Source organism: Talpa europaea, assembly GCF_964194135.1.
Source record: "Talpa europaea genome assembly, chromosome: 6".
NCBI classification, from domain to species: Eukaryota; Metazoa; Chordata; class Mammalia; order Eulipotyphla; family Talpidae; genus Talpa; species Talpa europaea.
In genome coordinates, this window is record NC_140072.1 from 88,303,312 (window position 1) to 88,567,046 (window position 263,735).

At 38.3% G+C, this 263,735-nt stretch overlaps 1 protein-coding gene across 5 annotated transcripts; it reads left to right on the plus strand.

The window, feature by feature from the left end:
- Positions 1-20,048: 20,048 nt before the first annotated feature.
- STARD13 (StAR related lipid transfer domain containing 13) lies at positions 20,049-239,200 on the plus strand (the record flags this gene model as incomplete). 5 transcript variants are annotated; one of them, XM_084234498.1, is made up of 14 exons in its annotated part: positions 20,049-20,172; positions 178,641-178,712; positions 181,442-181,523; positions 203,183-203,246; positions 214,296-215,692; positions 217,216-217,389; positions 218,504-218,663; positions 226,642-226,840; positions 232,272-232,482; positions 233,092-233,206; positions 234,116-234,337; positions 234,931-235,148; positions 238,235-238,411; positions 239,083-239,200. In XM_084234498.1, 14 exons carry the CDS (start codon positions 20,049-20,051, stop codon positions 239,198-239,200), a joined length of 3,333 nt encoding a protein of 1,110 aa, XP_084090624.1. The 5 variants fall into 5 exon arrangements, with proteins under 5 accessions (XP_084090624.1, XP_084090621.1, XP_084090620.1 ...); XM_084234495.1 differs by lacking the exon at positions 20,049-20,172 and adding an exon at positions 75,029-75,197 and having other exon boundaries at positions 203,183-203,250; positions 214,216-215,692; XM_084234494.1 differs by lacking the exon at positions 20,049-20,172 and adding an exon at positions 75,029-75,197 and having other exon boundaries at positions 214,185-215,692.
- Positions 239,201-263,735: the final 24,535 nt, after the last annotated feature.

A 263,735-nucleotide genomic window follows, 5' to 3' on the forward strand; every position in this document is an offset into this window, starting at 1 on the left:
TTCAAATATAATTACAGACATTTTCATGCTTGAGCTCTATTAGCAGATACAAATGAAATTCCAGAACATGAAAACATCCCATCATAGCCCTTAGATTTAGAATTTTGACACTTCCTCAGGGAGGTTTTGAAATTAACTGCCACTATATGACAAGTAAGAGATGAGAAATTATTTGTGAAACAATCAGATGACAGTTTAAATCCCTGTGTTTGACTAGGGGCTGTACCATGCTCAAAGACAGGTAGGAAATAGAAAATGACTCTGAAAGAATAAATTCTCAGGAAAGTAAGGATGTTTATAAAAATTCAGACTATACCCTGAAAGCATGACACCTGTTGGGCTTAGTTCAATCAGATGGGTCATTGATATGACTAGAATAAGTGAGGAAAGCTAATAAATATTTGCAGGACGGTAAAAAGGAGTAGTACGTACTTCATTATTTTTGTGCTGCATTGCTTTACTAATTTTAAGCCAAGAAAGCTACTAGTAATAACTAATAGCAACTCTAATTTCATTTCACTTTCTCACTTTCTGGCCTTTTTTTCTCTGAAATTTATTTTTGAAGAACTTTCTACTGTGAATTATCTTTAGGCTCTAGAGTCACACTGGTTTGTACTGTTGTGCTTGTGCCCCCTCCATAGACAGCCTAATGGAAATTCTGATTGTTTTGGTTGGTTCACATTTGAAAGGATTACATAAAACTCCTTTGAGTAATTAGCCCAGCATCCTAACAAAGGGTTACTTGATTTTTTTACAATAAAAGGTCAGGCAAGAGAAAGTCATTTAGAAGGCAAAAGAGATAGCCTTCCTGGGGTCATTTTGATTCTGAATTATGAAACAACTTCAAAGGAATGAGTCAAGCACTTAGTATTTTTGGTGCAAAACATTACTACCGAGAAACTGTAGTTCAATGACAGTATCTCTATTGGATTAACATAAATGAAAGCTAATAATGGCCCATTCATGCACATACATAGTGTATTTAAAGGGTATGTGTGGGTGGTTAACCAGGGTCATGCTTAACCTTTCATTATAACTCTTTCTTTACTCAACACCCAACTTTATGGTGGACAATCTATTTGGAGTAATTTTTTGTGCCCTTTCAGATATGTAAAGGCTACATATTTCCCCCCAGCTGTTTACATTTAATGTTTTCAATGTTTACCCCCTGCTATTATTGATTGGTTCACTAACCTGTGTTTTGAAGTAATTTATCTGATTGTTTACATTAAAAGAGATTAACAGATTTCTCTTTGGCAACTTCCAAATGTATATTACAATATTATTAGACATTCACCATGCTTCATCATATGCCCATGACTTATGTATTTTATTACTAGAGGTGTAGCTTTTATGATGATTGATGGTAATTAAACTTTTTGCTGTGATCATCTCATCATGTTTACAAATGCCAAATCATGATGTTGTACCCCTGAAGCAAATATAATATTATAAATCAATTATACCTCAATAAAAAATTTATTGAGATAAACATTGATTTAGAGCACTACATATGTTCTAGGTGTATAGGTTTACACACCTTCAAGTAAATATTGCAAATCACACCCACCACAAAAATACCAATAACCCTCTACCACAGTCTGTTGAACCCCCTGCACAATTTGTTCCTGCCCTCAGTTCCCTCTATGGCAATCTCAGCTCTGCAGTTGGATGCGCAGGGTTTGTTTGGTTTGGTTTTGCCTGTTTTTTTGCTTAGTTTTTTTATATTCCACATATGAATGAAATCATTTGGTATTTGTTTATTTCCTTCTGACTTCGTTACTTCACATAATCCCCTCTGTGCTATCTATGTTGTCACAAGTGGTAATACTTTATCCTTTTTATAGCTGAGTAGTATTCTACTGAGTATGTATACCACATTTTATTTATCCAATCATATGCCATTGGACAGTTGCATTGTTTCCATATGTTGGAATAACTTTTCTTAAAAAAAGATTAATAAGAATAGCTTTAGAGCAGGAACTCTGGTTGTTTGTAATTTAAGTCTAAAATGTGGTAGGTGTTTCTGAGGCAAGAGTTATTAAGTCTTTTTGAGTTTTAGTTGACATATAGACAGAAATGAACTTTGTGACCCCTTTTTTCCAATTTCCGTTCTGGAATAAAAGCAATAGTGTTATATAAAAAACTTGAATTGAAAAGGCGTTCACATATTGGGCATCAAACATGTAATGAGATTTTATAATTTTAGAAAAGAGATCCCAGAGTAATCCATTCTATTCCTCTCATTTTACAATGAGGAAACAAAGAAAAATAGTGAGTTTCAAGGTCTAATCTAACATGAAATATGTCTCATTAATGACAATACCAGAATGAGACTAAGCAACTGGGAAACATCATACTTCAGTGTCCTTTTCACTTCAGGAATACATATTGTCTTCCTTCCGTTAATCCCTTTGATAAACACTACTTTAATCAAGCCTTGCTTTTTTAATTAGAGCAAACCATATGCAATGATTGAATCAACAGGTAGTTCTTTTATTAAATATTGAACTTTTCCTTAACCTTTCTAATGAAAGAAGGTTAAAAATAGCAAATATTTTTGACAAGGTAACAAAATGCTAACTCATGTAAAATTCTTAGTGACGTCAGGCTAAATGCATAATAGTTGATAAATATATACACAGACTCAAGGAAAGTATTCTTTCTTATTGTTTTTCAAAAAGAACGCAACAAATGTCTAACCAAAGGAGATATGGAAAGGAAAAAAATAGCTGAATTTTTCTATACTGTGCTTCTAGATACTAGTGAAGTTGAAAATAGTCAAGACAGTTATATTTACAAAAATTCTCTTTGCTTAGATGGTACTTAAGCATTGACATAAGGAAAAACTTACAAGCAATGAAATCTTTTATGCTATTGAGTCTTTCTGATTTTAGATAAAATATTTTAGATAAAACAATTATTTAAATTATTATACTTAAAGAAATTATGTCAAATTAAGGTGAACAATATTCAGAAAGTATAATTTTGCATTGCATATGAATACTTTAGAACCCCCCAAGGAATTCTATTAAATTATAACTAAATACTAAGATAAATCCTAGGACACTGAAAAATAGTACTAGCAGGTTTTCACTGTTATTAATTTTTTGTTAACTTCTGTAGATAGAGTATGAACAACATTAACCCCTACCCCACAAATGTTGTTAAAAATGGGAGAGGTATGGTGAATTAAAATTCAGCAATAGTAGCATTAGCAGATTTTTGTCATATATTAATTTCTTACTGTCCTTTTGAAATTAATTGTGCTATGCAAACCATTGTTCCCTATTCCCCAAACCCAGCAAATGAAAAAGATGAAAATTCAGCAAAAGTGACCTATAATACCAAAATTAATTTCCTTTTCAAGAAGAAACAAAGGCTGTAAGTATAATTACTTATAACCAACAAATGTAACAGATCATAGTGATTGAGAGTTGTATGTTCCAGGCCCTGTTCTATATGCTTTGTAAATATGATATTAATTCATCTTGACAACTGTCTTTTGGAGTTAAGAACAATATTATTCCCATTTTACAGAAGAGAGAGCAGAGACACAGAGAAACTATAATTTGTTCTAAGAAATATATGTATAGGCAATGAAGATCAATAAATAGGTACCACCTAAATGTCTCAATGCTTTGAAAACCTGACACTTGTAAGTGGAAGAAAGTATGTTTGCATTGGCGTCTGGGGAGCCAGATGATGTTAAACAGAAATAAAGCTATTACCCCAAATCTAGGATTGCCAAATAAAATGCAGAACAAAATAAATACAAATAGTGCATGGAACATGTTTCTATTAAAGTATTATTTGTTTATTTGAAATTCAAATTTAACTTGGCATCCTGCATTTCTATTTGTTAAATCTGGCAGACTAAACACTTGTCACATCGGCAGGGCACCTTGGTTCCTAGCAGGGCACCGTGGTTCTAGCTCCTGAAGGCTCCTGTGGTCTTGGTCAGAGATACTAGTAGGTGATGTTTGTGGGACAGGAAAGGGTAGACTGTGATGTGACCTTTAATGGGGAATACTGGGAGGGCCTCTTAGAGGGTGCTATAGTTGGAGACTGGAAACTCCTGCTTGTCTAAATCCTGGGAGGCACACTAAATCTTGGACTGGCTCCTCATAACATTTCTGCTGGCCCAGGGGATCATTGGTCCACCTTCCTGTCTACAGGCACAACCTTATTTCTGTTCAGGAGAAATAAGCTCTCATTCTCAAAGTTTTCCTAATCTACATTCTTGTTTAAGGCCCTTTATGGCACAGGGTCTTTGATATTTTATATTGGTCTTTCCAGCACCAAGCACAGAGGCCAGGACATAGTGGAAGTCCAATATATGTTTTTGCTGAACTTGTGATTCTCAAAGGTTTTTGTTGATGTTGATATTTTCCTGTTAAAATAGTAAAGAGGGCCTCCCTGGTGGCACGGTGGGTTGAGCACAGCAGGTTGAACACAGCGCTGTGAAGCTGTCCAAAGCCTCTGCAGTGTGGGTTTGATTCCCAGCCAGCCAGGGAGATTCCCACATGGTGCAGCAGACCTCTCCTGTCACACCCACTGCTCCCCTCAGCAGTGCTTTTGGTCTGTCTGCTGTTCTGCTCTCCATTCTGTCTCTGGTGAATCCTCTCACCCTCTCTCACCTCTGGACTGCACCCCAGCTATTGTATAAATAAAAAATAAATCTTTTAAAATAAAATAAAATAAAATAAAATAGTAAAGAGAAAGCAAGTATAAAATTGTTCCCTCCTAAACTCTATTTCTCTTTATTTTCTAAAGTCCATGTGGAAAGATAGAGTTGTACACAATGCCAACAGACCATCTGTCCTGCATAATGTCTGCTAAATAGGATATGTTCAACAAATATTTGAGTGAATGAGGGAATGCTAATTATGATATATGTGTACAAAGGGAGCAGGCATAAGATTTTTCTGCATTTTAAAAAAATATTTCCTTGAAAGAGCTTTTCTATATTGCAGGACTTAGGTCATGAAGGGGGAGGAGGCTGGTTAGATGTTACTTGGTGCTGCGCATATTGAGAAATGTTGATGAAGGGGTTCCTTGAGGAAGTGGGGACAGGGATTACTCACAGGATTTACTCCCCTAAGATAAGAAGTGTTTGAAGTAGGAGAGGCCAGGGACCTAAGCAGTGATAGTACCAAACAGCAGTGATAGAAGGAGGAAGTGGAAGGAAATCTCAATCCCTGTTATCAGAAAGGGGAGGAGACTTCTTGCAGCTACTGGGCCTTTTGGCCACTTTTTCCAAATGGTCATATCCTGAAAGTGACAAATATAAATTCATATGTATTAATTAATGTGAGGGAGTATGAAATTCTTAAATTCACATAAAACAACAAACCTTCTTAAATGCAGTTCAATTTGAAACCCTTATCACATTCTACTAAAATATTTGATAAAGGCAGGAAAACAGTACAGTGAGTTACAACCGAGTTTTATTCCAAATCGTCTCCACATGGTTTCCATCATGCAACAATATAAAGGTATATTAGATGGGCAGCAAGTTGCCATTTTACCTTGGGATACTTCTCCCACCAGGATGAAAGCAGAACCAGAACAGGAATTGAGTAATACATTTAAGACTTAAGCAATTAGATGTCAAACCACAAAGAACATTTTTAATATTAGCAGCAAGCTTTATTGTTGCTTCTCCTAGTCAATTTTTTTTGTCTTTTCTTTCTTTTTTTTTTTTTTTTAGAGCTATTCACCTTTCAGAAGTGATTGTTTTAACCTTTTTTTCCCCTCTATTGAAAATGAACAGAACACAGCTAACTTAGACTGAATTTAATTGCAGCCAGCTTGTAGGTGGCATCGATAAACTGCTTAAAGCAGAGAATTGTCTTAAAGTTTCAAAATTCAGCTTGAAGTTTTTGCCTATATTTATGCTTAACTGGAAATAAATTAAAAGAAGAACCAGAATCAGCTGGAAATATTCTTTTTCACATCTCACATATATTTCATGAAAAGGAAACATGGTCTAGTAACCCAAGCTTGCTTTAAAATATGGTGAAATGAGTATATAGGTAAATAATTAATGACTTTAAGAGTATATCACTTCTGTCTACATGTAGATAATATATCAAGAGAAAGCTAAAAACCTAGTTTCATCAGGTCAGAGATGCTCTATAGCACAGTTCAAGTGACTTAATGTTTTTACCATGGATAACCTCTGTCATGACCTCTAAAAATCCTTCATAAAAAATAAACTTTCAGCTTGATTCTAAAAGGTTAGCTTTCATAATAGCTCATTTCTGAACCCCCAGCAATAAGCTTCTTTCACTAAATGTTGATATAATATCCGGCCTATCAAATGAAATCAGTGTTTAATGCTTATGAAAGGCATAGAACTGTGCAATGTGCTGTTTTCTAAGGCATTAATCCAGAGATCCAATAATATGTACAGTGAAGTTTATCTTGACAGGTAAATCAACTCATTGCTAAGTAAAATAGCCAGACAATACTGTCCTTGTTATTGAACTACGGGTGTTTGAAAAGCTAAGTGAAGTAATGAAAAACTTCACAGCATCATGTGGCAGGAATGAATGGTAGTGAAGGAAGCAAAACTTGGGTTAGCTGGTTAGGCGGGTGCTTAAGAAGTTGAAAAGAGAAACAATCAAAAGCAGGTGCCTTAGTTAGGTTTTAATGGCCTCGTTAGAAATAAGAATGCTAAGGTTAGGAGCACAAAGATTAAAAGTCATTTCTAAGAAATCTTGTTTTGGAAGAAGGAAATACAAGTTTTGGAGATAACCCTGCACTAAGAATTCATTGTGTCCAGATTAATTACAAGGACATCCTGCAAATCCAAGAACAAACATACTTCTTATCAGCCTCAGAGATATTTATTAAATCCTTCTAGTGTCCATGGCACATTTCTAATCCTCTAACCTAGATTTCTTTTTTCTTTTTTAAAGATTTATTTATTCATGCATACAAGTACCGGGGTACAGGCCAGATGCATAGGAGGGTGAGAGGATTCACCAGAGACAGAGTCGGCAACAGAACAGGCAGACTGACTGAAATACACTGCTGAGGGGAGCATGGGGTGAGACAGGAGAGGTCTGCTGCGCCATGTGGGATTCTCGCTGGGCGCCGGGATGGAACCCATATCGCAGAGGCTGCAGACAGCCTCACAGCACTGAGCTCAACTGCCTGCGCCATTAGGGGGGGCCCTAACATATTTCTTAATATAACTATAATATAATCTTGAGAAATATTATTTGAAAATATTTTTAAGAATTGTAGCTAAGTGATATATGTACCTGAATTATATGGACATTTGCTTATCAAGCAAGTTTAAGCTATTCTGATACTGTACCTCTGGGAAAAAGTCATATAAGCCCAATGATTAAATTCTCCAGCTAACAGTATTTAAAAAAAAAAAAACATTAGCCTAAAATTAAACAAATAATGGGGGAATTTTATAATATGCCAATAATATCTTAATGAAAATGTTATGCAAAAACATGAAAGTTGCAAAAATCAAATTAAACTAAAACTACTGAAGAGAACTTAGAAAAAGAACAAAAAGAATTTGTGAACAGAGAAAATTAATATCTCTAGTGAAAATTATTAGGCTTTATAGTAATACCGAGAAAAGTATGCTGAGAAGAAAAAAGACAGGGTAAAATGTTTCCTGGTCAGACATCTGACCTACAGTGAATTTATTGTCCATTTGTGAGGGTTCCAGAGAGCATGATTTAACTCTTCAAGACCCTGAGAGTTGAGAGATTGCATTTTGTATTTAGTTTGTCCCTGATGCACCCATAAAACCCTTTGATGAACTACATGACATTTCATCTGCTAGAAAACCTTGGGATCACTTTTGGTTCTATCACCTAGGGGTGTAATGGATAGAGAATCTCAAGTCTTGCCACCATAACTTTCCTGGTAGGGTTACCTCCTCCAGCTCCAATAGCTATTGTGTAACATACTGAGCCATTTTAACACACAGTTCAACCTTTTAACAGTGAAATGAACTGTGGTAGCAGGCTGTATAGTGTTGATGGGCATCACAAATGTGGTTTTATATTGCTTAGTACCCTTTGCCCTTTTTGCACCTCCTCTTCCCAATCCCTGTTTCTCTCTAAATTTCTCTATTAGAAAGAATTCTTTGAGGATTTTGTTTGGTCCACCTGCCCAGGCCTTCTATTTGTTTTGTTTTGTTTTCCCTTTTTTATTTTAAGGGAAACAGTACTTTCCTGTTTGAGGCTCAAGTGAACCCAAATCAGTTTCTAATTACCTCATATTAATATGGGTGGCAGCCAATTGGTTTTTATCTCTTGCAGTTACCTCTCTTCAGATCAGTTCTAGTAGGTTTTGTTCTTGCCTTATCACTTTGACATGTTGATTTGCCCCCTCTCTTGCTCTGGCTTCATTTAACTGCTACCTTCCTTCTTGTATCCACAACTATAGTTTTTTCTTCTCTTCCTTATTTCCTAACCATTATTTTATTCTCCTTTGATAACCACATATATTTTACCCACAAAACGCATATTTTCCCATAGGTGGGGAGTGATTATTTTTTTTGTATTCCTTTTCAGAGTCACAAGTTTGCATGTTACATGCACAGTTCATTTCTATTGTATATCTAAAGTACTGATAACACTGTCTTTATATTTTAACACAGAAAACTTCAGACTCTAACTCTAGTTTAGGGTAGAGATAGAGCTTATTTATGACAAAATTAATTTTTTCAAGTATAAAATTCAGATTTTACAAAAAAGAAAACATAAGGAATTTTTAAATTAATAGGCTTCATTAAGTATTCTGAATAGTTAATAACATTCATCCATAATTTATTACTATTATTTCCTGTCATTCTTGGTTATTTTATCAGTTGTGATAGTACCCATATATCTATGTGCCTATTTACAGATTTCTATCTCTTTAATGGGCCATTGCTAAATATTTTGATATTTGAGTAGATGTGCTCCCTGAGCCCACTCTATAGCCCTGGTTTTTAATTTTTTTCATTTAATAAATATTGAGCACTTACCTTGTCTTGGGAATTCTTATTGGAAATACGGAAATTAAAAACTCATTTACCTCCCATAAAGGAATCACATTCCAATGGGGCAGTGAAGCTATGAATGTATGCAGCTTAGGAATGAGTATAGAAAGGAAGAGCCAGTGTGTTCAGAAGGGAGGAATAAGTGCAAAGACACAGAGGCAAAACAGAGTGTGGTGCTGGTGTGTGCACAGATTTATTTCTGGACTTTCAATTCTGTTCTATTAACCCAAGTATCTATTTTTGTGCACATGTCATGCTGTTTTTAATACTACTGCTTTACAGTAAAGTTTGAAGTCACGTAACATGATATTTCTGTTTTTTTTCCTTTTTCTTAAGGTCATTTTTTCAACTCAAGGTCTTTGTTGTTCCATACAAATTTTAATATTTTGTTCAGTGTCTTTGAAAAATACTACTGGGATTTTGATGGGGATATGTTAAATTTGTATATCATTTTTTGGCAGGATCATCATTTTGATTATATTGATTATTCCCATCCATGAGCAAAGGATCTCCTCCCATATTCTTATGTCACTGTCTAAGTCTTTTAAAAAAAGTGTCAAGTTCTGAGTATATGGGTCTCTCACCTCCTTTGTTAGATAGATTCTAAGGTATTTCATTCTCAAAAAGCTTTTTAAATGTGTCCTAACCTTGAGAAGAGTGGAGTTTTAAGATATCACTGTGGGAAACAGGAGTCCAAACAGACCCAGCTAGAGAAATAGTAAGCATTTTGCTGGCTATTCTTACCCCATCAGCATTGTGTCACCAGTCTATGCAGTTTTGGGGATTTCTGTAATATCCTGGATGTAAAAGTGGTTACAGGCTTTTGTCAGATAGGCATGGAAGAAGTAGGAATTAAAATAGCTCTGTGTGTGTGTGTGTGTGTGTGTGTGTATGTGTGTGTGTAATGAGAAAGTAGTTGAAAGGTTGGCTCGTGAAGCTTAACCCAAGACTTAGAAGGAATTGAAGCCAAGGAGAGAGACTGATTAAGTAAAGGAAAATCAAAAGCAAAGATTGCAAGACAAGATGAAGAATGCTGGAAAGATACAAGATGGTTACAGAAACTGAGATAAAGGTTGGAAATTTTGGAAGCATAGCAGTGTGGGTGGTGACTTAACCCAGGGTGTGTCCATGCTAGGGTGAGGTGAAGAGGAGTTGGAAACAAAGGTCCCTGCAGTGAAAGGAACTAAGTTCTTCAGAAAACATGGGATGGGATCATATAGCATTTAGAATTTCTAAATGATCAGTGATCACATGAGCATTCTTGGCAAATGATGTGTTATTTATTCACTCGTGTTATTTATTCACTCATCACATATGTTATTTGTTGCTCATCATTTTCATTGAGTGCTTATTTTGTACCAGACACTACTCTGGGAATTAAGAATCAGAGTCCAGAAAGAAAGTCAATTACCTGCTCTTTTGGAATTTACAATCTAGTGAAGAGGCAAGTTGGGCAACAGACAAAAATAACCAAACCCAGGCATGTGTTATCCTCAGAGAAAGTGAGACTTAATCTTGGCATGGAGAGTAAGAGGGGCATGCTTACATAGGTGTTCAGGAAAGGCCTATAAAAATGATAGTTAAGCTGAGACCTAAAAATAGAGAAAATCAAATCAAACTAAACAATCTTTTTTTTTTTTTTCAGCTTGACTAGTATCAAGCATAGTTCTAGGCATGGAGAATGCAAAGACAAATGAAAAAGAGGCTTTAGTCATACAAATAAAATAGAGGTATCAAAAAAATTCAATTAATTCCAAAAGATCTCCTAGGACTCCAAAGAATAATTTGAATTTATAATTATTTCTAATTAATATCAGGAGTTTTCATTTTAAATGACAATTGTAAACATACTTTAAAAAACTAACTATGCCAAAAATGTATTAAAGCAATGAATGGCCAATGTATGTAATGGAAGTGAAATGGAAAATAAAGTATCTTCTCACATGGATGGAAGGGAAAAAAATGTTCCATTGAGGGGAGTAGAGAGAAGAAAAATATATGCTTAATGATAAAGTCATTTCTTACTCTTAAACAAAATAGTAATTATTATGCATTTAAAATATATGTCCTAAGAGAACCTCTCTGGTGGTACAAGGAGCTAAGTCTCAGCACTATGCAGCTATCCTCAGCCTCTGCAGCATGAATTTGATCCCCAGTCAGGGAGGTGACCCAAATGGCCCAGCAGACCTCTCCTGTCTGGCCTGCTGCTTCCCTCAGCAGTGTATTTCAGTCAGTCTGCCTGTTCTGCTCCCCACTCTGTCTCTGGTGAATCCTATTACCCCCGCCCCTGCATCTCTGGCCTGCACCCCAGCTCTTGTATGCATAAATAAATAAAATAAGTCTTTTTTAAAAAAGAAGTGTTGTCCCAAGAAATTATCAGGAAAACTTAATTTTTTTAAAGAAATCAACTACTTTTAAAATATTTCTGTTGAATAATTTTTGAAATATTTCTGTTGAATAACTTTTGAAATATTTCTGTTGAAAACAATTAGATTTAAATTGAGGTTTAAAAGAATTAAATATTATAGAATAAAATACAAATTTATATTGTTCCCATTCTTTAAAGTTTTGTTATTTTTTAAATTTTATTTTATGTATTTTTACATCATTTTTCATTTTTGCACAATGTATACATTTTCATCTTGGTTATAGTCCCCATACAATTCCCACCCCCTTGTTTTGATCCTACTCCCTTTTCCTTCCCCTGTAGAGTGTCTCTGGTTTATAGTTGCTTGTTGATTTTGATTTTTACTTTATTATAATTAGTCTTCTTCCTGGTCCCTTATTTAACTTTTCTAAATTCTTGCTATGAGTGAGACCATCCGGTACTTTTCTTTCTCAAGAAAATGTCATGGGTATTGTTAGTCTTTGTCCTTATGACCCTTTATTTTATCTGAAAGAATCAGAGAATGGGAGACTGTGGAACTGGGAGTTATAGCAAAGTCATCATTCCCTTAAAATGGGCTCAACCCCAGAAATTATTTTAGATAACCAGACTCTTCCCAGTGGCTTAATGATCAATTTGCATATAAATTAACTCTATTAATTAAAGTTTACTTTAAAGAATGAACTGGATTATTCTCATTACTGACAGAGATGACATTTTTATTAATGATCATAAAGTATTGTCTGACAACCTCCAAAGTTCCATAAACTATGTGGGGAAAACCCTATTATCTTAAAAGGACAAGGCCTTTGGTAACTACATCCACAACATTACAGCCTCTGCAGTATGGGGAGGGAGCTAAGGGACCCTAGAATGAGCACTGGATTTAGAGATGGAGATAGCATTCAAGTCTTGGTTCTCTAACTTACGAGCTGATGATATTGATCAAGTTATATTAATTTTTCTGAGCCTCTTTCTTTTTCTGTCTTATTTTTAAAGAGTGAATGTCTGCTGCATGTGTTTGTATATCAAATAATGCATGCTGAGAAGTTCATCCTGGCTAATGGTAAGCAAGGGCAAAAGCTTATTAATGAAAAAATTCCTAAAGAAAATGCCATATCTACTCAGATTAAATAACAAGTTGGGAGTTACTTCTGATAGCTCCAAAAAGTTTCTCTCTACAGTGTGTGCTGCCTATCTTTAAAGATGCCAAAGACTTGCTCAATATATATTTGTGGATTAAATAGAATTGGAGTGAGGGTTGCCCAATGGAAGGGGATGATGGCCCAGACTCTTCCAACTGTTCATACAAAGAAATACATTTAACTGACCTTAAATCATGTCAGCAGTTGTGACATGATTATGGGCACCAAGGAAAAACTACTGGATAAAGAAGCATGTTGAATAAATACATATTTTTAAATTCAAGTAGGAAATATATCATCTCTAAATATAAATTCTCCCTAATCTTTCTTCTTATCCATAACACCTTTCAATTGTATAGCACATTAAATTTGTAAAACTTTCTCACACATACAGTTTAATTTTGATCAAAATAAATAAAATGTTCTTTTCTGCATTTGACAGATAAGGAAACCAATGTTTAGGAAGTAGTTTCCACCAGTCCTGCTGTTTATCATACTCAGAGGTGAGGCTTGAATTCTGTTTTGATTCCTACTAAATTCATTGCTGTTTTCTACCACTTTTAGTGTCTTCTTTCAATTTAGCATGCTATCCACAATTTAGTTGGATGACATTCCAATGAGAATTGAAGAACTGATTAAGGTCAAATAATAATTTTGGTAGTTAACATTTAATTCATTATATGCCAGCTCCATTCTAAATATTTCACATGTATTACTACATCTGATCCTTATCAAAAACCTTATGAAAGAAGCATTATTGATTCCCCCATTTTATAGATGCTGAGACTGAGGAATAGAAAAGATGGGATAACACAGTCATTAGGTGTGTGGAGCCAGAGTTATGAACATTCACTGGCAGTAGCCATATCACTCTGCTGCCTAAGGGAACCAGGAGTTTCCTTTCAGTGTTTTTAGAGGAGGTGTTCATTGACCTTCAAGAACTTGGTAGCCCTAGAACAGTGTCTCACAGTGTATGTCTGAGTGTCACTAATAACCTACTGAGGTCTTAAGCTACCCTATATATACAGGCAGGCACAGCAAATTGGATATTTAACTGGTCAATTTGTCTATGTCAGTGTAATAAGGCAAGCTTGTGTGATAAATTTCCCCAACTTTTATGAAACAGGCTGGTAGAAGTGTGCCTTTCTCCACAAGTGGATATCGAGATCAATCCAATCCCTGAAATGTCTTCAGTCCAAGTAGCCTGTAAAAGCAGTCAGATTTGCAACACACCCACCCACAGTCTCCAATGTAGAAAAGACTATTCCCAAAAGTATAGATGAAAAACAGAAAAGAATTACAATTTTATGAAATAATATTAAATTATGGGGGATATTACTATATGGCATTAGCCTGAAGATTCTAGGAATTTACCATTAAAACTAATATAACCCCAGATATTAATCAGCAATGCAGAGTTTAGAGCTAGCACTAAGGTTTGCTTCAAAAAAAGCACTGAGCCTGACAATATTTTAATTATTATAAAACAAACCCCCAAACAATCAAATCTATTAGCTTTAGAAGATAGGAAAATTCAGAGCATGGCAATGAGGTACTAAGGCACATCTCACAGGACAGGTCCAGATTAGTGACAATGAACTAAAGATCTAGAATGAAAATTCAACTTCTCCAGAACTTTCAGCAACATTTTTCATAACGAAATAAAGAATAAGATTGCATTTCAGAACCTCCAACAGAAAATCCTCAAGTGTAGTCTGAAGGGAACATTCAAAGAGCCACTGCTACATCACATGTCTCCTGGGTAGGGAACAAGCAAGGAGCCCTTTACCTCTTTCCATGCAGTAAAAGAAATGGATTCCCACAAGGAAGTTGGTTTCATACAGTAAAGCTGTAATGTAACATGAACAAGAGGGTCATAACACATCAGCTTCTGGCAAAGGATCACTGGCCTGGTATAGTTAGAAACTGGATTCTTAAGCAAAGGCTTCTGACAACAAAATATTCAGCAATATTTTGGACAGTAAACAGTGCTTTTCCACTCTTAGGTATAAGGGGTGATGGTGCAGAATAAGTGGAATATGGGAGGGTACTTGAAGAGAAAAAAAACAAGAGAATTGCAGAGTCATTGCATTCATATATATAGGTGGGTGAATGGCACGTCTTACTTAATGCTTGTGGTTGTGGGTAAAAATGATGATATATTATTTGCCAAAGTTGTTTATCACAACATTATTTGTAATTTTAGACATTTGCAATGAAATATCTGAGATTATGAAAGTTTTAAAATAAATTATGGCATGTCCACACACAAAACTGTATATATTCATTAAAAACTTTATTTTAAAAGATAATAAATTGAGAAAATTCTGACAATATAATGTTAAATGAAAGAAATTTAAATCCCAATTCCTGGTAATATTATAAGTAATTTTTTAATGTTTCTTTTTATTTTCTGTGTTTAGAATATTATATCTTTAATACATATTACTGTAATATTTAAAATTAATAAATTTAATAGATTTACAGTTAATGATATCACATGCATAATTAAAATTTGCATTTATACTAAAGACCAGATTCTAGTAGTAACAAGCCACCCAAAACTACAGTAGAATCTTCATTTAGTCAGTAAATGATCCTCTCTCTATGTGCTATTCACTCGAAAGAACACAGGGAATTCAGAAATAAAGGTCCTACTGGCTGAGAGGAAAGCAGTTACCTACAACACTCTGTGGTAGACTCTCCCTTAGAGATGGACCCAAAGGCTTTAGGCACACACACGAGGAAGAACAGTGCAGTCACTGTGATTTGTGGAATCCTTCCATGAGTAGGTGACCTCTAAGTTGAATGTTGAATGAAGAAAAAAAAGCCAGAGAAAGTGAGTCCAAATTGAGGGAATGGACAGCTTTCTCATGTGATCTCATTATACTAAAATTCTGGGGAAGAAAGAAGAAAATTGAATTAACCAGTTATTATAGAAATAGACAGGCAGAGAAAGTTGGAAGCACTATAAGGGATTTTAAATGTTTATAATGTGTTCTAGATTTCGCTCTTGGACATTAGATTGGTGGTAGCATCACTGGCTAACATAAGAAACAGAGGTGGTGGGCCTCTCCTGGTGGCGCAGCGGTTGAGCACTGGGCTGCAAGGCTGCCCACAGCCTCTGCAGCGCTGGTGATGGTTCCCTGGCCACTGGCGAGGGTCCCACCAAAAAAAAAAAAAAGAAAGAAAGAAAAGAAACAGAGGTGGAAGAGCAGGTTTAGAGGGAAAATTCTAGAAATACCCATCAGTAAGATAAATGATATAAGATTGGAGTGCAATCATTCACTTATCTCTACAAGTTTTTATTGAACACGACTGTCAGGGACTGTTCTAGGTGTTGAGGATACACTAGTCAGTCAAAAAGAGAAGTCCTCTCCTCTTATAATGCTCAAAGTTTACCTGGGAGACAACCACAAAATAAATAATCAATCAAAATATTGTAAGGTCTCACTTACAGGAGGAATATAAAGGATCCAAATAAGGGATTGGGAAAAAAAAGTAACTATAATAAAGTGAAAATCAAAATCAACAGACAACTATAAACCAGACACATTCTGCAGCGGGGAGAAAGGAGTAGGATCAAAACACGGATGGGAAGAGCACAAGGGACCATGGTGATAGTTCACGGGTGAATGAGTGGTGGGAAGTTCAGGAGGACTATAACTGACATGAAAGTGTGTACATTGTACAAAAATGAGAAATCATGTAAAAATATATAAAATAAAATAATATTAATTTTTTTCACTTGTATCCTGGATACATATTATAAAATTTTATCTTAATTTTTATTTATTTATTTATTTTAAAAATTATTTTTTAAACAATATTTTCTTACCCCCACCCCCTCAAGTTGAGTCCCCATAGAATGTCCTTCCAAGGCACCCGTGCACCATCACCACAGTCTCCTGTTCTCCTCCCTCCCTCCCTCTGATCCTTCTCCCTCCTCCTCCCCTGCATTGTGTCTCTGATTTGTAATTGTCTGTTTTTGCTTTGTTGTGTTTTGTACTGTTATTAAAATAATAATTAATTTAAAAAGAGAAAAATAAATAATCAAATGAGAAAATACCTGGAAGTATAAGTACTATAAAAAAAATTGGATGCCATGAGGAAGCAAAGGGGTATTTGGATTGGGTGTCAGGAAAGGCCCCTTGGGGGAGGGGGCTCAGCAGAGATTTGGACTAGGACAGCAAGATGATGATAACAATAGCATTATTAATGGAAATATAGACTGGATCCTTTCTATGGTCAAGTGGATTATTTCACTTACTCTACAATACGGCCATATAGGTAGTTAGTATTGAGAGACAGAAACATACCCTGAATCAAACTTGACTCTGCCTCTAGCCACACTACTTTCTGTCTGTACCAAACTGGGCTTGAGAGAGAATTAAAGCCATGGAAGGAAATACAGTCACCCAGAGGGTCCCCAGAGGAAACCAAAGCCTGAGGAAAAAGGGAAGGTTGAGAACTGAAATCCAGGGAATGCCAACATTTGACGGGGTAGAAAAGGAGCTCTCAAAACAAAGTCCATGACCACGTGGGGCATGGTATGAGAAGGGGTAGATCAAGGAGAGGTATAGTCTGATAGCCGTCAAACACAGCTAGAAAGCTAGAAAGGACACGAGTGGAATGCAGTCGTTAAATTTAGCAACCAACCTGCTATTAGTAACCTTTCAGGACCATTTTCTGGTGTGTAATGAGGCAACAGATTGCAGTCGGTTTGATAAGGGAAGTCTTCTCTTCCAAGAGGCACTGTGCTTTGTTATGATTTTGTTGTTGCTTTGGGTTTTGTTTGATTTAAAGAAGTGTGAGTCTTGAGGGCTGAGCCATAGAGAGGGAGAGGCTGAGGGCATGGGAGATGGAAGAAAAAATTAATGTAGCAAAATCCTTGTAGGGATAAGGATTGTGCTAAGAAGGGTGCTAAGGGTGCTAAGAAGAGCTCAGGTCAAGGAATAGATCTTAATTTGGAAGAAAAATACCTCTTCCACTGTAACGGGAAGGGAAAGGGAAGAAGTTGGCTGATTTTTCTCTGAAATAGAATTGTCATTTGTTTAAGGCAAAGACAGAGATAGGGGATAGGAGTGGAAGTAGAGATCCTACTTACGGTTCAGCTTTGAAATAGGGCTAGTGGAAAATGGATGTAAATGTTGCCTAAGGACCTATATAAAAGACCCCAAGTGTCCCTGAGGTTCCCATTGCTATTGGAACCCTTCCACGTGTGACTGCTGTATCTGAACAGCTGTGAAATTTCCTCTAGCAGGGCCAGCAGCCAGGCCAGGCAGGGAGCTGGGCCATGCTGTGTGGCATAAGCTGCTCCAGCGGCACCTGTTATGGGCAAATCATTTCAGTCTTTCATCTGGCTTCTCTTAGCACTGAACTCACGGACCCATGGAAGCCAGAACTAAGCAAATTTGTAATACCAGAGTATATCTTTATATTACTCATTTAAAGAAGCCCCCTAATCCAAGACATCTGAATATAAAATATGTATTAATATAGATTATAACTAGTAGGGGCCCACGATCTTTAGAGGTAAATAATCGATGAAATAGTAAGGATGTTCCTTGCTCTATTCCCTTATATATAATATTATATTTGCTGCCCTCCATTAGAGATCCTTTTTAAAAAGTTAAATGCACAGCATTTCTGGGAATGTAATTGTGAAATATTTTGTTGTTGTACTGTAGAGCAGTCAATTTAAGATAACAGAAATCTTGCTCCTTGTAAAGCATTTCATTACTACTACATGCAAACAAAACAGAGGATGTAATCAAAAGGGTATTTGGCTTGGGTCCAGAAAGCAATCTGGATTACTCTACAACTGACATAGTTTCAAGTCCATTTCTATCCAAGACTTATTGCTTCATAACTGACAATTTCAAAGGTTTACCAGGATGGGACCGAAAACCCTCAATCACAATGTGCCAGATCATTCTGAAGTGTATTTCACTAATGAATAGTTTTGAATATTTAAAATAGAAAAAAAAAAACAACTGTTTTTACCATAACTTCCCCCTCTCCCTTTCCATTTTCTACTAACAATATAATCTGGTGGAGGGAACATTTACTGAAAGTGTAGAGGGCATAATTCAGGTGGATTTTACTCTTTAAATCTGTAGCAATTTATATAATAGACAGAGGGTTGAATAATTTTCTTTAATTTTCAAATTTCATGTGGAGTACCAGAAATTTTAATAAAAAACAGCTGACTAAACTTTGGTTCTTATTTGGCAGTCTGGTACAAAGATATTTTAAAAGAAATGAGATTCAAGCAATTTTACTGTTTAAATAGTTCAGAAATTCTCTTTAGAAATATTTCAGTACCTCTTACCAAACTTGAGATGTAGCACATTAATCAGATGGTTGAATTACATGAAATGTTATAATTAGTTTCTGCAAGCACTTATAATCACTTTAGAAACAAAACGTTGAGAATAGCAGGAGACACTGAGGCCTAAGCTAGTGGAGTCTTCACTTGTTACAGAGTGAGGCTTGGGGAACGGGAACACCACCTCCCCAGGTGTTTGTTAAAGAGGCAGCGCATGTCCTCCCTGTTCCCTGCAAGAATCAGAGTTTATTTTTAATTATGTTGTTGACTAAAATAACTTAAAATTATTCTATTTTCATCGTTCCCTTCCTCATAATACCTACTTTTAAAAAACTACATGCAGATTTGAGTGCTTTACCAGAATATGCAAATCTATTTTACTTAGGATCCCCATGGCTTGGCCTTAATATTTGCAAGTTATTTTCCTCCTACACAGTCGCTATACAATGGATATAATGCCTCTTTAAAGCATTTCAATTTGATTGTAGACTAAAAATTGCCTTGATGAAACCAGAAAAGATTCATACAAGACAAGACCATCAGTACGGAACTTCAAAAGAAATCAGCCCAACTGAGTAACTGATGTCAAGTGACTTGAATTCGGGAAAACGATGTATGATGAGTTAAGGCACTAACTGGGGCAAAGTTTAAAATGTTTGTTACAGTTGTTGTACCGGTGCTAGTTTTTAAGACTTGAAAAATAGAATGTATCGTGAAATAGGCGGACTACAAAGGGGGATAAAACCCGTAGTGGGGGCCACTGGGAGCAGACCGTCAGATTTAGAAGGGGGGAGGGCGGGAGGGAAAGGATCTAGCTGGGGAAAGGAGCGGGGCGCGAGGCAGCCCGGGCGGGCGAGGGGAGGGAGGGGAAGGGAGGGGAGAGGCGCTCGCGGCGCCGGGGAGGGAGAGGAGAGAAAGTGGGAAAGGAGTTGGCGGAGCGCAGAGGTTAACCTTGCGGGCGGCTGCGGCGGCCACGCACCCCGGCGCGCGCGTGCGGAGGGGCCCCGGGCGGGGGCGGCGAGCCCATGTCGCGCCCGCGGCGGGTCCCGGGATCCAGCGCGAGTCCCGCGCGGGGCGTCCGGAGTCGCCGCGAGCCCGAGCAGCCGGCCACGCGGGAGCCGCGGCGGTGAGCCCGCCGGTCGTTATGAGGACGGTTCTACCATGACCAGCGACCCTAAGCCTTTCCGAAGGCAGCTGCGGCGCTCCATCAGTGAGCAGCTGCGGGACTCCACGGCCCGAGCCTGGGAGCTGCTGTGGAAAAACGTCCGGGAAAAACGGCTGGCAGGTCGGTGACCGCGAGGCTCCGGGGCCCGCGGGGGCGGGAGGAGATACCCGCGGCGTCGCCCGCCCGCGCCCACCGCCCCGCGGCCGCGGTGGGCTCTCAGCATAGGTTTTCAGGCGGGGGTGGACCGGGCAGGCTGAGCGTGCCACCCTTCCTGGGCCCGGCCCGAGCGCCCGCCAACCGCGCTCCCCCGTGGGTGTGGGCTCAGCGCCCGGAGCGCCCTGACAGCCCGGCGGGGCGCCGCACGCGGCGGGCACCGGGTAGGGGCTACCTGGAGCGTCATCCCGCGCGTGACCAGCTCACCTTGGCTGGCCCCTGCGCCACTGCCATGCACCCAGCACAATGAATGAATGAACCCCAGAGACCCTCCAGGAGGGCTGCCCCTCTTCCAGCTTCTCCTTTTCTACAAGGACACGTTCACTGCGTGTGTATGAGCGGGAGAGTCAAGACAAGGCAAGGTTGCATATACAAAGCTCTGGAGACCAGATGTTTGGGCAGTAGAGAAGGAGGATTTAGGGGAAGAGTAGTGGATAGTTGTTGGTACAAGTAGGCAGCTGCCCAGAAACCCTGTCCTGTTGTATAGAGCAGGCTCTCCCCACTATGGGACTGCAAAAGAGAGGTGTCCCTTTTGGAAACCAACTTTCAAGAATCAGAGGAAGAAAAGAAATGGTTATTTGGAGCCAAGGGGTCCTTAAGAATCTTTGCTAAGGTCAGAAGGCCAGCCCTTTTCTTAGTACCTCCCCCAGTGTCCAGGCTGTGGCCTTCTGTGCATGCTGCATGGAACATCTCCTTGTAGGGCCACAGATGCTTGAGTGGTCCTAGCCTTCTCAGAGCCCTCATTCAGAACTGTAGGTCTGGTTAGTCAGGGAATCATACATGCCCCAATATGGGAAAGTGGCGTACTCCACAGCTTAGTCCCAGGGCAGTGTGGAAATTAGGATCATTTTCCCCAAGTGTTAGCTGCTGGAAGATACTTCAGGAATTGGGGAAGTGCAGCTGAATGTGCCCCTATGGTAACCAAGAGTTGCCTTTATGTCTCTTAGGCAGTAATGACCCGAGCTGACCAGTGACCACAGGGGTGGGTGGAAGGAAGTTTCCTAGAGAAGAAACTGGATGCTGTGCAGAGGAAAAGGATGCCTAGGGAAGATGGGAGATTGACCCTTCTCTGGGCTCCTCCCTCTTTTCCTTATTGTAGAACAGTAGAAGTAATTTGCTAGATATTCTGCCCTTCTTCCCATGCAGTCATGTCTCAGTATCAGCCTGACAGGTGCTAGAATAAATACGCAGAGTCTCTGTCTCCTTAGATTCTTATCAATTTAGCTGGTCAAATAAAAAGTAGGGATTGGAGATGGTTCCAACACTCAGTGCAGTTAGCATAAAATGTCCATCCATATTTTTCTTCTAGACAGTGGCTTCATTTAGTAAGCACCCAAAAAATAAACAACCATTCTGGTGTGGACCTAGAATTAAGTTGTGGTAACCCAGTAGTTTTGAATGTTCATTTTTAAAGACCTGTATGTACGTTGCAGGCCTCAATTAATAACAGTAACTTTCTGTTATTGTACTAAATTGTATAATCTACTTGATGGATGATGTTAGAGAAATTTTTGTGGTCTAGTAAACTTTTGTTGCTTCATTACTTCAAAATGCTTACTGCAAATGTCTCTTTCATAGCTTCTGTTATTTAAGTTTGTTAAGTTTGTTAAATCAATGGATCCTCAGGAAACAAGAAGTCTTTCCAGGAGGGCTGCCAAGGCTGTGCTGGGTTTTTATAGAGGCCAAAGATGACTGCAGCTCTGTCTTTTTCAAAAGATCTGGGAAGGAAGAGTGTGTAATATAAAAACTTAAAGCCATTAAGATAGTACAGGAAAGTCACTTATTCACATAAATTTTAAATACTGCAGTTCAATTAAGGTGGAGAGAAAGTTTTGTTATTGGGAATTAAGCCATATATATAGATTTTAAGGTCATGATTATATAGAAGTGAAGGCTACAAGTACAGTAGTATAAGAGTTATCCCAGAGTAGTGCAATTATTTTTAAATATAGCAGTATGAAGTTTTAAAATGTTCAATCAGAATATTAATATGTACTTACCCGTAATCTGCTTACCACTTTGCTAAGAGTAGATGCCAGCAGGTCATTCAACTGGGACCAAACAATCCTCTGTGAGGCAGACTTCAACTTCTGCTTCTCTAAGCAAGCTGGGATGCTTGCCACAAAACCAAGCCAACTCCATGAAGGGGTTTTTAGATGCAAATTGATTTTCTTGGGTTTTCTTGCTAAGGTAGCTAAAATATGGAACTTTGGCTATGAGACACTGAAATACTTAAGTTATTAGTGTTGGCAACAGTTCTAGGTGAAAGTGTTCTTCAATTGTAAAAGTGTTCTTTATGTGGTTCAGTTTCCATTATCAGAATAACCAACGATATGAATATACCCTCTGAAAGCATCTGTCTGCCAGTGGATGACAGGAAGCTATGTATGGGTGTTTTGTTTTTTTTGTTTTTTTTTTTAATTCTTAGTCTTTTTCTATTAGACAAAAGTTTTGTGCTGGGACTTCTTTAATATCCCTAAAATGTTCTTATTACACTTAGTCAATATAACACTGTTCAAAGGCTTTTTGGTATTGTGTGTGTGTTTTTTTTTTTTTTTAAATAACAAATTTATGTTTGTTGTCTAGTGCATTCTGGAGGTATTTGATTGTCCCTTTTGTTTTTTGAGATCCCAAAGAAGGAAATCCTTATTCTAACTCATTTTACTTCACAAAAGACTGGCTTGTCAGTGAAACAGAAAGATAAGAGGTAGAAATGTTTAAAGGTGTTAAAAGCTATGGATTTCTGTGCTTTGGGACCATACTTAAGGAGGCGAGGATTATATATAATTGGTAAAATCATTTCTTAACACATGTCACAGTGACACAAATACTTAAACCAATGTAAAATGTGAATGATGCTCAAATATATTCATTTCACACAAAGATATAAAAGGGAATTGTTGTTAAAGAAGAACGGATATTGGAAGTTCTTTTTGGACTTTCCAATTCTGTAGCAGTTACCAAATTTTCCTCAGACTGGCATTTTTGCCAATGCATACTAAATTTCCCAAGATTTTAATCCCTTTGCAGGTCAGCTAGAGTTTCTCTCACTTGTCATCTCAATATTATTATCATAATAATGGTGGTAATTGTTGTTTATTCCCAAGATGACAAAATTAGTCAACGTTCAAAGCAGGAGTCTTATTCAGGTTGTCAGAAGGCAAAGGTCATCTGAGCCCATTTTCTATTAAACACACTGCCTTTGGAGTGTGTTTTGGAGACACATGATCTCAAATCCTTTTTCTATGAATTGTCATTTGCAGTTTGTTTAAAAAAGGATAGCAAAACTAACTGGAAAAATTGCCCTATCTTTCCCCTGGCATGACAAGGATAAACAGATGTAACTAAAATAGCTTGTCTCCTAGTTATTCTGATGGGCTTATTAGTACACTAATGAGCAATATGAGCTTATAAGAGATTTGAAACAGCTCATTCATCGAGCGTGTTGTGGGTCCCTATGTGGTGGGCCCTGGCCAAAACCACTCTATAACTACAAAGAAGCAAAGGGGTGCTAGAGTCAGATACTGTCATAAAGTCTAAATGCATAGCATATTTCTTCAACGTGGGTGACAGTTTCTTTTGGCTTCCCTAGTTCTCTAATCAGTCACTACTGGTGGGTGACAATTATTAACTTTTATAGCATCATTAAATTCACTAAACCAATGCATACCCTTTAACTTTTGGTGCTCATAAGCAGTTTGAACTACTTTTCAATGTTAAGGTCTGAGAAAATCCAAATGAGTTTTCTAAAGCTTTCGGCGCCTTTATTATAAAACCCTACTCTATTTTAATGGAAATTTAATCCATATGTTTGATTCCTTTATACTCACATAACAATATTTAGGTAGCTTGTGAACTAATTGATGCCCAAGTCTTTTGATCTCTTTTATAGTCTCATTTTAAATCATTTCTTTTAGACACAGGAAGCTATATAGCTGCCAAGGAAAAAACTAACTTAAAACTCTGAAAAGTTTGAGTTTCATTAGAAACACTAATTCCACCAAATTTCAGTGAGCTCTTATCATGTCAAAACAGGTTCATTCATTCTCAGAGTCAGTGCTAGCATCCTGTGGTGTGATGTAAACAGGAGATTGGTACTCTAATGCCCAGTGAGATGAAGACTAGACTATGGGCCGTAGAGTTATTTATTAAAATCTAAATGTGTTCCATGATATCAAAAAGTATAGGATGATTCTTGCTAATCCTTTTCATGTGTTTTATGTCAGTGTCCTTTCTTTTTATGATCTCTTTACTATAAAGAGCAGGCCATTATCCTCTTGTCAGATTTGGTTTTTTAAAACATTTCTTGAAAGACCAGTATATTTAGATGTGATTTATGTTAACAATAATAAAAAAAAATTCCAAGTCAAATAAATAAACAGTTAAATCAGAAAAGAAGAACACATCATTTATCTCATTTATATCTCAACCTTAAGCTACACATAGAATCATCCACAACCTTTCAGAAATACAAATGTCCTGGCTGCCTCCCATAGATTCTGGTTCCAATGTGCAGTCTGGGCTGAGAACCACTGACCTACATTAACTACAATATAACTCACAGAAGTCTATGTCTAGAACAAGGTCATATTCTAAGGCCTTGGGAAATGTTTTGCTCAAGTGAGGTTGGAATGAGCTTGTCATTTTACAGGGGCAGGGGAAAAGGCCATTATGCCTGGAACATAAATGAAAAGTTGTGGTAGTAGTAGTAAGTGGAAGTAAAGAATTATCCTTTGGCCAAATTAGGTCAACCATGCCTATTAGACCTCCAAAAATCAAAGAATTAGAGACACAAGTATAGAAGTATACACTTCTCTCTTTGGGAGAGAAGTCAAAGAAAGAGATAAAAATCTGGGAGTCATTTGTACATGATTGGGACAAAATGTAACTTTAAGACTGGCTGGAGCTACTTAGGATGAGAATATAGATAAGAGAGGGAAGTCAAGGACCAAGTCCTAGGGCATCCTTCATTTAGAGCACAGTGTTTGAATGTGAACTATATATGTGTATATGTGTGCTAAGTTTCTGGAGAATTAGAATATAACAACACTGTCCCTATATCAGCTTTCTTGTAGATCAATAGTAGTGCTGTATTGAAAAATCATTTGAGACAGACTTACATATGTGGTCTCAGAACTATTGATGATAGAAAAGATCCATAAAAATGTTTCACTAATGAGATAAATCATTTTAAATTTGAAATTGTATTGCAAAGTAAAACTTAAATAATTTTAAGTAGCATTTGAAGGAAAGACTTCTGGAGATTGATTTCCCCATCTATAAAAAATAAAAATGTAATTAGACAAAAATGGTATTTGCTGGAATATTTCTGTTGTTACTCTAACTTGTTGGCCCCATATAATGTGGTAAAAGCTTTATATTGGAAAGATGACATCTCCAGTGTCATAGTATCCAGGAACAGTCTAATCAAACAAACAAAGATTAATTTGCAAGAAAGATTCTGCATACTGACTTTTTCAATATTGCATCCATTTACTCAATTATGGTTTTTCCATAATAACATTGATTGGAGGGAAATTTCTCAGAGAAAAAAATAGAAGATAAATGTCTGAAATTTTTGGTTTTGTAAGAAGTATAACTTAAACTCAGATGAAACTATCTGCAATAACCCTTGGAGGTGATACAGTTTCTTCCTGGAAATTGAGCAAAGAAAGGGCTGTGTTCCTTGTTGCTGGTGGTTATTTTAGCTTGCTGGAAATCCTGGAGGAGATCCTATGATACAAATTTTGTGAGTGATCAACTTGATCATTTAGATATGGAGCATGCATCTAATGAAACCGATACATACTCCTTTTTGCTTTTTAAATCTTGTGTTGAACTTATAAAGAAAAATTTGCTTAAAGCCCTGATAGTTTTCTTGGGTTTTTCAACAGTATATTTCTATTGTGTCATAAAATTTTGCAAAAGAGTGATATTGCCAACATAAAAACAAAAATGCTCCGAAAAGTGTCACAAGATTCCTGGATTTTTTTTAAAAATCCTTGAATGTTTAGTCCTAAAACAGATGAGGTGAAGTACAAATATTTTTGTCATTTTTGTAGTTAGTCAATATGTATTTATTGAGCCATGAAAAAGCATCCTTGTCAAAGCATGTTGGGACTGTAGTGCAGGATATTAATCCAGTGCTGTGGTTTTTATCCTGGCAAAGCACACAAATTTTATTATGTTGCTCAAATCACTTTACTCATCTATTTAACCAGAAATAGAGCAAGCTTCCAGAAATTGCAAAAGGACAGTATAGAATGTGCTATGACTATACAATATTGTATTTGCAAATCTGCTGTGTCAAGCCCTTTTACATTCTCAGGCGGAATATTTCCTTGCATATTTTATCTAAAATATTATCAGATAAATTTATCAAAAATGTAACATTTTGCCTGAAATAAAAATGTCAGAATCTTATGGTTCTGTTATTTTGTGTAATAAAGCCTATTTATTTCCTCATGACATACTATGTTGTACATCTCATCTTTATATTATGTATTATATAAGACACTAAATGAACAATAGAGATAATTGTGTGAGCCCATGAAAATTAATACATGCTTGAACAATGACATTAAACTGGAAATTTTTTTAAATGATTGCCTTTTATCCTCTTTCCATCTGGAAAGTGCAAGAAAAATTCCAGTTTCTTTGAAGAATCTTTAAAAGTATTTTCCACTAAAATTTTATATTTATCATTAGAGTTATGGCCTAAAAGTACAAATACTTGAATTACTAGAAAGCATAACCATATGTTAAGGCTAATTTATTGCTACATGGGAAAATACAGATTGTCATAGTGGCATTACAAAGATAGTAAAGTAGTGCTTCTCTCCTTTCCCTAATGCTGAAGTGCATTCATCTTAGAAGTCTTCAAAAGCAATGAGGGATTGCATTTTTTTTTTTTTAGCCACAAAGAGTTGTCACCATTGTCTTTGAAATGAACTAAATTTTTATTTAAATCCTAAGAAAAGACTTCAAATCGATAGGCATAAGAGAAGAGCAATTATTAGAACGAAAATAAGTCAAAAGAAGTTTTTTACATGTTTCAACTGTTATTCCATAGGCCATTTTATTCTTTCTAGAAAGAAAGAAAAGCTTTGTGCTATTTCATTTCCATCTCTTAAATCAAATTCAAAGCAATAAGGACAAGTGAAAAAGTACACTCTTAACCCTTTAGAGTAGCGCTAGCATAGTGGAAAAGGGGTTGATGTTATTTGAGATTTCACCTGTATAAAATCACAACTGTGAAATGGTGATTAACATCTGTGAAATTAGCATCAGTTCAGTAACAGTGTTGATATAAATATTTGCCACAACTATGGCTACGGTGCTGGTAGCATAGATTGCCCAGTGTCGTAAATGCATTCATTTAATTTTTGGTGTATACAACTATGTAGTGGAGGGTGGGGTTAGTGGTGTTTGGGCATGATGGAAGATTACTGGCACAGCATCATGATCTAGTGGTTAAGAGCAGCAACTGGAGCCAAGACTTAGGTGGATTTGAATCTTGCCTCTACCACTCAGACAGTAGGTTCGTAAGCAGGGTAAGTAATCTCAATGTTCCTCAGTTTCCTTATTTTTAAAAATGAGGACAATCATAGTACTTACCTTACAGAGTTTTTTTGTGAAAATGAGTTAGTGTTTTCAAAGCATTTAACATGGTGACTGACCCCCAATAAAACTATGAGTTTATTTTTAAAATGCATACATATATCTATATCCATCTATATCTATCTGCCGGTCTACCTATGTACATATGTGTGTATGTATTTTATATAGTGTATATATTATATATACATGTATATATTATATATGTATGTACTGTATGTATTATATATATGGAGAATAGCAGTAGACATGTAATTATTTCCTGGCAAGGGAGATGCTTTCCACTAAAGCCTTCAATCACCTATCCCCTTTACACCTGCACTCCTCTGCTTGTTCCCTATTTTGAACCCATTGTAGATCCCATTGTAGATTCCATGTTCTGGAATTTCCAAGAATGAAGACAACATTAACCTTACCCTCTTTGCTATGACTGGAATAATACAGTAAATAGCACATGTTGTTAGCATGGTTGGCAACCTCATGTGCAAATCCATTAGTGTTACAGAATGAATTATTCATTCCAGTAGCTTTTGTCTTTTGGGAAGATCAACAGTTGTGGTTTGTTCATCAAAATCACCATCAGTTTTAGTGTTGTGCAACTAAGAATTCATTCCCATGCCCTTAGCCTAAAGGAATCTGATGGACACCTAATTAAAATAAACGAAATTGGACTAGATAATCTCTAGTTACCTTTTATGGTAATAATCTAGATTATCCATTTACCTTTAGAAATCAGTAAGTCTATAATACTTGACCATAAGTCTAAAAGAAACTTAATGCCCTAAGTCTTCTGTTTCCTTCTCTGGTGGATTTCATAAGATATTCTAACATGAGAGAGAAGGCAGAAGCCTGGAAGTAGCCCCCAAAATACCTATCATTGTCATTCCCCATGCTACTTTGGTTACCTACCCTCTTTCAACAGCAGCAGTTTGAAACTGGTACCTTCTATTATTAGAACTCTGTCTACCAGAATTGGAGAAGGAAACAGGACGGGGAGCAACAAGGGATCCAGGGTTAACACATGCTTGTAGAATCTCAGCAGTTTTTGTACCACACATTGAGGCAGCCTCCATGCTCAGAAGAACCCTGAACTTAGTTTAATCCTCTGCTATTTCCATTTTGAGATTATTAGTAATTGTTGAGTGGAGGGTCCACATTTTCATTTTGTACAAGACCCAGCAAATGATATAGCTGGCCCTGCATTCATTGTCTTGTGAATCATGCTTTGATCTATGAGTTCCCATTCACTCGTCACTTGCTGTTATGTCAGTAAGATAAAAGTGATGTGTAAATATCAGGATATTAGATCTGGAAGGGATCTTGGATGCCTCTGCTTGAGCAGCTACGGTATACAGTTGTGTACGCAGTGCCCCTTGCTCTTAGGAAAGGTGAACTCCCAAGTATTTATTTTGTTTTATTGTTTGTTGATTCTGATAATATCATTATGAAATAAGGCAATAACATTATCTGGGTAACATTACTCTCAGAATGATTCTATTTTCATAATCATGCATGTTGAAGCAAATATTGTAATAATTTTTTTAGGGTATTGTAGTACCTGAAGTACTAGCACCTTTGAGTTTGGGACAAATTCTAACTCTCAGAATATGCTAGATTTTTAGATCCTTGTTTTGAAAACCTCCTAATTAAGCTGTTTCTTAATTAAAAAATGTATTTATAATACCCATGGTAGATTAATTCATTAAACCATTTATTAAAAAAAGCATTAAAGCTATTTCCCATGTAGGTTCCACCTTAAGGCTACAAAATCAGAAAAGGAAATTAGGAGAGGTAGTAATAAAGCCTATTATTTATCACCTGGGATTTCCAACACTTACCTGCCAACATTTTATTTTGTTATTATGTCCATCTGTCTCTGGGAAGAACACTAAAGCTGACTGGGGTCTAGTCTCATAAAGTTACACAGATTAAATTCTCCTTTCCTAACAGAAGCTAAGCACAGACTTCCTTGTTTATTAATTTTTGTTCTGTTTGTTTTTTATTTTAAAACTCCCTATTTAATGATAAGGAGAAAAAGAGATATCTGTTCCTTAATGAGTTAAGCTCATTATTCAATGCAAAGTATTTCTGGGCAATTGCATTTTTTAAAAAGTGCATAAATTTCATTGTTCTTCAAAGAAAAATGTATTTGCATACTTATGAATAATGACAAAAACAAGGCAAATTTTTGTCCCTCATCAGCTCATTCTAAGCCATGTTGTAAAAACGTAGACCTGCCTGGCAGCAGCGCCCTGGCATAGGTGGTAACCCCTAAAGGTAATCAAGTGACAATAACTTGTTAAATCTATCCTATGTGTAAGTTGTAAATAATTTTTCAAGTGGCCCTAACAAATTTTGCTTTCCAGATAAGAAATGCATAGGAGCAAATTAAACCTTGATAGCACAACCTTCAGTATTCCAAAATTCAAGCTATTGCTATTACTCTGGAAAAGATCTCCTGTATCAATATTTGAATATAATGATTTATTCCTGTATCTGTATTTGTCCCTAGTTTTGTAAGTTCCTCCAAGGATATAATAGTGTCTTATTATTGTAGAGGGTACAGTCGTGTTAGCATAATAGCTGAGAAATAACATCGTAGCTGGGTGCACAATGATTGCTTGTTGAGTAAATACATTAATCATGATAATTATTATATTAACAGCTACTCCTCATTGGACCCTATTCTATGCCAGATGTTGTGCTAAGAACATCATGCATTTTCTCATTTGATGCCCAGGCTTTTGGGTAGGTACCTCTGTTAGTACATGCAGCAGCTTACTGTGATTTAGGTAAAGGTTTCCTTTCTAGACTCATGAATTAGAAATCAACAGAGTTTAGCAAACAGTGTTTCCTCTAAGAAAATATAGTCCTATGGGCATGTGGTTAGGTGAGTGTACCCTTGGCTCAATCTGAATCTGCACCTCCGTGATCCCCCTTGGCTGCTTGATTTATGTAAGGCACAGCTTACACATTTTTACATGGTGACCCTGGGCACTGTAACTATCCCTTCTACAAGGATGACGAAACTGAAGCTTAGAGAAGCTAAGTCACTTGTTTGAGGCCTATAGCTAATAGTGGTAGCTGTATAGCTTTGTGAGAAAGGCACAATATCCGTGACTTAACAAGATTTGTAGGAGCTTCATGAACCAGCCTAGCACTTAGAAAGGGGTAACTAACTGTTCAAGGGTGTCATAACAATAATATGGAACCATTTTCAGAGCTCTGCCTCATTCTTGCCTCAAGGTTACCACAGCGTATAATAAATGGCATCCTGGCATCCCAAGACCCTCCTGATCATAATGATGATTCATGATGATTCTAAATATTTGTGCAATCACTTATAGTTAAGTGTTTTTCCATTAAGGTAATATAAAAGTGACTTAAAATCAATAGGTTCTCACAAAGTCCTTTGATGTTGAGGTAAGTGTTATGATCTCTGTTACATTAATGACACAAATGAGGATAAGGAAGAGGGAGTGACCCAAGATCCCATGGGCAATGAGGGCTGGAGGGTAATTTGAATCCAGGCTACTACTCCAGGACCTGCTCTAATGGTTACTTTGCTGCTCCCCAACCCCAAAGTGGGTTTTGCTCTGTAACATCAATCTGTCAGTTACTGATAACTAAACCCATGATTTCAAACCTGACCGAATCACCAGAAAAGCTTTTTCAAATGTAGGTTCCTACACTCTTTACCAGGCCCATTGAGTCCAAATCATCCCTAAGGCTCAGAGAACGTTATGGGAGTTACTGAGATGTGTATTTTTAATAAGTCTCCTAGATGATTTTGCTTTTGTTGCCTGATACTTTCCTCACACCAGTAACTGCAAATGGCACTTTCAGTCCCTTTGCCACATGCCATGCAATGTCTTCCACTGCTAGGCTGTCCGCTTGCTAGATACTGTCTATTTTCCAAAACTGGCTCAAGTCCTTCATGCTTTTGTTGTCAGTGCCTCTCCTTGACAATGATCTCCCTAGTCCATCGTCCATATCTTAGTGCCCCTAGGGGAATGGGAGGGTGAGGACTCTGAGACCCTGCTGTATGTGAGGCCTCTGATTTAATATTTTTCCACATGTCATGCCATGAGTCATCACTGCAAGATGCTGAGGTCATGACTAACATCCCCATTTTAAAGATGGCTAAGTAAAGAAGAAATTTAGCTGCACCAGCACACTAGTAATATGCACAGTGGGGCCTCATCAGGCTTCTAGTTCCTGCTTTTCCACTCATTTTGCTGAGTGGTTCAGTCTGGTTCTTCTCACCAGCAAGATTTCTTTTGTACTATATAATAGATAAGCTTTGTCTTACATCAAAGAAAAAAATATTTTACCTCTTACTGTAAGAGGGAAAGGGGGGTTTCCCTGCCCCACCCAAAGGAGGGTGGAACTGAGCAGGGAGAAGAAGTTGGAGAAGAGATTGGGATAGGAAGGAAGCAGGATGGAGAGCAAGAAAGAGACCTGGAGGAGGCATGCGGAGCAGAGAGACATGTAAAGAAACTGCACATGCTTCTTGGTCCTGGACTGATTGAAACAGATGCAGGGGAAAGACCCATGGGGAGGTTCACAATGGCAGCTTTTATCTTGATTTTGATTTTCCTCTTTTCTTCTCAGACTTGTCTGTTTCTGACTCTTTTCTATGGGTCCCCGCTGGAAGGTTCTTTAGACTTGTGGCAAGCTTTTGGGTTTTTGGCTTTGGGCCAATCCTGTTTGGGTGGACTTTTACCACGAGGGGATGGGTAACTTTGGGTGCTTGATTTAGAAACTAAATTCTTTGTCTTGTCTGTATTGCACACTAATAGTATTAAAGTTTCTTTCCATTAAAGGGTTTATATGTTTTGTCTTGATGTGGAAGATGGCAGCACCTATTTAAAGCAGGCAGGTTTGGGGTTTTGGGGTGCCCCTCTCCCTGCCCTGTAACATTACTACATGATCTACATAGTAAAATAATCTAGTTGTGAAGAAATAAAGGAATGGATTTTTTCCCTCACTTCTATTATGAATTACTTCCTAGCAAGGTCAAAAAAGTGGACTGCTATTGATAAAGACATATTAATAAGTTTATGGCATTTATTTGTTCAAGTTTTTTTAATACTATGAGGGAATATCAGTTACATTTTATCCCTTTTTTTTAACCTCAAAAAAAATATGAATGTGAGAATATATAGAAACCTTTAGCACAAGGGCTTATTGAACCCCAGACAGATTCTGTTACTCTGTTTCAGGTCACATACCTCAGTAGTCATAAATTTGTGATCAGGTCTTAACTTTTAAGTCAAAGCAAACACACTTTGTTTTTTGGTTTACAGGTTAATATGTGGTCACCCATTCATAATCAAACCATTCATTTCTGAAATTAGCCTAGAGTACAGTCTTCTTGAGGGAAAAGAGGATGCCTTACCTTCAAGAGCAATGCCAATGCCAAAACAATGAAATACGTTTTCTAAGTGTATGTTGGCAGCATGACTTGCTGCCTGAGCACCTGAAAGGCATTAAAGGAATCTGATTGCTCTGTCCTAAGTGCTGAGTTCACCTGTGATGACCCCAAGCCCTGCCTGCCTGATTATGATCCCACTCCTAGGTGTTTTGCACATTGGTCAGCTTTGTGGGGTTGAGCAAGATAACCTTTCCCTATCCTTCACCCTCCTTCCAAGGTGCAGTTGGAAATTTTCATTCTGTAGATAAAAGAAATGAACTCTGTAGTTGTTATCACATGTTAACCATAGGGATAAGCGTAGGGTGGGGAAAATGGAGAAAGCAGAGTTGAATTTTAAATATTGATTTTTTTATCTACTTAGGTAGAAATGTTTCCTTTTTTTTTATTATTATTAATTATAGAGCTAACGTTTTCTCATGGAGACTCCAAGTTTTCAGTCTCTTATTTAACAAACATTTAGTAAGTATCTGCTCTGCCAGCCACTGTTCCAGCTACTGGGGATTCAGTAGTGAGCAGAATAGACAAAATAAATGCCTTCATTGAGCTTCCATATGACTGTGGGAGACAGATAATAATAACCCAATGCATATTATGTCTTTCAAATTATACATGATAAAGAAAAACATATGAAGGAGACCAGAAAGGAAAGGGAATACTCTTCTGGATTGGATGGTTAGTGATGGCCAGGACTCTTTGGGAGTGGCATTAAGCAGAAAGATCCAGAGACCTTAGAGAAAGAGTGTTCTAGGCAGAAGAACTAGGATGTGCAAGGGCCCTGAAGGAGTAGCACAAAATATGTTTGATCAGAGACAAGGAGACTGTGGGGCTTGGAGTACAGTGATCCCAGAGAAGAATGATGAGAAAGGTGTTGATATCAAATCCCCTATAATGAGCTGGCAAGAAGCCCCGATATGATCTAAGGTGTGATTTGCTGTGAACAGGTACCTGGGTGATGATATGTGGAAGGCCAAAAGTAGAAGCAGAGAAACTTTTTAGAGACCTCTTTGAAACATCAAGTTTAGTTCATGTCTCAGTTATAAAAAATTATTTACTGCCCACTGACTCATTAAAAAGATGGAGAGAATAACTACCACTTTGTTTTTTCATCCTTAGTTTTTTTACACAAATGGAAGGAAGTAACTAGATGTACCCAGTCTTTCAAAAACAACTATTAAATACATGTTCCAGATATCCTGCTATCCTGTGCACTGAGAATAATGAGATGAAAAGGAGACTAAGTTTTACTCTCAAGGGTTTAGGCATTTATTGATGACAAGGGCAGTGGTTCTGCAACCGTCCCAGACCGGGTAGATTTATTGTTTGTTCAGGTAGCTTAAAAGAAAATTTTGGAGCCCTTGGCATCATCCCCACAGATTAGGAGAAACAAGCCAGCAGGGAGACAGCAACTTGGGCCCCATGGGACTCCCTATGTGCTTTTTCCTCTCTGAGCCCTTCTCTGACGCTGTCTACCACTCTTCACTGCACTCTGCCGTGTGGTCCTCTGCTGCCTCCAGTCTTCTGCAGCCACCACCCTTACATGCTCAGCCTCTCAGATCAGGTGTGCCCATTATGCACACCCACACCACGCCCCAGGTGCCACCACCAGGCACAGGTGTAAGACCACGAATATCAATCATGGATGCTAATGGCAGGAATGCAGAAAAAAAAACTGATAACTTCCATTTACCCTACAGAGAGTAATAGAAGAATGCACAAGATGTAGAGGTAAATCAGATGAAGTGATGAACTTAGCTAGCTTCAAAGAGGAGATAACCCCAGTTAGAGATGACTTAAAGGAGAAAAATTTATACTCGAAAGAAGGGAAGAGCAAGTATATGCAAAGAAATAGAGAGATATGATGTAGCATGAGTAATTACTCAGTTTTGCTGGGTTCCGCTATCAAGGATGGCAAGCAAAGAAAAAGTGGAGTGGTGGGCAGAGACCAGATGATAAATGTCCTCCATGACTTCTGATGCCATGTCAGATTATCTGTAGGTGCTTTTCTAACTCTAGGATTTCCTTTCTCCACCAGTGTTTAAGTATCACAAGCACCTCTTTATTTTTTATCCATCCTTTCTAAGCTACCTTGCTCTGTAACTCATTTTCTTGCATGACTGTTGCAAAGAACCTGAGGACTTCTGTGGCTTTCTAAGATGACTTCGGTTGAATTAGCAGAGCCTCTAGGAGTATCTGTGAATCCCCAGTTTCCAACCTTGGTCCTTCAGGCTTCTGCACTCCGAGCTAGTGGCTTGGGTTTGTAAGTGGAAATTTGAAGTGAGTGTCCAGTGTGCACATGGTTTATTACAGAGATTTGGTAGTCCATGATTTCCACATAAAACTAATGTGACTTTCTTGATCAGTTTTTCAGAGGTCTTTGGTGATAGTTTCTTAAAAGAACTCTCTTGAAAAAGGATCTGAAATGAATCTTGAAAGCAAAAATATTTATTGATGACCAAATTTAAGCAAGCTTGCATACAAGTTACTGGGAACACAAAAATAAGATAATATCCTTTCTTTCAAGGAGCTTAAAATTATTAATGACAGCTCATAAGAAAACTTTAGTTTTCTTATACTTTATATACAGAATGCTTTTTGATCAATGACTAAAAAGGTTTTATAGAGTTTCCTTTAAAGTTGTTGAGTTCCTTGGTTATGTTTGTATTCGGTCCCTCATGGAAAACTGGATTTATTTATTCATAACACTGACTAGAGATAAGGGGACAAAGCCAAAAGAAAAGTACTGAATCATGATGCACAACTTGAGAATCTTCATGAAACAGCTGTGTTGTAACACTTACCCTTTTTGTTCACATGGAGTTGCTTTCTGGAATCCTCAGCTATTATCCATGGTTGCCCCAGGGCTCTTCAAATGTCACCAGGGCAACAACAAAGTAACACACATGAAGCAGGCCTTCTGTGTCATTCTGTATGAAAAGCATTGAATTAAATCATTGCATAACAAATCATCTGCATATGAAAGGCAGTGAACTGTTAGAGAACCCAACTGAAAACAATGGAGAATTTGATTCCTACCTCCACTGATAACACACTGGTACCCTTCAAAACCTTGTTTGACCTGAGTCCCAAATTTGGAATGTGGGAGTTACTAGTACTATTTATGATCTTAAGAAAATTGTTAGCTAAATTAGGGAGTTTGGTTAAAAAGAAGTTTCCATCTAGACCTTAACTTCATTTCACTTAATCCTTTCTTGACGAGCCTTTCAAAAGATTGGGGAATTTCCCTCGCTAGTTGCAATTATTACTACCTACCATAGAACTATGTTGACTAAGGCCTTACCATATGCCAGAGACTATGCTAAGCACTTCACATGCATTATTTAATGTCATTCTAATGACCTGTAGGGTCAGTATTATTAACATCCTCATATTATAATGAAGACATTTAGACTTTAAAATGTTTTGTGATTCTTGGCTGGGTTCGGAAAACTAAGGCATATTCTAAAGCAAATATTAGAACCAGATGGCCTGTCTCAGGAGCCCTCGATATTCTGTACACATTAGTTTAGAGGGAGCTGTACCTCACCACATGACATTCTTTATCACCTCTCATACTTGGTTACTTCTTAATCTAGAGTCCGTAGGTACATTCTTTACACTAGGAAAAACCATTTTAACAGACTCAGTTAAGTATATAACTCAAGAAAGCCTCTGAAGAAACAGTCTAAGGGGAAAAAAATGGTGTTATAGACACGATTAAATAAAAGTAAGACAGATTTGGAAAATGTACTAAAATATTTACATGCAGATGATATTGTCATTAGTCACTTACTTCCTTATGTGAACAATCCTTGTAGTTCTTCTCCAGAATTTCAAGCTTATGAACCATAAAAGAAAATGAATCTCATTCCTTTTTGATTGGATTTCAGTTTGGATCCCCAAAGAAACCAGTCACATTCTTTGTACCAGATTCGATCCTGAAACTCTTTAACTATCTGAAAGAGCAAGCAAGCACATTCTCAAAATGCAAAAAGTATGCACTACTACTATTAATATGTATCTGTAATAACAGATTTCCCCTTCTTTTAAAATTTTGTTTATTTAAAATTATAAAAAATGACACATTGACTATTAGATAACGTGGTGATTATAAAATTAAAAAAAAAACAAAGATAATCTCTACATACATCTAAAGCATACTCAAAAGGGCATTTAAAAAATGTTTTGAACAGGCCAGCATTTAAAAAAAAACAAATGTGGTCTTCCAAGACAATTTTCTTAATGGAAACAGCATATGTTTGACTGTTATAGGTAGTTTTAAATAGTACATTGCTTTAATCACATATCTACGATGGCATTCTAAGAATGAGCACTATTTTTGGATAAATATACAATTGTGTCTTAGATGCATCATTATTTTTCAAAGAAAATTATTGTAGCTACAATTTTTTGAGTGTTAACCATGTACCACTCACACAATTAAATTGTATTTAATTCTTAAAACAACCCTAGCAAGTCAGTATTAACTCATTTTTCTTGCACTACAGCAAACATAGAGAGCTTTAGGAACTTAAGCAATATCTCCTGGCAATGGCTGTCTGTCTTCCCCTCATGTGCTCAATCATGTGCTTCCCTCGTGTGTTCAGTCACGAAATGTCCATGTGGAACAGCAGCACAATTGCTCTGCTTAATGTGGAGAACCAACATACAAACTAAATCATAAACATCACCACGTGGGTGTTAATCAGCTACCAGAACTGATGTGAGATATATTCTTAAATTAATAAATAAGGTAACCTATGTGAAAGCATTTAAAATCATTTTATTGATTTCAAGTTTGAGTACAAAATAATCACCTGAGCTTGCTTTTCAACGGACATAATCTGGGATTCACTCATTAGAAGAAGGGTCCAGGAACCTGCATTTTTAAACCACCTTCCAGGGAATTGTGAAGCTGTTGAGAGGTGGGACCAGCTTTGCAAATACCTCCTTAATCACATAGCAGATGCTCTAAATGTGGTTTCCTTTCCCCCCCCAAATCTTTGAGTACAGGAAGAAAACTAAGGACAATAGCTCTTTGGAGCTCAGTTCATAGGGTATTGTGCCTGGTTTACATTGCTTTATTAAAACACAGTAAAATGAAATTACATTTCAAATTTAGCTTCTTATCTTGATGGTCTCTTTGTAAAACTTTACCAAAAAAATGGTGTTTAGCTGGATAAGAAGTTTCTTACAGAAAGTTCTGCTTTGGATTCTCTTCAGGATTCTCCCAGCATAAAGAGCAGCTAATGCCAGGTGGGAATGCAGGGGATTTCCTGTTTATTTGTTTTACCTATTTAAAATGATTTTATACATCCTGTGATTTTTACAGTTGTTCTGAAAGGAAGCTCTTATATTTAACTCCATTCAAATGCAGTGCTTGTGTTTTTGGAGGAAGAAGGGGTAAATCTTTGTACTTTTCACAAGTTTAATGAATGATATATTCTTCCAGCCTTACTTTTCTGCTGTCTGTAACAGAGACAATGTTAGGCTTCATCAGACTGGCAATAAATTTCATAAGTTATGTTAGAAACTCAGGAGGCAATGTATGTATTTGGGGTCTCTTTTTCTCTCTTTTTTTTCCCTTTTTTTCCTTCCAGGCATGAAACATTTGTATCATTTGATCCTGCAAATAATGAGACAGGCAAGGAAAGGAGATTAAAATAAACATACTTTAAAATACCTCACATAAAAAGGTTCTATGAAAAAAAGGGATTGCAAACCCTAGATTACACCAAGATTTTATACTAATGCTGAATTTTTTTTTCATTTTCTTTCTTTTCTGTATATAGATTAATCAGGAAGTATCCATGGGCAAAACTGTTGGTTGATTGCAACAAGCAAAGTGTCTGGGAAGGCCCTCGTCCTATTTTCTTGCGGAGCCACTGAGGCTTAATGTGTCAGTCATTTTGGGGTTGCATGAAGGCTAGACATAGAGTTGAGTTAAATCTTCATATATTCAACATCAGTAGAAAGTAGTGCCTTTTGCACTGAAAGCACATTTGTGCCTATGAGATTTTCAGTGAGAATGACAACTGGCCTTTGATACTCAAGAAAATTAATGACACCTTTCAGAAGCCTTTCAAGTTTACTTCCTAAAAAGAGAAAATACATTGTTGATATATCATATATGCTCTTAATATACATGAAAGAAAAGTAATAGTGGCAACTAGCTACCTTGAATGGTAGGAATGACATTTATTGCATAGAAGGAAGATAATGGCATCTGTTTTCAGCAGAGAATATTTTAAGCATAGACGTGACATGGGTATAGATGATTGATGGATACAAGATGACCAATCTAAGTACTTATTACTACCTTCAGTGTACTCAGAAGACATATACAACCTTTTTAAATAGTAGTAGAGTTTGATTTTTTTTTAATTTAGGTACTACAAATATTTTAATCTCTTGAAAACATACAAACTACAAAACCACATATATCTGCCTTCATTAACTTTGAGTAAAGTATAGAAAATAATGAGGTCAATGAGGGGACTTGAAGGTGAGGAAACACTATCACTTCCCCTGAAAAATTTTAGGGAAATAGATAAATATTTTCAAGATGTTTTTGTAAATAAGTTGTAGAAGTTTTTTTTTTTTTTTAATTTAAAAACAATTGTGATGTTTACCTTGTCTTTGAATCTCAAGCTCTAATTTTCAATTCGTCATCAGCTTTAGGTTTTATGTTTGATATCACTGGGCCATGAAGATACACACTGACAAAACCTATTTAGAACTTTTAATTCTGAATAAAATAAATCCAGTTTCTAAGTTAGGTAAGCCCTCACCCTATGCATAAGGAGCTTTTGTTATGCAGGACTTGAGGAATGCCCAGCTGGGAAAATGCCAGTTAATAGATTCAGACAGATGGATTTTGATGAGAGTCTGCACTGTTCACACCCCTTTAGCAAATGTTTTTGAATATTCTCAAGTAACACACTTAACTTGAAAACAAATATGGATTTGCTTACTTTAGCGTCAATAGTAATTATTATCATTAGTGTATAAAAATATCTTTTCTGTTTTTGCATATTAGGGTGCTAAATTCATATGTCAAATTATATCTCTAAACTTTTAGCTGTCTTGTACATACAGAGAAAAAAAAACTTTGAATTTAAAACTAGCTTTGGCAGAAAATTATTTCAGCTGTTGTGAAATAGTGCACTTTTATTTTAATCCCCTGCACCTCCCGTCTCCTCCCCATCCCCCCCTCTCCCCACAGTCAGAGTCATCCTCAGCTGTGGAAATAACCTTAGAAATTCCCAAGAGGAATGCAAAAAGATACTATCATTTTTTTTTTTCCAAACTGAAGAATGAAATCAGACCAAAAGGCACTAGCATTATCATAGAAATCAGCCTGGCCCAAGAATCAAGTGTGTATTTCTTATTGGACCCACTTCGTGGAGTCCATTGGTCTCTTCAACTCCAATGAGGTACATGTCTGGCCATATATATTTTTTTTTCTTGCCAAAGTCTATTTGTCTCTGCTTAACTTCATTCCAGGCCAGAGGATCAAACTTAAAGTATGGGGAAACGGGAAATCGGGAGATTGGAGATAGTGCTTTAAGATGTAAGTATATGTGTGATACTGTGAGTGCTCTTTTGTTTGGGCAAAGCACTTTGTTGGGTGTTGAGTGTATGAGTGAAAAAAGAGGCTTTATAAAACTTGCAGTCGGGGGTGGGGTAGATTGACTTCATACTACAAGTTGCACATGTAATTTTTTAACTGCAGTTTTAGAAAGCTCTGTGTAGCAGAAGAAAGGATGCCATAGGAGTATCACAAGGGGGCTGACAGCATCTGGAGAGATGGAGGATGTTTTCTTGATGAATAGCACTTGAGCTAAGTTCTAGAGCATAATATAAATTCCTGAGAAGCAACAATTAGAAAAGCATTTAAAGCAGCGGGAACAGCTTGAGTGAAGGCTCAGAATCAGGAAAGCACTTGAGTGAAAGCAAGGACTGGGAGGACAAAGTCCTTCCAGTTTCTGAGAAAGCCTTCACCCGTGACAACCCACAAAATCAGTGAGGACAAGGCTGGTGGGTGCACATCCCTGGAGAGCCTCTTAGTGTTCTATTCTGTGATGTGCACCACAATCGCTTGGTTGGCACTACACACTTTCTGCCTGGAAGAAAAATTATTGAGACTTCAAATTTATTTTTATTTTGCTACATTTTTTACCTGTGTCTATGTCTCCATCTGAAAATTGTTTGGTTGTTTGTTTGTTTTTAAAGTTTGTTTTTTATGTCTCCTAAGGTCATATTACTGCTTTTTCATAATGGCCTGGCAAATTTAATATCTGCAGTGGTCTTATATTATCTTTCAAAGACTAGAATTTTAGTTCAAATTAGTAGAAATGTGAATTATATTACATGATCATAACATGTATTGATTTAGGTTTTAAATATAGCAGTATCTTCATTTTAACTTCTTCAAGGTCTGGTTTAGAAATGGGAAAATAAATCAACTCTTGTCTACCAAGACAGAAGGCTTTCCTGATCCTGTTTCTGAATAGCTGAATGTGTCAGCTTTTACATCACATCTGCATGTGCAACAGCTGTTTGGTCATTCCTAAAACTCTAACATTTGTTCATATTTTAAGATGCTCAACATTTTTGTGGGCAGATGTAAGTTTTCAAGTTTTATTTGAAGAAAACATGTCTTCCCAAGTTGCAAATATAATTTCTGGCTTATTTGTTAAGAAATAAATACATGAGATATGTTTTCTAATGTAGTTCTGGTGGCTTAATTTCTCCACCAAACTATGTGAAAAACGGCATAAACAACAGAGGTTGGGCTCCTTTGGCCTGTAAAACAAGATTTTACTGATTGCATTGTTTTGAAGACTCGTGTTACTAAGACTTTGGACTGTTTATTCGTACATTGTGTACATTATAAAGAAATATAAGCCATTCTTGTTGATTGTCATCACCAGATTTGAAAAGTTATGTAAGTGAAGATATTAGATACAATGGTGAATAGTAATGTAAGATTGGTAAATGAAGTTGATTTTGAAATGAAGTATGATATTTGTTAGGCAGTTGCACACATGTTTGATCTTAACACTGTGATTAATGAAAGGTGAATTGATAGTATCTGCCAAACATGTACTTGTGCGGAACATTCTTTTGTTCACTGGTCACAGCAGAGAGAGAAAAAAAATAAATCTCTTCTCTGTAATTAAATAAAAACTTATCTGAATGTACAAAATACTTATCTTCCATGATACTTAAAAATAACAGACTTTAACTAAAATTACAAATTAACCTTTACATACTGAGAGTAGAGAAGGAAGCAAGAAGCACTTGTAGAAGACCTCTGAGAGGAGATGAGTTTGACTTGGCTGGAGAGGAAGATAAGCAATGTGATTGATCTTCGTGGTGTTCTCCAGAAAGGAGATCCCTGATCTTTCTGCTGCCATCTTCCAATTATATGGTTTTAGTCAAGATGCTTTACCTCTGGAACTTAGTTTTCTCATCTGAAAATGAAGCATTTTGTTGTATATTAAATAAAATAACTGGAAGAGAATAGTGATGGCACAGAGTAAGTGCTTAAGTGTCAGTTTTTATTGTCATTATCCTTTAATAGAAATCAGAGTTATTGAGCTTAGGAAATGCTGTTTGTATGCAAAGGCACAGAGGAAGGAAAACGCCTGCTTCAGAAACATTCAGTCGATTTTAAATGATAAAAATGTTATTTCTAGAAAATAAAAGCATTAAATATTATTTTAAACTCACACTATTTAATGATCTCCATAAAGTTGATTGTATGACTTTTACATGTCACTAAAAAATCTAGAAATTATGCCATAATCCAGAATTAGAATGATTACTAGTGCATAATTAACCTTGAACCATGTGTCCCTAGTGGAAGAATAAGTATATATTCACTCATATGAACAATGGAGGATGTGACAGTTTTAGAAAATATCCATGGGTAGAAATGTGATTTAGAGACGCAAATACAAAATATATAGTAGAAGTATACTTTGAGAATTTCAGGTTCTGAAAAATGCTATTAGTAGAGATCAGGGAAAAGAATGTCATTTTCTCACACTAGTTAACTAATCCCCACACTTTACTCCAAGAAACCTTGCAATGCCCTGAAACCAGCACAGGGGGGACCCTGGAATCAGGGTTTATGGCCTCTGTGGGGGGAAGAAAAGATCCTTAAAGTGAAGTCTCCTTCCCAAGTCACTCAATAGATCAGTCTTTGTGGAAGGGCTAAAAGAAATACATTTAAAAAAAAAAAATGACTAAGTGTACCACCTGCTACATTCAGTAATTGCTCTTTTGTTCTAGAATTATCTAAAGACTATAATCACCTTGTTTTGCTTTAAACATTTTTTAGTATGCTTGATGATTAATGTTTTCCAATACAAACTGATTTAATATTTACAGAAACTACTCTTAATCAATTTCACAGAGAAAGAAACTGAGTGGAATGAAGTCTATCATTTAGCAAACAGTTGAGCAGGGCTTTTAGCTTGGAAAATCTGGTTGCTCCTAAAGTGTACTGTCACCCATCAGGCTCAAAAAATATCATCTTTATTAGAAGTAAGTAAGGAGTATACAAGTATGTAGCTTATCTGTGCTGAGATTTTGTAAAAATATAAAGTTTTTATATAGACTTATAAACATTGAACTTTGGAACTGAAGGTGGTTTTAGAGTTCACCGATGAGTATAATTCCAAAAGCGCAACCAATGTGGGTGGTAGCAGAAATGTGCCTCTCTAGCATCACATGAGATAATTTAGTTAAAACCACATTCATTTAAAAAAATGAAAAATGGAGAGAAATGCTAAATAGACACTTCCCCGAAGAAGACATACAGCTGACCAATAGACACAGGAAAAACTGCTCATCATCACTTATCATAAGGGGAATGCAAATTGAAACCACAATGAGATATCATCTCATGCCCAAAAGAATGGCCCGCATCAAAAAGACCAGAAACCACAAATGTTGGCAAGGATGTAGAGAAAAAGGAACCCTTGTACACTGTGGGTGGGAATGTAAACTGATCCTGCCTCTATGGAAAACAATATGGAGGGTTCTCAAACTATTAAAAATGCATCTACCACAGGAGCCAACAAACCCACTCCTAGATATCTACCTGAAGAATGTAAAAATACAAATTCAAAGGAATAAATAACGTCAGAAGGAGAATGACAAATATTGGATGATACTCACTTACATGTGGAATGTAGAGAAACACAACAAAGGGTCAGTCAAAACCAAACCAATTGTAAAATCTTAACATCTTACTGCAAAACTGATGCAACCAGAGCGGAAGGGTGAAGTGGGTATAGAGAAGGGAAGGGAGACAATGAAACATGGTGGAGGATTATTGGGATTCTGGCAGTGGGCAGGGTGTGAAAATATACATTTGTAGAGGTTTAAACCTATAACCACCCCATTGTTGTATGTATGTTTACATACAACAATGTATGTAAAGTAAGTTTGCATACTTACTTTACCTGAATAAATATAATATGAAAAAGAAAATTACCATCAGGTAAAATAGAACAGGTAATTGATATTAAAAAGGAATTTAAATTTCCTGATCAGATTAAAAGTTTCTGTCCCCCTCCAAATTTTATCAAGATGTAATTCACATAATAGTCATTCTTATAAAGTGTATACTTCAATGATTTTTAGTATATTTGCAAATTTTGGCCACCATTATACCACAATATAATTCCAGAACATTTTCATTACTCCTATGCCTATTAGCATCCACACCCAATTTTTCCCTTCTCTCAATCTTCCTTTCTCTCAATCTTTGCAACCATTAAGCTACTTTCTGTCTCTCTGAATTTGCTTATACAGGATATTTCATATACATAGAATCATACAATAGATGCCTTTTCTGTCTGACTTCTTTCACTTAACATAATGTTCTCAGGTTCATCTATGTGTTAATGTTCTGTTCCCTTTTTATCACGGAATAATATTCCATTATACGGATACACCACTTTTGTTTATCTCTTCATCAGTGATAGGCATTTGGGTTGTCTCCATTTTTTATTATTATGAGTAATGCTGCTATTAGCATTAATATATAAACTTTTTGTGAACATTTGTTTTCAGCTTTCTTGGGTATATATGAATGGAATTGCTAGGTCATGTAGTAACTATTTCTGACTTTTTAAGGACCTGTCAAATAGTTTTCCTAAATGGTTGCTTCCATTTATATTCTCACCAGCAGTGCCTTCAAATTTCTCTATATTCTGTAAATATTTGTTGTTGTCCAACTTTTTCATTAGAGCTGTATCAGTGGATGTGAAGTGGTGTCTCTTGCTTTGATTTGCATATCCTTGATGATTAATGATATTGAGCATCGTTTCATGTACATTCTTATATATTCTCTTGACAAATGTATATTCAAATCCTCTGGCCATTTTTAAGTTGATTTACTCTTTTATTGTTGAATTGTAAAATTTGTTCCTATGTCTGGATGCTAAGCTCATCAGATGTATGATTTGCAAATATTTTCTTACTCTTTGGATTGTCTTTGCACTTTCTTGATTGTATCGTATAAAGCACAAGTTTCTAAATACCGGATGGTCTCACTCGTAGCAGGAATTTAGAAAACCTAAAACCTGGTCCCCCTAAAGGACCAGGAAAAATACTAATTATAATAAAGTAAAAATCAAAATCAACAAGCAACTATAAACCAGAGACACACTGCAGAGGGAGGAGGAGGGAGTAGGATCAAAACAAGGTGGGGTGGGAATTGCATGGGGACTATAAACAAGATGAAAATGCATTTCACTGTGCAAAAATGAAAAATGATGTAAAAAATATATAAAATTAAAAAAATAATAAAAAAATTGAAAAAGTGCAAGTTTCTAATATAATGAAGTACAAATTACATATTTTTGATTGCTTGTTACTTTAGGTGTGATTTCTAAAAACCAATGCATAATCCAAGATCATAAAGATCTATACTTATGTTTTCTTCTAAGAGTTTAGCAGTTATAACTCTTACATTCAGGGTTTTTAATCCATTTTTAATTAATTTGTGTAAATGTTGTAGGGGTTTAGATTCATTCTTTTGCATGTAAGTATCTAATTGTGCCAGCACAGTTTCATGAAAAAAGACTATCCCCGTTTGAATTGTTTTGGCAAACATTTGACGTATTCATTCTTATACTAAAATAAATACCTGTTTTGTATGACTCAGGAGGAGCCAATTATTAGTTTGTTTTGTTGCTTTCCATTCTGATTGGACTACAACAATATGTCTGTCATTTCATGGCTTCAAGTATACAGTGATGATAACAGTTTAATGTAGTACCATTTGAAGTATATAATGCTTTGCTGAAGAACCGAGGTCTAAATCATGTGATCTCCTAATATATTATCCAGTTTTAAAGATCTAATTTTGAAAATGATTGTGGAAAAGTTGTGGAAAGTCCTTTGAGTTTCACTGACCTGGGTTCAAGTGTTGGCTTCAATTCTTACCTTGGACAATTTAGTTCTAATCTGGGAATCAGGTTGTTATAACGATTGAGTCAGATAATATATAAAAATGTTTAACAAGATTGCTATATTTCTTTTTTTTTAAAGATTTATTTATTTATACAAGAACTGGGGTACAGGCCAGATGCACAGGAGAGTGAGAGGATTCACCAGAGACAGAGCGGGGAACAGACAGGCAGACTGATGAAATACACTGCTGAGGGGAGCAGCGGGCAAGACAGGAGAAGTCTGCTGCACCAGATTGCTATACTTCTTAACTCATTTAATCATTCATGCATCCATTCATAAAAAGCTTATCATGAACCCATTATTTTCTACAATAAATGAGTTAAATACACAAAACTCCTACTCTCACAGAGTACTTCTTTGGTATTGGAGGACACAGACAATAACTTATAAACTGTCAAACATATATGTGTCAAGTAGTAATAAGTGTATCAGAAGAAAACTCAAGTAGATTTTAGAGAATAAGGAATGAGTAGGGATTTCTTTAGTATGGAAGAACAGAAAGACTTCTCCAAGAAAGTTATATTTGAGAAAATACCTAGATGAAATGAGCCTCTAGATCAGGAGATTGAATATTCCAAGCAAAGAGTCTATAGAGGTTTGACAACAGGAGGTGATAATGGAAGCAGGGTTGTTATAGCAATCAATAGATCAGAGGGTACTAGCTTGAACCAGGCTGGTAATGAGAAATGGTCCTATTGGAGTATATTTAGAAAGCAGATCAAGTACTTGCTGTTGAATTGGTTGTAAGATGACTCTTCCATGTTTGGTTCAAGAAGTCAAGTGAATGAGATGGGAAAGCCTGGAAGTAATGTGGGATTAGATGTGCACAGAGTTTTGTTTGGTACATTTTATTTTATTTTATTATTTTTTTTTAATTTTCTAGAGGCATGTCTTATTTGTTTGTTTGGTTTATACATGCACTGGGTACAGTCAGAAGCGCGGGAGGGTGAGAGAATTCACCAGAACCAGAGCGGGGAGCAGAGCAGGCAGAAGGACCGAAGTACACTGCTGAGGGGAGCAGCGGGCGGCAGGAGAGGTCTGCTCGCCATGTGGGACCCTCCTCTGGTGGCCGGGGAGCAGCCGGGGATCGAACCGGCTGCAGAGGCTGCAGGCAGCTTCGCAACCCAGCGCTCAACTGCTGCGCCACCGGGGAGGCCCCTGTTTGGTACATTTTAGATATCCAGGTAGGGACAGTAGACCACTAAAATAGAGTCTGAGTCAGATGACAGAGCAGGGCCAGAGACATCATTTTGGGAACTGTCAGGTTTTATTTAGTGTTTGAAGTTAATACTGCATGAGATCACCAAGTGAGTGAGAAGAAGAGAAGGAATGAATGAATGAATTCTGAGGGATTAGTAAGGGAAACTAGGTGAGCACACTATCTCAAAATCCAAGTGAGGAAGAACTTCAGGAAAGATGGTATGACAAAATGTGAAAAACTTCTGGATGGTCAAAAAAGACACTGAATGAGAAATTATCCCTGGACTGGCAAAGTAGAGGTCATTAGTCACCTTGAGAAATAAGGTTGGACTGAAATGGTGGCAACAAAAACCTAAAGTATCTAGAGAGGAAAGTGAAGTGAAGGTAGTGCATAAGTTCCACAAGGGGCTATAGGATGTGTTCAAAAAACCTATTAAAACATACAATTAGAGACCCAAGTCAAAGGCAACACAATATATTGGAATGATTAGAAGCTTTGGTGTAGCACACCCTTGAGTTCAGCTCCCAAAAATACGTACTTCTTGTATGGACTTAGGCAAATGACTGAAGTCTCTGTGCCTTAATTTTCCTCTTGTGAAGAAAAAGTATAACCCCAAGTATACTATAGTGCTGTGAAGATTAGAAATAATTCATAACTTAATGCTGAGACAGCTTCTGGCTCACAGTTGTCACACTGGAAAAATGTAAATATTTCTGATTTTATTATTTGTTAGCTTACCAACCAAAATCAAGATTGCTGGTATTCTGTGTTGATTGTCATAGACAAAGTCATAAGCTTTGTAACTAGGTGATGGGAAAGATGGCACAAAAGAGGAGTCATTTCTGTCTATAAATGATTGATTGGAAACTTTCTTGGTAAAGAAGATCTGAAGGGATATTTCTGAAGGGCGAACTACATATAAACATAGCATGTGTGTTAGGAGCGTACCTGAAGTAAGAGATAAGTTTGTAGACATGAGCTTAAGATAAAGTCTGAAAACTCTTACAAATCATACCAAAATACATGTCCTTTTTACATAATCTTTAAAAGATAAATTATACATCATGACAGTTATTTCCATTTTATTACTAGAGCTTAATACTTTCATGAACCTGAGCATTAAAGCAAAAATACAAAAGCCCCTGGCGTGCCCTTTAATGGTTTGCTTACAACTATTTGGAAGCATCAACCTTTGCTCCCAAAATGCTAGTGCCTGTTTGGCAGTCTGATGAAATGGTCATGATTTCATGGGGGAATTGTTATGTAAGATTTCAAAATATTATGGCCTCATAATACTTTTCCACTTTCTACTTTTTGATATCTAAATTGCTATGTTTTTATGGAATGACAGTGGTGGTGTTGAATGCTTCCCTGGAAAAACTAAAAGTATGTAACTTTATTTTATCCTGAACTTTCTTTTGAAATTTTCCCCAGTCTATAAAATCCCCAAATCTAGTCTCCTCTGTCTTAAAGGACTCTATACCTAAAATCCATAAGTATTGTTTCACTTAATTATCAAGGGATCACAAAGAGATTCTAACTATCATTGCTATTGGTAGATAGAAATACACAAAATGTGAAAGTCAAAGTTGTGCTACTTAATTTTAATTCTCAAATTCTGTTCAACGAGGTTGACCAGACAGTTAGATCATACTTAATATTCTTGCACATTCTCAGTTCAGTTGAAGAATTTGGTGAATTAGATGAAGTAGAGAAGTGAGATTTGATCAAGAGCTCATATGCTAAAAAAGTTTCCATAATTCTTCTCAATTGCCAGTCATTCAAGGGGAACTATATTCTAGCTAGAGAAAACTCATTTTAATTTACATCAATGAAGATGAGCATATGTTTGTTCCTTGATAAAGACTTCCTTAGAAAGTCTTTAATTTCCCTCCTCCCCCAAGGAAGATATAGATTACGTAATCACTTAGATCTTACATAAAACTTTGTAATTGTCATTGAACAGGTATACTTTCCCAAACTTTAAAAAATGGTGTTTGTTATGTCATTCATTTTAGGTCAGTTTCAATGTATAACATAGAAACTCTTTGTATTTTCAGAAACTGTACATCAAGTATTTTACCAGGTATTGTGATTATGAAAGGCAAAACTTCCAGTCTCAAAAATAGGATTATTGGTCATTAGATAGGGGGAAATAAAGTACCACTGCAAGCTAGTACTCAGGAAAGGCAGCCCTGGGTTTGAATGCACCTCCCTGGCATTCTGTGGAAGTATCATGGAGAGTCAACAAATTACATAAAGGTCCGACTTTAGCCAAATCGATTATAGAATGTTCTACAGAATGTGTAACTCTCGAGATGAGTTTGCCTTTGCTGCATGAAGTCATAGCAAGTTGGAAACCAAAGCTCTAATATTACTGACCTAAATTAGGGTGCCTGAGAGACATATAAATGAAAATATCAGGTGAGGTTGGTGACTTCTACTTACTGGGTTTGTGTGAATTTGTAGTTAATAAATTACACATTTATTCATGTTATATTGTGTTGGAATTGCCCACTGGGGTAGCAAAATATTCATTCTGAATACCTAAAGCATTCAAAATTCTAAAAACAGATATCTAGGGGAATATAATTTATGATAACCTTTAAAAAAGTCTACTAACAATAGGATTATTGGAGACTTATATACTTCTTATTTATACATGCTCTCAGATAATCTACAGGGTTTTGAAAACAACAAGAAAGTTCCCATTTTACTAGGTGATTTAAAGGAAAGTATGGGTGTGAGTTCAGAACTTCAATTCTCCTGTTAGGATCTAAACATTTGGAATTCACTGCAGTTAACTAAGGAGAGTAAGAATGTTACCTAAGAAAAGCCTTCCAACAGAGTTCTAATACATATGGTTCAATAAATGAATCACTCTTGGTGGAATTTTTGTTGTTTATAATAAATTTTGTTGTTACTTTGATCTGAATGAGATGTTCCAAAATAAAATTTGTCTCTGAGTCCAATAACAGGTATTCACATACTTATCCAGCTGAGTTTTTGTTCGTTTTGAATTGCAGAGGAAGCTGTGTTGCCACATGTCAGCTCAAACATATTAACATTACCACCTAAACTGACTCATTTGGAAGGAACAGGCCTACATAGCAAAAGAATAACATGTATCAGAAAGTATGCTTACACAAAAAATATTGAAACAGATTTTTCACTTTTCTGTTGTTTTAATGATGCCGTTTCTTGACCTCTATCTGCATCTTAGTAAAGGAAAAAGTCTAAAGGGTAGAACAATAGAAAATGAGAGGATGGGTTAGGGTGGGGAAAAAGGATAGAAGAAGAGGGGAGGAGCAAGAAAGACACATTATAGTTTCTCAAGATAGGAATTTAGGGGAAAAATAACACTGACAAGGGAATTCCCACTTGAAAGACTATCTTCCCCAGCTAGGTGGCAGCTAGAACCTATGATTGCCATTCAGAGAAGGGGGTGGAAAAAAAGGAATAGAGCCTTTCCTTTGTAGTACAAAATGTGTTGTTTCTTTATAGTAAATCATTGACCTAAATGTGAACCTTAACCTTTATTCTTTTATACTCAAAGCAAAGGAAACTATGAAATAAACAGTAAAACTGTTTTGTTGATTAGATGTTATTATAGCTTTTGCGTATATTTTGTAAAGCAAAATGTGGGTATTTCATGAAATATTTCAAGCACACATTTCTAAAGAGAAACAATAACCAGTTGTTCTGATAGGAACTGCATATTCAATAGCGGACAAATCCTGTAGTATTTATTTTTCTCATAGCAGAGTCATCAGGTGTTTTTCAGGAACTGAAAGGATCACACCACCTGTTTTTATTTGACAAAACCCACATCTCAGAAAAGTATAGTATAAATATTGTCTCTTATTGATTAAATTGCTTTCCAACAATGTTTAACCATGACTCTGTGCCACATTTGGCCTCATTTCCTATCATGGCTTCTACAGTCTCTGAGCTCATCACATTCTTGTGAACTTCTGACCCTTTATAATTTCATCTCTGTATCCCAGAGTCTAAAGGAAATCCCCTAAATATTTATGGTTGACTAGATGAATAAAGAAATAAATAACCTCAGGTTAGAAGTGGTAAAACATGTAAATAATATTACAATTAAAAATTATAGTTTACAAACCATTTTTATTATCTGATTTAATATTCAAAATCATGGTTTGAGGTAGATATCACTTATCTTTTTTAAGAATAAGGAAACAGAAGCTCAGAGAGGCTAAGAAGGCTGCCCATGAGCACAGTTAATGAAGTCACTGATTTGAACCCAGCTATTCCCTAAATTCCATATGCTTTCTGGTTCCATATATATGCTTCTCAAAGTATTGTGCACAATGAGTAGAAGCTGAAAAGATTTTATCTAATATATTGAATTTTATTCAAGGTGAAATAAGAAAACATTTTATTTTCAAAAAGTTTAGAATATTAATAACATCTTATGAATGATCATTTTTTTGGTTTATTATTCTTTATAAATATGAAAGAAAAAGAACCAACAATGCAAGTTGAATATCACAAGGACACTGACAGTATTTTATTTTATTTTAAAGATTTATTTATTTATACAAACACTGGGGTACAGTCCAGAGGCATGGGAGGGTGAGAGAATTCACCTGAGACAGAGCAGGGAGCAGAACAGGCAGAAGGACTGAAATACACTGCTGAGGGGAGCAGCAGGCAAGACAGGAGAGGTCTGCCACATCATGCGGGAATCTCCTTGGCTAGCCAGGAATCGAACCAGCGCTGCAGAGACTGCCGACAGCTGCACAGCGCTGCGCTCAACCTGCTGTGCCACTGGGGAGGCCCACTGACAGTATTTTACTAACCTGCTCTCCTAGGTTGCTTGCAATGATGTAATTACTGCTGCTTATCAATCTGTGCAGATGTACTGAATTACAGCCTAGAGATGTTCAGTTTTCACTTATAGGCAAGAAGGCTGGAAGATGCCAAGCAACCTATTGTAATCCTGGGAAAATATTCTTTAAATGCATTTCTTTTGCAATTTTATAATGATTTTATTTCATATAATTTAGCTAATTTAAACTTAAACGAACCACCAGGAGGGTGTCAGGGACATGCTCTACCAATAACTGAGTGACAGCTGTCTGCTGCCACCTAGACTTACAGTTGAAAAGAACAGATGGGCTGCTCAGTGTGTTCTTGTATTCCTAACTGTCCAAAGACTAAGAAGGGAAAGATCTTTGCAAATCTCTATTATCTATCCATTTATATCTCCTTCCTTTCCCCAGGGAAGCATAATGAGAGTAGCCCTTTAGAAGGTTCTTAAAAATGATTCTCACCTTATAGTAATAATCAATTATTAGAAATGTGATTCTGTGTGGAGGAAAGACACTAATAATAGGAATAGGCTTATTAGGGCTAACGAGCAGGTATTGTCCTCATCTCCACTACCCTCTTGGAGGGAATCTTTTTATTTAAAAGAGATGTGTTCATCCATTCCAAGTTTACAGTATTGATATCTCCTGATGAATATCTTTTCTGCTATTCTTTGTAGACTATGAAACATCACAAATTATAAGGAAACAGTGACAAATTTCCTGAGTTGGAATAGGAAATCCTAAGCACAGGGCAATTGTTTTCAGATTTATCCCTCAGTGCTTTGTAGGATTGTTGTTCAGTTTATTTGAATGAAGCAATGATTCCTTGTGACTCTTGTCTTCTGAGCACTCCTCTTGCCCATGTCTGCCTCACTGGCTTAGCCTGTGCTTTGTAATTGTAGACAATACATCGGGATCTCTCCCTGCCTTTCTTTTATTTGTTCACAAGTCTCCTTGCAGAGAGTTGACCCACAGCTTCAGTTTTCACTCCATTTTGAAGACTGCAGCTTTCCTTCCTCCAGCTCTTTGGCTGCTTTGAGGCCCTGATCCATCACTTGGCCCACTACTCTCTAATTTCATTTTAAACTCTATGAGTTCAGAGGAGAAGTAGTGAATGTATCATCTGAGAAGGCATCATGGAGGGGACAGGGCTTGAACTCACAGTGATGTTGGACTCAAATTTCAAAACTGTTCAAGTTGAATTTTTGTATTAAAGAAATTTATTGAACCTTTGGAATTCAACACTGTGCCTAGTGGTTCCCATTTAATCAAAAATGTTCATCTGAGATCAAAATTAAGCTCACAGAAAGCTGTTCTTGTTAGATTCACAGAATAGGTACTTGGTGAAAGAATTTGGTAAGAGGCAGAGTGACTACCCTCATAAGCTTCGTTCTTCTGTTGACCCCAGAGCTCAGCAGAAGCTTATATAACACCTTACTATGGGCAATCATTAAGTATCATATGGGAGAAAATGGGTAATCCCATGAAACAAGCAATATTTTGCCAAGATGCTTGATTGAATATTAGGTAAAATAATAAATAGGTCATTAATGTCATTGATGGGGTTCTAATTCCACTTCTCCAAGAAATGCAGATATGCATATTGACAGCTGCTTTTCAACATTAAATACACACACAGATGCACACACACACAGACACACACAATATTACATTATTTTTGTGTAAATTCCCAAATGTTGACTGCTCTGTTTTCTACATGTACTGTCTATACTTCACTTACATATTCAGGTGCATTTTCACTGGAGTAATCAAATTGGGAAATGGACTAATTCTAGAGCAATAATGGAGGAGGAAGAAATGACTGTGATTTAATTGTTCTTCTTCTGGAAACTATCAATAAGGTGCATTTTGCCAGGTCACTTGAAACAATACTATAAAGCTCCATGTGGAACAGAACTGTTGTCTTTCCAAATATAGTTCTTTTGTTTTGAAGGTCAAGAAATCCAATAATGTTATGAAACAATGGAAGTCTCCCCAGGAATTTTCGTACAGAACGGTTCTTTTAGTCAAACTGACTAATAAGGAAGCACCACAATTGCTTGTTTACCCGCAATTGTGTGAAATATATTACTATAAATAAAATATATGTGGTAGTTTATGAACAAGAAGTTTCTCATTTGTGTGTCTGCTTCCCAAGAAGAGAAGTGATGTATTGATAGTAGAGAAGAGCATAACACAGAATGATTAACATAAAATTTGAATCCCAAATGCATAGCTCAGCTTAAATACATAAAGCATTACCTCTAAGATACAGATAGAAGGAACCTTTGAGCTGGATCAGAAGTTCTCTTATAATTCTCATCCCCCATATTGGAAATGAGGTTAGCCTGTATATTTCTATAAAACCCTGTGCTTTAATATATCGTAATATACTGATGAGAAGGTGTTGTTTTACTTGTTATTTGTCTTACCCATGCAGGCAGGGGAAATGTGTGATATAGTGGATGCATAGTGCATGGCACATAGTAAGTACTCACGAATAATAAGTAGTTTATTTGTATTAATAAATGTCCCCCTGGGTAAAACATTAATAATCAACATGGATGTGTTTTTACTACAGGGGGCATTCACTGCTGATTTGCTATCCATTCTCTGAAGTGAATTTTGTACTCTTAAGTGCTTGTATGTTTACTCTATATAAGGAACTCTGCTATTCACTCTGGAAGATACAGAGATGTAAAAGATATCAGAGTCCATCTAACCCTAGTTGTTTCCCCAAGCTAATGTGGAACACTTGTCTTCAATTCACCTTGAATCATCATCTGTCAATTGTTCAAGGAGAGGGTTCAGTGACTAGGATACTGTGAGTACTCATTCCATGTATAATGAATGGATAGATAAATGACCCTATCTGGTACTAATAAATGGTCAGAAGCTTGGGGCTAAAAGTTTTTAGTGCAGTAATGAAATCCTTTAGACTGTTCTGGGCTGTTTTTCTCAACCAAGCATGGTTGGCATTCTAAACATTTAACTGTACTGTAAGATCCTTGAACACAGGTATTGACAATATTGATCTTGTTCATCATCATTTTCTCAGTTTCAGACATATAGTATGGAATGAGAATATTTGCTAAATGAAGTTTTGGTCTTTGTAGACATGATACTAAGAGCAAAGAACTGTGATAGAGAACACAGAGTAAAAAAAAAAAGAATAAAACAAAATATTTTGGGAGGACTCACTTGAGGTCAAGCTCCTTTCTTGTAGAGGTATAATAGCTTAATAAATAAAAGTAATAAATTTTAATGACATTTGGGGTTCATCTTGATTAAATAGGTAGAATTTCGGTAGGGGTAGATATCCACAAGAGCATTTACTTTTACATTTTTATAAAGCTCATTCTTTATAGTTACTGAATTTCTCAATTCAGAGATGTGGAGTTTAGAAACTACACAAAATTCTTTATATCTTCAGGGAAAATCAATTATTTTAATGATGATTTTTGTTTTTAATCACGTGGAGTGTGAAAATATTTTTTTTAAGATTTAAAAAGAAAGAATTTCAAAATTTAGTTGTATGAAATTAATGTTACCACTAATGTATATTCCTACAAGTGTTTGAACTACTTTGGTACCAACAATAGACTTTAGTTCATTTTTAGAACCTTTTTTTAGAGAGCCATTTAACCAAGAAGATGCTTAAGAAAAAAAATTTGACTTTCAGTGATAAATCATATTTAAAATATGATGTCAGTAATATGGAAGCAGTCAAAACAATGTCTAAAAAGTTCACCTAAGCATGTAATACATCTGCAGCTCAGTAGCAAGATCAAAAGCCTCAAAATTAAAGATCCTTGGCCTGTGCTGTACCTGCAGTTGGCAGATTTCACAACTTGGGAAAGTCCACTAACTCACCTTCCTTATTGATGAAAAGAATAGTGCCTCTCAAACTTTAATGCGTCACCTATCAACTGCAAATCTTGTAAAAATGCATATTCTGATTGAGTAGGTCTCGTAGGGACTGAAATTCTCCATTTCTAGCAAGTTCCCAGGTGATGTCAGGGCTTCTGGTTGTTGACCACACACTGAGTAAAAAAATGATTGGAAGTCTTTGAGGTTTCCTCCTATGCCAGGGTTCTAGGTAAGGTTACCAGATTTCTATCATGAAAACTTAAAAATTTTGTTATCAGACATAACCTAGAATGATGGGTTAACCACAGAACTCTTCTGTAAGTCCCTTCCCATTGAATGTACAATGTGCATAGCATATAGTGGGCTTCAAGAAGTTTTTTATATATTATTTTTTGCATGTAGAAGAACTGGGGTATATATTATTTGTTTGCATGTAGAAGAACTGGGACGGGGGTGGGGGGACAGTGAGAGGATTCACCAGAGACAGAGTAGGGAACAGAAAAAGTGAATTTAATGAAATACACTACTAAGGAAGGGGAGCAGCTGGCAAGACAGGAAAGGTCTGCTGCACCATGTGGGCTAGCTGCCGAACTCAAGTCCTAGTGGTGATAGCACTGAGACTTAACCTGTAGGCCAACAGGGAGGCCCTAAAGTTTTTAATGTAAAAACAGTAAAAGATGGCATAAAGCAGCTCACAATGAAGTGCCCCTTGACTATTCCAGAAATAACTTTTATGGGAAGGCACAGGAGGAAAGGAGCCATGTGTGCAAGACAGCCTGGAAAGTCTTTCCAAAGAAAATGCCACTGTGTCCTGAAAAATGAGTAGCAATGGAAGGAACAGAAAAGAGAGCTTTGTAACAGTGGAACCTCTTTCCTTCTAAGCATGGCGCATTTCCACATTTTTTTCAAGCAACAATTAGGGTGTCTACCATGACAGACCTTTATTGCCAGACTGAAGAATTTGGATTTTTTTTCCTTTTATCAGTGGAAGCCCTCTCAATGCTATCAGAACCAGACTGAAGAAGGATTAATATATCAGAACTATATTTTAGAAGATTATTTGACAATTAGGTATGTGAAAAATTGGAGCTCAAAGGATCAGGAGGCAAGTAAAGAGGAGTTAGTTTCCTCATCAGTAACTGGGGAAAAGCCTAATTGGGTCTTTTAGACTTTTTTAACAGGTGATTTCCATCATTAAATGAAAGGAAGTCTCTAAAAATTTTAAATGCTGACCAAATAAATGGAAGACAATTTTATTATAACCATGAGCATTGTCCTTCTGAGTCATATGAGAGAATTGCACCAAATAGTATATAACTTAAAATGTGCATTTATTGTACTCAGGAAATCAAAGAACAAAGTTTGACTATAACCTGGATCATAAATTACTCTCCAAAGAAAAGCCTGGGCATCCACCTGTCCAGTACATACAATGTTAGTGATTTCATAAACTCATAAACTCTCAGTTTAAAAAGAGTTATTGTTACAAACCTATGCTATTTTCAATATGACTAATCACACTGAATTTGAAAGCTTCAAGGGATGAAGACCTCCTAGATGACAAAGGCAACTTGCCTGTCTTTGTACTTTGAACTTGATTTAAAGTTCTCACTCATATTTTGGGTCTGAATCTATTAGGCGGGAATAGGGAAGGGAAGCAGTAATCTTATAAAACCAGGTCCTTCTCATACATAATTAACTTAAGAGGTCAAAACTTTATAGCTGAGAAAACTGAGGTATAGGAAAATGAGTTTTTAATCTGTCTAATTTATATATAGTTAATAAGTAGCAGAACCTGACTTTAAATGTAAATTTATTGACTCCAAAGTCACAGTGCTAGGTGTTCTAGAACTATATTTTAGAGCTATTAAAAAAAAAAAAAGCTTGGTGTTTACAACATCTTTTGAAAATCTGATGACATCTAAAGACCTTTGTTCTAGAAAAGTAAATATATGCACATAATTTTGCATATAGTTTTAGGGTTTCTGTGGCTTACACATCATGAGATAATAACACTCATGCTGTGATGTTTGTTAATTAGAACAGAAGCTTCATTAGGATGTGATCATTGTCTGTCTTATTCATTGATGCATTCCCAGCACCAAAACATTGCTTGGCACAGAGTAGGAGTTTAAAAAATACTTTTGAGTGCAAGTGATTCCAAATGCCTGGGATCATTGAAATAATTACTTAGAGCAAAATGACAGAAGCAATATGGAGGGTTTATCTCTCTGCAGAATTCACTGAAACACAGGATGACTTCCCAGCCCTGACCACTGGTGACCCCAAGGGACCTCCCACCTTCTGGGTCCTGATTTGAGAAATTATGCGTCAACCTTGTTTTGTTTTACTTCCTCCACTCTGAGAAAAAGGGTAATATTTCTAATTCTGGTACTCTGGTAAAAGTAGCACTTGTGAGTAAATTATCAGGAAGTATTTGGATATAAAATATATAGACTTTGTTTAAAGTCTTCCCAGTGTCACTGCTATATTATTGAAATGTATTTTGCTCATTGTTGGGTGACTAGGAATTGAATATGTTTATGCGTATTTGTAAGGATATTATATGTCATCTATCCCAGGTTTTGAAAACCAAGAAAAACTGAAAAAATAGTTTGCTGTATCTAGTGATTGGATTTATGCAGCTGACAATACTTAGATCCCCAGTGAATCTTTCCCCAAAGGACAGCATACAAGCAGTGGTACAGAATCCTTTTTCCAGTTAACTTATTTTTAATTAGTTTAAATTCTGATCCAATTGACACAGAGTAGTCAGAGAACTGATGATCATGTATATTTGGTCTGCTTATCTAGATATATGAGCTGTGTGTGTGTGTATAGCCCATGTAGATAAGGAAAATAACGTATACAGTTATTAAGTAGTAGAGTTGGGACATTATTTGACATTTTACAACAGAAGAGGAATATGATGGAAGTGGTATCCTGAGAAGCTAAGCTTCTGTGGTGTTCAAGATAGATGGAAGCAGCGGCGGCAAGAGCAGGCAGAGATGTGAGCTGGACTGTCAGAAGCATTTAGAGAGAAGGACTGGTGCCTACATGGTTGAGGTAATAATGAAGATGAAGGAAAGGATATGAGAGTCATTTTTTTTTAAGATTTATTTATTTATTTATACAAGCACTGGGTACAGTCAGAAGCGCCGGAGGGTGAGAGAATTTACCAGAGCCAGAGCAGGGAGCAGAGCAGGCAGAAGAACCGAAGTACACTGCTGAGGGGAGCAGCATCTGTGCGCCATGTGGGACCCTCCTCTGGTGGCCAGGGAGCAGCCGGGGATCGAACCAGCACTGCAGAGGCTGCAGGCAGCTTCGCAACCCAGAGCTCAACTGCTGCGCCACTGGGGAGACCCTCTTTATTTTTTTTAATTTGAAACTGGGGTGTTGCCTAATTTTGTTAGACAATATCTGTTATCTTTGTACAGGTTCTTGTCATCTTCATATTCCATCTGCTGGACATAGAGGTAGCTGGAAATAAGCAAGTGCTGCTGAGACTCCTTAATACCTTCTGATATAATCATTGGTTAGGTTTTATTCCCTTTTTATATAAGCAACAGCTTTACTCATATGACAGAATATTTAAAAAATTTAAAAATCAGAAAATTAAAAAAAAAAAACACCCATAAGCCCACCATCCTAAAAGTAGGATTAAATCTTAAATCTTTTGTTGTGTTTTCTTCGAATATAATTTAGTGCTCAACATTTCTGATTTGCAATAATATACTGATTAACAGAATGCCTTGGGGCTGGATTTTCAAGGGTAGTCTACAGTGAGAAATAAGCAAAGGCCATGGGCAGTCCTTGAAATCCCCAAAATCAGGGAGTAAAAAAGGGCATTTTAATTTCCTCAATGACTAAGCGAAGTTTGAGGTATGTTCTATCGTCCCATGCTGCAAACACATTTTTGGTGCTTCATAAGTATTTTCCTGTGATTGATTAGTGTTGAGTCATCTTGGTGGAGCCACATAAAGAGAAGGTAACCACGCCCAGCTACTTGTGCTGTACTTGGTCTGTTTAAACAGGTCTGTGTCATAAGAAGACTGTGATTATAATGACTCTCTCAGAGGTTGGCCAGAGGCTACTGCATGCTTTGATAAACATCAAACCCTGGAGAAATGCATAAGAAATCTTAGGACAATCTCTGTATATTTGTACACACATTTACATTCTCTAACAGAAAAGAACTCCCCCAGAAAGACTGTACAAAACAAGCCTAGCAGTCCAGCAATGCCCCTTTCTTCTCTTAATTCAAAGGACCACTAGAATAAGGAATCTTCAAGGGTAGCTACTTTGGGTACAGGTTTGGAAAACTATTTTGACTTTAAAAGTGGAATGGTACAATTCTGAACCATGATGAGATAAAGGATAGTTTGTTGCATACTATACCATTTGATGGGTAGACACAGGACTTTGCACATCTGCTGCTGTGGCTGCGACCTTTCCTGATAGAACATTCTTCCTTCCACCCTATCCGATAACTCCTGCATTCATTTTGCCTCTTAATTTTTTTATAATTACTCATGATCACCCTTCTTCTAAAGAATCACCTTCAGGAAATGGCTATAGCTGAGAGATGTCTCCCAAATTTAGAGTGTTCATGGGGTAAAGGGAGAATGAATCATGAGGAGTACTGGGAGAACGGTATGTGCTTCTGAGACTTAGAATCCTGGAGGTCTGCATAATGTGGTGATTTGAAATACTAATCCCTCATCTTAATTAAAGGAGGAGATATAGGATAAGAAATCATCTATGCATGATTTTCTCTTAATGGGTTTTTTTTTAAGTATTGTCTTCCCTGTCAACTCTCCCATATATGCCTCCCTCCAGATGCAGTGCTTGCACTGTATTTTCTGTTCTGAAGAATGAGTCTACTCTTTTTCTGAATTAACTATCCCTACCTCTGCTTTCTCTGTGGTAGTACTGGTAATAGGATTCTATAATTGTTAACTGTCCTCAACTTTATAAATTGACATTATAAATCTTGAGGTTTGTTAAGAGGAACAGTGTCTTTATTTTTCTTTGTACTGGTATACTGGTGATGCCTAGCACTATACCGGACATGATGTATACATTAGAAATATTTGGCAAAGAAAGTCTGCTAGAAAGGAGTTGCAACATGAGCTAAATTGGTGTCATTTTCAAAGGATCTGAGAAATTACTCAAGGAGATAATTGACAAAAACTTCCCAAGCATGAAAAAGGAGACAAATATAGACATACAAGAAGCAAGAAGAACACCCAGAAACCACAATGAAAAGAAAACTACAGCAAGACACATAATAGTAAAGCTTGCAAAAGTCCAAGACAAAGAAAAAATAATAAACTGGCAAGGGGGAAAAAACAGATAACTTATAAGGGAAAATCAATCAGGTTAACCTCAGACTTCTCCAAAGAAACACTAAGGGCAAGAAGAGAATGGAGTAATATATTCAACAAACTTCAAGACAGCAAATGCCAACCAAGAATACTTTACCCTGCAAAGCTCTCCTTCCTCTATGAAGAAAAAATATGGACCTTATCAAGCAAACAGAAACTCCAGAAATTCATTACAACTAAACGCCCACTCCAAAAAATTCTACAAGAAGTCCTAAAGCCAAAACCAACAGAGGAATTATCAAGAAGAACAGAATAAAGCAAGGAATAAAATCACAAAAAAGACAAACAAAATGGCAAATACAAATGCCAACATATCAATATTAACTAAATGTAAATGGATTAAACTCATCAATAAAAAGACACAGAGTAGCACGCTGGATTGAAAAACAAAATCTATCCTTCTGCTGTCTCCAGGAAACACATTTAACCACAAAAGATAAACACAGACTGAAAGTAAAAGGTTGGAAAACAATCCTACAAACAAATGGATCAAAAAAGAAGGTAGGAACAGGTATAGTTATATCAGATGAAATAGACTTCAAATTAAAAAAAGTAAAAAGAGACATAGATGTACGCTACATTATGATCAAAGGGACAATACATCAGGAAAATATAACACTCATCAACATATACTCACCAAATGAAGGAGAACCAAAATATATTAGACAGTTATAATCAGCTCTGAAAATGGACATAAGAGAAAATACATATATAGTGGGAGACTTCAACACCCCACTCTCACCAATTGACAGATCAACAAGATGAAAAATAAATAAAGACACTAGAGCCCTAAATAAAAACAGAACTCATGAACTTAACAGACATCTATAGAACGCACCCAAAACAATCCAAGTACACATTTTTCTCAAGCGCACACAGATCATTCTCCAGAATCGATCACATACTGGGCCACAAGACAAACATCAACAGATACATGAAGATCAAAATCATTCCAACTATCTTCTTCTCCAATCATAAAGGCATCAAACTAGAAATAAATCTTGAAAAGAAAACAAGGAACCCTCCCACTTCATGGAGATAGAAATCCACACTACTGGAAGACCACTGGACTAATGAGGAGATCAAAGAAAAAAATTTAAAAATACTTTGAGTTGAATGACAAGGAGGGCACCACTTTCCAGAATGTATGGGATGCAGCAAAAGCAGTAATAAGAGGAAAGTATATAGCAATACAAGCTCACATCAAGAAATAAGAAAGAATTCAAAGAAACAACCTAATCTTACATCTCAAAGAGCTAGAAAAAGAAACAACAAAAAAATTGTAAAGCCAATAGAAGAAAGGAAATAATAAAAATCAAAACAGAAATAAATGAAATAGAAATTTTAAAAAAATCCAAAAGATCAATGAAACCAAAAATTGGTTCTTTGAAAAAATAAACAAAATAGACAAATCTCTAGCCAGATTCACAAAGAAAAAAACAGGAGAAAACACATATAAATAGGGTTATAAATGAAAGAGGAGAAATGAATAAATGTTATAAATGAAAGAGGAGAAATCACAACATACTCAGTAGAAATCAAAAGAATAATCAGAGATTACTATGAACACTTATATGCAAACAAATTCAACAACCTAGAAGAAGAGATGGACAAATTCCTAAAATGATATAATCATCCAAAGCTGGACAAAGAAGGAATAGAACACCTAAACAGACCAATTACAAGCAGCGAAATTGAGGCAGTAATCAAAGCACTCCCCAAAAACAAAAGCCCAGGCCCAGACGGCTTCACAAATGAATTCTACCAAACATTCAGCAGTGAATTAGTGCCTATCCTACACAAACTCTTTCAAAAAATTGAAAAAGAAGGAATACTACCAAATACGTTCTATGAAGCCCACATTACACTAATACCAAAACCAAACAAAGACATCACAAAAAAAGAAAATTACAGGCCAATCTCACTAATGAACACTGATGCAAAAGTCCTCAACAAAATCCTTGCCAACAGAATCCAACAATGCATCAAAGGAAGCATATACCACGATCAAGTGGGATTCATCCCAGGGGCACAAGGATGGTTTAACATAAGAAAATAGATCAGTGTAATCTAACACATCAACACCAAAAAAAATAAAAACCATATGATCATGTCAATAGATGATGAAAAAGCATTTGACAAAGTCCAACATCCATTTAAGATGAAGGCCCTTGAAATTCTCGGGATAGAAGGAACATACCTTAACATGATAAAAGCCATATACAACAAACCCACTGTGGTGAAATGCTAAAGGCCTTTCCTTTAAGATCAGGACCAAGACAAGGATCTCCTTTCTCACCACTGCTCTTCAATATAATACTGGAGGTCCTAGCCAGGGCAATAAGACAAGAGAAAGATATATTAAAAATGAGATAGGGAAAGAAGAAGTAAAACTATCACTGTTTGCAGACAATATGATAATATACATAGGGAACCCTAAAAACTCCACAGAAAAACTACTAGAAATAATCAACCAGTTCAGTAAAGTAGCAGGATACAAAATCAACATGCAAAAATCAGTAGCCTTCCTATATAAAAACAATCAATCTGAAGAAGAAATCAAGAAAACCACCCCTTTTATAATTGAAACAAAAAAAAAATCAAATACTTGGGAATAAACCTAACAAAAGAGGTGAAAGAAAATTATAAAACAGGGCCTCCCCTGGTGGCGCAGCGGTTGAGCGCTGGGCTGTGAAGCTGCCCACACCCTCTGCAGCACCAGTTCGATCCCCAGCCGCCAGCGAGGGTCCCACATGGCACAACAGACCTCTCCTGCTGCGTCCGCTGCTCCCCTCAGCAGTGTACTTCATCAGTCTGCCTGTTCTGTTCCCTGCTCTGGCTCTGGTGAATTCTCTCACCCTTCCACGCTTCTGACTGTACCCAGTGCTTGCATAAATAAATAAATAAATATTAAAAAAAATGTTTAAAAAAAAAAGAAAATTATAAAACACTGTTTAAAGAAATAGAAGACACAAAGAAATGGGAGGACATCCCCTGCTCATGGATTGGAAGAATTAACATTATTAAAATGGCCATCCTACCAATAAAAATCTATTCCAATAAAAATCTCAATGACATTCTTCAAAGAAATAGAACAAATACTGATGAAATTCATATGGAACCACAAAAAACCACAAATAGCCAAAGCCCTATTGATGAAAACAAAGAAAGGAGGTATCACACGTCCAACCTTCAAGCTATACTACAAAGCTATAATAATCAAAACAGTTTGGTATTGGAACAAAAACAGACACACAGACCAATGGAACTGAATAGAGAGCCCAGAAATAAAACCACACTTGGGGCCTCCCCTGGTGGTGCAGCTGTTGAGCGCTGGGTTGTGAGGCTGCCCGCAGCCTCTGCAGCGCCAGTTCGATCCCTGATCACCGGCGAGGGTCCCACAAAAAAAAAAAAGAAAAGAAATATAACCACACTTATATGGTTATATGGACAACTGATCTTTGACAAAGATCTGGCAAGGGATGTAGTGAAAAAGGAACTCTCCTACCTTGCTGGTGGGAGTGCAAACTGGTTCAACCACTATGGAAAGCTGTATGGAGTTTCCTCAGTCTACTAAAAATGGAGCTTCCATACGACCCAGCAATTCCACTCCTAGGGATCTACCCCAAGGACACAAAAACATTGATTCAAAAGACCACCTGTACACATATGTTTATTACAGCACTATTTACAATAGGTAAAACCTGGAAACAACCCAAATGCCCAAAAATAGATGACTGGATCAAGAAGATGTGTCATATATACACAATGGAATATTATTCAGCAATCAACAAGGATAAAATCATGCTATTTGCAGCAATGTGGATGGAACTAGAAGGAATTATGCTCAGTGAAATAAGCCAGAAGGAAAAAAAAAAATATCGGATGGTTTCACTTATAGCAGGAATATAGGGGAACAAGACATCAGTGTAAAAAAATAATAATAGTACAAAACACAGCAAAGCAAGAACGGACAATTATAAATCAGAGACATCCTGCAGGGGAGGAAGAGGGAGAGGGGTGAGAGGGAGGGAGGGAGGAGCACAGGGGACTGAGGTGATGGTGCATGGATGCATTGGTGAAGGAAACTGGGGATTACACCTGAGGGGGTAGGGGGGAAGCAAATATTTTTTAAAAAATGAACAATGATGTAAAACATTTAAAAATTAAGAAAAAAATAAGACAAATAAATTGGTGTTATTTATTTATTTATTTAAGATTTATTTATTCATGCATAAAAGAACCAGGGTACAGGCCAGAGGTGCAGGGGGTGAGAGTATTCACCAGAGACAGTGGGAAACAGAACAGGCAGACTGACCAAAACACACTGCTGAGGGGAGCAGCGGGAGAGACAGGAGGCATCTGGGGCACCATGTGGGTCAGCTTCCCGGCTGGGATCAAACTCTACCTGCAGGAGCTGCCCATAGCTTCCTAGTGCTAAGACTTAACCCCTTGTGCCACCAGGAAGGCCCTGTCATCTTTATTTATGACAAACAAGATGCTAGCAAAAATTATATTTTAATTATACCAGAAGAACCATTGGTTAAATCAGCCCAAAGAGAGACCTCCTTTGTTGCCCAGCCATGAACCCTGAAATTCATCTTTTCAATCATTTCAAAAGTTCATTGATTCCAATATCTAAGGCTTTAAAGAGCCATTTTCTACCTTCTCAAATTCTTAATGTTTCTGTCTTTATGGGATATGTTCTAATTCTGTTGCTCTTCCCTGAACCACTTCCCACTAATTAAAGTATAAATTGATGTTTTTATATTAGGAATAAGGAGGGAAAGCATTTTATTATGTTCTTTAGAGTATTGAGCTGAATTTATCCATGAAGGTATAGGAGGTTTAAATATATAAGAAATGTGACTGAATTAATAATCCCATACCCTTATTCTTCCACTGTGGGTAATGGTTATTTCCAAAGTTTACTCAGTGCCCACTTGCTGCCTACTGGGAAGTGATTGCATATAAAAATAGAGATTGGATCCAGGGCAATATTAATTATGCTATGGCCATAGTTTAGGCAATCTCAAACATTTTGAAAACAGATAATGTGGAGGTTCAATAAAGAATTTTCCAAAGGATTCATCAAGGATTTCTTTAATGAGAAAGCTTCCCTTTTATATTCAAATTATAATTTGAGTCAATATTAAGAAAATATATGCAGTGTTATTCAAGATGGGGAAAGAGATTATAAAATCCAACCTGATGTAAGTGAGGATAATTCTTTAAGTGTAGACATATTTCGCCCAAGAGACTGAAAGCTCTGTTCTAGTAAGCTAAGCAATCCTTTAAACACACACACACACACACGCAAACACACACAAAATGAGTGATTACCTTTATCTACAATTAGGGCAAAAATACCTAAGTTTAGAAAATATCAGTAAATTCATTGAAATGTCTGGAAAATTTATTGAAAGAATTATTTAAAAGATAATGAACATGAAACAACAGAGAGGCAGTGATATCTGGCCCTGTGCCATTCAGCTTTTTAAGTGAAGATACAGCACGAATGCTTATAAAATTTGAGACTGATTCAGTGCTAAAGATGATAGCTAATTGTTTATTTTAATGTCCTTCAGCCTTTCTCCTTGGAATAAGGGCTGCTCAGCCCCCAAGCGTTGTAATTTTCACAATGGACCTTAAGCTTCCTTCTGTTTGATGACACTTTTGCCACTAACATACTTTTGCCACTAGCAATAAAAGTGAACTATGTACATTTAATGATTTTTTTCCCAGAGAGTAAGACTTTGAATTACCTACTATTCAGTCCTTATTCAGTCAAAGTTGTAGCAGCAACACCTCCAATATTTATGATTGCCAAAAAATATGTATCCAGTCTTACAGACATACCAGATTTTATCCTTGGAAAAATTTAGATCATCATTTTGTCAATTACTTCATTATTTATTCCACCAATTGCAACTGACTTCCTACCATGGTCCAAGCCTTGTGATGGGCACTAAGTATAGAATGTGAATGCAATAGATAAAGTTCATACTCAGCAGCGTCTGGGCAAAAGAAGGCAGCACACTGGTCAATGACCAAAAAGATAGGCAATTACAAATTTAGAAGGTGCTATACAGACAACAAATGGGGTTCTGCTTCTGTGGAAGTAAAGTGAGTAGTGACAGGCTGAGGATGTATCAATTAAACTGATGCTTGAAACCTGAGAAGGGGCCAGCTGTGGGCAGGGCTCCAAGAAGAACATTTCAGGCTGAGGAGGTACAGATGTAGAAAGAAGACTCCGAGGCTGAAAAGTAGAAGCAAGTGAGGAGACTGGGGATGAGGTGGGATGGTAAGTGGAGAACAGATCGTGGAGGACCTTGTGGACCAAGCAAGGACTTTGTTGCACTTTGTTCTAGATGCAAGAAGAAACTTTTGCAGGGAAATGACAAGGATCAACACATGATTTTAAAAATCTCAGAGAATGCATATTAAATCATTTGGAGGAGAGGAGTTCTCAGAGAAATTACTCATAGTGCTTTGTTATCATACCTTTATTGAATTGAAGGGTAGAGTTAAGAAACTGTACTAAGGTTTGTTGATTCTTAATGCGGACCTAAGAAATTTCCTCTTGAGGTTTAATACCTGACCATCTGTACTTATCTTGAACCACTGTTTTGTTTTAATCTTATGGATATGTTGAATTTTGTAATTGATCTGTTTCCCTTTTGCTTTATCTGATAGGAAGCCACTTTTTTAGCCATCTGCCAGAAACAGACAGAGTTGTATGGCTTGTATTCTGTGAAGTGAGTTCAGTCTTGACTTTATTATTTTCTTATTCTTACTTTACCTTTTTCCAAACTCACTTAACTATTTTATACTTTTACAATATAGACATTTTTGTTATCAGAAGAAACAATGAAGAATTAAATAGTTGGAGAAAATAAATCAGAAATTGAAAGTATCCGGTAAGCTTAGAGACCTGTTCTTAAGTTTGAGAGACCTTTTATAAGTACAAAATAGAGAACACTTATCTAACAGCAGATATTATGAAGATACATGAACACCACATGGCTTAAGCACATAGATTGACTATCAAATGAGGAAATAGAGATAGCCCCCCCGCACGGCACTTAACATTGGTATAATGAGTTTCTTTTCTGTCTTCCTTAGCATACTGTTCCTTTGGGGTAGGGACCATATCATATTCACCTTTGTAAGTCCCACACTTACTACAGTGCTATGCAGGCACTTAGTCAATGTTGAATTGATGATTTATTGTAAACAAAGATTAAAAATTAAAATTAAAACCTTCCATAATCTTGACTGTAACTACACAAGTGCAATACCTGGAATGCAGGAAGCAGGCACACATTGTACCATGTACTACCATGCTTAGCCACTTTTAAAGCTCTAAGGTTAAGGTAGGAGCCATATTTCTAAAGGGACACTGACAGATCGGCGCATACACAAAAGACAGCAATTAGCTTACTGCATAGCTAGAAGTCATGTGATTTGATGAAAAGCATTATCTAGCGAAAATTTCCATAAGGAACATGTTAGCTTTCTACAAACATCTGCAGTACAGACAACAGAAAAAGGAATAGATTTGTCCTTCTAATTCCAAATGACAGAATAAGAGCCATGGGTGAAATTATAAGGAAAAAATTTTTAAACAGCTCATGGTTCTCAGTGAGATAAAACTTTTCATATAGGACCTCCCCTGGTGGCGCAGCGGTTGAGGGCTGGGCTGTAAAGCTGTCCACAGCCTCTGCAGCACCTGTTTGATCCCCGGCCGCTGACGAGGGTCCCACATGGCGCGACAGACCTCTCCTGCCGAGCCCGCTGCTCCCCTCAGCAGTGTATTTCATCAGTCTGCCTGTTCTGTTCCCCGCTCTGGCTCTGGTGAATTCTCTCACCCTCCCGTGCTTCTGACTGTACCCAGTGCTTGTATAAATAAATAAATAAATCTTAAAAAAATAAAAAATAAAAACATTTCATATAGATGGGTATGATATTAATTCACCGATTAATTGGCCTGACAGTGACTGGATAAGAAGAAATTTAATATACTTTCTAAATCAAATATGTAAAAGCTTTATGCCCATAGTAGTTGCAATGAGCAAATGTATCCCATATAAGAATGTAGCAGAATAATCTAATTAATGAGCCTTATAACAACTCTTTGTAGGTATTAACCTGTTAATACTAACAGGTTTTGCACAGTCATGAAAGTGTTTCTAATTTTGATAGGGAACACGTGTAGGAAATCACACAGTTCCACATTTTTAAAACAATTTAGGGAAATGAAATAATTTTGGTTTGACTGTAATAGTCAGATGTAGGCCATGAGCTCAGAGCAAGGCAAGCCAGATCTGGTGAGCCGGTGAACTGGAGCTGATGTTTGGGTAACCACAGAATGAATAAGGGCAAAGCATACACTCTTGAAGGACTATAGAAGAGAAGTTAACCAAAGACAGTGGAGAGAGTTGGGAGACAAAGTAAAGGAAATCTATAGTCACTGTCTTTGCAACAAAAACTGGACTCCAAATGGAAGGCTTAGTCTTGAGTTGGGGAAGCTGAATCAGAAAAGATCTCTCTTTAAAACCTTTCAAATGCATGTTAGATACTGACTTGCATACTTTGATAATTAGACACATGAGTAAGCCAGATACATCACAAACCAATTGGTATAAACCCACAAATGAGCTTCAGAACCCCTGGAAGGCACTGACATTAACCCCTCTATCTTTGGATTTAAGTAATTTAGAAGCATTCCTCTAAATCAGCTCTGCTTTATTCAGCTTGCCACTTGTATCTCAAAGCATTTGTCTACTTGACAGAACTACTTTGGCTCCCTCTGAACAGTCTAAGAAGGAGGCTGGAATGCATATGAAGGAGTGGAAGGAGCAGCAGACAGATGAAAGCACAGTGAGCCATTCTTGGCTTCTGTAAATGCGCTTCTAGCTTTCTGCATTGTATACACAAGATTCCATTGAGCACTAATCTAGGATCATTTATCAAAAGACCTGAAAATTTTAAATACTAAAACTTTGTTGAGAGGTCAAATTTCAGAGTTTTAACTGTATTTGGAGTATTTGCATTGGGAAGAAATGCCATGGAAAAGGCAAGCAATATGGAGAGTTAGCTTTAAGGATGAAAACAGAGGACTGTCAGCTTACTATGCAAAGGATAAGGGGCTAAACAAAGAAGCAGTCAAGCTGTTTCTTCACTCCAGGTACATGGGTTGCCAGTTCTCAGTCTTGGGTTACTCCTAGGAGGACCCATGGTTCTGATTGGTTAATTAAAGGCTCCAGACTTGTAGCTTTTCCTCTTAGACACCCACTTCTCAAGCATCACAAGCTATTAGTCATCCCACACCTATATTTTCATTTAGACAATTCATTATCATATTCAATTATAAAGGATTAAGATGATTTTCAGTATATTCGTCCAAAGATTTTTTTCCTTAATCCAACTTCCCCAGCACCTTTTCAGTGCCACCATTTTCTCTTCTCTTTCCCTAATGTGTGATTGTGGAAAGAATTAATATTCATAGTTTGAGAGATAAAAAGTGACTCCATACCAGAATGATATATGAGTGGGGACATTGCTTCACCTCTGGGAGTCTTAGTTTCCTTTTCCATAAAATAAGATACCACAGGGGGTTGCTGTGGATGTTAATTAAAAACATAAAATGTAAAAACCCTAAGGTCTGGCACATAGTAAGCACTCAGCAATGTTAGTTCCTAGCTCTCTCTTTATTGCTCTATTGTTTGCAATACTAAACATTTCTATATTGTTTATAAGATTCATCTATTTATCCATCCCTGAAGTAATCTGGGTAAAAACTATTCTTGATGACCAAATTAAGAAAGAGGAAAAGTAGGTGAAAACTAAAGACGGGTGCCATCATTTTCCTCCTCTTGAAAGGAATCTTAAAGGAAGCAGTTTGGCATTATCAGTATTTGGAGGATGCACTTGGGTGTGCAACACTCTCGAGTTCTTGCTCTTTCTGATACCTTTGGACAGTGAAGAGGAAGAATTCGCTTTAAAAAAATGCATGAAGGACAAGCCTAGGAAAGATTATCAGCAGTTTCTTCTTTCTATATTTATTACGAACAGAACAGAATTGCCTGCTCAATGGTAATTCTTCTATCACTGGCAACAGTGATAAACAATTCAGGTTCTATAGTGATACATTAGCATAAAATGGCATTAATGATGCCAGTGAAAAGACAGTACTGTTTATCTGCGTTAAGTATGGTACTTTAGACATAACAAAATAGCAAAAATATGGTGAGCAATTGCATGGACTTAAGAAAGTATTTGAAAGACAAAATGAAAATAAAAACTTGCACATGACATAAGAAAGGCTGAATGTTGAAATATAGTATTTCATAGATCCCCTTATTAAGATCAGACTGATTTCCAAGAAAATTGGGGTCTAATTTTCTAAGTCATCTCTTTTTAATTAGGAAATAAAAATTCATTTTTTCTTTATTTACATTCTTGTTCTTTATTGCAATTCTCCTATGAAATACTATGTTTCATGCTGTTGTATCCATTACAAAGAATACATATAATCTTGATATTTTGAAAACAAAATGCTTGAGATTTTTGAAAAGTATTTATGTTTTCATTATTTTGTAAAAGCAGGCTGTGTTTGTGTGAGTCTATGTGTTTTAATTTTGAGTCACCTGGCCTCAATACTTTGCAGTGCTTCTCAGGAAGAATCATTTCAATTATTTTTTAAATGCAGCCAAGTCAGCAATGAATTACTAAACATTGGCACTGGTAATAGTCAATATTTCTTTGTTATTCACAACAATAAATAGCTAAATATCATTTTCTGCTCTTGCCTCTTCTCTGTTTGGCTTCCCAGAATATACCCAAAGTTCCCCAAGTTCTATGTTTGCTCTTGTTTCTCTCTCTCTTCCTCTGTCTCTCCCAATGGGAAAGTGATAAATGCCAAGTGTCTGCCTTAAAAACATGGTTTATGGCAACGATATCTACAGTGTTGGATTATCAAACCAGAAAAGCACATGCCCAAAAAGTGACTGACATTAACATCTCCAATAGATGACAATCAATGACTCTGAGCTTGATAAATGGAATTTACAATATAGAACCAAAGCTTTCTACTATTACTGTCTATGCTTTCGGGATACCAGTGTTGCTAGATCTTAGATTTTTTTCACTGTTCGCAAAGGAGGCCCTGGACAAACACTTCTGATCAAATCCTAAATAAGAATGGAAAGATCCAGTAATAGCTTTTTTTTCTTTCCTACTATGATACTTGAAAATCCAATGTCTGCCTATACTTGCATAGTTATCAGAAGAAGCTCACAATGACGGTATGTTCTAGTGGACACCCTAGAGACCTGTGCTAAGTCATTCATTTACATAGTGGAAAGTTACATAAGATGGGCTGCTTCTCACAATCTGGCCAGCAAAAATTCCCATAGGAAAAGATGTGAAGTCTGACCTCTGGTAGTCACAGTAACAAGAACTGAGGTCTTAATTTGTGTCCTGTTAACTTTTTGTTGAGAGTTGTACATGACTAAGACTATAAATCCCAGGCTAGGCTATGTTTCAGATTGAGTTGGAAAAAATGTAAGAACAACTTGGCTATAATATGCTTCTTTTCAAAGAACTTAATTCATTTAGCCTCAGGCTGAGAATTCGATAACATGCTTTCCATGGACTTTATTCTGATATCAAACAATATTAAAGAGGAAAAATTCGGGGTGGGGGTGAAGGGGGGTTATTTTACCCCTACATGTGTACTTGGGTATGACCAAATTGAATTACTAGCAGTTTCCTTAAACACACACTCTGGTCCCTGTCTCCACCCATGTCCGTATAGACCTGCAAATCTATTCCCCTGCCTGCCTGCCTGCCTGCCTGCCTGCCCACCTGCCAGAATCCCACACATATTTTCAAGTTCCCCCAAATGTCTCATTCATTACTATCACAACCCCAGTCAAAAATGATATGGCTCCCCTGACATTGTGCTAGTGTCCTTTGAGGCAAAATGACCTGTTTATAAGGCTTTGCATAATTGTTTTATTGATCCTTAATAGCTTGTTGATAGTATATTTGCATGAATCTTTGCATTTTTTAGTGATTCTCAGAAGTGCCTTAAATGTGATAGAAACTTCATATGTGTTTTGGTTCTCAGTGATGAACAATTGGAAAAATAGAAAAATTAAAGGAGAGGAGATGCTAAAATATACTTGTGAACTTTGCTTTCCCCAGTCTTATCTGTAAGAGCTCTCAACTTCTCCTGGCAGATGGTCAGGCATCTGTAGTGTATTTACTCGGGGTGTTAAAGCACTTGAAGTTTATTTTTCACTGGAAAAGCTTCATTTGATTCATTTCTTTGTAATAAAAGTACTAATTTATACTCAGATGTTTATGCTTCTTTGAAGTAGCTTTCCATTTAAGACATTAATCACATCCACCTTTTACCTGGCTGTGACTGCCTTGCAGAAAATGAGTATGTTTTCTCTGCCATTTATAGCCTAAAAGATCTCCTATGCCAAGGGCTTATTTTCCTTTTACAGCCTTTGCTCTTCCCCCTCCCCTCTCTCTTTCTCTTTTAACTCTTGGTGAGTGCCGCTGCTTAGGACTTAGTCAGCTCCGAGGCACTGCCAGCACTTGCATTTGCACTCAGCATTGTGGGGGAATGAATCGTAGCTGTAGGAACAGCTTCTCTTCGGGGTTAGGGCTGACTGTGTCCGTTCCCATTCTCTTGTCTTCCTGGGATTGGCTCGGCGACGTCACGTGAGGCCTGGGGGTTGGGATTCAGAGTTGTGGCTTTTGGCACTCCTTTTTCTTTTTAAAAATCGCTTGGTCTGTTGAGCTCTGCTGGGCTTGGTGCCTTGCTCTTTGACTGAGACTGGAGACAGACGGAAACTGCCACAGGGCAGACTGAGGTGGCAAAAGAAAATCTGCCGAGATGTTCAGTCAGGGACCCAGGACCCCAGCTTCAGGCTGCTACTATCTAAATACCATGACACCTGAGGGACAGGAGATGTACTTGCGATTTGATCAGACTACGAGACGCTCTCCTTACAGGATGAGCCGGATTCTAGCACGCCATCAGCTAGTGACTAAAATTCAACAAGGTGAGTTGCCGGTAGTGGAAGGCTGTTGTTAATCTGATTTCTGTTGGCTCTGTTTCATGCTAACCCAGTTTTTAGAATTACTGTTTTCACTTTACAACATATGGATTTCTATGTCACGCTGCACATAACTTTTAGAAATAACTTCAGGCTGCAGTTTTAAGCAAACAGTGACAGCACTTTGCTGCCACAAAACTCAACATAAAGTACACAGAAAATTTCATGTTAGGATGGTGGATCATAAATTTCCAAAACTTATTGATGTCTACAGAGCAAATGAGAAAGATTTACTCAGATTGGGAGCTTTTCTGCAGGTTCCTCATACTCTGTGACATTTAAAACTTAGACACTTGTTTATTTAATCAGGAGAGACGGTAAATCTAACTAACCTTGCCCAGATTCTTAAGAACACTCTGATGAAGAGGGGAAAAGTAGGAATTCTATCCTTAAAGTCATAAGGCTGACATCCAGACTCACATTCTCTGCCTATTTGTATGTTTGTGTCATTAGTTTCTGATGATTTGTTGATAATGTTTTTCTGGTGAAGGCTCAACGTGTCTGATAGCTTCAAAACAAATCCTGTGTCCTGTGCACTGACGCCTCAGCTTCCTCAGGCAGAGAGAGGATGTATTTATTATAAGCTGCTAGATGTTACTCTTTAGTCCCAGAAAAAAATTTTTACAGACTGAGCATCACTAAGCTCATCACTCTCCAAAAAAATAGTTCAAAGCACGCTCCTTATCTTAGGATAGGTCTGTAGAAAGTGGAAAGACGAACATTTCTAAGACCCTAACTGGTGTCCACTTAAAAGACACACACATATCCACATATACACAATCAGTTGTGACCATGTTCCTCTTGAACTAAAAATAATACCGAAATTATTACACTGAAATTATTATATTGGTATAAATTATTATACCAGCAATTTATAGAGCTATTATAAAAATATAATTTCCACTGAAATAAATTAGCTTAAGATTATATTGAATTTTAGAGGGGAAGTTTGGGTTTGCAATTGTGAAAATCTTATTGTAATGTTTCCAAAAGGAACAATATGTATTCTAGTGAGCAGCATTTGATGAGATTGTTTCCTTGGAAATTAGGATTTGTTTGTAAAAGTTCAGGAACTGGTTATGTGTGAAGGATACTGGTCCTACATACCGGTCTGATTTCAGGAAGGATATTATGTCATTCCATAAACTCTGTGTGCAGGTCTTGATTGAATAGAAACAAAAGTAATTATTTCCCTGTGGCTTGATTTAAAAATACATTAGGCTTAGAATAAAAGCAGCTCCATTTTAATTTTAGAGATTTTTTGACAATGGTACAGTACCAGATGCCATTACCATTGTGGGCATAGGAACTTAAATAAATATTTGATGATGATTTATAATTATCTACAGTCATTTATAAGCATTCTGTAAATGTTCCATAGCATGCATTTAAAGCATATAGTATTAGAAACATTGGGTAGAAACATTGGGTAGAAATAGCTTAAAGTTGCTATGCAACGTTCCTTAAGTGTATCTATAATAATTCATATTGTTGAAAAGGTTTTTATCTTCTCTGTGGATTGAAGGTTATTTTTTCCATTGAGGATTGAAATTATAACCACACGCATTATTTCTGAAAGTGTACTGTGAGTCATTGTTTCACTTTGTCTAATTAGAAAATTTGAGTATTTATATCTTTTTATATTGGACAGTAGGGATGTTTAGAGCCAATAAAAAATTAAAAATGACAATTACATCAGGATACATAAATGAATTCCAACATTCTAGTGATTAGGAACTCATTACTAATAAATATCACATAATTGTATAGTAAGATATTGAGAAAACAAAAGCAAAGAACTTTTACTGAGTATACTATACTAGCAAATTGGTTTGTTGTAATAGAGTATATTGATTACTTATAATGTATCAAACACTAAAAACTTTATATATCTCTCAATTTATTTTATCCTCAAAAAATTCTTGTAGGTAAGAATATTATACCCATTTTAAAGGTGAAAAAGTAGAGGCATAAGGTTACACGTAGAACTCAGGGTTACATAAGGAGCTGGTATTTGAATATAACTGTAGAGCTCATGTTCTACAATGCAGAAGGTTGCATTTTAGTTTTTATAATAAGCATTGAAGTACTGGACTTATGATTTATTTTTTGGGTTATAGTCTGTTCTACTCAAGATACAGCAGTGAACCTCACTACAAAATGGGAAGTGTTAACACAATATGAAATTTTTAGTCAGGTTTTATTTTTCTCTAGCGTAAGCAAAGTTCCGTGTGTTTTACTTTCCTTGAATAATTAGTATCCAATACTGCATGATTGTTTTACTAAAGGTTTACAATCCCATAACTTAACAAGAGCATATTAAATTAGTAACTTTTTTTTTCTGCTTTACATATTGGTATCTTGAAATGACAAGCACATCAGTAAATTTGTTTGCATTACTCTGCTATAGAACTTTCAAGGAAGATGTAGCATCATACTAATATAATTTAGGGCATCATTACAAAATAATCATAATCTCTCATGACTTTTGGGAGCAGTGCAAACAAGAATAAGTTGCTCCCCACTGACCTCATTACAATGAGATAATCATTGAATGGCAAGGGCATGATTCAACAGCAGATACACTCATGGGAAGGAAAAACAAGGAGCAGAAATAAAGGAATCTTTGATGATGCATAGGATAAGAATTAGTTGCCCAAACCCAGGATGAATCTAAACTTGCTCATCTTACAGTATACTCCAAAATATACATTCTTCAGTCCTCAAACCCTCATTTTAGTTCTGGATTTTAAGTCCAGTTAAAAAGAGAAGAGATGTTTAAAATAGAATGTTGTTTTGCACATTGAAAGTTTATGATAAGCCACACAGCCCATAATTCCTTCCCCACAATCTTGCTGAATCAATGGGGAAATTGTTGTAGGGAGGGAGAATGGAAATAGCATGAGCCTTTATTTCCTTCACCAACAGGTACTTGGGGATGAAAGAGAGGGAGGACTCTGAGGAGGCAGAGGAAGAGCATGTCAGGTCACAGGAAGGAAGGACTGAGTTTTAGTGTCATTATTTCAAGGCTGTGATTTATGGGCTTCATATACCCTGTATTTAGATCTACCCCCAGACCCAAACATGCTTAGATTTAGAAAATCCAAGTCTAAGCAGATACATAAATGTGATCACTTGCTTGTGAAAGTATTCGTGTTATTAAACTTCAAAAAAAATTCAGTGCTTAAAACATCATGACATGGACTAGATTGCAATAAAGTCTAGTGAACCAGGAGAAAAGGGACAGGGATGCAGGCATTCTTTAGATACTTCTTAATTCTTTTCCTGTGGCAAGTTTTGGAATTTCTTGATGCGAAAATGAAATGGTTGGACTATGATTTTCAAGTTTATTTTGGTTCTCATGTTCTCATTGTAGTTGAGTCAGTAACTCCTTGGACAAAAGTGTGCATAGCAGGGAAACTTAAACCTGAAGTAATAGAAGCTGAAAAGTAAACAGAGCAGCTTTATAATGTGAAATAAATCAACAGCTTATAATTTTTCTACAACTGGTCAGAGAAATGGTAAAGTAGAAATAAGATTTTAGTTCTACCCCTGCTACTAATTAATTGTGTGATATGGGGGAAATCAGAACTTCTCTGGGCACTTTTTCCCCTTCCACAAAAAAGGGCTTGCATAATCTATAAAGTTATCATCATCTCCAAAATGCTTGGATTCTGTCATCACAGGTATTACTTTGAGAGATTATTCTTATTTACATTTTCTTTATTACATTTTCCTTATTCAACATATACTTGGGCATGCTTCTTTGATGCCTACTTGAAGCTCTCATTATCAATTTAATAAGAATGTTAGGATGTCCAGTTTGGGCAGTATTTAAATGTCAGTGTAGCCTATAATTATAAAGAAACCCATGAAAATGTTTCTTTCTTAGTCCAGCACCATGAAATGGGGTTACTGTGACACTTACCCTGTTGCAAGGACTGTCAGAACCAGAGGATGTCTATTTATGTGCTTTCACAAAAGACCTTTTTTCTTGATAGAAAAAGCAGAATGTAGAAATTATACTGCTGAGGGAATTAGTGAAAATTAACTTGCATTTTCATTTACTTTCTACATGAGGCTATTATTAAATAGAAATAGCACCTTAGTTGTACCGACCTTGAGTGGAATAAACTTGCTTTTTTATGTTCTGAGGGGCTACAAGTAGGCATTAATGTTGTATGCACTCTTATTACTCTGTCAAGTAAAATAGCATCTTGGGAATTTGCCCAAACTAAGTGGAGACATTGCCCACCAACTGGGTAGCGTCAGCTGAAATTAAACAATCATGTGTTCTTTTGGAATTGTCCATTCTCTAAGGTTAGTACTTTCTTACCCAATGTTTTCAGAAATGATGGGTGAATATGCTGGCAGAAAGACAGATGGAACGTAGAAAACAGGGTGAGAATGTATCAGTCATGTATTGCTCTAGTTTGTTTTTCAAAAAAGTGACAACTGTCAGAAATTCACATTTTGTGAATCAGAGCTTCTTTCTGTTCAGTGCTAGTGACTGTACAAAAAGGATATTATTTAACCAAAAGTTATAGGAAAATCTGTTAAGTGAATTAACTCAACTAACTGAGTAAAAGTCTTTAAATTATCACATAGTAAAAATGTGAGTGGTCAAGAAATAAGTCCTGGAAGGAAATTAGCAAAGAACAGTATGATTGTATACATATAAAGCTTGAGAGTTTTAACTTTAACCAAATTGAGACTTTGATGGCTACATCCAGGTCATAATTTTAGTAGCTCTGATTGTATGAACCCACATCCCAGATGCAGATACTTGCCAAATTTGAGTTTTGTGATATTAGTTTAAGTCAAGAGTGAGTTATATTTTCTCAGATCTTTTCCCTTACACCTCTATAGTCAGTGCTTTAAATTTTTTTTAATTTTTTTTTAAAGATTTTTATTTTATTTGTTTATACAAGCACTGGGTACAGTCAGAAGCGCAGGAGGGTGAGAGAATTCACCAGAGCCAGAGTGGAGAGCAGAGCAGAACAGAGCAGGCAGACGGACGAAGTACACTGCTGAGGGGAGCAGTGGGTGACAGGAGAGGTATGTGTGCCATGCTGGTCCCTCGCCCGGTGGCCGGGGATCGAACCGGTGTTGCAGAGGCTGCGGGCAGCTTCGCAGCCCAGCGCTTAACTGCTGCGCCACCAGGGAGGCCCCAGAGCTTTAATTCTTAGTAACTTCTGGACACTGCTCAGATGCTCCTATATTATAAATTTCTTTATTTCCTTAGCAACCTAATCATGGGCAGACTTAGAAGCACACAATAGAAAAGAAAAGTCACTACTAGCAGTCTGAGCAATATCAATTGATAGCCTGAATAAATTTAGAAGAAGAAAAAATTTCTAGTAAGTTTTGATAAACCTCCTATATAAAGGGAAATAAATCTGTCAGAGTTAATGGAGACAGGCCATTAATGAGATTATGCCTTATCTTTGCATTTCATTTGCTGTAAGAATATGGTGGTAAGACACTGGAAGAACTATGAGGAAGAAATAAGAAAATCCAACCATAAATTAAACACTAAGTATTTGAATGAAATAAAATAATTTTCTGTCTCATCGGGGCAATCTGTCTATGATTTTCTTATATATAAATACATCATATATTTATATTCTTCTGCATTACCAAAAAGATTTGAGATAGTTTATAGAATACATAACTCAGTGTTGTAAAAAGATACATCTGATTAGAAGAAAAATGTTTATCAGTTGATGGGAAAAAATATATTACAAAGAAATATAAAAAGGTCCTGAATAGTTATTAAAGTGGGCTACAAATTTAGTTTGAGTTTCCCTAATCTAAGCAAAGAGGAAAACTGGGCCAGGGAAAGATTTACCATGTCCATAAGGTAAGAACATTCCAGCACAGTTTTTCCTGAGAATAAATATTTGGAAGAATTTTTCCCTATAACTTGATATACAAAAGCAGTTTCTTATATGCATCTCATAAGTGGACAACAAGCTGTAGTGGATTTTAACCTTCCTGTAGAGAATTCTGTAGCAAGCCATTTACTATATCCTGCAGTGGAAGTAAGGACATAACAATTTTTAATTCAGTAAAAATATTTGAGGATGGTCAAAACAAGTAGGTTTCAGTATGCAATTCTCCAATTCTCTGGCTTATTCTGAAAGTAGCATGAAGACCAGAGACAACCTCTCAAAATCTGCTTCACGGAATGCTAGTTCTGCTAAATGCTAGTTCTGCTAGTAATGCTAAATAGATATTCAGAGGGAATATGTTTCTGTGTAGTTAAGTAATTTTAGTTAAGTAATTTTGGGAAATGCTACATCCTCTTTCCTTTTTTGGCAATTCAAACTTATGAAAGGCCCAGAGAAATCCTGCAGAAAGTTGTATAACTTTGTTCAAACTTATTTATTTCATCATGAAACCATTTTCCACCAGATAACAGAAAGTGCCATCTTGTAAAGCCAGTATTCCCTGGGGAACACATTTTGGAAAGGCTGATTTAGAGAATTGTTTTTGAATATATTTCTTGCATGGATTGAGTGCCAGTTTGGGGCTGTATTTTAGAGGGTACATTGTAAGTATCCCATGCTTTTAGATAAGAACATCTCCATATATACTAAAAATCAACTGGATAAAGGCAGCATGGTTATCTTTATGGAAATTAAGAGTCAAAGGAAGATTCTAACTTGATTAGGGAGTCCCTATACATTTGCCAGTCAGAAAATTAAAGAAGTAGATACATGGGCAGAGTTAATAATTATAACAAGAAGAATGCAAGTTATCTTGAAATTACTATACATGGTAGGTAGTACTTGGCCAGATGACAGAAAATACTGCCTGTTAGCCCTGGGTTTGTCTTATTCATAAAGTTGCAGTCTTGGAGAGTTCCAAAAGCTTCTGAATAACTGCAGCTATTTTGCTGCAGAATATTCCATTATGCTGGGAAGTAGAGTCACCACCCCACAGGAAAGAAACAGGAAGCTCTTAAGTAATCTAACTCTCCCTGTGTGTAGAAGACATGGATGTGAACTCAGGCATAGATGGGCGGTTCAGTCCATTCCTGATTTCATGGCACAAACTAATCTTCGATTGTATAAAGTCTCTGTCAGGATAACAGAAAAATGTGTGAACTGATAGATGAAGAGTCATTTTTAATAGGGAAAATCTGGTTTATTTGTGTAAACAATTTATCAAGTTTTCCAGGAAGTCTGCAAATTTATTCTTAAGGTATTTTTCTCCTGTTGGCAAATAAATAAACATTTTAACATTTGCATTATAAATGATACTTTTAGAGAGAAATCCACAAAATACCAAAAAGCTACAACGGAACGCATGGGGTGTTAGCTACAGATTGTCCTATGCAAACTCTCACGTTATAGAGTCACACGGAATTATAGGAACGGTGCAGTCCATAGAATGGTGCAGTCTGAGGCAGGACAGACACACAAATTGCAATGCAAATTTGTAAACTATTCCTTGAAAAGACATGAATTCTCTGTTTGAGATATTTAGGATTTAAAGGAATTTAAATGAAGTGTTTGGGAAGTGATTTAAATTACAGAAAATGTTAGTGCTGTTAAAAAAAAGGAAATGGCTAGAAATAAATCCAAAATATTTGGCCAGACTGTCAAATGATTTCCTTCACAAAGCATAAGAATTCTGACAATTTTAAAGGTCTGACAAAGACAGAGATGGCTTAAAACACTAATGGTTTTAATTGCCTTGCTTTTCCAACACTGATGAAACTACGGGTGGGTGGTGGGGGGAATAGTGTAGAGGGGATTGTAAAGGAGCTTAGTCACAAGGTAACTAATTTACATATCAGTATTGGAGTTGAGGAGGCATTCTCTTCTTGCATTCTCCTCTTCCTAGTTAATTTTGAAACTCGTGCATATGGATGACAAGAATCTTGGATTAGTATTCAGTTATCTATATGTGAACAGTCTCATTTCATATACATTTGTATTCACTAAATAACATGCTGGAGGAAAGTGTGTATAGTCAAAAATCATATTTCCTCTAAGAGTATCCCTACCCCAAAATTATTTATGATATTTAAAATTACTATCAAAATGGGCCTCCCCTGTTGGCACAGGTGGTTGAGTGCAGCGTTATGAAGCTGTCTGCAGCCTCTGCAGCACGTGTTCGATCCCAGACAGCCGGCCGGAGAGGGTCCCACATAGCACAGGAGAACTCTCCTGCCTCGCCCGCTGCTCCCCTCAACAGTGTATTTTGTCAGTCTGCCTGTTCTGTTCCCTGCTCTGCCTCTGGTGAATCCTCTCACCCTCCCGCGCATCTGGACTGTACCCCGTTCTTGTATAAATAAATAAATAAATCTTTAAAAATAAATAAATAAAATAAAATTACTATCAAAGACAAGAACGATTCATAATTCCAATAAAATGGTATCCCACCCATCACCTCCACACTACTCCCTAAATTAGAGCTCTTAACAGAGAAATTTAAGTCTCTCCCAGATGCTTTGAAGGATACAATACATTTCCAAATAAATGAATTTCTCAAAATAGTCATGAAAATTATTGGAAATCTATTTCAAGGCATGATTTGGACCTATGTAAAAGCATGGGTTGGGTATTAACAGCTTCTTATAATTAAATTGCCTTCATTTCTACCATTGATCTCTTTGAGTAGGAGGATCTGCTAATACATCTTGCTTTGCATTCCTGTCCTCACCATTAATAGCCTATTCCACTTGATAGACTTTTAGGAGAAGGTCCAAGTCAGATAAAACTGGTTAGATATCTTTATTACTGGCTTCCTAGAAAGAAAATGGAGGGGAAAAAAAATTTAAAACTTGGTAAGAAATAAGGAAAATCAATCTTGTAGGATATCTTGAAGAAGACTGAAATTGATTCCAGTGATTGAATTCATCTTCTATTGGTCCCAACAATGAGTGTGATGTAATTGCATGTTTTAATCTGTATGTGTTATTACTGGTCAGGGTGGCCAATCCATTAGGGTTGTCTAACATTTCATGAAGTGGTTATACAGAAATAGGCATTTGCTTGTTGCCTTCTTCTACGACACTCTTCCAAGAGTTATTTAGTTGGCAAGATTTTGAAATCTGCGTTCTTAGAAACAAAAATTTGAAAAATATGTTGATTAGATTTCAAGAAACATGTTTTTCTATTTTACAAACAGCCCTGTGGGATCAAGAATGTCCATTTAACCCAACTCTATACTTTCTACAATGATAATTTTGAACAATTGGAGACCTTTGGAATCATGCCGCTTGAATTTGAACTTTAGTTCTACATCAGAATGACCTTGGTCAAGTTATTTACCATTTCTGAGTTTTTATTTCCCTGTAGGCAAAATGGAGCTAATAATAGCAATTATCTCAGCATTATTTGTTAGGATTACATGGGAGAATATAGTTTAACACAGCATAGTCTGGCATATGCTAAGTGTTTAGTAGAAGATAAACTTTATTAAACACGTACGTATGTACATATGAACTTTCAAAGTACTATAACAACAAATAAAGAGTAAATTGTGAACTCTATACCAAGTTTACTATGACTGACATACCATATACTTTTGTCTTCAAAAAGGATCTGCCATAAAATTGAAATTAAAATGGAGGTTTTCAAAATCTTAAACAGTAATGAAAATCTTTGCCGTTCCCATCTGTGGTTTTCTGTATACAGCAGTCACTCCTTCAGTGCCCTCAACTGACCTGACATAGTGTGTTTAGGCCAGGTTCCAACTTATAATAGATAAAGAACAAAGCCTGTTGATCCCCATATTTTATAGAAACAAGACACATAAGTATAAAAGTTCTTTGCAGGCAATGTTTCTGACTCTTGGAGTCATTTGGTAGAAAACTGTGGCGTTGAGACAGGGCAGCAGATGTGACAGAGTGAAAGACCAGGAAGACTATCAGTGTTGTGAAATGAGAGCAAATTCTGAGACAAACGCCATGAATCTTTATGGTTATACCTATACACATCTGACCATTAAATCTCTAATATCTAAATCCCCCTCTCAAAATCGCTGTGACCTTCTAAATTGTTACCTTTGAGATTTTAGCTGGTGTTAGAAACTTTCCAGTATTAGAGTGGTCTTTATGTAGAAAGTTAATAGAAAAGTAATGCTGTAATACAGATAAATTTTCTAATATCCACCCAGTTGGCAATTTACAAACTAAGAACTTTGTTTCTCAAACTAATTTAACCAAATTATTTAAGAAACTTTCTTTAAAAAAAAAAGAAGAAAAAGATTTAGGGCCTCCCTGATGGCACCAAGGGTTGAGCACCACACTATGAGGCAGTCCGCAGCCTCTGCAGCACAAGTTCCATCCCTGCCAGCCAGGGAGCAGCCCACATGGCGTAGCAGATCTCTCCTGACTCGCCCACTGGATTGTGCTTCAGTCAATTTGCCTGTTCTGTTCCTCACTCTGTCTCTGGTGAATCCTCTCACACACCCCACCCCCGCATCTCTGGCCTGTAACCCAGCTCTTGTATGCATAAATGGATAAATCTTAAAAAAAAAAAAAGGTTTATTTATTTTATGCATACAAGAGCTGGGGTGCAGGCCAAAGGTGTGTGGGGGAGGGGGGTGAGAGGATTCACCAGAGACAGAGTGGGGAACAGAACAGGCAGAGCTGCTGAAATACACTGCTGAGGGGAGCAGCGGGCCAGACAGGAGAGGTCTGCTGGGCCATGTGGGTCACTTCCCTGACAGGTGATCAAACTCGTGCTGCAGTGGCTGAGGATAGCTTTATAGTACTACAACTGAACCCCTTGCACCACCAGGGAGGCCCTGTTTAAGAAACTTTCATTGCCCTTTTACTTCTAAAGATTTTATCCCTTTTAATTGAGGGATGTTCTTCATAAGCGTAGGTTTCCTCAGTCATGGAATACTGCAAATAAATATGATTATTAGTGGTTATTGACATTTATTTTTAGAGCTGAATGGATTAAATTAGCATGTATCCTTTTGCATCATTTACTTATGGAATATTTATATATAGAATCTGAGATCCCTCTCCATTTAGGAAGTCCCCCACAATAAAAACATCAAGATGTTAGTGTTGTCTTAATACATCATAACTTAAATGTTAAGTGCTGGACTTGTATAAGCCTTGCATGTTCTCACATGGCACCCTGGAAGCCCTGAAAAGCTATCACGGTAGTAATTCCTTCACTGGTTTAGTGCATTTTGTGAAGCAATTTCATATGCATTATCTTTTCAGACACATGCATAAAATGGTAGTATAATATTGAATTAGAAAGCTTTGCCCCCAAGAATCTTTCTTTAAGAGGCTTGAAAAATGGATATGCAAATTTTACTACTTTTAAATGCTTCTAATCTCATTTCCCTGAGTCATTTCTTTGGAAGAAGATTTTCACTTGGTTCTCTTGTATGGAAAAGCACGTTTATATGAGTGGGCTCTATAGACTTGCCTGGTACAATAAGGAAACTTGGCAGTGAGCAGCAATGTCCTTGTAAAACATTAACTAAGCAACAGAACAGAGATGGCTGTGAAGTCCAATTATTTTCTTTACTTCTCCATTTAGAGTAAAAGCTCCAGCTTTACCATTTCTTTGCTGAGGAAGACATTATATTCCTGTTTGCTTCACATGAGGTTTCTCCTGTCACATTTGTCTCCTCCTTCTGCCTTTCATTACTTCTGCCTTTCGTTAGCAAAGGTGGCCCTGGACTCAGCAGCTTCTAGTCTGTGAAGCTCATTGCTTTGTTCCACAATGCAGGAATGACGTTGAGTTTAGACAAGTTCTTTTCAGTTCATTAACTGTCAGTCATGTTTCCTTCGGGCTGCTTGAGTCAGTACAGCTGCACCTAGAGGTGCCGGTGAGCCACAGGGCTGAGGGAGAACATTTCCACCCAGTTGTCCAAGTGAAAGAAAAGTGAAAGTTGGGGTTTATCATGGAGAAGCAGGTTGTGAACATAATTTATTAACATTTATGTGCATTTAGATAAACTATTTGTATCTGGGAATTGGTGATTTGGTATTTTATAAATTTTATGACAAAAACTTTCCCTTGGGAAACATTTACAATTTTTTAAAAACAGTAATAGTACACTTACAACTATTTTTATTGAGTGCATGCTATTATGTACCAGGGGCTGTCTTAAACACCATATATACTGTTATTTAATTTTCATAGAGACCTCAGAGTTAAGGTTACTTATCTAGAAAATAAACATAGTAAGGTCTAATGTTCAAGGTCTTACTATGTTCATTCTCCAGATGAGTAAATACAGACTCAGAGAATTCAGTAAATTTCCCAAAGTCTCCTGGCAAGGAGGTGGTAGGACCGGTCTTTGAATTCAAGTCTTTATAATTCGGTAGCCCACATTTTTTTACTCTTGTGCAACCTCACCACCTTCATAATTATGAGTAAGCAAGTCTACCTAGAACCAAATAGGACTGCTCGATTTTGTTTTATTCGCTTTAGATTTGGTTGCTCCTCCCTCCCCCAGCAGTTGGAGGACTTCAATATGCCTCCCTAACAGCAGCAACTCGTTGTTCCCTCCCCTATACTAGCTACCCTCCCACTGCCCTCTTGAGGGCTGGCTGCTCTTTATCAAGAACGCTCTGTCCAAAGTAAATGTCAAGGCAGCAGCATTCCAGTCATTGGCAAGGAATCTAGCATGGTTAGGTAGGAAGGAACATAACAGAGAGAAAGAATAGATTCCTCCACCCTCAACCTCCTTTCCCTACTTCCGACCCTGCAAAAATGCTGCCCTTCTTCCTAGAAAGTTTTGGGGGTGGGGAAAGGAGAGTGTATGTGTCCATCCTCTCACAAGTCTTCTCAGGATTCATAGGACCCAGGTTGCTCAGTGTCTCATGTCACCACCACAGTGGTCTTTGCAGACAAGCCAGGAGGGAATTGGGTCAGACCTGTACTGTTCTCTGGATCCTGGACTTCAAATTCATCAGTTCTATAGTGCAAGGAAAGAATGTATTGTACCATGATCTCCATTTCCAGAGAAAAGTCCTGGATGGAGATTTTTTTCTTCCATATTTTGCAATTTTGACCTGAGTCACATCTGAGGCCTGTAGACCAGAATAGTCACAGTTGTACTCTGCACTTGTAGCTAGAGAACAGTAGCCAGTCAGAAGAAAATATCAATGTTCTGCCAACTTCTGTTGTTTGTGAAATTTTGCCAGAAGCAAAACAGGATCAAAAATAATAAACAGACCTCCTCCCTTGCTGCATGACTGCTATTTACATAAAGAGATTGATGAACTGACTGTGCTTGTGTGAGTACTCAGGACAGGGAATTTTTAAGGAAAAAAGGTGAATTTTGGGTCCTTGGTTGCATGTGATTTGAGGGTTTCTCAAATATATTGGTTTCCAAAGAGATAACCCATAGAATAAATAATGCTATTCAAGACAAGCAGCCTATACCATGGCTAAAACAACCTGACACACGACTTTCATGCAGCAGCCAGCTTTCACAGTGAAAATGAATCTGAAAACAAAGAACAGGTGAGTCTTAAGTAGAATAGTTTGGTTTCCAGGAGAAAGGAAAGTTTACCTGTATGACAAAGCTTAGGAAACTAGAAGGCAGGGGACCCTGAGTTGTTCCTGACCCAGTGACCATGGATACTTTTATTCAAATGCCGGATGGCTCAGTTTCTCTGTCTATCAAGTGAGAATAACATTAGCTCCTGCTATTCAGCAGTACTATCAAGGAAAAAAGAATGTGAAGTCAATTCAAATGGAAGGTGTGGTACCCCGAACGGGCATAGCTAAGGTATGTTAGAGCACCTGATGGGGACCGCTGGATTGTCCTGAACACAGGAGCTACATGAGCAGTTCCCGGCTCTTCACGCTTCAGATGGACACACACCATCATCCCATTTGCTTTTTTTTCCTGGAATAATAACATATCCTTCTTAAAAGACATAGAAATAATGTGATATTCCATGGTTTTGCTTTGTTTCTAATTGGTTCCCAAATGGACAAAGTCGACTCATTTTTAGCGTCATTTTATTTTTTCTTTTCATATATCTGCTGTGCTAATACTGGACCTATAGAAATAATTAGGGTCATTTCAAATTCCTGTTTTTGCTCTTATGTTTCTTCTCTTCTGAGGTGTCAAGAATTTTACTTTGTTTTTCTACTCGGTTAATAAATGTTGTTTCTTTATGAATAATTTCCCATAATCACGATCAGAATAAAACTTTTTAAAGTGAAATATATTGTTTGGGAAGTCAAAGTGGCATTAATCATATATTTTCAGAGGTAAGAATTTTTGATATAAATTGAACTTTCTGCTTAAGGTTGATAGACTGCTCCTTAAGGCAGGAGAGCATGGTGTGGCCATCGAGCCAGGGCCCACAAGGGCTTACTGTCATCACAGCGGATTGTCTGAGTCCAAAGGGACTCAGGAAGTTGATATCACGCTGATGACATTATCTGATGGAGTAAAGATGTGTCCCAGCATTCCTGCAGGCTTGCTCTGCACCGCCTGGTCTGGCAAGTCTTAGGAAAAGAAAGTAAGTAAAAGGTGAAAGGATCACACACTTTATAAACATATCCTTTTAAAATGTTTGGGTTTTGTTTTTTGCTGATATCAGTTTCGTTTTTTGTTTTAAATGTTTCCGTGTGCTGCTGCTAGTGAATTCCAAGAGGAAGGGCAATTGCTAAGGTGAGACCTGTGTGGAAATTCTTGGAAATTGCCAAACACTCTACATAGTTGGTTATTATTTGGAAAGACTGGGTGTCTTGAATGTAGTAGAATTTAACAAGGAAACATAAATGAAGAGGAAAGGAGCTCGTTTAATGAGGCACATTCTAGCACATGGAATGGCTCCCCAAACCTCCTATTATTGAAGCCACAGACTTGATTAACTTCTTTGTTGCACATGTGGGTGAGCCTAGCTTCTCTCCACCCCCACACAGATATGGGATACTCTGAATTTCCCTGCAGCTTTTGCTTAACAGAACACATTCCTTGTTTATGGCTGGTTCTGCTCAATGACCAGTCATCTAAATAAATAACCTTGTTTTGTGATTCACGTTAATAATTTGACAGAAGAGTTATGAACTTCAGAGCCTTGATTTATCAGAGAAAGAATCTTTAAGACATTTTTTCTGTGGCTTTGGGAAACTACATTTTCTGAAACTTATATTTTATAAATGCAACATACATCACTTGAAAGCATAGACTTTGGCGTTCTCGGGATCTGTGTTCAAATCCTAGTTCCAGCACCTGTGTGATCTTGAGCAAATTTCATAACCTCTGTAAAACCATTGCCTGGAGTTATTGTGGAATAAAGTGCTATTGCAAATATGAAGTTCCTAACATAGAACCAAACACTCAGGGCTAGAGTACAGTTACTTTAAAAAGGAAACAAAAAGGACACCATAAATAACTTAGCCAATACTATGGATTAACTGCTTGTGAGGAAGGTAAGAAAAATACCAGGTTTGGATAATTACATAAAGTGGAAGCTAGAGAAGAACTTCAAACACTGTAGATCTGAAATCAGAATGTCTGAAGTTTCCCCAGAGGGGAGAAAAGTATGACAAGGACAGCTTGGAAACAATGCAATTTATACAAGGACTTGCCTAATCAAATGAAATGTACCTGTGAAAGCAAATAGCTGTCAAACTTTGCATATAAAAGAAAATTTTTAGTCCTTAACACTAATGAAACCAGCCCAAAAAGTCCAGTTTATGAACATTAACTCTGGCATGAAGTTGATGGAAGCATATCTAACTCTTCATCTTTCAAGTCTAACTTCCCCAAATGAAGCACTGAAATTCTATAAAACATTTGCCTTTGCAGTGCAGTCAATTGGGAACTAATGACACTTCCTCCTAACTACTCTCATCAGATGTGGTAAGATAAGCCCAGAGGAAGCCCATTATCCTACCTCACCAGCCTCTCAAGTTTGCAGCCTGCTCTAAAGCCCAGAAGCAAAGAGGCAGCACAAGTAGCAGGACAAGATATCTTCAAAGCCTAGAATCCCCTTGGCTTCTTTTCAGAGAACTTTTAAGTCTGTTTTTACTAAGTTTTGCTAAACTCAAAACATTGGATCTTGACTTTGTTGTAACCCACTCAGCTAGCTAAGAGAAAATAAAGTACATTCATTGTCTTTCCATTTTACATGGAAGAACGTAGTCATTCACTGACTCACAAAATCATTTCTGATTACCTGCTCTTTGCTAGAAGCTGTAAGGTCCACAGGACATAACAACCCTTTGAAATGCAGTCCATTCCACAGTTGAATGGGTAGACTTTAAGTAGGTGCCACCAAATGTTACAGATGGGATGGAAAGCCCTCCCTGCAGGGCAAGTGGAGGAAACAGTGGGAGGGAAGGGTCTAGTTCCAGCTTTAACTAGGGTTGTTGTTAGTTTGGTTTTGGATGCCCCACTGCTTCAGTTTCCATGCCTTCAGCAGAATACATCCATGTCTGGTATTACTGGGGGTGATTTTTTTCTAGCTGTCTAAGAACCCTGAGGTTAAAACTTCATCAATCTTTGTCCCCTCATGTTTGCCATGCATCTTCCTTAGAATCTGGACTCCAGTAGTCCTTGCACGTGAAACTTTTTCCCTCTGGCGAAAAATGCATTGCTACTCTTCTCTGTCCTTGAAAACTCATGAAAAGCCCATCATTTACAGAGAGCTCATCTCTATGCTAGCACTGCTACACTAAAATTTGTGTTCCCTCTGGAAAGATTAGGATGGTGGTGTTTTGCATTAAATCAATGTTAGTAAGATAGCAATAACTAACACAAATCTTTAAGATAGGCCATGTTTTAGAAACACATATTCCTTTTCTGCACCAGCTATATTAGTGGAGAATTTAACCTAGTCAATATTTCAACAAATAACTATTCAAAGTCACTTGTGAATAACAACTTTGCTGGTATTGCATATGATGCAAAATTATATAAAACCTGATCATTGCCCTGAAGGAGATTACAAGTGAGTGAGTAATCTGTCGTTAATATCAATAATTCAAGAGAAGTTTAGTGACTAAAAGGCCATCAACACAGGCAGAATGCATCACCAGCAGTGTTGTAAGGTAAGGAAAAAATGATTACTGGGTGTGAGCGGTGGACCCTGACTACGTTTCCACTGGGCAAAAATCAGTGAATTATGCTAAATAGGCCAAAAGAATGAATGAAAAGTATGTTTTGAGTAATTAAGAATGTGCCCCAAATCTGGTAAAATGCGGGTGGGAGTTATAGAAAGTGTAGCTATTACAGATGAAAAAGAAGTTTGAGGCCAGATTGCACCGAGTTTGAAGTTTATTTGGATTTTTTGAGTAGAAACACAATACGGTAAACATAGCTATTTCAAAATCACACACAAATAACACACAAACTTGTGTTTGGAGTGGTCAGACAATGTAGAGAGAAACAGTCATTGAGCATGTATCTTGCTTAGGCCCTGCTTCCCATGATAAAGAGTTATCTCATTTAATCTTTACAATTGTAAGTATCATGCACCCATTTTAAAAGATGCACCCATTTTAAAGATTTAAGAAGTTGAGGCTTAACGAGGTTAAAGTAACTTGTTCAAATTAAACACACATAGCAGAGCCAAGAACTAAACCAGGACTTTCTGATACCAAGTCAGTTCTTCCACAACTCAAGGGGTTGCCTTATACTTGTTATAGTGACTAGCCCCCCAAAATATCATGAGAAATAAGGATTTTAACTGTGGCAATAAAGGAAAGATTAATGCAGACTTTAGCTTCATAACTTTTCAGAATGGCAAAATATATGCTTTATAAAGTTTTAATGTTTCCAGCTACTAATTTATCTTTTCATGCCTGTCCCCTTCTCACTATGATAAGTATCTATTAATTTGAATTTATTACTGTACCTCCTACTAGATATTTTCATTCTACTTGAAGACATTTATCCAGTGATTTGTGTTATCACTAATTCTTACTCAGTAAAGTCTGGGTCACCTTACAATAGAAGTTTCACTGGACAGTAATTAAATTACCCGATGGAACAGAACACACTTTCCTTCTGCTTTAGATATGATCCCTTTAAAAATAAATTGCTGAAGAATAAATATAATCAAAAACCAAATAAGAAATGAATTTAATAAGTGTGATAGGGAGAGTTGAATTTTAAACACTTAGACATTACAAATTAGCTTGGATGGTTTCATACTACAAAAACAAACAAAGAAACCTTCGAATATAATGTGCCCAGGTACACAATAATTTAGTACTGATTATAGAAGTTTGAATAAACTGAAACACTAATTAAATTATGTCCGTTGGCTGAGATAGTTTGAAAGCACATGATTCATTTGTGTAGCTACCCTATAAACAAATGTCCCATGGGATACCTGTTCTTGTTGTTTATACTAAATTCTTAAGCAGCCAGTCATTATTTTATGAAGAAAGAGAATTTCAAATGTGAACTACTCCAGAAGTAATTTTAAGATGTTTAAATATTTTATGAAGTATGAAATCACACATATTTGCTTCAGGCAGGCATCCCACTGGTACTGAATAAAAAAATACTCATACAGTATTTTATAAGAGCTATTAATATAAAGTTTTACTTCTCTGCCGGTTAAATCCCACTTAAATGAGATGACTAAAGAGGCTGCAGGGAACAGAGTTTGTGTGCTGCGAGGAGAAGAAGTCATGTCTGAGAGTTGGCTTCCTCTGATAATGCACAAATTACTGAATTATCCACTGTGCTGTTAGCATCCCTGCACGCATGCTGCTATTTTCTCAACACATGCTAGTGTCTTGACTCCTATTTAGAGAGCAACTTTTCACCATTTCCCTTTAGTTCAGTCCACTTTTATCTTTCTTCATAGAGATGGTTATCTGTAACAGATAAGATGGGCAAAAAGTTATATTAAGTCAGGCAAAGTTTTTCTTCTTGGCAGATCACTGTCACATGTATTCCCATGACTTCTCCCAACAGCAAAAACTCCAGCTCACTGTTCAACCTCTGGTCAATGCTAGGCTATTCTCTAGGGCAGTCTGCTTTTCACCCAGTAACCAACTCCTGAAGGTACACGACTTCCCAGGGGAGTGTTCTTCTTTAAAGAGTCATAATTGATGTTCTCATCTGATATTTATGTTTAAATCCAGTACTCCCTTTATTGCTGAGCAAGCTGCTCTCCACTTGGGTGGAATGAGAAAGCATAGCCTCTGTAATGCCTATGTGTCAAGAAGGCCTCTAGATACTGCTGGTGAAATGTGTGGCATCAAGCTCCTCACCATTGCCAGTGACAGACCCATTCTCTGATTGTTTCTAATATCTCCTCCAAATGAGATAATCCTATAAGACCCAAATTCCCAGTGAAGGTCCTCTTTGAACAGCAGTAGTTGAACTTCATGGAGGGGAGTTCAGTTACCGTTGCTATGTAAACACTCCACACCAAACTAAGTGACATTAAACAACCATTATTATGCTCATGGATTCTGTGTGTCAAAAATTTGGAAAAGATGACTTGGAGATGGCTTATCTCTGCCCCATGATAACTGTTTAAGGCAAAGAGACATTGACCCACCACTGGATGGGAGGAAAGCCAAAGAATTCTTGGACATATTTCATAACAACCGCAAGATACATTTGACACACTTGATAGTTCTGGGATTCTGCCATTGTTGCTGGCATGTGGCTTGCTCTTGATTGCTTCAACTGGAAGCAGCTCTGCAGTTGGTATCATTATGCTGTGTGGTTTTGCCCCCAGTGGGAAGATAATAACTCAGTGACATTCCCATGTAAGCTACATTGCAGCAATTCTTTGGTTGTGGTTTTATGAATATTATAGGCATTATTCTGCACCTTATTTATGTACAAAGGAGGATATGTTTCCACCCTTACTCTTTGCCCACGATTAGAACAGAATCACCAGTCCAAGATTAAAACAAAATACAGCATCTTCAAAACTTGGGACTGGATAAGAGTCTCTAAGTGAGGCCAAATGGTTCTCAATTTTATCCCAGACCCTGTTTTCCAAAGATGAAAACTCTCGAGTTCTCCCATTTTACACACAGCTCCTTCTTTTTCTGTTACCCTAAATGCTGAGAGAAAAACATTATAGTTTCTGGCTACTGTCTTTTTGAGATATTGGAGAAGATAGGTTTCCTTTGCAGTAGTTCTCCAGCTGGGGCGATTTTACTCTCTAGGACAGTTGACAATATCTAGAAGTATTTTTTGATGATCACAACTAGGGAGTAGATGCTACTAACCTGTAATAGGTAGAGGCCAGGGATATGCTAACCATTCTACAATGCACAGGATAGCCCCCACACCGAAGACTTATATGGTCCCAAATGTCAATAATGCCACTGTTGGGATATCTTGCTCCACGAGGAGATTTTACCATCTCCCCTCAGAAAATGAGGAAACAGGGGCAGAAAGGAACTATGTGACTTGCTTACTATCCCATATCGAGCAAGTGATGATGGAGCCACAATTTAGTCAATTGGCTGAAGGTCTCATCAGCCTCATGTTCTTGTCTCCTTTCGTACTTCAGCCAGTCCTGCCAGCTGCCTACAGAGGGAGAGAACCTGGGCAGGGGAGCAGTTTTTCTCACATTTCTCATGTCCTGGGCAGTTTGCAGTCCACCATAGGTCACCATGGTGGACATCGTATTCCCACTATTTCTTTACCCTTCAAAATATGGGGGCCTCGCTCACAAGGCACTTTTAATATTCCAGGTTAATTCGTGAGCGGGAAGTGGGCACCAACCTCTCTTATTAAGACTTACAAAAAACATCTGAAAACTGGAACATAGGGTATGTTGGTGGGGGGAGTTCTGGGGTTTGGGTGTGTTGTGGGAGGGCAGTAAGATCTTATCTTACAATGAGAAGCAAACAGCTAATTACTCATAATTTTGGAGATAATTGTTTTCTCATCCTGCAAACATGCCAAGCAGGAAATTAATCTAAACCCCAGAAAGTTTGGATCATCTGCAGATTGTCAAGAAAGAAACACTCATTATCCCCTTACAGCCCCCATCACATCTAATAGGCAAGCTGGAAGCTGCAGCTGCAGCTGGGCACTGCCACCATCATGCAAGGCCCCTGCATGCTGGTGACTGGAGTGAACAGCACAGAGTATCTGGCACAGGCAGCCCCAGGAGACAGGGTGCGCTCCCTGTAGACACCTGATTAATTCCACTCGATGCATAGTGTCTGACTGTGAGTTATCCTTTCTGATAGAGCCATTCATCACTTTCATTTCATGCCAGTATAAGAGCTGGTCTTATTCTGCCTTGGACAAATGAGTCTGCAGGTAATAGCTGATAATGAAAATGTCAGGCAAATGTTATCTCCAGTGAAAGACTTGGTCATCTCTGCTCAGTCCTTTTGGCTTCCCAGTTCGAGTCAGTCTTTCTTCATTTGCAAATGGGAGGAAACTACAATCCAGATTATTCACTTAGCTAAAGTATCTTCCACTCCTGTCTTCTCACTGTTCATGGGTTCAAGTTCAAGAGGGAAAGCCTTCTCGGGGTGAGCAACAGAACAAAAGGAAAGGCCTGCCCTGCCTTCCGAACTCAAGCAGCCCACATACAGTGTTTTAACTGTTGTGGAAAGAATGAAGCATTCATGAGCCATTCCATTTTCAAGAAAAAAATTTCCTGTGACATTTTAATCCCCTTTTGTGCTGGAGCATTTTTAGAGTTTTCTCCTGCCAGTCATCTCGAATGTTTTGTATCTTTCTCTTTTAGCTGAATTGCATATTATGAGCCATGACCCACAATAAAAAATAACGCCACTGTTATTGAATGAAAGTCTCCTTCTTTGGGTTATTCTGGGCTATGGGTCAGCATACAAATGCTGACATCTGAAAGTCCAAAGACATTCTCTGGTTGAGACTTGTGCTGGGAGAACAAAAATGAGCTGTGAGATGAAAATGACCACCTGGGATCTCCAATTTGGTTTATGTTTCTGTGAAATATAATCTATAAATGATATGACTGGGTGAAAGAACATTTTTTTCTAGTTGAAATCTGGTTTATTTCTGAGATTTCTGGTCTGCTCATGGAATTTTCATAAATACTCTGTATCTAAATCAGGGTTTTTCAACCTCAGCACAACTGACGTTTTGGGGCCAGATCCTTCCTTTTTGTGGCAGCTGTGCTGTGCATTGTAGGATGTTAAGTGAAATATTTAGATACCAGCAGTGTTCCCCCCACAATTTGAGATCCAAAACTTGGAAGAGTTTGAAGTATCTTAAGATGTTACTAAGTGTCCCTAGTGGGGCACTGTCACCCTGATTGAGAAGCACTGATCTAGATAAAAGAATACCTAGTTACAAGTGAATTCACTCTTTGTCCATTCCCTTTACATGTATCTTTTGCATGCTTGCTGTGTGTGTGCTAGAATCTTCTTTGGAGACATAAATTGAGAGCTGACAAGATTACAGTTATAAGAACTTGCAAGGCAGACAGACTTGAACTTCAGTGATGATAATCAAGGACTCTAATAAAAGTATGAAGGAGTTGGGTTTGGAGTTCAGAGGAAGAAGTCTTTTTAACTCTGTTCCAAGTTGTCAGACTTCCCTGAAAATTCTTGATTCTCCATTTATTCAGAAAGTACTTATATTTTCAGGGAGGGGGGAATCCTACTTACCAAGACATTATACCAGAGAGACTCAAAACTAAATTTGTGAATTATTTTATAACTGTATTTAGTAAGATAAATTTAGTCTATCAAATACTGATAGAAAACCCCTTACTAACTGGAAATGCATTAATATACAAAACATACACCTAAAAACATCTGAGTGAGTTGATTGGATGTTGGTGGTTCCAGGGCTAAGTGAGCTGGCACCATAGACAGCATACACATTTGGTCTCAGGAAGGTGACTGTCATGCTGTGATGTCAGTTTCCAACCTTTGTTCTGCAGTAATACACAAAAGTGGTTATTTACACTTCTTTGGGCCTCACATTTGGTGACTTTTCCCTAAAAACATGAAGGACAGTAAAGTGGAACCAGAGTAAACTTGTCCCAGCTACGGAAGCAGCATTGCAAATGTTACCCCCCCTGTGAGCTGCAGACAGGAAAACAGCGCCCGGCACTGTCGAAATCCTCTTTTCTCCTTCATTATAAACCAGTATGAAAGATGTTCTTATAGCAATGATCTTAGAGGTATAAAAATTAATATTTGAAATCAGCTGTATATCTAACTGAAAGGCAGTAAGGTTTAGTCACTAGAATAAAACTGTCTGGAGAGGTAGAAAGATCTGGAATAAAACCAGGTTCCTCCAGGGCTCGCTGTTTGACATTAGACAAATTATCTAAACCCACTGGCTTCTCAGGTTCTTTGAAGAAACTGGAGTGACAACACTACCCTCAAAGGATTGCTATGAGATTTACAGGTGATGTTCAGAAACTGTCCAATGTAAATGCGTGGCAAATGAGCTGGTGGCAGTATTGTTAGTAACACAGTTCTTGCCACATACCTCATGATGGTGTGCATGTGACCCTACGGTTGAAAACTGTTGTTTTAAAGATAGAAAGGAATGAAACCAGGAAGTTTTTATAAGTCTGCAGAGCAGCTGTGTTACTTAAAAACCAAAGATCAAAAATAGTTGACTTTGGCTCTCGTGCTAAGGAGCAGAGGGAGGTTCTTCAGCAAAGTAAAGCCAGCCTCGATGAGGTTAGGGAAGCTGATTCAAGAGCTGATGCATTTAAGATGACTGGTGGTGTTACAGAGGACGATTAGGAGGGCTGTCAGAGTTTAGGAAAGGCCTACTTAGGGGGAGAGATAAATCAACCCTCTAAGTTTGTTTTCTGTTCAGATATAATTTCGAATATCAGTAATGACTTTAAAATTCAACAGTCATACCACTTTTTTAATAGTTTGGGCCTGCCCCAGCTATTAACAGATTCTTAAGACTTTATCAAATTGTGCTCTGATCCTTTTCAGTGCTCTCTTTGTCTGACAACTATGTAGATTTGAACAAGGGTAACAATGGATGAGCCAAGGGAATACATGAGGTCTTGGGAACTGACACCAAACAGAATGTGAAGTTTAAGAAGGGAGGTTTTTTTTTAAAAAAAAAAAACTTTTTTTTAAAAAGATTCATTTATTTATTTATACAAGAATCGGGGTACCGGCCAGATGCATGGGAGGGCGAGAGGATTCACCAGAGACAGAGCGGGGAACAGAACAGGCAGACTGACCGAAATGCACTGCTGAGGGGAGCAGTGGGCGAGATAGGAGAGGTCTGCGGTGCTATGTGGGACCCTCGCCAGCCACGGTGCTGCAGAGGCTGCAGACAGCTTCACAGTGCGGCACTCAACCACCTGCACCACCAGGGAGGCCCAAGAGGGGAGATCTTGATAGATCTGTTTTGAAAAGGTCTGTTTCTTTTCTTTAAATATTCTTGACTGGATGTCCTGCTTATCAATATGTTTCTCTATTCATTTTTTATTTCTACCAAATCTCAGAAGGTGAGTTTGTCAGTTCCTATGAAAATGAGGACAATGTAAATTTTATCAGTTTGTTCCTCAGAAGATAATTCCTCCACTTATTCATTTAATGTTTATTAGGCACCTTTTAGAAACTGGGCAAAACAAGACATGGGCACTGCCCCCCAGCAGCTTCACTCTCTAGATAATATCAAGTGTAATAGAAATAATGACAGTTCAGGAGAACATCCAGGGCGGGTATAAATGTAGGATGTAGTGGGGGCCAAGAAGTACACACTAAATGCTTAGGGGAAGTTTCCAGGACAGAGAGATGGACAGATTGACTTCTGAAGAAGACACCCAAGCAAAGGTAGAAAACAAAGATGCTTATTGTAGAAAAATTGCATGTGCTAGACCCTTGCAGTGTGAGAAAACATAATCTGTTGTCGGAAAAGCAAATTAAGGATAAATTTTGTTTCCTTATGGCAGCAGAGCCTGTCTAGGGCACTGTGGCTCCGTGATCTCTTGATAATTCCCAGTCTCCAGGGTTCTTCTCCTAAATCAGTTTGACTGTAAAAGTATGTGTGGTCCGTATTGGTCCTTGTGTAGAAAATCTACACATAAAATTAAATTTAAAATGTTTCATTGAAAGCAGCAGGAATGGTTCTCAGAAATGTTCTATTGCTCTGCATTTGGAAACAGCCTGAGGTGTTTTATAATCCATCTCTGCGCCTTCCAGCTAGAGAGAGTTTAACAATGCATATTTACAACCTTCACCCATGTTCCCTTTTTCCTTCCTAATCTTTAGAATGGAAGATGGCATAGACTTATGTCATAATTTGTTCCTGTACTCCTGATCATTAAACTGTCTCTAAGTTTAATCGAAATCCAGCTTCTCTTGAAACTTGATCTCTTTGTTTTTTCCTCAATTGAAAGCACAGATTGCTCCTTAGCACCTCTATTTTTTAGGAAGCTAGTTATGGAAGCATTTACTCCAGTGACATCATATGGGTGGGCTATTGCTTGCTTTAACTATGCCAAATAAAGGATGAACTCAGTTCTTCTTGGCAACTAGAACCATTGGTGCTAGTAGAGCCAGAGGAAGCTGCATTGAGTCAATTTTGTTAGGACAGAAATTTGCAGATGAGGGACTACATCACTCACCAGTTTAACCCAAGAAGTTGATAAAGGGAAGCTGTCCATTTCAAACAACCCAGAGCCTTATCACATGCATATAAAGCAAAATGACTAAATGAAGCAGCTGGAAGATTATAGGGAGTTTTAATTATCTTTTAATAGCCAAAGGGCTCTTGCCAACACATGCCGATAATCTGTCAGCTGTTATGTGCCATACAATCTCCATTTATGAGTCTCAGCTGTTACAAATTGGAAAATATATTTACAGTGATGATCTTTTCTTGTTAAATGCAAATTCCCAGAGATATTCAAACTGAAATTTGGCCTCACTGCCTTGTTTCTGTTGCCCTCTTGTGTAAAACTGAAAAGGCTGGCAAAATCTGATCATAATAACCAATCTCTTTCTTGTTAATAATTTATGACTCTCATTATGAGTATAAAATCCCAATCCATACAAAGTAAGGGTAAAATCATTTTAATATATATTTCTATATATTGCCTACAAATCATTTGTTAATGGTAATTCACATTTTTCAAATCAGCCTGTTGCTTTCTTCTTCTCTCTTTTGGTTTATCTATTATCGGTGTTGTCTGAACTCTCCAAGGTGGCTGCTATGACGTCACGTAGAGCCCCTCTCTATCCTCAGTGCTTAGCCAGCTCTTGCCTGCAGTCCATGGTAGATTGCACATGAGGGCCATTGAGTTACCAATCTCTACCCGCTTACTGAAATTCTTCTCGCCTTGACTTCATTGAATTTTATTTCTCTGTTTCTCTTAACTGTTTTTCTAAATGTCTTTGCTACCAAACTCTTTACCTTTCTCCCAGATCTATTTCCCCCAAGATTTTGGTTTCCATTTATGGCTTTTATGATTGATATCCAAGGACAAATTCCCAAATCTTCAACTGCAGGTCAGACCTTACACCTCCCTATAACTTCTTAATGAACAGCTCTAATTGTGCACTCATTGTTACTTCTAATCAACAAATTTAATAACCATATAACAATATATAAATTTTCTGGCTGGATCCTTTTCCTGTTTTGGTTAGAGCTTCACCTGTTTTTTCATCTCCTTGATAAAATGGCTTAGAGTCATTTTTTAACTTTTCTAATTTTATCTCTGTAGTCAGTTTCTGAAGACTAGCACTTTTTCTTTAAAATATCTTTGGGATTGACATAAGGATTGGGTTATTTTCACTGCAAACATTGTGGCTCAAACTCAGAAACTTTTCTATTTACTTTTAACTTAAAAACTTTAATATACCAACAAATTATACGTTACTGAAGGCCTTATCAGTCTTACTCACAACACACAGGTGGGATTGGTAGCAATAAGTCATGTTTCTTCCCTCACATTTGTTAGTGTGCTTGCTGCCATCGAGCTTGATTACAAAGGGGTTTTGCAATCATTTTGAACCGCTTATGGCTTGATAAATGCAAAAGCAGTAACAGTTCAAAGTTCTAATAAAAAAAAGACCTACGATTACCATGGAAACAGAATAGGAGGTTTTTTAATTTTAATTGAAAACGTGTCACATATGGACTTGGAATAAATAGCTTGATAGTTTTTAACTGTCTGAGTGTGATTAGGTTCAGAAGGAATGTGGATAAACCACGCAATAGGTGAAGAGTGCAGAACCCATGTGATTGGCAAAAATCTGCCAGAAAGGAAGAGGCTGTTGACAAAATGGAAACACTGTTGAATGCATGCCTGGAGGAGCACCCCCGAGCTCTCCCACACCCACACCCCTATGCCAGGGGCCAGCAAGAGCGTTTCCCAAAAGGCTGAACAAGCAGAGGCATTGATGGAATGCTCATTTGTCTGGGATAGTTTTTAAGGCCCCATACCTATTCAAACCTACACACCAGAGTGGTCACTGCTCAGGAATGGAAAGAGGCCCAAGGCAACAGCTCAGGACTTGGCACTCTGTGAAACTAAGTTTGAAATTTAATTTTTTTCATCAATCCTTTATGTTGTTGTTGAGTGTATGATCAGTTCATTTAGTATTTTGGTGGGTCTGGTTGACTAGCATAGTTGGAAAGTGGTCAGATGAAGTTAGTCATCTTATATGTGTATATATTTTTAAATTTATATTTAATATGAAAATTGTTCTGACTGTAATAATATACTCTCTTTTTGGGATTATGAAAGTTCTTATACTGCCTTTTGATAGGAATGTCAGTTTGGGATAACATAAACGGAAGGACCAATATTAGTGTTTTCACTACAAATCAGGATGGCTAGAACCAAATCACCTCTTCCCTCTTAGTTATGAGTAAGCAATGTTTATACACGACAAACCAACCCTTCCCTCCTGTGGAAGAAGTGTGGCAGAGGAAAAATAATGGAGATCTTTTTGTATACACCCATTGCTTGTTGGTGGTGAAGAGACATCCATTGGCTCACTCTGGTATAGTCTGATTTTTTCTTTTTCTTTTTTTTTTTTTAAAAGATTTATTTATTTTATTTATACAAGCACTGGGTATAGTCAGAAGCAGGGAGGGTGAGAGAATTCACCAGAGCCAGAGTGGGGAGCAGAACAGGCAGATTGATGAAATACACTGATGAGGGGAGCAGCAGGCACGGCAAGAGAGGTCTGTGCACCATGTGGGACCCTCGCCGGCCGGCCAGGGATCAAACCAGTGCTGCAGAGGCCACAGGCAGCTTTGCAGCCCAGCGCTCAACCGCTGCGCCACCGGGGAGACCCGCAGTCTGATTTTTTCTTTCTCTACTTTCAGTAGAAGTGATCTTAGCGATGAGAAGAAAAGATTTGTCTTGTGGAACAAATGGCCAGCAAGACTCAGTACTCCATGAATACCTTCCTACTTCTTCACCCCCCTGTATAGACTTGGGAAGAGAGAACAGAGTGAGGATGTCAGCAGTAGGAATTGCAAGCCTGGAAGGAAGAAATTGGGAGTGGTTCTATTGGGAGTGGTTCTCCTTAAGGATTGGGGCATCTGATAAATCTTGGATAAAACCTAGATTTGCCCTTAGCTCAGATAATAATGGTACAAGTTTTGCTCACCATCCTAGATATGAGCACTAATCTATCCCTTATCATAATACTAGAGTCTTTCCAGATGTGGATTGTATAGGTATTAGCTCACACATCTATGTGAAGTTTTCAGTTTCTATTTCTATCTGAGGTTTCCCGCTCAAATAGTAGGGGACACCAAAGAAGGGATTGAGAAGTCCAGGGTGACACTAAATAAATCAGCCATGACTGCACAGCGTAGAGATAATCTGTCTTATACCATCCATAAAGGCACCCACAGTGTCACACCTACTGCTGAAGGAAGATCCTTCAGCACTGTCTGAACAGAACTTACTGTCCTGATATCACCTTCTCATACCCACTCTGCGTGGGTGTCCAGAGTATCACATTATGAGTTATCCTCTTTACGCTGGCTTGATCTTGTACTGTGCCTCCAACATCAGTCTGCTTTGCATCCTACCACCTTCTTAACCTAGGATTCTATCTGCTAAGGACCAACCAGCCTCTGCCTGGGACTCAGGACTTTCCGAGGACATAGGGCTTTCAGTGCCAAAATTGGTACAGTTCTCAGGCAAACCAGTCTGGCTGGTCACCCTATGTGCAACAGAGATCATCTCATTAGTGCAACAGAGATCATCTCATTCAGTTTTAGCACTTATACACTTTGCAAAACCTTGCCAGTTAGCAGCCTGCCTGGAAAGGATGCCCAGCTCCCCCAGGGACTATGGTAGACTTGAAAATTACCCCTTTATGTTTTGTACATTTTTATCGAACTTATTTCCACTTGAGGAAGGTCTTTATTTTTATCCTCTCAGTCTAGTTAAAATCCAAACATTATCTTTAGATTCTTACTGTTTGGAAAGTTTAATTCCAAAATTTAATGATGACATGCTTACAAATCAAAGCTACACCTGACGTAAATCAATAGAATTTACCCTCTCTGCTGGGGAGGGTCACAGCTGGATCTGGGGTCGTAGGAGCAAACAAGTCCAAGTGTCAGCAGAGCTGACTGAGAAGACCACCCTGACCTCACCCTTCACAAGAGCATCCCCTTGCCCACAGCACTGTGGTGATAACCACACATCAAGCTCAGAGTTGCAGTAAGTTCTGTGACCCTTGTTGTGGGTGCTCACTTAGTGCTCAACCTGCATTCTATATGCTCTTTGGTATAATTCTGCTTTTCCTGGATGAAGCACTTAGGCCCAATTAACTCATGCTGTTGGAAAGTGGCTTAACATTTTTTAAAAAAATGTTCTTTTTGTGTCAATATCTGTCCTTTATTGCAAGAAGTTGAAAAAGAGATCAAGAATAGTGAGCATACAACCATGACTGAAAGTGGAATATGATGCCTGTATTTCTACCACAATCTAAGTCTTTTAGGAAGTACAGGTTTTCCACCATCATCTTTGTCAGACCCCAAAGACCTTTCTTTCTGCAGGACTGTGACGGTTCACTGGCAGAGAACACAGTATACTGCAGGTGGGGCAGTGGATTCTTTTTGGGTTCTTGGAAATTGCATATGACATTGTGATTTAGATGCTGCCGAAACCTTGCTAATGGCGATCTTATGTGTCACTAAAGTCATCTGAAAAGGCCAGATCATCTGTGTAGCAAGTGGAGTGAGCACAGGTGGTGGGTCACTGATATTCTCTGACCACAGACTCTGGTGCTCTCATGCAAGGGAGACACATTTCTATCCTTTCCAAACCTAACCGGGCCACATACTAGAAGGACTAAAAATGCTGGTGACTTGCACACAATCCATTTTAATTGGAAAAGTACTTTCAGATGAAAATTTCTGTAAATTATTTGATGCAGAAAAGTTTTATAAATATCTAAACAAATGTTCTTCTTCTGGATGAGATCTTTAATCACTTCATTTTGAATAATTCCCTATAATTCAAGTGAGACACTTACATACCTGCTAGTTCAATACTATTTATAGTGACACAATTGATTTTCTTCTGGTGGCTTCAACACTGTAGTAGAGAACGTGTGTGCAGAGGTCTTGGATGTTGAGATTTCTAGAGTTAGAACTAACTATTCAAAGCTGAAACTGGCTGTTAGTATATTTAAAATATGCGGAAGGGAGAGAGCAACACACAGCCATTAGAGTGAAAACCTTCTTAGTCACAAAGTGTGGTTAAAAACAAATGACAGAGGACTACGGTGCAGCTATTTCAATGTTTTGAACGGAATGTCTAGCACTCTGTTATCGCTGCTTCTGAGGTGGCCTCTTGAGCCCTCAGGCCATCCCAGCCGACCTCACCCATGTTCCCATCACTTCCATGTCAAAAATAGGCATTATATGGGGTGTGGCAACCAAGAAAGGATTAAAGGCAGGGAATTCCAAATAAACAGCACCTTCTGAGACACAGAAATGACTGAAAATCTTGGATAAATTATATATTTAACCAGAATAAACTGAACTGAAGATGATGATTTTTTTCCTTTTTTTTTTTAGTCCTTTTTTTTAGAGGGCCATTTATTATATGGGAAATAATGAATATAGTTATGATATGAACACTGTAATTTATTTAATATGTAACTATTTTCATGTCTGTAGCCTTTCGAAATGAATAAAACTTACTATCTTGATCGTTTGGTTTTATCAGAAATCTGAAGCAAGCAGTAGAGTTTTGCTAGTTTTGGTTATTTTAAAAAAAGAATGGGAGTTAACTCTTTTTTTTTTTTTAAATAATAAATTTTATTTTTATATTCCCCCATACAATTGCAAACGCCCCATTCTGACCCCAATCCTTCCCCTCCCGCCCCCCACCCCCCAAACACTGTCTCTGGTTCATAGTTTTCTGTTGATTTTGATTTTCACTTTCTTATATTCATTTTCCTGGTCCCTTATTTAAGTTCTCTAGATTCCTGCTATGAGTGAGACCATCCGGTATTTTTCTTTTTCTTTTTGGCTTATTTCGCTGGCCCTTCCAGCGCCATCCATGTTGCTGCAAATTGCATGTGTTTATCTTTTTTGAATGCTGAGTAATATTCCATGGTATATATGTACCACATCTTCTGATCCAGTCATCTATTTTTGGGCATTTGGGTTGTTTCCAAAGCTTAGCTATTGTAAACAGTGCTGCTATAAACATAGGGGTGCAGGGGAGTTAACTCTTGACATTGTGTTCAGGGTTATATGTTACTTGTTTCTTTTAAGTCGCGGCTTAAATTAACAAACTAAATAGAGTGCTAAATCGAAGACACACAGAAAATAAGTTTTCAAAACATACATGTAGTGTTAAAAAGTATTCTATTATAGCTTAGCCTCAAGGGAAGAAAAAGTCCAACAGATAGATAAGTCTTTACTTTAACAGCCAATTAGACCTTTCGACGAAAGGGAAAACTTGAAAATGTAAACTGTGGGTCCAATTACTAAGCGTCTACCTATTACGTGTTGCTGACATAATGATGTCTTAGACACTTCCTCTTTGAAAATACAAAAATAAATGACACAGAGACCAAAAGTTCTGCAAATTAGTGGCTACTCAGGCTTTATAACTACACTGAATGCACATGGTTTCCTCATGACAACCACAGCTGGGGTGAATGAATCATCCTAACCTGGCAAACTTAGTAGATCTTCCATTTTAATGAGCTGATTCATTTGCAAGGAGAGGCAAGGCAATAAGGACAACGCTCAGATACTCCAGTGGCCTGAGAGCCCTTAACCACAGAATCCTGTGGTCTGATCATTCTGGCAACCCTAATAGCGTGGCAAAGCAAATCCCATCAGTCTGTCATCCTGTGGTGGGTCCCACCTCCTGGACACTGATATTTGCACTTAAATTCTCACATCAATCCCATAATATTTTACAAATAAAAATCTGAGACTCAGAGAAGTTAAATAACTTCTTAGATTCCAAACTATGTGTCTTGCTGTTTCCTGAAATTTTGTCCTTCCTTGATCCTTTCTTTGTCTCTGTCTTTCTTTCCTTTCCTCCCCTTTGCTTTCTTTCCCAGAGTTGTCCCCATTTTCTCCTTCCTTTTATTCCTTTATTTATTCAAAACATATTAAGCTTCTACTATATCCCAGGTCCTTTCCTGGATGCCAGAACTCTGCAATGACCAAGACAAACATGGGCATTGCCCTCAAGTAGCCAATAGTCTAGAAAACAAGAACAAAAGTGTGTTCAACTTGAAACTAAGAGCTGTTTGGGGACAGGGAACAGATGTTAAATGGCACATGTTAAATGGGTGGTAGCTTCCTGGGGAGGATAGTTAGTATATAAGTTGTTGGACTAATAATTTTGAAAAATTTCAAGAGAATGGAACAATGGACCAAAACCCTTGGTTGAAATTAAACTGGAATAAATATAAATAGAGCATCAGGAAACTATGACTGCATAGGATTTCAGTAAAGCTTGAAACCCCAGGAATATAAAGTAGTGGTTCTGTCTGTTGTCTATCTATCTGCTTACTATCTGTTTTTATTGAAACAAAATAATGGTATTAGGCCATATCTGTATCAGCATAGATTCCAAATCAAAGGTGCCAATTATGTCACATTCATAACTCTCTACAGATGTTTTCTTTTCGGGAAACAGCTTTGACTATTAGATAGCATATAGGGAATTTTCAGCTTTGTATAGATGAACTAATGAGATATGATTAGTATCCAATAGTAGTCTAACAACGTCTGTTATTCAAGTGTTTTTTACATAATTTGCCAGAAAATATTTTTACATTTTTAGCCTAATTGAGGAGACAAAATGGGGATGTGCAAAGTTACTATAAAATAATAAAATAATGGAGAATTAGTTTATGATGGCATCAGGAAGAAACAAAAAGAAGACAATGTGAGGGAGCAAAAAAACATCAGAATTAAACATAACATAGAGGTGTGAATATCAACTCTGCTTATGTTAATTGTGACAGAGATAATTTACCTAACATCTCTGATTTTTAATGTCCTCATTTCCAAAACGTTGCTACAGACATCTGCATTGCAAGATTGTTGCAGCAATTAAAACTAATGCTGATAAAATGCCCACCAAAGTTCCTGGCACATTGTAAGTAACTAAGGAAATCCTGAGGGGAAAAAATACCATTGAAAGAAAATAGAGGGAAGTCAAGGAAGAATCTTGGAAGAAATATTTGTTGAAATTCATCCTTAACAAATCATGGGTGTGGATTGACTTCCTTTTTTTTTAATTTTTATTTATTTACACAAACAAGAACTGGGGTGCAGGCCAGAGGTAGGGGCGCGTGAGAAGATTCACCAGAGACAGAGTAGGGAGCAGAACATGCAGAGCTACTGAAATACACTGCCGAGGAGTGCAGCGAGCGAGACAAGAGAGGACTGCTACGCCATGTGGGTTAGCTCCCTGGCCAGGGATCAAACTTTGGCTGCAATGGCTGCCCATAGATTCATAGTGCCAAGACTTAACCCCTTGCACCACCAGAGAGGCCCTGGATTGACTTACTTTTAAGGAACCCAATACAGGTAGAAAAAAAAAAATGGCAAAATGAAAATACAAAGTCAAGAATTTGTATAGTTACTGCTATGATTTCTCTTTGGTCAATATGGCCTAACCCCAACCCTAACCCTAACCTGTGGCCCATTATCATTACTAGGTGTGTGTTAATTTCTCTGCCCCTAAATCCTCCCAACATTTGAGGAATGGTGCTATCTTGTTATCAACTTTTCTCCTAGCTTTAATTTATAGGATTAGCAATCATTTTAATGTTTTATGGAAAGTCAAATGCTTTTCATCAGAATTTACGTGTAACAGATTTCCTAGTGATAGCTTTCTTTAAAATGTAGTTCAATCCCTGTCTCACCTGCTGCTCCCCTCAGCAATGTATTTCAGTCTACCTGCTCTGTTCCCCACTCTGTCTCTGGTGAATCCTCTCACCCCCCAAACCTCTGGCCTGTACCCCAGTTCTTGTGTGCATAAACAAATCTTAAAAAAAAAAAAAGAAAATACTGCCTCATTTATTAATGAAGAGCAGCTTACTTAAAATTTGATTTTTTTTTAAATTCCATTGAAGTACATGCTTAATATATATTTTTTAAGATTTATTTATTTATACAAGCACTGGGTACAGTCAGAAGCATGGGAGGGTGAGAGAATTCACCAGAGCCAGAGCGGGGAGCAGAACAGGCAGACTGATGAAATACACCGCTGAGGGAAGCAGCAGGCATGGCAAGAGAGGTCTGCGCGACATGTGGGACCCTCACCGGATGACCAGGAATGAACCAGCGCTGCAGAGGCTGCGGGCAGCTTCGCAGCCCAGTGCTCAACCGCTGCGCCACTGGAGAGGCCCTAAAATTTGTTCTTTTAAAGAGAAAAGAATATTTTCTAAGATGAAAACCAAAGACTAGGGAATATCAAGCTCATTCAATAAATGCAACTAATAAATACAGTAGTAAATACACCTAATAATGTAAAATATTGTGCAATTCAGGTGCGTTGAGTTAATAAGGAAGATCATATCTGTGAGAAAGAAATGGAGTGACTAAAGAAATGGAGATAGAAAGGCAGAAAGAACAAATTATGGGACAAGAAATGAGAAGAAACAGTGTTATAGAGCAAGGGTGTAACTTGGAAACCACGCTGGGCGCCAAACTGTTGTAGAGCAACCCCGATACAAAACGGGGTGCCTGACTGTGGGTCCTCACTCACGCACTTAAAAGGACTTATCAGTGCTCTACTGCAGGCACACGCGAAAGGTTAATAAAGGTTTATTTACAAGGGAAGGGGAAATGAGGAAATGTACAGCTCAGGGAGAAAAGTGGGAGACAAAGTTTTATTTATTTTTTTTTAGAGGCATGTTTTATGTACTTATTTGTTTGTTTGTTTTGTTTATGCAAGCACTGGGTACAGTCAGAAGCGCGGGAGGGTGAGAGAATTCACCAGAGCCAGAGCGGGAAGCAGAGCAGGCAGAAGGACCGAAGTACACTGCTGAGGGGAGCAGCGGGCGGCAGGAGAGGTCTGCGCGCCATGTGGGACCCTTCTCTGGTGGCCAGGGAGCAGCCGGGGATCGAACCGGCGCCACAGAGGCTGCGGGCAGCTTCGCAACCCAGCGCTCAACCGCTGCACCACCGGGGAGGCCCGGGAGACAAAGTTTTAAATGAGTTCTACCTGATCCACCGATCTGGAATCCCAAATGGCGCTCTGAGAGCTGGCTGCAAGCCAGGAGCCGTGAAGCCAGGAGGCGAGCGACAGCCAGCCAGCCCAAGGCCCATGTGTTTGGTTTTTATACCCAATCTGGCTGCTTAACTCCACACTTAGATCCCAGCCACCTTCCTTTTGGTGGTGATGGGATTTGTCTTTCCCAATGAGTCCACAAAGCCTGTATGGGATTAGCTAAGGACATTATTTTTCCCTAACAATAGGAGAGGGATGGAGGAAAAGGTGGAAAAGAAACAAGGAAAGAGACACACAATAAACAGCAGACAAGGAGAGATACAGAGAAAGAAGGAGAAGTGAAAAGAGAAATGAGGAAAGGCCTTAGAGAAAACAAGGAAGCGACCTAGAGGAATGGGTGGGACCAAAGAGAAGTAAGGGTCATTAGAATTCCTGCCAGAGGCACTGCTTCCCCATCCCCACCTCCATGTCCCAGTAGGAGGGAATTCTAGCTCTAAATACCAATGTCAGAGAGGATTGTTGTTTGATGCCAAAGTACACAAATCTTTAGCATGCTCTCACTTGCCCAGGATTGTCTTAGAGTCCAGTTTTAAATGTCACCTTAAAATTTCTTTGTCATTAAAAATGCATTAAATTAGGGCCTCCCCCGTGGCGCAGTGGTTAAGCGCTGGGCTGTGAAGCTGCCCGCAGCCTCTGCAGCACTGGTTCGATCCCCCGCCACTGGGTGAGGGTCCCACATGGCCCGCAGACCTCTCCTGTTGCCTGCTTCTCCCCTCAGCAGTGTACTTCGGTCCTTCTGCCTGTTCTGTTCCCTGCTCTGGCTCTGGTGAATTTTCTCACCCTCCTACGCTTCTGACTGTACTCAGTGCTTGTATAAATAAATAAATAAATCTTTAAAAAAAATGCATTAAATTATATTCCCTTTTTCCCTCTTTCACCCTCCTCTTCGTTCTCTTGATAACCCTGACCCATTCAAATCACAGGACCACAGTAGAAATTAAGTTTAAAGGCTATACGTCCATTTATTGAATATTAATTTTTTAGCCTAATTGGACCATGATGTGCAGTAATATAAGACCTACTAGAAAAGAAAATAAATTGTTTGAATGAAAAGTCTTCTGAATCAATGGCCCCCAACCTTGTTGGCACATTAGAATCACCTGGAGAGCAACTAAAACCTGGGGTGTCTGGACCCGTTGTTTGAGATGGTCTGAGGTGGGATGGCCTAGAGGTAGTGTACACTGTTACTACTTTTAAAGCCCCTCTGGTGATGTGATGGCAGCCAGTGTTGAGAATCGTGCCTTGGGGAAATGGCAACAGAGTGTGAATTGTGGTTAAAGCTCTCACTAGTACGGGTTTAGATCACTGACCTATATGACTGGATCATATGGTTTCACAATTTGCTTTCATCTCTATATCATAGAACCTTTGGGGCCTTAGAAAATGGATATAAAAAGACAAGTTCCAAAAAAATGAGAGGGGAGCTGATCATGTGGAACAATTGCCATGCAAATGGTGTTGGGGAGACCTGTGTTGACTTCATAGAAACTTATCCACCCTCTGAGCACAGTGGTCATCACACTGCCCTACTGCCCATTAACTTAAGCACTGACCCCTTGCTCTGAACTTCCAGATATTCTAATTATCTGCTTCCTGGCACCCTGGCTCAAGTCAAACTCAACAACAATGCACTTTGTCTTCTAGGCCTTTGTGTGGCCATTCTTTTAATTGGACAAATTTATAACTCTTCCTAATCACAGTTCCATCTTTCCATCCTTGTCTATTTAAATCGTATCCATCCTTCAAGACCCTCCACAAAGCAATCTTAATTTTTTGTATAGAGACAATCCTTCTTGTCTGAAATCTCAAGCACGTTGTTTTGTTCGAGTTCATTCTTTCTCTCGCTCCTCCTTTATATTTGTGTTATGGTCATGAATATTTTATTTGTCTTATAAGCTGAAGAAGGCTGAGAACAATTTTATAGAGCCTTCATTGTGCCTACCTAGCTCAGTGCCCTGCATTAAAAGTGCTCAACAAAAAAATTATCCAGTAGAACCTAATGAAATCAAAAAAGTGCTGGTTAATGTAAATGTGTCTGAGATATAAAACTAAAATTTTACACAAGTACATTTATTCAAAGAAGTTGATAGTTTGAGGAGATGCCTTACTGCTCCTATACATAGGGCTAGACAAAGACACAGCCATAAGAAGCTGAGTATCCAAAGTTAAGGAGGCATCTAGTTGCATGTTTCTGGATGCATTAGGTGCTTGCAAAGTGAATGAATCAGTCATTTTTTATCCAACATTACAATAATGATTGTTGCACATCTCTCTCTTGTGCAACAAGACAGCAGCTTAAGTCACTTTCCCTTGGTTCACTGATGCTCATGTCTTAAACTGTAACCCAGTAATTTATTATCTTTTGTTTCAGAAGAAAGACAAAGCGTTTATGTGTATGAATACAGTGAAATTGTAGTTCTAACCACTTCCCACCTCCCCCCACATACACACAAGGGAATTATAAATTTTAAGAAATTGCCAAACTTGAGCTTCTTCTTTGTGTTGTTCTTCTGGATAATGACTTGCCCCTCCCCCTTCCTGCACCTTCCAAATATCCCTGCTTGTTTAGAGAATAAAATGTAATTATCCATAGGGCATATTTTTCTTCTGCTGTATACAGTAACCACAAGTGTGCATTTAAAACTAGAATCTGGTCTCTTATGTTTACCAGTTAATTTAATCAGTTCTTTAAACTACTTTAGAAAAAAGAATGCATGAGAGAAATCTATTTTAAAAACAAAACTGTAACTGTGCAGCTTTCTTTTCATGTGGAGACAACGAATCTTTCCTATAAGAGGAGAGAATGACAGTTCCACTTATCTTGGCTGCTCAGAAATTAGATCAGTGACATATTTTCTGTTGAAGAAGAAACCTTATCTCAGCGGCTAAATTTCAGAATCAATCATCTGAATTTCAGTCCTGCCCTCTCTTACAAAATAAGGAGCATTATATAATTTGTATGTTTCAATTAGGTTGTGATAAAAAATGTGTAGCTCAAAGGCATTAGTTTATTACTGGTATCTAGCCATGTTTTCTTTGCTAAATGACATTCTGAAAACCTCCATTCTGAACATTATCACCTTAGGATACCCACAGAGTATGGCCATGAATGATTCAATTACAACTGAAAGTCATTATGTTCTGGGAACATGAGACTCTAGATGGAAATCTGCAGTCTTATGCATTCACAGAATATTTTTTTCTTTCATAAATATCCTTGGAAAAACATAAATGCAGATGCGGATTGCATTCTGTCTGTCTTTTCACTGTTCTCTTTATTCTGTCTGGTCTGCTTTTATGAAATAAAATATCATGTCTTAGGGTGAATCATATTCAGTTTACCAAGTGAGTGTATAAGTGAGTTGATTCAAATGAGGAACATGTCCCCATAGAACTAATAGTAAAGAATGCTGACTTTCTCACAGAACTACAATAACCTATTTAATTCACAGTGAAACTCAACTTTACAGTATTAAGAGTTCACAACAATTACTAGAGAAAGGAAGTTAATATTTCACATGACTTAAAATGTCTGGAACTGCCTCTGACTTGTGGCAAGTTCTTTCTTCAGCTAATGGTAAGAAGAGTTTTTCTCCCTCTCATCAGAGATGGATTGATGTGGTATATTTGAGTGTAAGAATGTATCCATCATCTATCATAATGTAACAAACCACTCCAAACTGAATGACTGGAAACAGTCACTTATGGGGTCACAAGTCTACACATTCAGCAGGGCTCAGTGGCAGATTCTTCTGCTTGTCTCTCCTGCATTAGTAGTCATGTGTCAACAGTCCCCTGGCCGGCTGGTACAATCTGGTGATTGTTTTGGTAGCCAGATAGGCTCCTCTCTCCATGTGGCCTCTCACTGTCATGGAGGAAACTGGTGGTTCTTGTCTCAGAGTTCCAAGAAGGTGAGCACAGTGTTTAAAGACCTTTTCAACTCTAGACTCATAAGTTGCAGTATTACAAAATCAACTCTCTCTTGTTGGCCAAAGCTATTTACATGGCCAAGCCCAGATTCAAAGGCTTTTTTGGTTTTGCTAGTTTGCTTTTTTTTTTTTTTTAAGGTAACACTGATTTACAACACTATATATGTTTTAGAGGTGTAGCGCCACTTTTTGATGAGAGGAGCAGCCAGGTCAAGTTGCAAAAGTGCATGCTGGGATGGGAGGAATTAGTGCAGCCATCTTTATAAGAGACTACTCTAAGAGCATTAGCTTGGAGCAGTGAGAAGATAAGGAGTAGTGAACAGGGTGAAAAGATGACTAATGACTTTGAAGTTTAGAGGACCGAGATTCGAATCCTACTTTACTGTTTCCTAGTAATGGGATCTTGGAAATATTAACCAATCTACCTATCTATGCTTAAAATTCCTCATCTTTTGAGAAATATGCTTCCCTCTCATGATGTTAAAATCAGAAATGATGCCGATAAGCTCAACTTACAAAGTGTCAGTAGCTGTCAGTAAGTGATTATATTAATTCTTATATTCTTAAATTCTTATATTCCTTCTTCCCCTTCCAAAAGCAAGCAAAGTGGCACAGAATTTGGCCATCTCTACCTGGATGCTCTTCAGAAATCTCAAAATCAGCTTATTCCCCCAAAAACTCACTTTTATCATCCCTATTTACATCACCACCCAAAAATATATCATCACCCAAATAATTGCCCAGGCTATGGACCTGGGAGCTGTGAACTCCATTTGTCTCACCCCACATGTACCTATTGGTTCCTGCCTCCCTCCCTTAGACATATTTTTGTCAGACAACTGAGGTATACCAGGCTTCATGCTAGGCCTGGGGTTGTCAGGTGAATGAGGCCGATAATCCACCAGTACTTGTAATCCAGCAGTAATATGAAGATTCCCAAGTTCTATGAATGAAATGAGATGTGCGATAAAAAAAGGTTTCTGGAGAACCTGCCTTTGCTTATACTTCCTCTCCATAGCACCCTAGCTAAGTATGGGCTTGCTTTTGTTTTTTTTTTTTTACCTAGCGAGTGTGACCCAGCAACAAGTGTTCTCAAACTCATCCTCTACATTGGTGTTAGAGATATTTTTTAGGGAAAATAAAAGAAAACTTTATTCCTTGCTAAAAAAAAAACCTATGACCCACAAGATTAAAATCTCAAAGTGGCGTGGTAACAGGCACATCTCTCCTGGTCTTAATTTAACCATTCCCCCACCCAAGGACATTTCACCCTTACATCTCCTCTTGTAAGCATTACTCACTGTTGCATGAATCTGTGCCTTCACTTCAGAGTAAGCCTTGACTCTGAAATACATCTCTCCGATGCTTACCTCTCCCCCAATCAGACACACTAAATTTCTATTCCTTTTGTATTCAGAAATTTAGAGCATAGGTGCTGAAATTGTGTCTTTTGTATTTACTGTTGAATTTTTAAGACTTTGTGGTATGCTATCTCTATGTATGCTTGAATAAAATAAGGGTATCTACCATTTAAAATAGATTCTTAGTGTATCCAAGCTGACAGTAATCTGAGGTCACACCACTAATCAGTGGAAGCAGCTAATCTCAAAATATATTTGTACTTTCTAGTGTTATGTTCATAAATTATATCGATCAGTTACTCAATGTAGTTGGCATAAGATATTTTCCTGAAAGACATAATTTGATCTTTTAGTGAAAATGCCATGGATGTTATTGAAATAGTTCTCTGAATCTGGTAAACTATCATTTTTATCACCGGACAGGCTATTTTATTTGATTCTGAGTGACAAAGACTCTTTTTCAACCCAGTTAGTTTATTTTAAAGATAAAACTCCTAAGAGGAGATAGTATGTCTCCCAGAATATTAGTAGAGATTATGACAGACTTATTCTTGGAAAATTTTGACAAGTTTGGTCAAATAGGTGCTGCAGGGAGAGGGGGAAATTATGGGGACATTAAAGTTTTTAACCAGGGAATCACACTGATGAGTGGTGTGATCCAAGAATGTTTATCTACACCAAGGTATAGGATTACCTGGAGAAATAAAATGCTGAAGTAGAAAAAAAAAAGACAAAAAAAAAAAGAGTCAGTGACAATTGTTCATGTAGGAGGTGAAGCTGCTCCAAAATATGTCAATGAGGGAAGCAGAAATGATAAATAAAATATCACAAAATGAGATGTGTTTACCTTCTAGAGGGCGGAGACCAAGGCTGACATGTGCAGTACTGACATAATGCCTTGTGGGCAGTGTAATTAAACTGGCCAATATTCAATATATAAATGTTTTATGGATTTATGAAATGATTGAAAGTGAAAGCCAAGGAAAAACTAGAACAACAACACTTCACGAAATATTTTGTGTTTTTTTTTTTTTTTTACCTAGTTAGCTAAGAATTGGTGGTTCCACTAAGAATATTGCACATGTCAAGAAGACAAATCTAACACCTGAGAAAATAATAAATTCAGTTTTAGTCGGGGTGAATTTGATAGTTAGGTGGTAGTTGAAAATCTGAGACTGGGATTTGGAAAGAAGACAAAGTTGAAGTGTCAGGAGAAGACCAGAGGGTGGAGAAGGGACCAAGATGCCACCAGCAAGTGGGAAAAGTTGAGTTCAGTGGTAAGGATGACATTGTGGAAGTCTGGTATAGGAAGAAAGAAGAAGTTAAAATGCAGATCTTTGAAAAGGCCTATACATGAAAAGAGGGAAAAGGAAGAAAAGCTAGCAGAGAAAAGGAAATGTGCTTTAGAGTATATCCAAAGGAAGAATTTCAGTTGGGAGATAGTGGACAAAAAGTATGAAAATTTGAAGAGTAGTTGAAATGTTTAAATGTGAATGAATTTGTACTGACCTCAGAAGATGGTCATAAATTAATTTCTAAAAATGAACACATTCAGTGAGAAAATTGAAGAAATCTGTTGCATAGCACTGCGAGCCAGAGGCAGGAAGGGGCTGGTCTACTGTCCTTGAGGACTGGAGGTCTGGTGATCCTGACTGAATCGGACTCACTTGCTACTCCTTCAAAGTCAATCGCTGAATCATTCAAGTATTAGAAGATTCAAATTAATAAAGATTCTCTTGCCCTATATCTTAATACACATACTTTCCTCACCAGCTTTCTTATCATGCTCAACATTCAACTGGCATATTGCTTAGGGAAAAAATGAGGCTCCCAAAGAAGATTGTTGCTGAAACCATCTGATTTAGTACTCAAAAGTTTGAAAATCTCTGTATATGTACAAAGGCTTAATGGGATTAACTGGGATGAAATACTGAGATCTGCTACTCAACAAAGGAGATTTTACTCAAAATCTCTAACACTCAAACAGTCATGTTGTTTTTACCACACCCAGTGGTCTTTTACCTTACTCTTTTGCACAGAAATACTAACAGTGTGTATGAGATGTATCTGCTTGGTGTTAATACAGAGGAGAATATAAATCAGATTTCTATCAAAGACCTTGGACTGTGCCTTGCTGGCTATTCTTACATGTTGTCTTCCGAAACAAGTGATATGATACTTTATCAATGCTCTGAAACACTCAATAATAGAATGGCTCAGTGGCCAGAAATCAAAAGATGTTGTGGGCTCTCCAGAATGCTACAGGATAAAGATAAACACAAATTATTCACAATACAGTAAATTTCTGTCATGTTAAAATTACAAAATAACGGGAACATGCACACACACACATGTAACTAATTGGTTTAGCTTGGGGGTGTGGGGGGGTGTGTGTGTGTCCTATTTCTGTGCTTTTTCATTCAACCTGAGATGTTAATTTGCACACTGACATCCACATGCTTTAGCACAGTTGCCTTGGCGTTGAGGGCATGCATTGATGTGGTGGTTCTCAAACTTTAACATGCATTAGAATCACCTGGAGGCCTGGTTCAAACACAGGTCAGTATATCCCACCCCCAGAGTTTCTGAAGCAGTAAGATTGGTGCTTCTAGATTTGCATGTATACCAAGTTCTCCTGTCAGAAATTCCCAAACCTTCTTGGTTCATGATACTTTCAGTGTCTCAGTAATGTTTTCACTGGGCTCTTTGGTAGGGCTAACAGACTTATTGGCAACCCTGTTCTTGGGTAGAAAGAAATACCTAACATTTCCATTTATTAAGTTCACCAGGTCCTCAAATAATGTTTTGTCCAAAGTGGTTTCATTATAACATTAGTCAAAGAAAAATATTTCCAGCTGGGACCACTATCTGTGGCGTTTGCTTGATCTCCCCACATCTGTGTGGGTTTTTTCCAGGGACTCCACTTTCCTCCTCCATCTCAAAGATATGCCTGGTGCCTGTTAGGTTCATTAATGTGTCTCAGTTGTGTCAATCTGAGTGTGTGTGTGTGAGTGTACTCTGTGTTGCAAGGGACATCCTGTCCAGTGCTCATTTACCAAGGCCCGGCACTGAGATAAACAGCTTTGAAAATGAATGAATACAAGTGATTGTTTAACATGAGAAGTATTTGGGGTCTTTCATTAGAAGTTTGGTGATGTGTCTGTAATTGGAATTATGGAATTATGCCCAATTATTACAATTATGTACTTGGAATTAGTTAAGGAGACTTAACTTTCATTTTTATCAATTAGTTTATGGTAAATTATTTTCATTATAAATTGTTTCACTTACAGCTCAAGTTTCCAGGAACCTATTAACAAAATTAAGGATTTAATCTAGTTACATCCAAACAACTTAAAAAGTATTATGTCCTAACAACTTACTAGTAATACCCTTAAGTTGAAAGAAAATAATATTTCTACTTCATTATTAATAACCACAATTACTTAACAATGGAATATGTGCACTGGTTGAACTACATAGTTTCTCAAACATTAGAATCAGATTGGATAGCACCACCCTTATTTTCTAGTTCACATTGATTTTCAATATGGCACAACTGCTTTTTAACACAGTAACTGTTAAAGAGCCAGCTTCACACAGTTGCTGAGCTATGGAAAGGACTGTGGTTGAGAAGAACTCATGTTGAAACTGTCTACTCTCTTGAACTAGTAATTTGCTTGGTGTCTGACAGATGTCCACTATTGGTGTGGGTTCCTTGAAATTGAAAAAATTTTGTGGTACCCATGTGAGTTTGCCCCCAGGGTGCCTCAGGCACATTTTGGGAACTAGGTCTCAAATGTTGTTCCTCTGCTGGTTTGAGGAGCATGTTTTAAGAAGTTTGGTACTAATATCTCAAGGAGATCAGGGGGCAGGCATTTTCAGAGCTTTTTGTCATGTTCTTTGACAATGAATAGTATCTTTAAAATGTTGGAAAACAAGAAATGTTGAAAAATATATACAGATTTATCATTCATGATTTTTTAGTTCTATAGCAGAAGAATTAGGGAAGGAATCAGATACGAAGAACCCCTCCCCCTTTGCACCCACCCCACCACATCCCCCTTCTGGTAGCCTTAGTCATAGTCCAATGTGCTCTTCCCCCTCCTCTTTTTACCCCTCTCCTTCTCCCTCCTCCCCTCCTAGATGCCTCAGATCTGTGCTCAGCTTTCAATTTTTATCTTCACCTGACCTTTTGTTTGGTTTCTCTATATTCCACATATAAGTGAAGCCATCTGGTATTTCCCTTTCTCCTTCTAACTTATTTCACCTACAACAGTCCCTTCCAGCTCCGTCCATGTTGCCACAAATGGCATGGTTTATCTTTATTGATTTGCTGAGTAGTAGTCCATTGTGTATGTGTACCACATGTTGATATATATATATGTTGTGTGTGTGTGTGTGTGTGTATATATATATATATATATATATACACACACACATCTCTACTGGAGCTTTGGTGATAGGTATGGTAAAATAACATGCAATTGTAGAGGTATAAACCTATACCCCTAAGACATATTCTGTGATGTAAATCAACTTTACCTCAATAAATATAACAACAACCAAAAAATCGATGCTACTATCTGAAAGTAGAATGTTTCTACTTAGTATCATTTGGTAGGTCATTTTGGGAGTGTGCAAATGCTGAAAATAACCTTCCTAATCATTCCAAATAGGAAATTCTATTTTCAGATAATGAGGAAACCTGTACCACAAAAAAGTTGTAAGCTTTGAACTCGAAGAACTTCCCAATGAGTGTAGTTGTTATGGAAAATTTATAAGGCAATTTTTTTCTTCATAGCATATTTCAGTTATAACTGATTAAATGTGGTAATCCCATGAACCTGGTAAAGATTTTTGTCCTAACTTTATACACAGGGAACTGATATATCAGTGGGATGATTTCCCTTAGGCCAAAGAGAGCTTAATTGTAAGAGGCAGAATGCTAAAATCACAGTATTTTATCTTTCCTTAAAAAACAGTTACAAGAAACTGAACTATCATTTAACTTCAGAGTCTCTCAAGCTTCACAGTTAATTTTCACAAAAGTCTTATAAGGTAAATGAATTGCAAGTAACCATTTTACTAACTGGAAATCCATGGCAAGTTTCAAAGGTGTGCATGAGAAATAAGATACTGCAGCTTGTGAGAGACCCCAGTGAAGGGAGGAGGGAAGACACGTGGTGAGTTTGCAGATACTGAGCTACAGAGTGAGTAAGGCTAGTGGTAGGTTACCTTTGACAATAATGGGTTTTTGTATCCCCAGAAACATTTTCTCAGAAGAAAATTCAAATCCCATTTGGCCTCCCTGGTGGCGCAAGGGGTTAAGCACCGCACTATGAAGCAATAGCAGCCTATGCAGCACGAGTTCTATCCCCGGCCAGCCAGGGAGCAACCCACATGTCGCAGCAGACCTCTCCTGGCTTGCCCGCTGCTCCCCTCAGCAGTGTTTTTCAGTCAGTCTGCCTGTTCTGTTCCCCAGTCTGTCTCTGGTGAGTCCTCTCACCCCCTGCATCTCTGTACCCCAGCTCTTGTATGCATAAATAAATTAATCTTCAAAAAAAAAATTAAAGCCCATTGACAACAAAAGAATGGAAAAATCAACTGTTCACAAGAAAAGCAAGTAATAGTCAATAGTCTGTGTGAAGGGTAAATGTTCAGCTTTTGTTTGACTGAATCACTAATCCAGACAAGAAGTTATGGAAAATCTATTCAGATACACCTAGCAAATGTTCATATATATATATATGAACATATATATATATATATATATATATATATATGCATTTAAAGTCACATGATTGTATAAATATGGCTCCATGTGTCTAGCAGATCTTTGATGTCCCAAATCGTACTCAGTATACATGGTTCAGATTTCTGGAGTATGAACATAAGATTCTGGAGGAAAAGAGAGGAGACAAATGTTATAAAATGAATGATTGCTTCTTTATCTGCCCTGGAGCCATGAGACTTAATATACTAACCAGCAATCTAAATGATTCAACAGAGTACATTCACTAAAATGATACTGAATCATTAGCTTGTTAAACTCTTCAGATAAAACTCAGTCATCTCAGATAAGTGCCACTGGACTTGGAGTAGGGGCTGTCTGCAATTTCATTCCCAACTTTGTTAATTCTGCCCACGTGACCAAGGCCATTCTTTAAACTTTCAATTTCTTACATAGGTCTGTAGGAGATCAAAAGTGAAATAATAAATTCTGTACGTTTTTATTATTCTCCTTCAACTTAAGATGATACTCAGGTTCCATAACTCCCTAAATATACTCCTCCTCTGATTTCTTACTCATAATACAGTGCTCTCAAATGTATATGCCTACAGGCCAGTGAAGCGCCTGGGTAGTCTCGCAGGTGCATTAAGGGAGTTCTAAGACTCTAAAGCTGTAGCACATATGTCCAGTTTAAAGGAAGTCACTTGACCACCACCTGTGTGCCAGGCCCTGAGCCTTGTCTCCTTGGTGTCTAGTACAATGTGCTGGGGATAACATAGATGCCCAGGGAGAGATTGAGGCCAGCTGTGCTGCCAGATTGTCTTCATGACCTTCCCTAGGCCTTTTTTTTTTTTTTTTTAGCATGAAAGGTTGCTGAGTAACTCTCACACCTAGCCAACCCACTCATTTCTGTTTCTAGTCCACTGTTGTTGAAACAGCAGCTCACTGTGTCTCTTTCTGGACATATGTTCTAATTCTAATTGTGCTCTAAGTTTGAATATCTATTTGAAGCATTTCATGGAACCCAAGACTTCTAGATTTAAAACTAAGATATAGATCACCCTATACATAGTCATTTTATATTCTGTCCCAATCTCTCCACCAGGAATTAAGAGTGATTTTTTTCCCTCTTCTTTATCTATCCACACACAAGCACTCTTAGGTATTACGGTTCTTACACAAGAGTTTCTGTTTCTTTCATCAGCTTTTTAGCATTACAGTGAAGGCCTTGTCTCTTCCATAGTGTTTAGATGGTGTTTTTTATTCCAGGAGTACTGCAGAGTACTTTGCTTGATCTGAAAATTAATCATTCAGATACAAAATGAGTAAAGGCTGACCCTGAACGTCATAATGGATTAAATAAACAGTGTTTTAGAAGAGACAGTATGATCCTCAGATGAATCAACACAAGGGTAACAGGAAATAGGCCGAGATTTCAGCAAAAGAGAATTCCATGTATCAAAAAACAACCTTTAACTGAAAGGACAATGGCGGGGCGGGCAGGGGGAGAGGGGAGGAGTGGTTACGGTTTGTGAAAGGAGATTATGAAATGTCCATTCTCATATCCATTCAACATTGTCCCACTATCCATGCGTCTCAGTTTAAAATGAAGAATTTCTGAAATAAGGACTGGAAGAAGTAATATTAGAGGCAGTATACAGGCAGGCTGAATGAATGTAGGGCATTGGGACAGCATGAGTGTTCTCCATGTATCCACCAGAGGCGCCACACCTGTTTTTCCTTTTCACCAAGGTAAGATGTGTATGTACTGACTTATTCCTGTTCCTGTTGTGATTGTTTAGATTTAAAAGTCAGAAGTGTGATAGTAAAGCTAACTAGTAGCATTTGATGATATCACATTATAACCGAATACTTTACCTGCAAAGGAGTTATTTGGGGACACTAAGACTCAGTGAATTACCATTCGCCTTCGTCTTATCTGTGGAAAGATAGCTCCTTCTTCCACCATGTGGACTGACCATCTGCTCACAATAATTGCAAATTCATTACCAGGATTCATAAAGTCTCCCTATGTTCTTGCACGTCTTTGAAATGCCTCAGGCAACTGCTCTTCTCTCCAATGGAGCAGCCACAACAGCTGTGGGATTCACCAGGCTTGTCTGCTCCATTTCTGGCAGCAGGCAACAGCCGCCAACCCACTCTCCAAAAAAGCCTGCAAATTGTAAACCCATTAAGGCTTAACTCCTAGGGGACAACAAAGCGAACTGCCTTTGAATGTGAGAGCTCTGTGTGGGATCACAGAGGCCTCTGGCACCTGGGTTTGTCCTCAGGGCCAGGGTGATCTGTAGGGAAAGTTACAAGCTGCTGAGGGAGTATTTTCACAGATTTTCTAAACAAAAGGTTCTTTCTTCAAACCCCATACAACTCTTTTCTGATTGCTAATTAACCAAACAGTGAAAAAATGGGTCATTTCTGTAAATAGAAGTAGTGGGGGGAGGGTGTTGGGGAGTGGTTGATGTGTGTTCCAATGTGTTTTTATTTATGTCTTTTGAAGAGGCAATGACATACAGCACTGTTTGGAGTTTGGCAAAATGGAAAGGGACTGTCCCAAGGCATCTCATCTTGCCTAGTAATTTTTCCTGTACACACACAGACTTGCAGGTGTCTACACTTATTGAACCTGTTTTCCTGTTTTGCTTTGTCACCCACTCACCCCTGAAGCTGAGTTATTACAGTCCTCATTTTAGGGACTTTTTCGGTCTGGACCTCTCAATATTTGCGCCCTATCTCATCTGTTTTCCCTGTTTGCTTTCGTGGAGTCACTATTTAGGAAGCCCCTTCTCTCCCATCTGCCTTAGATTACTACTTTGTTTACTTTCCCAGCTGCTTTCCCACCCAAGAACCTTCCCTCTGTTAGTCGCTGCCTTTTGTATTTTGTATGCACTTGAAGACCTGAAAAGTCCCCTCTCCTCAGAAGCCCCTACAGGCTGCTGGCTGTTTTTGCAAAGGCTGCTTCAGCACTTGGGTAGGCCTCCACCTTGTCAACACCTGTCAGAGCGCCAGGAGGCCTCTTGGAATTGTTGCTGAAGTCTTTAAAACTCTACATCTTTTAACTTTGCTTTTTCAGTTACAGTATCAGTAGTTTTATAAGTTTTGCAGTGCGGTATCTCGGAGTATTGATTTTGTTTATTTTACCCACAGTTATGGTGCTTATTATAATGTTCCTTTCAAGTCTGTCTCTGCCTTACTGATGTTTGGTCAATTCTTAGTTGTGGTAATTCTGACCTTTTTGTTTGTGAGGCTGTGATGGGGGAAAAAAGCTCTCCACAGGCCTCTAGTGGACATGTTGTGGAACTGCAGAAATTTTGCATTCAAATATATAAAACTGGTGTGACCTATAGGAATTAGGCAATCCCAAAATCATTCTTCATTTGATTTTTAATTCACTGGTATAATAATGTGTTTGGAGGCAAGGGAATTAAGAACTCTGGGGAGATAGAACTCTTTCTTGACTTTAACAACAGTCAGCATTCTCAAATGAATCAACATGAGGCTACTAAGAAATATTGTCAACGATTGCATATTGTCAACTCAACCAAGTTTTTTTTTGATAAAACAGCCCATATACTTTATATTTTATAACAGCACATGAATTTCAGCTTCAAAGAGTAATTAAAAATAAACCATTCTCTTAACTTTTTATCAAAAATTTCATCAAGAATTTGAAATCCTGGGTCTCCCCTGGTGGCACAGTGGTTGAGCGCTGGGTTGCGAAGCTGCCCGCAGGCTCTGCAGTGCCGGTTCGATCCCCGGCTGCTCCCCGGCCACCAGAGGAGGGTCCCACATGGTGCGCAGACCTCTCCTGCTGCCCGCTGCTCCCCTCAGCAGTGTACTTCGTCATTCTGCCTGTTCTGTTCCCTGCTCTGGCTCTGGTGAATTCTCTCACCCTCCTGCGCTTCTGACTGTACCCAGTGCTTGTATAAATAAATAAAATAAATCTTTTTTAAAAAAAGTAAAAATTAATTAATTAATTAATTAAAAGATTTTGAAATCCTGCTCTTTAATAGATTAATAATTTAAATTTTCATGTTCATTTCCAATTCTTTTGAGTTGGAACAAATTTATGGAGAGGAATACCCAGAGGTGGCCCTAGTATCCTCCATAGACCAAAGTCCATCACAGTTCTCTTCCAGTCTTCATTGGTTTTCCATAAACTCAATATCCATGTACCCTTCATGCCTTCCTGCTTTTTTTTTTAAAAGATTTATTTATTTATTTATTTATATAAGCACTGGGTACAGTCAGAAACGTGGGAGGGTGAGAGAATTCACCAGAGCCAGAGCGGGGAGCAGAACAGGCAGACTGACGAAGTATACTGCTGAGGGGAGCAGCGGGCACAGCAGAAGAGGTCTGCGTGCCATGTGGGACCCTTGCCGGCTGGCCGGGGATCGAACTGGTGCTGCAGAGGCTGCAGGCAGCTTCACAACCCTATACTCAACCGCTGCGCCACCAGGGAGGCCCTTTCCTGATTTACTTTATGTTCCCTTCACTTGAAATAACTCCTGCACCACTTCCCCATCTGGTGACATTCTTCATATCCTTACAAACCTAAGTCAAATTCTGTTTTTTATTTGTAACCATCCCCAACAGAGTTAAAAACTCTTCTACATTGTCCAGTTTTACAGATGAGTAACCTGAGGCACAGAGAAGCTAAGAGGCTTGCTCAATACACACCGCCAGGAATGATTGAGGCAGGGCTTGAATACACAGTTAGACTTCAGAGACCACATTTTATTTTCAAATGTACTTGTCCAATACAGCCAAAAATGCATTGCATATAAGCTTTTAAAATATAAGTAAGTTGTTTTTAGCTTTGTTGTAAGAGGCAAAATAAATGCACTATGCTTGAAGAACTAAGGTTAAGCTATGTATTAGCCTTGCAGTGTATGTTCTGAACTGTTGTCCTCAAATAACTGAAAACATCTTTCTCCAGACCAAAACTGCCAATAAATGCTGGGTAATCTAGGACAAGTTGGATGACTTCCACCAAAGTTTTTTTTTAGTTGACTATCAGATTCTAACTAAATTAATTTGTGGTCTGTTTCAGAAATGAAATTCCATTGTAACCCAAAGTAGAAAATAGATTCCTAGCCCCTCTTTCCCTTTGAAGGTTGTATTTACTAATCATCTAATTTATCAGTGCTTCACAGACCTGTGGTGAACATGAAATTAATTCAGTCTGAAGAAGTGTCAACCTGGGAACAAATAAGAATCGCAGCTGCTAGTCTCCCAGCCCTATTCCTTATGATAACCAATGATTCATTCTGTGACAGGATTCATTACCAAATGGCAATTCTGAATGCATAGCTGATTCTTAAAAATTTCAAATGACTGAGGGCCTCCCCGGTGGCGCAGCGGTTGAGCGCTGGGTTGCGAAGCTGCCCGCAGTCTCTGCCGCGCTGGTTCGATTCCCAGCTGCTCCCCGGCCTCCGGAGGAGGGTCCCGCATGGCGTGCAGACCTCTCCTGCCGCCCGCTGCTCCCCTCAGCAGTGTACCTCGGTCCTTCTGCCTGCTCTGCTCCCCGCTCTGGCTCTGGTGAATTCTCTCACCCTCCTGTGCTTCTGACTGTACCCAGTGCTTGTATAAATAAATAAATAAATCTTTAAAAAAAAATTTCAAATGACTGAGAATTTTTAGGGCTTTGCCATTTTTATATTATATGGATAACACCTATACGTATCTATTTCTTCTTCATCCCTAACATAGAGAACTGAAGAAAAAGAAAAGAAAAACCCTAGCAGAAATGAACATTAAATGTATTGTGGGGAAAGACAGCAGAGAGTACTTCTGGAAATGTTCTGTATCTGCTGTTATTATTATATATTGGCCTCATATATAAGTGCTTGTAAGGTTTATTTTAAGTCAACCACAATTTGTCAGTAATATAATTTATAGCAGGAATTAATTCAAAAGAGCATGTTGAATACCTTCTAACATCAAACACATTCAAGATAATGCAATAAAGTAAAAAGATGATTTAAAACTCTGCTCTCAAGTGTTCGAAGTTTAGGGCCTCCCCTGGTGGCACAGCGGTTGAGCGCTGGGCTACGAAGCTGCCCACAGCCTCTGCAGTGCCAGTTCCATCCCCAGCTGCTGGCGAGGGTCCCACATGCTGTGACAGACCTCTCCTGCCGTGCCCCTGCTCCCCTCAGCAGTGTATTTCGTCAGTCTGCCTGTTCTGTTCCCTGCTCTGGCTCTCGTGAATTCTCTCACCTTCCCGCACTTCTGATTGTACCCAGTGCTTGTATAAATAAATAAATAAATCTTTAAAAAAAAAAAAAGTCCGAAGTTTAGTGGGAGCATATCTCCACTTGTAGATAAATAGTGGTGAGTCCTCTAGAAGTATGATCAAATAAAATACCATCAGAGGCAGGCCTAACTTCATGTATGTACAAACCTGCAGTTTCATGATAGGGCCCTGCACTTAGAAGGGCCTGGCAATTGTTTGAATGTTCTGTTGTCACTGCCTTGAGATCATTAATAATTGTTTCAAGTGGTAAAATCCTCATAGCATTTGCCATATTTAAGGTGCAGTTCAGAAATGTTAAGTATATTCACTTTGTTTAGCAACCATCATCCCTCTCCATCCCTCTTTCCATCTTACAAAACTTAAAACTGTCCCCCCTCAACAGTAAGCCCCCTGCTACCCTCCTTCAACCCAGGGCAAGCACCATTCTACTTTTTGTCTCTCTGAATTGACTATTCTAGATACCTCATCTAAGTGGAATCATGCAGTATTTGTCCTTTTGTGATGGCTTATTTCACTTAGCATAATGTCTTCATACATATATATGTGTCAGGAGTTGGTTTCTTTTGAAGGCTGAATAAAATTCCTCTGCACATATATACCATATTGCATTTATCCATTCATCCATCATCCATCAATAGGTCCTTGGATTGCTTCCACCTTTGACTACTGTGATAATGTTTCCATGAATATAGGTGTACAAATATCTCTGAGATATGAAATTATTGAGAGTAAAATTATTAATAATTTTGAGCAAGGGACCACATTTTCATTTTTCCCTGGGATCCACAATTTACATGGCCAGTTTTATATGGGGGAGCTGAATGAGAGTGTACTGAAGCTCTAAAGAGGCGTTACACTGGCCAAGCAGAGGAGCAGAACAAGGGCACCATTCAGAGGGAGTAATATGAACCTGACCCAGAGGAATAAGGGTCCTGGCATACAGAAAAACAGTGGGACACACACCCAAGACAAAGGAATGGCTCTTTCAAGATCAGTTACCAGTCCTAATTAATCACAAAAAATTGACTGTATCTTTCAACATTAAAATGAAATTTTGACACACACTACAACAGGGATAAGCCTTGATGATGTCATACTAGATGAAATAAGCTAGACAAAAAAGGAAAAATCCTGCATGATTCCACTTAACACAGATACCTAGAGTAGTCAAACTCATAGAGATAGAAAGTAGAATGATGGCTGCCAGGGCTTGGGGGAAGAGAGAATGGGGAATGGTTGTTGAATGCGGACAGAATTTCTGTTTTGCAAAATGAAGAATTCCGGAGAGGGATGGTGACAAAGGTTGTGCAATAATGTGGATGTTTTTCTTGCACTGTTTGAATGTATTCCAATGCACTGAATTGTGCATTTGAAAATGACTAAAATGGTAAACTTTATGTTATGTATATTTTACCACCAATAATTTTATTTTTTTCACTTTTGTTTATATATTTTTACATGATTGTTCATTTTTGTACAATGTTTGATTTCTCCTCTCAGGTGTTCCCATAAAATACCACTACCAAGACACCTGTTAACTGTCACCATGGACTCTTGTGCTCTTCCCCACCATTTTGATCCCACTCCCACCTCCTCCCCTACTGAATGTCTCCAATTTATAGTTTGACTGCTAGTTTTGTCTTCTTTTTTTTCTGATCCCTTGTATAGTTTCCCTATGTTCCTCCAATAAGTGAAACCATCCAATATATTTCTTTTTCATTCTGACTTATTTCACTGAGCATAATCCCTTCAGCTCCAGCCATGTTGCTACAAATGGCATAAGTTTATCTTTTTTTATTGCCGAGTAGTATTCTTTGTGTATATATACTACATCTTTTTGATCCAGTCATCTGTTTTTGGACATTTAGGTTCTTTTTATATTTTAGCTATTGTAAATAGTGCTGCAATGAACATAGGAGCGCAGGTTTCCTTTCGAATTAATGTTTTTATGTCCTTTGGGTAGATTCCTAGGAGTGGAATTTCTGGGTCATGTGGTAGCTCCATTTTTAGTAATTTGAGGATCCTCCACACATTTTTCCATAGTCATTGGATCAGTTTGCATTCCCACCAGCAATGGAAAAGAGTTCCTTTTTCTCCACATCCTTGCCAACAATGTTAGCTGTTTTGTGTGTGTGTGTGTGTGTCTGTGTTTTTTTTTTTTTTTTAATGTGGGCCATTCTTATTGGTCTAAGGTTATATGTCATTGTGGTTTTGATTTGCATTGCCATGATTTTAAGTGATGATGAGCAATTTTTTCATGTGCCTGTTGGCCAACTGCATTTTCTCTTTGGAGAAGTGTCTTTTCAGCTCTTCTGCTCACTTTTTGACTGGATTCTTTATTTTTGTTGAGTTATGTAAACTCTTTGTAGATTGTTGATATCAGTCCCTTACCAGTTTTGTGGAGTGCAAAGGTTTTTCTCCCAATCTGTGGGGTGTCTCTTTGTCTTGGTTATTGTCTCTTTCACAGTACAGAAGCTTTTTAGTTTGATGTAGTCCCAGCTGTTTATCTTTTCCTTCATTTTCTTTGCTTTAGGCGATGAGATTTGAAGATGTTCCTGAGATGTATATCATAAAGTGTTATACCTATGTTTTCTTCTACGTACTGTATGGTTTCAGGTCTAACATTCAGGTCTTTTATCCATTTTGAGGTGATCTTTGTGTATGGTATGAAGTAGTAGTCTTGTTTAATTCTTTTGCATGTAGCAGTCCAGTTTTTGCAGCACCATTTATTGAAGAAACTGTTCTTTCTCCAGTGCATAGTCTTTGCTCGTTTGTCATAGATTAGTTGTCCATATACCACAACTAATTTTAAAAAGTTGACATGAGTGTTTTCATTTCAGTAGTCCATATGCTATCAAATACTCCTCTAAGGCATAAATTCAATGAAGGGCATGGAACTTAGTATTTTAATGGATGTGACTCCATCTAACTCCTCCACTGATATCTGTGTAAATTTTCATCCGTTCTTGTGGTTTTTACAAAAACTTATACCATGTTTACTTCATAGAGTGCAAACTGTAAAAATGCTATTATCTTACCAGTTGTTAATTGTAGAAACGATTAATGACAATAATCTATTACAGTCAGAACCTGGGTAGCTTTTAGTTATATGTATTCTAAACATATTGTATATTTAAATACATGAATTTTTATAAAGAATCATCTTCACCTTTATAGCTAATACTAATGATCTACATCTAGCTAATATTCATTATCTAGAACCAACTACTACTTATTGACTAGTACCCAAAATAATAAAGACTTTTTCCCTCTGAATCTCAGGTGGATGTATTTCATGACCCTGAGGAAACTCATTTCATTCTTATTTTTAAAAGTTCACCAGTTTGTTCCATCAACTAGTTTTCATGTGTGCTCATCAATTGTATGAGTCATTTATTTGTTTGGTTTACATTTGAGTGCCTATTATGTACGATGCAGTGTCCCAGCCACTGAAGATATATGTGTGTACCAAACAGAAAAAAAAAAAAAACAAAAAAAAAACCCTGATTCATGGAGCTTGCATTCAGAAAGAAATAGATGTTAAACCAAGTAAATGAACAAACTATGGAAGAAAGTGAAAGGTCCTTTGAAGAAAAAAACTAAAGCAGGGACAAGGGACCAATTGTAACTTTTGCTACAGGAAGCAGTCCCGCTGCCCATCTGTATTTCAGTCTGGAATCCTGCAGCTGTCTGTTTTCACACTGAATTCCTCTGCTTTCCAGCTCTGCAGTTACACTCTTGAACTATGATGTATCACTTAGTAGCCATCTCCCTCCCTTACATCTTAGAAAGATATTTTAAAGTTCCTTTTAATTATTCTAACATTCAGTCCCTACCACCTTACCTAGTACTGTTTACAGTAGGCATGGTAAATACTTTCATGATTTTTTTTAATTGGGGTAGGAACAGGCTCTGTATGTTTCCAATGACCTTATTTTCAGAGTCATCTAAATTCTTGGTTTCTCTATAGATTGTTTTTTTTTTGTTGTTTGTTTTTTGTTTTTGTTTTGTTTTTTAAGAAATCATCTTACAAGTGTTCTCAGGTTTTTTGCTACCCATGGCTATTCAGCACAACCAAGCATAGAATTATGTCACCTAATATGCATTTATCACAAAATATCCTTCTCTATCTTTTTTTTTTTAAAAGATTTATTTATTTATTTATACAAGCACTGGGTACAGTCAGAAATGCGGGAGGGTGAGAGAATTCACCAGAGCCAGAGCGGGGAGCAGAGCAGGCAGAAGGACCGAAGTACACTGCTGAGGGGAGCAGAGGGTGGCAGGATAGGTCTGCGTGCCATGTGGGACCCTCACCCAGTGGCCGGGGAGCAGCCAGGGATAGAACCGGTATTGCAGAGGCTGCAGGCAGCTTCGCAACCCAGTGCTCAACCGCTGCGCCACCGGGGAGGCCCATCTATCTTTTTTTAAAGATTTTATTTATTTATTTACACAAGAACCAGGGTACAAGCCAGATGCATGGGAGGGTGTAAGGATTCACCAGAGACAGAGCCGGGAACAGAACAGGAAGACTGACAAAAATACACTGCTGAGGGGAGCAGCCGGCGCAACAGGAGAAGTCTGCCACTCCATGTGGGACCCTCGCTGGCCCGCCAGGATCTAACCGTGCTGCAGAGGCTGCGGACAGCTTCATAGCGCGGTGCCTGCGCCACCAGGGGAAGCCCATCCTTCTCTATCTTTTTAATATCAAAAAACTCAAAATTGAATTTCAAATATATAGAAATTGTTGTCTACTACTCTTCACAGCTCGCTAAATGAAAGATAAGTAGATATATTACAATAATGCCATCTTGGATTTAATAGTACCCCTGCTGTGTTAAGATATTGGCAGCATTTCTTATAATTTTTTATTTAGCAGAGAGGATAAACATAGTGAGTCAGACAAGTGAAGTGAAATTGGCATTATAGTGTAGACATAGCACGAGCTTTCTAATTACATGCTTTGGAAGAAGTCCTAGGTTTGAATATAGTTGGCAACTTCTGTGTAACCTGTAACTCTGACCTCCAGTTTCTTTATCTGTAAAATGGGGTTAAAATGAGATTGTGTATGTATGTGTGGTATTTGGGTAACAGTCTGCTTCAAGCTTTGAGACTTTGGCATTAAAGTGGACACTTGGTAAGTATTAATATACTTTGTCTTTCTCTTTAGAAATAATCATTTCTTTGATGTGCCTGCCTTGCCAGGTTGAAAACTTCCTGATGGAAAGAACATACCTTATTTACCTTTGACCTCAGCATAGTTCCTGGACTGGCAATTTTTCAGTCAAGTTGCAATAAAAAAATTAATATTAAGTTTCATGAAATATTTTTAACAAAGATCGTTCATACTTGGGGTTGGTAGCAAACTTCCCAACAGGGGCTACACTACCCTCTATCACTCTCTGAAGTTCCTCTTGAATCTTCCTGTTTGGGAGGAGCCACCTGATGATGATCCAGTTACCCAGCACCGCAGTGAGTGGAGAAACCTTGAAGGACAGGCTGCTCCTGACTTGATAGCCAACTGGCCCTCACCAATATCATTTGGCCCTCATTGCAGCCACACCAGCTTCTTAGGAAAAAAAAAAATTCCTTTTCTCCCCACTGTGTAACTTGACAAGTGGCACGTTTGGCAGAAGCATGATAAACAAAGAAGGTATCGAAGAGGTCAAGCAATAGAGGTATGAGGTGTAGGAGGCTCTGAGGTCACCAGGGTGGGGAGACTTCCTGTTTGGTTTATTTCTCTTCGTGGACTAGCCTACACTCAAATCCTTTAGGCAATTAATACTCTATCTTCCTTTGAAGACACCTAGAAAGTGAGATTTCACCATTTCTACAGTCTCCCATTCCTATAGCTCTTGAATCATGTCTAACCCATGAAGCTACCAAATCTCCAAGTGATGGAACTGACCCCAATGTGATGAACATAATTATGGCCAAATGTCATGACTCCAAATCTGACTCTGTCATGGTCAAAACAACAGAGAGAAAAGAACAAATCATGATATGTTATAAACTGGATGCTTAGGGGTTGTCTAGAGGACACCGTGAGGATTTGACCGAGAGTTGAAACAGAAGATGAACCTTTACTGTTTTTGTTTTGTTTTGTAGAACTAAAGTTAATTTTAACCTTGTGGGATTAAGATGGGCTAAGAAGAACAAAGGCCATGATTCAGGCGTGGGAACTTCAGCTTGACTCCAACAAAGCAGAAATATGTCTGCTGCTGAAACCCCTGTGGTCTTTCCAAGGAAGAATCCTTAAGCAAAAGCAAGGCCACCTATCAGAGGCTAGCAACTCTAAGTGCTCTTTTTCCCCCCAGAATACTTATTTTATTCCTGAATTCTGGGGAAGACTCATTCTGGGCTGGCCAGAGCATTTTCTTGTTCTCTAAATATATTCTTTCCCAAGGAGCAATGGTTTGTGTATCTTAGGGGAAAAACTACAGTTGGAATCTTTGCTTCCAAAGGATTTAAAAGAGGTTTAGTTTCCCTGGAAACCAGGCTCTCTCCTGATTGTTGTTCACATTTTTTCATATGAGATCAGTAGCACCTGAATCTCTTGACAGTGAAGGCCTCCTTGAAAATCAAAATATGTGAGGTGTTTCAAAGCACATCTTACTGTTTGAAAAGAATTTATACACTGTACAGTACTGAAAAATGTTAGGTCTCAGCTCCCATCACAAGAGAAAGGAGGGTGTGTGTGTTTGTGTGTGTGTGTCTGGGAGGAGGGGGAGGGAATAAGGTGATAGAAAAGAAAATCTGGATTTATTAAAAGCTAAGATTTTTAATAAGTCTTGAAGTCATTGTGAAGGTTGGAGCTGACTAAGGCAGCTATCACTCAGTACTGATGTTCCTGTGTTCGGATTACTGAGAGCATTATAGCAGAGTAGCTAATCTTTTGTGGCCAGTGCTGCTTGCTTGTGTTGATAAGTATGATTAACAACTTTAAAAGTCAAATACATTAACAAATGCCTTATAGCTGCCAGGAATGCTCATGGCCACCCACGCTTCACAACAAAATGAGAAACCAGTTCAGGAGCTAGGATTCCTGAAACTTTTAGATAAGTATGCCTCCAAGTTTTGGTTTTAAAGTTGGTTGTGATCTAATCATGTAGAGCTCTTGTTAATAAGCAGTCAGACATGAACAAAAAAATGAGGAATGTGCTTTTGGTTTGCAATAGTGTGAAAAATGATACTCATTATAGTTTCAAAATCTACTTTATGTCTGCTCTCTTTTCTGAAATTTCAAAGAGAACTTTAAAAGATACATATATATGTATATATTCACATACATATATCTATGCTAGAGATGTACTCTTTCCAACACATTGATAATATAACAAAATGTTTTAAAGTCATTTCCACACTATATTGGATTTATCTTTCTTTTCTGTATACCACCATTAAGAAGTCTACTTTAAAATAAATAGAGTAGAACTAAGACTATTTCTACTAACAAGTATTTCCTATAAAACATCTTTTTTCGTTAATTATTGTGAAAATATTTCCAAAGTCAAAAATCTCTATATTCTTTCTTTATGAGAATTCAGTAAATTTTTCTGATCTAGGTTTTTCTTCTTTTGGTTTCTGATCCTATTAACAAAATAACATTTTCTCATAAATGTAATTGTAATCTTGATATGTTTGTATGTTCATACTTCTTTAATAACAATTAAATGAAATAAAAAAGAAACCAGGTTTCTTTTTCAGAAATGTTATTGTATAAACCAAATTTTTTATGGCAATCTTGAAAAAAAGCCAAAAACTCTACAGTGCATACAAATTGGACTTGACAATGATATGTGACATAATTGTTTAAAAAGTGGAAGAAATCATGGCCTCTCTGGTGGTGCAGGGGTTAAGTCTCAGCACTGTGAAGCTATCCACAGCTAGCAGCACTAGTTCGATCCCTGGGCCAGCCAAGGAGCTGACCCACATGACGCAGCAGAGCTCTCCTGTCTTGCCCACTGCTCCCTTCAGCACTACATTTCAGTCAATCTGCCTATTCTGCTGTCTACTCTGTCTCTGGTAAATCCTCTCTCTCACACACACACCCTCCCCCACCCCACACACACACACACCTCTGGCCTATACCCCAGCTCTTGTATACATAAATAAATTTTTAAAAATCTTTAAAAAAAAGTGGAAGAAATCTATTTGAGAAAATGATCAGCCTGGCTTGCATGTGACCACAGGTTGTGTGCTTCCAAACTGCAGCTTCATTGTTGATGCCTATTAGCATCATCATTAAAGCAGGCCTCTGAGCTCAGGGTTATAGCATTGAAAATGTAAACCAGTGTAAGATTTGATATTTATAGGTCAAGGGTTAGTAGAGAGTAGGAGTGAAAGGAAAGATAAGCATTGAATTGGAATAGACAATCCTGAAGAATAGTAGTGCCAGCTTCCAAAAGGCAAATCCATTCTTGTAGAATTTTCATGAACACAATATATAAAGTTGGCATCAACCCAGCAGGTAGTTTATACTTTCTGCTCACTGTGGACTTTATCTGCTTAATAGCTGCTGGATGCCAGAACTTCACATACCTTTCCTACCACAGGACAGCCAGGGTTCCATTCCTTGGCAACAAACTATGAGCCAGCAACCCAGAGTATTAGATTTTAGGAAAGATGCTGATGTGATGGAGATTTTTTTTTCATCACTTATCTCCTTCTAAGTCTAACACAGAAGAACACACGTTACTCTTGCACAAAGTGATGTTGTTTTCCCTGTGTTTCAATACTACGTTCCAGTGTTTGATTGACTATTTTACTGAAAGGACCCTTTCCTCCCCCCAGATTCTCTCACTTTCTTTTAAGGTAATGTAAACCAGAAGTTTATAACTTTTGCAATTTTACAAATACTAAAGTTGAAAGCCTATATGTGCAGTGGAACATCCATATAGAAAAGGCAGTGCTGACATTTTCAAACTGTACCTGATGTGGAATTAAGTTCTTACCATTTGATTTCCATGTACAGCTGTCATTACTCCAATGGCTCATTTTTACGGCCCTTGTGCTGAAGATGTGCTGTCAGACATTTCTTACGTAGTCCTTTTAGATAAAGAAAATTCAAGCAGATCAGGGTCAGTAATCCAAGTAGCCAAGTCAGTTACCTTGATTTGCTTCAAAATAAAAGTGTATCAGAGTTGACAGCTAGGTGGCCTCAATCTAAAAACATAATGGTTTCACAAAACTTTCCATTTTAAACAATATTTATTGACAGCAAAGTAAAACTTTATTATTTTATAATGTAAAGTAGCATTTTTACCCAGAAAAAGAAAGAGGATTAAATATAGTAGAAATTACATGATAGATTGTCATAACTGCTTAGAAACATTAAATGCTAGAAACGGGGTTTATAGAGTTTGTTTTTATAGCACAATATAAACATGGGTTTGTTTGGTTTTCAACATTAACAGGAATGTTTGCTACTGAGATTGTGTTGGAGGTATACATAGTATCCTGAAAATCACAAGTAGCAACTTGAAAATGGCTTCCATGACACTACAGATTGTGGGAAGTCCCAAAACCTCCATTGTGTACCTCTACACCTGCCTGTACCTGCCTGAGGGACCCCTGCAGACTAGTACATATCACTGCTTGCTCACACTCTGAGTGCACGTGCACCCAAGCAACTCAATATCCAAATATTACAAGTTCAACATTTCCATCACCATACTTAAGAATTACTCAACAGTAGACACTGGTATTTATTTTCTGCTCACAATGGGCTAGAAAAGGCACACATGTTCTGAATCTCTGTGTACTTGCTAGGAAGGCAACAAGTAAAAAAACTGAATTCTACTCAATCTTTTCATTTATGTGTCTGTATAGTCATCCATTCATCCATCTGCTGGAGAATAGCAGAAGGGACAGATCTTTCAACCTCAGGTGAACCAAGAATAACACAGAAAGTCCACTCAGAAAGACACTGACATGCTTCTGACACAATTCTGGAGGAGAGCAGCTCTGTGTGGCCTCTGTGGTACCAGACTTTTGATTAAAATAGTCACTTGTGGGGGCCTCCCCAGTGGCGCAGCGGTTGAGCGCTGGGTTGCGAAGCTGCCCGCAGCCTCTGCAGCGCCGGTTCGATCCCCGGCTGCTCCCCGGCCACCAGAGGAGGGTCCCACATGGCGTGCAGACCTCTCCTGCCGCCCGCTGCTCCCCTCAGCAGTGTACTTTGGTCCTTCTGCCTGCTCTGCTCCCCGCTCTGGCTCTGGTGAATTCTCTCACCCTCCCGCGCTTCTGACTGTACCCAGAGCATGTACAAACAAACAAATAAATAAATAAATAAATATACATGCCTCTTTAAAAAAAAAAATAGTCACTTGTGGGATTAAGCTAGAGTTTTTGTATTCTCTCATTTAACGCAAACAAAGACACAAAAAATCGTCTTTGTCTTGGGCCCTTTGGTCAAGCAAACTTTGGAACTTGTGCTGTTTTTCTTAAATGCCCTATGGGTTCTATGCCCATACTGTCTTCATTAGTGAAGTAAAATGGTCATATTGGTCAAGTACAGCTATTAGGTTATTTTTTTTGCTAGATAATGATAGCCTAAGAAAAAATCATGAAACGAAAGAGGACAACTACTCTCCCCCAAACCTCACCTACAAGTCACATTGTTAACCCAATCAATTATCAACTGATAACCCAAATTTTGTCAGATATATTTATCAACTGGCAAATATATAACCCCAGATAAAAATCAATCCATGTACAGTCTTCAAAAAGCCCCAGTTTTCACTTTCCATTTAGATAACCTTCACCAGTCTTATGTAAAAAATTCCAATGAGGCTAAAGGAAAACACCCAGATTTCAAAAACAGATTCTATCTCCCTTCTAGCTGGCATTGGGCAAGCAGAACCCTCCAGAAATCATGGCTAAGTAAACTACAATGATCAAAATTGGTCACACTCAGCTCTTAGTTTCTTTTTGGTAGATAGTGGTAGCAAATGATAACGTTTTGAAGCTAAAGATCAACTACTCTCATCTGAACTTTATAACCCAGTCATATTGATAACACATCTTGGATCATTTTGGCGTGTAGACTAAGGTATTTGTACAGGTATAGAGATTTTTACATTGAAATACTTTGAGCCAATCCATGCTTCTTTAAACTCCTTAATTTTACCAAGTATGTGAGGCAATGGTAACAATTTTCACTAATTGAAACCCATTTTGAGACTTAGAATGCTAACTTTGGTTTTTGATGGAGAGATGGTACCAGTGAGGCTTATCACAGCTAATTTTGAAGTACAGGCTTCTCTTTAGAAAGCCAAAGAAACCACCTCTCAGGCTTCGAAGGCTTGATTAGATTCTAGCAGCAGTTGGATTATAGTTTAACTTAAATAATATACAAATAAGAATGTACCATATATGCTCAAGTGTTTTAAAGTAAATTACAGACAAGCACTGCAATTAGCAGCTCTTGCAGAAAATTCTTTTTCTCGAAGTTCAAATAATCAGGTTCAACCCTATAAGAGTAGTTAAAAATATCTGTATCTTAAAATACTAAGAAATGATAGATAACATGTATTAAATGTTTATGCCAAACTTTGCTCCAAGCAGTTTGCATGTATTAACCCAATTAATTTTCACAACTCTATGAAGGGTCCTATTATCACCCTTTTAACAATAGAGGATCTCAAATAACTTTTCCAAGGTCATACAGCTTATACTTGCTGAGTCCATTTTAGAACTCAGGCATTTGGGTGTAAAGTGCAGTTTCTTCATTGCATTAAAAAAGAGAACAAGCTCTTATCCACAAACTCCTACCTTCCTCACTAGCTGGGAAATGCTGCTCTTCATTTGCTCTTGCACAGAGTCTGTATACAAGGCAAACCATTCACATGTTGTTATGTCGGAAGGTTCTTCTTTACATGTGCAGCATTCCTCTGTGGGGGCCCTGTTTCCTCAGTGTGTTTTCCTTTCTACAGAGCTGATGAGAAACATTTCATAGTCAGACCTGGCTCTCGGCAAAAATGGGAACAAAATCCCCAAGGAGCTACATCTGTTACCTCTAGGATCCTTCCTACCATGCCCTTCCAAACAACACATGGCAGCCATAGACCAGGGTTTGCTGATGAGGTTTCATACACTTTCTGTGAGGATGTGCCCTGTGCCTTGTATGTGGTTGGTAAAGATAGCCTGTAATCAAAAAGAAAGAGTTTGATGGTGGAAATATCAGCCCTTAGTCTAAGGATCGCAAGACTGAGGACAGCAGATAATTCCAGATTATTATTGCTATGTTTGGTTTATGAACTTGCATTGCACTTGCACCTGGGCGTGGAAGTTGCTTGTGATGCTTAAGTGACTTATGCCCAGAGTTTGATAAAAATAGAAAAATTCAGATATCATGTCATTTACTTTGTCATCTGATATAATCCTTAAACGTGTTTGTGTCCCAAGCATGGGATGGTGTTCCTATTAAGTGCAGGTTTTCCTAGCTTTCTTGTAGCTGCATATATATATTTTATGGATACATAGTATTTCATTACATGATGATATCATAATTTATTTGTAAATTTCCTTTCAGTGGGCATTTAGGTAGTTTGCAATCTTTTATGATTACATATAACACTGAAATAAAAATCTGAATATCCTTGTGCATCTGTCCTCAAATATCTCCAGAAAAAATTCCTCAAGGTGGGATTTGCTTGACTCATCTTCCCTGAAACTCATATCCATGCAGTGCTTGTTGTATCTTTAATTTTATCCTCATCCTCCAACTTTGATTCTTCATGATTCCTGCTTAAATTGCTGCAATAACCTCCTAATGAGTCAGTCTGCCCACTCTCTCCTTTATAATCCCTCGTAAACATAGTTTCTAGATCTCACTGCTCAGATTATGTTATACCCGTGCTCAAAAACCACGAAGACTTTGTCATTGCTGATTGAACTAACTATGGACTCCCCAGACCCCTCCCAGCATTCAAGCCATACCATAGTAGGGGTCCACCATCTCTTTGTAGTCTTAGCCCCCCCACCCCCAAACCCCTCCCCACGTGTTCCTTTTGCTTCCACAGAAACGGATGATTCACTATTTCCCAGGCTGGACTTGACTCCTGCTTCTTTCTGTCTTAGAGCTCATTCTTTAAAGGATTTTCTTTTTTCTACAGTCCTTTCTTATCTCTGCCTGTGCAAATCCTGCTATCCCCCTCATCATGTTTTCTGGATTCTCCCTCTCTTGTCCCTCCAAACTAGATGTGATCCTTCCCTCTTGAACCCCAGCTGCACTCTTTGTATCCCCTGCTGTTTTCATATCCTCTTTTAGACTGTGATCCTTCATGCCATTGTAAACCAGCCACTACAGAGCTAAAAGCATCATCCTCTGAGGTATCTAGTAGAATGCCTTACACAGTATATGAGTAGAAAAGTATTGATTAAATTAAGTCTTCACAGTTGGTAAATTCCCTTACCCCAAATTGGTATCATCCTTCAGCTTCAGGTCACACAAGCCTTTGTGAAATCAGATCAGCTTTCCAATGTATTTGGTTAAGAACACAGAACCTCACTGTCACAAGGGGTGTACAGGGAATGAGCAGGAGCCTTCTCACCTGCTTTTCCTTCGTGGGCTTGAGGGAGGTGTCACAGCTGCCCTGGACACAGCCCAAGGACACAGCCCATGGAGCCAGACACCCCTCGATTTGGAAAGTTTACTTCTTGCTAACTGTGGCAAGTGAGGCCTTACATCCTCACTTAGGAAGATTTTACCCTAAAAATTCATGTACTTTCATTAAAGGGACGTTTACAAACATCCGGGTTCTTGAGTCACACATTTTCAGCCAGATGATGTTCTCAGGAGAAGAAATAGGAAAGGGGAGTATTTGGGGGCGGGGGTTGGGGAGGGTGTGGTTTGTGAGTGTAGAAAGCTGAGGGATCCTAAACAAAATTTCCTCTCCTATCAGTGACCCAGAAAGCCTCTTAACCTACAAATCCCAACCTCATATTTGAGGAGACTGGAAGGACACAAAGGTAGTCTCAACCTGAAGTATCCAATTTTCCAATTCCAAGCCCAGGCTTTACACAATGACCTATGCGCCAGCCCTTACCTACTTCAGGGTCTCATTCATTTACTTACTTAACAGTCTCCACTTGTGTTTGTTTCTGTCAAGATAGTCCCAGGACTTGTCTATGAGAATATGAAAAACAAACCAAGGTTTCCCTACCTATGCTTACCACATATTGTCTCTCACTTCAGAGTTCAAATATTCAAAATCTGAATTCTCTTATCCTCAACATGCACATTATACCCTTCATATTATTCCCAGAATCCTTTCATCATTAGTTTTCTTTATTACGGGCTGTGGTATTTAATTTGATGCCATCCTCTGCCAGATTAAATATTTACAGTTATTTAGTTTTTCTCTCGTTGTTGAAAAAACAATACGAATATTTGTTATAATGACAACAAGGTATTTTATCATCTTAATCTTGCAGTCAACCATGAGGGCTCCATAGCTTAGTCTCTGCCATACTCATTCAAGGACACTGTCCAAGAAACAAAACTAAGATTTGAATCCAGATCTTCTGACTCTGAATTCTAATCTTCAAATCTTTTGCTTTATTTTATTAATACTCGTGTATGCTATTTGCTCTGAATGTGTGGCCCCTCTACCTAATAAGGTTGTAATGTTGACTGTGCACAATATATAAGTCTGAAAATGCATCCTTTGCCCCAGTGATTTACAGAGCAGACTGGTGTTACACATTCACCTGTTTAGCACTTCTTGTAGAGCAATCTTTTTTTCTTACCTAAAACCTGAAATTCATTCCTTACATTCCATTGATTCACCAAGTACATTGGTAGCAGATACACCCATCACGTAGCAGATATATGTCATCTCAATATAAATGATGATCTGTATCTTAGAAAATTACATCTGCATCAGTTTTATTATACACTATTTTGGCTTTTTTTTCTCCTTTTCTATTTTCTCTTTGAAATTTGTTTTAACAATTTTAATGTGTAAAAAAATTCATTCTGCTATGGAGGCATGTGTGTCTGCATGTGTAGGGGGGTGTGTATACATGCTCTGGCATCTTTTGAGTCTCATTAGGCGTGGAAAACCTAAGCCTGGTTTAAAATGCTTTCTCCCATCCTGTAAAGTTCCAGGCTAACTTAAAATGGGGTTTATTATATAACACACATGCTTGGCACTGGTGTGGAAGACTCCAGGAGAGGATTGCTTCTCCTGGCTTGTGATAGACTGGCAGCTTTTCCTCTAGTAGGTGCCATAGCTGCAGAGCCAGATTTAAAAGAGAGAATTGTAGGAAATCCAGCTGTGAGTTTTCGTTTTTTTTTCTCTTAGAGCTGGAGGCGGGGCCAAAACCACCCTCAAAGCAGGCACACCATTGATCAGGCTAGAATGATGTGAAACGGTCTCACAGACAACAGCTAAGCGCAGAGGAAATATTAGCTGGCAGAGATAACGAAGAGAAAACACTCAGTGACAGATGCACCATCTGTCAGCTTCTGAGGAACAATTTTCAAGAAAACAGAAAATGAAATGAAGAAGAGCGTGTTTTTGTTTCAAAGGTACAGCACAGCCTAAGGACATTTTTAAACAAAGTAAGTTTGTATTCATAGAAAATGAGGTCCTGGTGGTGGGTAAGCCTACAGTTACTTCCTATTTGCACTGTGAGTTTTGTTATTCATATATAGAGTTTTCTTTGTAGTGTATTCAGAGGGACATTCTTTTAACAGGACCGTGATTTAAAATTTAAAGCAGTGCCTCTCATTTTGATTTCTCACTTTAAAAACATTTGAAAATCACAGTAATATTTATTCTGTTTAACATCAGAGAATTATTTTTATCTTAGACTACTGATATTGATATAGGACTTTTTCCTTTCTTCCTTCCTTTCTGCCTTAATTTTTTTTCCTTTGGAACTAAGGGGGAAGTTATTTGTTTCTTTCTTCAGAGGTAATTTAGTGAGAAAGTGCCTATTCTTCAGACTTAAAAAGGTTGGCAGTAAATAAATGTTTAATTCCGTGGAATCCTTTAGGTAAATAGTCATGAATATGATCTAGACTTCTAGGTATACCAGAAAATGTTACTGTGTTGACATGGCTTTTAAAGGAAGCTGCTTCTAGAACTTTTATCTTTCTCAAAAAAGCCCTTTACCCTTTTCCAGAACATAGGCTACCATATAAAAATATCCTGCTGTTCTATGTATGTTTAATACATTTTCAAATGTATTGGTTTTAAAGCAAAGTTGAACTTGTGCTATTCGTTGTTGTATGTTTCATCTGAGTAGTGTGCTGATGTCATATGTTGTATGGTTTATTAGGCCAAGATTGGTCTAAAATCCATCCGGATCTAAATCGGTGATTTGGAATAAGTTCATAGAAACATGAGCAAAAAGTTTTGAGGGGGTCACCGGAGCAATTTTATTAGAAAATGACAATCCTCTCACAACTTACACAGGCTAAACGGGACTTATTTTTCACCAGGGTTAGCAGGCTGTCTAGTCCAAACCAGAAGTGGAAGCACTGGCTGTAAACTCGCAAAAGCAGAAACCACTCAATGTTATGGCCCAATATGGATGTCAGAACTTTGTAGCATGTGTGGGAAAATGGCCGTAGTCCAACGTCTGGAATCATTTATCTTCTGGTAGAGTCTAGAAGACAACTGTTTTATGCATTTTACAGAAATTCTTGCTGATTGATTTCATTTACATGGAGCAAGCACAGTGACTGATGCTAGGGACAACGGCAAGTGGGAGAGAAGTATTGATCTATTTCTGCTTTTCTTGACATCCTGGTCTCATTAGTGTTCTTGGCACCTTTGAATGAGATTGTGCCGTTACTGACTCCCATATGGTTTCTACAGGGCCCTTTCCACACATGTAATGAATGCCACATTTATGCCTTTCTTCATTGGGGGAGTCAGAAACTGAAAGTTGAACATTTGGTCTTGCGTTCTTTTCAGAAGCTTAACCTGTTTCCTATAGTCTAGTTTTGAAGAATGAAAGGAAGAAAATATCGAGGACAGAGCTCACCATAGGCTTAGTGGAACTTATGCAGTCGTTCAGACATGTATACAGGGTATTCCTGTGTAGCCTTATATCTATAAGTGAGGGTGTCATTTTCGCCAGCCAGTGTATTCTGAATGAGCTAAACTCACATGTGCTGACATATGGAAACCCGACAGGGAGCATCTAAACCTGATTTTCTAATGTGTGAACAAATATTTGCCAATTTCTAGAAGCTCATGAAGACATTCTGAATTTATTGTAAGAACTAAGGTAACAGAAGCTAGGATTTCAGCCACTACCCTTATGCTGTCTAATTTGGTGATCTTGAAAAATGTGTTACTGCTTAGAAACAGAGTGAACAATGTTAGCCATTTCTGTCTCAGAGATATTTCAAATATCAGAATGATATTTATTATGTCTTGTGCTTTTAACCTTTAGTATGTGTGTGTCATTTATAACATTGCCTTCATTTCCTTAGAAGTTCTACACTACTCTTGAAATAACTAAAAAATTCTGGATTTCTAACAACAAAATCCTATTATCTTAGGTACTAGTATCTTTGTTTACAGTCACCTGTTCTTAAAATTACTACACCAACGTTTTTTTCTCCATGTGGAATTATCCTTTACTTTTCTCATCACCATTCCCAGCATTATGAAATACTAGTCATTTCCTTAAAGAGGTTGTCATTTTAGGAGTTGGTTTAAAATCGATGCTATACTCACTGCAGACCTCTTCTGTCTCGCCTGCTGCTCCCCTTAGTAGTATATTTCAGTGGATCCACTTATTCTTCTCCCCGCTGTCTCTGAATCCTCTCAGAGTGAATCCTCTCACTCCCCCACCTCTGGCTTATACCCCAGTTCTTCTACACAAAAATAAATAAAATAAATAAAAATCTTACAATAAAGGAATAATTTTAAAAATAATAAAATTGATGCCATGCTACCTTGATTTAGTATAGTTAAAACATGTATTATTTTTAAAGTTCCTGATATGAGGAAATGGATGTTAGTATAAATACATGCGTATATATATGCTTATCTTCAAATAACATATATATTCTTTCCCAAATATTCTAATAAAGAACAGCATATCAAATATTAAAAGTTAAAGATATGAGCTCTTAGTGTGTTTCCATTTTAAAACATTTTTATTTTTAGTGATAAACATGATAGCTGCTTAGCAAGTGCAAAGGATCTTAGAAGTCAGACCTGCAGATCTCAGCTGTCAGTACCACCATACTGCAAACAAAACCATCACAATGGGCACCTTTCACAGAACTGAAGCACTGTGTGACCTTGGACAAGTCACTTTACCCTGCTGACTCTGTTCTTCTGCTACAATATGGGAATAAGAATGTATATCTTAGCACTTTAAGATTGTTGTGAGGGTCAAATGACATAAAAATATTCATGAAAATGCTCTAAAAACTTCAAAGTTACTAATTACTTCTGGGACTATTCCTTTCCTCCCATTCTTAACAGATCCTTAAGTCATACAGAGGTTTCTCTTAACTCTTATTTGATCTCTGCAAAGGCATATTTCTTCCCTCTTTTGAACCACTTTGGCCACAGATAGTGCAACCTGGTTGCCAGTAATGTCCCTCCTGCCCGTGGCCTTCCACCACCAACTTGCCCCTAATACTGCAAGTGTTTTCACCTCTCCACGTTCTGCTCATTCTAGTCCCTGAGCTCTACTAAATCTACTCTCTACTACTTTTTATCATTTCCTTCATTCACCAATGTTATTTTAAATATTACTAGTATTTGAAGACTTCCCCATCACTCTTCCTCCATGGTCGAGATTCTTCATTCACGGTTCATTTAGGATATACTTCCTATAAGGTTCTTTTTTTTTTTTTTTCCCCAAGGATTTATTTATGTATACAAGAGCTGGAGTACAGACCAGAGGTTTTGAGGGGTGAGAGGATTCTCCAGAGACAGAATGGAAAACAGAACAGGCAGATTGACTGAAATACACTGCTGAGGGGAGCAGCGGGCAAGTCAGGAGAGGTCTGCTGCGCCATGTGGGTTGCTCCCTGGCCAGGGAGCAACTCATGCTATAGTGGCTGCGGTTAGTCTCATAGGTTGTGTCTTAACCCCTTGCGCCACCAGAGAGGCCCCTGTAAGGTTCTTATCTTGCTCTACTTTATTATTTATTTATGTAGCTCTTTCCTAAGTTCCTAAAAGATAGGGAAGGCACTATGTTGCCCTGATTCACTGGTATTTCCAGTTTCCCATAACTAATGGTGGTCAAGTAATGTTTGGTGAATGAATGAACAAATAAGTCTTCTATACTTTTCTGAAAATGCTGTCTAGTTTGCAATATGCTATAATCACACACCATTTGGGACAAAATCAGGGTATTTTGAGTATTTGGAAGAATTAGACTATAAACTATTTTAGGCTGGGAACCTGAGATTCCAACAACAGAAAATCCTACATCTAGTCACTAGTACCTAAACTATAGCCCTATCTGAATCCCAGTAGTTAATTAAAAACTAAAACTGTCAACCAACAGTCTTTGTTCACAGAAAGTCTTGATATATCTGTGACTGAATAAATTTTTTGGTAGAAAATTTACCCATCTTTTTGAAAATTAGTTTGGCATCAATTATACGGAACTTATTTCACTTTATGACTTTTTTAACTTAGCATAATCACCTCAGGTTCCATTCATATTGTCTCAAAAGGCACATTTTCACCTAGTACTACTGGGTGGTTTTATTCATTTGGGTAATATAAGTAACCAAACAAAACAAACTAGCAAAACACAACAAAAATAACTCTTAGACTTTGTGGAAAATGTGGTGGTTACTAGAGGGGTGGAGAAGGGAAGGGAATAGTCACAGTCACAGTCATGGCACTGGAGCTTCGGTGGTGGATGAGCAAACCGTGTGCACAAGATGCAAAACTGTACTCCTGGGATTATATGTTATGGCAAATCCATCAGATTTTATAAAGAAATAAAATAAAATATAGACTTTCTAATTTAGTAATCTCCCTTCTAGGAAATCATCCTAAGGAAATGGTAAACAAATTAAAAAATGTAAATGAAACTTTCTGAACAAAGATGACTAGCATATTATTCATAAATGACATGAAAAATGGCAAATAAAATACAACCAGCATTATTTTAATAATCAGAATAAAATTCTAAAAATCAAAGGTAGCCCGATCAATTATATACACACTATATTGACTTGAAGTCTGTCTCTTAGGTACTTTACATAGGCAGAATGTTCTTGGAGCATTAAGTTTAGCATATACTAAACAGGCTTCTAATTTTATTATTCACCCCTCCCCTTTTAAAGAACATCTTAAGTATAAGGTAATCTTTGTGGCCAAAGTCTGAAAATTCTTTGAGAGAACAATAATCTTATCATTGGGAGAGGCCTAAAAGATCTTACCTATTTTCATAAAAAAATACAGTCACTAAAAGATGGAAATTCTAACTGGTTTAACTTTTCTCTTGAACTAAGGTTAAAAACAGTTAAAAAAGGAAAACTTGAGTCTACTTGTTAAATGACTAAGAAGAAAACTGTGTATTAAGGAAGCTTTTTATAATCCCTTATTTAATCTCTTTTTACATGGAATAACTGGCATTGGTAAAGCCATTTTATCATAATAGTTCCTGCAAGTTATATCAGGATAAACCACAGGAATACTGGAAATAATCTATCATATCAGATATGTGTAGTCAGTTGAACACTGAGTAGAATTAGAAACATTATTATCTGTTTCCAGCCTTACTGATAAATGGGATGGAGGGTCTCACCACTGAGGTATGTCCATCTGTCCTCTGTTCAAGAGACCTTTTCTTTTTTCAATTCTTGGAAAAATACTTGCAGTGCATCCTCCCTAAAAGTGTCACTCCCTAAAGTCTCAGTAAAAAAAAAAAAAAAAAAAAAAAATAGAGCAAAACCTTTTATAAGAGGAGTTGTTGCCTAAATAGTCTGTTTGTCTTGTCTTACAAGGGCAGAGAAACATGTGTCTTCCTTAAAGACATTTCTAGATGGCCCTGCCCCACATATTGCAGAATGCCCAGCTTCAAAAGGGTTTACTGGATAAATGAGGAAGGACTACCAACTTCAAATGTGAATTCAAACATGGTAATACAGAGAAATCGCTCAATGGACTACAAACAAGTCAACAGGCAATGTCAGTCTAATTGGGGATGGAGAGGGTGAGAAAACAAGAGTCCTGTGTGTTTCACTTCATAGGAACATAAGTCTTTATAATCTGGATGCCTCTGTAAAGTGGCCTCGTTCTTAGTGAGGCTGGGAAAGGAGCAGTGCCTTCACAGGGCTGGTATGGAAGACAGTAGCTTCCACAATGAGCACACAGCAATGAAATTGGTCAATTATGTAGCTTCAGCTGAGAGGAGTTGATTATAGGAGCTGCAGGAAGTGAATGAGAGAGCAAGCTGTTAGCTGAAGGAGGACTCACTCTCCTCCAGTCCAGGTAGGCCTTTCAGGAAACCAAGGAAGGACATGAATGTCAACAAACCAGAGAGGAAGAAATTCAAGTGTGCGTTCTGATACCCTTTGACCTCTGCCAAAAGGCCTTACAGGAAACCTGTTTATTCTGCACTCAGCAGAGAGTAAGAGGACCCTATATGAATTGGTTGTTAATGGGTCTAGAATTTAAATCATTCTGTTGCCTCAGCCAAGATTATGCTATAAAAGTTTCTTGCAATTATTGGTTCTCTACTCCCCACAGAAAACAATGATTTAGAACAATCTCCAAAGAATTACTGTTCTTTCCATATGTGCTTATTATCATGCATACAAGACCATTTGTGCTGGGGCTGGCCAATGACTAGCTATATACCTTCTGGTACAGACAGAGAGAAGAGAAACCAGAAGCCAGGTGAGATACAATTTCTTAAATGAACCAGAAATTATTCCATGAAAAGAACCCTTATGTAACATGGAGGCATCCTCATTGGTGTTGTTTGGAACTTGCGAGTACTTGAATAAAACCACAAAATGGTTAAACAACAATAGTGGGAGCTCAGTTTAAATAAAAGCCATTTATTTTTAGCTGAGAATCAAACTCCAAATTAAGTGACCTCTCTGTGCCAAGCATTACAGAAAAGAGAAATAAGATATCCATGTATTTAGAGTTTACTGTTAAAATCTCCTATTTCCTGTTTTTTAAGTGATAATTGTATTTTTCTTTTTTTTTAAAGGTAGATACTTTTTTTTAAGATTTATTTATTTATTTATTTATTTATTTATTTATTTATATAAGCACTGGGTACAGTCAGAAGCGCAGGAGGGTGAGAGAATTCACCAGAGCCAGAGTGGGGAGCAGAACAGGCAGACTGATGAAGTACATTGCTGAGGGGAGCAGCAGACATGGCAGGAGAGGTCTGCATGACATGTGGGACCTTCGCCAGCAGCCAGGGTTCAAACCAGCACTGCAGAGGCTGCAGGGAGATTTGCAGCCCAGCGCTCAACCGCTGCACCACCAGGGAGGCCCTATAATTTTATTTTTCTTTTCCGTCTCACTGACATTCATTTATTTGGTATCACTTTATTACTTACACAAAAGACCTGAAGGCTTATCTTATTACACTCTCTTGAATAAAAAATCCACAGCTAGTGACATTGTATATTTCATCTCAAACATTTACTGATCATCTACTATGTGCAAAGAATTGTGAAAAGGAAGTATATCTGTAGTGCCATCTCAGGTGGTGTAGTCCCTTCTTGGGAGAAAATATGGACATAACTCAAAGGAGAATGACTTCTATACTAATTAAAAGCATAAGGCAACACAATATGAACCATATGTTTAAATCTAATTCAAAAAAATGGGAGAGCTTCATGGACAATATGATCATGATCTGAAAACAATGGATTTCAGTAGAGGACAAAGTAGGAAACAGATATTCTAAGACAAGAGGATTTGTCACCAACCGCAAGGAATTTATAAAATGCTGAATGTATTTAAGAATAAATATGTGGTCAGTCCCACAGCATGACTAGACCATAGGATGTATGGAGAGATAGCTGCATCAGGAAATGGGGATGGAAAGGGAGATCTAGGCTTTATCTTAAAGACTTAGATGTTAGTTCATAAGTCATATATAGCTATTGACAATTTTTGACAACATAGTGATTTTTAACTCATAATTTAAGGTGAATATTCTGATAGGAGGATAGATTTACCAGGAAGCAATAGAACCTTTTATAGATTTATTGTACTCCTCCATCCATCCATCCCACTAACCCTCCAACCAGTGAAAAATATTAATTGGGCACCTACCATATGTCAAGCCTAATTTTAGACTCTATGGATACATCAGTAAGTAAGACAGAAAAACAAAATTTCCTGCCCTCATGGAGCTTATGCCCTCATCAGGAAGACATGAACCACATACATAAACTGTTTAGTTTATAATAAACTGTGTTTATTATCAATTTGATATTTGATAAAGAGAACAAACACAGAAAGTTGGTATAAGTGTGAGTGAAAGTGGTCAAATTTTGCAGAAAGGTGGCCTGGGAAGTTCTCTGGAAGAAGTGATTTGAGTGAAGTCTTAAAGGAACAAGAATGAAAGAAGGATACTTTGGCTGTCTGGGACAAGGTGTATCAGATAGAAGAAACGTTCAGGCAGGGCTCCAGTGCAGGTATGCCTGGAGTGCCCATGAGTTGACTCTCTGGTTGAGGCAATGATGAGCAGGAGCAAGAGAGAAAGGAGCTACTTCAGCAAAAACATCCATGACTGGGGTTTGGTCAATTGGAGCATGTCAGAGACATCTTGGGGGTGGGGAATTTACACTAAACATATTCAGTATTAAAACAACTTTAGTAGGATGATCTTGATGATCTCATCAAAGGAAGAGGTGAAGTCGGCTAAAAGTAAGTAGCATGGGCTTAGAGCTAGGAATTAAAAATCGGTGGCAAAGTTTTGGACTAGCTGCTGGGAGGAATAGGAAAAGGATCTTATTGAATATCAACATAAGAATTGAAGATCAGTATTTTTAGCTTACCTGTGGTTTGCTTATCTATCAACAAGCATACATTAGCACTTACTGTGTGAGAAACTCTGTGCCAAATGCTGAAAGCACAGAGTTGGAGTTTGTTCTCTGACAGGAGAAAGAGAATATATGTAAATATGTAAAGTTTTTTCATTTATCAGATTGGAGAGAATGAGATAGCATAAATATTTAATTTTTCACAACAAGCTTACTTGGGATACAAATTTTATTGGGTTGATTCTTTAAAGGTCATTTTAAAAAAAATAAAAGCCTTTCTCTCTGCTTTTTCTATGGAGTTGACTCTATTAGAACCAATTAGCTGCATTCTTCAATTATTAGCCCTTCCTAAATGTGTGTGTAGGACTGAGTTTCCAACCAGTATGCTTGGAGGTACTGGTCTAAGTGTGGGTGTGCTCTGCATAGGTCTGCTGAATATACCAGTCCCTTCAGCCCGTGGGCTGGCTGAGCAAAGCCTGGTGCAGCCAAAGGCCTTGTCTGATAACCTTGGGCTTCCTGGAGCCGGATAGTTGATCCCAGCGTGCAGTACAAACAAACACGGTGTGGGGCCAGGTCCTGAAAAAGGCTGGGCAGCGTGCTCTCAGTGATGGTCCTCAAGGGGCCTGCCTGCTCTGTGCTCGTGTTTCCTGGCACAGCAGCCCCACACATTTTGTAAAATGTGTGCTCCAATCATTAACAAGATTTTGAGCACAACCTCCAATATATCTATCTTTATTTTATAAGTTCTGTACCTGTTCCATTAATAGTGTCTCTATCAATTCATAAGGACCAAAGTTCATCAACAGTTACATCAATCCCTATTTTAAATAATTTTTGGTACAATTTAAAATTTCTGCATCTGACGTCTGATCTAAAGGAGAGGAACATTTCAGCATAGTCATTTTTTTGACTACTTGTGCTAATAATCAATGTTGCCTTCTCTTTTAAGCATGTTAAACATTTTCAGAAATAAATTGTTATGCTGGAATTCACTATCAGGACTTGATAGTATATCAAATAACTTGAGCTGGAAACTTTTCTACAGGAAATTTTTTTAAGTCACTTCTCTATTTTGTGATGGGTAGAAAGTAAACAATGAGGCACTTGTAGCCTGCAATGCCTTGTCATTCATGGTAGCACCAAAATGTGCACATGCTTGCCTTGCCACTGCTCTGTGCTACACAAGGCCCACCCTCCCTCAGAAGCCACCAGCAGGAATACAGCTCAAGTTATTTGATACACTATCATATCCTGGTAGTGAATTCCAGCATAACAATTTATTTCTGAAAATGTTCAACATGCTTAAATAAAATATTTAAAATAAACACAAATAGAAATCAATAATATATTCATCTGCATTCTTTTCCTCTTGTCCTATAAATATCAGTTGCCTCCCTCTTTAATGTAATGACAAAAGCTATTAGTTATGCACTTCTCATCTGCCATCCACAGTGCAGACACTTCAGTGCTTCCTCATATCCACCAATAGGCAGGACTATTATCTCCAGTGTACAGATGAGAAAACTAAGACTCAGAAAGGTTTATTAACTTGTCTAAGGTGGCCTTTGCTTAGAAGAAAAATATTTGAGACATAAGACCTTTTTAATCTTCTTACCTTCCTTCTCAGAGTCTAGTATAATTTCTATTCTGTGTCTAAAGAACTTAGTCCTAAAAATGTTTTGAGTTCTCAAGACAGTATTATAATAATACTGCTGTCTTTCACCATTCTTAATACATGTCTTTTACCCTCCTTAAATTGTAGCACCATCTTGCCTGGTTTGTATACACACCACAAATCTGGTTGCTATGGCATCCCCCATATTAGGAAAATATTTGTCAGCTCCAGGTGGCAGAACACCAGACAAGCTTACTGATAGTTCGGTGAACAGGAACAATGATTTAGTGAGTGACGGGGTAGTGTGCTGAAAGAAAAACATAGTCTCCAGAGACTTTAGTGAAGTAGACCAAGGGTTTTCACACTGTATTTTTACTGCTACAAAACTTCAACCTTCTGTCAACTGGGTTACAGAGAGTGTGGCTAATCTGCAAAGATGAAACGGGATACTACTGAAATAGCATTCCTTCCTGGGGGAACATATATTGCATTAGAACAAATGAATGTGTGGGTCCAGTCCAAAGTGGTGGCAGAATTAGACATCCTAATAGTTGGTCATTGATTTAAATCATCTCCTTAATCAGAATGGATTCTCCTTGGAACATGATTACATCCAGATAATGTTCTCTTCCAGTAAGAAGGGAAGAACAAAGGAAAGTAAATAAAGCACAGTTTACTAGACGCTCATAAAAGTTCTTGCACAAGAAGTGAATAAGCATGGGAAAATATGAGTTCTTTCATAAAAATAAGTTTTTCCTTGAAGTTATGACAAGATTACAGTTCACATCGCATATTGGTGAGTGTATATATTTGTACAAGAGGGGGCTGTACCTCAAGAAAAATGTGAATCAAAGCTTCTGTGGTAGCGGTGGTCAGTTTTTTAATGACTAATGTCATATATACTCTCCTTTAAAAAATTTTATCATCTTTTTCCTATTTTTAAAAAATGAATTTTCAGTCTCCAAAGAAACCCATATCTATAAGTTGAAAACCAGTTTTCTTTCCTTCTAATTCTTCATTCTTTTGAAATTGTTTTATAATCTGCCCCAAATTAAAAAGCATTATAGAAGTGAAAACTTTTAACAAACATACTAATTATATCTAGTTTATATTAAATCCATTTCATTCTCTGCTAAATACTTTAAAATATGACATTTAAATTTAAAATGTACTTTGAAAGGTAAAAGAAATGATAGTTGACCTATTTTATGTTTTCTTACCATGAAAGAATATACATTTACAAGTTACATAAATCAGGTTTTTTTTTTTTAAGGACTCAGTCAAAACACATTTTTTAAAAGTGAAAAGATTAATCTCTTTAGTAAATTGAATTTCATAATAGAATATTCCAAAATAAACCATTAACCAGCTCTCCATATTTAAATTAAGATTTATTTACAAAAAATTCATTTAATCACAATTTTAAGGTAATGCCTATTTTAAAAAATAAAGTATATTTATAGTTAAAAAAATCATCAAAGTTTTATGTAGTTCATTTGTTCATTCATTCCTTAGTTATTGAATTATTACGCATGGGCTATGTTCATTGTCCCTTTCCTGTGGCTCTTCTGCTGAGTGAGTCCATTAAATATAAATTTGGATGGAGACAAGAAAGGCCAGTGTGTTTCTGATCTTTTGCATTTACCCAGCAAGAAATCTTTCTTACTTTTTCCCTATACAAGTGAAAAATAAACACTAACAATCTTTGAGGTCCCTAGGATAATTATGGATTAGTCACTAATGGAGAAAAATAAAACAGCCTCAGTTTTCATGAACTTTCTTTGCTTCAGCTCAAGAGGAAAAAAAGCATAATCCTATTACACTTAGTTGTCAGAGCCATTTAAAATTCTGACTGACTTGATAATCACCATGGAGCCACAGAGTACTTAGCTGGCAGAGAGCTAAATTTCATTAATTGTACAGATTGCTGGATAAACCTCCTCATTCATTTTACTGATCTGTGAATTTTCTCTCCTCTGTCTTCCACGTAAGGGTCCTCTTTTTGGTTTCCTTGCTTTCCTACCACAGACTCTGTAGTGGCCAGCAGCAGCACTGCCACAGGGTGACTGAGCAACATGGCCCCCTAGAAAGGTGGCTCACTGGGCTAGGAAAGATCTGGGCATGGTGTGAATGCATTGCTTTTGTACTGGTGTCCTATTGCCTGTCTCCAAAATGGTGACAATAATGTGGATTTCTGAGAGTCCTGGGGTTTGAGATCATCCGTGTAGGGCCTGATGCTGTGCTTTGTCTGGGTGCATGTTCCATAACAACTCTTTTATTATGCTGCCCTCATGGTTACTGCTCCTACCTCTTCCAAAGTTCCCATAGACTTCATTCTGCAGGAAAACTCAGTGTTTCCACCTAAACCCTTTGGTCAAGACCTTTGGAAAATGTTGCTTGATGATTCAACTTTTTCTCCTAATTATCACTGACAACTCTCATTTTCATCAGATTTTAAGTGCTGCCATTTAAGTGACCTCTTTTTCTTATTCTCACATTGTCTGGCACAATAGTGACATATTTAATAGCTGACTGAGGTATTAATAAATTAGTGGGGCAATTAAGTAAGCAAATGTTGTCTTCTTTTTATGGTTACTTTTTATTTATTATTTATACTCTATATTCCCTTCCAAAAGGATATGGCAGAATTTTTTGTTTTTATCAACTTATTCCCATTTAATTGTGAATGAGGACTTACATAGATATCTTTGGGTTGATTTATAGGAGACCCAATGTGTGATTGTGGTGCCTTATTTAACCTCTTTGAGTCTCGGTTTCTTCTTTCGTAAGATGGAGATAATAATACCTTTCTGAGAGTTATTGTGAGAATTAAGTGGCCCACTGCAGGAAAAAAAAAGAAATAAAGCATTTAGCATCACACCCCACACACATATTGTTGGCATCCACAATAACAATGCAGATACCTTCTCGAACATTTGAATGGCATGGGAACAAATTAAAACAAAAATCAAATGGATTTTATGGGCTCTATAAACCTTCATCATACAATTTAACCAGGGCTAACATTCCTGAGTATGCATTTTAAAAACTCAGAAATTCTAATGATATTTACGATATTTATTTGTAACAAAAACAAATTCCAGTAACAAGTATGCATAATTGTGATGAAAAAATTAAGGAATAATGGAAACAAAATTACCAACATACTGTTTTAGGCGCTAAGTGACATTCGCTGTTTAGTAAATACTCCAATTATAGTTCATGTTTATCTCCAGTTAAACTACAAATTGCCTAAGCCTCCACATGCTCTAGAACTCTTTTTTTTTTTTTGCCTTTTCAGTAATAACTATTTAGCACATTGCCAACAAGTTTTCCCATGCCACTTTATGACTGACGCTGTGTCAGGTGTGTGGGAACTGCTGAAAAACTGAGCCACTCCAGCTCACATATTTCTGTAACTTAATTTCAGAGAAAACAGTCCAAAGTCATCTGAACTAAGGGCCAGATTGCTTAGCTGACTTGCAGGCTGAATGCAGCATGAGGTCATTTACCCAGACATTTTAATGACTGTTTTGTAATAACTGACTGCCTTTTAAAAAATGCACTTTTATTCATCTCCCTATAGTCAGAATCCTCTCCTCTTTATTAGAATTGGGTTAAAAACCAGAGAGAGAGAGTTAAAATGTTACATTTAAGGATAAAATTAAAGTAAAGGAACCAGTTGGGGTTGATGTCCAGACAAAGACACAGCAGCTGGGGCTGTGGTTTCCCAGGATGTTTCGCTCTCTATGTCAGAGACCACAATATGAAATTATGTAAACCGTCTGGATTAGAGCTCATCAACAATGCTTTCCTAGCAACAAAGAGTTAGACCAACCTTAATTTTCCTCCAGCATTCATATGGGTTTTCTTGGATTCAGTTAATATAGCTGTGGCTGTCGTCTACAATTATGTCATAAGAACATCAGCTTAGTTGATCTTCCCTGGAGTCCTGTAGCAGAGTTCCAAAGTGGCACTGGCCTCACTGACTTCAGAAACCGTCACACCAACATTTCATCTTACATATCCTAAGATTTTAGACCTCATTTTATTGATAAGAAATTGGGGTTGGAGAGGATAAATTGCTGTGGCCAAGGTCAGAGCTAGCTGAACACTATCAGATGGCTTCATTAGCATCTCTCTCCTTTGGAGCAACAACTTGTTCTGTAAGTCTTTGCTCTTTTTTTTTTTTCTAATTCCATGAAAATTTTCCCCTCAAAAAAGTAAATTTTATAAACTACATGGTAACAACAGAAGATGAACTATGAAAAAGTTTTTTCTAAATTAATGGTATTCATAAATTGCTTAGTTTACTATCAAATAATCCATAGTGGACCAATCATTGAATCTTCCCAATGAAAAGTATACTCAAAAAGCTGAAAATCATGTATGTAGTCTTTTTTAGCATAATTACACTGTAGTAATTGTTTATATCATAACTTATTAAAACAGATATACCTTGTACACTATTTACAGAATTCCAAAGTCTTTTTAGAAATTTGGTTAAATAATGCATTGGAATTGCACTTTTTTTTTTTTTGGTTGTTGTTGTTGTTGTTTATTTGTTCAGACTTTTTTCAAGAATATTTATGCTATTTTGAACAATATTCCAAACCACATCCCCTTTCTTTGTGGTCCATCATGGTGGTGGTAATGAGAAGAACCACAGACTCGAATACATTTGGTATTTTGCTTTCATGCCTATTTTAGTAAATTCTTGAAATATTTTTTAAATAAACCAGGTTCAGGGTAAAATAAAACCCAAATAGACATTCATTAGCCAGAATGAAAGTTTGACCAAATATTTATTTATCAGTTAATGCGAACTCACCAGCTGATCACTGGGCACCTAATGCAGAGAAGTTGTTTTATCCCAGAGAGAGCAGGGAAGCTACATTTTTTTTTTAAATTTTTTTTTATAAATTTTATTGTTGCAGCCCCCCATTCTGACCCCAATCCCTCCCCTCCCGCCCCCGCCCCCCTAAAAGTGTCTCTGGTTCATAGTTTTTTGTTGATTTTGATTTTCACTTTCTTATAGTTATTCATTTTCCTGGTCCCTTATTGAAGTTTTCTAGATTCCTGCTATGAGTGAGACCATCCGGTATTTTTCTTTTTCTTTTTGGCTTATTTCGCTGAGCATGATCCCTTCCAGCGCCATCCATGTTGCAGCAAATTGCATGTGTTTATCTTTTTTGAATGCTGAGTAATATTCCATGGTATATATGGACCACATCTTCTTGATCCAGTCATCTATTTTTGGGCATTTGGGTTGTTTCCAAAGGGGAAGCTACATTTTTAAATAACAAATCTAGAGTTAGGTTTGGGCTCATCATTTTTTCAATAATACTTAAATTATTAAGAGTGAGTTTAAGATGAAAGGTGAACCTTAAATGTCACAATTTATTAATATTAGTGATAAATAAGGACATAAATTTCAATAAAATAGAATGCCTATCCAACCACATATTTTTAATTAGGTCTCAGATTTGCCCAGTCATGCTTTTCACAAATATAAGATAGATAAATTTGCTTTTTATTTCTTTTAACCTTCATCTTTTCTGAAGTTACAAAAAGCTGTGGAAAGATAAAAAGGGGAAATAGGAACTTGGAGGTAAATTCAAGTAGTAAATAGGGTACAACTCCATTCATTACTATGGTAGCAATAACCTCCTAGAGAGTCAAGAGTCAGGAGTGCTGAGCAACTCTTAAGATCAGCGGAGCAAGACCCTGCTCCCTCTTCTGCCTGCCTTCTAAGCAACCCTGTCCCTCTGGCTCCTTTACATCAACTCCCCCAGTTCAAGGCTTCTATAGATGGGGAAATTTAGCCACTAGTTTAAAGGACAGGAAGTGACTCATGGTTCCCCAAGGGGTCAGGTGCGTGGGTAGTGAGGAAAAGCTGAGCAGGGAATTCCAGATCAGAAAAGTAGCCCAGATGAGAGAGTAACTAGGACTGGAATTTCAGAAATGACTATGACATCAGCATTAGTGAAACTCCCCACTTTCCCAGACCAGCTTCTGAAAGCACTGCTGTGAATTGTTTTCCATCTATTTTCACAACATGATTGGAAACAAAGAGGTATCAGTATGAAGCCTGAGGAGAGTGGTTGTAAATCCTTGAAGCAGAATTTCACGGAGATTGTTGGCAGGATTTATTGGTAGTTTAGTGGTGTCTGACTTTTGCTAATAGAAACCATTATGCCAAGGAGAACTTTAAAACCTAAAATTTGGTAAACCTAAAATGTACGAATTTTTTTTTTAATTTTACTATTTTGGGATTATTCATTTTAAATACGCTAAATTTGGTGATACCATTATTGTGTTATGAAATAAGTGAGCTTATAGAATATGTAGTTGATAATAAGCTGTGGAAACTGTAAATAGAGATATCACTTGATGGAGAGGAGAGGCATAAGGTTTCAAAGAGGTTATAAACATGGGTTCATCGGTACCTGCACAGTTTGAGAGGACATTTTATACCAAGGAGAAAGTTTGTAGAAACATGATTTTCGCTGCTTGTGGTCAACTATGAAATGTTTTTAAACTGTATTTATGTTCTTAAAGGGCTTGTAAGAAAAAGATATATAAATTTCAAATGAAAGATTAATGGCTGGAATTATAATGTAACTTTTGAGCCCTTTCTCTCTGAGTAGAGAGTTCTGTTTGCTACTAAAAGACTCTGTTGGTGATGTGAATGAAGGAGCGGAACATACTCCACCTTATATTTTAGTTGTATTTAAGGATTTAATTCATTAGAAAGCCTGTGGTTCTTTCTGTTTCAAATGGAATCCATTCTGCTGTAACTTTATTTTGAGGCTGTGATGTAAATGCATGGTGTTCCTTTTTAATGCGAATGAAAACAATGAGGAGAGGAAGTGTGGAGGCTTGGAATCTCAACTGATGATTCTCAGGTCACTGGGGAGCAGTAAGGTTCTTCTCCACTATCAGTGGCCGGAAGCATGAGAGAGGAGTAGCACTTTAAATTTATTTGCGCATCGGTCCCAGAAGCTCAGTTTGCCACACAGCTTTAATCAAACTTCTTTGGGTGCTCCTGCATCATATGCAAGGACATTGCCTATGAAGAGAAACTGAAAGGCAAAGTAAACCAAAAATTCCAGTGTCGGGGTAAGTGCTGGGCCAAAAGTACACCACGGGCCAAAGGAGAGACAACAGAACTTTCCTCGCTTAATCCATGTGGCAGGAATGGAGTGGTCAGGTAGGACTTCATAGGAAAGTTAAAACTAGAACTGAGCATTAAAGAAAGCAAAAGGGAAAGAGGAATAAGATTTAGCTGCTCAGATGAAGTGGGAGAAAGCCATTCGAGAAAGTACCTACAGAGAACAGAGGGTGGGAGTAGAAGGAGGTGGTGACAGTTTCAAGGACCCAGAGTTGGTTAGTACCACTGGCATCCAGGCTGCCTTTGAGATGCAGGTGGACATGCCAGGGAACCATGCTGAGATCAAAAATTGTATGTTGTCCTCAGAAGTTTGGATTTTACTTGGGAATGGTGATAGTTTTTAAACAGGGGAGTGAATGAACAAATTGGGGTTGTATCCCTGAAATTATCTTTATAGGATGTTGGTTGCTTTCCTGAATGAAATGCACAAATCGCCTTTACAACATAAGATTGTCTGTTTTTTTATGGAAAGAGATTTAAGGTCTTTGTTTTCAAGCCAGAACTTTATGTTGACTACAGAGATTCTGCCTCCAGCCTGAGATCTTACTCCTACAGCAGTCAGCTCTTGATTGCCTGGGTGTCTCTCAGTTCATTAAAGTCAGACCTCTGGGTCCAACATATTGTCACTGTGGCTTGACTAGAAGCAGAATTTACCTGGACCCCACATTTCCAGGTGTTCGGCGAGGCTGCTATTTAAAAATAACAATAAATCATCTCTAGAAGTGAGATTTCTCTTTTAAATTTACATCTGAGCCTCTTCAGCTGGATTGAATGTCCAGGCTTATAAAAAGCTACAGGATGGTACATCTTTGAGCAACATCTTTTTTCTTAATATTTGAGGGAAAGCTTTTTGTCATGTTGTTGTCTCCATATCTAGGTGGAAATGGTATACTTCATGAGGGATATCTGTTTATTTTCTCCTGCCATTCAAGTATATCAGTGGAAAAATATGAAAAGAATTCATTTCAGTTAATAATAGTAGCTTCAATTTCTAAGTGCCTGTTCATCGTCAATTTACGTAATTTATTTTGTTAAACAAATGCAAATAGAAAGTAAAGTCTGAAACCCTATCTGGGGGACCAGACTGAAGCCATGAACTAAATGCCCTTCCTTGTCTGGAGTTTCTCTCACATCCTTACAGCTCCTCTGAAGATTGTGCATAACACAGTGACATTTTGCAGATGAGGAAACTGAGACTTTGAAAAGTAACATGGTTTGCTCAGGGACCCCTAGAGTAAACCCATGTTCCATGTAACTCTCCATCATCACAGATCCTCTCTGAACAGTTTTTACCTCAACTTACTCTCTCCTTTCCCTTATCTGTCCTGCCTGTACTTGACCCTTAGGGCATTCATCTAAGAGCGAAGTCCAGAGAAGAGTCAGGCTAAACTGGGATTCAGGAGATGATGTCTTATCTGAACATAACAGGCAACTGAGAGTAGGTGAGGAGAAAAAGAAAATGGAGGGATAAGACAGAGGAAAGAGAGGAAACAGCCTAGGCACAAGCATGGGACTTGAAACACCACAGACTGATGACCGGGCGGTTCCATGAAACTGGGCCCAAACTGGGCTGGGAATGCCTGGAAGCAAGCAGATGCCAGGAGAGAGGGCACTCGTATTGGACTGGTGCTTTATTTGTGGATGGCAGGGAAGCATAGGGTTTTAAAAGAATGTTCACTCATAGCAGGAATTTTGAAAACCTGAATAAGGGACCAGGAAAAAGACTAATTAATACAAAGTAAAAATCAAAATCCACAAGTAACTATAAACCAGAGACACACTACGGGGTGGGGGGCGGGGAGAGGAAGGACTAGGGTCAAAATAAGCGGGGTGGGGGGGGTGCAATTGTATGGGGAGTATAACCAAAATGAAAATGCATACATTGTGCAAAAATGAAAAATGATGTAAGAATTATATAAAATAAAATAAAAGAATGTTCATACTTACATCTCGGGTAAAGAAGGCAAGAACTGCAGCAGAGATATCTCTCAGGAGTCTGTGACCATAGTCCTGGGAGCACGGTGAGACTCTAAACCAAGGCAACGGAATAGAGTAGAGAGAAGAGGAATTTGAGGAATACATTGAATAGATCAACGCTTGGAGTGGTGTTGTGAAAATATCGGGAATCCAGGAGATGGAAAGAGTCTAGGACGATCCTCCAGAAGCTAACCACTCAGAACTGTGTTCAGTTCATCCACTTATTGACCAGATGCTTCTCATATGACGGTGTCATCTAAGACAGTGTTCTCTAGACTGGGGTATAAACAACAATTTTTAATAAGGGAGAACAAAACAACAGGAAAATGCCAGGCAGCATTGCATATATGTAAAGTATAATTGTTTTGTGAAACTTTGTTTCAGCATTTGTGCACACCAGTATGTGTGTGTGAATGTTCACAACTACATAAAGTGTATTTCTTACTAAAGATTGTTCAAAACATTTTAAAACCCCTTGATACTCTTTTTCTATAGTTATATCTAATTATCCTCAAGGTCGAGTATCTCCCAGTTAGATTTGATAGCCTTATAAAGGAAGGAAACAGGAAAATCTTTTCACAAATTTATTCTTCTTGCAAGACTAAATCTTGCAGTAATTTGTTTCCTTGGAATTCCCAAAGATTCCTTGAAGAGGGAAGGGAAAGGGGATCAGAGCCAGCAGAAACAGCTCTCCCAGGCAGTGCTAGGACATTGTCAAATGCCCTGCCCTTCAGAAAATAGCAACAACATCAACATATGCAAAGACACAGCTGCCTAGAGCTATCTGGGGACATGTCTCCCAGGGATGGGATCATAGCTAGAAGAATAATGTTACCTTATATTTATAAAGGGCTTTACAGTTTGCAAACTACCTTCACAATATATATTCCTATATTTCCAAGAGGCCTTTGAGTTTGGAAGGGCACGTATCTGAAAATTGTTGTAGGTATTTATGGGCCTATAAATTCTCGAAGGTCTGAATGTTTTAGTCTTTTTTTTTTTTTTAAGATTTATTTATTTATTTATTTATACAAGCACTGGGTATAGTCAGAAGTGCTGGAGGGTGAGAGAATTCACCAGAGCCAGAGAGAGGAGCAGAGCAGGCAGAAGGACTGAAGTACACTGCTGAGGGGAGCAGCGGGCGACAGGAGAGGTCTGCGCGCCATGTGGGACCCTCCTCTGGTGGCCGGGGAGCAGCCGGGGATCGAACCGGCGCTGCAGAGGCCGCGGGCAGCTTCGCAACCCAGAGCTCAACCGCTGTGCCACCGGGGAGGCCCGAATGTTTTAGTCTTAATACAGTCATTCACTCTTCAGTTAACATTCATTTGCAAGGTTCTGGACTAAGAACTGGACATGCAAAGATGCAATCTGTTTGCCAATCTGGTATTGTGTACCTGCAATGTTATAGTTTAAAAGGATGCTAAAAGCTTCATATTTATTTAAGCCTGCTCGCAGTTATCTATGATATGTTTACAGGACATATGTAAACCTTTATGTAAGTGTATGCTTGTATGTGAGTGTGTGTGTGTGTGCATGTGTGTGTGCGCGCGCGTGCGTGTGAGTGAAAGAGAGAGATCATTTGTGTTTCCAATTTCCAAAATCAAAAATTGATTCTCCAAAAAGAGCAGGAAAAAGCTGGCCCTCATTTCAGCCTCCAAGATGCATATAGTTTTCTCCTTCTTGGGTTAAATGTGAGTACTTTAGTGGAGGATTAAAGGAATCAGAGAATTTAATGAAATCTACTTAGTTGTAGCAAACAAAGCACCTACCTAACAATACTTGCATAGAAAGAGGTTCCTAAGGTTCTGCATTCTATCTAAAAACCCAAGGTTAAGAACCCCTAGTTCTTAGTCTAAGCAAGACAAACTTCATCTCAATTAAAGTGTGTGTGTGTGTGTGTGTGTGTGTGTGTGTGAATATGTACTTACTGTTCCTTATTTTGGGGGAAAAAAGTTCAGAGGGGATTGCTTTCTCAATTTCTGTTCAACATTAAGTATAATTTGAACTGTCATGAAACATTAGTTGTAATTATTCTAAGCATAAGAGCAAACTGTTTCTTTGTTTTTATTGTAAATAATTTGAAGTATTTTAATGGTATTTGAATTACCCTCCCGGTTACCTCCTGGATTCAGATTGCTGAACACACACCTAGGATGTTTTTAATAGTGGGAATGACCTTGACAGGAAACCTATCTGGGAGAGTCATGACCTCCTGAGGTCAATGACCTTGGACTCCACATTAACCCGAAACTTCCCCCATTCATTAATCCACAGGAAACCTGTATCCCTTGCTCACAATTTTCTCATTTGTTTAGTTTTTTTTCCCTCATAACATGGAATAATAATCTTTTGAAGGCATTTCCCTTAACAAAGCCTGCATGTCTGATAGATTTCTTTCCCAAGGTTCTGATGTGTTTGGTTATGTTTAAATACATCTTTGCCCTTGAGATCCCTACATATCAAGCACCTGATAGCTAATATTTTACTTATTAACTGGGAAGCACATCATAAATTATAATTGCTAGATTGTTTTGCTCAACCTGATGTTCATATCCTAAAAATATCAGCCTGTAGAGTCCCTGACTGCCATTTTCAAAGTGTCACTTTTCATTTATGACCTTTGTTATATCTTGTGAAACAGCATTGTATTATTGTCTTCCTTCGATACAACATTAAGAGAAAGAGCATAACAAAATCTTCTATAAATGTAAAAAATTAATTGCCAGTTTAGAGTTGTCATGAGAATCAGGACATAAGGAAAGGAACAGGCAGCACTTAGCCCAAAAATCCTTCTGCAGGCATAGATGGAGAAACATTGGCATTTACTCCATGAAGGCGCAGAGTTCACAGGAATCCCAACTTCAAAATTAGTCAATGGGCAGAAAAGGGATTGTTACAGACGGAACCAATTGTTACAGTTAGCTAGCCATTTTAGCTAGCCATTTGTCCTGGTCACGTCCAAAATGCTGTTCCTGCTCTGAACCCTGGAGGGTTTTGTCTTATTCTGGCAGGCTTTTGCTTTCTTGGGTTGTGGAGATGCCTGCATGTGTCTTTGTCTTGCCTGCTGAGCTTAGAGACCTGCAAGACAGGACCTCCCTGTCACAGCTGTGCATTCTCCCACAGTGCTTCCCAGCAGGCTTTTCACATGGTGGGCATCCAACAGATGTCTGCTGTATAAATAAATAAGATGACTGCCTTCTCCTTCTCAAGGCCAAGTAAGGAAGAGCTGAGTAGAGAAAATCAGCACCACTATTTTTTATTATGCGAAAGTAATAGTAAGTACTTCCTCTATAGCAGCAAACACTATGGCCCTAGTAATATCTAGTCACTTTTCAGGCAGTAACTCATTTCATCCTGACAACAGTGCTCTAATTCAGGCACTATTGTTTATTCTCTTGTTATAATGAAACTAAGGCTTGCTGAAGTTAACCTATGCAAAATCTTGAAGATAATAGGAGATGAGGCCAGGATTTGAATTCAGTCCTTGCTTCCAGCCAGGGCTGCTGTATACCTTTCATCTGTAGTATACCCACAAATAAAGGAATGTTTTCTAAGCAAATTGATAAATGTTTAAAAACAAATTAATTCATACAACATACATATATATGCAAGAAGAGAAGAAACTTGAGTTTATATGATAGCTATGTCATTAATTAAGAAAAATGTTAGAATGTCTTCACTTTAAACCCTCCTTTAAAACAGTAGCATTAACCCAGCACAAAAATAAAGCTGTTGGTTCTAAAGAGATGCATTCCTAGTTGAATTTGCTAGTTTTAGAAATATGGGTCACATTTGACTTTAATCCCTGTTGAAAGGAATTAGGGAGTCATGAAGAGTTTAAAAATTCATTTAGTCGTTAAGAAAAGATATGGAGCTTTTCTTTATTTAGTCTATTTTATGTTTTGTTTTGTTCTTAATGTAACTTCAGCAACACACTTTAGAAAATACCGATTTATTCCATAAAGTGAAATGCATCTTTGAAATTATCTAAATACATATGCAGGAGGTCAAAGACACGAAGAACAGCTGTTACATAAAATTTCCACTTAGCAAATACCAAGAAGGAAGAGGTGGGAACATGGTCCAAAATCTAACCTTAACTTTGAACTTCCTGACTTGTGTTAGTTTAAGACATCCCTGTAGCATCATTTAAACATAGTTCTGGTGTATGAATAAACTTCCACTTGGAATTTCCTTTTTGAAGTCTTCTGAGAATATAAATCAAAACCATATGAGATGTGTTTTAATCCAGAATGTAAAATAACATGAGAAATGTCAACCCAGAAGTACTCCCTGAAATGTATTCACCAGTATGCACGTTCTGGTGAAATTCTTTATTTAGAACAAAAACCTCCAGAGGATTGGATTAATTTTTTTTCACCCATGATTACGGGAACCTTGACTGATAAAAGAAGATGCTTGTTAAAGCAATCACCGTAGGAATATTATTCAGCCATCTCAAATGTTTGAAAAGGACATCTATTGGCATGGAAAGAAGTTCAGAATGCATCAGCAAATGAAAAAGCAGATTATAATTTTAGCAATCTATGTTAATATACGACCTGTAAACCGTATGTAATAGTAAACTCAACCTAGATATTATACACATCTTCATAATAAAAGTATAAGGGACTGTATGCAACAAGATGTTGTTCAACCCCCAGGCAGTAGAATTATAGCATTTTTTCTTTATCTCCTTTTTACATATATTTTCAGTAAGTATAAGGAAATTGAAATCATTTTTATTTGACTTTTTAAAACTAAATAAGCATCCACTTGGGTCTTATCTTTTGTCCTCCATTTCACCTGAATGCAGCTAAAGCCCATGTTGTCCCTTGTTCCACTTATCCTCAGATTGGCTGTCATAGATTATCCAGCCTGTGAGAGGCATCAATGATCAGTGTTATCTGGTGTTTGAAGTCACCAAAAACCTTCAATAGTGAGTTTGCTGGTGCTTTTGTAATTCAAGAATCTTGCTAACACTTGAAATTGTTAAATTTATTTGTGCTTTTTCCCTTTGTCAGTATGTATATATACTTGTATATATATATAATATATATATACTTGAAATATACTTGTCAGTATATTTCAGTCTTGTTTTGAGTGTACATATGCAGTGTTTCAATTCAATTCTTTTTTTTATATAATACTTGCATTTTTTTAAAAAAAAAAAGATTTATTTATTTATTTATACAAGCACTGGGTACAGTCAGAAGCGCGGGAGGGTGAGAGAATTCACCAGAGCCAGAACTGGGAGCAGAGCAGGCAGAAGGACCGAAGTACACTGCTGAGGGGAGCAGCGGGCGGCAGGAGAGGTCTGCGCACCATGTGGGACCCTCCTTCGGTGGCCGGGGAGCAGCTAGGGATCGAACCGGCGCTGCAGAGGCTGCGGGCAGCTTCGCAACCCAGCGCTCAACCACTGTGCCACCGGGGTGGCCCACCGTGTTTCAATTCTTGAGTTTAGATTGTGCTCCTCTTCTTTCAGATTTCATTTAAGAGGGAATTTTAAGTCACCTTTAGTTCCTATCCAGGCCTGTTCTTAGAAGAAATGATCCTCTATGCCTGAATTTAGTGAGTACTTGGGCAATCATATTTGTCAAAACCATCATATTGACTACATTAGTAAAGCTAGTCAGGTAATTAATTTATAATCATAAAAGGCAGAGTTATCCAGATCTCCTTCCATTTACAAGTAGTTATGTGGTTACTTGACACATGTTTCTGCCATTTCCTGCTGTGTTTTTAAACTTGAAATTTAAAGGGGTTCAACAAAGATTTTGTGACAGTAATTATTAAGACCCAAGTGACTCTTTAAAATTAAGTTATTTTCTGTCCAAATTGAACTCTTCAAAGAATTTTAAACTTTTATTATGTTTTAAGCTTTTAAAACTTTTTTATGGTTTATATAACTTTTTTTAAAACCTATTTGGTTGCATTTGTGGTGTATTTATGGGATGCCTCAATTAACTTGTGGTTAGATCATAGCAAGATATAATTCATTTATGTATCTCATGGTGTCTGATGAAAAAGGCCCCACAGGAGAAGAGTGGCCAGTTAAGTTTCCCACATCTTCATTTGGAAGCTTGATCTCTCCCCACCCCAAATCAGGTAAAGCTGTTTTTAACTACCTGATCTCATTTTAAATTGCTTTCTTTAAGGGATTTTGTGTGTATATGTGTGTGTGCATGTGTGTGAATTAATGAACTGCAAAATAAAAATCCTGATTCTTAGCAAATCTCTAAACTCAATGGTCTCTATAGCCCTGAAGAACAGAAAGAAAAATGAATCTTTAAGTGAAAACCTATTAATAACTTAATTTTTTTTAATCTGGTCCTGATTTTCTGGAATGAGTAGCGTATGCTTAGAAAATGATTCACACACCAGTGCTAATGCAGACAGTAGAAATGTATTTCAGAAAACTGGCAAAGACATATTGAAAAATTCCCAGTAAATATTTTTCCCAGTAAATAAGGCGCATGCATACATTTTAAAATTTTTATAAAATAGTTAATAAAATTGCACTTGAATTATGCACATTTGGGGGGGGGTTAATTAAGCAAACACTTGTCTTGACTGATCCAGGTATTACTGTTTATGAGAAGTTAAATGCACAGAACCTTAGGTTTGAAGTCAGAAGTTTTGGTGACTATCATGTCATGCTTGCCCCAGATTCAAATAAAAAACTTGAATCTGTAGGATTCTTGGAGTTATTTTATCTGGTGGACAGATTTTGTTCTCCAGATGCCTGCATGGTAGCTTGAAAGCTTCTGGTGTAATTGGAGTACCCAAAGCTATAAAAGAGCTGAGTTAAGAAATTGAAGTAGCAAGTAAATCTTTTCAAATTGTAGATATTTAGATATGACTGAAAATAGATACAGAAGGGTTTGATTCCCTAATATATGAATGAATGTTTTAACATTTAAAATAGAAGTCTTAATTTTAAAAATGTATAACTATGTATCCATAGGTGTTAACTTATGGTGATGATTTTTCAATATTCACAAATATCAAATCATGTTGCACACCTGAAACTAATATAATATCATATGTGAATTATACCTTAATTTTTAAAAAAGTTATTTAAATAATAAATAAATGCTTTTAAAGAGTTGTAAGGTAGAAATGTGCCTGTCCAAAGCCAAGGAATGTGGCATCCCAGTGATGGTGGGACTTGTTAAGTAGTGGATTTTACCCACACAAGAAATTGTCAGCATGACAGAACATGCAACATTCTTTCCTATAATGGCAATTTGGCCTACCTCGTGGATATTAGAGCTTTTGCTCCTGGGAGCCAGCATCAAATCAGCTACTGTGGACTCTTGTTTTCTACCTTGTCAAGAGGCCAAAGGAACAGAGTTAGAGAAAGAGAGAGAAGTCACTTCCAGAATTTCATGCCTTTATCCAAGAATGGTTAAATCGAGATTCCATTACCTTGTTGGATCAATATGGAAGTGCATTGGCCAAGGCCTGCAAATTATGACTTCTTTCTAATTATATGAATCAATTCCCCTACCTTGCATCCAATTGCTTAACTGACTCCATCTTGGACATCTCTTGGGATTTCGTGGTAGGCAGTGGCTCCACATCTTCAAAAGGCTGAGTATTTTCATGTGCTTGTGTATGCATGAAGCCTCTCTGAGAAATACCACAAGCGCCTGATGGGAACAATCTGTACCAAATGAAAGAGGAGAATAAAGAGCTATTCTGCCTCATGGAAAACTTGAGTCAAAGCAATCTGGTCAGAAACTATTTGGCTAGTAGAGCATATATTTTCTGCTTTCTTTTTCTTTGAGATTGATTGGGGGGAGGGGTTATTTTATATACTCTTAGGAATATGGGCATAGAGAACAGTATTTATCCTGAAAACTTTCCTTGTTCAATTGCAAGTGACCTTTTGATTTTTCTGTGCTCTAAGTGTGTATATGTATGAAAGAGAAAAAGAGGTGTGTGTGTGTGTGTGTGTGTGTGTGTGAGCCCACACACATGTGGATACCTGTGATAGAGGAGCATGAAAGAATTATTTACATTTTTAATATTCACGTAGGCTGTGCACTGTAGGCAGGAAGGCGGAATTCCTACCAGAAATAATTACTGAGACCATTCATTTCTATGCACACTAGCGGATGTCCTAGCACCAGCTACAAGTTGAAATAAAGATTCATAGTGCATTCTGTATGTTCAACAATAGGATGAATATCTGGCAGCTACGTTAAACTAGCTTATAGTAGATTGTGCCACTGTAACAAATTGTTCCCCAAGATGTAGTGGCATAAAACAACAGAAATTTATTTCTTGCTCACATAACAAGTCAACAGCCAGTCTGCTGTGGCTTTGTTCCTTGTGTTATCATTCCAGGGCCCTGGCTGAAAGAACAACCACTGTCTGAGACATATTAGACTCATGGCAAAGGGAGAAGGGTAAAAAAAGCTGGCAGAATTAGGTGATGGCTCATGAAGACTTTTGCTAAAAACTAGCATATGTCGGTTGCTTGTACTCACGTTTCACTGGTCAAAGTAGTCATATGGCCAAGCCACACATCAGTGGGGTGGGAAGTATATGCTTCCCAGCTGGAAGAGAGCTGCATATTGCATGGCAACCACAAAAAGTGGGGAATCATTGGGAACAGAAAAGAATATATGTGTGTTCATTATAGATTCAATAAATAGACAAATTATAAATCTTGTTATTTATAACAAGATTAAAAACTATCCTTGAATGGTAAGAAATAGATCTACTATTTACTTATAGAATTTCCTTCATCCTTTTTTACTCCAGCAGAAATTATTTTTAAGTGACCAGATTTGCTACGAATTCAGCTTGCAGAATATACTTCAAAGCTTAGGAAATAAGGCTCACATTAGAACTGGTGATGGACTAGTTCGTCTCAACATGCCTGGGGCCTTGTGTTCAGGAAAAATGTACACATAAACAGCCTTGAATCTCCATCATAACAGTACAATTCAGTTTCACAGGGATATGTACATCTTCTAGATTTCTTCTATAATTACACATTCACTGATAACAAGAGGTTTTGCTACACATTAATGAAAAAATTGCCTTAGTTATGGGGAGACAAAATGGGTACTTATCAGTTTGGTCACTGATTTGAATATTCAGTGATTATTAATTTTAAGTTTATTCTCAATAACCTGTATTGTATATTCCTATTGGTAATTTAGAAAATGTTCTGATGTTAGAAAAATATATGCTGGTATACATTTAAGATGTAGTCATGTCTTTTACACATTGCAAAAAACTTACATGAGTCAGTGAATACTAAGGGTTGTACCCTGGTGCCATGTGGTGGCATCTAAATCAAAATCTATTTCTGGGCCTCCCTAGTGGCACAAGGGGTTAAGATGCAACCTATAAACCAATCCACAGCCACTGCAGCACGAGTTCGATCCCCGGCCAGGGAGCTACCCACATGGCGCAGTAGACCTCTCCTGACTCGCCGGCTGCTCCCCCCAACAGTGTATTTCAGTCAATCTGTCTGTTCTGTTTCCCACTCTGTCTCTGGTGAATCTTCTCGCCCCCCACACCTCTGGCCTGCACCTCAGTTCTTGTATGCATGAATAAATAAATCTTTAAAAAAAAGTCTCTACATAAACCTGATGTTCCAGCCTGCACCTGTTAGTAAGGTTCCAAATCCCTCCTGGGAGAGGAGTTGTGATGGTAGTGTGTGATTCTCTGTAATACCAATGATTGCATCATTCCTATCCATAGAACAAAAAGCCTGGCATTGATTTTAACAAAACTGGCCTATTGTATGACCAAATAAATACACCTTCAGTAAGTAGGGATTTCACTTGAGAAATTCCATCTGAAGACAAAGGATTCATTTGCCTTAAGTGGTAAGTTAAAAATGAAGCTAATTCAGGGGTAGCAGTCACCTAAGTCAACAGCTTTGAGCCTGTTGAAATGTTAATACCTTTGGTATACTTTAATAGTGATAATTGCAACCACTGCAGACATCTTATGATGGTTGAGTCACCCATAATCTTTCAAAAACAGGGTGCCCACCATGTTAGCCAATTTAAATGCAAAAACAAAATACAGATCTCAAGCTTACTTTTGTAAATCACATGGAGATCCATGCTGTCTCTTTTTCTCCACTTCTCTTAAGTACACTTAATGAGCATTCAAGAAAAAAAGGCTGACTTAAACCGGCAGTATCAAAATTCCAGATTTTTCAGAACTACATAAATATCTGTGCCCGTATGTAATGATGTCAGAATCTTTCCATGCTATACAGGCTAGCTAATTTTCTAAAGATTAAAAAAATTTAATGTGGCCCTAATTTGAATTTCAGGTCATTTGAAAAACGTAAAATTCTTTTGAGTTAGCAATAAGAAAAAATTTTTGCTATGCTGAGAATAGTATAAATCAATGCACTTAAAATGCTTGACAAGGACATGCTGTTCTCAAGCACTCTGGAAGCACCAGTTTAAAAATTTAGTAAGATTGTAGCATGAGAGGTGGTCTGCAAACCTGGGTGGCAAATTTGCTGTGCTCAATATATTTCCTTACTTGACTTCCTGAACCTTGTCCATCTAACTGTATTTTAGCATCACTAAATGATACTTCCTTAAAGAAACACCTTGTCAATTTTCTTTAGCTCACATCATCTTCTAGCCTTCCCCATAGTCTGTGCTGGTGAGATCCTACTGAATTCATAAATGATGTTATCACCATCCAGCCATGAAGTATAATTGGCAGTATTCAAAAATTAAGTACTTATTATTTCTGAAATCAAAGTAAATTTCCTATTTTTGTTAACGGTATCATTATATGGGGAAATACTCTCAATATATTATGTGAAAAAAGGACCAACCAAAGATATGGCCATATTAGCATTTTACAAGTAATACTTTTGACTTATTTTTTAGTAACGGAATGAGTTGAGTTTTTCTTTTGTCGTGACTTTCTATACTTTTATGTTTCCAACACTGAACATGTACAATTAAGAAACATGATCATGATCGGGGCCTCCCTGGTGGTGCAAGGGAAAGACGCAGCCTATGAAGCTGTCAGCAGCCTCAGCAGCGCGAGTTTGATCCCGACCCCAAGCCAGCCAGGGAGCAAACCACATGGCACAACAGACCTCCCCTGCCTCACCTGCTACTCCCCTCAGCAGTGTACCTCAGTCAATCTGCCTGTTCTGTTCCCCACTCTGTCTCTGGTGAATACTCTTACCCCCTACACCTCTGGCCTGTACCTAAGCTCTTGTATGCATAAATAAATAAATCTTTTTTAAAAAAAGAGGGCCTCACCCGTGGCACAGCAGTTAAGCGCTGGGTTGCGAAGTTGCCTGCAGCCTCTGCAGCGCCGGTTCAATCCCCGGCCGCTGGGCGAGGGTCCCACATGGCGCGCAGACCTCTCCTGTGGCCCACTGCTCCCCTCAGCAGTGCATTAGGTTAGTCTGCCTGTTCTGCTCCCTGCTGTGGCTATGGTGAATTCTCTCACCCTTCCATGCTTCTGACTGTACCCAGTGCTTGTATAAATAAATAAATAAATAAATAAATAAATAAATAAATAAATCTTAAAAAAAAAAAAGAAAGAAACATGATCATATTTATTAAAGTCAGTGTCACATGACTTTACCTTTACCATGATTACCTTCCACAGTAACCTTGTTCTCACCTCCTTCCATATGCACTCCCACAGGAACTAGTAAAATGGCCTCCCTCTACTGTTCTGCTCTGGACAGAGGTCATATCATGTTCCCAGTGTCTAGGAAAATCAACTAAGGCAAAACAAGTGACTTTCCCTAAAGTGGAATCATAGATACATGGCGGAAGAGCTTGTCTTGTGCCAAACCATATTCTGAATTTGTTGAGTAAAAAGCTTTGCTTGGTTTTTGTGCAGATCAAGCTCCAATTATAAATCTGAATAGCTCCCTTTTCAACCAGTCGATTCAGCCCCCTCAACTATTAACTTCAAATCCCAAAACTCCTTGGGCTCCTTAGATTGAAGGTCATGGAGCTCTCTCAAGGAGCATCTCTGTGGATGGTGGTGTTATGACCAAGGAATGTGTCAGGGGCAATGAGGAGTCAGTCCCACCTAAACCCTATAGAGGAGGCTCTTAATATAGACATGCAAAGCAGTGTGGAAAGATGTTGGACAGGCAAAAATAGATACTCATTACAGAGTAAATCGGAAATGCTTTTTACGTATAATGGTGTGAGGTTGTAATATGAAATTCTCTTGATATTTCTATTGAATCCTCTGCATTGAAATCCGGTCATGATACTGGGACAAATACATTGAATTTTCTTTAGCAATGGTAATGAAGTAACCACAGTAGAGACTAGGGTCAGCTCTGTGCAAGGGGCCCTGGTTCCAGTCCACATTTAGGTTTTCTATAGGATACTTCCTGTAAGTTCATGCTTTACCTTACAGCCATGGAGCTGAGCTGCTAAAGGGGCAGGTATAGATAGCAAATAAAGAACAAATAACCATCAAAATGTGATTTTAGTGACCCTTAGAGCTCTTTCATGATGTTGTGTTGGCTCACAAGAGCAAAGTGACAATAATGTTTCAGACTCTCCTCAAATGTCATTTAAATCTCATTAGGTAGACCTTTGTCAAATGAGGACACCAGCAATAATGATTTCTTTTTAATCTTCTGATCATTTTGACCACTGCAAGAGTTATAGCCCCCAGGAGCACATTGGCATTTGGTTGATAGATGTTAGTAGGAACTGTCGGGGATCGGTAGAAATCGTAAGGCTCTTTTTTCCCCTTGAAACAAAAGTCAGTTTTGATAGTAGTTAATTATGCCAGATTATTTTTTTTTTTCTCACTGGGTGGTAAACAAGTCTGTTTTGTCCTCAAATTGATATAACAATGTTTTGGGACTACCAGTGGTGGGACTGGGAAGTGCTCGTTTAGTAGACATTTTAGAAATAGGATGATAAATTGGGAATAGGCAGTAATGAGGAGGAGCCATTCACCATGCTGGGATTTGTTATTTTTGGCTTCTTCTGATTTGTTATTATATGCTATCTGTAGTTTTAGTCATCATTTGAACTGAGACTTAAAAGCTAAATACCTACTCATTTCAAAAATCAGCTGATTTGAGAGTTTGATTTAGCCAGATTCTGCTTAAGAATTGATTATTTGTTTACCTGTAGATAGGATTTCAGTTTGTTGTCTGTGTTGCCCTTGTAAATAAATGAAATGAAGTTGTCCAGAAAGCCTTTTAAGTCAAATCTCCCAAGCTGGTCTGAGCCCTATTCCACTGCCCAACAAGAGTCTTCCATTCTGAAAGGTGCTGCCTTCCTCTGCCCCAACTCCTAACCCTTTCTGTTCTCTTGTCCAAGCCCTTGCTTTCCACAGGTCCAACACTTTTTATAAGCTCCTTTCCACTCTCCTGTGAACTCTCTATGTTGTAAATTCCCTGCCTTCCAGGTCTCCTCCATTTGTTCTTTATGGTCCATCTCTCAGGAGCGCTCCTGCTTACTATTACATTTCAACAGTAGTAATAGTAAGAATGTAGGAAACTGCATGCTGTTCATGTGTTCCAATAGAAAAACAGAATTCTGTGCTTCTTGCTAACTCATAATTCAGTTTACAGCCTGTCTAGAAATTATATTCTCTCATGACTGACTATGGTATTATTTTGAAGTAAAAGGTAAACCCCAAGTCTGAAAGTTTCTAAAGCAACAGCTTATCTACAACTCAATATAACTCACCACACTGACAACATGTTATAATCAGAATGTGCCTTTCCTACTTCCCCTGAAGTACATGTGTGGTTATCATAGTGGAAAGCTTTGCCTCAGACTCTCAAGTGAGTTCTAAATAGAACTCTTGAAACTTAGAATAACTGCCTTTTGTATCCTCCAAAGGGAAAGCTCAAGTTAGCCCATTCAGTACCATTCAGCTGAAGGCCTGTTTTGAACTGCACTTGTAGATCTCAGAGATACCCACCTGATAGAAATATTTCCCAAAGCCTTTATTTCCAGGTAGTTCTGGATGATATGTACATGACAGGCAAGAGTACATATTAGGTCAGTGCAGATAGCAACTAGGCTAAAAAAAAAAAAATCCTCACAGCAGAGAAAAAGCTCAATACCCGGAAACTCTCAAGCCCAGAAATGACAGTGGATTAGAGGATGCCATAAAAAGCAAGTACTACAGGAGGGGACCACCCCAGTCTCTGTGTCCTTGAATTTAAATCTCATTCCATATCAAACATGATCAGTGGGATGAGGCTGTAGGTGTTAGGGGCCTGTGTAAAATCTGGTCTTTTTTTTTTAAATATTTATTTATGTATACAAGAGCTGGGGTGCAGGCCAGAGGTATAGGGTGTGAGAGGATTCACCAGAGACAGAATGGGAAGAGAACAGGCAAACTGATGAAATACACTGCTGAGCGGAGCAGCAGACAAGACAGGAGAGGTCTGCCTCGCCATGTGGGTTGCTCCCCAGCCGTCTGGGATCGAATTCATGCTGCTGAGGCTACAGATTGCTTCATAGTACGGTGCTTTAACCCTTGCGCCACCAGGGAGGCCCTCCAAATCTGGTCTTTGGTTTATTTTTCTAACTTATACCAGAATCTGTATCACATTAAACATTATGCTGCACACCCATTGAACTGCCAACATAGATGAACAGTCGCAGGTCCACAGCTGATGTTAGTGTAAAGTGCAGTGGTCTTAAGAACACCCTGTTCTCTCCGGCTTGGTTATGGGGGAAAGCAAATGTCAGAGTAAATGGAAATACAATGCCCTGCCCAGGCACCATCCCAACAGCAGAGGACGGGGCCCTGGTTAAGATCTGTTAAAATCAGCTGTTTAGTTTTGTTTGGAGAAACTGGACTTTTGACAGATGAGTCTCTTTTCCCTTGTATTCAAATGTAATTATCAGATCTGTGGTTGGGAAATGATCCAGGATTTACAAGGTCAAAAAGTGACCTGGTTCACACACTATAGACTCTTCCCATCTCACTCCACAGCTTCTCCAGGCAGGTGATCCTGTGTGCTGTTTGTATGTCCACACCAAAAATGGTCACCCAAAGGACAGATAAGCTTGTTGGGATTGACCCTTAGAGATTCTAGCAACCTCCTAAAACTCATGTCACAATTCTGGATCACCAGCTTTGCTTTTCCATGCTGCAACTCTACAGCTTGAAATCATTCTTATGTGTTTGATGAATGAACCTCTGGTTATAGGGCATTGGGAATTAAAGCCATTAATAACATCAGAGAATGTATGGATCTTTGTAATACCCTTCTTCATGAAAAAAATACATTTGCATAGACTCCAGTTGTATTCTTTCTTTTATTATCCCAAGAGTGGAAAAGTAAAGGACTGTAGAATAAATAGTCTTATCTTTAAAAGTTAAGAAAAAAATTGGAAAAAAATCAAGAAGTATTTTCTTCTTCTCCGTAGCCCCCTTGGTTCCCTGGTGTATAAATAAGACCTTTTTCCCTGCCTGAAACTCAGCCTTTGTGTTCAGTAATCTGTGGTTTTGTTATTATCCAAATACTTATGGATCAACATTTGAAGATAATTTTAGTAGACACATAACAAGTACCTTTGTGATACCTGCTCATTTTACACCCATTTCTGGGGAGCCTACTTAATACAGACTTACCTGAGAACAATTTTGCTTTGTAATGACTTGCACAATGCTCACCAGTTTCTCCTTGATTAAGAAGATAGAATTCCAGTGTGTGGCTGGTGGACTCACGCATTTCCCTTTCTTGTGTTTTTCAGAGATTGAGGCAAAGGAAGCATGTGACTGGCTCCGCGCTGCTGGGTTCCCGCAATACGCTCAGTTATATGAGGGTAGGTTGGCCACCCCTTCACTCTTCATAAAGGGAATGAATTCAAAATGAACTGTATATATCCTGTGGTGTCTTTTGATTGCCAAGTTTTTTCTCGACCACTTTTCTTCACTCTCTTTTTCTCTTGGTCTTTACAACGCCTGAGGGTTAGGCTCAGACCACTTTAGAGATGAGTATTGCGTCCCTATTTTACTTTCTGCATCTCACAGTTTCTCATTTCAAATTTCTTTGCTTTCTCCTTCACTTTTTCCATGTCTCCTCTCTTTACCCATCCTAACTCCCTTTTCTCCCAGTACTCTGCCATCAGCGGTTTTTCCATATTTTTCTCTTGTTCTTTTTTCTTGTTTTTTTCCTCACTACTCTTGGTTTTCTTGAAAATACAATAAATCAGTTATTGGTAAATTTCATGGAAATTATGAAACCTAATTGTCTTGAGACTTTACTTTTTAGTTCTGTTTATATGAAAAACATAAGTTATAATATGATTCATGTCACTTTCCTAGGTAAAGTGCTTCTTAATGACATCATTCTTCCTTCTATTGACATTTTAGTTGATAGTTAAACTTACACACCTCTATCTTACTTATACCTGAAATTATAACCAAAACACCTCACTATTTTTTATATATAGTGAATTAGTCAGGACTCCAACAGTAGTAAACACATGGAAGACAGAGGATTTACTTCTAAAATTGTTCATTACAAAGCTGTGGAAGCCACAGGAATAGTACAGAATCCGGAATTTGTAGCAGCAAAGCTGTCACCTACAGCCCAGAGGCAGAGGAGAGGGTCCAAGCGAGGAGGAAACAAGCTCCTTAGCATAGATCCTAGAGAAGAGGACACAGCTGACAATGGGCAGCCTCCCTTGGAGAGAACCACAGGACAGACACCCTCACTCAAGCCCCTTCTTCCTCCTTCTGTCTCTAGCCAGGGCTTCCCACTGACCAAACACAAAAGGAAGCTGGAAGATATGGGCCCCTTGAATGCCTTTCACACTGGGGATCCTAAGGCACAAAGCAGGGTACAAAGAAATGGAGAGTGGACCTGTAGAGTTAACCAGAGGATATCTTGCACACCAGACACTATCCACTTCTCCTCCTGATGGCGTAAAAATATATAGGTGAGAAGAATCACAGACTTAACCTTAACTCACTAGTGAATTTTGTCCATTCTCCAAAAAGCTAACATAATTAAAAAGAAAAAAAAAACAAGATTCATTCTACTTCTCTTACTTAAATGAGAGCATGTCCCTGATTATGCTTTGCAGTCTAGAATCTCTGATAAAAGTTTTCATAGACTTATAGTTTTTAAGCAATAGACAGGTTTGGTCTAAGCAACCCTTACACTACCTGCTACCAACAATTTACTGATTATAACAGAGAGACATGAAAAGGTTAAGTGGCTTTTCCAAGGTCATGAGATGGAAGTCACAATTAAAATCCCAGTCTCTTGAGATTTAATGACGTATTCTTTCTACTATAACATGCACTGTCTGTAAATTCAAAATATTATGCAATTAAATATGGCTAAGAATATGCAATTAAATGGCTAAGAATATATTTTGTAAGTAAAATATCCCTGTCAGATTGGGTTTATGCTGTCAGCATTGAATAAATATAATAAAAATAAGAATAAATGCTTATAGTGAGCTTACTATGTGCCAGGGACAGTTCATAGCACTTTACATATGCTATTCATTTGATATTCATAACACCAAATTTTAGATATTGTAATGATAATCATCCCACTTGACAGATGAGGAAACAGAGAACCAAAATAGTTAGGTGACTTGCCCACAGTTCTACAAGTAGGCAGCAGAGCCAGAATTCAGACTTTGGTATGTGTGTTCCTCACTGCTACTCCCTCTCAAGCAGAGGGAGAACATCTTCATCCTGAAACTCACTCACATTATTTTTTTTCACCAGAGGATGAAGTGTTTCTATGTCCAATTCACATTAAGATTTAAATACCCTTATATTTAGTAGTATTGGTATGGTGGAGGTAGTGCCAATACAAGATGAGAAAGAAATAATGGCAGGGTACCTGTAATGATGTCTTTTAGATTTGACCATAGATTTGACCATGATCTCCAGATTTTTTTCCTCTGAGAATGAGGTACCTAAAATTAAGCCTGTATTGTAAGTATTGCTCATAACCTCCCAAACTGGCACGATTAGTCAGGGGGGAAAAAGTCATGATGTTGAATATCTTTTCTCCTTGGCAAGATTCAGTTTAGTATTTTGCTAATTCCAAAGTGACTCAAAATTTTGCTTCAGAAGAAAACATTTGAGGCCAATGAGCCTTAGGTATTTTTGGAAATTTCCTTTCTGAAGGAAAAAAATCTGCCAAACCAAACATTTCATGAACTATTAAAGGCAGAACCGTGACCTATGCCTTAGGTGAATGGGAAGAATACAAAAGCTTTTTTCTTCTATCAGGCAAGTGTCTATAATGATAATGAACTATACGGATGCAGGCATTTTGTATTCAATCTTGTCTGAGGTCAAACATTTGATTATTCTCATATTTCACGCTACTTTTGTACCCTTAAAACATTTATTGTGATAAAAATAAAACTGTCTGCTATCTTAAAATTACCAACACACCTATCAATGGAGAGTAACTGCTGTTAAGATCAGCTATATCTACAGAAATGTGGTAGCCTGAAGGTGTTGGTGTCATTCAAGTCCAGCATGGCTCACAGAAATTCCTTTGTCTTTTCTCTTTCAGATTCACAATTTCCTATCAACATTGTGGCTGTCAAAAACGATCATGATTTTCTTGAAAAGGACCTTGTAGAACCTCTTTGCAGGTAAAGCATTTGAAGCATTTTTTTCCTTTCCATTGTTCACTCTCAGTACATACCATTATGTTGAGGGATGAGCTCAACAATTTAGTATTTGTTGAGTGCCCACTATGTGCCAGGCATGGATCCAGATTCTAAGCTTCAGAGAATTGATTAAGGAAAACAGAAAGTAAGTGAGAGGGGAAAAAGGAGAAGGAAATATTATCTTAGAGAGTATTATATTGCTATGAAAAAAGTAAAACAAGATGAGAGTGTAGAGAGCAACTACTGTAGAATGTGGGTGGGTTAGTGAGAAGATGCAGCATGGGGAAGCCATAGCAAGTGTGGACAAGAAAGGCCCTGAAAATTTTCATGAGTATGTGAAATTTTACTGTAATTTTTGCAAAGTTGAGTGATTATATCAGCAAACTGGGTATGTACACTCAAGTGATTATTTCAACTACCTGGAATATTTAAGCCTTTGCTGTGTGATAGATGCTATATGAATTTATAATCCATTTGGAGAAATCTAGTTGGAACAATGAAGCATGGGTCCATAAACAAATAAGTAACGGTGACAATTTGGATAATAGAAAAGATGCCCATGTAATTGATATGCCTGAACCATTAAATGGGCATGAGAGAGCTTGTATGTGTCTGTAGGAATTTGAAGTTTCCTAAATAAAGCCCTGCAGAGAGGTCAGAGCTGAAGATAAATATTAGTTACAGGAGATGAGTCATTTTTCCAAGGCCACACAGCTAGTTACAAGCTGAAATGAGCTTTAAAAAAACACAGCACTTACAACTTACAGTTTAGTGTCCTCTCTAGTGTACTCAGCACTGGACATGGGGAAGATGGAAATGATAAATGGAGCAAAGGCATGATGAACAAAACTTAGTCATGATAATAGAAACCAAAGTTAGTGTAGTATGTAAACAATCTTGCTGAATCTTCAGATACATATTTTTATGTTCACAAATTGATCAGTCTTTGATTCCCATAAGAAGAGATAATAGATTTCCATTAACGAATGATCTCTGAGTGTTCAAGGAAAACAATATTGTAGATTTGGTTAAGTAGGTAGAAAAGCAAGAACTCTTCATTCAAAAAAGATAAACACATGCAATTTGCAGCAACATGGATGGCGCTGGAAGGGATCATGCTCAGCGAAATAAGCCAAAAAGAAAAAGAAAAATACCGGATGGTCTCACTCATAGCAGGAATCTAGAAAACTTAAATAAGGGACCAGGAAAATGAATAACTATAAGAAAGTGAAAATCAAAATCAACAAAAAACTATGAAACAGAGACACTTTTGAGGGGGTGGGGGGCGGGAGGGGAGGGATTGGGATCAGAATGGGGGGGTTGCAATTGTATGGGGAATATAAAAATAAAATTTATTATTTAAAAAATAAATAAATTAATAAAAAAAAAACAAATTATAAATTACAGGAATGAACACTTGGACTAGAAAACAAAGTAGCACAGAATCCCATTTGTGGACATTTTGTGGGCACTTACAGAGGAATGGCATCTTGTTTGCAGTTCTTTAAAGGCAATGAATTGGAAAAGCAGTGTTTTCTCTCCAGCATATCTGAGTCACACCCCAACAGGAGCAGGGCTGTGACTGCCCTCCTAGTGTTCATCTTGGAACTCTTCAAGCAGCATCTCTTCCTGAGTGTTCCCTCTTAGTTTTACCCAAGTATTTTTACTAGTTGGCATTTTTACATTTTCACTGTGTTATATTATCTTATCCTTTTTCCCCATTGAATTTTTAAAGCATATTTTTTAAATGGAGATTTTATACATATGCACACATAATAAAATTCACCATTTCAATGTAAAGTTTTATGAGTTTTGACAAATGTTTACCACCACCACAACCAAAATATAGAATAACTCCATTACCCCCAAATTTCCTTGGTTCCCCTTTGTCATCAATCTCTGCCTGTATTCCCTACCCCACCTAGTTTTTGTACCTATAATTTTGCCTTTTTCAGACTATAACATAAGTGTCCTTCCTTGAAGGACATTTATGTTGCTGTGTCTTAGAGGTTATAAAGCCACTTTAAGGATTCCTATTCATGTTTTTGTGTAAGCATTAAATTTTCGTTTCTTATGGATAAGATCCTAGGAATGGAATCCATATGATCTGTGTATTTTAATTTTATAAGAACTCACTAAATTTTTGCAAAATGACCCTACCATTTTGTATTCTAATAGTATCCAGTGTTATCTCATTGTGATTTTAATTTGTATGCCCTAAATGACTAATGATGCTGGATGTCTTTCCATGTGCTTATTTGACATGATAAATTTTCTTCGGTAAAAGTCTAAGTATTTTTTGCCATTTTTTAATTGGGTTATTTGTTTTCTTATTATTGAATTTGAGGGTTCTTTATGTATTCTAGATGTAAGTACTTGGTCAGATATATGTTCTATAACTATTTTCTGCCAATCTGTACCTGTCTTTTAAAATTCTTTACAGTGCCTTTCACAGAAAAGAGTTTTAAATTTTACTGAAATCCGAATCATAATTTTTTTCACATTTTTTAATATCACATCTAAGGAATTTTTGCCTAACATAAGCAACTATTTTCTTCTAGAAATTTCAATTTTATGTTTTACATTTAAGTCAACTTTCCATTTCAAGTTAATTTTTTTTATAAGGTACAAAGTTTGGGTTGAAATTCTTTTTTTTTTTTTTTTTGCATCATCAGTGTCTGGTTTCAGCACATCAAAATGACTATACTTTCTTGAATTACCTTTATTCCTGTATCATAAATCAGCCATATATGTATGAGTCCTTTTCTAGATTCTTTATTATGTTCCCTTTATCTATGTGTCTACCCTTTCATCAATATTATACTTGGTTACTCAGCTTTATGTATTCTTAGAATCTAATAGTACATGTCATCCAACTTTGTTCTTCTTTGCCACATTGTTTTTAGCTATTCTAGTTCCTCTGCCTTTTCATATAAATTTTAGGAACAGCTTGTCTATTCTATTTTAAAAATCTTGCTGGAGTATTGATTTGGGGTCTGTTGACTCTGTAGATCAGTTTGGAGAGAATTGATATCTTAACAACATTGAGTTGTCTGATTCATAAACACCATATCTGTCTCTATTTATTTAGGTTTCCTTTGACTTTTTTTAATCCTGGCTTACAGTATTTAGCATATGGATATTACACATCCCTGAAAGTACTTTAAGAATTTCAGTTTTGAGGGCCTCCCCGGTGGCGCAGCGGTTGAGCGCTGGGTTGTGAAGCTGCCCGTAGCCTCTGCGGCGCCGGTTCAATCCCCGGCTCTCCCCGGCCACCGGAGGAGGGTCCCACGTGGCGCGCAGACCTCTCCTGCCGCCCGCTGCTCCCCTCAGCAGTGTACTTCGGTCCTTCTGCCTGCTCTGTTCCCCGCTCTGGCTCTGGTGAGTTCTCTCACCCTCCCGCGCTTCTGACTGTACCCAGTGCTTGTATAAATAAATAAATAAATCTTTAAAAAAAAAAAAAAAAGAATTTCAGTTTTGTGATATTATTGTAAATAGTACTTTTTTATCATTTCGGCTTCCAATTGTTCATTCTTAGTGCATCTTGTTTTGTATATTGCCTCATATCTTGTCATCTTTCTAAATTCACTCATTACTTCTAGCCACTTTGTTATAGATTCTTAAAAATTTATTTTTTAAATGTAAATCAACAATTTTCTTGTACCCAAAATAAAAATTTTATTACACATATTAAAAGCATGATTGTAGAGGTAAACACTGTTTCTAAGTGTGTAGTTCTAGTCACAGGGTGACGTATGTAGCTTGTTATGCCAAGCTTTGAATCACAAACATATGAGTGATAAACCCTTATCTACTCATTGATGCATGTGATCTGAGGTGCCTTGAACTTTTCCATTAAATTCTACTATTTTCTTAAAGCAAGATGCCTTTAAGACATGTTATAGTGATCAGCCAGTGCAATAAATGTGACATCATTTAGAGATTTAAAATTCTGAATAAAAATAGTAAGATAAGCCAGAAAAATTACTGAGCCTCTGACCCATCTCTGACACAGCCCATAGTAGGATCCATACAGACATACTCTAAACTGAATTACTGCAAAAACATGGGAAGTGTAGCAATGCCAGATACCACAGTGTTCTTGGTAAGGATCCAGCTTGTGTAAAAATGGTCCTTGAGGCAGGAGGTTGTTATAATTGGAATAACTCTTATGACAGCCATGCCTCCAAAAATATTAAGTTAAAAAAAATGGCTGGACACGTACAAGCTGAGGTTCTCTGGGCAAAGGAATGGTGGCTATATTAGAGGCCAAAGGAAAAGTTACAGTGGGGCAGTGGTGGGGGGAGGGAGTTAAAGGAAACAGGCCAAGTAGATAGGCAGAAACCAGGTAGTTTGGCTAAAGGGAACTGTGTGGAGTTTCTTTCCCTTCAGCATCATCGAAACCAAAACACAGTACTTTTCTTCCTCGCAAATAGTGGAATGGAGACAGACCAAATCCCTCTAGCCTGAGGGGAATGACAGCAGTTTTAAAATCTTGAGGTTGATAGGCAGTTAATTAGACACCAGCACACTCACTTGTGCGGTCTGTAATAACCGATGCCTGGAGAGCAGTACGGGTTTGTGATTTTCTTATGCACTGCAGACTCGGTGATAGAGCTGGCCTCTTGTTTCGTTTTTAAAGTTTTGTGTGTATATGTTTCTCAGAGATATTCGAAATGCTAAGCAAATGCAGAATCCTGAAAAGAAATCATAGCCAGAGGGCAGGTAGTTTCCACCTAGTAGACAAAAGAAGACAAGAGAGCTGCTTGTCTCCTCCAAATTTGTGACCCACAAGAATTTTACTCACCTTCGGTGTTCTAGAAGTGTGGCTCCTAGGTAGACAGACAATTATGTCCTAAGTCTCAGTTACACTTGGAGAGTTGTTGAACAGTGTTAACTTTTTGATTGACTTAGAAAAATATGTTGTACTGAGGATGTCACAGCAGGGAGGACCCAACCCTGGCCTGGATAGGTGGGTTAGCAGCTCTTATTTTCAGGTCTCCAACTGTCATTGCTGCAGGTGTGAACCAGAAAGGCAGTTGTGTCACAACTCTGACAGTGCAGGCAAACAGTTGGTGCTCTGTAAATATTTGTTACTGAAAGTCAGAGTAGTGCTCTCTCTTTTATGTTAGCAGTCACAATTATAATTCGGTTTTGATGTTTTTTGATTCATTTTGTAATTGTTTTTGTGATTAAAAAATATTTTCCCTGTAAGTAATGAAAGCTATTTGTAAAATTAAGTACCCTGATGAGTTCATTGAAACTATAACAGAATATTCACATAACCTAGGTGTCAAAAGAATTTGCAAGGTATGTCACTTTTAAGATAACAGTAGCAAATCAAAACTCCTGAAAAAGATCTTTAAAAGGTATTATGGTCTATTACATTTTAGTTTGCAGAATTCACACAGAATGCTAATGTAGGGCCTTGATTCTCAAGCTTAACTCTGAATTTCTAATTTAATTTTAAGCCAGTAAACCATCTGCATAACTTGTTTTATTAATAAAGAATTATTAATTAAACAAGATGATTTACCTAGCTCAGCACTGTTAAGTAAAGATATGGAATGACTAGGATTATACATTTACCTATCAGCCTTTTGTATGTAAAAGGATAATTAAAGACAATGATTTTCATATGTGACTGGGGATAGGCGTAGAGGATAGTGCTGGCAAAAAAATAATCTTTCCAGTTTACCTCTACCCACAAAGACACATATTTGACTTGAGTATGTTAAATGGCATTAATAATATTAAATAATGATAGTCCTTTTCAATACTGATAATATATTTTAAATATTTTTCCTTTTACACTACCTATCACTGAAAATGTACAATAAAACATATTGCGTTATGTCATTTAATAATGTTGTTATAGGACAGGGAGAGGGGCAGCCCAAACCCCGCAAACCTGCCTATTCTAAATGGGTTCTGCCATCCGCCGCATCAACACAAAACATATGAGACTTTAATGGGAAGGAACTTTAATAAAACTAGGAAACAATACAGGTAAGGCAAAGAGTCTAGTTTCTAAATGAAGCACCCAAAGTTACCCATCCCCTCGTGGGTAAAAGTCCATCCATATGGGAATGGCCCAGAGCAAGGCCCCAAAGCCTGCCACAAGTCTAAAGCATCTTCCAGTGGGGACCCACAGAAAAGGGTCAGAAACTACCAGACAAGCCCGGAAGGAAAAGAGCAAAATCAACATCAAGATAAAAGCTGCCATTGTCACCTCCCCATGGGTCTCACCCACATCTGTGTCACCCAGTCCACGACCAAAAGACAAGCACAGTTTCTTCACGTGTCTCTAGGCTCCATGCACCTCCTCCAGGTCTCCTGGCTCCATCCTGCCTCCTTCCTTCCTCAGTCTCTTCTGCAGCTTCTCCTCTTCCTGCTCAGCTCCACCCTCCCTTGGGTGGGGCAGGGAACCTCCCCCTTTCCTGGGGACCACCCTGTTACAATGTGACAATTAACCAGAGTGAGAGCTTGGACAAATCTTTGGGAGAAGGCTATTGGAAGGTTACATCATAATCTTATCACTTCCACCTCTAAAATTCTGAGCCTATAAATAACTAGTAATTCCAATAAACTTATGTTTTTATCACGGTCTGCGCCCCATGTGGGACCCTCCTCCGGTGGGGAGCAGTCGGGTATCGAACCAGCGCTGCAGAGGCTGCGGGCAGCTTCACAACCCAGCGCTCAACCGCTGCGCCACCGGGGAGGCCCTCTTTAGAACATTTTCAAAGTGCTCTTTATATACCAAGCACTACTCTAAAATGTTTATTCATTTAATTCTCATAACTAAAATGTAGGTTCTAAATTATTCCCATTTTATAGATGAGGAAACAGAGGCACAGAGTTGTAAAATAATTTGCCAACTTAGAGCTAGTAAATGACAATGGCAGTGCTAGAATTCAGGCAGACAGGCTGCTTCTGGAGTTTCCTAAGAGAGCTTAGGTGTTGCTGTGTAATACACTTTGGAGTGCTCTCCCTTTCTTCCTTTAAAGGTAATTCTTTCAAAGATGTCCTGTGTTGCCTTGTGACTTTCTGAATTTGATTTTTAAGTCCCAAAGATAGAAATTCTGGTTGCATTAGCACCTTCCATTAAAAAATAAAATAAGAGTTACAACATACTTTGTTCTTTTGTGAAGAGATTAAAACAGATTTTCTGTCAGGAGAGTAGCAGGACCTTGTCCTTTTTTCATTCCATTTACTTCATCAAGGCTGGCTCTTTTGCTACAGAGACAAGACAGAACCCTCAGCCTGACATCGGAGGCTAATACAGTGCTTCTCAATCCAGGGGGTGGGGAGCATTTTTCCTCCTGCTCAACATGTGCAATATTTTTGCTTGTCACACAGGGGTGATGCTACTGGCATCTAATAGGTAGAGGTCAGGGATGTTGCTAAACCTCCTGCCATGCACTGGGCAACCCCAGATGTGCCAATGCTGAGAAATGAGTAAATTCATTTTGAACAAATGGTATGAGCTATATCTGTACGGACGCAGGCTACCTAAGGGGGCAGGGATCCAGAGAGAGCTTCTACGTAACTCTAAAAGGCCAGGAGCAATTACCTAGACAAGACATGAGGAATTTTGACTATTTTGTATTTCTAATTTTTGGCTATTTAAAATATATTAATATACAGGAACAGCATCTTCATCTCCATCCCATCTCCCACTACAGACCTCACCTAATGTAGCCTGTTGAGTGTGGGGGCTTGGAGTACAGTCAAGTCTAAACATGCTGGGGTCAAAGATAGGATATTTCATATATATACATATCACATATATTTGCTATGTATAAATCTGTATGAAAAACATTGTTCTTTATATTTTTTAATGTCCTCTTATGTAACCTTTTCTGACCAACTACTCAAAATTTCTTTTACATGCCCATACTATCAAGAAAGAATATACAAGAGACTAGAAATTGGGACAGAAAGTTGATGGGAGAAAAAGAAGTTTATATTTTTAATGTTATTTACCTCTGTGTATTCCTTTTAGATATTTGCACTGCATTATTGAAAACATCAGTAATTTTTAATGCCTTGTTTACCAGACAAATAATAGATGATGATGGCGAGTATTTTACAAGTGTTTACTATGTTCTAAGGAGTACACTCAACTCTTTTATTGATCTCTTTTAATACTTATGAGAACCTATGAGCAGCAGGTGTCATCGCTATTGTTTAGAATATTGGTGACCAGACTCTCCTTGAGTAGCTGGATGTTGTTGATATTTTTCCCTGAGGCAGTGACCAGCCTTGGAAGGGAGGGAGAAAGGGAGGAGAGTGGAGGCTGCCTGGGTGTGAGGAAGGGAGGGTGTGCTGAGTGAGGGGGCCCAGTGCCAAGTGAAGTACAATGTGCAGGTCCAGAGCAGGATGGGGCCCTCACTGGAGACAGCAATGTGAAGTTGTCAGCATATGAGTGTATGATGATCCTGAGAGTGGGCGAGGTCACCTGGGGACAGCAAGGAGATCAGAAGCAGCAAAAGAGAAGACCTAGACTGACTGCTGGGAACCCCACAGCTACAGGGCAGACCAGGGAAGGAGGCAAGAGAACCTCCCCCTGCAAGGGACTGGATGGGGGAGGGGGAAAGAGGGCATACCTACTTCCCTCCCCAGGGCTGTTTTCGCTTACCTTTCAGTTTTTGAGTCTGTCAGAAATCTCAGGTTGTCTGATGGTCTCACTCATAGCAGGAATCTAGAAAACCTAAATAAGGGACCAGGAAAAAGAATAGCTATAAGAAAGAAAAAATCAAAATCAACAAACTATGAACCAGAGACTCTATGGGGGGGGGGGGGTGTTGGCGGGGAAAGGAGGGCTTGGGGTCAAAATACAGGGGTTGCAATTGTATGGAGAATATAAAAATAAAATCTAAAATAAATAAATAAATAAATAAAGTCACATTCTACACACATACCTGTATTTCAAAAAAAAAGAAAAAAGAAATCTCAGGGTTGTGGCCCTTGCTTCAACATGAACTAGTTATCATTAGAAATCATCTGGATTACATGCGGTTGTTATGAACAGTTAAACAGCTATTGACACCCATCTGACTTTTCCTGTGCAGGTGTATGTAAATTGAATGTTTGTGTGAAATTTCACAAACCAATGATGCCCGAGAAAACCTGGACTAATTTTCTTTCAGTTCTTTATTCTTGGACCATTGTGATTGTTACTCTTTGTTTTGTCAAATGAACTTATTCTTCCTGAAACCCTGATCACCAAAGATATAGCAGATTTAAAATTTGGGCTTAAAATTAGTGGATTTAAAATTAATGTACAGAATAGTGGCTATAGGTAACAGTGTGTTAATATATATTTGAAAGTTGCTAAGAGGGTAGATCTTAAAAGTTCTTATCACAAGAAAAAAATTACAAGGAATGATATTAATTAGGTTTATTGTGGTAATCATTTTGTGATATGTATATATATATCAAATCATTATCTTGTACATTTGAGATTCATACAATGTTTTATATGTTATAGCTCAATAAAAATTATTTTCTTATGCAAATCACACAATTCCACGCATATATCCTCTTCCCTGCCAATGACATATAAATACTTCATGTTCTTAAGCATAGCAAGACCTGTCAGTGCTTAACCATTTTCCTCCCATACTTCAGCTGGAAGAGAACTCAGCCTTGCTGCTGCACATGACCACTTTGTCGAATAGCCAGAGGAAAAGGCTCAGAACAGCAGAGCTGTGGCCTCCCCTGGCTGAGGCAATGGTGGCGTAGAGACAGCCACTGACTATACTTTCTCTCTCTCTCTCTCTCTCTCTCTCTCTCCTCTCTCTTGCCAAGATACCATAAAGCCCTCCTGCTGGACAGCCTGTGATTTCAAAGGCCTCGCCCGCCCTTGCTGCGTTACATACCAGAGTTGTCTGCTTGGCCTTGCTATCCACCCTGCTCACAGATTCTGTTTTATAAACTCCCCCTGCAACTGGGAGACCTTTCCCAGGCCCCCAGATCCCGCCCCACAGAGAAGGAGCTGTAGCTCCCTGATGCTCGCCTTTGATCCCCGGGTTGGTGGTGACTTTGTTTCTGAATGTCTTTGAGGACCACACCCAGAACACTCCTAGGCAGACTGGACTAAGTACCTTCAGCCCCTGACACGCGAATGGAGGGTGAGAAGTTCAGGCTGTGCAGGCTTTAATCAGAATCGCATGTGAGAGAAGAATGAACTCAGACCCCAGCTCATTACTCCTCTCATGCCTTTCCCAGGAATATTAGAAATATTACAGGAAACTGACCATTAAATCAGCATGGGAGACCTTATGACCTGTCTGAAATCTGACATTTTAAATGAAAAATATAAATCTAAATTATTACAATGGAGAGGGCTCCATAGCTTTCCTGTCCATCTCTAGGCAGAATGCAGCTAGACTTCTGTCTCCTCAGGCTTCTGTGACAGTAGATGTGGAAGACGCCTCCCTGGGAACACACTCCCTCTTACAAATCCCAAGCTCTCAGTAAGCTTGCTGCCCAGCCTTTCCCTTGTTCTGCAGGACCCCTCTTTGCTGCCTCCCAGCAGCCTCTTGTGCATCCTCTCTGCTGTGTGCCTGTGCCCAGCTGCATTTTACACTGACCACTGGGTGCTGGTTTGCTAGGAATGTGAGGGATTTTCTAACATCCTAAGAGCTTGATTGAAGTGACTGTATCTTTTTCAGTTGTCTATCATAGGTGCCTGATGCTTCCTGGCTTTGTACTCAGCAAAAATCCAATAAGTGATGTTAAGTTGAACTGGAATCTGGAAGAAAACAACATGCCAGCTCACGAATTATTTCGTTGCATCTTCATGTTAAAGATTACATGATGATAAAATAATAACATTTTTTTGCCCTAAATTTCTCTCCTTCTTATCGAAATTTCTTAAAAGAATATGCTCGTTGTAGATCTGTCTTCACTTTCTCAGGAACCACTTGCTTCTCAGTCCTCTTCATTCAGGCTTTTGTGAAACTATCTGCTAACAGTTAAATTTAAAAGGCGTGTTTTAAGCCTCATATCATTTATTCTTTCTTATTTGCTGCAACTAACCAATCATTGCCTCCTTTTTGTGATGCTCACTCTTTGGCGTCCATAATACTTCTTTCAGCTAGTTACATCCCACAGCTCTGACCACGCCTTCCCAGAGCCTGGCTGCTCCTCCTGACCCCACACCTAAAAAGATGAGGTTTCCAGGGCTCTGAATTCTCCCTGGATGATTTGTTTAATTATCATGCATCTTCTGTGTTTATCATCCGTATGCCAGTCCTTCCCAAGTGGATCTGGACATCACAAGGACTTCTAAATAACAAATCTAAACATGAGCTTATTGTCTTCCCTGTATCCTAGCTCCCTGCCAACTTCTCTATTTAATTATTTGCTTTGTTTAATGGCACATTTATGAAAACCTAAAATCTGGTGGTTGTCCTCTATTTGTGCTCCTCTGCAGCTGCCACTTCAATCAAGACTTGCTCCTCCCTCCATCCCTTCTTCCCCCCCCCTCCCCTAAGCTATTGTCATCATCTCCCAACTGTCTTTCAGTTCTTTCTCCAGCCCGCCACCATTTATGCTGCTAGTATGCAGCTGAATGACATTCCTCTCCCAGTGCCCACAGATTGCTCTTCAGATCCTCATTTTGGTCCTTCATGGTCTCTCTCTCCAGACATCCCCTTCACATACCTGCAATTCCCAAGCTGTAGCAAGCTAATAATTAGTGCCTGTTTTCTGCCTGTAATTCTTCTAACCCAAAAAGCAAATTAATGCAAGTCTTTCTTAAATATTACCTTCTCTGGGAGGTTTGGTTCTTATAACTTAGAAATGAGTTGTTTCTTTCTCTTACACATCTCATTTTATCCCTTATAAGACTACAAGACCCACTAGAGCAGGAACCTCATCTTGTTTACCTGTGCATTCCCAGGACCTAGCTCTTTTCATAGTGCCTAACACACACTGTGATGGCTGAATCTTGGCTTCTCTTCTTACTGACTTTCTCATTAAAACATCAAGTTTCGCTGTTAAAATGAGACTTCTGACTATTTGCCCTTTACTAATGTATCAGCCCTTCTATAAAGGTTTCTGAAAATAACAATAAATATTGAGAGATTATGGTAACAGTATCATTGTGGACATTTCTTCTGAATAGGTCAAACTGCTTTGCTAACGTTAACATAAACAAAAGTCTGGTTTGTTCACGGCACAGAGTGGACAGGCTTCATCATGTGTCATGAATTTTCTCCTTCCTTGGAAAAAGTGGAAGAGAAGGAAGCTACCACTTATTGCATACATAGCCTATGCTAGGTACATGACATTTGCTCTCATTTTCCAGGTCCTCCTGAAATTTTTCTTGGATGAAGCAGAGAAGTCACTGGGCAGGCAGAAATGTTAGCTTTGCTGCTACCTAATATGTGGCTCCTTTGAGCTAGTGTTCCTCTCGGAGCTTTCCTTTCCTTATCTGAAAATAAAAGGGTCAGTCCAAATGGTCCCTAGTGTCACCGAAGTTCTAATGTTTCAGCAAACATTTACTGGGTGGATTCACTCTGAGCCACTGCCTGTGCTGAGTATTAGAGATGCAAATAAGGTCTATCTCTCCTAGGCTGTCATGCTCCGTGGAGAGAATAATTCTGTTATGCTGACTCTGAGATTTATTGCAACTATTTACAGTCAATCACTGATTGAACCTATATGGACAAAGTATGTTAAGTTAAAACAAAAAACTATCATGTATAAACTTTCCTGCTAGGTTTTATGCAGATTAGAAGAATAAATTATGCTTCCTGCCACAAAAAAAGGCTCTAATCCAGTGGAAGACACACTGTTCATGCAGTGAATAAATTTTATAATCAAAATTGGTTTTTGTGAGGAACTAGTTTTTTAGGCGACTAATGTTAGACCAACTCAGATGATCTGATGGGTGTTATGTTGATATTACTTTTTATCATTAAATTAGAAGGAAACCAAAACAATGCTAAATATTTGTCTTAAATGTAGACTGGTTTTACTCACAGCAGAATTTCACAGAGGTTTTGATAAAGTGCTCTGAATACTTCTCTTATGAATTGTTGTTCTACCTGAGATATCCAGGTCTTAAAGAGGCATTTACATCTCTATGGGATGTGTATCTCATTCATTTTTGTATTCTTGCAGAGTCTAACCACTGTGTGAGTTAAATCACAGGCTGATGCTACATCATGCAGGCATTGAGTACCTACTTTCAGACTACCAAAATGAATGTTTGCTGTCTTTATTTTTTTTTTCTGTCTTAACAAATCAGTTAGTCTCTTCCCCCCTTCCCCCGCTCTATCGAAGTATAATTGACAGTTAATATTGTTAGACATTTAAAGTATACAGTGCGATGCTTTCATATACGCAGACATAGTGAAAAGAAGAGTTAAATGATTATGTGCTGGATATTTAAAGCTGAACCCATAATTTCTGAGAAGTCTTCAATGATGATAATTTTGTTAACAGGATTGAGAACTAATGAGCAAGTAGACTGAGACTGAAAGAAATGCAGATTACCTTATGCTTAATTCCAAAGTCCAAGGAATAGAATGATATTTTTCAAATAAATAAAATAGACTACATTTTAAAAAATAGACTGTTTCAGAGAAGTTTTAGATTCACAGCAAAATTAAGCACAAAATACAGAGAATTCCCATGTAGCCCCTGTGCCTGTACATGTATAGCTTCCCCTTCAACCAGCATCCCACACGAGAGTGTTGCATTACAGCCCATGGACCTACACTGACACATCATTATCACCCAAATTCACTCTTGGTCTTATGAATTCTATGGATTTGTCTAGATTGATTTTTCTTCAAGTATTTATCCAGTTTTTTCAATAGCATTTGTTGAAAGTCTCTTCTCCATTGTACCATCTCTGCTCCTTTGTCAAGAATAGTTGACTATATTTGTGTGGGCATATTTATAGGCTCTTCATGGTGTTCCTTTGATCTACTGTGTCTTCTTTTGCCAATATCAACCTTAATCAGTTTAACTTTATAGTAAATCTTAAAGTTGTATAGTACCAATCCTCTAACTTTGTTCTTCTGCTTCAATAATGTGTTTATTATTCTGGGTCATTTGTCTCTCCATTTAAACTTTATAATCATTTTTTTCTTGTATTTTTTTTTTTTGTTTAAAAACTGGATATTTTAAATATGACAATGTGGAATTCCCCTCCCCCGAGTTTTGTGGTTGCTGCTGCTGTTTGGTCAGTGACTTTCCTCAACTAAATTTTCTAGAGTTTGAACCTTTTTACATATATAACCACTGAAGTCTCCACTACTTAGCTTAGTTTTCAGCAAATAATTGGACAGAGATATCCTTAAATGCCTTAAAGTAGTGTGTTTCTTAGCCTTTGCCAAAGTTTTCTTTGTGCCAGTGGGCTATTGTTTCAGTGCACCAGCAGGAAGTTAGTAATTCTGCTTTAGCCTTTACTTCTTGCTTGTGCAGATCAAGGTCAGTCAGAGGTGAGAAATTAGACCTTCTCAAGTACTAGTATGTATATAATACTGCACATGTACATGACCTTCTAGATTCACAAGAATATGTGTCAGAATTTTTCTAATTCCCCTGTGGACATCTCATTCCCCCACCCATTCCATTTGATTCACATCTTATTTGGCCAAATGGTAATCACCATTTCAGGCAACTGTGATGTTAAATAATTGCCACTGATTGTTTTTGACAAGCACCCCAGGAGGAAAAAACTGTTCTCAGTGATAAGCTCAGAGTCAGGTTAAATAAAGATAAGCCCTGTGAATGGAGTCATCTGAGGAATTGCCAGATTGCGCAGATAATGATAGTTCTTTAACAATGGCACTTGGGGGAGGTCTTTCCCTCTCCAGTGCTTGCTAGCCTATTTATTTTCATAGCTACTCTGATTTTGATGCTGTTGGTGTTCAAAACTCCTTCAGAGCTGGGAATATGGTATGAAAATAGGGCAAGTTCAAGTGCCCCAAAATGTACTATTCTTATTCTTTTTCCTTAAATAGAAGCTTCTTGGCTTATTATAAGTCTCTATTAATTACTAGATTTTCATTAAAAGTTGATTTGGACAATGTTTGCCGGTGTTCTTGTTGCTTTTGTAGAGTTTTGTAGATCTTTATATCACTGTTCCCACTGATATTACTGACTTGTATTATTTTTTATTATCTTTGACTTGTACTATATTTTATTATCTTTACTGAAATGTAATTTACACCCAAACAAATTTACCTACATAAGGTATGCAATTTAATGAGTTTTGTCATCGATTGACAAAGTGTCCACTTATATAAGTATAACCACAATCATGATACAGAATATTTCCATGATCTCAAAATAATCACTGTTGATAGTGTAACAGGGTGGTCCCCAGGAAAGGGGGAGGTTCCCTGCCCCACCCAAGGGAGGATGGAGCTGAGCAGGAAGAGAAGAGGCAGAAGAGACTGAGGAAGTAAGCAGGATGGAGCCAGGAGACCTGGAGGAGGTGCGTGGAGCCTAGAGACACGTGAAGAAACTGCGCTTGTCTTTTGGTCGTGGACTGGGTAACACAAATGTAGGTGAGACCCATGGGGAGGGGACAATGGCAGCTTTTATCTTGATGTTGATTTTGTTCTTTTCCTTCTGGGCTTGTCCGGTTGTTTGTGACCCTTTTCTGTGGGTCCCCACTGGAAGATGCTTTAGACTTGTGGCAGGCTTTGGGGCCTTGCTCTGGGCCGATCCCATATGAATGGAGTTTTACCCACGAGGGCATGGGTAACTTTGGGTGCTTTATTTAGAAACTAGACTCTTTGCCTTTCCTGTATTGTTTCCTAGTTTTATTAAAGTTCCTTCCCATTAAAGTCTCATGTTTTGTGTTGATGCGGCGGATGGCAGAACCCATTTAGAATAGGCAGGTTTGCGGGGTTTGGGCTGCCCCTCTCCCTGTCCTATAACAATAGCACTTGGCAGCTACTGGACTGTTTTCTGTCACTACCGTTTTACCTTGTCAAAACGTTTGTAAAAAAGCAATCATATAATGTATGCTATTTGTATCTGAATTCAGTCACTTAGTATAATGCTTCTAAGATTCACCCATGTTGCATGTATCAGTAGTTAGTGCCTTTGTACCATTGAACTGTTTCATTCATGGATATACCACAATTTTTCTACACATTTTGCATTTGATGGGCATTTGGTTATTTCTACTTTAGGATTATATTATGAGTAGGGTTATAAATATTCAAGTATAAGTCTCTATGGGTGTATGATTTATTTATTTTTCATTCATAAATAAAAGAGTGGAATTGCTGGATCTGATGCTAAGAATATTTCCATTTTATAAGAAATTGTCAAAATATTTTCCAAAGAGGGTGTACCTCTGAAAGTTTTAGTATTTCTGCATCATCTCTAAAGCTTAATATTGTCAGTTTTTCTAATTTAGGCACTCTCATTGTGTATATAATGATGTTGTAGGGTAAAGAAAATGTCAGGCTTTTCTGCCCTTGCGACATCAGGATAGATGATGGATCCTTGTCCTGAATGCATGCCTGATGGCGGGCACCTGGAATAGGGTGTGGGCATAGGTAGATGGGATTCAGCTGAGCTAAGACTGTGCTTTTAAGGGCGGCGTCACGGGGACGCCAGCAGCACCAGTAGCAGCAGTAAAAGCAGAAGCAGAAGCCGAAAGAGAAGCCGAGAAGCAGCAGAACGAACGCTAGAGAGCCCAGATAGAGTAAAGGCCTGCCAGCCTCCCAGCCCCCCAGCCAGCACCCCTGCCTGCCATATGCCTGGTGAACCCCAAATAAAAAACCTGCAAAACTACTGAGGACTCTGGCTCCTCCTTTACCCAGTCTGCATGGGATCAGAAAACCTGCACTGTGGTCCATTCCTGCCCTTACAGATGTCTATAAAGATTTTAATGTGAAGTTCTCCTGTGACCATGGTGTTGAGCATCTTTTCATGTACTTATTTAGCATTTGTATATCTTCTTTTAGGAAGTGTTCATTTAAATATTTCACTCATTTTAAAAATCAAGTTCTTTGATGTATTATAGAATTTGAGAGTTCTTTATGTATTCTGGATACTAGTAACTTCTGACCTGTATGTTTTGCAAGTAATTTCTTGGAGATGTAATTCTTAAGTTAAGGCAAAGGCAAGTAACTGTGTTAGGGGAGATAAAAGGATCCAAATCTGGGTAGTTAAAGTAGTTAAAGTCACTACTTTTAAAAGATAATAAATAAACCTCCAGTGTGCTTCAGGATGTGAAAAGTATATTAAGGCATGTGGCATAAAAAGGATTATTCCTTTGATATCTCTCTATATGTAATGGATTAAAAACTTTTGCACAGAAGGGTTTGTTTGTGCTCCCAAACCATAATGAAAGAACAAGTTATTAAATAAAAAGCATGTTAAAAATAACAGGCAATACTTTCTAAACAGACTTGTTACAGACCTGCCAAATGAGCAACATCCACCACCCACAGCAGTATCAGAGCTTTCAAATGAGAATATACATAATGTACTTCACATGACACTTTTAGCTGTTAGGTAAAGAGGTTAACACTTGAGTAAATGGTAAAAAAAAAAAAAAAAAAAAAAAGACATGCTGTCAGAGCAAAGACCAAGAACCTGCTGAAGACAGCTCCAGACCAGAAGATCAACTCCTAATCTAGAATTGTTTATTCTGTTTGACATTAATAAGTGGGCAAAATGAAAATGAGAGAAATCATCAGACATCTTCAAGTAAATAAGTGGCATGATAAAAAGTTGAGCTACAGACCTGTTCCCAGTGTGAAGCATTACTAGTGTTAGTGAAACCAATTAAGAGGTTGTTGCCTAATTCTAGTTAAAAGAGAAGAGACTGATTTGAACCAAGAGAGGCAAGATTTCAAAGTTGCCTTGGAGGTATGACTGACAGACTTAATGATCAAATAAATGTAGATACTGAAGAAGAGTCTGAAGATGACTTCCAGCTGAGTGGCCTAATGATTGTGCTCGTAATTATGACAAGACAATCAATAGGAAAAAATGGGTTTTGAAGAGAATAGTTGTATTGAATTTTTTTGGTAATTGGGTTTGAAAGGCAGAACCCCACATATGGGTGAGGCTAGTGAGTAGTTAGAAATGTAGCTCTGGGGTTCAGAGGCGGTATCTGGGGTACAGGTAGAGAATTAGACATCATCAGAGTCTAGTTTATCTTAAAATTAAAGAAGATATTTCAGTATACCCATGTAGAGTAAAAAGAGCAAGGAATGAAGTCTGAATTCTAAAAAAAAATATTAGCAGTTAAGGGGCAAGTACTACTTGGTGACAGGAAGGAGCTAGTGCTTAGAGAGATTAGATAATTTACAGTCATGAATCTCCATGATCAGAAGAGTATTAAGGAATGGTGGGTGGTAATTAGTGTCCATTGCTACAAATAAGTCTTTGCTAAAATAAGCTATGAAATTTGATAACTAAAAAGTCATTCCTTAAAACTAAAGAAACAACCCAAATATCCATCTGCAAGAGAATAGGTAATTCATTTGTATATTTTCATACAGTGGAATACTACATAGTTATTAAAATGAATGATTGTTCTGTACACAATAGCATGGATCTACCTCAAAAATATGTGTTAAGCAAAAAAAAAAAAAAAAAAACCACACACAAGAAATACATGCTGTATAACTCCATTTATATGATGACAATGACTTTCCAGACCAATCTATAGATAATAGATATCAAAAGGAGAATGTCCCTGGAGGTGGTGTTGGGATGGGATGTGGTTGTGGGAAGAATTGGAAGTAAAGGAGCACAAGACAATTTTCTGATGTGAAGACATGTTCTTATTTTGTTTGAGGGAATTTGCAATTGCCAGTGAACTGAAGATAATTTAAAAAATTTGCTCATTTCAAAATTCCAGTTATTTTTCAGAGAGACATTCCTATCCAAAATCAAATGCTCGATTTTAAAGGTAGAAAACAGAAATGCGTAGCAGAGGACTTAGAGTCCAAGAAATAAAATATAAGTGGTTAATGAAGAAAGTCATAAAATAATTCATGTCGTACTTCAGAAATCCTAAAAGCTCAAAAACAGGAGCTAAAAATGTAGTAGATGGGTGTAAAAGGAAGGTTGTTTATAATTCTGTTTTAGGGTAGATCCCTCTATTTATTCCCTCACTCTGTATCCCACCATCAGCTAGGTGGGATAAACCAGAAGTTTATTCTCTGAAGAGCCTAGAATAGAAATTCCCTAGACTGAGGAACAGTAGACATAGTTGAAGGTGGGGTACTCTATTAAAAATGGGGGCTTCTGTAACATTCTACCTACATTTTGAATGTTGAGATTCCAGAACTCTTAATAACACAGCTCCAAAACATTGGAAAACTTGCTCAAGAAGAATCTGAGAATCTGAGTTCCAGGAAATCTGATCAGCCTATGTTTTTTTGTTTTTTTTTTAAAAAAAAAAAAAAAGGGTAGTAAAGCCCAAGCTAAACAGGTCAGAAGGTTCTAAGAGAGAAATTTCCAAGAAAATTAAAATAATAAACTAATGTTTTAAGAGATTTTAGAGAAACAGATAATTGGGGAAGTGTTTGAATTTGAGTTTAGGGATGAATACATGGAAAAGTGGGGAAAAAGTGAACAAGATGTTTAGTAATTTCTGGGAAAATGAAAAGTTGAGAGTGAAAGGGTGTGACATCCATGTGAATAGCATTTACCTGGGCATCATAAAACCTGTGGCACAAGGGATTAAGTTGCAGTACTATGAAGCTATCCACAGCCACTGCAGCACTGCAGTAGTTCCATCCCTGGGCTGGCCAGGGAGCTAACCCCCAAGGCGCAGCAGACCTCTCCTGACTCACCTGTTGCTCCCCTCAGCAGTGTATTTCAGTGGATCTGTCTGTTCTGTTCCCCAATCTGTCTATGGTGAATCCTCTTACCCACCCCCCACCTCTGGCCTGTACTCCAGCTCCTGTATATATAAATAAATCTTAAAAAAAAAAATCGACCTGATTTATCAAAAAGTTATAAAATGATAATTTATAAGAGGCAAAGGGTATGAATAAGTGTGGGAATATATATTTTAAAATAATGGATCTTCATCTTTCAGAGAACAAAGTCAACAGTTAATGACTTAAACTAAAAACAAACAAACAAACAAAAAAAACCCAAGAAATAATAGCATAAACATACTGTTAGAGGTATACATCAAAAGAAACAGTTAAAAGAGTTGCCTCCAAACAGTGATAATTAGAAAAGGACATAGGGACAAAGTTTGATTCTGTAAATCATGTATATTCAATGAGTATGATTTTTTAAAGAAAATTAATGAAATAATATGGTTATTTTCAAAGAGAACCTCATGAAATCAGATTGCAATGGGTTGAAGAGTAAATGGAAATTGAGGATGCTCTCAGCAAGCTGAATAGTGTAAAGATGAGGATTTTTGGAGTAGTTGGAGTAATGATTTGATGGAAAGGTAGGATTGAAGGAAAATTGATTAATTGCTTGATTATAGTTATTTGAATTACTAAGCAATTGGTATGTCTATTTGTTCAAGACAGAAATGAGCTTGAGGAAAAGAAATAGTTGAGAAAATTAACTGTTGGTAGAGGAAATAAATGAGTTATCAAAGTTCCAGATGAAGTGGTAGATGTTGAAATAAAAAAAAAAAGGTTAAAGGATTAGTTTTGAAAAAGAATGTGACTATCTTTTTTTTTTTTTTGGATGATGATGAAAAGTATTGTTAATAGAATTTATGTGAATAGCTTATATTTTCTCACTGGCAGTGGTGACCAAGTCATCTGTTAACGTACCAGGAAGTTTTTGATGGTCTGAATTGGAAGCCACCCAGAATTCAAATGTAATGTTGTATAGCAATTTGGGAAAGCCAGCTGAGGATGAAAATCAAAGTGTATTAGTCCAAAATACCAACTGGGTGTCTTATACAATAGGAGTTTATTTTCTGACAGTCTGGGAAGATAAAAAGTCCAAGATCAAGGTACCAATAGGATTTGGTTCCTAGCTAGGACTCTCTCCCTGGCTTACAGACCTTCTCCTCTCTGTATCCTCACCTGAGAGACTGAGAGGAAACCAGACCTCTGATGTCTCTTCTTAAGACACCAATCCTGTTGTGTCAAGGCTTCACCCAGTGACCTCAATTAAACTTAATTACTTTATTCCAGCTGCCCATTGGGATTTAGGGCAGCTTCAACAAATGGTTTTTGAGGAGGAAACCATTTAATCCATAGCATGTCTAATTCAACACTGTAATATGGGTATTTTTTAATCCATTTACACCCAACAGCCCAAGAGCAAAAAATAAAGACAGACCCCTAAGTGATACAAATTTGGAGAATTAGTACAATAGAAGATCAAGGTGGCAAATGAATTAAGGGACAGGTGAAAGTATGACTAAAATGATTGACCGTGAGTTTTCAGAACAGTTGGAAGACAGGAATGCACTAGTTTCAATTAGGGACTGGTAGGCATCATGACAGAGTTCTCTTGGGTCTGGAGGCTGGAGAACAAATGGAAACTCTTCAGAGTGTAACTTCTGTGGACATGGTACTTTCCTGGAACATAAGCAGATGTTTCTGCACTTTCAAATTCACTGGCAGCAAATGAGAATTATAAAACTGGAACTAAAAGTTAGGTTCATTAGTGGTAGCAATCATCACATTTTTCTTTCTTTCTAGACGACTAAATACATTGAACAAGTGTGCCTCAATGAAACTTGATGTGAACTTCCAAAGGAAAAAGGTATGTGTCTGCACCTGAGAGCACGGTTTTACCAATGAAAGAAGCTGCATTTATAGATGGCCAGTTCATTTTGCTTCAGTTTTTATCAGTGTTTGCTTTAATATATAAAATGTCATAATTCATGATAGTCTTTCAGATATTTCTTTAATTGTATACATCTTTTCTATGTTAAACTCAAGTAGTCTACAGTAATTTAGTAGATTAGGAGAATGTAGAAAAGAATATATGGGCTCACACCAATTGTCTCCTGCTTTATTCTTTCCAGTAGCATTTTAGTTCAAGTACATTTCAAGATGCAATCATTCTCAGGCAGATTCATTCCATAATGTTTGAGGGGTATAACAACATGATACTGAACCTGCCTCATCTTTCACTATCCTCACCTCCTTGCACTTTTCTCTACCAGTACTTCCATTCGTTTTTTGTTGTTGTTGTTTGTATTTTTAATTGAAGTAACATCGTGTTATAAAATTATGTAAGTTTCAGGTGTGCTTCATTTTAAATCAACATCTGCATATGCTACATTAAATTCGCTAATAAGAGTTCAGTTATATCCTTCACCATACAATTGACCCATTTTCCCCTGATTAACCCACCCTTTTCCCCCTTCCTTCTGGTAATCACTAAGTTCTTAGAGTAAAAAAAGTTATTTTCATTTTAGTTAGTTCATTTGCTTATTTTGTTTATGTACCACAAATGAGTAAAATCATACGGCATTTTGTCTTTCCCCATATGACTTCTTTCAATTAGCATAATATCCTCTAGTTTCCATCCATGTTGTTGCAAATGACAGGATTTCATCTTTTTTATTGCTGAGTAACATTCCACTGTATATGTGCCACATCTTCCTTATCTGATCACCTTTCCATTGACACTGAGGTTATTTCCAACTTTTGACTATTGTGAAATGCTACTGTGAGCATGAGGGTGCATATATATCTTCAAAATTGTGTTTTTATATTCTTAGGATAAATACCCAGAAGTGAGATAACTGGATCATCAGAATTTCTATATTTGATTTTTTGAGAAATCTCCAGATTGCTTCCTTTCACTTTTCAGAGTCATTATGCTCCTCCCTCCCTCTTTGGAACATGTGCAGATTTCTGTATGAATAATATGGTGATTTCAGTTTTGACATAAAGCTATTTCAGTTTGAAAAAAAGTAGTTTCTTGAGCACTTACTATTTTCCAGGAACTATGTGATTATTTACCATAAGCATTCTCATTTGCTCCATTGAAGTGGAGGTTCTCTGTTTTCTAGATAAGGAAAGTAAAACATAGACAACTTAAGTCATATAACAGTGATCTTTCAGCTGTGCAGAATAAGGTTTCAAGCTCAGATTCATATAATTCCAAAATCAAGGCTCCTAACCACTGTGCTGAAAGGCCTTTTTCTCATTGAATGAGTCCTTTGTAGATAAAGCTCTAGATAAGAAAAGTAAAACATGAACAGTTTAAGTCATATGCCAGTGATCTTTCAGTTAGTGTAGAATAAAGTTTCAACTTCAAATCCATCTAATTCCAAAATCAAGGCTCCTAGCCACTGTACTGAAAGGCTTCTTTCTCATTGAATCGATTCTTTTAGGAAACTCAGAATTAAGATCACTAACTACATTTTTCATTTCACATATTCAATATGTAACAAATCGATTCAGTATATTTTGAAGAGGCAGAGGAAACATCTTTGAGTCGAAAGAAAGTTTTCTTTATTCTGGTCTACACAGAGAAGTGATTAAATCCAGTGGATTTCAAGTCACTCATGAGTAACCTAATCTTTAAAAATAACTTTAACCTTACCTTAAAAACAGTTTGGGGTTTGAACTAGGAACCAAAGTTTTAAGTTAAGGAGGTAAAAGGGTGAGAAACAATATCCAGAAAAATATTAAGACATGAGCAATTTTGTCCAGGCCAAAGACAGATTAAAAATGTGGGAATAAATGGCCAAACAGCTGTCTGACTGAATGAACCCCTTGAGAAGCACACATACTATTTGAAGCATAAGGGTCAGATGTTGTTTTGATTATAACACATGGTTCTTATTAAACTGAACACAGGCACCCCTGTGTGTCTAAAGCACGGCTGGCCTACAGGGCTGCCTATACAGATCTTTAGCTGCAGAGTATTACAAAAGAAAATGCCAGGCACTAATGGCATGGTTTGTTTTCAACCAAGCAGAGTGATTGGATTCTTACTCTATCACCAGCTTTTCAAAACCTGTATGTGAGATAGACTTGAATAACATTTATTAGACTACATGTGTGTTATCTGCACAAAAGGTCCTCTGTAAATTGGTTGCTTCAGGATTCTGACATTATTTATTCCTCATGCTGGATGGAGTGGCACACACTCTTACAGCCCTACTTAACTATAAGCCTTACAAATACCCCCATTGAGTAGAATACTGCTTTTCACGTTGTGTGCTGGGGAGTCAAATAATTTTATTTGAATTTTCAAATAAATAATTCCAACTTGTGGTCACCACCCACTGTGAAACTCAGTAACGCAGTGACGACCAGTCTCTGAGATTGTGTTCTAAGTGTTACAGGCCCCGACCCAAAAGAACAGTCCTTTGCCCTCTAGGGAAAGCACCAAAGAGCACTAGGTGTAGTTTAGCCAAACAAAACTTTATTAAAGATTCATGGATGAGGAAGCCAGTGCAGGAAAGTAGAATATAGTCTGGCTCTTGAAGTGAGTTAAGAGGAGATATTTAAAGGGTAGATCCTTGTAGGGGGGAGGAAGAGAGCAGTGTCAGAGAGTGTTCTACACCCAGGGACATGCATAGACAGGCTACACTCCTACTGAGCATGTGGCACTCAGCCTTCCCCTTCTAGGAGTTTGTGATGTAATCGTTAGTCAGGATCTAACACTTTCTGTCTAGCATGATGTCTCATGGTCAGTGTGACAGGCCAAAATGGACAGGGATTTTCAGATCACGATTTAATCCACATGTTCAAACAGGACTTGGACAACTCATCCTACTTGCTCACAATTTCTTCTACCTAAGCTGTCTCATCAACACTATGCAGGAGCTTCTGTGTGGTAACACAGTGCTGTGATCAGCCCCTTATATAAGTTACAGGTTATTCTTTTATTTTACTTTTTAAAAAAATTAAATAAACACAGGCTAGGAATAGGCCAAATGGTCAAAAATAGAAAGTGAAACTTGAGAACACAATAAGAAACTGCAACCAAGCTTGCAATTTGTTTATTTGGAAGAAAAATAACTCAACCACATTTCCTTTAGGCATGTCCCCATTTAAAGCAGTCCACAAAATCAAAAATATTCACCTCTAATCTGCAGAGTCTCTGATCTACTTAACTCTGTAGAATGTGAATCACCAATCCGTCCAGGTCAAGGCTGTTTTTCTTCTACTCGGACTACTGGGCCTATGAAAGTGCTGTGCGAGCTTGCTTAGTAGTTGTGTGGTTAGCAAACACCCACTGAGCTTACTCTATGCCAGGCACTGTTATTCATCATTAACTCCACATCATAAATGCAGAAACTGAAGGGCACATAAACCCAAAGCCACAAAGAAACAGCAGAAGTAGGAGTTGAACCCAGACAGCCTGGTACCAAACTACTCCTCATTGCCTTTCAAATATATTCAGACATGCATTGCGCCTGAGTGAGCCACCGGCCCTTCACGAGATCTGGAAGGGTATCTTCAGCACTACATGTGATATAGTTTTATTATTTTTAAAGAGGGATGTTTCCTGTCATCATTCCCAATTTATTTAATGTCTTCTTGAAAATGTATCTCTGGATCTCTCACCGTGAATGAGTCATGAATCTCATTGTTCTGCTTTGCTTTTTGTTCTCATTTGATCTTGTTTAACTCTGAATAGTTTGGTGGGTTGACCCAAGAAAGAAAGATATCCCCAAAAAAGGTGAAAATGGAAGCCTCATTCCCACTCAGTGAGGTGTGTGCTTTTCCTGTACATCAGACTGCATGTGTAAAGCACCAGGGGAAATGCTCTCCCACAGTATGGTACCTTACCATTTTGCAGAAGAGAAAAGTAGCGCTTCAAAGATTCACGTTTACCTTCCATATCTCTGTGAGAGTCAGGTGGATGCGTGTTTTCAATCTTGGCCCACACCTCACAGAAAGACTTACTAAATGCCCGGCCCTAAGGCATATCCAGAGAGCCTGAGGACATCAGCAGCTCCTTAACTCTCCAGTTCTACCATTCCTAGTTCCTGTTCTGACTGCCTACCCGCCCACCCCCATGCAGGCTTCAGGCTCCTCCCCCCTGCAGCATTGCTAGTGGCATATTCTTGCTTCTGAACCAGCAGGCTCAGCCCCAGCTCAGTTCACTTTAATGGAAGACACACTTCTAAATTTCTGTGTACCTATGGATTAGCGGCTCTTGCAGCTGTGGATTCATGTGGGTTTGGTTTCCAGTGTAAAGATATGACCAGATTCCTTTTTATTTTTTTTTAAAGCCCTTCCTTCTGGAGTGCCTGGTTGGCATCTGTCTCTGAGAAATATATCATTTCAGCTAAGAATGTTCTCATTTTTTCAGAAAGCAAACAAACATTGGAGCTTCATCTAAATTTAAAACTCCAAGGCACATGGAAAGCTACTGGTCCTCAGAAAAGTATTTCTTCTTCATTATTGCCTGCAAAGTTCACACTTGCTTTATGACAACATTGAAATCCCTGAATTAAGGTTATTGTTTATGTGACATGACTTCTCTTCAAAATTAAGGTCAGAGGCTACAATGAGACTGTCATTAAATGAGGAAAGAGGACACCTAGGCACTCAGGACTCTTCCTACCCACAAAGCTTTCCCAAGAGAGAAAGAGCAGCTACAAGAGAAGATTCTGGTTAAAGTTATAGTTTTAATAAAGTTCTCTGAAATCACGACCAAAGGTGGAAGCCAACACAGAAACCATGACTAATTGCCACCTTGCAACCAGCACCACCTGGTGTGGATGCCATTGAAATTTCAAAGGAATTGCAGCTGTTGTCAAGGGGCCTGGTCTCCACCCACTTCCGTCTCCCCACTCCACCTCCCCCTCTGCCTTTCACTCCACTGAATCTCCTACCAAATAACAAAACTCCTGGCACCTCCAAATGGCAAAATCAAATAAGAGAAAAATTACATTTTACTCCATCACTCATTTGACTACAGATTATTACGGTCTTAACTTGAAGATAATTACATGATTGTCTGCAGCCTCCATCCACTGCAGGATTTACTTTTTAGAGCACTTCTCATCTTTTAGCCAGCCTCTGTTTATAAGCATCTAGACATGATGAATTCATTTCATTGCAAGATAATTTTTTTCTAATTACTGCAAGTCTTCCATTTAACAAGCTAAAAGTTGATTCAATGGAAACTTGCCCATCTAATTCCGGTTCTTTTCCCTGCAGAAATATAGAATATGGATCTCTCCTTCTATACAGCAGTGCTTTAGCGCTGTCTTCCAGACAGCCTTCAGCAAATGACTGCTCCTCTTTTAAAGAAAGTTGTATCAGGGCAATACCACACCCATCCTTTAGGCTACAATGGCAGAGACAATATGGCCTGCAACCCTAAATTATTTGCTATCTGATTCTTATTATCAGACTCAACCGACAAAAGTTGCGTATGTAATTTTATATGTGAATATAATAAAATATAGTAAAAAAATGTAATCAGTAAATATAATCAGAAGAAATATGGTGAGATAGAAAAGAGCTACAAAAGTGTTCACTTTTTTATTGAGAATGTGCATATAGGCAATTAACATATGAATTACAATTGCACTAACAACAAAAATGTTATCAGTGCAACTGTGCTTCTTCATTCGTAACTAAATAAAGTTTACCTTGATAGCAAGTCCCCATATTAAAATGCCTTTACATACACTTCAATTAAATGCTACATCTATGCATATTCATGAAAGTGAATTTCTTGTTTGTTATCTAATTTAAGTTGGATTGTCAATACCACTTACAGGGAAGAATGTATATCTAATTTGTTTTAATATCTTTCAGCATAGAGATGAATAGAGAAAGCTAGAGATGAAATAGTGATAGTGTGTGTTGACACGAATAGAAAAAGTTTTTAAAGTAAATTTTTAAAGTGAAGGTATTCCCTTTTTCTTGTTATTCATAATGAAGTAACATTGTTTACCCAAATTTTTCACTTTCAAACTTCATCACTAGCCAATCCTATGGATATATTTGGGTGTGTGAAGCAATGGATTCTACACATTGCACAGTTTGAGCTGTAGAAGAGAAACTAATCTTGAAATGTCACATGTTGTAGTGTAGCCCCAATGAACAACAAACCATGCTCATGTCAACCCTGGTCAGTAAAACACTGATCATGAGCCTGGATAACAGCCCCTAGCTAAATGGTGACCTATGATTACTCTCAGTGTCTGTATTTTTCTCATTGAAGACTAGTAAAAAAGTTTGGGCCTGGAAGCCCCCCTGTCTCACATGGATTAGCAATGCTCCAGAACTCCTCAATCCTAAACCAAACTTAGTTCTTTCAATCATCCTGCATAGGAGGTTGTGGTTCTAAGCGCCTTGGCCATCCTGATTACACTTTTCTAGAAATATACCCCTTTCATATGGCACACAGAAAGAGTCCATTTTTCACGATGTCTGTGACCAGTGCAGAATACAGTGGCACACTGCCCTATGCTTCTGCTTATGTCTGGTGTCTTGCTTTGGTTACCATATTACATGGTTAACTTACATGAAGCTTAAATCTGCTACTCTTAAGGCTATTAATAGGAACTTCTGTTCAACCAAGCCCCTTCCATCCTCCACATCCTATAGTTGATTTTTGAAATTAAAGCCTTTATATTTCACTTCATGAAATTTTATCTATTAACTGACCATCCTTCAATTCTGTTAAGATCTTTATATATATTAATGCCACTAGTCTCTAACAATAATTATTTTTACCTTGCATTTTAAGGTGTAGGTAACATTTTCATATATAATCTCATTTAGTTCTGTTGAAAAACCATGCTAGATGTGTATTTTTATCATTTCCATTTTTCAGGTGAGAAAACTAAGTTTTAAAAAGTATGTATGTTGCTCAAAAATCACTTAGCAAATAACCTTGCATCATCTTCGCATTTTAAAAACATGAGCTCTCCCAGTTCACCCAAGATATTCTTAAAATGGACATAGCCTTGAGGCATCCTCTAGAGATCTCTTCCCTCAGTTTCTTCAGACTTTTGATCCCACTCTGATGTAATCACTTAACAGTGATTAAAAAATTCTTTAGTAGTCAGCACAGGTCGCCATCTTGGCCACTTCTACCTCTTGAGTGCCTTTCATCAGTTTTCTTGCTTCAACCGCTGAGATGGGAGAATGAAGATAGCTTGGTATTTCTTTTTCTCATAAATATGTCTGACACCTAGATATTTTTCATTTTGCATTTCTCAATAATCACAAGCTGCTTATTTTTAGCTTAAAAACTTACCAAACAGGTGAGATCAGATCATCTCTTAAACTATCAGTAAACTTTCAGTTATTATTAGGAAGCCTGCTTTATGCCTGATAATAGTCTGCTGGGCCCCAAATATAATTTTAAAAGTTAAATTCTAGTACTGCATTTTATGCTGTGTTTTTTGTTCATATGATGGATCATGAACTATTGGTGAATTTTCAAATTAATTTGGTGGGTCACAAACAACATTAAAAAAAGGAAACATACTAAACTAGATTATAAAGTATCAAAATATAAACAAAGATAATTATTATAGCATTAATTAATTGCTTAATTGCTTTAATATAGTATACATGTTATGATGAAAAATGTATTTCTTACTATTAATGATTTAAAGATCCAGCACTAGTGGAAAAAAGTCACAAAATCATGTCAGTGCCCTCTGGAATATACGATGGTAATTGAATGCACAGGCTGCTAAAAGAGAATGGATGCTTTTTTCTTTGTTTATTTTGTTTTGATTTTTATTGCTTTTCATTTTATTTGTTTGGGGTCAAACTATCTAAATACTACAAAAATTCCTTAATCTATTTGCATTTTTTTCTAGGAGCTTTCCACTTTCTCACGTCTTGGTTGGGTTGTAAATGTCTTCCTATTGCCCAAAGTTAGTATAATAAGCTCTTAGAGACGAGGAGAGGGGGAGGCTTTCCATTCCCAGTCCACAGTTCCCAGCCTGGCATCTTTTCTTAACCAAAATAAAGGAGTTCTTATCCGACCAATATGTGCTTTGCTTGCATTCGTAACCAGATTTGGGCTAGCTTGAGAGAGCGCTTTAGAGCCAACACTAAATATTGTAGTTTCTATTTTTAAATATTTATATTTTCTTTAAAAGCATATCCTTCTTTTGCCTCCTCAAAAACTAGTTGCTAAACGGGCTATTTCAGAATGCTTACTTAATATCTTCTCACTACTAACCTGCAATGCAATATGAAAATCCAATAAACTTCAACCTTCTGTCGGTCGTTGTGCCTAGTAAATAAATGGCTCTCAGATGTCAGATTTTGTTGTTTCAATCATAGAAAAGGAGGAAGTTAAAAAAAATGCTACAAATAAAGTCTTTTTCAGTTATTATCCCAGGGTCATGCTTCTCTTCCACTTGTACAACTTTTTAAACCCTTTCATGCAAGGTTTCTATAACCATTTTAAAAGTCAAAGCTAACTACCCAATGTAATTCCAAAGCTATGAAAAATCTCTCTTAGTAAGGTTATTTTTGTACTTTTTTCCACCCCTCGGTTTTGTACTTTCTCCATTCCACTTGAGTGTTCCAATTTGTCATTTAGCCCAGCCTATATTAACCAAAATTTTCAAGAAATAAACAAGTATGGGATGATCCCAACATTTGTTGACTGAGCATCTGTTTACTTTTCCTTGAAAGCATAATATATTGCAAAGTTAAAGTGAGTGTTTAGATATGTAGAAAAGTAAGCAATCTACTTTAGTAAGTGATTGGTAAGAAACGGAACACACATTGGAAAATAAGGAATAAACAAGTACTCCTCACTGGGAGACTTGGATTATTTCATTTGATATTTATTTCACTTAAACTCCTCATCAAAACTATCAGGAAGGGTCCATTTAGTCCATTTTATAAGCCATAGGAACTTACTTTGGAGAGAGAAGGTAACTTGTATGCAGTCACTTAAGTTCTTAACTGATACTACTAGCACTTGGAATGAGGTCTTAGAGCCAGATGCCAAAGTAAAATTTAAATTAAATTAATTTAATTAACAAAAAATATATTAAGCAGTTACCATATACTTAGCATTGGGCAGGATATAAATATGAATAAAACACAGAAGCATAGGCCCCACTTTGGATGAGCTTGCCTTTAACAGTTGAGAGTAGGTGCACATGACATGAGCTTAAGCTACTTTCAAATAAATGCCAAAATAAAGGTCTACTCCAAATACTATAGGAGCATCAAGGAGAGTGTTGTCATAGCCTTGGGTCAGTCAGGGAAGGCTTCTGAGAACTGTATTCTCAGCTTCAGGGACTATAAACTTTTTAGGCTCTTAATCCTATAACAGAGCTGAATGTTTGGGGGATGGTTGTGGGCCAAGAAACCAAATGCAGGGAAATTAAAAAGAACACATGAAATGAAGGCAAGGAAAAACGTATTAGTCAGGCTGGAAGGGTTTTGAATGTTGCACTAAAGACAGTTAGGAAGGGAAGGGCAGCTGAAGATTTCTAAGCTTGGACAAGTGACCATATTTGGAGTACACTGTAGAAATCTGTTTAAATGAAAAGGCACAGAAGACAAGGACTCTAGTCAGACTTTAACTGTGATAGGTGCCAACGGCCAACTCTAAGGGTATGAAGCGAAGATACATACAAGGAAACACATTTGAAAATCATCTCAGGGCCTCCCTGGTCGCGCAGGTGGTTGAGCGCTGCACTGTGAAGCTATCTGCAGTCTCTGCAGCACAGGTTCTATCCCAGCTGACTGGGGAGAAACCCACATAGCGTGGCAGACCTCTCCTGTGTCTCGCCCGCTCCTCCCCTCGGCAGTGTATTTCATCAGTCTGCCTTTTCTGTTCCCGGCTCTGTCTCTGGTGAATCCTCTCACCTTCCCACGCATCTGGCCTGTACCCCAGGTCTTGTATAAATAAATAAATCTTTAAAAAAAAAAAAGAAAAAGAAAATCATCTCAGACTTCAGTCTTGGTGATATTCATGGTGAGGAGGAGGAAAGAGCTGATGATCAATTCATTTCACTGGAAGGAAGTTAATACTTATATGCTATGGGTCAAGTTAAATAAGGCCATCTCTGGCCTCAGGGAACCCAGACTCTTTTCTCTCAGGGGCTGCAAATTCAGGCAGAACCCAGACAAGTAAAATGAATATGTGAAGAGCGGAGTGTAAATATGGGGTAAAGCAGGGTAGGGATGGGGACAAGGGATGGAGAGCAGCCTGAAAATGTTTGTCCTGCCAAAGTACTTCAGATTCTGAACTGATGAAAACAAGAACTCTGGCCAAGCCCAGCAGGCTAGATTGGACTCCCTGTGACTAGTAAGCTCTAGAATGGCTCCCAAGTGTTCACTTCCTGGAATTCAGTAGATAATTTTGCTATTAATTTATGCAGGGAGTATACAATCAGAATCAGATTTGTGAGACCAAGGGTAAGAAGTGTCAGCTTTGAAAGATACTGACTTTGAAGTTCAGAAGAGGGAAGGAAGCTAGAGGTATGTTTTGGGGGACTCAGTACAGGGATTTCAGGAAAGAAAGCTTTGCTTTCTATGGCAGGTAGGGTTAAGTTTATTGTGAAAAAGAAAACTGCAGGTGTTTTATATTTAGACTGTCTAGTCAGATGGTAATTACACTCTCTTTGTAATCAGTCAAGGAAAGCTTCCTAGAGAGGAAAAGAATTCAAAAACTCTAGGAGAATTGAAAGTAAGAAAGCTTGGCAGCTTGGAAAGACATCCTCTAGTCAGAGGTAGAGGATGTGCAGGATAATGAAAGATGGTGGGAAGGGCCCAGTCAAGTCCCCAAGAAACAGAATGCAGAGAAGGGAGGTATGAAGGGGGTCACCTACATCTCCCAAAACATGCAAATTCCCCAGAAATGAGCATTATGCCCCATGTTTTTCAGGGTGACGACTCCGATGAGGAAGATCTCTGTATCAGTAACAAATGGACTTTCCAAAGAACCAGTCGCCGGTGGTCTCGCGTGGACGACCTCCACACACTGCTTCCTGGAGGAGACAGAAATGGGTCATCGGGAGACATTAGGATGAGAAATACGACCAGCAGTGAAAGTGTCCTCACAGATATCAGTGAGCCAGAAGTCTGCTCCATTCACAGCGAAAGCAGCGGAGGCAGTGATAGCCGCAGCCAGCCAGGCAGCCACAACACCGTCCGGGAAGCCTTCGGCGGCTCTGGGCAGCATTGTGTGGACTGTCCGGTCATGCTGGATGCCACGCTAGCCAGCAACAACCTCCCACAGTCCCCCAAAGAAGTTCTCCACTACTCCTTCCACCCAAAGCATGAGAAACCCACCAGGGCCAGAGCCAAATCATTTTTGAAACGCATGGAAACACTCCGAGCAAAAGGAGCACACGGAAGGCACAAGGGGCTGGGGCGGACGGGTGGCTTGGTGATCAGCGGGCCAGTCCTGCAGCAGGAGCCAGAATCCTTTAAGGCCATGCAGTGCATCCAGCTTCCAAATGGAGATCTCCAGAACTCTCCCCCTGCTGCCTGCAGAAAAGGGCTTCCGTGTTCTAGCAAATGGGGCAGTGAAAGTAGCCAATCAGAAAATGGCAGTAGTGGGTTGAGCACACCTGGCTTGAAGGAACGAAAATGCCAGGAGGCCAACAAGCGCGGGGGCATGTACTTAGAAGACTTGGATGTGCTGGCCGCGACAGCACTGAGGGATGCAGGTGACCAAATCCACACACACGAGTTTCATTCCCAAGAGAACTTGGTAGTGCATATTCCTAAGGATCACAAACCAGGAACATTTCCCAAGGCGCTCTCTATTGAAAGCCTCTCGCCAACAGACAATAGCAATGGAGTTAACTGGAGGACCGGTAGCATGTCCCTGGGCAGAGAGCAGGGCCCTGGTGCCACGGAGCCCAAGCTCATGGCATCCTGCCACAGAGCCAGTCGAGTCAGTATCTATGACAACGTCCCTGGCTCCCACTTGTACGCCAGCACAGGGGATCTTTTGGACTTGGAAAAAGATCTCTTCCCACAATTAGAAGACATCGTACACCATGTGAACGGGCTCCAAGAGGTAGTAGATGACTGGTCAAAAAACGTCTTGCCTGAACTGCAAACACATGATACGTTGGCTGTAGAATCTGGCTTATGCCCCTTTCCATCTCCTAATCAGGTCACCTTAGATTTTGAAGGCAACTCTGTCTCTGAAGGTCGGACCACACCCAGTGACGTGGAAAGAGATGGAACATCTCTTAATGAATCAGAGGCCACTGGGGTCAGAGAAAGGAGAGATTCTGGTGTAGGGGCCTCTCTGACCAGGCCCAACAGGTTGGTGGAAATGACTTTTACTCCATTTCATCATGATAACCTGTTAATTGATGTAACAAACATTTATACTTCAAGGTGGTGCAAAAGTAGTACATTTAGTAGAAACTGTACTTTGCATTTTGAGTTTTGATCTTTTCCCAGGCTAGTGGTATGTGGTACAAACTCTTTTGCTTTGCTGGGCAGCAGCAGCAAGCTCAGCTCCTAAGCAGCTCAAGGATAAACAGCCAATACTCTTCAGTGTGCAATACTCAATAAATTACATGAAACGTTCAACACTTTATTAAAATATTAAATTTAAGATTTAAAATATTAAAAGAGACTTTATATTAGGTGACTTTGCCCAACTGTAAGCTAATGTTTAAGTGTTGTAAGCTGTGATGTTCAGATGTTTGGTAGGTTAGAACATGTATTAAATGCATTTTCCATTTTCTGTAATTTCAACTTAAAATGGTTTCTCAGACAGCATCTAAATCAAAGAAGTACTGTGTGTAGTTAAGAATTATTTGAACAGAAGTATGTCTTTTGTTCAGATATTATGGTGATTGAATCCACATTAATTCACATCCATTTCTCCAAGTGCCTACCTTTTAATTCAATCTTAGTTTTATTAAAAATTTTTTGAGCTTTCTATGTGCAAAGTACTATTCTAGCACTCTAAGGAAGCACTGATGATCTCTGATAATGTGCACATGACCTTGTGACAGTATTAATTAAAACGACTCTACTCCAAATTTCAAACTTCTTAAGTTCTTTCAAACTTTCCCTATGAGAAATTTCTGAGACCTAAGATATGTATTTCAAAAGTTTGTCTTAGCTTTAAAATTCTGATTACAAAGTACATAAAAATGGTTTTACAAATTTTCAGTAGCAGTCTGAAAAAAAAAAATGGCTCTCAAAGTGTTTAACCAGTAGAAACAGTAACACTACATGAGGCAGCAATGTCACTTGGGGTCACCAGTGTGTCCTCACTTTAGGAGTGCTTCATCTGTGCCTGTCACCTTAGGCTCCATTTCAGCATCAAACTATCAAAATAGTTTCTGAGCCAAGAAAATCACAAGGCAAATGGAACTGAAGACACAAATGTACAGAATAAATATAACAAACTATTTTTTCCAAGTCTAGTCTGTTCCATTAGGAGGTTTCATAAGGGATGTAATAGTAATAATTATTTGTTTGTTTATTCCTAAATTTATTCCTGAAGTGTTGAGTACAGCTGAGACTGTGTATGTGTGTGAAGGAGAGAGCTGGGCACAGAGAGAGGTTGAGAGATTATTTAGCATTGCTGTCCTGTCTTCTTGCCAGAGTTAGGCTTTTCTAGAGCCATTTTTCTAGAGTGTTTGGAATGACGTGTTAAAGTGTTTAAATGACCACTTTTATATACTTGGTCATCATTGTTTTAAAGCAAAAACAAACTTACAAAATACACACCTTATCTCTCAGCTATTTCAAGTTAATATCCTGTTTTCTGATAACATAAGCATGCACTTTGTGACTGGTCTCTCTGACGGTCTTTCTGGTCCAAGGCGACTCCGATGGAACAGTTTCCAGCTCTCACACCAGCCCCAGCCATCCACAGCATCGCCCCACATCAGCAACCAGACCGCTGGCCAGTTGAACCTGCTCCAGCGCTTCTCGCTGCTCCGCCTCACTGCCATCATGGAGAAGTACTCCATGTCCAATAAACATGGCTGGACGTGGTGAGTAGCCTGGTCACTTAGGAGAGGGAGTCATTTGTTCCACAACTAACTGTACACTTGCAAAACCTCGTTATTTATTCTCTGATTTCTAGGGAAGCTGTTTATTGCCTTCACTGCTGATCTCCTGAAATTAGAGCCTGGAATCCTGCCTTACATTCTGCCTTCTGGGCTGCCCCAGCTTAAACGTGATATAGCCTGCAGGAAGCATTGATTTAGTTGTAGCTCTTTCAGTTTCTAGGGAAGGCAGTTGGGCGCTCCAAAATGGAAAAAAGACAAGTAAAGGGTGATTAATTGTGAGCAGAGGAATTAAAAATAAACTTGCCATAAAATAATCCTGGCAGTTTGCAGAGAAACATCTGTCACTTGTACCTTCTGGCCCAATGCAGAGCTCAACATTTAGAGCATTGATTCCTTTAAACAGCATTTAATTTTTCAAATATATTTTGTCTATTTGTTCACTGGCAAATAAACAAGAAAATATGCAGAATATCCTTACTTTTGTAGTAAGGAACTGACAGAAGTTTATGTCAGAACTTGAATGTGGACCTGTTTAGATTGTTTGATAGATTTGAAGAAATACAAAATATGTTGCCAAGAATCAACAATATTTTTACAAAAATATTTTAGAAAGTTATAAATTATAAGATCAATTCAATATATGCTTGTGTATTAAAATTTTCTTTAAAAAGTACAACTGATTCTAGAAAAGTTGAGACATCATCAAGAAATGTGTTTCATCTTTTCTTCCCTCCAACCCCAGTCAGATTTCTTCTTACCATAGTTTTTCAGTTGTTGAGGATTTTTAAGTGTTTATCACATCAGAGGGATGCCAGTCACAACTAACTTGCAAAGTCATCCATTATATTGGAAAATGGTCATAAATACATTCTGTTAACGTGAATCATGCCGTTAAGGGTAGTGAAAGACCTAACCCATTGGTAAAGGGCACACTTAGCACTTCCATCTAATGTGATTAATTAAAAGAAATGTTGGATTCCCTCCATGCCTGTTGGATATTCCAACAAAAGCTTGGCTTCCCTCTTGCTTACTTTCACAGCTTCTCCCCAAAGTGTGCCCCTGGAGGCTTACATGACCTGGTTTCTGTGAATTCTAGGTCAGTTCCAAAGTTCATGAAGAGGATGAAAGTTCCTGATTACAAAGACAAGACTGTCTTTGGCGTTCCTCTCATAGTTCATGTCCAGAGAACCGGACAGCCGCTACCGCAGAGCATTCAGCAGGCCCTGAGATATCTACGCAGCAACTGCCTGGATCAGGTATGGTCGTGAATGCCAGACATAGGCACATGGTATATGGAATGCCAGACAGACTCAGGTTTGTCAGGTGTCAGTTAAGATATGCCTCACCAAAAATGGAAGGCCTTGTGATCTTTATGTGCCAGTATTCCATTTAAGTTGGCTACATCTTTGTCAAGCTATTTGAGGTTGTTTCCTCAATGGCCTCTTGGAGTAACTACAGGAAGTTAATGTTTGTGCTTGTGACATCTAATATTCATTCCCTAGAAACTAGAAGTTAGGCTGTGTATTGTTTTCGCTTTTAATTATTGTCCCAGTGTCACCATTGGTTTCACAGCATTCTGTTAATCTTTGTTTTACTTTTTTGAAATTATTTGGCAACCCTAAAAATATTACAGCTGTCCCCTTTGACATAAGACTTTGTGGCCTCAGTTGGATTTTTGCCTCCCTTTATTCTTTTTTTATTAAAGCAGCACCGTGACCGGGAAAATTAAAATCAAAAATGTATAAATTTACATCTTTTTATAATGTACAAGTAACATAAGAAAACAATATCAGCTAAATCAGTTGTACCCTCATCTTGTAGAATTGATTTGAAAACTCAAGGTAAACAAAATATTCAGAGATCATTTTCTGTCTCCATGACTGCTGGGGGACCACCACAGCAGTGGACTATAATTAGGCCCAGAGTGAACCACACCCTAAGCTTTGTTCCTCCAAATAAACATCCATTAGTTCCTTAGACATCCTGTCCACAATGAAAGCCATGTTCCCACTTCATAAATTGCAGCCTTGAATAGTGGAGGTATTTTCACGCAGCTATTCTATAATCACTTTTGATCATCATCGCCTTTACTCCATTTGAAGAATCTGTCCCAACCTAAGATTATTTGTGCTTTTTGTTTATTTACCCTTGACCTTGAACTCTGGACAGGAAAGAGATAAGTGACATAAACTCAAAGATCTTGACTACTGATGATTTTATCTGCCCCAAACATTTAGAGATCACATTTAGAATTAGGATATGTTCTGCATGTATCAGATACAATTTCCAGTGCAATCTCTGTTTGAACTGAATGAATGAATACCTTTATCACCCTCCCCCACTTCTAATTTACGGAACATATAGATTTTCTGACATTAAGATGTTAAAGTGAAGGGAAAGAGTAGTGATGGCTATTTTGTTTTGAGAAATGGACATAAATAAGTTGCCTGTTACTTCTCAAAAAGTAGACCAACAGACCACTTTTCTAAAATTCTGGTACTTTTATCAAGAGTATATATTAAGCAAAGGTAGGTGATTTAGAGGTATTTTACTTTGAAAATTCATTGAAGAAATGGACTCATGCAAATGTTTGGAAATGCCCACCCTAATCTCTTTTGTAACCCTAAAACGTATTGCACCCATGCACTTTGATATTGGACTTCGTGGTCTCTATTATACTTTTATTGGTTTGTTGTTATAGAACCAAGATTGTGTGTTGTGGAGGATCATCTTTAATTTAGACACATGTTTTTCAAGCTTCTGAATTTTCAAGAGTATAACAGATTCATTCTCCCTCTTGATTAATTCTCTCAGCCTTTGGTTCTACCTTTTCCCAAGGACAGAAATTATTTTGTTCTAAACATTCTAATGAATGGCCAGCAAATACTTATCAGCAAAACTCTACTAAGAAAAAAGTGTTCATTCATGAGTGCCTAAATGAAATCTCTGCCATTTAGTTCAACATTAATAACCTTTCTTGAGTACATGCTTCAGGGATCATACTAAATGTTTTTGTGCCCATTGCCCCCTTGAATATATATACACATCCTCGGTAGTGTTGTTTCCCTGGTGGCAATGATGGGGCCATCTTGAAAATCTAACTCCCATGTCCAAGTTTTCAACCACTGCACTCTACAATCACCATTAGAATTGCTTGTCCCCAGTAGACTTTGGGGTGATGCCATCTTTAGCATTGATGGACCTTTTGAGAAGTGGTTCTAAACAACTCTTTGATGAATTAACTTTTTGTTGATGATGTTGATCATATCACGTGAGAATGGAAGAAGTATTTTGTTTTCCTTAGAAAACTGTTCTGCTTTTATAGTAAGGACAGCACACTTATTCAGCTGGATACATTTTCCTCTCTATATTGGCTGCTAAAAATATTGGAGCCAAGCATTCTGCCTGTGGTAAATATATATAATTTTTGGCATGAAATGTGTGTACCAGCCTCATTCCTAGGGCCAAGTTACCCTTTTTTATCTTTACTTTCCTCTGCTCTAATTTCTCATCTATTTTCTTTAATTTAATTGTATCTTACTGTATTTTATAGATCATTATAAGTCACCTTGAGCGTTTTCATGAATAAGGTTGAGTATAAATAAATGAATTGTAATACCACCATTTTACTTACTATACAGTCTTTAGTGTAGAGTGGATGCTGACCTTGCCTCCTATAGATTCTGATAATGTGTAGCACCAGTGTCACTGTTATTACTGGGTCCAGCCTTCTGTTTGAAGCAAAAGTCATATGAATAGAGTGAAGGATAGTGGGCACGAAAAACTTCTCGCTACTCACCAGCTTATTCCAGTCTCCATTTCAAACTGACAACTATTTTTTAAATCTGGAAGAATGTCACAATGATAAACAGCATGCTGGCAAAGTTTTGTAGGAGGAAGACTCATTTCAAGGACATAAATGCTGATTCTAAATGTAACCAAAACGAATAAGGCAACTCTTCCCTTGTATCAGTCAAAAGTAAGAATCTGTAACATTTCAAAGGATAATAGCCAGCTACTGCTATACCAGGCATTCAGTACCCGCAAGGCTTCTGCCTTTTGCGTCCCTCCCTTTCATCGTCGCCGAGGGTGGGACGCACACTGAGACCACCCCCTAGACCTTGTGACAGAAGGTGAGAGTAGGAAGGGAAAAGTAGAGAAATACATGCAAGTATCAGAGGAAACCAGGCTCAAGAGAAAGACTGCCCTAGGGATTTAAACGTGAATATAAGATAATGAATCAGAAAAAAAAAAAAAAAAAAAGGAGCAAGAAGAGTCAGGAAAGAGTGTACGTCACTCTAGACACGCTCTCTTTACCAGCAATACCACCTTTGAATTGAAAAGATTCAGGTGTCACAGGATTTTGAGATCTCAGCTCCAAGGTCATAGAAGATCTGAATAATTCTAAACCACACTTGACAGGCCTCTGCGCTGCCTCCCTTTTACATAGTCCCCTTGAACCACCATCCAAGACTGTCCCAGTATTTTGCCCTTGATCTCAGGCAATGAGCCAGACCCCTTCCCATCATGCTTAAGCATTCAACTCAACTTAAACATCTATGGAGAACAGAGCCCTGAAACATTGCCAACATTTCACCTCCTTCTTTTCTAAGAGCAGAACAGTTTATATATGATGAAACACAGTGTATCCATTTTTGCCCCTGCAGCTGGCTGTCGATGAAATAAGGACATTTAGCCTTCAATTATGAACCATTTGTATTCAGACATAGCAGTGTGTGAGAGGAGCCTTGCTTTGTCGACTGATCTTTTATTTCTGCCCTAAATCAAGTGAATCTGCACAGAACGATAGGTTACACTAGCTCCTGAGGAAAACGAAGTCACCGCAGCAAGAGGCTAAGCCTGCAATGCTCAAAATAAGAACCTTCTGCATACTGTCCTTAGGAACCTTTTTCTTTCTGAATAAAAACCAACCTTTCTTCATTAGCTGAGCATATTTCTGAAGAAGAGGAAATGGAAATTCTGATAAACATCATTAAGTACTGAAAGGATTACCATAAACAGGATGCCAAGCAGAGGATTTAATATTATTTAGATGAAATTTGAATTCTAATGCAGCACTCATGCCCATTCCCTCCTTCTAATGGAGCAGTAAGTTTTAAAAGCCCAATTATGCCGGGAAAACACTTCATACTCCGTACAAGAGTGCTTTGCCCGCTGCCTGTTCATCACTTTCTCTGTTGCCTGCCTCAGATGAGTGATGCTCTGGGGCCTATCTTTTTAAATTACACCTTGAGTGCAAGCTTTTTCAGCACTAGGTTTTTAGAGGGGAAACAAAAGAGAGGAAAGTAAAACTGGAACAAATGAACACTTGTCACTCAACCTTTAACCTTAAGATGTGCTTATAAGACGAATTTTGCATTATTGACCACCAGTCTCCCCTTAAGAGAGAATGTTTGAGCTGTGCCTAGGTGCAAAATAAAAATGTGAGGTCCCTTGTTCATAAAGCATTAAGAATTTTTGTTTGAGGTAAGATTGCTTCACATCATCGTCTGTATTTTAGAGGTGCAGGATCTGCCCCTCAGGTGTTGTCACCACACCACACCCATCTCCAAACCACCCAAAGTCCAATGTGCCCCCTCCCCATTTTGTTCTTACCCCCACGCCCCTTCTCTCTCTCTCTCTCTCTCTCTGGCAGCCTGTTCTATAGTCAGATTTCTAGGAACCAAATAAGGGATCAAATAAGGATTACTTTATAATAAAGTAAAAATCAAAATCAACAGGCAACCATAGAGCAGAGACGTTCTGTAGGGGAGGAGGAGGGAGAAGGGTCAGGACAGGGGTGGGAAGAGCACAGGGACTATGGTGATGGCGCACAGGTGAATTGGTGGTAGGAATGTCACGGGAAATCATACATTGTACAAAAATGAAGGCTGATGTAACATTATTTACTGATATATATTATTTATGTAATTTATATATATAATTTATATATAAAAAGAATTTCAAGGGCCTCCCCGGTGGCGCAGCAGTTGAGCGCTGGGTTGCGAAGCTGCCCGCAGCCTCTGCAGCACCGGTTCCATCCCTGGCTGCTCCCCGGCCACCGGAGGAGGGTCCCACATGGCGCGCAGACCTCTCCTGCCGCCCACTGCTCCCCTCAGCAGTGTACTTCGGTCCTTCTGCCTGCTCTGCTCCCCACTCTGGCTCTGGTGAATTCTCTCGCCCTCCCGTGCTTCTGACTGTACCCAGTGCTTGTATAAATAAATAAAAATAAATCTTTAAAAAAAAAAAAAAAGACTTTCAAAACAGCAATAGCAGAGCAATAACCAAGAGTGGGGCCCATGTGACTAGGTCTCCTGTCCAATAAAGACAGAAGCAATGAAGCAATGAAGATAAGTTGCACTCTTTGAGTCCTCATAAGGAGACTGAGGAACCTGGGGTGGCTTCCCATCAGCTGTGGTGAGGAAGGTGCCCTTAGAACCAATGGATTTTAAGATGGTTTCTTCCATTCTCTATTTTTTACTTGGAAAAAAATATAACTAAAAGTGCAGATTTTATTGATGTTTTGAAAACTTTTTAAAGCCAAAATGATGACTGGCAATCACTTGTGTCACTGCCCATGGTGGTTCTATGAAAGTAGGTACATAGAAACTCTTCTCTTTGGTCTTAGGACCTCTACTTACCATGTCTTGGGAGTTTTCCACTGCAAATAGCAAAGCTCCACCCCAAAATGGCTTACAGAATAGGAAACGTATGAGCTGACATAACAAGAAGTCAGAAAGTAGGGTGGCTCAGGATTAGTTCTTTCATCAGTTTAGCGACACATTTAAAGACTGAGGTTCTTTTCATCTTTCCCTGCTGCCATTCTCAGCTACTCCATCTGGAATCTAGTCTGATCTCAGGCCACCTTTTCTTTAAGTTTAGGAAAGAAATTTCCTTCTACACTTCCAACAAGATTCCTCCAAACCCACAGATATTTCCCATGTCCCCTGGAAGATAAGGGTAGGAGGGGAAGGTTATTGTCAGAATTTGAAGCAGAAAAAATAAATACCTGACAACCCGCTGGACATCCTGTGATCTAAGTCAGAATAAGCTGCTGAGAGCCCGCAGCTGGAGAGCTCCAGACTTGTCTAAAATAATTAAAATAACAATATTTGCTGAAGCTAGAAGAAACTTGGAAACAGAACAATGCAAAGAGAACATGGCTGGGATGTGTGTGTACATGCACATCATCGTACACCCAGAAACAAAAGCCAGCAGTGGACAAGGAAGGAACCACATCTGCAATTTACAACTTGTCTACTTTATTCTTTTAAAGATCCCAATCAATATTTCTCTGCTGTTAAAAGAATAATAACAGGAATTCTTAAAGGGAATAATACCAACTCACATGAGGATAAATGTGAGTCACACTTAAGAATTCACCTTTAGGGCACTTCGATTCTGAGAACTGCCGTATGCTGCAGCCCTGTGGAATGGTCCTGGGCCTCCTTCCAGAATTAGAAGAGTTGAGATGTAAACAAATTGAGCATAGATCTCTCTTTAGTAATCACTCATTTGCCATCTTGAATTTTTCTTTTGACAGTGCATGCTTTCTTTTCATGCACTTTGATGAAATCTGGAGCAGTTGCCAGAAGAAGATAAATGTCTTTAGATGCTTCTTGGAGTGTCATCTAAGTATGGCCAAGTTTTCTGCACTTTTTAGACATTCCAAGCTTTGGGAATAAAAAAAGAAAGCAATTAATGTTTTAAGTGACAAAATGTCTGCATATCCTGATCTGTAGAATTAGGGCAATAAGCCTTAGAATACAAAGTAGTATCAGAAAGAAATCTGGTTTTATTGCCACAAAAAGTAGCATTGTGTAATTTTCCTTGTGAACCATTTAGCTGACATATTCAAAACTGAGTGTTCTCTAATTGCTTGGAATTCTTTTGTTGCTGTTACTGCAATTTAAAGGAATCAGGACTGCTCTCCATTTATAGCAACAACTAAGAGCGCTCTTCTCAGCCACCTGAACTTGGCCAGAGGCCAACCCGGCACTCAGGCTGGTAAGATGACCTGGTGGGTTTCTCTAGGTGTACGCAGGAGGAATGGTGTCTGGCTCTCATGGCCGCTGCTTACCTGTCTGATCACTCACAAGTGTTCCCATCTTGCTTTGCAGAAATGGGTCAACCTAGGAGGATAAGAAAAGTGGGGATGGAAAGTTGAAGAACTGAGTTTTGAGCAACTTGATGCTCTACAGGCATTTAAAAATAGCGGAAGTACTAATTCACTATAAGCCAGGGCTCCCAGTAAAGTTTGTTTCATTTTGGAGTAGAGGCAAGTTTGAGTCAGGAGAGCTTCTAGAGGTAGCCTAGTGTAGGAGCTGCCAACTGTTGCAGCAATCTCCATTCTTGCAGGACTCTGGTCTGCTCCCACCTGAATCCCACCCTCCTTAAATGAGGAGCAATATCTCCTTGGTGCCTGTTGCTCCAGTTATTTGTCAAGTAGACGAGCAGTCTACATCCTAGGGAGAAAAAAAAGCATTAGATAGTGTCTCGAAGTCTGAAGAAGAGTCATGCAGAATCACTCTCCCCACAGCCATAGCTTCTACACAGAGTAATTAACTAGACAGAAATGTCAGTGCCAAGCATAATATGAGAAACATACATAGGGAACATTATCAGGATCCAAAGAAGGAAATGCAAATAAGACACTTAAATAAAAATATGTGTTTATGTTATTATTTGTGTCATGAGTGTGTATTCCCTATAAACCACTCCTTCAGAGGGGCACTGCATATGGAGGTTTATGAGGGGTGAACCAAACCTTCCATCACTGAACTTTATCCAAAATCCCCCACTAAGGTGTAAACACTGGAAGGCTGGAATTGTGTCTCTTCTGCTCACTAATGACTCCTGGCAACTATAAGTGTGCCCGATTTATAGTGGGTATTTGCCACAGTTTGGCAGATAAATGCGTAAACTCTACTGTGTCAGAAGATTTTACAGGTTATAAAGCACAGGCACATATATTTTTTCATTTAGCCTCCACAAGAGCCCTAAAAGATGGAATGTCATTCTTATTTCCATTTTATAGAAAAGTCAGTGTTCAGCTACTGCCCAAAACAACTTACAGTGTTCAGCTATTGCCCAAAGTAATTTACAATTGTATGCAGTTCCAGCTCATCCGGTCCAAGTCCTGTGCCTTCTCTTTACTTCCAAGGTGTTTGCGTTAGGAAGAAGCTGTCTGATGCCAAAGTACCCTCACTAACAAGCTCCTGTGACTTATTTCAGGTGGGTCTTTTTCGCAAATCGGGTGTGAAATCTCGCATCCATGCCTTACGTCAAATGAACGAGAACTTCCCTGAGAACGTCAACTATGAAGACCAATCTGCTTATGACGTAGCAGATATGGTGAAACAGTTCTTCCGGGACCTCCCTGAGCCTCTTTTCACCAACAAACTTAGTGAGACTTTCCTCCACATCTATCAGTGTAAGTGGCAATGATGCAAATCAATGTTATCATGTGTACCACCCCCCCCCAAAAAAAAAGAAAAAAATATTATTGATTTTTAATTGTACAAGTAATACACGAATGCAAAAAGAAGTCTATCAGGGCCTCCCCAGTGGCGCAGCGGTTGAGCGCTGGGTTGCGAAGCTACCCTCAGCCTCTGCAGCGCCAGTTGGATCCCCGGCCACTGGAGGAGGGTCCCACATGGCGCACAGACCTCTCCTGCCACCCGCTGCTCCCCTCAGCGTGTATTTCGGTCCATCTGCCTGCTCTGCTCCCTGCTCTGGCTCTGGTGAATTCTCTCACCCTCCTGCGCTTCTGACTCTACCCAGTGCTTGTATAAATAAATAAATAAATATTTTTTAAAAATTAAAAAAAAAACCCATATACTTTAAAAAAAAAGGTCTATCAAACTTAAAATTCTTCTTGAATCCTGCTGGGGGAGGTGAGAAGAGGTATTACAGTAAGGAGGGGTCTTTGAGCATCTTACTTTGGTTTTGAGGGTTAAAAGAAAAGTTATAATAATTCTTTGCTTCTCTCTAGAAGTAAACTTTTGCACACTTTGATATATTAGGCATTTGAAAATATCTTTGACATTAAAATCTTCCTTCTCAATAGGGTTTTGGTAATATCTAAAGCTAGTTTTCAACATACTTTTAATAAAAATGAGAAGAGGATACAATAGAATATTTGGGATGTAGGTGTTTTTTAACTTTGTTAATTTTTTAACACATTTCCTTGGGCTATGTGAAATTTGAAATGTTGATTCAAATGTGTGAAAATGACATGTATTTTAATGCAGTGTGTTTTAATTGGTGAAAAGTAAGCAAACCAAATCAAGTTTAAGCTTAATTCAACTAATTTATTTTCTTTGAAATTTGTGAAGCATTATGAAGGTGATATTTCTCCACAAAGTTCCTAATTGAAATAATCACTGAAACGTAACAATTATTCATGAAAAAGCATATGTTGCTAAAGGTAGTTACAAAGGTTAAGAGCTATTAAAATTATGGAGAGATATCATAAACACATAACTTTCCTAGATTTAGTATATTTATGTTTATAAATTCTTTCGATGGTCCAAGTCCCAGTCTTTAAAAAAAAAAAATTGTCCTGTGAAATTTGAGCTTTCAACAAAATCTGCTTGAAATGGCCCTTGACCTGGAATTGATCCAAATTGAACAACCCTGCTATAAAGAATTCTATATGTTTAAGAATCCCCCATATTGCAACTTTAAAAAGGATTATTATAAGTACCACCTATAAAAATAGTATAAAGTGGCAACCCACTAAACAAATGTTATATTGTCAAAGTAAATAAATTAAGTAATTTTTTTAAGATTTATTTATTTATGCATACAAGAACTGGGGTGTAGGCCAGAGGTGTGAAGGGTGAGAGGATTCACCAGAGACAGCGTGGGGAGCAGAACAAGTGGATCTATTGAAATACACTGCTGAGGGGAGCAGCGGGCAAGACAGGAGAGGTTTGCCACGCCCTGTGGGTTAGTTCCCTGGCCAGCCGGGGATCAAACTCGCGCTTCAGTGGCTGACGATAGCTTGATAACACCTTGTCTTTAACCCCTGAACACTGGGGAGGCCCCAGATTAAGTTAAATTAATGATACATGTTGCTACAGCCCAAACTCAGAGAGTCCATGACATTTTTCCTACATTTTTCTATTAAGTCACCCTTCAGATTTGGAAGTAATATCATCTAAGTCTTTACATCAGTTCTTGGGTTATGGTTGACACTAATCTAAGGGTAAAACCAGATTATTTCCAAGAGGCAAATGCCTGTGGCTCTTTCTGAGATTCAGGAGCAAGAATTCAGTCATAGCAGGTTTATTTTAACTGAACAAACATTTCCAGAGTTCAGTTTATGTGCAGTACATGGTGCTTAGCCACTGCAGAGCATGCGCCTGTCCAAGACTTACTCTTTGCTCTTAAGGATCTTACAACTGAAGGACACAAGATGTGTACATAAATAACTGCGATACAGCAAGATGAAGAAGTTCCGTGATAAGGTTACAAAGAAAGCGTCAAGTAAGGAGGTTGACATGAGGAATTGGGACGTGGTGAGAAAATGACGACTGACAGTTGTGTTATGTGAAGCAAAGTGCAGGAGCATGTGTCTGGAGATTACAGACTATTCATCTGGTTTGAATGAATGAAACTGTACTGCACAATACCAAAAGACTGAAAAATTCAACAAGAGCCATATCAAGGAAGGGTATTGAATATTAAGGTAGAGTTTATACTTGATTTATTAAGCATTAGGGAATCTTGGGTGTTGAGAAGCTTACCAGTTACGATTTTCCTAGCTATAAAGACAAAACAAAAAAATTCAATAAACAGTTGTTTGAACAATACGGACATTATATGATCACACATGACAAGAACTCTGGAATTAATTCCAGAGCAGGTTAATTCCATAGCTCAGTGATGCCAGGACTGAAATCAGCCTCTCTTCGCCTCTCCTAAGGTCACAATATGATTGTAACAACTTGTAATGTCTTTCCAAAATAACATTCAAAGGCAAAAGCAGAGTAGAAGGGCTTCTCTCTAGGCAAATGTCTCTTTCAATGGGAGATCAATTTGCAGAAGCTTGTAGCATTTTTCTTGGTCTGATAGGTGAGTCATTTAAATATTCTCCCCTAAACCAATCATTGGGAAAAGGAATGGGGTTACATGATTCGGGCCAACATGGCTATCCACTGAATCTGAGGGCAGCATCTAGTTTCTCTGAACCCACACCTGGACAGAACATGTGTTTCCTTATGGAATAAGAGGGGAGAATGGCTGTGAGTAGGCAGCCAAACCTGTGGCTACCACAAAGGTAAATGTCCACCAGAACTTCTTTTTTGACCATTAATCTGGAAATAGTGGACTAGTGCCAGACTGGACAGGAATGGAGAGTTCAGGAACTAACACAGTAACTGAAGCTTTGGGTTGCCTCAGTGACTCTCAGCAGTGAGGCTGGAAATACGACATTCTAGAGTCAAAGTTTCCCAACTACTCCTGGGGAAGAGTGGGATAGTTCTTCCTCCCATTTTCCAGAAAAATTCTAATTTTAGCTGTATTCCATCTTGGACTATCATCAAATGCTTAATTAGAACAGAGTGTAGAATGGATAAAGAAAATATTTGAAACTCTCACTGGTCTACAGAGGGAAAAGTTGCAGCAATAAAAAATAACCCTATGGTTGCAATGCATAACCCTATAGTTGGGAAATGTGGAAGTAAAAAGGGGACAGGGATTGATTTGGGGAAGCAGGGAAGACAGAGGTGTTCAGAACCAACTGGATGTTGAGTTTGAGGTGCCCACAGTCACCCAAGGATTACAAAATATCAGTACTTAGAAATATAGATCTAAAACAGTTTCCTGAAAGCCAAGAAAAAAGCAGGGACCACAAGGGTGTCATGTAGTAACAGAAAGGTCAAAGACAAGAGGATCCAAAATGAATGCTGAATTTAGGGATCAATCACTGACATTCAAACAGTTTTTGTAGAAAATGATGGACAGAAGATATTTTCTGAGGGATAATGGAACAAGTGAGGAGGAGGTTGAGACAAGATGAAGCAATGACAGATAACTTGTTGTAAAAGTTGACATGGAAGAGAAGGTTGGAAATCTAAAATTAAACAATATGCACATTAGAAATCCTACCTAAAGCAGCGTATTTCTTTTTTTAAGATTTATTTATTTATGCATACAAGAACTGGGGTACAGGCCAGAGGTGTGGGAGGTGAGAGCAGGAAATAGAACAGGCAGATTATGAAATACACTGCTGAGGGGAGCAGTGGGCAAGACAGAAGAAGTCTGTAATGTAGCATATTTCAAAGCAGTCCAGTGGCACCAGCTGAATTTATATCCCCTCTCATAAACTTGAATTCATTAATATTATCTGATTCTTTTTCAACACCAGCAAGACAAAAGGAACGTGTTTTGCTATAATTTGAACAAAGGCTCTTCTCTACCAAACCCAGGTCTATCTTGTGTCAGGATGGGGATGGATTTCAGAACCCTGAATACATACTTGGTGAGGACTTTCCAGAAATTGGGACTTGCTGGCTGACTGAGACCAGGAGTGCACAGCCCTGTGAGGCGCTATAATGGACAGGGGCTGGAGAGCCTGGACTGCCCTGGCTGTCCAGGATCTGAGCAGACGGTCACACTGAAGCCCATCTGCACAGCAGGCTCCAAATTTCTCTTGTCTTGCACCCCTACTAATGGCAAATATCTAAGCATGTACATTTATTTTTAATAATACAGTTGTACTCTGTGCCCATCATAAAATACACCCAAATGGTATTTTTAAAGGATGAAAGAAAACCTAAATTCCTTTGGAAATTCTAATATTTTTTTCGCACACCTCAAGGATTATCACGAGCTCATTTTCTCACCTCTTTGGAGCACAGACACCCGACAGCAAAAACTTGCTTTAGAACATGGTATTTTAAGAAATCTGACAGTTAGCCAAAGTGAGCTTCTGACTGTGTTTTTCAGAGTGAGAGGAGTGAGTCAAGACTACAAGTCTACAAGTTCACGAACAAAGTTCAAATGTAGCACCTAGCATCCACTTGCTGTGATTTTTAGTTTACTTCACATTGTGGGGCCAATTCCCTTTAAAGCCCACGTGACCAGTGCTAGCCTGAAGGGGGATGGCCCTTAGAGGGGCTATGTATGCCCCTTACTTAGGTAACTCTGTTCCTCTTTTTTGCCAAGTGCAACCCAGTCTCTGTAGCTCAAGATTATGGAACAGCTAGCTCTGGGTCTACGTATGAAGTTAATAGTGTTCCTCCTCTGAACCAGCCCTACGTGACCTACAGGAAAGAGAAGACGTGGCAGGCTGACCCTCCTAGAACATATCCTCTAGGAGTCAGTCTGGAGGGTCCGTCAGTTGGTTCCCACCCTCATGGTTAACTGTGCCAAGCTAGTGTCATGGCTCGGCAGCTCCATGAGAAGGGTATGGCAAGGCTTCCATCTGCTCACAAAGTGGTTTCCAAACCAGTCTCATATGGTCCCGAGCACTTCACCAGCTGTGTGGTGGGAGGACAGGTAAGAGGGAAACCAGGTTGGTGGACCCCCAGCCCATCACCAGCTTCCACAAGAACAGAAGCAGTCTGAAAACAGATGAGCAGGTGGACTAGCTCTTGGAAAGCGTTACTTTCCAAGTCCTACCTTATTGTTGAGACTGGTTTCTGGAGTTACATGTCTGGGGTTTTGTTTCAGTGCTGTCTCTTCCCAGCCAGAGGCCTAATGGTGACTTACCTCTTTGTGCTGTTAGTTGTCGTCACCACTAGGATGGCTCTGAGTGTGTCTTCACCTTAGGAAGATGAGGCTTTGCTCACTCCCACCCAGCTAGCTCCTTCTGGGCCTGTTCTTTTAATTACCTGGCACCTGCTTTTCCACAGATGTCCCCAAAGAGCAGCGGCTGCAGGCCGTGCAGGCCGCCATCCTGCTGCTAGCTGATGAAAGCAGGGAAGTTCTGCAGACACTGTTATGCTTCCTCCACGACGTGGTCAACTTGGTAGAGGAGAATCAGATGACACCCATGAACCTGGCTGTATGTCTGGCCCCCTCCCTCTTTCATCTTAATTTATTGAAGAAAGAAAGCTCCCCCAGGTGGGTTTGTCTTGGCAACACCAGTAATCCTAAACCAAATATTCTCCTACAGTTCATTAAAAAAAATAAGTCTCAATTTATTTCAGGTTGAGAATTTGTCCACACTTAATTTCTAATCAGAAAATATTTTGAGGCAGCCTAATTTGTGTGACTCAGATTCATAGAATTACCAAAGTAGCATTGGAAAATATCTTTGTGATCCCAAAAACCTTAGGAGATTTGTTTTGTTTTGTGTGTGAGTAGGAGGGAGGGAGGGAATGAAAAAGTGCACAAAATAGTACTTTACAATCTGTAATATAAAAAGGCTATATTTAAGGTCCAGGCATAGCAACTTGCAGTGAAGTGGTTTCAAACTTTGGAAAAGTAGATTAATTCTCCCCCAACAGTCTTTCCTGTCCTTGTATTTTTCTAAGGTTTCTCATTATGAACTGTCAGGCTGAGTCTGATTTGGATATCTAAGATATGTGCTCATTATTTTTATTTGGAAATGAGGAAGTCTGGGATCTGGATAGCATCTGGGGAAGAACAGAAAACAAAAAGAATGAGATCTGTATTGTGAAAGGCTCTTTGGTTTGAGAATCTACTTAGGACTCTGCTCTTCAATTATAGAGTCATACAGAAGAAATATGCCACAGGGAAGCCAGATCAAAAGGACCTCAATGAGAATCTGGCTGCTGCTCAGGGGCTGGCCCACATGATCATAGAATGCGACAGACTTTTTGAGGTGAGTGAAAGACTCCAACCGCCTTCCTTATAGCTCTTGGAACTAGATGAGACACTTGGAATGGTAGCTACATGTATAGCTTATATGTGTTCGTGCCTGATTTTATGATGACAGTAGTACAATCTATAGCTCTGCTGTTCGTTTCCAAGAAATATGAGGCACTGGCTGTATAATTGAGGCTTTGACAGTGAAAGATACTTGGGGTCACCATGATGATGATTTTCATGAAAACAGTTGCATCACCTTTAGCTGCCCAGGTTCAAGACCAGCCAGCTAATTATGTTATATTTGATTTTGCCTAGGGGACTTGATTAAGTTCATCGTGTGTGTGTGTGTGTGTGTGTGTGTGTGTGTGTGTGTGACAGAGAGAGAGACAGAGAGAGAGAGAGAGAGAGAGAGAGACTGAGCAATCCCTGTTACTAAGAGTCAATGACAGTTTATGAATACAGCCACTGATATGTTAAAAAAAGTAAGTGAACTAGACTTTTGGCATACATTTTGTGGTAACATTAGCATTTGTAAGTGGGAAAGGCATGCTAAAAAGGTAAAGTTATTCCTAAAGTCTTATGTGATGTTTCCCTTAATAGGTCTCTGTGCTTTACATTTCCTGAGCCCAGGTTTTGCCAAACTGAATAAAAACATTAAAAGGAAAATGGAAAGACTGAATAGGAAGTCATCAAATTGTTCTGAATAATAAATACAGCCTCAGAAACAGTTTTGTTTCCTGACTTTAGGAAGCCCCCGCCCCCACCCCAGCGTTGTCTGTGTCCTTAGAAAAACATCTCTTTCCCCATGGCTCTAGCCTGTTGCCCACTTTATGATAGTTGAGTAAAACTGTTTTGCCCTCTCTTGCAGTCTCAGCCTCTCTTTAGCTCAGTTCGTTGTTCTTTCTTGCATCCATTGGTGCAGGTCCCACTGGAGATGGTAGCCCAGTCTCACAGCTCTTATTTGGAGGCTGAGGTCCACACTCCCACTCTGGATGAGCTGGGAACCCAGATGGAGGAGAGCGGGGCAACTTTCCACACTTACCTGGAACAGCTCGTCCAGGGCCTCCAGAAGGAAGCCAAGGAGAAGTTCAAAGGATGGGTCACGTGTTCCAGCACAGACAATACAGACCTTGCTTTCAAAAAGGTACTGTCAAGGGTTAGAAAAAATCACCCCCCCAAAGAGTCACCTCTAACAACCAGGGTTTTGTTTTACTTTTGAAATGCTTGCCCTGAGCCTCAAAATCCCCTCCCCCAAGTGAAATAAAGAAAATAGCTACCCTGGCTTGGTGCAAAGTGAACAGCTAAGGCGTGGGTACTGTTCAAACAATCCTGTTGCATATAATCAGACTGTGGAATGACACCACTGCATCCCACTCCTGTCTCTCTGTCCCTTGGCTGTGTGACTTTGGGCAAGTCACATGCCTCTCTGTGCCTCAGTTTTCCCATTTGTATAATGGACATCATATAGCACAACTGTCAGAAGATGGCTATTTAAAAGTCAAATGAGTTAGAACAGAGGCTGGCACACAATAAGCACCCTCTCTGTTGATGGTTATTATTTTTATTACCCTTACTATATTTTTAAGCTTAAAGATGAACATTTTAAAATTTTAAACCTGAGGTATACAGAATCATTCAAGTTACATAATCAGTGATGTTTTCTGACCACCTGTTAAAGTGTGGTAGGTTTTTATTAAACCAGTTGACCTCCTCAGCTTTTGATGGTGTCTTTCCAAGGTGGGAGACAGAAATCCACTGAAGCTGTGGAAGGCTTCTGTGGAAGTGGAAGCGCCCCCCTCGGTGGTTTTGAATCGTGTGCTGAGAGAGCGCCACCTCTGGGATGAGGATTTTGTGCAGTGGAAGCTTGTGGAATCTCTGGACAAGCAAACAGAGATCTATCAGTATGTGCTGAACAGCATGGCCCCCCATCCTTCCAGAGACTTCGTGGTTCTCAGGTAAGCCTGACTCTGGGGTTTAACATATTCTTTCCAAGACAGGATAATAAAAGCTGGCCTCCCTGGTTAAGCACAGCACTATGAAGCTATCCACAACCTCTTCAACACAAGTTCAATCCCCAGCCGGCCAGGGAGCTACCTACATGGCGCAGCAGACCTCTCCTGTCTCGCCCACTGCTCCCCTCAGCAGTGTTTTCAGTCAATCTGCCTGTTCTGCTCCCTACTCTGTCTCTGGTGAATCCTCTCACCCTCCTGCACCTCTGGCCTGTACCCTAGTTCTTGTATACATAAATAAATAAATCTTTAAAATAAATAAAAGCTGTAGACCTGAGCATCTCCAAGAGTACCAGCACCACCTAAAATCAGCTCCCGCTGGGAACACAAAGTCAGTGCTCATTTCCCTCAGCGAAACCTGACATTACTGTATTTATGTCCATTTTCCAGCCTCTTTCCCCCAATTTGCAGCTCTGCTGGGCTCTCTTATGGCCCTGTGCATTATGGAACATATGGTTTATTAGGTCATAAATTTGGTTCCTTTCCTCAGAACACAGTCCCAGGAATAGCTGCTGTTTGTCCAGTGCACTTTCTGCCAAATTATACAAATTGAATGTGACTGGTTTTTCTCTGATTGTGCCTTTCTCCTCCCCTAATGCCCAAAGCAAGTCTTAAGTTTTTTCACTCTCAAAATTGCAATGTATATAATTTCAAAACTTATCTTAAAATTTCAGATACTCATAACTTGTTACCATGCATGGAAACCTTGGCTTTGCTAAGACAATTGAATGTTCAGTCAGATTCCAGGGCCTGACAAGCCTGCTAGTCTTGTATCTACTGCTAAAATATCACCTAGGATAGAGTTATGAGTTGAGTTCCAGACCCCTGACCTCTGTGTTTGGAATGCAATGTTCCACCAATGATCGCAAGTTTGCATCAGTGAACTGGGCACATAGGTTGATGAGTCAGGATTGAAACAGAAAGAATAGCCATTGAGGATACTGAGAAATCCAAATGGAATATAATTAAATCAATATATCTGTGTTTATGGATAATAACATACTTGTTTCTCATGCTTTGGCTTTATAAAAGGAATTACTAGTGAAATTCCCAGTTGTATACTTTAAATAATTTCTTATGAGATTAATCTAAACTAAAGGTTACTTTTCTCTTCAGCTCTTTAGGCCTTTGGCCTAGGAACCTTGAATTTTAAGGATCAGTTTTCCTTAAATGTATGTGTTTATTTGGCAGCTTCAGGAAGCCAGTGGAGAATGTGGCAGTTATAAGGGTGACCTGTTACAACAGTTATTGGGACACTAGTCATCTCATGGAAGTTGAACTTCACAGCTCCACTGTTGCAAGCAGAAAATTTAATAATTCTTCCAAGATGGCAGCCAGGGGGATAGAACTATGACCCAGCATGCCTCTTCCCTTCTTGTAGAGAAAGCTGAGGGCTGGAATGCATGAATGAAAGTGCGTGCATGGAACCTCCTTCCTTCCATCCATCCAGCAACCCCACTAGCCTACTACTTCTTCGGATATAATTCCATCATACATTGTGCCAGGGACTATTGGAGGCTCTGGGTGTACTTCAGTGAACACAACAGACCACAGTCATTGCTCTCTTGGGGTCTCTATGTTATTTGGGAGAGTTGATAAATGGTAGATAAGAGGGATAAGCTTGCTTATCCACTTAGGACAAGATAGGGGGATAGTGAAGATTAGGACAGGACAGAGGAACGCAGCATTGGTATCTGATCCAAGAATTGAAGAAGGTGGGTGGACCATGATTTTCTAAGGGGGACGAACTCAGCACTCAAGAGGATTTACAATGAACCAGACATGGTTCCTGTATTAGGAATTCCTTGTGGTTATGATGAAAGAAGGAAGAAAGTGATGAATATAATAAGGAAGTCCCAGGACTGAGGTACATCCTATCTTCAGAGCATCTCCCTGTTTGGGCTTGTACATGCATGACTAGTCTCTATGGGGGTATTAGCTTGTTTACCTCTCACTGTATTCCCTTCTCCAGTACCTCAGGAGTTTCCAGTGATAGTTACTAAACATTTTTCCATTTTATCCCAACAAATCTCTACAATTTTCAGTATTTATTTTTAGTCACATTGTCATACATGAAAAGAGAATGGTCAGACCCATTAAAAAGTTCCTAAGTATTTCTGTAGAGCCTGTCAACTCCAAACTCTTGTTGGGTGTGTTTAATAGTTTCTCTTTAGTATGGTAGAACAGGACAGAGTTATAGATAAAATGACTAAGCACAGGAATAGGATTTTGTGACATATACAATGAAGATGATTAAATAAAACCTGTTCTGTATGATAGAAATGGGTGTTAAATGTTGTTACACAGGTGTTCCTGTGGTTCTTGACTTCCATTTACATCATTTTTCTAAGTGGTATCTCCCCCACCCTGGCTATGTTAGGGTACAAGAGGCTCGCTGTCTCCTCATACAGCCCTGTCCATTTTTGTGGAGAGCACATCGTAAGATGGCTCTTCTCTATACTTAGCTGAAATGTGCCTTTATGCCTCAGCCATCTAGAGTCACATCAACTGTATTTATTTCTCCTCAAGTTCAAGAGGCACTCAGGTATTTGCAGACAATTAGTAGGTCCATCACCTCCTCCAGGAAGCCCTCCCTATATGCCTCCTCTTGCCTTCTATATGATGCCATAGCAGTATGTGTGCATAGCACATACTTTGTGTGTCTGCTCCTTCCTAGGCTGTGTATCTTTGTGTCATTGGTGGCTCCTCAGAGCTGGGCATACCATGTGCTCAATGGATATTGGCTGAATGAGTTCAATGAGTAAATCCTAATTCCAAAATTATAAGACCATTCATTCAACAAATCACAGAAACCTCTGCAGCCTCAGTTGATGTTCCAAAGGCAGGTCTGAAAGCTGCAAAAACTCTTCTGGCCTTTGGGTCCAAGAGGTGAAACCCTTGCTTTAAACCACAGTGTATAAACTCCACACACCCTTATGGAGACCATTAGCTAGAGCAAGAATTTGAGTCCTTGGGCAGGTCTTTATTGCTCTCTTACCCTTAACTCTGATGTGTGGGTTGTTTTGCTACAGGACCTGGAAAACTGATTTGCCCAAAGGAATGTGCATGCTCGTGTCCCTGTCTGTGGAGCATGAGGAAGCCCAGCTCATGGGAGGTGTGCGAGCTGCAGTTCTGGATTCTCAGTATTTAATAGAACCATGTGGTTCCGGCAAGTCAAGACTGACCCACATCTGCAGGATAGACCTGAAGTAAGTATGAACCCCAAGGATGTCAGGCATGGCTTTGCAGGCTCAGCTCGAGTAGCCCATCCTGACTTCTTATTTCACTAAGCTTTTTTCTCTTCACTGCCATTAACATGCATTAATAGGCATTTCCTCTTCCCCACCTTTCCTAAAATTCAGACATTTTCCTGCTGCCGTTCCCTTTTCTTTATTCTCAGTTTATATTTTTACTTTTCTAGAACAGTGTGAACATAACCCAGCATATAGTAGAGGCTCAGTAAATTCAGGCTCTCTTGGGTTTCCTTTAAGCCTGTGTCCTTTTGCAGTTCCCTATAGCCTTCCTCCTTTGAGAAGAAACTCACTTAAATCCCACCCCTGCATGGCATTCATGAAGCTGAGTTCTAGGTCTGGGTAGACATAAAATGTGTTGCTCAGGATATTCTAGACTCAGTCTGAGGGTTCTCGTTTTACCCTGAGGAGCTGATACCATTTTAAAGCACAAGATCAATACTGAAAAGACAGAATGAGTCCTTGGCAGCCATGGTATTTTCAAGGTACCTGGTGAATGAATGAGCTCCCAGGTTCAAGGAGGCAACCCCATGGTGGGTGCAAGAGTGTGACAGCTGCCCTGTCTGCCATGACAAATTGTGATTTGGAAAAAGACTTTCCCACTTCCTTTCTGATTTTTGTCCCCACAGAGGTCACTCCCCAGAATGGTACAACAGAGGCTTTGGACATCTGTGTGCAGCGGAAGTTGCCAGGATTAGAAACTCTTTTCAGCCCCTCATTGCAGAGGGTCCAGAAACTAAAATCTGAGTTTTCCCCAGTGTGACATCAAACTCAGGGAAGAGGAAGTGAAAGCAAGCACTTATGCAAGAGATTCTGCTCATGAGAAAACAAGACAGAGAGAGAGAAAGAGAGAAAGAGAGAGAGAGAGAGAGAGAGAGAGAGAGAGAGAGAGAGAGAGAGACCGACCTGACATGGTTAATGCTTAAAAGTGGAAACACTGCAAAGTCCGAATGTTGCTGATGCAAGAATTTCTGAGAACTTTCCTAGCCTTCCTGGAGATGGCTGCATCCCTACTAATATAATATTTTTAAAAATCAGAACATTTATCTATATTACTTAAAATTAAATGGATTATTCCTTGTTCATTGCCTAATTTGCTATTTAAAGCCTTCTAAGAAGCGCATTCTTAACTGTAAATAAATGTATATATAGCATATGTACATATGTGTGTATATCTCTATGTTTATATCTTTACTGTATATATGTAAAATACCGATATTATATATAACTGAATATTTTGAAAAAGAATGCTTCTGACTCAGTGAGTCCCTTCCTCACATGGTTCTCACCAAGTTGCTCTAGACCCTGTCGCCCCACTGTCCTGTTAGTTGAGCAGGATCTGCTGCTAACACCAAGATATAAAACTGCATCATCTGTCAGTCCATCACGATGTCTAACCAAAGATTAGCTAACCAAAGGAAAACAAAAGTGTGTTAACTGTTGACACTTTATTTGTGCTATTCAAAAACTGAGAGTGAATAAAGAGAATTAAAGAACGCTTACTCCTCCTTAAAGCAAAGTAGTAGGTAAGGAGCCGTTGCCAATTTTAAAGCATGATTACAGGTTGCCACCGGGCCTGACCAGTTGCTGTTTCAGTGAAATCTCAGACACCCATGGACCACTGGAGTCAGCAAGCAGGTCCCTTCGATCCCTGCTGGTTACAGCTGAATATAATAGCCTTTGCATATCCATAGCCAAAGGGAGCCTCCATGTTTTAGCAAGTTTTCATAGATACATTTCATAATGTTAAGTGTCATTCTTTTTGATCAATGGCCTATTTGGTCACAGTTAATTGGCATTTTCTTAGCAATGTATTGCACTGGAGTTTAACTCTGGACACCAGACAAAGGGGAGATGATGGTCATTCAAGAGTTTTGAACCATGATAGCTTCAGGGAATTCTTATTCGCTGTGTATGATCTTCTTAAGATAAAGTTCTTTGAAGTTTTGTCATCTGAAAGACAGGGTTTTAAGCTAACATAAGACCAAAGCTATGTTTTTCAATTAGCTTTAGAAAATATAAAGTTTTGTTAATTCCATGTATTTTCACTAGCCAGACTACCTATGCATTTGACCCAACCTTATTTATTATTGTATAGATTAAGCAAATTGACTCTCCTTAACTAATTGCTAATGGTCTTGCGTGTGTTTTTTTTTAATTGTAATTCAACAACTTAGAAGAAAAAATAACTTATTGTGGTTGGTTTCAGGGAGAGAGATTTTCTTTGGTAATCCAGGAAAGATGGTTATATATTAGCAACTGGTCTTAGAGGAAAAAAGAAAAACTTAAATGAGTGTTTTCCTTTTTGTGTATTGTATGCATTTATGTAATATTTTCTTTTATCAGCAATGTGCAATTCTTTTCTTGGGAGGAATAAAAATGCTGTATGTAAGTTTGGTATGGTACAAAAAGAAAATCATACTGTTTGAATTATGACCTAGGAATTTTTTATTTCTCTGCCTACCTAAGAAGGTGGAGGCAAACCCATAATTCTCCATTTAGGAAATGCTCTGTGAGCAAAATAAATTCCCTCTTGCCATTTATCTTAAATTTAATCCTATATGCAAGGTTACTCTCATATACATAGACAAGATCTTTAGTGAAGTGTAATCTAGCTTAACACTGGTCCTGCTGCAGAGATGGGACCCTATGTATTTGGGAATGTGATCGGCACCTAAGAATGGGTGGTATCGTATCACCTAGATAGGCTTCTCCAACTTCAGCGTGCGCACGAATCACCTAGAGTTACCGTGCAAATGCACACTGACTCAGGCAGTCTGAGTTGAGCCTGTGAGCCTGCATTTCTAATAGGCCTCAGAGACGTCCAGGGTGCTGGCCAAAAACCACGCTCAGAAGCAAGGACCTAGAGGACACTTGGAATAAAAACAAATACAGTTGTATTTCTGACTCCCCTTCTCTTCAAATTACTAGACTTTTTTATTTTTATGCACATGCTAATCACATCACTGCTGCATAACAACACGATGCAACTAAAAGCAAAAGGAAAAAGATGCATCAAGCTTGTTTGTTAAATACCACAGTATTTTATTCATTGTTATCTTGCCAATGGAAATAAAATATGATATTGCATTTAAATATTGTATTTGTACCTCATGTGTATTTTTACCTCAATTGTTGGTATCAATCATCAATTGTAAATAAGTAATTGCCAAGGAAAATAAATTTATATATATTAAATATTTCCTATTTTACATACAATATGTTGATTTTTATGCTTCATCCTATCAATGGAAAACCTGTTTTATGAGGAAGATTTCTCTCCAAGATACTTTGTCGTAAGCTTAACTCCTCAGCGCTGTAAGCAGTCACAAAACTAAGAATGTTGATATCAACAGACATTCGCTAACAATCTGGGTGCCTTAACCAGTGTCCATGGTTGGAAACATTTTTAGAGTTCATAGTTCTTAAGTCTGTAAGTCATAAAAATCATTGATACTATTTTTATTAAAGATTCATGAAGTCTAGCTACATTTCATTTTCTTTGAGTAGACAAGACATTAAAATGTGATTTGGTGAAGGGACTATACCTCTAGACCATGAAGAGTAACCAGAGCTGACTCTTAGCTGCTTGCCTTCATTGTTGTTGTGTTGTGCTTTGCTTCTAAAAATAACAAAGGTAAGACCTCCTTGGTGGTACAGGGGTTAAAGTCTCAGCACTACAAAGCTATCGGCAGCCACTGCAGCATGAGTTCAATCCCTGGCCAGGGAGGTGACCCACATGGTGCAGCAGACCTCTCCTGTCACACCCACTAGTCCCCTCAGCAGTATAGTTCAGTAGCTCTGCCTGTTCTGTTCCCCACTCTGTCTCTGTTGAACCCTCTCACCCCCACACCTCTGACCTACACCCCAGCTCTTGTATGCATACATAAATAAAATAAATCTTAAAAAAAAAGGATAACAAAGGTAGCCCCTAATTAAGCAAGCAGGAGTTCCCAAACATGCTCAGAAATAGGCTACAAAAGTAACAGTTGCCCAAAAGATTACATGCCCCCATAAAAATTATCCAAACTGCTCTTTGCTTCTCTCCCCCATGCCTTCTCCCATTACTGGCAAGTTTTGCTTTCACAAGCAAAGATGGAGTTTCCGTTGGCCCTTACTTCTGTGTAAAAGAAGAGAAGATGTGGTCATTCTCCTGGCCACAGGCTTTGAATGTTGTCTTGGGACCCTCGGTGATAAAAATCCAAACTTGAATCTGAGGATGCATCATGAAATTCTTAGATATGGAACTGTTCTACTTTTATCTTGATATTTGTCCAAGAGTCAGTTATATGAAAACAATGTAAAGGGATAAAATACCCCAACCAAGAGGAGTGTCACACATTTACACAAAAGCAAAGTCAATGTGTGCTGACTACACAGGGAGTGGGGAAATAAAAACCTGGAGTTAGTTTGTAGTGGAGCCAAGCCATGAAGTGTGAAGAACTGACACTATACAGAGTGTGACACACATTAGGCAGGCTGCATCCTTTGTAGATTGGTTTAAAGAGTGTTTACTTGAATCTGAGGATGCATCATGAAATTCTTAGATATGGGACTGTTCTACTTTTGTCTTGATATTTGATCAAGAGTCAGTTATATGAAAACAATGTAAAGGGATAAACTACCCCAGCCAAGAAGAGTGTCACACATTTACACAAAAGCAAAGTCAATATCTGCTGACTAGACACGGAGTGGAGAAATAAATACCTGGATTTAGTTTGTAATGGTGTCAAGCCATGAAGTGTGAACAACTGATGCTGTACAACATGTGGCACAGATTGGGTGGGCTCCATCCTTTGTAGATTGGTTTAAGGACAGTGTTTACAATCCCACCTCTAGGCCACTTAAAGGTCTCCTGACACACATCTTCCTTGAGCACTGCCACAAATCCCCGGTAATGCTATTCCTCTGATGCATGGTTCCTGCATAAGACAGGACACAGCTCACATTACTGAAGTTGGAATAGGCAAGGGACATTTGGTGCTGATAGAAGGAAGACACAGTATGGAGCAGAAATGGTAATACATGGTTGATTTTCATTATTTGCAGTAGTGCTGTTCTTGCAGTTGCATGAACACTGAATTAGTGTTGCCTACAGGCATAGCTGATGAACAATAGCAGCCTGCCTATTTCAGAGCTTCATGACCTGCCTTTCCCATGCCTGTCCTAACGTCAAGGTTGGGCAGGTCTTTCTCCTTTAATACCACCGATGCAGCCCGCCTTTGCCATCTCCACATGTATCAGTCATCCCACCTGCTAAATAGCTGATTGATGACATTTTAATATGAATGAGTTTCAGAAAGAGCTACTCCAGTATAGATTTGCATAATTAAGCCTTTTATCTCTTTATTGGAAATCAGAGGCTTTGTCTGGTAAAGGGTTTTCAAGCATCAGCAGGTAGGTGGGAGCTATTTTTGGATAAGGAAGAGCCTGAAATTATACTACCATGAAAGTCAGCCTAATCCTGTTGTTCTAAGATGACAGCAAGGGTGGGCAGAAGGTTTATTCTCATTGTCCCTGCTTGCCTGGGGAGGCTGGCTCTACCTGGGCAGTAGGGTGGGAGCTTGACCTTGAATTCAGAAGGGTTCTTATTAGCAGCCTCCTCCTACCTGACACTTCCTTCACCATCTCCCTCCTCTCTCTCCCGTCCCACAGCTTCAAAAGTGTCTAAAGTTCACGTTTTTCTCTATGAGTATCCCCTAAGGCTTTGGCTTTCTAAGCCTATACAGCATTTTCTGAAGAATTTCTCAAGACAGTGTGTGGTATCCAGAGTGTCTAAATCCTGCAGTGCAGTTACATCAGCGATGTTTTTCCTCAGGGAGACCCAAGGGAATGCCCACAGCATGTGCCAGAGGGGACAAGTGGGGGGAAAGAGTCAACAGGAAGCTGGATTCCCACATACTCCAGGACAAATATTGGAAATAGGAAGTGAAAAAAGTAAGATGGCTAGACTTGGAGGATAGTTAATGGATTTCATCGTGGTCCTTCAGTTCCTGTAGCTCTTCCAACTAAGGGGAAAACAAAAAGGAAACAGACAGAACATCCAATCCTCTTTGCACCACAGATAGAGAGTGCCGTCTTCCACTGGAATGGGCAATTTAAATTATTTGAAGAAATAAAACTATACCATTGTCTGAAAATAACTATTCTGTCTGGAAAGCAGCCCCTGAAGGTGGCAGCAGCCACCCTCTGGGAGGCCACACAGGACCATTCCAGAACCATGTTTTTCTTCTAGAACTGCTTCAAACAGACTGATTGATGCCAAGAAACTTGGGAGTGACAAAGGAGAGCAAGTGTCTTCCTGGTTTTCTGTGAGTTTGCAGTGGGCCCAACATACACCCTGTGGGATGAGCGTGCTATATAAAACACATCGGCCACTCAGTGAAGACATCAAACCAGTGCAGGCACATTTCAACAAAAACACAACAGTTGTTTGGTTGTATTGCTCATTTTTCAGAAGGCTATGTGGCTGTCCTAATGCTCCCCCTAAATCTCAAAATTCGTATTTTTAAAAAACCACACACCCCATAATCCTGATGACCAGAAAGCTGTTCAGGGCTCAGATTATGACAATGCAGGTTTCAAGAGGGATTCTTTTACATGAAATGAAGGGATTTGAAGCAATTGTACAAGCAGCGACAGCTGTTGCTTTATGCAACTGAATGAGAACAAGAGGGCCTGTATTTCTCTGAGGAGACAGAAGAACACTTTGCAATTTTTGTTTAAGGATTTAGGAGTGTAAAATCAACAGCTCCTTGTGTTCTCACATTCCAGCAGCAAGATGCTATGCAGAAACAGGAAATAGATTCCTGGAGGTGATGTTGGGAGCAATAAAAATTAGGAAGGGAATGTCTCAGAGGCTGTAAGGCCTGTAAGAGAGGTTAAGGCCACTAAACAGGGACAAGAAGATTGAGGCCAAAGGGACACAGGACTGAAGGGTACTTGTGCCCTGCTGTGCAATAAGAAAATCCGACCAGGCAGCCAGCAAGCATGGCAATTCACCAGAACATTTTAATGTCTAAAGCAAGGGAACCACAATGAGTCAGAACTTTAGACCCAGAAGTTTAAACATCAGGGGAACTTTCTGATGACGTATATGTTATGTGCACTTTTATCTTCGTGCCTCAAATCATCAACCAACTGTACATATGATAAACTCCACATTAAAGAAAAAGTGAGAAGATAGCAACAACACAGCATGCATTGAGATCTTGGGATCTCCACACACTCACACATATGTATATGTGATTTAACTGTCAATCCTCACACCACCACTATAAAATAAACACAAGTATTTCTACTTTTTAGGAGAGTAAATTGAGGCACAGAATGGACAAGTGACTTTCCTAAAATCAACCAGCCAGGACTGAAATTCAGGCAATCTGATCTTTAATCTGGTGCTTCCCTCCCCGAATGAGAAGCCGGTTGGGGGGGCGGGAGGGGTATTGCTATGCTTGATGATAAAATAAATGAGCCAACATGGAAGTCAGGGAACTATTCTGGCTGTGAAAAGACCAACGGCAGGAACTAGCTGAGTAGATCTTCTAAATAGTGACATTTTGAATATAATTGCAGAGACCCATAATGAAAAAGACACAAATGACAGTGAGACTATTGGGCCAGCTCTCTGGTGAGGCGTGGTTTCTACATGGCAATTGGTACATTAGGGAGGCTCAGTCTCCTCTCCTCCAGACAGGAAGATTCTGTCCAATCCTTCACAGCATTTGCTAGGGGAGGGAAGTGCTAATGTGATTCAGCAAGATCCGTGACATGGTTTGGATATGGTCAGAGCATTGCCAGAGGGTGCACATCGTGAGTACTGGCTCCTCAGAGCTCGCAGCTGGGCCAGTGACTTATGCAGATGGTTCCCACCCCCATCCCTTGTCATGCCTGGACACGGTAGTCCTCAGACTTAGGTTCAGAGGTAAGTGGTAGGCCACACTTTATACTACAGTTCTCAGATGTTTGCACAGCTGTTAATAAAAATGTTTTTTGTTTCTCTTCTGTTATTTTTCCTGTGTGCAGAGAACCTTCAGAGCTTGGTGAGAGTGATTGATAAGAGATGATCAAGATTTCCCTGCTCCTGGCAATAATAACATCTAATGGCATTATAATTATACCTTATTTCTGGGAAATGGGACAAAAAAAACCCCACAAAAGCAGATTCAAAAAAAATGGACATAATCCCTAAGAGCAGTGTCAAGAAGGCTGAAATCCAGAAAGTACTGAGATTCTCAGCATGCACAGAGAATAGCAAAGAAATCAACAATAATAGCAAATTAAAGATTTCTAAAAGGCATTTTTAGAGCAAGAATAGAGAGAAGGAAGGGATATGCTTCTGAATGACCTAGATCATATAATATCAATATAAAAGGAAAGCAAAATGATCTCCTTTTATCATCCTCATCAACCATAAACATCTATTACCAAAAAAAAAAAAAAAAGGTAAAACAAAACTTGTTTAAGAGAGTGATTTAAAAATATGTCCACAAATTATTTGACTCTCTTTACTTAAAGAGACGGAATTTAATTCTTCTTCCTTTAAATATGGGCCTTATTTAGTGACTTGCTTCTTCCAAACAGAATATGGTAGAAACAGTGACGTTATTCTAAGGATAGGTTTTGTTTCTTTTGGATAGAAACCTAGGAATGGAACTGTAGAGCCACATGGGGGATCTTTGTTTCACTTTTTAAGGGACTGTCCATCTATTTTCCAAAATGGTGATACATTTTCACCCTCCTAGCTGCTATGCTTGAGGATTCCAATTTCCCGGCATCTTTGCCAACACTGGTTGTTGCCACTTGTTACAGGATAGCAGCCTTAATGGGGATGAAGTCATTCACAGTCTAAAATGTTGCTCATTGTTTTCAATGTTAAGCAAAATAGAAGTTGCAAATGAGCCCATGAAATGGAAGAATTCAAATAACCCAACTTCTGACCCTTCCTATTTACAATCACTCTGCTCTCATTGTTTATTTAATTCCTGCAGCTTATTCAATGACAGGAATTAGAAACCTGAACAGAATTATGCCCAAAGCCAGGTAGAACAATTCCAAGCTCTTACTCTGGCTCTTACATTCCTACTATTGAAACAAGTCCTCCTGAGCCTGCCTGTGTTTAACTGTACCTAAGAGTTCTCTGAGTTCACTTCCTTGTAGATGAAAATGTTTTTCAAAGGATAGGTAATAAATGCTAATTTGAAGCTTACGTGTATCCTACTAAAAATCAGCAGTAATTGTGGCAATTGGTTAGAACACAGAAAAATAAAATATCTTCCCAGGGAAGAGTATTTTATCACTAAAATTAATTAGAATTGCCAAATCATGTTAATCATAAAAAGCAAATCAAGTTTCAGTTGGTTTTCCTATGTTTTTTAATTGTTGCAATTGCTGAACCCCTCTTGCTTATGCACCAAGGCAGATGCTCTCACCACCCAACTCTTGGTACCCCTACTTCCAAGGACTATTTCCCATTGTCCCTGGAAGAAACTATGAGCATGAGGAGAAGCTGAAATTTCTTATTGACCAGTAGGCACATTTTTCGAAATCAATTTATTTATTTATTTATTTATTTATTTATTACATCATTGTTCATTTTTGTACAATATTTGATTTCTGCTCTCAGGTGTAGTCCTCATAAAATTCCCACCACCAATTCACCCATGCACCATCAACCATAGTCCCATGTGCTCTTCCTGCCTGTGTTTTGCTCCTTCTCCCTCCTCCTTCCCTGTTGAATGTCTCTGATTTATGGTTTGTATAATAGCTTTGTCTTTTTTTTTCCCGATCCCTTGTTTGGTTCCCCCATATTCCTCCTTTAAGTGAAACCATCTGATATTTTTCTTTTTCCTTTTCTGATTTATTTCACTGAGCATAATCCCTTCAGCTCCATTCATGTTGCTGCAAATGGCATGAGTTTTTTTAACCAAAGGTGAATTATAACTGTTCCAGTGACCACCTTTATAAATTGCCAGAGACACGGCCACTGACTAGAGGTCTGTTAACAATCAGTGAAGAAGTGAGATGGAGAGCACATTCCCTGGGCTCCCTAGACCCTCTCCTGACACCCTGCCCCCTGGCCTATGCTTTATGCCTACCTGTGCTCTCCTCCTTTCTAGATTCTACCCTATGTGTAAGAGAAATGTGCTAAATGAGCACACTTTGAGGGAATTTCATAATCAATACATTTAAATAAGGATAATAGAGAAGAAAGTCAAATGTATTCCTTCCCGGCCCCCCCTGGTGCCCTGGGGGCGCAGGTGGTTGAGCACTGCGCTGTGAAGCTGTTTGCAGCCTCTGCAGCGCCGGTTTGATCCCGGCCGGCCTGCAAGGGTCCCACATGGAGCAGTGGACCTCTCCTGTTGCGCCCGCTGCTCCCCTCAGCAGTGTATTTCATCAGTCTGCCTGTTCTGTTCCCTGCTCTGTTTCTGGTGAATCCTCTCACCATCCTGCACATCTGGCCTGTACCCCAGTTCTTGTGTAAAAATGAATAAATAAATCTTTATTTAAAAACAAACTAAAAAACAAATATATTCCTTCCCAGCTGGAGACACTGGCCAATACAAGGGGGTGAAGAGGTATTAGCTAGTGAACTCCTCAAACTTATGCACGTCAAGAGGCAAGCCTTTTCAAGTCTCCCTCAGGGGGTCATTGCAAAAAAGTAGGGTTACCTTAGAAAGACAAAATGGCTCCCAGAGACACTGATTCTATAAAACCAAAAAAGAATGTTCTATCCAGATGGGAATTGTCAGCCTCAGAAACACAAAAAGGGAGATCTCAGAGGTGAATACTAGGTACATCCACGCAAGACCTGCCTGAGGATGTGGGCAGTGGACTTCCAGAGCCTGGTTCCCCATTGGAGGCATTTTTTCTGAGGAGAAAGCACCAACCAGCCGCCTATGACTGTACCTCCCTTAACTCTGTCCTGTGTTCACTGAGACTCTGCCCACACAGGTAATGTCCAGGGAGGAAGTGTTGGAAATCCTCCTTGTAACTCAGAGAAGAGCAGCAGATCTAGAAGGGGGCCCAAGAGGAGGGGAGAAAAAAAGAATGAGTGGGGAAAGCCTCATCTGGGACTTCAGGTCACAGAAGGTGTAATCCTACCCACACCTTCCATTCTGTGTCTCCCTGAGCCACTAAACAAACTCCTTGAGTTATCAGAAGATGCTGACTAAGTCACAAGTAGTTTAAAAGAAGTGCTCTTTCCAACCCAACTGTATATTTGTATGATAGGACATTGTCAAAAGCAAGAGCCCATTCAGGTAGAGTCCTCCACATCGGGGACTATGAAGGACTCACAAATGCTGAGTCCCTGTCCTAAGCACAGAGTCAAAATCCAGCTGTTTAAAAAAAAAAGAACTGATGCTCAGAGCATCCTATGCAAATTAAAGTTGTGGTAGCCATTCTTCTTTTTGGTATTTTAATCATGTCTAAAATGTGGATTAAGGAGGGGGGTCACACAGAGTGGCAAAATTCACCAGGGAGTCTTTGTTGTTATTGTTTAATGTGGCCATTCTCCCAGAAATTGCTGTCTCATAATTGCCCTCCCTACAGGAACAGAACAGTTCTGAGCAACTAGTCAAGTGAAGTTTCTGAGAAAGCTGAAACCTCCCAGCACTTGTTTTTTGTTTTTGTTTTTGTTTTTGTTTTGAGGACAATCTATGAAAGGGTGGATCTCAAATATTCCGTCTTGAACCTCCAACCTTCCACATTACTATGAGTACCAAACTGAACTGTTTTCAGTTTGTAATACAAAAAAAAAAAAAGTTCATCTCAGGACTCTCAGATGGTCACATTAGAGAGAGGCAAGAAAAGTGTGTGCTCTCAGGTTGCTCTGAGCACAGTTACAGAAGAGGACGCAGCCCTCCCCGTGAAGAGAAGGAATAAGCTCCAAGCCAGTATGGACTGAATCTGTCCTACCCATCCAACTCTGAGAGCACCAACATTCCACCCAAAGAGCTACATCAAGGGCCACTGAAAATATACCTTTGCTTTCAAAGTTAATATAACAAGAGGCAGAGAGATGATGCCAGGTTCGCCTCCTGCATATCCTCACAGCTAGACTGCAGCAAGACAGAGCCAACTCCTGAAGGAAAAGAAACAATGACAGTGTATGCTGGGAACAGTGTCCAAAGAAGGAGGGTTCCAGCAAATTGTAGAGCTATAAAGTGGGTGGCCAGGGTGCAGTAGGCTCCAGGCAGCGGGGTTCAGGCAAGTGGCCTGAACGTGGCAGGCCCCAGGAACCTGTGGCTCATTACTAGGAAGCAGCGCTGATGGCGCAGGTACCAACAGACCCTGTGAGTGGTGGAGTGGAAGGAATCAGGAAGAGAAAGAAATCCCAGCTGGTCTTACTCATATGTGGAATATAGAGAAAGAAAACAAAGGAACAGAAAAAATTAAACCAAAACAAACCCTAGGTATATGATTGCAGAACTGATGCTACCAGAGGCGGGGTGGTGGGAGTTGGAGAGAAGAGGAGATAGGGCTCAGTGGTGGAAGACTACAGGGTACTTTAGTGGTGATGTGGTATGGTAACATAGATCTGCTGAGATGTGAACCTAGTCCCCTAAATCATATACAGTGTTGTAAACTGATGTTATCTCAATAAAAAATAATTTTTAAAAAAGTTAATGTAGGGGCTCTCTGGTGGTGCAAGGGGTTAAGATGCAACCTATGAATGTATCTGCAGCCACTGTGGCATGAGTTCGATCCTCAGCCTGGGAGATACCCACATGGCACAGAAGACCTCACCTGTCTCATCCTTTACTCCCCTCAGCAGTGTTTTTGGGTCGGTCTGCCTGTTCTGTTCCCCACTCTGTCTCTGGTGAATCCTCTCACCCCCTTGCACAACTCTGGCCTGTACCCCAGTTCTTATATGCATAAATAAATAAATGTTTTTTAAAAAGTTAATGTAAAAATGGGTTTAAAATAAGCATGTGATCTATTAGTATAAGGACAGATGGTGGATCTCCCAAAGAGACCAGAAGACAAAAGTCAAGAAAACCAGTCAAATGATGGCCCCAGAGAAGAAGAAATACCCAAAAGGCAGGAGAAAATCAGGGGGAAGAGGCCTAACCATAGGGCAAGAAGACATTTATAGTAGTTTGGGGAAATCAGTAGCAGCAAGCACTTGCTCTTCATTTTCCAAGTGAGTCGATGACCTTGAAGATTTAGTCTCCTCGTTTTATTGGCCTTCCCTGTGCAGAGAGTTATCATGCACAGACTTTTACTGGCTCCAATCCTGCTTTCCTTCCTAATGTGCTAAAACTCCAAGAATTAAGAGAAATACAGCTACTCAGACATTCACTTGGACAGATTTCAATTTATTGTTGCATTAAAATATGGAGCTGATAGAATTGTCAAACACGGCAAAATGGTTGTGCAGTGTTCATTTTCTGTTCTGCATGAACAGAATCTGACAAATGGAACAATAAAGAAACATGGAATTCCTGTGTTCATTTAATAGGCTAGAAAGATGTAGAACTCTCCCTGGTGTGCCACATGAAACAATTGCTTACAGAATAATAGCCATGGGAACAATAGGGTAAAAAGACAGGTCTTGGGGAAAATGAATGAAAGCTTTCATATGGGTAATTCAACATTCCTCCAGATCTTGTACACACATACACACACACACACACACACACCCTTCCCTTTCTCACATTCCAAGGAAATAAATCCTACTATTTTTCTCTCTTTCTGTGTGCCCTGCATTCTTAAGAGCTCAGGTGAGGAACCACCAGTCAGGTCATTCCATTTCCCAAGGGTTTGTCCCATTTCAGTTCTTTTTGACTGCCTCACTTATTCATTCACTCCCCTCTCCCTCTCCTCTGTCTCTGACAACTACCAGTCTGTTGTCTTTTAGATTACACTTATAATTGAGATCATATAGTATTTGTCTTTCTCTAGCTGACTTATTTCACTTAACATAAGGCTCTCAACCTTCCATGTTGTCATAAGTGGCAAATTTTTTTATTGCTAAATAATATTCCATTATATGTGTATAGGTGCACATAATATAGATATAGTGTGTATGTGTGAATACACAATATAATTTTTTTAAAGATTTATTTATTTATGCATACAAGAGCCGGGGTGTAGGCCAGAGGTGTGGGGGATGGTGAGAGGATTCATTAGAGACAGAGTGGGGAGCAGAACAGGTGGGTCAAGTGACATACAATGCTGAAGGGAGCAGCGGGCAATGACAGGAGAGGTCTGCCATGCCATGTGGATCAGCTCCCTGGCCAGGGATCTAACTCATATTGCAGTGAGTTGGCTGTCTTTGACCCCAGAGCCACCAGGAAGGCCCTACACAATATAATTGAGTACTCATATGTTTTTATATGTTGGTTGAAGTTATCCTTTCATTTCATGTATATATCAACTTTTCTTTATCCATTCATCTATCGGTGATATTTAGGTTGTTTCCGTAATCTTGACTATTGTAAGATAGCTCTTTATATGAATGAATGAAATGTCTGTTAGTCAGAGAAGAAATTCAGAAGCTGTCATTGTCAGTTTTCTACCACGGAGCTGAAAACTGAGGCTGTCACATCAAAGAATGTTAAAGCATGCATAAATATAAAAGTAAAGTGGATACATGGTGGAAAAGAAAATTCCCTGTGTCAGTAGAGCATACTAGGCCCTATATAAAATTTGAATCAGGGCCTCCCCAGTGGCGCAGCAGGTTGAGCGCCACACTGTGAAGCTGTCCACAGCCTCTGCAGTGCAGGTTCTATCCTGCTGGCCAGCAAGAATCCCACATCACACAGCAGACCTCTCCTGCCCTGCCTGCTGCTCCCCTCAGCAGTGTATTTCAGTCAGTCTGCCTGTTCTGCTCCCTGCTCTGTCTCTGGTGAATCCTCTCACCCTCCCGTGCCTCTGGCTTGTACCCCAGCTCTTGTATAAAAATAAATATTTAAAAAACTAAAAAATAGAAAAATAAAAATAAAATTTGAATCAGAGGTTCAAACTGCTTCCCATTAAAAGTTCATGAGATCTGTTTTGGCCTTAAAATTATGGCCAATAAGTTAAAAAACAAAAGCAGATTTCCTTATTTTTTACCTAATGTCCATTTTCTATTCTAGGATCCTGGACAGGATGTCACATTGTTCTTAGCTGCCATGTCTTTTAGATTTCTCTTATCTGTGTTTCTCAGATTTGTCTTGCATTTTATGACAACTTGATTTTTTTTACTATCCCAAGATAGTCAAAAGTATGACAATCAGTCTTTTAGAATATTTTCACTCTTCCTTCTCAACCCTTATCCAGATCAACAAAAAATCTTTATGATACTTTGCTACATTGTTTTTCTTCTCCATCCCTAACTTCTAGATTTCTCTGAAATAATTTAGAGCTTTTACTTCCAGATTACTGTTAAAATTATCCTTATGTAGCTCCTTTCTATTTTAAAAATTCTTACATAGGGTAGCTAGTGTTTATATAGGTTTAATTATATATGCCTTGCTGACCATTACTTCTTTTCTACTTCACAGTCTTCTGTCTTTGGAGGTGATGTTGGTGTGGACAGGGGTGTATTTGTTACGGTGCAGTTGATTGGTTACATAGTCCTCCATCTAGTAGTTTCCTCTGGTCTCCATGATGCATGAGTAATTTGTCCGCTGGATTCCAACATATACCCTTTCCTCCGTCTTGAAAGAGCAAACGACATCTTGAATGGGCTGGGAATCTTGCCATGCCATGGTCTTCCATTTAAAGTTTTGCACGTGAAACATTGAGTGACAATCTGATTCTTTAAGCAACTATATGGAAATTTGTAATGATTTCTCTTCATTCTTGGAGTTTAAGAATTTTCTAGCCTAACTGCTTTATTTCTCATCCCTTCTGCTAGAACTTGGTGACTTTGCACATTCAGGTCTTTCTTAATATCAGGGAAATTTTCTTCTTTTACTATTGCCTCTGTGCAATCTGTTTATTTTCTCTGCATCTTTAATTCACATGTTATTTCTTCCAGATTTATCCTCAAAAATCTATCTTTTTCCTCTCATAACTATCTTCTCCTTGTATTTTTGCTTTTTGTTACATTTTTCTGCTTGAATTTCTAGGTACTAATACAAGTCTCAACAAAGACCAATACTCAACTTCAATTCATTTTACTAGTATTTTTATTTCAAAAATCATGCAAAAAGTCTTTTAAAAAATATAACTGATTACTTTACATGCCTTTATATGTTCATTTGATTTTTTAATCTTTTCATTTAAGGACTTGTTCTGTGAGTTTTGCTTGGTTTTCCTTGCTCAGGTTCCTGGGCACCCATTAAGCCCTGGAGCTCAGATAGAGTTGTTAAAGGACTTCCTGGTGGCCTAGGGGTTAAGTCTCAGTGTTATCACTGCTACTGCTACTGCCTGGTTTCAATCCCCAGTAAGGGGGCTAACCCACATATGGCACAGTAGACCATCCATGTGTAGCCCGCAGAGTCCTAAGGGCCCTCAGGCTCTTTCAGGGGGTCTACAGGATCACCATAGCACCATGTTTATGCCTTTGCCTGTGCTGACATATGCTGTGATGACACAAAAATAATGGCAGGCAAAACTGCTGCTTCCTTAGCACAAAACAGTGTCACCAAAATCTATCAGCTATCATCCTATCCTTCACTGCCACGTATGACAAAAAGAATAATTTAAAACGAGTCATTAGTAAAGGTCTCAGATCTCTAATCCAGGGTCTAGACTCCTGGCTCAAACCAGCTCTAAATTTGGACAGAAGGACCTCCCTGGTGGCACAGGTGGTTGAGTGCAGTACTATGAAGCCTCTGCAGTGCAGGTTCGATCCCCACCGGCCACAGAGATGCCCACATGGCAAGACAGACCTCTCCTGTCTCACCTGCTGCTCCCCTCAGCAGTGTATTTCAGTGGATCTGCCTGTTCTGTTCCCCACTCTGTCTCTGGTGAATCCTCTCACCCCCCACACCTCTGGCCTGTACCCGGTTCTTATATAAATAAATAAATCTTTAAAAATAAATAAATAAATCTGGACAGAAGAGGATGAAAATAAAAATAGAAATAAAACATACGGTACTTTTTACAAAAGTAGTGACTAAAGGGAGAAAAATCCATTCTCTTTAGTTTGTTTTGTCTTTAGCGTCATCACACCTACTATGTTGCTTTGGCAACAAGACAAAAAACAGGAGGCTTGTCCTGGCCTGACAGCACAAGGTCACATCTGATCTCTTTGATTCATGACTCAGAGCAGATCTTTCCCTCTGCTTCAGGGCTGTGTTTCTCATTAGGTTAAAAAGAAAGTAGGACTCAGTAGAGAACCTTATCACCCTTGCTTCTCCTACAATATTTTCTTCTGGGAGGAGGGCTGGATACCAAAATGAAATGCATAATGAAATTGAAAACTCCTTGTTTAGAAAGCAGGGAAAAGTGCTATTAAAGATGCTAGAAATATTTTTAAATTTTTCCTTTAAAAACATTTTGTTACAAAAGAGTAATAGGAGTGATAGTAATACACAAGGCATGGCATAAACTTACAATTTGTAAAATAATATTTTTGCAAGTTTCATCCAACTTGATAAATGATAACATTTTATTAATATATCTTGATTAACCATATGATTTCTCTGGGAAAATTTGCTAAAACATATTTATACTTTTAGCAACTTTATCTCTAACATGTCATTTAAAACATTGTTGGTCACTCTTACAGATGAAAGAATTCAGCTTTGATAGTTTTTTTTTTACAGATTTTAAAAAATCTTTTAAAAAATCTGGGGTACAGGCCAGAGATGTGGGGGGGTGAGAGGATTCACCAGAGACAGAGTGGGGAACAGAACAGGCAGGCTGACGAAATACACTGCTGAGGGGAGCAGCAGGTGAGACAGGAGAGGTCTGCTTCACCATGTGGTTTCTCCCTGGCCGACCGGGGATCAAACTGCAGAGGCTGCAGATTGCTTCATAGTGCGGTGCTTAATCCCTTGCACCACCAGGGAGGCCCAGCTTTGATAGTTTTTAATTTTGAAAAAGAACTTTCTGCTCATAGAACTGTTACTGGATAATATTGCATAAACTGTGACAACATTGTTGTGAATATTTACTGACATATTATTAGGATAAATTATATCAAAATATAAATGTTATCACATCCAGAACTGATGATTATCACGGAATCTTTTTAAAAGATTTAACTCTCTGTACAAACAGGTTTCATATAAATTCAAAATGAACTCTAAATGTATATTTATTTGATGTTATTTTAATATTTCCTCTGATATCTCCTTCAATTTATGGAACCGTAGTGGCCGCTTTTGCTGCTACTGCCACTGTCATCACCATTATCTGGACCCAGGCTCTGTCGTGGCCACCTCCTCAGGCGCTGAGCTGCCCGGGGAACACATATGAGGCTGGGCCACCTGCCCTGCACTGCTGCCCACCGCTTGCGAGTTCTGCCATGGACCACAGCCCTTCTCATGCAGGGGCTGTTACTTATATCTTTGCTAAGCCACGTGTGTACTGCGCTGGTCCATTGCCATCTTCAAAATACACAAGTTCAAAGATAACATTATATTAAGAATTTCAAGGAGGTAATAGAAGAACAAGACCAGGGCCCTCTCAACCCTGGATCCAATGAATGGTCAGTCCTGCCTGAGAACCCAAACACACGGCTGAGTTAAACTTCTGGTTCTCCATACACTATTGGTTTGGAGTTGAGTGTTTAATGCACTCTTTATTGACAACCTAGTAAGTAATTTGTGTTATAATTCTACCACTTACAATCTCTCCTAGAAGCAATGAAAGAGGATCAGAACAATATTTCTCACCAAGTAAGCCAGAACCTCTGCAAATGGAAGCCGGTATCAATGGTTTGTTGTATTTTTTATTTTTTTAAGATCCCAGGTGATTCCTTTGAGCAACCATGTTTGAGAACCCCAGCCTAAAGAATTTGATAGAATCTGCATTACTATCATTGTGTCTCCTAGACTGAGAGGATGTAAGGACAAGAGCTGTCCATGCACCGTCATGCAAGGTTCAGAGGTAGAGCCCAAAGATACCATTAGATCAGGTAGCCAACTTGCCCAAGGTTGAAGGCCTATCCCAAACCTGAATTTTATTTTGAATTTTGCTTGATAGGTACCTTTTTATTAATTGCTCTATAAAATAAACTATGTTGAAGAGCCATATTTTGCTTAAAGTCTATTGAAAAAAGTTGATTAAGTGTCACACTATATGTCAATTACAGTAAACCATTATCTAGCACAATTGATGCACAAGGCATTTCAAATATACATAAATTAACTAGAGTATAATATCCTGCTTAATAACTCTATTAACATGCACATATTAAGTATGTGTTAATTATTTGTTGAGTGAACTAATCATCAAAGAAAGATTAATGTTTAGTGTGATATTATTGTGATTTTAATTGTATTTTAAATCTTTTAAAAGGATAATCCATGATGATACATATAAAGAATCTGTTAACTAGAAACAAACATCTTAATATAATCTTCTTTTAAATGACTGAGAAGGTAGTTCAAGATTTTGCACAGCCCTGGGCTAATTACCATGAACACCAATTATTATCATAAATATTGTTAAAGAGAAGTCTGATTGGCAAAATTCCAGATAATAAAGTTCAACTAAGCCTCAGAACTGGAAAAATAGTTAACTCTTTTTAAAGAACCACCTATACTAGGTTTCTACTCCTTCTAATTAAAAAGTTTTCATACAAAAAATGTAGCTTTGGGCCTCCCTGGTGGCACAAGGGGTTAAGCACAGCACTGTGAAGCTATCTGCAGCCTACTGCAATACAAGTTCAATCCCCGGGCAGGGAGATACCCCATGGCACAGCAGACCTCTCCTGTCTCGGCCGCTGCTCCTTTCAGCAGTGTATTTCAGTCAGTCTGCCTATTCTGTTCCCCACTCTGTCTCTGATGAATCCTCTCACACCGCCCCCCCTCCCCTCTGGCATGTACCCCAGTTCTTGTATGCATAAATAAATAAATCTTTTAAAAAAAAATAAATAAATGTAGCTTCTTCAACAATTAATATATATTCTAAGGAAAAACAAGATAAATCAGATGAAATCTACCTTAGAGCAACTTACAATCTAATGGAAGGGATTAGACAGTTGCACAAGTCCCAGTAGGAGGGATTAGGTGCTGATTTAAAAGTTCACCAAAGTTGAAGATGACCAGGTCAAAGGAGATTTGAGAACAAATGCCAGCTGATTATGGGGAGCAAGGATATGCACTAACAGTGTCTGAAGAGAGAAGTGAACAAATCAAAATGACAATTGATATACAGTATGAACGGAAGCCAGAAAACCATTTAGGGATTATTGGAAATATTGAGGCTAAGGGTTCAAAGATGACAACTGAAGCAAATATCTAAATGAAGAGTGGATGCTAGAAATACTAGAATGAAAAAAAGTTACAGAATTTCATATCAGAAGGTCTCCAAATGATGACTAGGGGAAATTAAGGAAAGAAAAAAACTAGTTTAATGGGGAAAATAATAAATATTCCCCTTCAGAAAGATGCAGTTAAAAATAGGAGAGACAGCCATCCAACTAGGGACATCCACCATAAATGAAGGAAAAACACTCACTGTTTGCAAAGTTTGCGTAATCTGATCAGAAATTAAAGACTCACTTGTCATTTGTATTCAAAACTATTGTGAAGGAAAATATAAATTCCTGTTAATAGCCTTGATAATATGCAGACATAACCATGCAGGTCGTCTTTAGGTTACATCAGATATGTACGTTTCCACTTCACTTGTGCAATGATGATATTGTCTAGATTTTTAGATTGATGTTGAAGGATACCAGTTCCACCTGTTCACATGTCCATCATATAAACAGTGATACCCCTTGGTGCACTTTGTAGATTTCTGCTTGACTACCAAGAGCTGGAGACACCAGTGAGATGATAAAGATTGTATTTTGCTCTTTTATTGCAATTAGGCTGACAATGACCCCATAATTTGCCTTATAGGCATAACAGCATTTCATCGACACTTCCCTTTTATTCTGTACCTCTTGAAATGTTACAGGAGGGAAATCACCATTCCATCTAAAAAACAAGTAAAAGGCTGAATGGGCTGAAAAGTCAACAGCTCTTCTAGGATTTGTAAGAGACAGAAAGAAAGACATAGGACAAACAGCTGTCCCCAAAATTGGAGATACAGACAGACAAATACAAGGAGTGATGGCTTACATGAAAAGAGAGAAGAAGCAACCACCTTAGGAATCAACAATCTAAGTTTCCACTGTAGGAAACTAGATAAAGAAGAGCACATTAAGTCTAAAGTAAGCAGAAGAAAAGAAATATTAGAGCAGTAATCAATGGAATGAAAACAGGAAATCAAGAGAGAAAATCAACAAAACTAGAAGCTGATTCTTTGAAAGATCAGCAAAATCACTAGGTCCTTAGCTAGACTAAGAATAAAAGAGAGGGGACACAAATAACCAATATCAAAAATGTAAGGAGGGACATGACTACATTTCCCAAGGGAATTTAAAAGATAATAAAGGAATACTATGAATTCTATATCCACAAATTTGATAATTTAAATGAAATAGAACAATTTCTGCCAAAACTCTCACAAGAAGAAATATACAATCTGAAATGGCCTATATCTATTAAAGAAATTGAATCAATAATCAGCAATTCTTCAAATCAGGGACGACCAGGTCCAGATGGTTTCTCTGGTAAATTCTATCATTTAAGGAGGAAATTACAACACTCTCTAGAGGCAGTGGAATGGATTCAGTATGAAAACCACAGAATAATAATAACTTACATCTGGATAATGCTTTGACATTTACTAACTACTTTCTCACATGACATTAACACACTTAAATTTCATAACTACCCTGGGAGATGGATATCATTAAGCGCTTTGCAGATGGATGCACCAGCACTGAAAAAAGTGGCAAATAATTAAACCCAGGTCTCATGGCCCCCTTTGACTGCAAAAGGACTGGTCTATGACAAACTCAAAAGAGTTTTTTCCAGACTATGATATTTTTTCAGATATTTTTTCTTCAAGCTGTCCAATCCAGCAATGCCCCTTCAAGGCTAGATTCATTTGCTTTTCACTAAGTGTGTATTTGTATATATTTTCTTAATAATGGAAAAGTTTCTAAAAAACTCAAACACTTTTACACCTCACAATTCACATCTTCTTTAGGTCATCAGTAAATAGACACTTGATTTTATGTAGTTATGACTAATAAAGATCCATTCCTACCATTTTGTATTAAAATGAATCACCACAAGACATGAGATTTATAGCATGTTTGCATCCTGAGACTCTTGATTTTGGAGTTACTCTTCTAAAAACATCAGCTATGAAGGAGAAAATTTGTCCTCTTTTCTGCATGACTTTTTATTTAAATTATCTTTGTTTTTATAAGTATTATTATCTAGATTTAGAAGTTCTGTTCAAAAAAATTATTACGCATTTAGGGTGAGAATTTGTTCCTAAAACTTTGGTTCTTTTAGCAGTGAACTTAAGATAGTATATACAATGTTGATTGGCCATGATGAAAAACTGAAACTTAGATGTTATAATGCAATATTACTTCATGAAAAGGGGGGAACATATCCTTGCATGCTCACAAACCACACACAAATAACACTGGGTCTTAAAATTTGGACTATGACAACCTTTAATTAATACCTCTTTACCATCTTGACTGCACTCTGTTTTGACCCTTTCTGCTATTCCAATAGGAAAAGGCTAATAGTTTTTCCCTATCTTTTGGTAGCCCCCTTAAAACAAACTATATCCATCCTTCTAACAGCTACTTTCCTACTCAAAATGTTGCCCATGAACAATAGCACCTTGGGCACCCCTGGGAAGTTAGACATGCAAGATCTCAGGCTCAATCCCAGACTTACAGAAATGATAATTCACCAAGACCCTCCCTTGATTAATGTGCACATTGAAGTTGGAGAGGTGCTGCTTTAGATCACCAGTTTGCAATTTCAGTTTCCCATTGTCATCACCTGTGAGCTTTAACAACGATGAATGCCTACGTCCCACCTCCAGGAGTCTGACTTCATTGATCTGGAGATTTTTGAAAGCTCCCAGCTGATTCTAATATATAACTACGGTTGAAACCCACTGGTCTTGATTAAATTCTTCTTTTTATAACCAAGAACAACAAGGCTCATTGGGTTAGGTGCCATAAAAATCAAAATCAACAAGCAACTATAAACCAAGGATACACTACCTGGAGGGGGGCAGGTAGAGAAAGGAGTAGGATCAAAACAAGGGTGGTGGGGATTGTATGGGGACTATAACCAAGATGAAAATGCATATATTGTGCAATAATGAAAAATGATATAAGAAATAAATAAAATAATTTTTTTTAAAAACAACTTTCCAAAAAAAAAAGCAAATTTGATAGTAAAACTAGAAGTCAGAAGATTCCAGTATGGTTTGGGGCTGCCTTCACTAGATAAGAGCCAGTTCTTAGATAAACCCTAAGGCCCTATGAACATACAAACCTTAGGTTCTCAATGAATGTGCTCAAGAGAGAGTACCCTTGCCAAGAATTCTGCTAAACTCAAGGCTTTTGTTTCCATGCTGGGGAATAGGCATAATCCTTGAGCCGTTTCCATTTACCTGCTCCTGTTCTTCATCTTAGAAATCAGTTCTGATTTTCTGGACACACTTTAATGCCTCTCTTAGAGTTTTCTTTCCTTCCTCAGTGGGGCCTACCCACATAAGTGCTGAAATCATCCTTAGCCTTTCCAGCTTGTTTGTAAATGCCCTTCCCAGTACCCTTCACTAAAACTCTCCAAACATCATCACCTCCAATGACATTGGCTGTCCTTCAACACAGTCCTCATGCAAACCAGAATATTCTGCCTCTAAGCTATTGAACTCTGCCATGACTCAATCCCCCTATCCCTTGATCATCCTTGCCTGCTTGCATTCACTGACTGACCTTGTCTATACTCTTCCATATAAACACTAGATTCTCAATGAACCCCCTTGCCAAACCCAGGGTGCTGCAGTCATCTCCCCAAGGACATATCAGAAAATGGAGGGCTGACCATCTGCATTTTGAAAGCATATACCACGAACCCCAGATGAGGGGACTCTGCTCCATGCTTGGGTTCTCCCCAGATCCTGTAATACCTTTGTGCGCTTTCTCACTTTCCTCAACTCCTTTCCTGTCTAGATGACCTGCTGCAAATAGTACCCACGCTGCTGGAATCTTGTAGCTCTAATTTTATCGGACTGATGGACATGTAACCTCTCACTGACATTGTTATGTCCATGACAGGCACAGACAAAACAAGAGCATTTTATAATGATATCAATTTGGAATAAAATCTTGTTCATTTTTTATCTTTTGTCTTTTACTAATGGAATATCTTCACCTGACCTGTTGATCTTTTTCTAATTATATCTCTTTTTCACTACTTTGAGGCTTACCGCAGTGCTTCTGTTGGTTGAAATGTTATATTTTGAGGCCTCTGGGCTATTTAACAGAGACTCACAATATCCATAATTGAAAGAGGAAAAAATAGTTGTAAGACCTTCATGTCTTAAATGCAATAGCCTGGTACTGAAATGCTATAGAAATTGTAGTCTAATAGCTTGCAACTAAATTAGCCAAAGCTTTGATTCACATGCAGCTGGAGATCAAAACAGGCTGAAATGCCTTAGGCAACATTTATGTTAAGGCCATAATTCAATAACTACTTCAACACTGAAAGGAAAGGAAGTTTTACATACTAATCAATTGGCATTTAAAAAAGAAAATAGATCAGTCTATTCTAGCAATTTATTAAGGGACAATGTTTCATTTGCAAATAACTTATATAAAATATACAAGCCAATTAAAAATTAATTAGTTTTACCATAAAATAAGCATACTGAATGATTATAATCAAAATCAGAAGCCCCACCAAAGATTTTTGAATTACTTAAAATTTAGTTCATGGACCTTCAATTATTTACCAACTAAATAACAAATACACAAATTTCAATGTTTTGTCTGTGTCATTAGATTGATTCAATGGAGCAGATGGTGAAACATACTGATATAGAAACATCTTCTGCCAAATTAGTATTCTATTAGTCCAACGTTTGCAAAATTTGAATCCAAGAAAAAAAAAATCTAGTATTATTAAGTAAATAGGGGCATTGATTTTTTTTTTTTGGTTTAGTTTTACTAAGGACATTCTATGAATATTTATAGTCAAAGTCAGAAATAAAAATAACTAAAGAGCTTCAAGATAAATCACATTGATTGTAATAGTCCATGACTTTATGTTTTTGAGCTCTAAATATC